Source organism: Moschus berezovskii, chromosome 27, assembly GCF_049115385.1.
Source record: "Moschus berezovskii isolate FMDL1 chromosome 27, NW_MosBer_1.0, whole genome shotgun sequence".
Classification (NCBI taxonomy): Eukaryota; Metazoa; Chordata; class Mammalia; order Artiodactyla; family Moschidae; genus Moschus; species Moschus berezovskii.
Window position 1 is genome coordinate 28,023,937 of NC_142486.1, and position 225,061 is coordinate 28,248,997.

The following is a 225,061-nucleotide window of genomic DNA, read 5'->3' on the forward strand; positions in this document are numbered from 1 at the left end:
CAGCCAGCGAATGGTACACCCAGTGCCTGAAGTCACAACAATTGGGTTTTGTTTTTTGCTTGTGGGTGGAAGTGGCGATGCCAAGTTGGAAAAAGTAAAAACTTCCCCTTTCCGCACAATTCCCAGCAGAGTTGGGGGCTCCTGCCTTGTACTTTGCAAAGTTCAGAAAAATCCCCTTTCCCTTTGCCCGTCTCGCAGCATAGCCAGCCCCTTTCCAGGCAGTAGGGGCGAAAAAACTGGGGAGCGGGGAGAGGAGGTGTCGACTCGGACCCCCGCAGCTCCTCCCCTACGGAAGAAGCGGTTAAAGCCTGCTGGAACTGACTCAAGGAAGAAATTCTCAAGCATCCCCTAGAGACGCCGAGTGCTCTCCACCCGTTTCTCTAGGGACCCGGAGTCTCTGCGACTGTCCGAGTTCCGTGGTTAGAAAGCCCCGAACGCCTCTGCCCGCTGCGCCCTTCCCGGGAGCCCCCACCCGGTGCGCCCCTTTTACGGGCGTCGCGGCAGCAGCGCGCGAGGCCTGGACCAGAGCGGCGTTTCTCGGGTCCTGCAGGGGGCGCTGCGGAGGGAGCAGCGCGGGACCCATCCCCACCCCGCCCTCCTCGGCTGCCTCCCCTTTCCCACCCGCGGGCAGCTCCGGGTCTATAAGAAGAGGCGTCCCGGGCGAGCGCGGAGATTTGGACGCCCCTGCCTGGGAGGTGTACCAGATCTGATCTCTCCGTCAAGTTTCTTCTCCGCTCTCCCCCCCAGTTGGAGATCTGTAAGTATGTGGTCCTGCGGGGGACGAAGTTGAGTTGGGGGCTACAGGATCCTGCAGGGCATCCTATAGGGACTGGGGAGCCGTGGGGCGCATCTGTTGCCATCCTCTTAAGGACCATTGGGGAGGGGCTGAGGGGTCACAATTTTCATTTCTCTCTGCCCCGTCATCCTAGATTTTCCCCAAACCAGCATCTCCCAAGGTAGCCAATGAGAAGTACCCCCTTGGGGGTACTTATTAAAGATAATGCCTGGGCCCATCTCCGGTTACTTTAGAATCTTCAGAAAAACTGTACTCTGTGTATGTGAGTCCCAGATGATTCTTGTTATGAGGAGACTCTGGGAGATACGCTGCCTTGGAAATATCAAAGATCCAGCTTCCACTGAAAAGTCATTTCCTATCTCATAGGCAGGCAATGTGTGGCTCCAAGTGGAGTTGGAAGCATCAGTTTAAAAAACCATGGGCAGAAGGGGGAGTGTCTTTCCCCAGTCTAGAGCAGCAGTCCCCAACCTGTTTGGCATCCCCATGGAAGACAGTTTTTGATGGACCAGGTTAGGGGGATGGTTTCAGGATGATTCTGTCACATTACGTTTATTGTGCACTTTATTTCTATTATTATTACATCAGCTCCACCTCAGATCATCAGTCATTAGATGCTGGAGGTTGGGGGACCCTTGCTCTAGAGGATGCGCTGCTGATAAGCCTTGAGTGATACTCTGATCATGATCCATTTATTACAGTTTGGTTTTCTTCCAGACACACACACCACCCCCCGTCCAAATTTTTAAAAATCTCATCCAGGTTGACCCCAGGGGCTTCAAATACTGAGATGCCAAAGCCCGCACTTGCTTACAGAGTCTGCAAGTGCGTTAGGTAAGATGGGGCTGGGCTTTCCTGCAGAACACCCATGTCGCTCTCATGTCCCACCAAGTGGGCAAAGTGAGAGAAAGTGGCTGCCACCTGTTGTCTCTTCTCTGTCTGCACTGAGAGCTGATGGGGATTTGGCTGCCTGAGGAAAGGCACTGTTCAAAACCGCACTCATGAAGAAGTGAAAGCAAATGTTGAGAAACCCCAAGAAAGGGAGCATTTAGTACAGTATTAAGAACGAATAGATTAAATTGCAAAGTGACCGTTATATACAGAGAAGGAGCTTACAGAAGCTGAGCTGAAAGTCATTAAATAGCAGTGGGTGAAACAGGACATTGAAGACCCATGGAAGTGCAGTTTCCTTGGTGCTTTCCCATTGAGATGAACTACCATTGATGGAGTGCTTATGTGCCAGGCACTGTGGCAGTGTTTGACTTCATTGACCTCAATTAGTCATTGCAACATTTTAAGGGAGGCGTTGTGATGCCTGTTTAGTATACAAGATAACTGAGGCTCAGAGAGTTTAAGTAATTTGCCCAATGTCACACAGCTTACAAGTGGTGAATCCCATTCTTGCCAATTCTATACCCCTGACCCCACCATCTTTATTCTTTGCCATGAACAAAAACTTTGTTGGAATCAGGTTTCTGATGGGACCAGATGCAACCAGTAGGGCAAGTGTTTATCATCTCTTTGAAGAAAATATAAACTGACCTTTTGCAAATTTAAAATAAAATGCGGTTTGTCCCCTGGTGGTGTGGTCATCTAGTTGACTAGATTAGATGGGCTGCCATCCCCAGAGTCCAAAAGGTGAACTAGCTGGGCCTTCCTCAAGAAGCTTCTAGGGCTGGTAAACACCGTGTGTTTTATTATCATGTCTGAAATAGACATGTTATTCCGTACAAGGTATTTGTTATGGATTTGTTATCGTTACTTTTCTGTGCGAGGGCTGAGATTGAGGCAAACATGCCCATTTATGGTAGCGTTTTCCACGAGGCCATCCCCAGCCCCCTCGCAAATTAGTCCTGTATTGCAGCTTTGCTGGTCCTGCCTCTGGGGATTTCTCTGCCCTTGTCCTTCCCGTTTGGGAACAAGTTGGGGAGTCTGGAGAGGAAGACATTTGGGAGAAGAGGGGGATTACCTTCTCCTGCTCTCTTTTGTTTTGAAGTTTTATTTTTGGGTTGGGAAAGTGGTCTACTCCTTTCCTCAGCATGTTGAATCCAAACAGGTGAATCTTATGCTGGAGGCACAACCATGTAACTCTAAACTCAGAAACACATTAGATTTTTCTGGCAAATCCAATTTTAAATTCACCAGAATCCAAGAATGTCACAAGCAAATGTAGAAATCATCCATGTTGTCTTTCCCAAACCTCAGTTTTCCCATCTATAAAATGGGGCTAATGAGACTAGCTAACTAACATCTGTTGAGTGCATTTGCTGGGACACCATGCCGAATCTGTTACAGGCATCTTGTCACTAAGTCTTCACAACAACTCTTTGGAGTGGATGCTATTATTATTGGTCCTATTTCACAAATGTGGAGACTGAATAATTTGCTCAAGATAGCTTGACTAGCCAGTGAGGAAGACAAGATTTCACAAAACTAGCTCTTTCAAGATTTCAGTGTCTATGGAATTGCCCTGCTGGGAGGATTCAAGGGGATCATGCATAAGAAGGATTTAGCATAGTGCTTGGCCCCTGGTGAACTTCCACGGATGGTTATTTATATATGCCCAGAGACCTTAAGGATTTTGCTCAGTGTTGCCCAGCAGGTACTTGGCAGAACCAGGAAACCTATGGTGTAGTCTTTCCATAAAAGGGAAACTTGCCCCTAAATTTCTTTTCTTGCCATCTCTTTTCATAAACTCAGTTCCTATTTGGGTAAAGGTGGTGATTAGAATCTTCTGCACTAATATAGATACATTTCCTCGCCTGTGTCAGGAACATGACCAGGTATATTGGCCCAGGTATTTTGTGATTTGTGTAAGATCTCTATTGTGTCCTTTAAGAACTCACCTGTGAGTGGGAGGAGACTGTCTGGCTTCCAAGATGACTCCTTTGATCCCTGGGGTCTCTTCCCTTCACTCTGACCATTAAATGCATTTAACTATGGCCACACTGTGGGAGAAAGGCTGAGTCTGCAAAAGGTTACGTAGGAATTTGAAGCAACTTTTTGTTTTGCTTTGTTGGAGAATAGTTGACTTTGAAGGAAATTTTGCAAGGGGTCAGATGATAAAGGAAGAAGCTAGCATTGCCTCTTGTTCCTGCAGAGGAAGTCAGGTGTCTCTGAACCACATCAGTGATTCCGAGGTGAAAGAGGAATGGTCCTCATCAAAGTCCCTAAGAAAGGGCCATGGGCTTGCCTCTTGTTCACCCGTACAGGCTTGAACTTCCCTTCCGTTGGTGAAGCAGGCAGCAAATGATACAGATTCTCCGAAGAGTTCTGTATCCCTCAGAGTCTGAGACCACTGGGGGTGGTTATAACCCTTCCCTGGTCTCCAGGTAGAATGCCTCTCCAGGTAGAATTCCCGACTGTCTTTCCCCGCCTCTCCACTCTTCCCCATCTTTAGATATAACTGTTGTTAATGTATTCCTGAGCATCTTTCCAAAACTTTTCTACGTCATATCTTCCTTTTTTACGCAAATATTGTTGGCTTTGTAAATTAGCTGTTTTTTCACTTAATTGCTTATTTTTAACTTTCTATATCAGCATATTGTGGTGTTTTTAAATCACCTAGGTAATATTCTATTATATGGAAGTATAGCATCTAATCAAGGAGTCAGGAAAAGACTCTGATGCGAGGAAAGATTGAAGGCAAAAGGAGAAGGAGGCAAAAGAGGATGAGATAGTTAGATAGCATCACTGACTCAAAGGACATGAATTTGAGCAAACTCCAGGAGATAGTGAAGGACGGGGAAACCTGGCATGCTGCAGTCTATGGGGTTGCAAAAAGTTTGGCATGACTTAGTGACTGAATAACAAAATAGCATCTTACTACAACAACCTCTTATTGAAATTTACCAGCTTCACTCCACATATAAACAGGGCTTCAGAGACCATCTTTGTGTATCTATTTATATCTAATTATATGAGTTTATCTGCAGGATAAATTCCCAGCAATGCAATTTGCTAAGTTAGAGAGCATGCACATTTTAAATGGATAGATATTGCTAAACAGTCCTCTAAAGACATGGTCGATTTAAATTTCTAATGGACACATAGGAGACTACATGTATTAAGCTGTGCTAAGCCAGAATTGCAAGAAACAAGACACAATGGGACTTTTAGGACCAGAAATGCAGTTCTCTCTATCCTCAAAGCATCCTCCGTGGGAGCCACCAGACCTCTTGCTGACCAAGTTCTCTTGGGAGGGAGGAAAAATTAATTTAGCTTTGATAATTGTAAGAACTTCTTTCTGGAGGTACTTTAAAAACAGTATGCAAATGGGTTAGGCAGACGTCAGAAAGGGGTGCAGCTATGGCAAAGCCTCACAAGGACAAGTCCATGAAAGGAAGCCAAGCAAGGAGGAGACTTTCTGCTTGGATCAGGTGTCAGATCTGGGTTCAGATCTTGGCTCCAACTTGTACAAGCAAAAGCCTTTACTTTGTGGGACCTCCACAGCCTTATAGGAATAATCAATAATGCCTACCTCATCGAATACTTAGAAAACATAGCAAGATGGTATATATAATAAATAGCCTAGCTCGATGTCCCTTGAATAGAAAGGGTAATAGAGGCTTCCCAGGTGGCGCTAGTGGTAAAAAAAACCCGCCTGCTAATTCAGGAGATATAAGAGACGCCAGTTTGATCCCTGGGTCGGGAAGATCCCCTGGAAGGGGGCATGGCAACCCACTCCAGTATTCTTGCCTGGAGAATCCCATGGACAGCGGAGCCTGGTGGCTACGGTCCATAGGTCTGCAAGGAGTCGGACACAGCTGAGCAACTTACACATAGCACAGTGATAATTGTGCCTGTTATTAATGACAGATTAAGAGTCCCGGTTGCTCATGGTGACAGTTTGGAACCTGGAGATCAGGTGCCTCTGGGGGCCCAGCCCCTCCCCCTGCTTCCCTCTCCACACTGACTCCTCCCTCACCTGGACCAGGTCTTGACCTAGTTTCTTCTTTGCAGAGGTCCTGTCAGCTGGTGGTCTGTGTTCTAGATCAGGCCCAAAAGGTTTTCATTTTGCCTGCATGGCATTTGAAACATGCACTGATTTGCTTTAGGGATGGATATGATGGCTCAGACAGTAAAAGATCCACCTGCAATGCAGGAGACCTGGGTTTGATCCCTGAGTCAGGAAGATGCCCTGGAGAAGGGAATGGCTACCTACTCCAGTATTCTTGCCTGGAGAATCCCACGGACAGAGGAGCCTGGCGGGCTACAGTCCATGGGGTCGCAAAAGAGTCAGACCCGACTAAGCGACTTCTCTTTCATTTTCATTTCATACCTAAATGCAGATTTCCAAGTCTGTTGGATATCTGGCAGTGCAGGGCCCACATCCTCACTCAGACACCCCAGCAGGAGCTAGGATGCTGCCCTGTCTCCTCTGGACAGACCAGAGGGCTCTGTCTAGCCACGTCCAGCCACCTCTAGCCTGGGTCACTCTGCATTGCTTACCTGACCCTGGCGACATTTGAGTTGGTGTCTCTGGTCCAAAATCTTGGCAGTAAAATACTGAGCATAGCTGTGACTAGGACTGATGACGTGCAAATCCTGTTACTGTTTACTCTGGAGAATTTTATTCATTTTTCAATAATACAGAAGCAGAAGGGGCAAGATCTTTTACCCCTGAGTTCCTCTGGGGAAGATAAAACCGATGCTAAAACAAGCTGAAATAGCTAAACATTCACAGTTGGTCCAACTCCAACCTTTTTGATCTGGAATTACAGATACCACAAAATGTTAGATCCCTTCCTATTTCTTTCCCCAAGTGAAAAACGAAAGGCCCAAAGAGAGTGACTTGCCCAGAGCCACTCAGTGAGTTCAGCACAGAACTGGGATGTGTAAACCTGTGGTCTTACAGAGGCTAATGAAGAGCTCAAAGAAGGAAGCTGGGTGTTGTTGAGGAAGCCAAGGATGTGCACAGAGCTGACACACTTGGCTGTGTCGGACGTTGCTGACGCCAACAGTGAAGAGTCCTTTGCTTTCATCAAAAGGCTGGATAGCAGCCTTTGATCATGAACTGGACATAGTAGCCATCAATCCTGGGTAATGAGCCTGAAGGTGTCCTTTCAGCTCTTAGAGCTGATGCAGGACATTGGACAGTACAGGGCGGGAGTGGAGGGGGATGGAGGGGGAGGAGAGCTGGAGAGGAAGAATCCAGGAGGGTGGGCGTCTCCTTGAGGTTTGGCTGTCTGGGCTTCTCTTGTCTGCTGTCATGCTCCCACCCTCCACATGTGTGACCTTCCAGAGCTGGCATTCCAGGTTGGTTGGGACAATCCTCCCGCTAAGGGACCTCTAGAGATACCTGCAGACATTTTTGATTGTCATGTCTTGGTGGGGAGGGTGTGCTACAGGTATCGTTTGGGTCGAGACCAGAGATGCTGCTAATGGCCTTACACGCAAAGGGCAGGCCCTGTCCCTGCACGCTCCACCTGCCCGCCCCTCCCCCCACTTCCGCCCACCCTCCGTCCCACCGGCATAGAGTTATCCATCCCCAAATGTCAATAGTGCCATTGTTTTGAGAGACCCTGCTCTACATTAAGGACCTCAGCAGGGAATTGCAGACCGCAGTGTCCCTGCATTTAGTGCATGGCGAATCCTAAAACTGCAGTGTTCTCTCTGACCACTGCTGCAGTCTGTCGAGCTGCTTTTCATTTCCCCCTGTACCTCACCCAATGCCTGACCCGCCTGATTGTCCACCACTTCAAATTTTGAAGGCTCAAGGTTCTGGCTGTACGCTGAGGCAAGTCCTTATAGCAGTGAAACCAAGTTACCTGCAGCCTTCCATCTGCCCAAGACTGATCCAGGGTGTGTCCCTTGTGTGCCTGTGTTCCTGTCAGTCCTCAAGTTCTTTCCCTATTTCAAAGAAGGTAGGAGAAGGCAATGGCACCCCACTCCAGTACTCTTGCCTGGAAAATCCCATGGACGGAGGAGCCTGGTGGGCTGTAGTCCATGGGGTCTTGAAGAGTCGGACACGACTGACCGACTTCACTTTCACTTTTCACTTTAATGCATTGGAGAAGGAAATGGCAACCCACTCCAGTGTTCTTGCCTGGAGAATCCCAGGGACAGAGGAGCCTGGTGGGCTGCCGTCTATGGGGTCGCACAGAGTCGGACACGACTGAAGCGACTTAGCAGCAGCAGCAGCAGGCAGAATGGGAAGGATTACTTGGAAAACATTTTTATTCAGATTCCACCACATCTAGCTGTGCTATGAAGGTCAGATTACTGAACCTCTCTGTGCCTCCGCGTGATGGTGCCTTGGGCAGCATTTTTGAGAGGTTTAAACGAGATAACAGCTGACAGTCAATTACAGCAGCAGTAGGGCTTCCCCAGTGGTCCAGTGGTTAAGACTGTGTTCCCAGGGCAGGGGGCATGGTTCAATCCTCGCTCAGGGAACTAAGGTTCCCCATGTCACATGATGTGGCAAAAAAAATATAAAAATGACGGAGCAGCAGCTATGATTACTAATATTAGTAATATTAATTTGCTAGACTCACCACATTTTCTCAAGGGCAAATCTATGGGATTTCATCGGTTTTTGGGGGTCTGTAGTGTTCGTGTGGTCAAAGACGTATAGTCAAAGGACTGAAATAGCTTTCAGATGTCAGGACTTTGGATGTCCTGTTGCGAGCTCTCCCTCTAAATGATGGAGGGAAATGGGTAGCACTTCTCAAATGGATAGTGTCTGGACTTCCCTGAATCCTGCACCACCCCCACCCCAAGTATTAATATTTCGAGGGATTCGAGTTCCAAGGAACACACTCTGGGAAATGCGGTTCTAGAATGAAGCCAAGCTCCTTTTTCCTTTTCTTTCTTTTGACCAAAGCGGATTTCACACATTGTGGCTGTCAGAGACCTCAACGACATGGGAAGCAGCCCAGCCTCTCTCTCCTTCTTTTGGACAAAGACTGAATCTTTGCACTTGATCTGTTTGTATTTTTGAGTCCTAGATTAGACAGGGTTCCTGGCAGTGGAAATTCCTGAGTCCTTTTGCTTTTCTGCTGTGTTTTTTGCTTTTCCTTTTTCCCCCGATTTTTAAGGCAAGTCACCAACATAGAAATTAGGATGAGCCCACTTAGTTTCATGCTGCTCAAAACAAATAAAACACGTCTCCCGGTCTTCTTGGATATAATTGGCTACCATTCAAAAACTTCTCTTGATTGTCCTTATACTACTCAACTGCACAACTAAATGGTAAAGATGGTAAATTTGGTTATGTGTATTTTACCATAATTAAAGGTAAAAAGGAAAAATTTTCATTGAAGTGTATTTTGTATCAGAACAGTACACATCTCTATTGGTAGGTAGCTTGATGAATTTCCACCCATGTAACTGGTACTCAGGTTAAGAAAGAAAGTTATCAGCTCCATCAACCTCCATCACGTCCTACCCTTCCAGTTACATCTGATATCTAGCACCATAGGTTAGATTTTCCTGGTTTTGAATCTCATATACAGGCACACCTCATTTTATTGGGCTTCACAGATAATGTGGGGGTTTTTTTCCCTACAGATTAAAGGCTTATGGCAAATCTATGTTCAGCAAGTCTTTTGGTGCCATTTTTCCAACACCATTTGCTTACTTCATGTCTCTGACACATTTTGGTAATTCTTGTGTATTTAAGGTGATTTCACTGTAATATTGTTACATTGTAATATTTGTAATATCTGTGATCAGTGATCTTTGTTGTTGCTACTGTGACTCACTGAAAGCTCAGATGGAAGTTAGAATTTTTTAACAAGCATGTATTTTTCATTAAGGTAGACATTAGACATCATTAGACATTAGACATAATGCTGTTGCACAGTTAACAGACAACAGCATAGTGTAAATGCAACCTTTGTATACTCTGGGAAACCAAAGTATCCATGTAACTTGCTTTATTGTGATAGTTGCTTTATTGCAATGGTCTGGAACTGAGCCCAAAGCGTCTGTGAGTTCTGCCTATAAACAGAATCACACAGTATGTCCTTCTTGTGTCTGCCTGTATTTTCACACAAGTGTTTGTGTGATTTGTTCTTATGGTGTGGAGTTGCAGTTTACTTAATCGGGTACTGTTTTGAGGAACAGGGTTTTTAAACAAATATTACACATCTTTGTTCAGTGGACAGCTACTGATTTATTTGGCTTCTCTGGGTATTAGCTTCAGCATATGGAATCCAGTTCCCTGACTGGGTATCGAACCCAGGCCCCCTGCGTTGGGAGAATGGACCACTGGGCCAGCAGGGAAGTCCCCCCAAAGCCTCTTCTAATATGTAGGTTCCCCCCCTTTAAAATGGTTTACCTGTTAAAGAAACGGAGTCATTCACCCGATGCTCTCCTACCCTGTGGACTTTGTCACACGCCCATGACCTTGGTTGGTACGTTCCCTGTGCCCTGCATTTCCCTTAAATAGGTGTTGGATCCAGAGGCTTCATCAGTGTCTGTCCCCACCCCACCCCCTTTTTTCTGTAAGAATATTTCACTGGTGGTGGTGCCACTTCCCCAGGCATCCCCTCTGGAGGCACATAACCTCTGATTGGCTTTGTTTTTGCAGTGTTAAGTTTGCTGAGTAGGTGTCGATGGTGTCGGCCCGATCCATCCATTTTAAAGTTCTCCATCTGCTATTCAGGCTTCCCAGGTGGAACCCACCTGTCAGGCGACATAAGAGACGTGGGTTTGATCCCTTTGTCAGGAAGATCCCCTTGGAGGAGGAAATGTCAGCCCACACCAGAAGTCTTGTCTGGAAAACCCCATGGACAGAGGAGCCTGACAGGCTACAGTCCATGCGGTTGCAAGGAGTCAGTCACAGCTGAGCACACAGCACATTTGCTTGTCATCTGATATAATGGGGTGGGTCTGAAACTGTGGACCGGTATCCTCAGCATCACCCGGGAGCCTGTTAGAAATGCAGACCCCTGGGTTCATCCCAGAACTACTGGCTCAGAAGCTCTGGGGTGGGCCCAGGCGTCTGTGATTCCACAACCTCCCAGGTGAAGCTGATGCCCAAGGAAGTTTGAGAACCACTGGTCTGATGTTTTAGCAACTTTGATAGTGATTGCCAAGACCCATTATTTTATTCAGAGTTCCAGAATTGCTGCATTCTAGTTTCATCATTTCTTCTACATTTATATAGCAGGAACTCTTCTAAGTAGATGGTAGTATTTTTTTTAAAAGCAGTGAAAGGGGGGTGAGGGGAGAATGCTGTTGGACTTACTGTGTCCCAGGAGAAATTCAATAGCAGTTTAAAAATTAAGAGCAACTTTCTTGGGGGTCCAGTGATGAAGACTCCATCTTTCCACTGCAGGGGGGCTTGGGTTCAATCCCTATTTGGGGAATCTGGATTCCACATGCCCGGAATCACCGCCTCCCAAAATAATTTAAAGTGCAGGAAATGTGATCTTTAAACCTGCAACAATGTACATTTTCTACAATTCTTTAGTTCACTTTTTGGGATAACTGGAGTGATTTTTCAGATTTAGGGAATGGTTCACTCATTTCTTATTTTATTTTTTAATGAGCTACTAGATCAGGTCGCCCAGGAGAAATAACTAACCTTTCTGAGCAAATTAGCTCCTTGTTTTTATTATTGTTATTTTCACGCCGGAAGAGGAAAGCGGGAGGAACTGCCCCTCTGATTTTTGCTTTGCAAAGTCTGCATTTTAGGAGTTGACGACCCAGCTCCAGGGGCCCATTGGTGGGATGTGGAAGTTAGTCCACCTCCATGGGCAGGTGGGTTCTTTCCCACCAGCACCACCTGGGAAGCCTGAATAGCAGATGGAGAACTTGAAAATGGATGGATCGGGCCGATACCACCGACACCACTCAGCAACCTTAACGCTGCAAAAACCAAGCCGATCAGAGGTTATGTGCCTCCAAGATAGATTCATAGCTAAAGGAGCTATGAATTGCTTTCTGCTGAAGGAGGGGCATCAACAGTACGTCCTTGCGACTGTACATTCTCACTCAGCCTACACCTTAGTGTTGTCCTACACCTGTGGGTGGGGGAGGAGGGGTGGGTTGGGTTGGAGTAGCTGAACACGAGCCAGTGTTCCAAGGGCAGGACAGCTCCTGCAGGTATGGTCAGAGGGCCTGGGATGGGCCGTTGGACAGGTCTGAAAAGAGCCTGTTGCCTCAGCAGCTCGTCTACTGGACATATCTAAACAATAGAATGGAGAATCTGACATTTAATGACTTAATATTTTAGATAAAGACAGATTTCTTGTCAATTATTTAGTGGCCTTGAGGAAGAACTTGTAGAGAGGCAGAATCAGTGTCTTAGTTTCCTACTGTTTCTTTACCAGTTTTCAAAACCATGGGTTGATTCCCCAGCAGCTTACAAGGATGATCTGTGAATTTTTTTTTTTTAACCGTGATGAGCTCATGGATTTAAACATACTCATCTTTCAACTCTTGTATTTACCTTACTGATGTTCAGACTGTCCCACATTTGACCAAATAGAACCCTGATTAATATTTTCGCATGTAGTTTTCTAGACTTTTAAAAATGTACACGTTTCCGTTCCGTTCCGTCGCTCAGTCGTGTCCGACTCTTTTGCGACCCCGTGGACTGTAGCCTACCAGGCTTCTCCGTCCATGGGATTCTCCAGGCAAGAATACTGGAGTGGGTTACCGTTTCCTTCTCCAGGGGATCTTCCCGACCCAGGGATCGAACCCAGGTCTCCCGCATTGGAGGCAGACGCTTTAACCTCTGAGCCACCAGGGAAGCCCAAAAATGTACACATGGATGTATAAAATGACAAGACAGGGATGATTTGAGAGAATAGCATTGAAACATGTATATTACCGTATGTGAAACAGATCAGCAGCCCAGGTTTGATGCATGAGACAGGGTGCTCAGGGCCGGTGCACTGGGATGACCCTGAGGGATGGGATGAGGAGGGAAGAGAGAGGAGGGTTCAGGATGGGGGACACATGTACACCCATGGCTGATTCATGTCAGTGTATGGCAAAACCAACACAATATTGTAAAGTAATTAGCCTCCAATTAAAATAAATAAGTTAATTTTTAAAAAATGAAAAAATAAGTAAATAAAATGACAAGACATTCTTTTATAACTATTTTATTCAGTTTTATTGAGGTATAATCTACATATAGTATTTCTTTTACTTTTTAAAAAAAATTCACTGATTTTTAAGTGTACAGCTCAATGAATTTTGACAAATGTATATAGTCGTGTAATCATCACCATAATCAGGATATAGAATGTTTTCATTGCCCCAGAAGTTTCTTTGTGCCTCTTGGTGGTCAGTTCCCTCCCCGGCCTGTGAACAACCACTGATCTGTTTTCTGTTGCCACAGTTTTGCCTTTTCTAGACCTCCTTATCAGTGGAATAATAGAATGTGTAGAATTTGGGTTCTACTTCTTTCATTAAGCTTGCTTTTACAATTCATCTATTTTATTGTGTAATTTGTTCCTTTTTATTGCTGAGTATTCCATTTATTCATATTGTTTTTTGTCATATTGACTTTGCATGGTCAAAAGTCACCTATGGTACAATTCTGTTTTCTGCAATGTCCAGAAAAGGCAAATCTACAGAGACAGATAGTAGGTTAGTAATTGCCAGGGAGTTGGGAGTAGGAACAGGAGGTGGCTGCAGACTAGCATAAGGAAACCCTTTTTGGGATGATGGGAATGTTCCAAAATTTAGCATCATGATAGATGCATAACTCTGTAAATTTACTAAAAATCACTGAATTGTGCATTTGCAAAGAGAGAATTTTATTTTTTTTTTAATTTTTATTGGAGGCTAATTATTTTACAATATTATATTGGTTGGTTTTGCCATACATTGACATGAATCTGCCGCGGAGGTACATGAGTTCCCCTTCCTGAACCCCCCTCCCAACTCCCTCCTCCCCTTATCCTCCCTCTGGGTCATCCCCGCACACCAGCCCCAAGCATCCTGTAACATGCTTCGACCCTGAACTGGCGATTCGTTTCACATACGATAATATACATGTTTCAATGCCATTCTCCCAAATCATCCCACCCTCACCCTCTCCCACAGAGTCCCAAAGACTGTTCTATACATCTGTGTCTCTTTTGCTGTCTCGTGTACAGGGTTATCATTTCCATCTTTCTAAATTCCATATATATGCATTAGTATACTGTATTGGTGTTTTTCTTTCTGGCTTACTTCACTCTGTATAATAGGCTCTAGTTTCATCCACCTCATTAGAACTGATTCAAATGCATTCTTTTTAATGGCTGAGTAATACTCCATTGTGTATATGTACCAAAGCTTTCTTATCGATTCGTCTAAAGATGGACATCTAGGTTGCTTCCATGTCCTGGCTATTATAAACAGTGCTGCAATGAACATTGGAGTACACGTATCTCTTTCAATTCTGGTTTCTTCGGTGTGTATGCCCAGGAGTGCGATTGCTGGGTCGTATGGCAGTTCTATTTCCAGTTTTCTAAGGAATCTCCACACTGTTCTCCATAGTGGCTGTACTACAAATGGGACCTAATTAAAATTAAAAGCTTCTGCACAGCAAAGGAAACCATAAGCAAGGTGAAAAGACAGTCTTCAGAATGGGAGAAAATAATAGCAAATGAAACAACTGACAAAGAATTAATCTCCAAAATATACAAGCAGCTCCTGCAGCTCAATTTCAGAAAAATAAACGACCCAATCAAAAAATGGGCCAAAGAACCAAACAGACATTTCTCCAAAGAAGACATACAGATGGCTAACAAACACATGAAAAAATGCTCAACATCCCTCATAATCAGAGAAATGCAAATCAAAACCACAATGAGATGCCATTTCACACCAGTCAGAATGGCTGCTATCCAAAAGTCTACATGCAATAAATGCTGGAGAGGGTGTGGAGAGAAGGGAACCCTCTTACACTGTTGGTGGGAATGCAAAGAGAGAATTTTAAAGCATGTAAATGACAAATAGGTTAAGATGAAAGGGAAAAGTCCTTATTTTTTATTTTACAAGTCTATAATTTGCATTTTAATTAATTTAGAGTCGTTTAATGTTCAAAACTTGTGGGCAAATCTGTAAAGAACGTGAAATCTATGAATTATCACTTTCATTATTTTCTTAACATTTTTTAATATTCTTTTCCATTATGTTTCATCACAGGATATTGAATATAGTTCCCTGTGCTATACATTAGGACCTTGCTGTTTATCCATTCTGAGTGTAATAGTTTGCGTCTACCAATCCCAAACTCGCAGTCCATCCCTCTTCCACCCCACTCCCCCTAGGCAACCACAAGTCTGTTCTCTTTGTCTATAAGTCTGTTTCTATTTTATAGATAGGTTCCTCTGTGCTATATTTTAGATTCCACATATAAGTGATATCATATGGTATTTGTCTTTCTGACTTATGTCGCTTAGTATGACAATCTCTAGTTGCATCCCTGTTGTTGCAAATGGCATCGTTTCATCCTTTTTTATGGCTGAGTAGTATTCCATTGTATAGATGCACTACATCTTCTTTATCCGTTCATCTGTTGATGAACATTTAGGTTGTTTCCATATTTGAGCTATTGTGAACTGTGCTGCTATGAACATAGGGATGCATATATCTGTATGAATTACAGTTTTGTCCAGGCATATTCCCAGGAATAGGATTGCTGGATCATTCTGGTAATGATTGCTGGTAATTCTATTTTTAGTTTTCTGAGGAACCTCCATACTATTTTCCATAGTGGCTGCACCAACTTATATTCCCACCAACAGCACGGGGGGTGGAGGGGAGTGGTTGAAAGGGCAAAGCTTTGTGTGGCATATATAAAAGTCTACCTCTTGAATTTTGGGTGGGCTTATAGCATTCTGTTGCTCCATATGATCTGTAATTTAATAAGGCACTTCCTGAAAAACTTTTTGGATTGCTTGCCAGGTTTGCTGTGCCAAATTGCACTGCAGTGCACATTTTTATACATCTCTTAGCACTTGTCTGTTTCCGTAAGCTAAGTTGCTAGAAATGGAATTGGAGGTCAAGGGATGTGTGTGATTTTTAGGACTTTTCCCCAGCCCCTGCTATCCTGACAACACAGGCATTATCAGTGGTTTTCATCTTAGCCAAGTAATGAGTGAAAAACAACATCTCATTGCTTCCCCTTGTAGTTCTCCATTTACTCCTGAGGCTGAACATCTTTTTCTTATGTGAATTGGTTATTTGAAGTCTTTTGTAAAGTATCTATTTTTGTTAATCATAAATTTAATAAAAGTTATAAAACTATATTGGGTTCCCATGTAGCTCAGCTGGTAAAGAATCCATGTGTAGTACAGAAGACGTGGGTTCAATCCCTGGGTTGGGAAGATCCCCTGGAGAAGGGAATAGCTACCCACTCCAGTATTCCAGCCTGGAGAATTCCATGTGGTTGCAAAGAGTTGGAAACAACTGAGCAACTTTCACTTTCACTTTCTTTCATGGCAAAAATGCGTAATAGAAAGTGTACCCATGTTCAAAGTAGCATTATTCACAAGAGAGAAAATGTGGAAGCAACTTAGGTGTCCATCACCAGATGAATGGATAAACAAAATATCACATGTCGGTACAATGAAATATTATTAAGCCTTAAAAAATGAGTGAATTCTGACTCATACTCCAACATAGATGAACTTTGAAGACATTATACTAAGTGAAATAAGCTGGTGATGAAAGGATAAGTACTGATTATTTCACTGACATGAGGTCCTGAGAGTAGTGAAACTCATAGAAACATAAAGTAGAATAGTGCTTGCCAGTGACTGGAGGGAGGAGGTAATGAGAAATTAGTGTTTAATGGTTGTGGAGTCTCAGTTTTACAAGATGAAAATAGTTCTGGTGTTGGATGGTGGTGATAATTGCATGACAATATGGATGTACTTAATGTCACTGAAATGAAAATGTATAAGATAGTAAATCTTATGTATATTTTACTACAAAAAATTAGGAAAAAAATTATGAAAAGTAAAAATCCCTTCAAAACTGTACTCAATAAGTACATATTTCTCCAGTTATTTTGCCTATATGAATTTTAAATATTTTAAAATAAAAATGGGTTATTATACTAGTGCTTTACAATATTCCCTATATTTCATTTTTAAGCAGTTCTATTCAGATCCAGTTTAAATACCATGCAATTCACCCATTTAAATTTGCAATTGAATGGCTGTCAGCATATTCACAGAATTGTGTATCCATCACTGCAGTACATTCTAGAACATTTTCATTACCCTAAAAAGAAACCCCACTCCCCTCTATTTCAGTTCAGTTCAGTTCAGTTGCTCAGTCACGTCCACCTCTTTGCAACCCCATGGACTGCAGCACGCCAGGCTTCCCTGTCCTTCACCAACTCCCAGAGCTTGCTCAAACTCATGTCCATCGAATCAGTGATGCCATCCAACCATCTCATCCTCTGTCGTCCCCTTCTCCTCCTACCTTCAATCTTTCCCAGCATCAGGGTCTTTTCCAATGTGTCACTTCTTCACATCAGGTGGCCAAAGTATTGGAGTTTCAGATTCAGCTTCAGTCCTTCCAATGAATATTCAGGATTGATTTCCTTTAGGCTGGATCTCTTTGCAGTCCAAGGGACTCTCAAGAGTCTTCTCCAAGACCACAGTTCAAAAGCATCAATTCTTCAGTGCTCAGCTTTCTTTATAGTCCAACTCTCTCATCCATACATGACTACTGGAAGAACCATAGCTTTGAGTAGACGGACATTTATTGGCAAAGTAATGTCTCTGCTTTTTAATATGCTATTTAGGTTGGTCATAGCTTTTCTTCCAAGGAGTAAGCGTCTTTTAATTTCATGACGGAAGTCACTATCTGCAGTGATTTTGGAGCCCAAGAAAATAAAGTCTCTCACTGTTTCCATTGTTTCCCCATCTATTTGCCATGAAGTCATGGGACAGGATGCCATGATCTTAGTTTTTTGAATGTTGAGCTTTAAGCCAACTTTTTCACTCTCCTTTTTCACTTTCATCAAGAGGTTCTTTAGTTCCTCTTCGCTTTCTGCCATAAGGGTGGTGTTATCTGCATATTTGAGGTTATTGATATTTCTCCCAGCAATCTTGTTTCCAGCTTATGCTTCATCCAGCCTGGCATTTTGCATGATGTACTCTGCATATATGTTAAATAAGCAGGGTAACAATATGCAGCTTTGATGTACTCCTTTCCCAATTTGGAACTAGTATGTTCTTCCATGTCTGGTTCTAACTGTTTGTTCTTGACCGGCATACAGATTTCTCAGGAGGCAGGTAAGGTGGTCTGTATTCTCATCTCTTGAAGAATTTTCCACAGTTTGTTGTGATCCACACAATCAAAGGCTTTGGCATAATCAATAAAGCAGAGGTAGATGTTTTTCTGGAATTCTCTTGCTTTTTCTATGATTCAATGGATGTTTGCAGTTTGATCCCTCTACTGTCACCCTTTTATTCTCTCCCAGCTGTTGGCAACCACTAATCTACTTTTTATCTCTATGGATTTGCCTATTCTGGACATTCTTATGTAAGTGGAATCATGTAATACATGGTCCTCTATGACTAGATTCCTTCACTTAGCATAATGTTTTCAAGATTCATTAACATTCAGTGTATTTCAGTACTCCACTCCTTTTCATGGCTGAGTAGTATTCCACTAAATGTATAGGCCACATTTTATTTATCCATTCATCTGTTGAAGGACATTTGGGTTTTTCTTCTATTTTTTAGCTATTAGGAGTAATGCTTCTATGAACAGTCACCTGAGTTTTTGTGTGGAAGTATGTTTTCATTTCTCTTGGGTATATACCTTAGAATGGGGTTGTTAGATAATGTGATAAATCTATGTTTAAACATTTGAGGACCACCCCCTTTTATTTTTACAGTAAACTATAAGATTTGAATTTGTTCCTATGTCAACACATAATGGATAGGATTCCATTGTATGAGAATATCGTGGTTTACATATTCATGCCATGTTGATGGACAGTATATAGTAGTGCAGATCCTTTTCTTAAGAGCCTTTGGGTCGTTTCCATTTTTTGACAACATAAACCATCCTGCTGTGAACACCTTTGTGCTTTCTGAGCTATTTCTGCAGATTGCATCCCCAGACATGGTGAGGTGAAGGCTTTACCTGTCTTTAGGGCTTGGTTCTTGGTCTGTCTTTAGCCAATCTGGTTCTGGCCTCATTCTGACCCGGTTGCCTTATTCCCCAGGGGACCAACCAGGCACCATGGCGCAGAAGGACCAGCTCAGTGACGATGAGAAGTTCCTCTTTGTGGACAAAAACTTCATCAACAACCCAGTGGCCCAGGCTGACTGGGCCGCCAAGAAGCTGGTCTGGGTCCCTTCGGAGAAGCAGGGTTTCGAGGCAGCCAGCATCAAGGAGGAGAAAGGGGATGAGGTGATCGTGGAGCTGGTGGAGAATGGCAAGAAGGTCACAGTCGGCAAAGATGACATCCAGAAAATGAACCCGCCCAAGTTCTCCAAGGTGGAGGACATGGCAGAGCTGACATGTCTCAACGAAGCCTCTGTGCTGCACAACCTGAGGGAGAGGTACTTCTCGGGTCTCATATACGTGAGTATCTTGGGGAAGCCGGTCACTTCCTACTGGATTCCTGCACCCCTGAGAGGGTGGAGAGGCTTGGAGATGTCTTTGGGGTGCAAGTTAGGAGGCTGAAATTTTCCTTGAGGGAGGTTGTATGTGGGGTGGAATCGTTCAGACCTGGATTCCCATTCACCCGCCCTATCTAGTTCTGTGACATTGAGTAGAAGCCTCAGTTTTCCCATCTGCAAAATAAGAATAGTCACCCTCCCCCCCACGTAAATGAGATCCACAGATCCCATGTGATCACATGGTTGCCTGGTCCATGCTCAACAGATTTCAGTGAAGTAGTTCTCTGCTCTTCCACCATCTTGGAAATAAAGGAGAACTCTTAACCTTCTTGAGAAGGCTGATCCATCCCACAGCCGAGTAGGTAGGAGACATGAGGATCCTGGTGAGGTTTGGTGGAGGCCTGCCCTGTCACAAATGGGAATGACTAGATTGGACCTGGATTCCTCTGGGTTGACTGTGCAGGTCAGAGTGAACTGGAGCTGCAGTGTCCGGTATGGCAGCCACTGGCCACCTGTGGCTAACTAAATTTAGATGTAAACTAAGTGAAAAGTCAAAGTGTTAGTCGCTCAGTCATGTCTGACTCTTTGCAACTCCACGGGCTGTAGCCCACCAGGCTCTTCTGTCCATGGAATTCTCCAGGCAAGAATATTGGAGGGGGTAGCCATTCCCTTCTCCAGGGGATCTTCCAGACCCAGGGATCGTACCCAGGTCTGTTGCATTGCAGGCAGATTCTTTACCATCTGAGCCACCCGGGAAGGCCTGATGTAAATTGATTAAGCATCAATATTTAAAAGTTCACTTCTGCCATTGTGCTGGCTACATGTTAAGTGCCCACCTGATGCCTGTGGCTAGTGACTGCCAAATTGGGCAGCACAGGTGGAGAATATTCCCATCATTGCAGAAAGTTCTGTTGGATAGTCTGGACTGGATGATGTGTAACTCAGGGGTACAGATTCTTTGTGGGCTGGACCAGCTCCCTAGGATACAGAAGGACATGGTAGCCCCATCAAGCCAGACTGGTGGACAGAGGGCATCCCACTCCAGCCTTTGTCTTGCCTCTCAGAAAGGGTACATCTACCCCTTGGTCAAGTTATTTAATTTCTCACATTTTGTTTCCTTCTCTGTAAAATGAATACGAGAATAGTACCTGCCTCATAGAGTGGGTTTGGAGTAAGAAATGGCAATCCACTCTAATATTCTTGCCTGGAAAATTCCACGGACAGAGGAGCCTGGCGGGCTGCAGTCCATGGGGTCGCAAGGAGTCGGACACTACTGAGTGACTGAGCACGCGTGCATGCATGGAGTGGGTTATTCTGAAGAGAAAGCACATGGCGTGCTTCCTGGCACGTTGTAGGCACTCAACATGTTAGGTATTGCTTTCATTGGTTATGCTCATTTTTGTTATTGCCAGAGAGATGTTCTTAGATTCTTTGCAAACTTACAGAAACAGTCACCTCTGTCTTGAGGCCCTGCTAGTCTTGCCCTTTACGTTTTGCCACATGAAAATTACAAACCCCCGTTGTCATCTCTAAAAATGTCCTGAAGATTGTTTTTCCTAATTAGGAAAATGAGGCACATTCATTCCAGAAGATCTGGAAAATTCAGAAAAGCACAGCAAACACAAGAGTCAATCCCAGAGATAACAGCTGATAAGATGTTTATGTTTCTTTGTGAGAATAGTGCATGTTTATGTCTTGAAAAGGAACTTCCCTGGTGGCTCAGTGGTAAAGAATCCACTTGCTTATTCAGGAGACGCGGGTTCAATCCCTAGGTCAGGAAGATCCCCTGGAGGAGGAAACAGTCAACCCACTCCAGTATTCTTGCCTGGGAAATCCCATGGATAGAGGAGCCTGGCAGGCTACAAAGTCCATGGGGTCGCAAAAGAGTCAGACACGACTTGGCAACTAAACAACAACAATGTATTGAAAATCTGTGCACACAGGCTGGGGACCTGCTCTCTTTCCATGTACAAGTTAGTGATGAACATCCCTATTACTCACTCATGATCCCATCTGCCCCTTGATGGGCTTTGTGATCTATCCCACAGATGTACCACAATTAATTATTCTTCACTCAGTCGGTAAAGAATCTGCCTGCAATGCAGAAGACCTGGGTTCAATTCCTGGGTCGGGAAGATCTCCTGGAGAAGGAAAGGGAAAACTACTCCAGTATTCTTGATGGAAAATCTCATGGACAAAGGGGCCTGGTGGGCTACAGTCCATAGAGTCGTAAAGAGTAGGACACGACTTAGCAACTAAACCACATAGGTAGTTCAGAGAGAGTTATAGTGGCTTGTTTTTAAGAGCCAAGGTGGAACTGGGAAGCAACTCATAATTCTATAATGTTGATCTCATTTAGTTAACACAACATCCACTGAAGTATGCTCGTCCCATCCTACAGAAAAGCAAGCTATGGCTCAGAGTACTAAAGACCCTCCAAGGACAGTCTAAGTAAGATGCTCCCTAACTAAGCAGGGGAATTCTCTTTTGTCCACACCACTCCTTGTTTGGAAGCATTCTCAGCCTGGGGCTGTTAGTACAGAATGGCTTTTCCTAAGGACACCAGCCTTCAGAGAGCTCTAGAGGAACTGGGCTCTTGTGGGCCTCCTGTCCAAGATAAGTCATCTTCATCCAGGGAGGTCAAGGACGGGCTTGGATAGGAATCTCGCCTGCTGTCCTCTGACACAGATGTTTGGGCCCAAAATAGAAACCAGGAAAAATGAGGGGCTTATGAAGGTCCCAAGACCCAGACTGTCTTCTGACAGCAGATTAAAAAAAATGAATCAAATCTTCAAATTCCTGCTGTGCTTCTCCGGACAGATTAGATGAAAAGCCTTTCGGTCTTATGACCACGCGTCTACTCCTGTCTCATTCTTTTCTGGTCAGCTTAATCACTTAACTAGAAACTGTTGTCCGTGACGGAGGAGATAAAAGAGGACAGGGTGGGCAAGCCCAAGTTATTCACCCAGCGCATGATGGCGGAAGGCGTGGCCCTTGTTACCGGTATATGGCAGGTGAAGCTCAGGCAGCTGACCGTGCCTGACTTTGCCCCTGGTAACGAAGAGAATGTTCCCTTCCATCCTGCAAGGCTCATCTCAAACAAGGCACTTTTTGCTTAGTCCTGGCAGATCTCTCATCCCCTTGGGTCTAGAAGAGATAGTAGCCTTAAAGATGCAGGTTCTTTTTTTTTTTTTAATTGGAGGATAATTGCTTTACAATGTTGTGTTAGTTTCTGCTATACAACAGCATGAATCAGCTCTATGTATACATGTATCCCCTCCCTCTTGAGCCTCCATCCCACCACCTCCATCCCACCCCCCTCGGTCATCACAGATCCCTGAGCTCCCTGAGGTCCCTGTGCCATATAGCAGCTTCCCACTGGCCACCTATTTTACACACGGTAGTGTGTGTGTGTCAGGGCTACTGTGTCCCTTCATCGGACCTCCCCTTCCCCACTGGGTCCACATGCCCATCCTGTATGTCTCGAGATGCAGGTTCCTGCCTGAGCTGCCCCAGATCATTGATGACACATGTGGGGTCCCCATGTGGCTCTGACTCCTGGTACAGCACTCCCTTGCTCTTCTGGATGTTGTCGTGGGCTGGGTTCTCTCCGCCTGGGATTTTTCATGGCTCCGTCCCTGGTGTTGGGCTGGGAGATGGGACAAGGGTTTCAGGCAAAGGGCACTCAGTGAAGATGTGGACCTTGCCTGTACTGGCTGCTGTCCCACGTCGTTCCCAGCTCTCTCTAGTGAGGTCGAAGCTCGCTTCCCACCCAGCACATGAGGTGACCAAGGCAGAGAGGTGATGTGACCTACCTGAGAAGGGACAGGATCAGGACTGTTAAGTGTTGCTGATCCCCCCTTCCTTCTCTGTGGGGTGCTGAGAGTCACAGGGCCCTGCCCTTGGCCTGAGGCTGCTTGATACTTGATAGGAGGAAGATAAGGTACATCTGAGCTGCAGATATGTAACATGGATTCTACAGGAATGAATGTGACAAATGGATGAAGTGGGTTAGTCGCTCAGTCGTGTCCAACTCTTTGCAACCTCATGGACTATAGCCCACCAGGCTCCTCTATCCATGGAATTCTGCAGGCAAGAATATTGCAGTGAGTAGCCATTCCCTTCCCCAGAGGATCTTTCTGACCCAGAAATTGAACCCCAGTCTTCTACATTGCAGGCAAATGCTTTACCATCTGAGCCATCAGGGAAGTCCAGAATGGATGAAGGAAAGGTGGTAAATACACCATACAATATAATAACTCTGCTTTAAAGCAGAAGGAAATCCTGCCATTTGCAACAGCATGGTTGAACCTGGAGGACATTATGCTGAGTGAAAACAGCCAGCCAGAGAGGGGCAAATCCTGTAGGATTCCATTTACAGGAGAATCTAAAACAGTCAGACTCAGAGAATCAGAATAGAGTGGTGTTGCCAGTGGCTGGGGGAGGTGAAAATGGGAAATTTCTTATTTATCTGTGGCTTTTTCTTGTGTCTGTTCATAACTATCTGTTCACTCAAACTTAAAACATTTTTTGAATAGATAACACGTGCAAATATTAAATAAAATATTGAGGGCAGATTCATGTCAATGTATGGCAAAACCAATACAGTAATGTAAAGTAATTAGCCTCCAATTAAAATAAATAAATTAAAAAGAAAAAAGAAATAAAAACTGAAAATTGAAAAAAATAATAAAATATTGAATAGTACATAAGGGTATTCCCTGGTAGCTCAGACGGTAAAGCATCTGCCTACAGTGCGGGGAGACCCAGGTTTGATCCCTGGATCAGGAAGATCCCCTGGAGAAGGAAATGGCAACCCACTCCAGTATTCATGCCTGGAAAATCCCATGGACTGAGGATCCTGGTGGGCTATGGTCCATGGGGTCGTAAAGAGTCAGACATGATTGAGCGACTTCACAAGGGTATTTTAGAACTTTTCCTTTTATCCCCATTTCCTCATCTTCTGGTTCCCCTCCTTATGGAAACCATGGTCACCAGTTCCTTATAAGTCTTCCAGCAATATTTCATCCCCATGTCTCCTGTGTCTCCTGCATTGGCAGACAGGTTCTTTACCGGTAGTGTCACCTGGGAAACCCTAATATTTTATACATATAGAGGCCAATACACGTGTATATATATATATATGTGTGTGTGTGTGTGTGCGTACGTTCTCAGTTGTGTATGACTCTTGTGACCCCATGGACAGTAGCCTGCCAGGCTTCTCTGTCCATGGGAATTTCCTAGCAAGAATACCGAAGTGGGTTGCCATTTCCTCCGCCTGGGAGTCTTCCTGAGCCAGGAAGATCGAACCCACATCTCTTATGTCTCCTGCACTGGCAGGCAGATTCTTTACCACTGAGCCACGTGGGAAGCCCAAAATGTGTGTGTATATATATATATGTGTGTGTGTGTGTGTGTGTGTGTGTGTGTGTGTGTGTGTGTATTGGCTTCACTGCCCAGCTTGCTGGATCTTAGTTCCCCAACCAGGGATCAAACCCAAGCTCCCTGCAGTACAAGCATGGAGTCCTAACCACTGGACCATCAGGGAATTCCCTATATGTATATTTGTATACATATACAGGTATTCTTTTTAAGGGCGGTGTGCCATAATTGTTGAATTGGTCTCCCACTGGTGGATATTTAGGTTGTTTCTTTTTTTTTTTTGCCTTTAACATCAAGGCTGTAGCAGGTCACTTTCTTGGTGGGCCAGGTCTGTCTCTAGGATGTTCAGAAAGCTGTGACACTGCACTGCAACCTGTCCACCATTTTATAGATGGGGAGGACGAGGCTCAGGTCACACAAGCAGTGAGGGCAAGTCTGAGGTTCCGCCTGGGCCTCTGTGACTTAAAGCCTGCTTCTCTTCCACCTTCCCCCACTGTTCTTCATTTCTGCCGTAGGCCTTGGGAGCTCAGGGCTCCACGGCTGACCATATAAAGCGTTAGGGAAAAAGTGAAGTCGCTTCCTAATACGGTCACAAGAGGGAAACCCTAGGCCTGCAGCCGGGACCTGCTGGTGGCACAGGGCCCTGAGAGGCCGCTGGGACATGGGAGGCAGGGAATGTTGAAAACTGCTGAACTTGACCAGCTCGGAAGGGGCTCGTGGGGATGGGGCGGCAGAAACACAGCCAAGCGCAGGAGGGCTGTGTCAGGTGAGATCAATCAACCAAGCTGAAACGGTGGAGGCTGAACCCTTAGATTCTGAAGCCCGGCCTCTCTGTGGGGTGTGCTGCCATCTACCCAGTCCTTCCTATTGGGACATGGTGCCCTGGAAAGATGTGCTGAACTGGACAGAGATTCAGATCTTCCTGGAAGCATGGATTAAGTGCTTGCTGTGTACATCGCACCAGGCGGTGCCCTAGGCAGACAGGAGGAAGGTGATATTTCTCCTTCGGAAGTTGATGATGGAGTTGGGAAAGCCACACCTGCCTCTCTTCCTTCCTTCCTCCGTCCCTCCCTCCCTCTCCCTCCCTCCTTCTCTTCCCCCCTCCTCTTTTCCTTCTTTTATTCAGCAAATATTTACTGGATGTCTGCCATGTGCCTGGCCCTGTGCTGAGGGCTGGAGATACGATAGTGTGCAGTTCACAGTCTAAGAGGTGACATTTAGACTGAGCCCTGAAAGAGCAGATGCAAATGGCTCTGAGAACCTCAGATGGAAGTGTTCCAAGGAGAGGGAACATTACATGTGAAGTGTCCAAGGTGGCAAAGTTTTCATCATCTTGAAACAAAGGGAGCATTGGATGGTCACTAATGGTTATTGAGTCCCTATTACACACCAGCCACTGTGCTAAATGCTCCCCAAGAGCTATCTCATAGTGAACCAATGAAGGTGTGGCTATTACACCTGCCCATTTTGCAGATGAGGATAATCAAGGCTCAGAGAGAAAACGAAACTTACACAGGGTCACACAGCCAAGAAGTAGCAGAGTGAAAGTTACAAATAAGTCCTCAGTAGTCAATTCTGTACTCTTAACCACTATGCTTTACTGCCCCTAGTTCCCTGGAGGGAGTGATTTGGGTTGTAAATGACACTTTCTAAAAAGGACATGGTGGTGGCAGTAGGCACAGCCTGGGAAGAGCTGGAGGTGGAGTTCAGGTCTAAAGAGAAGGTAGGGCGTGGTTGCCCTTCGTTCAAACGATCAACCCTTCTTGGGCTCTTGCTCCATGGAGGCTCTGAGCTGCGGACCAGGGCACCGAGTTACAGGAAACACACACAGGCCTTGTCCTGGAATGGCTTTGCCACGTGTTCAACGAATGTCTACTGAGCACCTGCTGTGTGCAGCCCAGTGCCAGGCCCTGGGTCACAGAGATGAAGGCAGTGCTGCCCCTGCTCCAGGGAAGACTTCTAATGAACTGACCCCTTGGGCATTCATTCAGCAGGCATTTAGTGAGCACCTCCTGTGTCCCTGAACTTGTCAGCACCTTATCTCTTTTTTTTTAATTTTTATTTAATAAATGGTACAAAGCACAATGCCAAAAACATTAACAGTTAAAATTCACCAAATAAAAAAATATTATAGCACCTTATCTCTTAAGTCTCAGTACAGGGAGTACCTCCTGCTGAAGTTTCTTGTGCACCGCCCCCTCCTCGTGAGTTAGGGCCCTCTCTTCCTTGCTCCCATAATCCACAGGGCTCCGTCCTTGTTCTTATGATGTTATTGTGAACGTACTCGTCTCCTTTTTGAAGGGGGTTTTTTGAGAGCAGGAATGATCCTTGATTTATTTGTTTCCAGCATCTAACACAGACCTGGTATACAGTCGGTGCTCAATAAGTGGCTGATGGATGTTTAGATAGGACTTGTGGGAACTTGGGAGATTCCTGCCTCCCTCTCACCTCCCCCACCCCCAGTCCTGTCCCTGTTCAGAAACAGCATTTTCCCCTCACCCCGGATCAACTCTCATCATCACGGCCCCTTAGCAGATGGAGCCCTGGAGGGAGTCCCTCACTCGCCAACCAGCTGCTGCCGTGACTGGAAGCCCTTTGTGGGCAGGTCCTTGTGTGTTTTGTCCTGCACTGTAACCCCAGAGCCTCACACGTGGGACGCATGAGTGAGTGAGCGACTGAAGGAACAGATGGTCAGTTGTTTCTGTAGGACGGGAACAGGTCCAGAGCTGATGGACCTGCCCCGGCCTCCCGGTGGGCCGAGTATGGCTCAGTGCTGGGTGACTCTGATCGAGGTGCTGAACCTCTCTGGTGTTTGCCGTGCTGGGAGTGTAACCCAGGGACGGACTTTCTGCTCCTCCTCCTTTAGTCACTTCTTGGGGGATTTGGAGGGAAGCCAGGCTTCGCCTTGCCCACCAGAGCCTTGGGCAGCACTGATGTTATCGTTTGGGAAAGCAGATCCTCTGGGACAGGTTGGCGCCTGTCTCCTGGGCTCTGAGCTCAGCGCGTGGGAAAGGCGAGGGTACAGTAAAGAACAATAGTAACCAGAACCACGCCTCCCCCGCCCACAGCACGCATGGTGTGCGAGCATCTTCATGCCCCTTCCTTGTTCTGATCACTTTCAGATGTTCCTCTGCACTTGGTAGGACAGGATGATTTTTTTTTAAACTAATTTTTTTGGCCTTGCTGTGCGGTTTGCTGGATCTTAATTCCTGGACCAGGGATTAAACCCAGGCCCCCAGCAGTGGAAGGTCTTAACCACTGGACCCCCAGGAACTCCCAATTTTTTAAAATTGTGATAAACTCCAATATAACCAGTTCACGATATTAATCAGTTTGAAGGAAACAAGTGACATTAATACATTCGCAATGTAGTCTTACTCCCACTGCTATCTAGTTCCAGAACGTTTTTATAGACCCCCAAAGAAACCCATTCCAACTGGCAGTCACTCCCATTCCCCCTTCTCTCCAGTGCCTGGAAACCAGAGACCTGTTTTCTCTCTCTATGGATTTGCCTGTTCTGGACATTTCATATAAGCGGAACCGTGTGATTCATGACTTTCTGGGTCTGACTTCTTTCATTCAATGTAATGTTTTCAAGGTTCATCCATGTTCTAATGTGTAAGAACCATTCCTATTTAAAGACAGCTGTGTTTATCCCCACTTTACAGATGAGGGACTCTGTCCTTTTTCATGGTCAAGGAGAGTATGAGCTGTGGGGTAAGAAGTCTTGATTTTAGTTCTGAATTTCCCAGCAGCTGCGTGACTTGGTGAGAACTTCACTGAGACTCAGTTTCCTCATCTGTCACGTGGGCCATGGGGAAATTATAGGATCCCTGTCAGAGGTTGAATGAGAGGATTAAAGAAGATGCCTGTGAAGCACTTAGCTTAATGACTGGTGCATAGTAGGTGCTCAAGAAGTTGTAAGTGTTATTTAAGCCTGTGAGGCTCGGGGAGATGAAGTGACAGTGGTTGGGCGTGGCCCAAGGGTCTGAACCCAGCACTATTTAAAACCACAGTTACAAACGGTGTCCTAGAAATCCAAGCTTACCCCTTGCTCCTCTCCCCTGTACGTGGAGTCAGTGATGCCAGAAATTCCTACTGGGACACGGAGCCTCAGTTTGTGCGTGTGTGCTCAGTTGCTCAGCCGTGTCTCTTTGTGGCCGCATGGACTGTAGCCCGTCAGGCTCCTCTGCCCATGGGATTCTCCAGGCAAGAATACTGGAGTGGGTTGCCATTTCCTCCTCCAGCGGATCTTTCTGACCCGGGAACGAACTGGCATCTTCTGTGTCTCCTGCATTGCAGGTGGATTCTTTACCGCTGTCGCCACCTGTGAAGCCCCGAGCCTCAGTTTCTCCATCTCTAAAATGGGACTCTGAGCGCATATATATTCAAGGCTGCCCCTATGAGAATGAAGTGAGAAAATGCACACAGTGGAGCTCAGACCATGCAGGCTGTGGTGGGTGGTCACAGACTGGACATCAGAGCTCTGTCCCTGCTGGGTTCCTGTAGTAAGCTCGCTTCTCTCTTTTGTAGACGTACTCGGGCCTCTTCTGTGTGGTGGTGAACCCCTACAAGCAGCTGCCCATCTACTCGGAGAAGATCATCGAGATGTACAAGGGCAAGAAGCGGCATGAGATGCCACCCCACATCTACGCCATCGCCGACACGGCCTACCGGAGCATGCTGCAAGGTAAGCCGCCTGCAGAAGCACGGAGCTCCTCCTCCTCCTCCAGGGAGCCCACCCGGGCTGCTTCCAGTTACTCGCCAGGCCCCTCCTGTTCTGCTCTCCTGCAGTTCTCGCCAAGAATGTGGGGTTTGGCAGGCAGAGCTGGGTAACAGGAGGGCTGTGACTGAAAAAGGGAAAAAACAAGTAGAACAGATGTGTGTGCAGCCCGGGAGAGGAGGGAAGGCAGATAGCTTGGGCAAATACAGGCATGGGCTTGCTGACCCCTGGTTGCCCGAGGCCTGGGTGGGCCAGCCCTCTGGAAGATGGTAGGATGCTGTCACCTTGGAAGGGAAGCGGGTGGGGAATGGCCCTGGTGCTGAGCCAACCAGATCTGAGTTTGCAGCCAGCTGTCACTCACACCCTGTGGGATCCTGTGCAAATGTCTTTTCCTCTCCAGCCTCAGTTTCCTCATCTGTGAAAAGGGAGTGAGAGGATCCATCTTGCAGCGTGTTGTACAGATGGTAAAGCAGGCTCTCCAACACTGAAGACCTTAGCGTATTACCTCCACATTTATGTAGTATTATTATTACTATCATTAATAACTTCTACTGCGGTAGAACATACATAAAGGAGAATGCAAAAAGTACACAAATTCAGTGTCCAGTCTAAAATTAATTTTTGCATGCCTACAGTCGTAATCACCACCCAGACCAAGATGGGAAATAGTTCTAGAAAGTTCTCTCATGCCTCCTCCCATAAATGGAATACCTCCTCCTATAAATGGATCTGGCCTTCAGATACAGGAGTTCTTCTGTCCTTACACTCGAGAAAGGGCAACAGGAAAGAGCTTTGGCAGTTTTAAAGCTGTGCACAGTTGTTATGTGATTTTTAGGTGTGAAGAGCCTAGAGGTGGTAAGCCGGCAGCTGGTAGGCTGGATCCAGCCCTCAGATAAGTTGGTTTTTGGTCCACATGGAGTTTTAAGGATACTTTAGTTAGCTGCCAACTTTTAAAAATGTGGAGATTGTATATAAAAAGCCCAATTTCTAGGTTCTTTTGAAAGTATTGGAACATCTGGCAACATGTGATCCCACCTGTCAGCCCCTCAAAAGGACATTTGAGTTCTCCAGTTCCCTGGTCTGGTGCACTTGTTTGTGTTTACTGCCTGGCTCCTGTGCTTGACCCTGGAATAGCTTCCTCCAAGAATGTTCTGTTGAGAATTGAAAGGAGCCCAGTTCTGGAAGCTCCTGAGGACAGGTGTACCTAGGACATATTACTCCCCACCTCAAGGTAAAAGGGCTCAGGTAGAAGTCCCCCAAATTACTGACAGGGTTAGCCATGCCACACAGGTATGATTCAAACTGGACCACTCCAGATATGTACTACCATCATTTCCAAAGACCAGAATATGGAGCCTTGCAAAGAAGATTGTGGGAGATATAATCTTAGATTATAAAGTGATGACTCTTGGAGTTAGGTGGTTTTGTGAAAAAAAATCCTTTGTAGTCTCTCTTGATGGAAGAGTATACGATGGTGGTTCACAAACCTCTTTGGAAAGCTGAACATCACAAAGTTACGGTGTTCATATAATTTGGGGTGCTTTTGGTTATAAGAAGCATAGCAATCAATTAAAATGGCTTAAACAACAGGAATTTATTACCTCATATAACAAGAAGTCTGGATGTTGATGATTTTAAATTAACTGATGAGGCTCAGTTAATTTAACAGCTCAAAAACAGACTTTTTTGGGATTTTCTTGGCTGCTTCCTCATCATTCCGTTCCGTTCAGTCACTCAGTCGTGTCCGACTCTTTGCGACCCCGTGGACTGTAGCCTACCAGGCTTCTCTGTCCATGGGATTCTCCAGGCAAGAATACTGGAGTGGGTTACCATCTCCTTCTCCAGGGGGTTACAGGATGGCAACCATAGCTCCAGACATCACATCCTCATGTGATAATATCCAAAAGCATGAAGGAAGTGAAGGGTTAGGTTTTTTTCCCACGTCTCTTTTTTATGAGAGAAGAAAACCTTTTCCAGAAACTCATCAGCAGGCATCCCTTATATCTGTTATGTCTTGATCACATGCAAACCTCTAAACCAATCATTGGCAAAGAGAACTGGAACATTTATGATTGGTTGGACTAGTCCTAGTTCTTTTCTGGAGCTGAGGGAGCTCTTTTGTTGTTGTTTAGCTGCTAAGTCGTGTCTGACCCTTTTGCAACCCCATGGACTATAGCCTGCCAGGATCCTCTGTCCATGGGGTTTCCCAGGCAAGAACACTGGAGAGGGTTGCCATTTCCTTCTTGGGGGGATCTTCCTGACCCAGAGATCGAACTGACATCTCCTGCATTGGCAGGCAGATTCTTTACCACTGAGGCAACAGAGAAACCTAAAGGAGCTCTTACTAAGCACATTTAGTCTGAATACCAGAATGAAAAGGGAAAGAGGGAATGACAGGTAAACATGGCCATAGCGCTCTTAAAATTTATATGTGTAACTTTAAGAAATGTATTGTTTCCCTGTTGGCTCCGCAGGAAAGAATCTGCCTGCAATGCAGGAGACACAGGAGATGTGGTTTCTATCCCTGGGTTGGAAAGATCCCCTGGAGAAGGAAATGGCAACCCACTCCAGTATTCTTGCCTGAAAAAAAATCTGATGGACAGAATTGCCTGGCGAACTGCAATCTAAAGGGTCGCAAAGAGTTGGATATGACTGAGTGACTAAGCACAACAAAAAATTTCTATCTTGTATATTCCATTCTAGAAAAAATGAAACATATATTTAAGCAAAAGAGAATGTACTAGCACCCATAAGCCTATCACCAGGGACCATCACCACTAGTGTTTGTTTATGTAACTTTTCATACACTAATGGAGCTGGATGGCATGAAATGAAGAAGGTTATGACTATCTGAAAATAACTGGTTCCAGAAAAGGTTTACTTAAAACGGGCATGTAGATTAAAGGGGGAAGAGGTTTTGATGGGTTTTAAAAATGACATTGCAAATTATGAACACAGGCTTATTTATTTCACATGCAATAGGAATTTGGTGGCTATTGCAACTAGATGCGCTAATTCTTAGAAAGAGTATAAAATTAATTCAGAGTTAGGTGTTCTTCCCTTAACTTTTTTTTTTAACAGAACCATGGGAGAGTATAAGACACCATTCTTCATGCCATGCTTGATTTCTGCAACATGGGATAAGAAGATAATTTCTACAGACTAGTTGGAGAAATCACCACTTTTGCCAAGGGCTTTGGCTTCTTCGGTGTTTAGCACAGTCTCTCAAAGTCCTTGCTGTGTTGTCTTTCCTGATAACTCCCTAGTGTTTGGTTGTGAAGTGACCTGACATTTTTGGTGGCCTTTCGAACGTCACCAGCGTGTGACACTACACCTTCCAGGAAGCAGGCAGTTTTGCAGAGTTGCCATTTAGCTTTATGTTTGTATCGAGACGATGGATGTTGCCACCCAGTAGCTGGCGAGGTGAAGAGTTGAATTAGAGGACAGCAGTGATGCAGACTAGAGAAAGATGCTTTAGTGGGATCTGATTTCCCAAATACTTGACTCTTTGAAGAATATTTTTGTGTTGTGATAACTTTTGCCTCTCTGGACAACTTCCCATTCATGGGGCAATGTTATACTCCATACAGGGACCCCCCAGGGCAAATACATTTCATTCCTCTTAGGCTCTGTATTTTAACACACAATTATATAGTGAAATACAAAGTTACCTAGAAATTTTAAACCTCAAGAGAAAAATGCCACCCATAAGCACACAGATCCATAAGAGATAAGCTCTTTTTAGAGTAAAGGTTAATCAACAGCTGCTATCAGGCTGTCCAGTCACTGGGCTGGGATCACGCTGAACTTTCTATCTTGTTGGAGGCATTAAGTCAGCAGTTATGTCTTTCTCTTCAAGTCCTTTATGAAACAGGATGGCGTGTGAAGAGATAGGATTGGGAAAAGGTGAAGAACACATTCACCGAACACAGAATGAAATGTTTAAAATTTGTCACGCAGACTCTTAAGTTCCCGAGGCCCCCTAAACTCCATGAAACCCACAAACACCATGCTTGTCTGCCTGATCATAATGGAATCTCTGGCATGTTTGCTGGTGCCTGGTATGGAGTAACTGCTCAGTTAATATTTGCAATGAATGAAGGAAGAACTCTCAGAGTTGTTGAAAGAAAAGAACCAGGGGCTTCCCTGGTGGTCCAGTGATGAAGACTCCATGCTTCTACTGCAGGAAGTACAAGTTTGATTCCCTAGCCAGGGAACTGAGATCTTGTATGCTGCTCAGCCCAGCCAAAAAAAAAAAAAAGATTTTTAAATTAAAAACTCTTTTTTAAAAAAGAAAAGCACTGACCAGGGTCAGGATGGGTGGGGTGGGTTGTCCAAGATGGGTAGGGAGTTACCAAAGCCTCGATCACTCACTAAGAGGGGAGAGGGGAGGGCGGAGCATTCTGGCTGAGAATAGTAACAGGGGAGTTGGGAATAAGGGAGGGGATTTCTAAGACATAATTCATTCACAAGTCCCTCCCCAAAGGAAGCCAGGTGCCAGTGGGGAGGAGCCAGTGAGAGAAGTCAGCATTTAAAATATATCTTATATTGGAAGGACTGATGCTGAAGCTGAAACTCCAATACTTTGGCCACCTCATGCGACGAGTTGACTCGCTGGAAAAGACTCTGATGCTGGGAGGGATTGGGGGCGGAAGGAGACGGGGACGACAGAGAATGAGATGGCTAGATGGCATCACCGACTCGAAGGACATGAGTTTTGGACAGGGAGGCCTGGCGTACTGTGATTCACGGGGTCTCAAAGAGTCGGACACGACTGAGCGACTGAACTGAACTGAACTATGTGTATGTGTAAATGATACCGTATTTACTTTTTACATTTCCCAATGTTTTTTTGTTTTTGGAGAGATGATAGATTCAAATTCAAAAGCTGACCATTCTCCCTTTCAACCCTGTGCTCAAGACTCCTAGTCTGCCTCCCCAGAGATAACCGTGGGGTTATTATTCTAGTTTATTAGATATTCTTAGATATTCTCCTAGAGATATTTTCTGCACATGTCTGAAGATACACATCCATTTCTCTCTTCCCAGGTTTCCCCACAAATAGTAACATTCCGTATGCACTCTTCTGCATGCTGCTAGAGTATTATACGCCGACAGGGATTCCATACTCCTTTTTCACACTTTTAGCTTTCATCTTTATTGGAGGTGTACATGAAGATGATTTAGTCAATTCCTCCAGGCTTGTTAAGAAAAAAATCACTCCTTGGTTGCTTCTCTAATTTCCCCTTCTCCAGGGATAACCATTATCAACTCTTAACTGAATTTTGGATGTTTAACACTGTAATCTCTAACGGACTTGAATATATTACTCATATTTTAAATTTCCGGCTCAGTTTTAGGCATTACTTATTGACTTTTCATCATGGAGTATGAGCATTTCACTCAGTCACCCCCTTGCTTTGTCCTCTGGCCTCCTCCCTACACACACACGCAACCATGTCCCATCACATAAGCTCCCAGTGTAGTTTTATATTAACTTTGATGAAAGCTATATTCAGAGTTTACATTATCATGACTGTGTAGATGCCATTCACAGCTGAGCTCTGTACTGTCTTATGATGACTTTTCCTGTACAATTTATTCTTTCCCCTGGAGTTAGTAATTGGCTCTTTTTTTTCCCAACTTGGGTACTTAACTATGTACTTAATCACTAATTCTACGACAAATTCTCCTTTTAAATGTGCTCATCTTCTTATAATACGTCTTATAAGATATGTGTTCAAGATCCTATTTATAGCTTCTTTTAGGAAGTGATTGCTACTGGAGTCTTTTGACCTGCCCTGGATACCCTCTTGTGACCAGTAGCTGACATTTGGGATCATCTTTATCATTTTTTAAATTCCTTTGAATGCTCTCATGGTGGACTGTTTCCTAGTTTCCATGTCTTCTTCTTCCTTAATTTACTCCCTGTTTAAATGGAGCACTTTCTCTAGCAGCTTCTCAAGAAAGGACATATGTGAGACAACTTAAGATCTTTCTTATCTGAAAGTCTTGATGCTTCTCTAATATTTAAGGGAAAGCCTGTGAAAGTGAAATGCGTTAGTTACTCAGTCATGTCCAACTCTTTGCAACCTCAGGCTCCTCTGTCCATGGTAAATTCTCCAGGCAAGAATACTGGAGGGGGTTGCCATTTCCTTCTCCAGGAGATCTTCCCAACCCAGGGTTCGAATCCAGGTACCCTGTATCACAGACTCATTCTTTACCATCTGAGCCAAAAGGGAAGCCCAAGGGATAGTTTAACTGGGTTTACATTTTTAAGCAAGAAATAATTTTCTTTCCAACATTTTAAGGCATTGCTTCATTAACTTTGAGATTCAGTTTCATTTTGGGGAATATAAAAGTCATTCCCATTCTTGATCCTTTGTATGTGACCTTTTTTTTTTTCCTCCTTCCTCCTTCTCTGGAAGTGCTTTTTTAATCTCCTTGTTCATGATTGCATTTGGTGTGGGCCTGTTTTTACTCACTGTGCTGGAGGCTTGAGTGGGTCTTCATAGTCTATAAATTCCTGTCCTTACATTCTGGGAAATTTCTTTGAATTATGTCCTTAATGATTTCTTTCTCTTTGTAGTTTCTGTTCTGTGGTTTTCCAGATGTTTTCTTATTTCTATACTGGAATTCTCAGATTTTTTAAAATATAATTTTCATCTCTTTCTCTTGTCTTTTTTATTTTCTAGGCAGTTACCTCAACTTTATCTTAGAAACCCTCCATTGAGTTTTCAATTACTACTATCATTCCAAAAAAAAAGTTTCCAAGAACTTTGTTTGTTTCCCGAATGTTTCTTTCTTATCACATTCTTTCTCCATGCACATTCTTTTCTTAGAAGGTACTTTTCCACATGTAGGCCCCTGTTACCTCCAAGAGGCATATTTTCTTACTTATTTGTTTTAATTTATGTTTGTTTTGTTAGTGACTTTCTTCCAGTGCCTGCTGATTCATTGACTGTCCGTTCGTCTGGGATGCTCTCAGGCATGGGCACCAAAAAATTGATGGCAGCTTTGTGTTTGCAGGAGGAGCTTGCTGGTGAGGCTGGGCTGCTCTATCGGGTGACTCCTAATGTATATTTCAGTCTTTTTTCTTGGGTTAGTGAAATTCTTCAGAGAAGTCTTGTACAGTCTTCTGCTTGAAGGGTAAAGATCTGTCTACTTACTTCTTGGAAGGAAAGTTATGTCCAACCTAGATAGCATATTAAAAAGCAGAGACATTACTTTGCCAACAAAGGTCCGTCTAGTCAAGGCTATGGTTTTTCCTGTGGTCATGTATGGATGTGAGAGTTGGACTGTGAAGAAAGCTGATCGCCGAAGAATTGATGCTTTTGAACTGTGGTGCTGGAGAAGACTCTTGAGAGTCCCTTGGACTGCAAGGAGATCCAACCGGTCCATTCTAAAGGAGATCAGTCCTGGGTGTTCATTGGAAGGACTGATGCTAAAGCTGAAACTCCAATACTTTGGCCACCTCATGCGACGAGTTGACTCACTGGCAAAGAGTCTGATGCTAGGAGGGATTGAGGGTGGGAGGAGACGGGAAAGACAGAGAATGAGATGGCTGGATGGCATCACTGACTCAATGGACATGAGTTTGAGTGAACTCCGGGAGTTGGTGATGGACAGGAAGGCCTGGTGTGCTGTGATTCATGGGGTCGCAAAGAGTCGGACACGACTGAGCGACTGAACTGAACTGAACTATCATTTCTGGGGCTTCCCTGGTGGCTCAGCGGTAAAAACCTGCCCGCCAATGCAGGAGACGCAGGAGACATGGGTTCAATCCCTGGGTCAGGAAGATCCCCTGGAAGAGGAAATGGCAAATCACTCCAGTATTCCTGCCTGGAAAATCCCATGGACAGAGGAGTCTGGCAGGCTACAGTCCATAGCATCACAAAGGGTCAGACATGACTTAGCGATTAAACAACAACCATCATTTTAAGGATCTAGTTGAGAAGAGGCTGAGGGTTTCAAACTGTGGGATGAAACTTGCATGTTTTCTTCTTGCTGTTCCTGGTGTCCCCAAGACAGACACCTTCTATTTCAGAGAATTGATCTGCCCCCTTTGGTGGGCTGTGGGGAGGGCAGTCACTTGGCTACAGGGAGCATAGATGGTATCTGGAGTGTCTTGCAGCTTCTCAGATGGACATTCAACCAGTCCTCATGTTTCATTGTCCTCCACTCTCTTCCCGAGGCCCCAGGTTGCCCGCTACTGAGGTCTGGGCTGGAGGCAGGGGACTCTGCTTCTCCGCTTCCCCACCACCAGCTTAGACGTCTCTCCTGGGAGTGTCATCACGCATCCTGTTTGCTGGTTTCCAAGGTTGTGTTGTTCTCTCCTCTCCTACTTATTTGGACAGTCTCATGTGTTTTTCTAAAACCTCTTTGTGTATGTGTGTTCAGTTGTATTCGACTCTTGGAGGCCCTGTAAACCATAACCTGCCAGGCTCCTCTGTCCATGGGATTCTCCAGGCAAGAATACCAAAGTGGGTTACCATGCCCTCCTCCAGGGGATCTTAGAGACCCAGAGATCAAACTCATGTCTCTTATATCTCCTGCATTGGCAGGTGGATTCTTTACCACTAGTGCCATGTGGGAAGCCTGAGAAAAACCCCTTTCAGTTCAGTTCAGTCGCTCAGCCATGTCTGACTCTTTGTGACCTCATGGACTGCAGCACGCCAGGCTTCCCTGTCCTTCACCAACTCCTGGAGCTTGCTCGACCTCATGTCCACTGAGTCGGTGATGCCAACCAACCATCTCATCCTCTGTTGTCTCCTTCTCCCACCTTCAATCTTTCCCAGCATCAGGGTCTTTTCCAATGAGTCAGTTCTTCGCATCAGGTGTCCAAAGGATTGGAGTTTCAGCTTCAGCATCAGTCCTTCCAATGAATATTCAGGACTGATTTCCTATAGGATGGACTGGATTGATCTCCTTGCAGTCCAAGGGACTCTCAAGAGTCTTCTCCAAGACCACAGTTCAAAAGCATCAATTCTTCAGCACTCAGCTTTCTTTATATCCCAACTCTCTCATCCATACATGACTACTGGAAAAATCATAGCTTTGACTAGACAGACCTTTGTCGGCAAAGCAATGTCTCTGCTTTTTAATATGCTGTCTAGGTTAGTCATAACTTTTCTTCCAAGGAGCAAGCATCTTTTAATTTCATGGCTGCAATCACCATCTGCAGTGATTTTGAAGCCCCAAAAATAAAGCTTCCCTCATAGCTCAGTTGTAAAGAATCCTCCTGCAATACAGGAGACCCTGGATCAGTTCCTGGGTCAGGAAGATCCCCTGGAGAAGGGATGGTCTACCCACTCCAGTATTCTTCAGCTTCCCTTGCAGCTCAGCTGGTAAAGAATCTGCCTGCAATGTGGGAGACCTGGGTTTGATCCCTGAGTTGGGAACTTCTCCTGGAGAAGAGAAAGGCTACCTACTCCAGTATTCTGGCCTGGAGAATTTCATGGACCGTATAGTCCATGGGGTCGTGAAGAGTCGGACATGACTCAGTGACTTTCACTCACTTTCAAAACCCCTTTACTGTCATTTTCATGAGGTTTGGGGAAAGAGGATTGTTAACTGCCTGTGTTTGACCCGCTACCTTTTGATGGAAATTCTCTCACACTCTTTTCCAAAGATGTGATAATGGTGATAGTGGATTTTTAAAAAATATTTACTTTATATATCTGGCTGTGCTGGATCTCAGTTGTGGCACTCGAGATCTTTAGTTGCAGCATGCAAACTTAATTGAGGCATGTGGGATCTAGTTCCCTGACCTGGGATTGAACCTGGCCCCCCTGCATTGGGAGCTCAGAGTCTCAGCCATTGGACCACCAGGGAAGCCCCAGTAGTGGATTTTTATTGCATGCTTCCTGTGTGCACAGGGCTTTCCAGGAATATTCTCCATTCATCCTCACTGCAGACTGACAAGGCAGATGGGATCAGATCCATGCGCGGGTGCTCAGTCACTAAGTCGAGTCTGACTCTTTGCAACCCTGTGGACTGTAGCCCAGCAGGCTCCACTGTCCATGGGATTATCCAGGCAAGAATACTGGAGTGGGTTGCCATTTCCTCCTGCAGGGGATCTTCCCGACCCAGAGATTGCAGCTGTGTCTCCTGCCTTGGTTCAGTTCAGTTAAGTTCAGTCAGTTAGTCGTGTCCAACTCTTTGTGACCCCATGAATCACATCACGCCAGGCCTCCCTGTCCATCACCAACTCCCGGAGTTCACTCAAACTCATGTCCATCGAGTCGGTGATGACATCCAGCCATCTCATTCTCTGTCGTCCCCTTTTCCTCCCGCCCCCAATCCTTACCAGCAGATTCTTTACCACTGAGCCACCTAGGATCAGATTAGAACCTTTAAAATGAAGCCTTGAAACTATTATGGTGCCTGTGTATGTAATCCAGAATAAAAACAACCCTAAACTATAAAATAAAGAAAGCCAACAATGTTTTAAATTTTCCCAGGACATTAACCATGATAGTTCTCAAGAAGTAGCAGATATTGACTCCTTTAAAAATGTATTTGTTTTTCCCTCCCTCCCTCCTTCACTCATGAACCTACGTTTACATGACTGGTTGCTGCTGTTCAGTTGCCTCACTCAGGTCCGCCTCTTTGAGACCCATGGACTACAACACGCCAGGCTTCTCTGTCCTTTGCCATCTCCCAGTTCAGTTCAGTTGGTCAGTCGTGTCCGACTCTGCGACCCCATGAATCACAGCACACCAGGCCTCCCTGTCCATCACCAACTCCCGGAGTTCACTCAAACTCATGTCCATGGAGTCGGTGATGCCATCCAACCATCTCTTCCTCTGTTGTCCCCTTCTCCTCCTGCCTTCAGTCTTTCCCAGCATCAGGGTCTTTTCCAATGAGTCAGATCTTTGCATCAGGTGGCCAAAGTATAGGAGCTTCAGCATCAGTCCTTCTAATGAATATTCAGGATTGATTTCCTTTAGGACCTGGTTTGACCTCCTTGCAATCCAAGGGATTCTCAAGAGTCTTCTCCAACATCACAGCACAAAAGCTATCAATTCTTCGGCGTTCAGCCTTCTTTATGGCCCAACTCTCACATCCATACATGACTACCGTGGGAAAACATGATTGGTTAGACAATCCAGTACTGGAAGCAGGTGCTATTATTAGCCCCATTTTATTGCTGGAGAGACTGAGGCTCAGGGAGGTGAAGAACTTGACGCAGGAGTGTCAGAGAAGATTTGAACTTGTTTTATCAGACTCTGAAGCCCCAGGCTTGCTGGACCAAGGTGATGCTGAGCTGTTTCACAGCCCCTCCTGCCCCACTAAAGGCTGTTTGCTCCTGTAGGGCTGTCTCCTGCCATCTCAGGGGGTTAGCGTTGAGGGCTCAGCACTTGAGAAGCTGGCATGAGTGACTTCAGCAAATTATAGCATGATGAGTGTGGGGAAAGCGTCAGTAAAGCTTTCCTGACAAAAGCCAGTTTGGATCTCCAGTCTCTTCTCTGTGGGCCCCTGGGATGGGGGAGGGTGTGAAAGGCAGGTGAGATTTCACTCTGAGGATGAGAGGAGCCATCGGGACCTGTCACTGGAAGTGTTGTGTCCACACCTAATTAGTACTAACCAGCCACTCTAAGGGGATTTAAAAAAAAAAATAGCCAGACCTTTATCAGCTCAGGCTCTTGGCTGAACCTTCTTTAAGCTGCGGAGAAGTCTGTCGGGTGGGGAAGTGAGCAGAATGATCCAAACTCGGTTCTCTGCTTTGCAAGTTCCCACACTCAGTCTGAACCTTCTGTCCGGGTCAGCAGGCCTTGGGGGGCTGGCCCGTGCTCAACCGGAGGTTCTGTATCTCAGCAGAGACAGGAAGGGCATCTGTGCACACTGAGCTCGCTGCCCCATAGATCCTGCGTCCCTCAGCCCTCGCCGGTCCCCTGCAGGACAGACTCTCCGTGTGACAGACTGAAGACACTGAGGCTCAGAACACCGAGGCGCTTGGCTCTAGAGCTGAGTGTCAAATCTGGCAGTATCTCCTTTAGCCACGCTGGAAGCACTTTTTATTTTAAAAGAGATTTTTTAAAGCCAATAGCTTGTTTTTTTTTAATTTTTTGACCATGCCCTGTGATATGTGGGATCTTAGTTTCCCAGCCAGGAATCGAACCTTGACCCTGCATTGGAAGGGTGGAATCTTAACCACTGGACCTCTAGGGAAGTCCCTCACTGGAAACGTTTTATCTTCCCTCTGAGGCAGTATGGTATGTTAGATAGTGTAATGCTGTCAGCCCCCTTTAACAGAGGAGGAAACTGAGGCTGCTCGTGATAACTCAGAGGGCCAACCAGACAGGGCCAGACAGATGGAGCCGCCAGCTAAGAGACTGGCTTTAGGCCTTATAATTAGAAAGGGTTGAACTTGGCCTGATAGCCTGTCCTCCTGAGTCAGACCCGCTGCCATCTATAACCACTTCACAAGCTCACTGCTATGGAGGATGGAGATGATGGAGCAGTGATGATAATAAAGCTGACAATAATTTCTTGTTATTGAGCTTTGGAATGGGTCTTCGGCCCTTTTTCAGCTCTTTTTCGGTCCAGTCTCCCTGCATCTTTTTCACACCCTTGGAAAGTGCAAGTTTTTATCCCTGACTTCTTGGTAAGGAAGATGATGCTCTGAGTTGCCCAAGAAGTGGAGCCCAGAAGTAATTTCCTAGACATTTTGCTGCAGAGACTGTGTTTCTGCAACACACCCCCCCAAGGAGGGGGCCGGTTGCCTCTCTGCCTCTTGGAGACTTTGCCTCTGCTCTCAGCTCAGCGTCTGGCTGGCAGGCCGAGGGGTGCTGGCGGCTCCATCTGTCTGGCCCCGTCTGGCCGGCCCTCTGAGTTATCACAAGAAGATCACGTTCTTTGGCAGGAAATGAAGAGGAAGGATCATCGGATTCTGATACATGTTTTATGGAAGGCCCATGGGGTCTCACACAGATGGCAGAGAGCTAAAGAGAATTATTATTATTAATAACCGGTAAATATTGAGTTGGAAAGCAGTTATGCTGAGGGGAGTGGCCTTGGGAAGCTCTGACTGACACTTGGGGGCGGCTTGTTCCTATTGGATTCGGGCCTTCCCACTGTGTCCTCCCAGCCTCAGAGAGAATCTGGCTCCCCCTTCCCTTTTTTGTCCAAAAGTGTTGATTGAGGCCCCACTGTGGGGGAACTGTTGTGGGGGGCACAGTCTACTGAGGGGTACAGATATTAATCAAATCAAACCACAAATACATGTGCTGTGGAGGGAGGGTGGGATGGGATCTCCTTAAACTGGGAGGACAGGGAGGCCTCCTTGAGAAGTAACATGTGATATTAAAGGAGTTGATGAGATGCACGAGGCTGTGGGGCTGGAGTGGAGAGAAGGATGCAGAGACTGGAGGCTGGAGCCGAGGTCCAGGACACCACCCGGAGAATACTGGTCTTCATGAACCCACGCCCCCTTCGCTGGCCAGATCTGCCTCATGTGGGTCTAGAAGAGTTCTGTTAGGGTCCAGCACAAGCTCTCAGAGTACCTCAGCTCACCCAGAATTTTCCTCCCTATGCTGCTGGGGCAGGAGGGTGGAGAAAGGAAGGCCTGGACCTATAGAGCAGAGGTTTAGGGCATCGTTTTTTTCTCTCTGGGGTGCTATTTATTTTTTAAACTTTTTATTTTGTATTAGGGTATAGCCCATTAAGAAACAATGTTGTGATAGCATGAGGTGAACAAATAAGGTTCCCAGCCATACATATACATGTATCCATTCTCCCCCAAACCCCTGGCTCCCATCCAGGCTGACACATAACACCGGTAGAGTTCCACGTGCTATACAGTAGGTCCTTGTTGGTTACCCATTTTAAATATAGCAGTGTTCTTGCCTGGAGAATCCCAGGGACAGGGGAGCCTGGTGGACTGCCGTCTATGGGGTCGCACAGAGTCAGACACGACTGAAGCGACTTAGCAGCAGCAGCAGCAGCGTGTACACAGGGCATCGCTTTTGAGCTGGGCTGGAATCTTGGCTCTGCAGATGCGCCCACTTCCCTGTGCCTTGGTTTCCTCACTTGTCCCAACAAGGATGGCACTTGCCCCGGTGCTTGTGTGGACTGATTCCGACGGTGCCTGGGGAGCGTGGTGCCCAGCGGGGCAGCGGCAGGGCGTGGGCCGTCAGCTCCAGGCGGGGGCGGGGGTTGTCTGGAACTTTCTGCATCTACCTTGGAGGGTGGCAAGGCATTCGTGGGGGAGTCACCTTTCTGCGCTCGGTGGAGGCCAGGCCTCAACCCCAGGGGCCTGGAGGTCAGGGGGAGCGGTGACCCCAAGGGAGCCAGGGCTTGGCCACGCCCCTCTCGCCTGATCCCACGCACCCTGGCACGGGAAGGCGGGAGGGAAGCAGCCAGGCCAGGCCTCGCTCAGACCCAGCTGGGTTTTCTCCTTTTATGGTCAGCCCGCTGGGCTCTGGCTTCCCCAGCCAGAAGCCAAGAGCTGGTGTTGGGATCAGGCCGAAATAGCTGGTCTGTGGGGAGCTGGGCGTCTCCTGGGAGTCGCAGGCCTGCTGCGGGGGAGGCGGCGGGGAGCCCTCTCGGTCCCTGGAGAACTCCCCCGCACACCTGCTCATCCAAGGCCAGACCCCGAGGCCCAGGGGACGGAGGGGACACCGCGGAGCCCGCAGCTGCAGCGTGAGGCCAGGGGGTCTCCAGGCTTGGGGCGCGGGGCGGGGCTTAGCCCGCGCGGGATGCTGGGATGCGGGCCCGCCAGGTGGGCTCCCGGCTGGGGCGGGGGGCGGGGCTTAGCCCGCGCGCGGGATGCTGGGACGCGGGCGCCGGCCGTCTCCCCTCCGCTGGTTTGCCCCTTCCCGGCCCTGAGATGCGTGGTCCAGGCCCTCCTGATGGGACGCTCCGCCTCCTTGGTGGCTTCTCCCCTGGGGATTCCTACACATCCTTCTCCATGCAGCTCAGTAGCCACCATAGCTGCTGGGATATCCTGCCTCTCAGGGACTGGGATGTCCCTGCTGGTCCAGTGGCTAAGACCAGGAGCTCCCAATGCAGGGGGCCCAGGTTCAATCTCCGGTCAGGGAAACTGGCTCCCTCAGGGAAACTAGATCTCACATTCCATAAGTAAGAGCCTGCATGCCGCAACTAAGACCTGGTGCAGCCAAATAAATATTAAAAAAAAATTTTTTTTAATAAAGTAAAACAAAGTGCTACCTTCAGTAGCACTTTGAGCACATATGAATTGTGGCATTTGCCCACATCTTGCAGTCAGCTCTTTGCCTGTTTGACCCTCACACCAGATCATAAGCCTTTCAAAAGCAAAGACTAGGTCGGTTAAGTAAACTCTGTGTTTCTAGTGCCTGGCACAGAGTAGGAGCTCTGGACTTGTTTGGTGAGTGATTAAGAAGCACTCACCGTGGCTTCAATCGGAATCTCCTTTCTGAGAGAGATTGAGAGAGAGAGAAGAAAAGATTGTTTGAGATTGATTCAAATCATTAAGCATTTCCTGAGTACCTACTGTGTGTCACACATTGTCCCTGCCACCTGGGATCAGGCAAAGCCTGATCTGAGCCTGAACCCCTCAGGAGCTCAGGGGTTAATAGGAGAAGCTTTAAAAGCTGTTTTGTTGAGTAAGCAAAGAAATAATTTCAGGTGGCAAAATTATAAAGTTACTTTCCCCTTAAGGAGAAGATAAAACAGGAAGATGGGATCAAGAGAAACTGAGGGGAATGGCTATGGGTGTGCAGTAGTCAGAAGTGGCTCCATCTGAGGATATGATATTTGGACTGGTATGTGAAAAGTGAAGGGCTTCCCCAGTGGCTCAGTAGTAGAGAATCTGCCTGCCAATGCAGGAGATCCAGGTTTGACTTCTGGGTTGGGAAGAGCCCCTGGAGAAGGAATTGGCAACATTCAGAAAACTAAGATCATGGCATCTGGTCCCATCACTTCATGGGAAATAGATGGGGAAACAGTGGAAACAGTGTCAGACTTTATTTTGGGGGGCTCCAAAATCACTGCGGATGCTGATTGCAGCCATGAAATTAAAAGACACTTACTCCTTGGAAGGAAAGTTATGACCAACCTAGATAACATATTAAAAAGCAGAGACATTACTTTGCCAACAAAGGTCTGTCTAGTCAAGGCTATGGTTTTTCCCGTGGTCATTTATGGATGTGAGAGTTGGACTGTGAAGAAAGCTGATCACTGAAGAATTGATGCTTTTGAACTGTGGTGCTGTAGAAGACTCTTGAGAGTCCCTTGGACTGCAAGGAGATCCAACCAGTCCGTTCTAAAAGAGATCAGTCCGTTCTAAAAGAGATCAGTCCTGGGTGTTCATTGGAAGGACTGATGCTGAAGCTGAAACTCCAATACTTTGGTCACCTCGTGTGAAGAGTTGACTCACTGGAAAAGACTGATGCTGGGAGGGATTGGGGGCAGGAGGAGAAGGGGACGACAGAGAATGAGATGGCTGGATGGCATCACCGACTCGATGGACATGAGTTTGAGTGAACTCCGGGAGTTGGTGATGGACAGGGAGGCCTGGTGTGCTGTGATTTATGGGGTTGCAAAGAGTCGGACACGACTGAGCGACTGAACTGAACTGAACTGAACAAAGACTGTACAACATGGTCAATGCATATAAAGCTAGTCACTCAGTCGTTTCTGATTCTTTGTGACCCTATGGACTGTAGCCCACAGGCTCCTCTGTCCATATGATTTCCCAGGCAAGAATACTGAATTTGAGTGGCCATTCCCTTCTCTAGCAGATCTTTCCAATTCAAGGGTCAAACCTGGGTCTCCTGCATTGCAGGCAGATTCTTTACCACCTGAACCACCAGAGAAGTCCAAGAAGGAAACACTGTTAAATGAAAAGAACTAAAAAACCATGCCATAGTATGGTGTCAAGTGTGTAAATCACTCTAACCTCCTATAAAAAATAATGACAAGAAGATATCTCCAAATGCTAACCGTCGCGGTTAGGGCGATTTTGTATTTGCCAAGCTTTCTTCAGCAGTTGTGTACTAAATTTGTAATCTAAGTAAAAAGAGTTCGTGGTTTATTTAAGGAAAAAAAAACAGTTTCATAACTGTTGAAAAATAGATTCCGTGTGATAACTGATCAATCAGATCTCTTGATTCAGAGATGGGATAAAAGTAATATTGTGTTTTTAAAAAAGTTTTATTCTGGTGCAATTTATATACCATAAATCAATCCATTTTAAGAACACATCTCACTGGTTATTGGTGAATTTACAAGGTTGCACAGCCATCACCACAGTCTAAGTGTATCTTTCTATCATCCGCAAAGGAAATCTTGTGCCCTCTAGTATCATTCCCTTCCCCACCCCTGGTTCAATACTATCACTAGTCTACTTTCTTTGCAGGTAGATTTGCCTCTTCTGCACATTTAGAATAAATGGAGTGAATGATAGAATATGTGGTCCTTTGTGACTGGCTTCTTTCCCATAGCCTAATATCTTCAAGATTCATCCATGTTTTGGCCTGTGTCAATACTCCATTCCTTTTCATGGCTGAGTAATATTCCATTGTACAAATAGACCACACTTTGTTTATCCATTTACCAACTGATGGACATTTGTATCGTTTGTACTCTTTGGCTATTATAAATAATATAAAGTAGCATAATTTTTACTAAGATGAGAAAGAAAAATTCTGCCTGTCATATCATAGGAAAATGGTCCATTACTATTCTGAATAATCCCTTTCTTCTAAAAGGTATTGAAGCAAAACAATGATCATGATGAGGTTAAGTGCTGCAAGGCAGGAAATCTTTGGACTAATGGAGCTAGGGTCACCACTAGACTGGGTGGTACCTTTGTAGAATTAGACAAAGGTACCCCCTGTTTTGGCTCAGATGGTAAAGGATCCACCTGCAATGCAGGAGATCCAGGCTTGATCCCGCGGTCCACAAGATCCCCTGGAGAAGGGAATGACAACCCACTCCAGTATTCTTGCCTGGAGAATTCCATGGACAGAGGAGCCTGGTGGGCTACAGTCCATGGGGTCGCAAAGAGTTGGACACGACTGAGTGACTAACATTTTTACTTTTACCCCTTTCTCAAGGCACTTTTCTTCCATCTGCTGAAAGATGGTTGTAATAAATATACAGATCTATAGTGACCAGTGTAAATGGTTCCCCCTTAGAGTTATGCAGTGTCTGACTTGTACCACTGCCCATGGAAGCTCTGGAGGAGACATACAGTACAAAGGCCCCCAGCTTGGCTCTAGGAAGGTATGGGGTCAGATAAAATATTATAGAGGAGGTGACTCTCAGGGTGACATTTCAAGAATCAATTAGAATATATACCCCAAAGAATTGAACACAGGTGCTCAAACAAAAACTTGTACTTGAATATTCATAGCAGCACTGTTCACAATAGCCAAAAGCTAGAAACAACCCAAATGCCCATCATCAGATTAGTGGAACTACAAAATGAGATCTGCCCACAATGGAGGACTGCTGCTGCTACTAAGTCACTTCAGTCGTGTCTGACTCTGTGTGACCCCATAGATGGAAGCCCACCAGGCTCCCCCGTCCCTGGGATTCTCCAGGCAAGAACACTGGAGTGGGTTGCCATTTCCTTCTCCAATGTGTGAAAGTGAAGTCGCTCAGTCGTGTCCGACCCTTTGCGACCCCACAGACTGCAGCCTACCAGGCTCCTCCATCCATGGGATTTTCTAGGCAAGAGTACTGGAGTGGCTTGCCATTGCCTTCTCCGCAATGGAGGACTATTCAACCATAAAAAGGAATGAAGTTCAGATCCATGTTACAACAGGGATGAGCCTCAGAAACATCATGCTAAGTGAAAGAAGCCAGACACAAAAGACCACTTGTGTTTGTGTTAAATGTCCAGAATAGGTAAATCCATAGAAATGGAGAGTAGAGGGGTTAATGGGAGCAGGGGATGTAGAGTGACTCTTTAATGGGTGTGAGGTTTCACTGGGGGTTGATGAGAAGGTTTGGGAACTAGACAGAGGTGTGAGTTGCACGACTTTGTGAAGGTACTACCTACCGCTGTGTTGTTCGCTTCTACATGGTTTAATTTATGTTTATGTGGTTTTCACCTCATTGGAGTTAAAAAAAAAAGAGAGAGAATGGATAAGGCAGGTACAAAAGCAATACGGATGGTGCTCTGGGAAGAAGAAACAGCATGTGCAAAGCTTGGGTTGGGGTTCTCCTTTGCACATTCTTAGAACTCTGCTCTCTCGTGTCAGACATGAGTGCTGGCTCAGGGAAGGAACCAGGGAAGTGGGTCTCCTGGGCTCTGCATAGGTCAGCAAGCAATACACACACTGAGCCCTCCTGCCCCTAACTAACCATGACACAGTTAGCTTCCCACGCTTGGAGCGGTGTGTTTTCCGATGGGAATGTCTCAGGCCGGAGGTCCCCTGGCAGTGCCCAGCATGGAGCTGCCCCGGCAGCTGCCAAGCCTTCCCCTTGGAACCACTTCCTCTCCTGGGGACTTGGGAGGAAAAGCCTCCAGACAGGCATGGACCCTGTCAATCTCTTGTCTTCTGGGCTTAGGTTTCCCAAGGCTGCTGGAAAGGCCACCTCTGTCCCGAAAGCAGATGGGTGGAGACAGTCCATCGTCTATCCACCTCAAAATCACTCTTTTCTGGTCTTTTGCTTTGACTGATGTTGCCGCAGTGACCAATTTAAGCATTTGTCCTTGGGCACACATGTGCGGGTTTCTGATACGGCTGTTTCTTGAAACTTGTGGATCAGCCCACGGTTAGAGGCAGAGGCAGGAGGCAGAGCATGTTGACCTGATGGGAATCAGTGCAACTGGACCAGAAATGGGACTTTGTGGTGATGGAAAGTTCTCATGCCAAAGGCTGAGCTCCCTCTTTCCTGTGGCCTTTCTTCCTGCAAGGACCTCCCGTTGGCCCTCGGCTCCGAGGTCAAACTTGCCTGAGTGGAGCCTCGCCGGGCCCCCTAAAGCTAGCCCCTACAGGCAACTGTGGCCCATGAGGGCTCTTTCATTGCAGCACTTGGCCTCTCTAGCCGCAGTGTGCAGGCTGAGTTTCCCTGTGACATGGGGGATCCTAGTTCCCCAACCAGGGATCAAACCCAAGTCACCTGCATTGGGAGGCAGGTTCTTAACCACTGGACCACCAGGGAAGTAACTGGTGTCAATTTCTTTCATGTATGTTGAACTCTCCCATCAATAAGCTCAAGTCTTCAGGTTTGGGGTTGGCTTTTTTCAGTGCTCGCCAGACTGTACCTTCTCTGTGTCAGCAGGGGCTTAGGGATTGAGGACGTGACCTCAGTTTCCTGGAAACTGAGGGGAGTGGGGTCCAGATCTGGATGTTTCTGCTTATGAGGAAATCATAATTCTGTGTGGGCAGAGACACAAGGAGCAAAAGTGCCAGCCTGGGACAGGGCACTCGGGCAGCACAGGGGCTGTGGAAGTGGAGGTGTGTCTTGGAAAGGAATTTCTGGAGGAGTGTTGCGGAGCTCACAGATGAGATGGGACGAGTGGGGAGCCAGCCTCAGAAAATGTCAGAAGCTAGGGACTGCTTGGGCTCTGTGGGGCAGGAAGTAAGTTCCCCTCAGGGCTCTGCCCACCTGCTGTGCTTCTCCCATCTTGATCCAGATTGGAGTTTTAGCTCAGAGAATCTGATTGACGCAGCCTGGGAAACGTTGTTGCCTCTTGGCTGGGAGAGCTTGTGGGTGAGTCCCACCAAGACAGCACATGATAATGGGAGTGGAGTGGTGCAGGGGATGTGTCTCCTTTTTTGTTGTTGTTGTTCTGTCGGCCTGTGGGATCATAGTTCCCTGATCAGGGATCAAAACTGCACCCCTTGCATTGAAAGCTCAGAGTCTTAACCACTGGACCACCAGGGAAGTCCCCTGGACATGTCTCCGTAAGGAACATAGGATGCTCTTGCCAGAAGGAGAGGGAAAGCATACTGGATATTCAAGCCAAAAATGTCCACTGCCAGATAAGGAAACTGAGGCTTGGAGAGGTTAAGAACATTCGCCCGAGGCCACAGAGCTGGGAAGTGGCCAAGAGGAAACCCAGTCTGTCTGGATCCAAAGTCGGTGTTCTGTCTGTGACTTCATCTGTACAAAGTGGGTCTCCTGGGAATCCCCCTCCACTCTGAGCGGGTGGGGCTGGGATGCTCACTGCCTCCTGAATGGGTCAGATTCCCAACATCTTTCTGGGGCTGCCTCCAGGGCTTTGTTGCCGTCTTGTCCCCTATGCTCTGGGCAATGAGCTCAGCTGGCCCCTCGTCACCCCCAGAGGGGCCAGGGTGTAGGAGCTTAAATTGGAGCCCTGGGTGGCAGCATATCCAGACCCTCAACTCAAAGCTGATTCTAACTCGTGGCTCTTTTTTCTTTTTTTTTTTCTCAGATCGGGAGGACCAGTCCATTCTCTGCACGTAAGTGGAGATGCTTTTTCTTCTGCTTTTCTGAGTTAAGATCCAACCTATTAAAGAAAAAGGTCCATGAGAACAGGGTTCTTTGATTTGTTTGATATTCCATGCACCACCCTATCCCCAGCACAGCGCAGATGTGAAACATTTGTTGTACAAATGCTCTGATGCTGAGGCCAGCACCCCTAAACTGCAGGTGATACCTGGTGCCATCTTGTTCTGCGCTGCCCCCCTCTTTAAAACTAGCTTTTATTGAGCATTCACTGTGCGCCAGACCCTGAACTAAATAATTTACAGACAGAATTGCATGTAATTCTATAATAGCTCCGTGAAAGTAGAAGGCATCTCCATTAGTGAGGAAGTCTTGGCTTGTGTTAAACTGTTACCCTAAAATTTCACAAGTAGCCACATTGTGCTGTATTTGGTGGTTGGTATCATTATTTCTTTGAAGACCTGGATACATAGTTAGAAGACACAAACTCAGTTTAAAATCACTCAGAGGGTTTTCAGTATTCAGGAAAGTCTCTCCTGGGGTGGGCAGAATACAGGTGTTCCTCAGAGATAGCATGGACTTAGTCCAGACTATTGCAATAAAGCAAATATCAGAGTAAAGCAAGTCATGCAAATTTTTTGGTTTCTCAGTACATACCAAAGTTATGTTGACACTATACTGTAGTCTACTAAGTGTGCGACAGTGATATCTAAGAACAACAATGTATACACCTTAATTTAAAAATACCCATCGCTGGGACTATTAGTCATCTATAAAAAGGAACGCATTTGAGTCAGTTCTAATGAGGTGGATGAACCTAGAGCCCATTATACAGAGTAGTGTAAGTCACAGAAAGACAGTAAGAAAGGGAAAGTCAAATATCATATATTAATGCGTATATATGGAATCTGGAAAGACAGTACTGACGATTCTACTTGCAGGTCAGCAAAGGACACAGTGAGGGAAGGAGAGGATGGGATGATATGAGAGAATAGCACTGAAACATATACATCACCGTATGTAAAACAGGTAGCCGGAGGGGCGGGGGGTTGCTGTCTGGTGCAGGGAGCCAAAGCCAGTGCTCTGTGACAACCTGGAGAGGCGGGATGGGCAGGGAGGCTAGAAAGGGCTCAAGATGGAAGGGACATATGTATCCCTAATGCTGATTCATGTTGCTGTATGGCAAAAACCATCACAATATTGTGAAGTAACTGTCCTCTAATTAAAAACAAATACCCATTGCTAAAAAATCTTAGCTGTCATCTGAGCCTTCAGGGAGTTGTAATCTTTTTGCAGTAGATGAGATGAAAGATCACTGATCACAGATCACCAATGACAAACAGAAAAATAAGGAAGCAGTTTGAAATATTATAAGAATTACCAAAAGGTGGCACAAAGATATGGAGTGGACAAATACCGTTGGAGAAATGCTTGATGCGAGGTTGCCACAAATCTTTAATTTGTGAAAAACATGGTATCTGTGAACTGCAATAAAACAATGCACACTAAAAGTATCCGTAGTGGTCCCTCAAAGATTGCAACCTCCTAATCACCAGAACTTGTGAATGTGTCAGGTGACGAGGCAGAGGAGAATGAGGTTGCCGTGGCATTATGGTTGCTAATCAGCTGACCTTACAACAGGGGGGAGTTTACACCATCCAGGCACGTCCAGTGTCATTGCAGGGTGCTTACAAGTGGAAGAGGGAGGAACCTGGGGAGTCAGAGGGAGATGCGATGGGGGAAGAACTTCACCACCATTGCTGGCACTGACGATGGAGGAAGCCAAAGATGAAAACAGCTTCTAGACGCTGGAAAAGGCAAGGAAGCAGACTCTCCCCTGGTATTCCTGGAAAGAAACACAACCCTGCTGACATCTTGGTATTAGCTCAGTACAGTCCATGTCAGACTTCTACCCTCCAGAACTGCAGGATAATCGGTCTGAGTTGTTTTAAGCCACTGTTTGTTAAAGCTGCAATGGGAAATGAATACACCCTCCTTCCTTTGTCCCCCTACACTCACTCCTGGCCTCACTCACTGTTCAACAGATGGAATGAGCTGGTCCCGCTGGTGATACTGGCGTATAGGAAAGAATCCAAAATAAATCTGACCCCTCTTCTCAAGAGGGAAGACAGCCACTAGAACAATAATTACACTCTTCCCTTTGGTACTGCTTGAATTTGCTGTTTGATTCTTGGAAGAAAAGCTATGACAAACCTAGACAGCGTATTAAAAAGCAGAGACATCACTTTGCCAACAAAGGTCCATATAGTCAAAGCTGTAATTTGAAGGAGCTACCTTTTCAGAAACTTAAAAAAAGATTATTGTTTAGTCACTAAGTTGTGTCCGACACTTTGCCACCCCATGTACTGCAGCACACCAGGCTTCCCTGTCCTTCTCTATCTCCCAGAGTTTGTTCAAGCTTGTGTTAATTGAGTTGGTGATGCTATCCAACCATCTCAACCTCTTTCACCCCCTTCTCCTTTTGTCTTCAATCTTTCCCAGCAAATCACTCAAGTAAATGTGTAATTACAAACTGAAAATGGCAAAGAATGAGACGTGTTTGGAACTGGGAGAATGTGTAAATCAGAGAGATTCTAACTGGGAGCTATTTCAGCAGAGACATTGAAGAAAAGAAGGGAAGAGTTTACAGCATATGCAAAGGCACTGGGGTCAGAGAGAGTGTGCTTTATTTGAAAAACTGAGACATCAATTTGGCCAGAGTGTGTCTCCCAGCAGAAGCCCTCTGTCTGAGAAGAACCACTGTGGGACGTCTAGGACTGTGGCTGCAAACCCAGGGGCCAATCAGAGTCAACCAAGTACTGTTAATGTGCAAGAAGGCCTGGGTGTGAGACAGTAGGGGATGGTGGGGAGTGTGGTGAACTGAAGAACATGACCCATCTGAGGGGGGGCGAGTTGCTCTCCCTCTTCTGTCCGTTGTTTCCAGGGGAGAACACGGGTCCAATGCTGTCAGACTCTTCTACATTGCAGCAGAAGCTGGAAATTTAGGTTTTTATGTGAAATATTCAATGTTTAAATATTTGCACCTAATTTACATGAATATACAACACAGAGCATCAGCCAAATAAAATCCATTGGTGGGCTGGCTTTGCCAGTGGGGCCACCTGTTTACAACCTCAATCCCAGAACTTTGGGCCTGGAAAGTTTCTCATAGATGACTGAGCCCTCAGTTCCTGCCATACACACACACAGGTCAGTTACAAGAATTGCAAGAAATTTTCACAGAGCATCAAAATCTGGAATGATTTATATTATTTAATATGAAAGTAGATTCAAGTTGACCTCAGTAATAATCGTTGTTGTTCAGTCACCCAATTATGTCTGACTCCTTTGCGACCCCATGGACTGCAGCACGCCAGGCTTCCCTGTCCATCACCAACTCCCGGAGCTCGTTCAAACTCACGTCCATTGAGTCAGTGTTGCCATCCAACCATCTCATTCTCTGTTGTCCCCTTCTCCTCCTGCTCTCAGTCTTTCCCTCATCAGGGTCTTTTCCAGTGAGTCGGCTCTTCCCATCAGGTGGTCAAAGTATTGGATCTTTAGCTTCAGCATCAATCTTTCCAATGAATATTCAGGGTTGATTTTCTTTAGGATTGACTGGTTGGGTCACCCTGCAGTCCAAGGGACTCTCAAGAGTTTTCTCCAAAACCATAGTACAAAACCATCAATTCTTTGGCACTCAGCCTTCTTTATGGTCCAGCTCTCATACCCATACATGACTACTGGAAAAACCACAGCTTTGACTATATGGACCTTTGTTGGCAAAGTGATGTCTCTGCTTTTTAATATGCTGTCTAGGTTTGTCATAGCTTTTCTTCCAAGGAGCACGCATCTTTTAATTTCATGTCTGCAGTCACCATCAGCAGTGATTGTGGAGCCCAAGAAAATAAAGTCTGTCACTGTTTGCATTCCCCCCCATCTATTTGCCATAAAGTAATGGAACTGGATGCCATGATCTTAGTTTTCTGAATTTTGAGTTTTAAGCCAACCTTTTTACTCTCCTTTTTCACCTTCCTCAAGAGGCTCTTTAGTTCCTCTTCACTTTCTGCCACTAGGGTGGTGTCATCTGCATATCTGAGGTTTTTGATATTTCTCCCAGCAATCTTGATTCCAGTTTGTGCTTCATCCAGCCCAGCATTTCGCATGATGTACTCTGCATATTAGTTAAATAAGCAGGGTGACAATATACAGCTTTGACTTACTCCTTTCCCAATTTTGAACCAGTCCGTTGTTAACTGTTGCTTCTTGACCTGCATACACGTTTCTCAGGAGGCACGTAAGGAGGTCTGGTATTCCCATCTCTTGAAGAATTTTCCACAGTTTATTGTGATCCACACAGTCAAAAGTTTTAACATAGTCAATGAAGCAGAAGTAGATATTTTTCTGGAATTTCCTTGCTTTTTTTATGATCCTGCGGATGTTGGCAATTTGATCTGTGGTTCCTCTGCCTTTTCTAAATCCAGCTTGAACTGGAAGTTCACAGTTCACGTATTGCTGAAGCCTAGCTTGAAGGATTTTGAGCATTACATTGCTAGCATGTGAAATGAGCGCAATTGTGTGGTAGTTTGAACATTCTTTGGTATTGCCCTTCTTTGGGATTGGAATGAAAACTGACCTTTTCCAGTCCTGTGGCCACTGCTGAGTTTTCCAAATTTGCTGGCATATTGAGTGCAGCACTTTCACAGCATCATCTTTTAAGATTTGAAATAGCTCAGTTGGAATTTCATCACCTCTACTAATTTTGTTCATAGTAATTGGGCTTTCTAAAGCCCACTTGACTTCACATTCCAGGATGTCTGGCTCTAGGTGAATGATCACACCATTGTGGTTATCCAAGTCATTAAGACCTTTCTTCGTATAGTTCTTCTGTGTATTCTTGCTACCTCTTCTTAATATCTTCTACTTTTGTTAGGTCCATACTGTTTCTGTCCTTTATTTTGTCTATATTTGCTTGAAATATTCCCTTGGTCTCTAATTTTTTTAAGAGATATTTAGTCTTTCCCATTCTATTGTTTTCCTCTATTTCTTTGCATTGTTCACTTAACAAAGGCTTTCTTATCTCTCTTTGCTGTTCTTTGGAACTCTGCATTCAGTTGTGTATATTTTTCCCTTTCTCTTTCACCTTTCAATACTCTTACTTTCTCAACTATTTGTGAGGCCTCCTCAAGATAACCATTTTGCCTTCTTGCATTGCTTTTTCTTGGGGATGGCTTTGGTCATCTCCTCCTATACAATGATATGAACCTCCATCCATAGTTCTTCAGCCACTCTATCAGATCTAACCCTTGAATCTATTTGTCACCTCCACTGTATAATCATAAAGTAAAAGTGTTACTTGCTCAGTCATGTCTGACTCTTTGCAACCCATTGGACTGTAGCCCACCAGGCTCCTCTGTCCATGGGATTGTCCAGGCAAGAATACTACAGCGGGTTGCCATTTCCTTCTCCAGGGAATCTTCTTGACCCACAGATTGAACCTGGGTCTCCCGCATTGCAGATAGATTCTTTACCTTCTGAGCCTCCAGAGAAGCTGGTATAGTCATAAGGGATTTGATTTAGGTCATACCTGAATGGTCTAGTGGTTTTTCCCTACTTTCTTCAATTTAAGCCTGAATTTTGCCACAGTCAGCTCCTGGTCTTGTTTTTGCTGACTGTATAGAGCTTCTCCATCTTTGGCTGCAAAGAATGTAACTGATCTAATTTCAGTATTGATCATTTGATGATGTCCTTGTGTAGAGTCATCTCTTGTGTTATCAGAAGAGGATGTTTGCTGTGACCAGTGTGTTCTCTTAGTAAAACCCTGTTGGCCTTTGCCCTGCTTCATTTTGTACTCCAAGGCCAAATTTGCCTATTACTCCAGGTATCTCTTGACTTCCTACTTTTGCATTCCAGTTCGCTTTAATGAAAAGGACATCTTTTATTGTGTGTTAGTTCTTGAAGATCTTGTAGGTCTTCATGGAATCATTCAACTTCAGCTTCTTTGGCATTACTGGTTGGGGCATAGACTTGGATTACTGTGATATTGAATGGTTTGCCTTGGAAACAAACCGAGATCATTCATTGTTCTTGATATTGACCTGAAGTATTACCGTTTCAGACTCTTTTGTTGACTATGAAGGCTACTCCCTTTCTTCTAAGGAATTCTTGCCCATAGGAGTAGATATAATGGTCATCTGAATCAAATTCGCCCATTCCCGTCCATTTTAGTTCACTGATTCCTAAAATGTCAATGTTCAGTCTTGTCATCTTCTGATTGACCACATCCAGTTTACTGAACCTTCCAGGCTCCTTTGCAATATTGTTCCTTATGGCATCAGACTTTACTTTCACGACCAGGCACATTTACAAATGAACAGTGTTTCCGCTTTGGCCCAGCCTCTTCATTCTTTCTGGAGCTATTTTTCTGTTCTTCCTCAGTGATGTATTGGCCGCCTACCAACCCGGGGGTCTCATCTTCCAGTGTCATATCTTTTTGCCTTTTCATACGGTCCATGGGAGTAGTTAAATGACTTGCCCATGATCACATAGGGCAGAGCAGGGATTTGAACTCAGGAAGTCTGGCCCTGGAGCCTGTTGTGTTGCTCTGCTGATTGATGCTGCAGGGGAAAGAGGCACTGCTTTTGCCTGGGGAGCTTGAGGCAGTACTCAAAATAAAGGCAGTGATTGAGTTTTGCAGGGTGTGTAGGAGTTGGACAGCGCAAACACCAGAGAACTTTGCGGGTTACAGGGGTAGGAGTCACATGAGGACTAGAGACTGACAGATTCAGAGACAATTTAGCTTTGCTACCAAGGGCAGACCACAGCTGAAATGACTCAGAAATTGTATTTCACCATGGGAGCTAGGACCAGCTACCTGATTTGTTACATTATGCAAAATAAGAAAGCTAAGGCCCTTGTTCAAAAATTATTAAGCAATTCAAGATCACAACATCAGAGCATTAAATCAAGCACAGGACCCTCCTTAGGGGAGTCCCTATGGAACTGGACAGGTCACACAGCCATGAATCCAGCCCAGCAGGGGGCTGAGGGATTAAGCAGCCATTTGGTAGCCTCCTTCCAACTGTTGAGCCTGGACTGATTAAAAGGACTTGGCAGTAGTGTAATTACAAGGCCAGGAGGCCATATGTGGCCATGAGGCCAAGTCTTCCTCAAGGATGAGGGAGCTAGACACAAAGTCCCCTCAGAAACAGGACTGAGAGACTTCCCTAGTGATCCAGTGGTTGAGAATCTGTCTGCCAAGGCAGGGGACATGGGTTCAATCCCTGGTCCGGGAAGATCCCACATGCCTCAGGGCAGTTAAGCCTATGCATCACAGCAACTGGAGCCTGCCTGCAGCAGTGAAGACCCAGTGCAGCCTAAAATTAAAAAAATAAAAAAGTAGGACTGAAGTTTAGGGTGCACTGACTGAGAAGGCATCTTTATTCTCAGAGTCTGGGGTCAGAAAAGCAAAGATATTGATGTTTCTGAAGAGCCCTGAGCACATCAATCTTCAGACGCCCATGAGCCTGGAGCTTGGGTCGTTTACTTTGGCAGAACCTCCCAGGACAACTTATTTTTATCAATAAAACTTGGAGACTGTTGAGCCAAGCAGCCACGTGGGGAGAGGCAAGTTCCCAGAGTCCGTGTCTCACTTCCCCGCCCTTGCAAGGTGAAAGATCAGGAAATCATGGCGGGAAAGGAGGGGCTGGAGTGATCCAGGGTCAGTGTGTGCACAGCTGTCCTGACTCTTGTCTTGGATCTGAATGGACTCAGTACCAGCTACATAGGTGGTTTCCCACACTCGGATTTTCTCTCCTTCTTCTTGCTCTGATCAGAACCCAGCCCCCTCAGTTTAGGGTGATATCTGTCAAGGGGTCTGACATTATCCTACTAGAAGTAATTCATACTAAGGTGTAAATGACTGAGTGCCTTGGCTCATTGGTACATGCTCAGATTTTCAGAAAGAGCCTATTAAGGCAAGTGAAGGCTCCCAGAATATATGGAATAACTCCTTGATGGCTCAGGGCTTCACTCTGTATTCCTGCATTCCATCCCCTTTTCTCACTTTTAAAAATAAAAGGGTAAGCGGCAGAACATGGGCTCTGGCATCAACCTGGCCCATGTACAAATCTTGCTCCTCTATTCCTGATCTGTGTGATAACAGACATTGTGACCTAGAACACTTCAACTTCTCTGAGCCTTGTTTTCCCCAGATGAGTGACAGGAATAATCAGTGACTCCTTCATTAGGTTGTTGGATTAAATAAAAAGATTTCTGAGCCCAGTAGCCTAGAGTAGGTCTTCAACAAATATCAATTCCTATTCCCTGTTCCTTTCGTCTGACTTTAGGAAGCATGTTCTTAGAGGGTTGGGTCTGTGTCACGGACACACTTGGTGAAACGTCATAGGAAGAATCCTGGTTACATTGGAGCCAGAGACCTGATTTCAGTGCTGAGTGTGCTCTCGCCTTGCTGTGTGACTTTGGGCAAGTTGCTTACTCACCCTGGTCCCAAGTTCCTATCCTGTAATAACATGAAAGTCAAACTGCAATACTTTGGCCACCTCATGTGACGAGTTGACTCACTGGAAAAGACTCTGATGCTGGGAAAGGTTGGGGGCGGGAGGAGAAGTGGACGACCGAGAATGAGATGGCTGGATGGCATCACCGACTCTGTGGACATGAGTTTGAGTGAACTCTGGGAGTTGGTGATGGACAGGGAGGCCTGGCGTGCCGTGATTCATGGGGTCGCGGAGAGTCGGACACAACTGAGCGACTGAACTGAACTGAACTGAACTGACATGTCCTCCCCTCAGGATTGGGGGAGCGGAGGTAAAGGAGATAATGCACAGGAAACAGTTAACACAGGGCCTCCACACACACCCCAAAAAAGTCAATTCTCTCCTTAAAATTAAAGAAAAAAAAATTTTGGACTCAGTTTTCCTCCTCAAGAAAATGAGGATAATGCCTCCATAGCTCCCATCTCAAAAAGTGGCTCTGAGGCCAAGTGAAATAATGTGACCATTGGGAATAAAGACCATTAGGAACTGGGTAGAGGACAGTGTTAATACTGTGATGAGACGTGGTGCGAAGTTTCAACCTTCCTGGAGACCTGACTCTTGATTCCTGGATGGTGGCCAGTGGGATTGGGTCTGACAATTCGGGGCATATGTATCTTTTCCTCCCTCCCTCCCTGCCTTCTCTCTCTCCCTTCCTGCCCCCACCTTCTTACAGCCCTCCCTTTGTCCCTCCCTTTCCCTTTCTCTTTCCTTCTTTTTTCCTTCCTTTCTCCTTCCCTCCCACCCTCCCTTCTTTCCTTCCTTCCGTTTTGCCATGAACAAAGTTATTGCTGGGCCCTCGGCAGAGCAAATTAATTTCTTTTACTTCCTAATTAGGTAAAATGGACAAGCACTATGCTAGCACTGGTGGCTCTGGTTCAGCATGGAGAACCTTGACCTAACCTCAGGGTAGACGAATTCAGACTTTAAAAAAATTAGCGCATTTCAGAATATTCAGTGAGCTCAGCAAATGTGAGTCTAGGCAAAGGAAGGAAAAATAAAAAAACAAACAAAAGAAGAAAATCAGAGGAGAGGACAAGAAAGGAGGAACGATTATTTGAGGTCATCTTTCCCTTTTACTAAGAAGAGTGGGAGTCAGAGGCAGTCTAGGATCCTTTGATGAAACAATTACATCACCGAGACCTCAGGTGGCCAAGAGAGATGTAGCTGGTTCAAGAAGCCGTTTTCATTAAAAAAATAAAAATAGAAAACCACTGTTCATATTCTAGGAGTATTCTTTCGATAAGACAAACAACACCCTGCGGATCTAAACTTATCAGTCATTTACACTTTAGCATGACTTACTTCAACTAGGTTTATCCTTTGATATTTAACTGAAATCATTAGCTAGCCACCTGACCCTTCAGGTGAGTTCGCTAGAGGATGAAGGGGCTTGTGTGGGTCCAGTGGCTGATGGAATAACCACTCTTCTTTCCCTCTTTGTCCTTCCCCTCCTGCTCCTTCTTTTTCTCCTTGTTCTTTTCCTCTTCCTCCTTCTTCTTTGTAAGGGGCATTTCTAAAACTTCTACCTTGTATCTTGGTACTCTGAGAGGTACTTATTACATCCATCCTGGAAGGCAGTCTCTTGCCCGATCTTCTCGTCTCTAACAAGGGTAATGATGTCTTTAAAGTAGATAATTTTTAATAAAGCTATTCTGTAGATACTATAATAATGGGTACATATCATTACACAGCTGTCAAAACCCATAGAATGTGCAACAGCAAGAGTGAATTCTGATGTAAACTGTGGGCTTTGGGTGATGATGCACCAATATGGGTCCATCAATTGTGACAAGCGTACCACTCTGCTGGGGGATGTTGACGGCGGGGGAGGTTGTCGAGGGGCAGGGAGAGCTAAGAAATCTCTGTACCTCTTGCGCAATTTTGCTGTGAACCTAAAACTTCTCTAAAAAACTAAGTGTTTTTTTTAATTAAGTAGACAGGCCCAAATAAACCTGTTTAGACCTTGGTAGGGAAACTCAGGTTTTCTTTTACTCTTTCATCTACATCCTTTCCTGCCTCCCCTCGGGAGGAGTAGATTGAGATAAGGAGCAGGGTTTAAAGCCCAGTCCAGCTCCCTGCCAGTGGTGGACAAGTCCTCCCCTCTGGGAGCCTCAGTTTCCCCATCTGTCAAATGACACGGAGCTGCGGAAAGATGCCCACAGAACACCTGATAAGATAAACAACACCCAGCAGGTTATTCCATCAGCCGCTAGCATGTTACTGTTCCAGGGGGGTCACTGCTCTCGTGTCTTTCAGAGGCGAATCTGGAGCTGGGAAAACAGAAAACACCAAGAAAGTCATCCAGTACCTGGCCATGGTGGCCTCCTCCCACAAGGGCAAGAAGGATACCAGCATCACGGTGAGTGGCAGCTCCTGTCCTCTGGCCACAACGTGGCAGATGGGCGTTGGGCTCGAGGGCTGACCAGGTAGAGAGAGCACCGTTGGGAAGGCCAGGACTCCGTGTTATAAGGACTCAGGACAGTGTTTCCCTGTCCTTCCCCGGACAGCTCACTGGAGGGATTTTTCTTCATCCTGGGTGGTCCTATTAGATCTAGGCAATTCCCCACTTTGGCCAGGATCGTCTCGTTTTGTGTACTGGGAGGAGGAGATTTGATTGACATCAAAACTTCTCGCTTGCGGCATCACTGTCATTTTGGACTGGATGATCCTCTGTGGTGGGGCCGTCTTATGCCCTGGAGGATTTTTAGCAGCACCCCTGGTCACTCCCCACTGGAGGCTGGTAGCAGCCCCTCCCCTCGGTTATGACAACCAAGAATGTCAGGTGCCCTCTGGGGGGTGCGTTCACCCCTGATTGAGAGCCACTGCCTGAACTGAATCGCTGTAAATTCCCTAGTGTTGTGGCATACCTGTCATTCCTCCACGTGTGCCTCCAATGGGAACCCCAGGGGATGGGAACATGGGTGTCACTCAGCATATGAGCTTTGGTCCAGTGCCCTTGACTGAGCATCTACTGTGTGCTCGGCACTGCTAGTGTGGGGCCCATTGATGAGTCTGAGTTATTCTAAACACTGAGCTTCTGGACTCATGAGAAAGAGAGCGCCAATCATCAAATAAGGACACAGTCGATTAAGGAAAAGAAGAGCAGTTTTCTAGAATCATCTCTTCCTGGGTCCATCCCTCTTTTCCTCCTTGGCCTTAGCCTTGCCTCACCTGACCCAGTGGAGGCGATAAGCAATGGGGCTGCTGAAAGGACCTGCCAGCGCCTCCCTCCGAAGGTTTGGGGCTGGAGGTGGGGGATGGCAAAGGAGGCCTGAAGCAGGCTTGGGGTGTCACCGGTTCCTGCCGCTCTGGATCTAGCTTCTGGGGCTCCGAGGTGACACTGGAGAAGCCACAGAGACCAGCCTGTCTGGAGGCCCTTGGGGATCTGGGGCGAGCCCCGGTTGTAGCTTGGGGAACTTTCTTCCCTCCAACAGGTGCAGGAAGCCTGAGATCCAGCATCCACACTGCCTCTGGCATGGTGTAAGGAACAAAGAGCCCCAGAGTTTATGTAGCAGCCAAACACTGTCTCCCACTGCCTTTCCTTTCCCTAGAATAGTAAAAGAAAGAAATACTAATGACAGATCTTTATCAAGCGCCTACTATGTGCCAAACAGTTTTTTTCCTCTGCGTGTGAGAAGGTATCTCAGACAGCATCTCGTCGGATACAGTTTTAAAGAGCGCGCTTTGGTCCCAGCAGTTTTAAAAAACCTTTGAAAATGTCTGAATCTCTTAAGAAATTAGAAAAGAAAGCAAGTAAAGCAGAAAGGAAATTGAATCCAAGAAAAGCTGCTGCTTTTCTCACTTGGAGGATCTTGGAAAATCCGGGCTGTCTTGGGCGGGGTGGGGATTGAAATCGTGTATTCTCCAGACCCTGATGTACATGTGATGGAAATAACACTGACATTTGTTTTATACTGTGTTGTTCAACCACAGCAAGGCCCATCTTTTGCCTACGTGAGTAATTGAGGGTGTTTTCCTGGTGTGGACGGGAGGCACGGCGTGTATTTAGATGTGCATGCCCCTGTTGCACCCACTGAGCCCGGTAGCTGACGGTAGGCTGGGCTAGATCCCTGAACCTACAAATGCACTGAAATACTGTCCTGCGGGTGTCCGATGCCACCCGGCGGGGTGGGGCGTGTGGGCGCATCGCCACCCGCAGGACTCCCACCGGAATCCCCAGGGTTGTCCTCTAGCCTGGAATGGATTTTCCCCAGTTCAGAACGAACATCACCTTACCCTTCCCACCAAGGTGTCCACCACTGGGGTACCCCTGATTGGAAGGCCCTGGAGATGTCTGTCCCGTCTGGTTGAGCTTTTGAGGACCTTCTGGCCCTAAAGCTTTCCTGGCTTGATAGTCAGTTAATGGCACTGCTGTGGCATGCCTTTGTCTCCCCTCCCTGCCATCATTCCTAAACTCCTCCCCCGAGGCCTGTTCCTGTGCACTGGTGTGTCTTCCTCTGCATGTGTGTGCAGTGCGTGTCTGTCTTTGCATGCCGGTTGCTTGACCCAAGGCTCCAGAAACGGAAGTCTTGGGGTTCACGATACACTAGCTTCGGTGGCACGGTAAGGCCCCAGCTATGCGACACCCAACCAGGCCCTGCTCAAACCTCTGCATATACAAACTCATCTCTTAACGCAGAGCTTGGGGGGGCTCGTGTATGGGTCCCAGCCTGGAAGGGACCCTCAGATCAAGAGATCCTGGCGTGTCCTAGGGTCACACTCAGTCCATCTTAGTTAGACGTGGGCGGCAGCATCGTGCCTGCATCAGGAGGAGAATCAGGCTGCTTCTTTGGGATTTGCTCTTGTGTGACTTTGGCCAAGTCGCTTAACTTCTCTGGGTCACTGTCTCATCACCCATGAAATGAGTGGATCAGATCGCCTGAGAAGGATCTTTTGGCCCCACCAGCTGGAACTCCCGTTCTAGAAAGGGGACTTTCTCGGGGGATACTGAGACCCCAAGTTTGTGTTGACAAAAGTGACCCCTTTAGTCTTCTCCCCACTAGTCAAGCAAAGCCCTCCTTGTAAATTTCCACCATTCCCAATCATGGGGATTCCAGTGTGGCTGCGATTTTCACAGAGATGACACTTCCTGTCCATCTTCTTTGGGATCTGCAAAGAAGGAGGGCTTGTGTGACTAATAATCACGTAAATAAATAGTAGCTTCTTGTTCTGTTCCTTTGGGACAGTCACCCACGGTGCCCTCCTGGTGCACAGCGGAGGGGAGAAAGCCATGCACTCACCTCTTTTTAGAATGTTTCCTAGGTTCTTTTTAGCCTAGTCCAACTGCCCTGAAAAAATAAAAAAAGACAGGGAACCAGCAGAGAAAACGGGAGAAAACCCCTAGGACCCACACTTCCCAGCCTGGCCTATAGGAGGAGCTGTCGGGAGAGCTGCTGGGCCGGTCTGCAGCTGCCGTGTTGCGGGGCTAGGCAAAGAGCAGCTCGTTGCTTCCTGGCATGATTTACCTCGTTGGCCCTTTCCTGCCACAGTTAATCACGTGACCGCGTTTGTTCAGAGGGGCAGTGGGCTGTGTACAGTCTCAGCTGCATTTAACCCGATGAATGGAGCTCAGGCAACCCGCTTTGAGGCTTTGTTCTGCAGTTGGTTCAAAGTATTCCTGGTGGGATTTGTGCATTCCTTATTTGTCTTCCCTAGGAGACTTCAGAAAACTGGTCCTGAGAAAGGAAAAGTTGCAACTTAAAAAAATGCACTAAAGCCTTCATAAGTGTTGTAGCGGTCTAGCTTAAAGAAGGCTGCTTGTCAAACATTAGCAGCAGCAGGACTGCCATGTACAGCGGGGCAGATTGTGCACTGCACAATTCCACGGCTTCACTATGATGTCAATGACATCCCAGTGTGTCAGTGCCAGAGTTCAGCGTGTCCCATAGATGAGCAGGCCCTATCTTCTAGGGAACAGATGTCGTGGCTGTAACAGAGCTCGTCCATTTGTTTCCCTTCTGACATCCTCGCGTAAACCAGGACGTTAGCACTGGGGTCTCAGAGTGGGTAGGGATAGGACAGGAGAGAACCGTGGGTTGGGGCAGAGCTTGTGACGGCCTCTGTCCAGGGCAGAACCCTCACTCTCTCTAATAACTGCATGTGAATGGATTTCAGGGTGAGCTGGAGAAGCAGCTTCTACAAGCAAACCCCATCCTGGAGGCGTTTGGCAATGCCAAAACGGTCAAGAACGACAACTCCTCCCGATTCGTAAGTGGTGAAGCTACATGCGTTTTCCAGAAAAGGCTCAGGTCCCCCGGTGTCCTCTCCTGCCCGAGAACGCAGGGTGCGTGAGTGTGCACGGGGCGTCTGAGGCTTAAGGGATGCAGGTGTGCGCTGCATTTTGCTCTGTGACTCCAGTCCTGTCTTCAACTTACCACCCTGTGAGTGTTCCAGCCACTCACTCCCTCATTCATTCATTCACTCTTCATGCAACAAATATTCATTGAGCACCTGCTGTATACTCGGCTCCCTGTTAGAATTTGACATTCATAATTCATTCAATGAACATTTACTGAGCATTGAACACCTAGTATACAAATTGTATACAATACTCGTTCATTCATTCAGCAAAACATGCATTGAGCACCTACTGTGTACCAAGAACATGCAAGTTTAAACACATTTATTAAGCACTTGCTGTATGCATCCATACAGGCATTTTTACACACATCATTCTCTCTCTTCATTTATTTGGATCATTTTATTAAGTACCTACTGTATACCAGACCTTGAACTGGACTCAGAATCACAGCAAACAATTCAGATGTGGTTCCAGCCTTCACAAAGGCCAATAGTCAGTGAGGCAGAACTTCCCACACCAGCTTTCCCAGGCTTCATGGGCCCCTCCCCTTTCTCACTTGAGCCTAACGGGGTCAGGGGAACCCTGAACTTGGGTTGTTGATAATACTTAGACAATAATCATTTTGTTATGCAGAAAAAGTGGGACCTCCATAGGAGGTTCAGAAAGATAATTTCATGAAGAAATTTATAGGAAAGATTGTATCTGAATTCCATTAATGAGGGGGACCATGCTGATTTGTGGGTGCCCCTCTGAATGCTCCCTGACTTTTCTCGCCCTACTTTCCTGCAGCATGGGATTGAGGGATGAGGTTGGGGACCCCACTGTGAACTGTGTTTTCCTGTTGGCAGGGCAAATTCATCCGCATCAACTTCGATGTCACGGGTTACATCGTGGGAGCCAACATTGAGACGTGTATCCTTTGCTGAGCCTGGGCCACCTGGGATCCTCACCCCTGGCACCACCCACCTCATGCCCAGAGCCCTAGGGGGCCTGAAAAGCACAAGAGCCACCTCTCTCTCCAGCACCTGGGTGCCATCCAGAACAACTCTTCCCTGGGGTTGTTTTCACTTAAAAGCAAGCCTTGTAGTGTGGTGGTCCCTTGGTTTGGGGACCTCAAGCAGCCTATATTTGATTCTGGGTGGACCTCTCGCTAGCTGAGTGATCTTGGGCTAATTACTCAATCTCTCTATGCCTCATCAGTGAAATGGGGAGGCTAAGAATACCTGCCTCAAGTGAACTGATTCATGTAATACTTTTAAAGGACTTCCCTGGTGGTTCAATGGTAAAGAATCCACCTGCAAGGCAGGAGACATAGGTTTGATCCCTGTGTCGGGAAGATCCCCTGGAGAAGGGAATGGCAACCCACTCCAGTCTTCTTGCCTGGAGAATCCCACGCACAGAGGAGCCTGGCAGGCTACAGTCCATGGGGCTGAAAAAGAGTTGGACAAGGCTGAGCAGCTAACACACTAAAGCTTTTAGAATCATGACAGAATAAGGGCCAGTTAAGTATTGGCTAGAGCTTCCTTGGTGGCTCAGATGATAAAGAATTTTGCCTGCAATGCAAGAGACCTGGGTTTGATTTCTGGGTCATAAAGATCCCCTGGAGAAGGAAATGACAACCCACTCATCCACAAGTACTTCACTTCATCCTTAATGAGCCAGGGTTCAAGGCCAAGCCCAGACCCCTTGTCCTTCTTAGGAACAGAGCAGCTCCAGCCCACAAATAGGATGTCAGTGGAAATAGAACTTTCCCAGAGGAACAGCCTGCTTCTGGCAAAGCAAACTGAAAGCTATTTCTGTAAATCAAAGGAATCAGAATCCCACCAGCCCACCAGTGCCCACTCATGCATCCCAGTGGGGGCTCAGGGTATGGCTGGGTTCACCTGACCAGGCACCATCCCCACCTCCCCAGAGTTGGGCCAGGACTAAATGAGATACAGCAGAACACATACTAGTCTCCAATGGGGGATAAAGAGACCAGGAAGAGCCTTGTGTAGGCTCAGAACAGTCATGGCCACCAGCTGAGTTCAGTTTTCCGAAGTTTCTGGATTCGGGAATTACAGATGAGTTTGTGGCCCTAGCCACTCCCTTCTCCCGGGGATCTTCCTGACCCAGGGATTGAACCCTGGTCTCCTGCATTGCAAGCAGATTCTTAACCATCTGAGCCACCAGGCAAGCCCACAATTATGAGGCCTTGAGAAGAGAAATTAGTGCCCATGACCTGACATAACAGAGCAGGGAAGACACAGTTTAAACCAGTGGATCTGGGAACACAGAGAAGAAATGATTATTCATTCTTCGGTGGTTAGCATCTTGGCAGATTTTTAGTCAGATAGAACCTGGTTCTTATGTGCGGGAAATCCACCTGGTATGACAGCCCAGCCGCCCGTGTGGCTCCCACCATCCCCACGCCCCCGTGGTCTCCACCTCTCCCCCCACAGCAGAACGGTTCTCCTTAATCAGTGGGCATGTTTACAACATCCTGAGGCTCAGTTGCTAGTCAGCTGAGTCAAGGCCACTCAGCCAGCCAGAACTGGCACCCAGCTCTCTGAAGCCCAGCCCCTCGGCTGAGATGATTTCGGCCACTGCAAACACTTGGCTTTGCTGCTTCCTAACTGTGTCCTCCTGGGAAATGAGCCTTCCCCGAGCTTCCCTGGGCCTCTGTTTCCCCTGTATTGAAAATGTCAACAATATTCGCTCTTAGTTCCAAACTATCTTAGGATAGTGTGTGAGGTTTAAATGAGACAATGGAAAAATGGTACAGATGAACCTACTTCCAAGTCAGGAATAGAGATGCAGACAGAGAATGGACATGTGGACACAGTGGGGGAAGGAGAGGGTGGGACAGATTGGGAGATTGAGATTGACATACACATACCACTACGCGTAAAATAGATAGCTGATGGGAACCTGCTGTAAAGCACAGGGAGCTCAGCTCGGTGCCCTGTGAAGGACCGAGGTGAGTGGGAGGGAGGTAGGTCCAAGAGAGAGGGATATATGTATTCTTATAGCTGATTCCCTTCGTTATATAGCAGAAACTAACTCAATATTGTAAAGCAATTGTATTCCAAGAAAGAAAAGCAAACGAGAAAATGCATGTCAACACTGAGCACAGGGATTAACAGACCATAGAGGGTATAATTATTTTTACCTCTGTAATGTCTACAGACAGTTCAGTGTACAGAAGAGAAATTGGGGATGGTTGTTGGGGAAACGTCTCATTTCATGTCCCTCCCAGAAGTCTTCCATCCTGGAGTCTCTTGACTCCTGTCTTTTTATACTTTTTTAACCTCCTTTGTTCCCCTCACTTCTCTCTGGCACTGGGGCCAGCCAGCAGCACCTAGTGGTCTCGTTTTGAATCTATGAGCCAGAACTGGAAGGTCAGCTCATGTGGACCAATGGCTGGATCTGTCTCAGCAATCAGAGTCCTCAAAACTCTCCAGGGAGCTTCTCCCGGGTTCTGGAGATTTCCCCTCCAGCAGTTGGTGTGCCAGAGCTTGGGGAGGAAGGTCATCTCCCTGCAGGAGAAGCACATGTGGTATCCCTGGAATTAATTCTATGTTGTTGCTGTTCAGTAGCTCAGTCATATCCAACTCTTTGTGACCCCATATACTGTAGCACTCCAGGCTCCCCTGTCGTTCACTATCTCTTGGAGCTTGCTCAAACTCATGTCCATTGAATGAGATGGTGGTACCATCTAACCATCTCATCCTCTGTTGCCCCCTTCTCCTCCTGCCCTCAATCTTTCGCAATATCAGGGTCTTTTGCAGTGAATCGACTCTTCACATCAGGTGGCCAGAGTATTGGAGCTCCAGCCTCAGTATCTGTCCTTCCAATGAATATTCAGGGTTGATTGCCTTTGGGATTGACTGGTTTGATCTCCTTGCTGTCCAAGGGACTCTCAAGAGTCTTCTCCAGCACAGCGGTTCTAGAATTCTTAACTCCTCCCAAACCAGATCTGCTGGAAAAGTCACGTGCGATTCGCCAAGCCAGAGACGAGAGGACCTTCCACATCTTTTACTATCTGATTGCTGGAGCCAAGGAGAAGATGAGAAGTAAGTGATGAGCACGGAAGTTGCTGGGAGACCTCAGCCCTCCCTGCCGTCATTTTCTAGGGTTAATCGATAGCTGTTAAAACAGAGCCTGAGATCCTGCCAGGGAAAGAGTTACACATCTCTGGGCAGCATCTCCTCGTCTCCTTTGAGTGAGTGAGTGTGGCTTCTGTCAGTCATCTTCATTTACTGAGCATCTACTATGTGACATAGCAGATGTCAGTTTCAGTTAGGCATTAAATAATTAATTAATAATTAGACTGGATGAGATCAAGTCCAAATAGACGCAATCTGTGTCTTCTAGGAGGGGAGAAAGACAATTGCCAGGTACTTGCCTGGTGGTTCAGTGGATAAGAATCTGCCTGCCAGTGCAGGGGGCACAGGTTCGTTCCCTGATCTGGGAAGACCTTATATGCCGTGGAGCAACTAAACCAGTGCTCCGCAACAAGAGAAGCCACCTCAATGAGAAGCTGGTGCATTACAACAAAGAGTAGCCCCCGCTCCTGCAACTAGAGAAAGCGCACATACAGCAGCAAAGACCCAGTACAGCCAAAAGTAAATTAAATAATTTTTAAAAGATAGTTGCCATATTTGCAAGTTTATAAAACTTGCAGGTATTTAAGATGCACTCTGATTTCATAAGGAATTTTGTAGTGGCACCAAGCACTTTTTGTTATACCTGTTTTGAAAGTAACTTTGAAGTGGCCTTTTCATACGGCGGGGTCAACTATATTTTTCTATAACAAACCAGATGGTAAATCTCTTAGACTCTGTAGGCCACATGGCTTTTGTCACAGCCACTCAACTCTGCCTTTGTAAATGCAGAAGCAGCCATAGGCAATGCTAAACCAGTGGGCATAGCTGTATTACAGTAGAATTTTACTTACAAAAATAGGAATATGCACTGTGCTGTAGTTTGCTGCTTTCTGTTGTAGGAAAAACATTTTTCACATAGAAACACTATACTGTATGCCAGACTCCAGTAGGAAATTATAGAATATGTTCTAGGCATGCAGAATAATTAATCTTTACTAACTTAAAAGAATATATAAAATTCTGAAAATAGAAATATACCTGTCAATATAGGTACATAGTATGCTCTACATTATAGTAATAAGTTTAAATCCTAAGTTTTAGGAGAACAGTACAAGTTTTGCGTCCCATCAGTTTTGTGACCTGGGGTCAGTTATTTTGCTTAGAAAATTTCCAAAAGTATGCATGGACTGCTACCTTTGCTGTGATGAGGTGTATTGCAATATTCCACCACTAGAGGGAGCAGCGTTCATGATTTGATCTTGATACTTGGCATCTGGAGCAATTTTAGATAAAAGTGGGGAGTGGAATGGATGTTACACAGTGGCAAATAGGTAAACTAGCCATTACAGCACAGATGCTGTGGGTTGGCCCAGAGAGAAATGTTTATATTTTTCTTCCATCTCTGTGCCACCAAAGTCAACAGCCTGGTTGTTTGGAAACGGGTTCAGGTTTTGTGCTCTGCCTCCAGTCTTCCAGAAATTGAGCAGGGATAAGGCTAACTAAAATTCTTAGGAACCACTTGTATACTTGATGATAGGTTTGGGAAGAGGTTAGGGTTTTAGAGAGAACTGAATATTTTAAAAAATATCCTCAGTCTGGATAATGAAATCTTGGCAAAGACTCAGATCCTTGTGACTTTAATCAGCATTTCAGTTAATCCAAAGGCTTGAGTTAACTGGCATCTTGGGTCAATTTAACCTCGACTTTATCAAGTAGCTTCCAAGTGACTTGACCCATGAAAGACCTTCACTTAAAAAGTAAAGCATCTGAATTCCCTCCAAAAGTATAATCAAATCCAGCCTAATTACCAATTGATCTGGAAGAGGGCACTTGATATATTGGAGTTTGTCATAAAAGCAAATGGTGTAAGAAAAAAAGAAAATAAATTATAAATTTGAGGGAGAAAGGGGTTAATAACAACAAAGGAATGTAACTACATAATGCAGCTTTATAGAGAAAAATATTTAATAAATGTCATAAACAGAGAGTTGGCAAGTGTTTTTACTAAAGGGCCAAATAGTCCATATAGGTTTTGAGAATTGCATGGTTTTTATTGCAGTTATTCAACTCTGGCTCCCATTGTAGCATGAAATGGGGGTGCCTGTGTTTCAATAAAACTTTGTTTGTAAAGACAACCAGCAGACTAGATATACCAACCCCTGATATAAGCTTTATCTATTATTACAGGGGCTTCCTAGGTGGCATTAGTGGTAAAGAACTCGCCTGCCCATGCAGGAAACATAAGAGACACGGGTTCAATCCCTGGGTCAGGAAGATCCCCTGGAGCAGGAAATAGCAACCCACTGCAGTACTCTTTCATGGAGAAGCCCATGGACAGAGAAGCTTGGAGAGCTACAGTCCATGGGGTCGCAAAGAGCTGGACATGACTGAAGAAACCTAGCACTCATTGATTGCTAGAAATAGTTTGAGAAGAGAGAGGATGTAAGAGAACTAAATCTTTTTCTATCATAGCAGGAAGTGTATGGTGGGCAGTATCTAACCCATATCCAGAAGTAGTCATTAATATAACATATAAGTATAGTATATAGTATGCCTATTATATAGAGAAATAGTGATAACTACCATGGAAAAAACAGTTAAAAGAGATAAAAAGCAGTAACTGTAGGTAACTACTATAGGTAGGAGTTGGATAAAGGATGGGACAAGCAATGGTGTTTTTATTATAAACCTTTTGATAGTAATTGATTTTTTTTCTCATAAAGTATTTGTTAAGTTTAACGTGTTTTATAAGGATAGGACAGAATCAACTACTACACAACACATGTAGAACAAAAATCACATCCAAAAAGATACAGTAAAATCATATATGGCTAGAGAATTATTTGATTATTAGAGAAGGAAAACTGGGGTGACTCAGGAACAAATGCTGATGAAGGTTGCAAAACAAGGGTGCCTTTCTCCTTCCTTGGGATGCTCGTGAAGTTCCTGTCAAATTCTATTTTACCAGTGATGACTAGAAGCTGCAAGTTGCATTTCTCAGGCTGTTAGTACCAACTTCATATCTGTAGCTCAGTCACTGATATTTAAAATCTGTGTGCAGGTTTAATTTTGATAAAAGTTTAATAAGTGGATGAATAAAGATTAACTTTTCAGACAGCTTTGTTCCTAAAGGCAGGATACCTTTGGGACACTGAGCTAAAGATGTCTCTTCCTCTGAGTAGATACCACCGTCCTGGCTAAGGAAGTGGGGCCAAGGCTGGATTTCAGTTGCCAGGCACCCTGGGGCAGTGCACAAGCTTCACCGCTGTATGAGGCGGGTGATGGCTAGTGATCGCTCCTATGCAATGAAACAGAGGGAAGCTTTGAACTGTCCAAATCTCGGGAAAGGGAAAGAAATTATGTTGGACCAGACCCTTTATCAGGTTCCTGTCTTCTGTTCAAGATGGAAGTGTCTTTCCTGACCACCGCCCCATCTTCCTCTCCTTCTAGATGACTTGCTTTTGGAAGGCTTCAACAACTACACATTCCTCTCCAATGGCTTCGTGCCCATCCCGGCCGCCCAGGATGATGAGATGTTCAACGAAACCGTGGAGGCCATGGCCATCATGGGGTTCACTGAGGAGGAGCAGCTGTGTAAGTCTTTTCACCCTGAGGAGGGCGCTGGCCAGGAGACCCCCTCTGGGTTCCTGCTCTGGGTACTGACCCCAGAAATGCTTTATCAGAAGTCCAGGCTCTTGTTCAACTTGTCCAAAAGAATTTGGGTGAAAAACATGAGGTACTAAGGGAAAAAAAAATGAACACACACGCACACACTGAGGCTCAGGAGCAAAGGGAGCAGCGAAGCAGTTCATTTAGCGCAGAATTGAAAGCTCCACACTCAACACAGAGTGTAGGTGTCCTCGCAAATGAGGGATGCCCTGCAGGGTTGTTTTTCTTTTTGATCCCCCTTTTATTTTTAGCCCTTTAAATAGGTGGGTCTTTCTGATTAAGGGTGGAATATTCATTGAGGGGAAGGTTGAAGTGTGTCCTGGATTGCATCCAGTAGCATCAGTCCCTGGTCTTGAGCATTTATCTCTTGAAGACACTGTACATGATTCTAAGAGCTGTATTCCCTTAAATTTTCCTTTACTAGTCAGGCTCCACACATAAAAGGTCATATAGGGTCATTGGCAACCCATGCACTTTTACTACATATGCTCCACTGTTTTCTTGGTCAGACTTTCTTTCTCATAGTTACAAAGTTTCTGTGCTAATGCCATTCCTCCATGAATCATGGCTTGATTAAGTGCGAAACAAAGGTGGCTTTGCCTTCCACCTGATGTCTGTGTATGAGGAGACCATTCTTGGGCCCAGCCCTGCCTTTCCTGCCTCAGTACCACTGGAATAAGTTAGGGACTTTTCTTTGGTTGGGACAGATTTCTGCTCTCTGAATTCCCCACTCAAAAAAAAAAAAAAGAAGGAAAAGAAGGAAAATTAATATTACTTTAGGTGGCTTTTTGCTGTCTTAGAAAAGTGGCTACATTAGGCCTCTCTTGACTACAACTGACCAAATTGGCTTAAGCAAAATGTAAAATGATTCATTCATGTAGCTGGAAAATTCAGGGATACTGGCTTTATGAACAGCAAATTCTTGGGACTCTAAGAATGTCTTTGGAACTTGGTATCTCAGTAACCTTGTCTTTAAGTAGGTGATAGTTTCTAGGCAACCAAATGGCTGTTGTGGCTCCAGCCCTTACATCCATTGGGTTTATGTCCAGCAGAAATGAGCGTAGTGGATTCCTTGCCTGAGTCCCTTAATGACGTCTCATTGCCTAGGTTGACGTGCATAATCCTGAACTACTCACAATGAGCCAGGGTTGTAGAAAGCTCTGTTATGTCCTTTATTATGGTCTCTATTCCATTCTTGAAGCTGGAGGTAGAGAGGTTATTGGCCTCATCAAGAACATGTCGGTGGAGGGGAGGGAAAGTAATTGTGGCAGCGGGTGTACTTGGATTCTTCCTGGAAAGGCAGTTCTGGCAATGGGTCAGTATTGATCAATATCATCATACCAATGACCAAGAAACACATTTGGTCCTCAGACTTGGAAAGCTCATAGAGACATTCTTGGTTTCCATACTGTGCGAGAAACACTTTTCCTTCTGAATTAGATGTACCTCAGTATTCAAGATTAATCTCTTTGGGAAACACCAGGACAAGATTGTGGAAATTTTCCCTTTCTTGACATGTTCGCACCCCCTTTGAAGCCCCAGAACAAGGGCTACAGTTGCCAAAATGCAGGGCAACTGCATTTTGCAGGACGGGCTGCTCCTCCAGAGATAACTTGAGGCTGAAAAATAGAAGATTCCATGAGTCAGGTAACAGATGGTGGGCCTTTGTGGCTTTTGGCTGGGATCCCACTTCAGAATCCAGTGCTAACAGCATCCCTTCCTGAATGACATCCCCTCCAAGAATGATTCATTTTATTTGAAACATGAGTTAATTTTACTTCTAATCTTTGCTTTTAGAAAAATACAACTGATGACTAAGTACTTGCTTTGGGCCAGGTATTTGGTAAATTTCCCTTTTTAAAAAACGTACCAAAAATATACCAGAATGTTCAGTTTTATGTACATAATAAAAACTTGGAACAAACTAAAATATTAACTGATAGAAGATTTATTCAATTATTGTTTGACCTTATGAAAGAAAACAGTGGGTCCTTTCAGACATTACCTTATGTGGAAATGCTTCTAATATATTTAAAGGGAAGACATCAGGGGACAAAACCATCTGCTAAGTGCTTTATGCACATTATTTAATATTGCAACAACCCTGAGAGATGACTGGTGTTACCACAGTTTGCAAATGAAGAAACTTAGGCACAGAGAAACAGACACACACAGCAAGTCTCTGATGGGGCCGGGACTCATTCTTGGGTGTCACGGAATCCCAAACCTCACTTTATGATTTGCTGTGCCCTGTTTTTGTATGTGGGAAGGTGGGTTTTGTTCTATAAATTAAAAAAAAGTCTATGTCAGAACCAAGGTATGGAAACCAAGGTTAGAAGGAACCCGGAATGTTCTACACTGTGGACTCCTTTCTTGGACGATAAGTGATGCAGAAACCCCTTCTCTAGTCCTCTTCAATCCGTCTGATTTTCAAAGAGAGGGGCAGTTTGGCATCTATGCAGTCTTCCGCCCCTCCCTGGCACCTGCTCATCACCTTTTTAACCTTGGAGAGCAGACCCCAGGTCAAGCACCCTGGGCAGGTGCCAGCCTCTTGCTAGCATTTGATAATATGATTTATTTTCTGTGTATTTATTTTAATTGTGGCCATCTGCTTATGGCAAGGAAAGCTGATTTTTCACTTAAGATTTACTAAAGTAAATCGTAGGAAAGAGAAGTGATTGTAAAGGAAAGTGCTGGGTATCAATAGAGTACTGGAGAAGGAAATGGCAACACACTCCAGTACTCTTATCTGGAGAACTCCATGGACAGAGGAGCCTGGCGGGCTACAGTCCATGGGGTCACAAAAGCCTGGGACACGACTGAGCAAATGAGCACACATGCAGACAACCTACCTAGTCATATTTGAAAATAAATAAATAAATAATAGAGTGGATGGTATGTCTACCGCGTGCTGTGTGTGTACTAAGCCACTTCAGTCCCGTTTGACTCTTTGAGACCCCATGCACTGTAGCCCTCCAGGCTCCTCTATCCATGGGATTCTCCAGGCAGGAATACTAGAGTGGGTTGCCATTTCCTCCTCCAGGGAATCTTCCCGACCCAGGGATCGAGCCCACGTCTCGTCCATCTCCTACAATGGGACTGTGGAAATCTACCCTCTGCATAAAAACATTCAGTCAGTGATGATATAGATGAAACCTGAAGTGGCATCAGTGGTAAATAACTGACACCTGGAAACAGGTCTCTGGGAGGATCTCGGGGCGGGCGCTGGAGTTAGCTGCTGCGAGTTCATGTCCTGGCTGGGTTATTAGCAGCTGTGTGAACTCCCAGCATCTAACTCCAGTGCCGCTGCCCCCAGATCCCCCCAGAGACTGTCTAGATCTGTTTCCAGGTGTCAGTCATTTACAACTGATGCCGCTTCAGGTTTCATCTATATCATCACTGATGGAATATTTTCCCACAAAGGGTAGATTTCCACAGTCCCAATGCAGGAAACATATGTCTCCACCTGCCTGCAGTGGCAGGTGGGTTCTTTACCACTAGTGCCACCTGGGAAGCCCTGGTATGCCTGTAGAGCAAGCATTAAGATGAGGGTGAGGACTTCCCTGGTGGTCCAGGGGCTAAGACTCCATGCTCCCAGTGCAGGGGGCCGGGGTTCGATCCCTGGTCCAGGAACTAAAGCCACATGCTGCAACTTAGAGTTTGCATACCACAACTCCAGATCCTGCATGCTGCAACAGAGATTGAAGATCCTGTGTGCCACAACTCAGGCCCGGACAGCCAAAATAAGTAATAAAAAATATATAAATATAATTTTAAAATTTAAAAGAAAAAGATGAGGGAGTTCAGGGACTTCTCTGGTGGTTCAGTGGCTAAGACTCCACACTCTCAATGCAGGGGGACGGAGTTTGATCCCCCGTCAAGGAACTAGTTCCCACATGCTGCAGCTAAAGAGTTTGCATGCTGCTTCTGCATGCCTCAGCTAAAGATCCTTCATGCCATAACAACAACAACAAAAAATCCAGCATGCCGAAATGAAGATTGAAGATCCCACATTCTGCAACTAAGACCCAGTACAGCCAAATAAGTAAATGAATTAAAATGAATAAGTATTTTTTAAAAAGATGAGAGTGGACAAATGACTGATGCCCATGGGGCATGGGCTTAGACCATTGTGTATACCAACCCTGATTATAAATCTAGGGCTGTTTCCAACTCTCCCCAAAAAGGTCAAAGGAAAATGGGGAGCTGAGGGTGCTGTCAGGCCTGAGCCCTGGAGCTGCGTGAGGGCCCAGGTGACCAGTCTCCTCTGGCTCCTGGACCTTAGCAAGAGAGAAGTACTTGCCCCCGGTTGCACAGAGAGCTAGCAGCAGTGTAAGACCATCATAATCATGATGACATCATAGCAACTACTGTTTATTGAGCACTGTCTGGGTTTAGGTGCTGTGTGTTGTGCTGTGTTAGTTGCTCAGTCATGTCCAACTCTTTGCAATCCCAAGGACTGCAGCTCACCGGGTTCCTCTGTCCATGGGGATTCTCCAGGCAAGAATACTGGAGTGGGTTGCCATGCCTTCCTCCAAGGGATCTTCCCAACCCAGGGATCGAACCCGGGTCTCCTGCATTGCAGGCAAATTCTTTACCAGCTGAACTACCAGGGAAGCCCCTGGGTTTAAGTACTATGCATTTAACCCTCATGACAGTCCTATGAAGTAAGTGTTCTTATGGCCTTCAGATGGTAAAGTGGGGGCCCAGAGAGGCTAATACCTGGCTCCAAGTCACACAGCTACTAATAACACAGCCAGGATGTGAACTCCCAGCAGCCAGCTCCAGCGTTTCAGCCCTCAGATCCTCCCTGAGGCTATCTAGGTCTCTTTTCATATGTCAGTCATTCACAATTGATGCCGCTTCTGGGTTCCACCTATATCATCATTGACTGATCGTTTTTATGCAGAGAGTAGATTTCCACAGTTCCATCCACTCTGGACTTTGTCCTAAACAACAATTTCTGTAAAATCACCAAGTGTGTGTCCTGGTTATACCATTTCAGATAAATTAGTAGAAGTCCCTAACTATTGAAATGTTTTAAAGGTTTCCTGCACGCTAAGTTGCTTCAGTCATGTCCAACTCTTTGCAACTCCATGGACTGTAGCCTGCCAGGCTCCTTGGTCCATGGGATTTCCCAGGCAAGGATACTGGAGGAGGTTTCCATTTCCTACTCCAAGGGATCTTCCCAACCCAGGGATCGAACGTCTCCTGCTTTGGCAGGTGGGTCACCCTCTGTACATACTGTGTGCAGGTGGCGCATCTGTTACATGTTGAGAAACCTGTTTCCTGCTTCTCAGTAGTACGGGTGGCATGTTAGTTTCCTGTCATTGTTGTAACAAATGATCCCCTGCTTGGTGGCTTAAAACAGCAGGAATGTATTCTCTCATGGTTCTAGAGGCCAGGAGTCTGAAACCAAGGTGTGGCCGGGGTGGGTTCCTTCCAGGGGTTCTGGGGGAGAATCCATCCCGGGTCAGTCTCCTGCCTTCTGTGGCTGCCAGCAGTCCTCGGCTTGTAGACGCATCACCCCAGTCTGCCTTCTTCATGTTTCTTCTGCTCTGTGTGACTCCTCTTCTTTCTGTTATCAGCTCACTTGTGATTGGATTTAGGGCCAGTTTAATTTAGTGTTAGTCTCCCAGTCATTTCCAACTCTTTGTGACCTTCCAGGCTCCTCTGTCCATGGGATTTCCCAGGCAAGAATACTGGAGTGGGTTGCCATCCCCTTCTCCAGGGATTGGGCTCAGGTCTCCTGCACTTAAGGCCCACCAGTTTAATCTAGGGACCTCTCAGGTGGTGCAGATGGTAAAGAATCCAGTTGCCAGTGCAGGAGACACAGGAGACTCGAGTTTGATCCCTAGGTCAGGACCATCCCCTGGAGGGAGAAATGACAACCCACTCCAGAATTCTTGCCTGGAGAATCCCATGGACAGAAGAGCTTGATGGGCTACAGTCCATGGGGTTGCAGAGAGTGGGGCATGACAGCATGCACACATGCGCACACACACACACACAGAGTTTAATCTAAGGTGATTTCATTAATTGCCTCTGCAGGGATCTTTTTTCAAATAAGGTTATATTTGCAGGTTCTGGATGGTCACTTTTTTGATGGCCACCAATCAACTGCTATTTAGCACCCACTGGGCCAGGTATGTGGCTTGCAGCATCTCTCCTGATATAAATTTTATGAAGCAGGTACTTCTGTTACTGTCTCCATTTTGCAGATGGGGAAACTGAGACTCTGCAAGATGAAGCTAGAATTTGAATTCAGGACATCCTAACACTAGAGTGCATGCTTTCAACCACTGCCCTAGACACCAGCCCTCGCCACCCTTACCATCTGGGCAACCCTGTCCACTTTGCTGCTTTGTTGTCCACCAGCTCTTATGACCTGGGAGTGGTGACTACTCTTTTGTCATTTTTGTGACCATGTTATCTACACAAGAAAGTGTAAACTGGCAGCACCTGAGTTCACAGAAGAGATTGACCTCCACATTAAAGTTGTTCATTTTATTATTTTTTTATTATTTATTTATTTTTAAATTTATTATTTATTTACTTGGCTGTGTTGGGTCTTAGTTGCAACAGGTAGGCTCTTAGTTACCGCATGCCAGCTCTCTAGTCGTGGCGCACAGGCTTAGTTGCCCCGTGTCATGTTGGATCTTAGCTCCCCAGCCAGGGATCGAACCCACGTCCTTTGCATTGCGAGGTAGATTCTTAACCTATGAACCACTAGGGAAGTCTCCAAGTTGTTAATTTTAAACTTGGGTAGATTTCACGTGAAAATCTGGGTTTCCCCGTCATCTTTGGAAAAAGCAGAAGTCTGGCAGCTCTGGGTTTGCCTCCCTTGTGGCCATGATTGGAGTCGCAGCTGTCACCTTTCATACAGGGTTGTGGCCCCCATGAGTCCCTGCAGTCCCCATCATTCTGCTTTTCTCATTTAGACCAGTGGTTCTCAACCAGGGGTGGGGGGGGGTTGGCCCCCAGGGGACAATTGGCAATGTCTGGAGACATTTTTGGTTGTCATAACTTGGGAAAGGGTAGACTACTGACAGAGGATGAGATGGCTAGAAAGCGTCACCAACTCAGTGGACATGAATTTGAGCAAACTCTGGGAGACAGTGAAGGACCGAGAAGCCTGACATGCTGCTGTCCGTGGGGTCGCAGAGTCAGACAGGACTTAGCGACTGAACACAGAAACAGCAGTACTGACATCTAGTGGTTAGACAGCAAGGATGCAGCTAAATACCCTGTAATGATGCATGGGACGCCCCCCACAATCAACTCTCTGGGCCCAAAATTCACTAGTGCCCGGGCTGAGAAACCCTGAGTTTCACTACTTATCATGCAGGCGTTTCAGCAGTCCCTCATTTAGACTTTCAGTTTAAGAACTGTGAGTATCGCACCTGATTGTTTATAGAGCTCCTTCATAGATGTTATTAAAGAAACTGCCTCAGCTGTTTCCTTTTGACAGAAACTTTGTTCACCTGAGAGGAAAGTTTCTCCAGTGGTGAGTGGGAGCATATTATGGGTGGGTGGTCTAGGCCTTTCTCCTCCTGAGCTGGGCCAGGGTCCCTAACGTGTGAGGACAGTTGTAGTAAAACTTTATCGCGACCCCATGGACTATACAGTCCATGGAATTCTCCAGGTCAGAATACTGGAGTAGGTAGCTGTTCCCTTCTCCAGGGGATCCTCCCAACCCAAGGATCAAACCCAGGTCTCCCGTATAGCAGATGGATTCTTTACCAGCTGAGCCACAAAGGAAGTCCAAGAACACTGGAGTGGGTGGCCTATCCCTTCTCCAGCGGGTCTTCCCAACCCAGTAATCAAACCAGGGTCTCCCGTTTTGCAGGCAGATTCTTTATCAACTGAGCTATCAGGGAAGCCCAAAAGGTCACAAAAGGTTCCAAAAAATCCCCCCAAGAAAGATTGTCATCCCTAATTTGGCCTGAGGAATCAGAGTAGGCTGGAATCTCTATGTTTTGTTCTTGGAAGAGTGATTTCTTCTTGGAAATCCTGGGTGATCTGCACCTCAGGTAATCTAAAGCCAAGTATTTGCATTGATCAGTCCTCCATCCATCCATCCATCCACCTATCCATCTCTTCATCGTCCATCCATCCATCTGTCCATCCATCCATCCCTCCATCCTCCATCTATCTATATTCATCAACCCATTAATTGATCTATCCATCTATTATCTATCCATTCATTGATCCATCCATCATCCATCTTCCTTCCATCCATCACTTCATTTTCCATCCATCCATCTACCCTCCCTCCCCCATATGTGTCCGGACCCTGGAGAAGGTTAGGGGAATATAAAGAAGATAGGACAGCCCCCTACTCTCCAGGAACTCATGGTCTTGGGAGGATTTCAGGCCCAGAAACCATTTGGACAGTGACATGGACTGAGTATGGGGTCGGAAGGCTTCCCGGGATCTGGCAACACACTGTTTTGTCTGGAGGTGCCTCGACGACCAGTGGAAAAGACTGCCCCTTCTTCATCCTAACATGAACGTTCACACACCCAGCCAGAGCATGCTAAGAAGCACAGGGTTTTGTTTTGTCTTTCAGTTCAGTTCAGTTCACTCGCTCAGTTGTGTCTGACTCTTTGCAACCCCATGAATCACAGCACGCCAGGCTTCCCTGTCCATCACCAACTCCCGGAGTTCACTCAAACTCATGTCCACAGAGTCGGTGATGCCATCCAGCCATCTCATTCTCTGCCGTCCCCTTCTCCTCCCGCCCCCAACCCCTGCCAGCATCAGACTCTTTTCTAGTGAGTCAACTCTTCTCATGAGGTGGCCAAAGCATTGGAGTTTCAGCTTCAGCATCAGTCCTTCCAATGAACACCCAGGATTGATCTCCTTTAGAATGGACTGGTTGGATCTCCTTGCTGTCCAAGGGACTCTCAAGAGTCTTCTCCAGCAACTTACATTTAGAAGATTGTGTATAAGTGTATATAGTTGATGAATTTTTACACACTGAACACACTTGCGTAACTGGTGCCTACTTTAACTAAGAGAGCACAACCACCAGCCCCCGTGGGGCTCCTCACGCTCCTTCTCCTAGCTTCCCCCGTCAAGGCTAACCACCGTCCTGACTTCTAACGGCATAGATGTGCCTGTTAAACGGATTTGTGTGACATGTTCTTGTTTGCATTTGAAGTCCTTCATTCAGCATTCATGTCTGTGAGATACAGCAGGGCTTTTTTATTTGTTTGTTTGTAGTTGCTAATCATTCAATCTCCTTGATGTATCGAAGGGCCAGATAGTAAATATTTTAGCCTTACTAGGCCATATGATTTCCATGGCAGCTGTTGAACTCTGCCATTTAGCGTGCAAACAGCTATAGACAGTGTGTAAGTGAATGAGTTTGGCTGGGTTCCAATAAAACTTTATTTTCAAGGGCGGGTAATGAGCTGGATTTGGTCCACAGGCTGTAGATGGCCATGCCCTCCTGCTCATAATTCCATTGTAGAGCAAGCTTTTTAGCAACAATCCAAAAATATTCTGTTCTGCCCTAGCTGGTCTTTTCTCCTCTTAGCGGGGAATTGGGATGGTTTGGCTTTTTCCAGTTAGACACAAGTTAGTGACTGAACAAAACTAGACAAAGGCTCAGAGCAGAGTCTCTCTGGGGGAAAGCTGTAGGCCGGCTCTGGGTCCTCAATGACTTATAGACTCCAGACCTTGATGTTGGCATCCTTGTCTTATCTGGCCTTCTCTCCTCACTGCAGCCATATTGAGGGTGGTGTCATCTGTCCTGCAACTCGGAAATATTGTCTTCAAGAAGGAAAGAAACACAGATCAGGCTTCCATGCCGGATAACACAGGTGCTTGCTGCTTTTTTCGTGATAATTGGTGACTTTGGTGATGAGAGGGAAGGTCACATTGTCTTGGTTATTTTTCTGGATGAGGATATCTGGGGTGTTAATAAGAACTATCCTGGGTTACTATCACTTAATTCTTTTTTCAAAATTTTCACTGCTGAAGATCCTGCGTGGAAAATTCTCCAGTCAGAGTGTGTGGGGAAAAACTAAGTTTTGGATGAGACAGCATCCTTAGGGAGTATCTCTTCTAAAACCCCACACTCGTTTGTTTTGTTAAACGAGTATTTTTGAACACCTGCTATATGCCGGGCAGTGGGATACAGTGAGAAATGAGAAGGAACTGCCCCATTTCTTATGCCACGTATGGTCTTGTTGGGGAGACAGACCTCACATTTCCCTGAAACGGGGTTGTCAGATAAAACACAGGATACCCAGTGGAATTTGAATTTCAGATAAACACTTCTGATTGTAAGTATGTCCTAGGCAATATTAGGGACTGAACTGAACTGAACTGAATTATACTAAAAACTGTTCATTGCTTATCTGAAGTTCAAGTTTCACTGGGTGTCCTGTATGTGTTTCCTAAATCTGACAGCCCTACCTGTAAATATACAGTGTTTCGTGTTTCAAAAAGATGGCCTGGATACCACCATGCTTGTTGGTGGCTGATCCGAAAGGGTGACTTGGGTTCCCAGCTTGCTCACCTGTGGCCTCAACACCCCTATCTCAAGCTGTATATTGGGTTGCTTTTCCAAGCTCCCTTTTGAACGGTCAGTTGTTTCTTATGTCTTACACTCCCCCAAAATGGCAAGTTAATGAAAATCTCATTCTGAGGACAGACCCTCAGGGGAACAGAAATGAAAAGAATGCCTTTGCAAAAAGAAGCGGGGGGGAGGAGAATCCTAAAACTACACCATTCATCGTGTGGTTCCATGTAGTAGCTCCAACTATGCAGTAGTTCCCACTGCTATTGTGTAGTTCTGTTCCAATCCAGACCATTGCGTATCACTAGTCTTCACATTAAGGAAGCAGCTAATGCTGGATTTTTTTTTTTTTTTGAGAAAACCGTTTTAAATGCAGAACTACATGAACACAACAGGAGCCCATGTGTCCACCATTCAGAATGGACATTTGTGACTATTTTTGAATACTTCTTTATCTTTAGAATGAAACAAGACACAAGAAAACTGACACCTCTTATTCTCCCATCTGGGTCCCGTTCTTCTCCCTGAACCCCCTGACAACCACAATTGTACTTTACCATATACCCTTCTGGTCTTATGTTTATCCTTTCACACACATATGTCTGAACAATATACAGTTGTGTTTTGTGAGTGCGTTTTTTTATTTACAGGGATGATATCACACTATAGGCATCACCTTGCAACTTTTTTTTTCTAGAGAAAAAGTACTTACAAAAATACCATAATATGTTTGTTTGTTCCCTTGTGAATAAACATTTGTTTCAAATATTTTTCTCTCTACATATATTGCCCTGTATATCTTGGAATGGCAGAACAAATGCTTATTGAATTTAACTATATGTCAGGTATATACCTACCTCATTTAATCCCATTGACAATCAAACAACATACCAAATAGCTGACCATTTCTGGAAGCTAGAGTTTGGGAAGTTGAGTAGCATTTCCAAAAAATCACATGGCTACGAAGTGGGAAGAGAGCAAGGACCTGAGACCGGCTCTGACCCTAAGCCCCCAGTTGGGGCACACCTCCATCCCAGCCCCATCATTGCCTCTTGGTAAAACGTTGGGGGTGAGGTCACTAATTACAGCAGTTTTTAGGACTCTTTCATGCTGTGGTCACTGTCATGTTCCATGTCATTGAGAAAAAAACAGTGTATCCACAGATCACAGATATCCCATGTGATATGCCTTCTTTTCCAAGCCTTCACTTTTGTGATGCACTTAATATGCTTCTTTTCTCCATCCAGCGGCTCAGAAAGTTTGCCACCTCATGGGAATTAATGTGACAGATTTCACCAGATCCATCTTGACCCCACGTATCAAAGTCGGGCGGGATGTGGTTCAGAAGGCTCAAACGAAAGAACAGGTAAATGATGCATTTGCCATTTATTTCTGCATTTGTCATTTATTCCTGAAGACTCTTCCATCCATCCACCCATCCACCCATCCATCCATCCACCCTTCCATCCATCCATCCACCCATCCACCCATTTACCCACCCAACCGTCCATCCATCCACCCATCCACCCATTTACCCACCCATCCGTCCACCCATCCACCCATCTATCCATCCATCCACCCACCCACTCATGCATCTGTTACCTAACCAAACTTGTGTCTGTGAATCAACCATGCAGCAAAGCCAATTTGTGGTGAAGGAAAGTACACCATTTACTGCACGTGCCCAACAAGGACAATGGGTGGCTCATGCTCAAAAGACCTAAACTTCCTGGTGGCTTTCAGGGAAGGACTTTTCCATCCATCCACCCATCCATCCATCTTTTTATCCCGTCTATCCAGTACTAGAATAATCAAAGTACCATGTCAGGTTTTGAAGGTACAACACTGGCTGAGCAAGAATACGAGTCTCACTCCTGACCTCATCTTGATGTCTTAGTTGAAGGTATGAGGGCTGACTTAACCTCTGGAAACGTCTCTGGACCCTTTCTAGAGGCAGTACTGACTGCCTCTAAGTGACCCTGGGATGGAGCAGGCTCCACTCTGTTCCAGGTTCCTCTGACAGAAAGTGACTACTTAGCCATATCGCCATTCCTTAGGTCTAACCACTCTGTCCCTTATTGCCAGTTGCAGAGATGGTATACTTTCCTTTTCTTTGTTTATCTTTTAAGGCATAATTGTAGGTAGAGGGAGTATAAAAATCCAGGACCACCAGTCAGGCTCTTGTGAAAACGCAGCCCATTGGGAGTAACCCTGTCCCCTTACTCCCTGCAGGCAGACTTTGCTGTAGAAGCTTTGGCCAAGGCCACTTATGAGCGCCTTTTCCGCTGGATACTTACCCGCGTGAACAAAGCCCTGGACAAGACCCACCGGCAAGGAGCTTCATTCCTGGGGATCCTGGACATTGCTGGATTTGAGATCTTTGAGGTACAACTTGGCAGGGTTGCAATAGACATGGTCCCGGTTCTCTGGAAATTAGCTTCCACTTAGAGAAATTCATTATTTTTGGAGAAAGGCAGGCAGCTACTACAGGGTGGGAAGCTGTCTCATGAAGGTTAAATCTTTGAGGGTTTAAGAGACAGAAGTCCAGTGGGGAATGTACTGGTTTGTAAACTGAGGCCAGAAGTACAGCTGGATCCAACAGGCAGGACCTGAACTCCTGCCATCTCCCTCTCTCTGCTATCCTCCACTTTGGCTTCATTCTCAAGCAGGATCTCCCCTCATGGTGGAAGTATGGCTGCCATCAATCCAGACTGCCTCTTATTTCCAACCAGTTCCAATTCTTTCCAGTAGTTCTGTCCCACATCTTGGAGTTGAGTGTCATTAAATCTTACCTGAGTTGAGTCATATGGTCATCTCAGAGCCAGGCACTGTTTTTAGGGTCTTTCAGTACTTCATAGAGTATAAAATGGCTACTAAGTCCCACTCCCATGAGTTGGAGGGAAGTTCTCAGTGAAAGAGAATATGTTAAGATTTACAGATACTCCAAAACATGTCTACTATGGAATTACTCCCTCTTTGAGCCTCAGTTTCCACATCTGTAATATGGGGATAATGAGGGACTTCCCTGGCAGTCCAGGGGTTAAGACTCTGCACTTCTACTGCAGGGACACAGTTTCAATCCCTGGTCAGGGAACTAAGATCCCATGGCATGGGGTATGGCCAAAAAAATTGGGGTGTTGAAATACCTTACACGGTTATTCTATCTATAAATCATTGTGCAGATGGAGATCAGCATTCTTAAAACCACGTGACATGGGAATAAGTAACTCTTACCAGCCCTCATGAACCCTGGGCAGCCTTCAGTGGGGCCTGAGCCTTATCTGGGTGCTGAAATGGCAGAGCAGACTCGTGGAAAGGGTATCCAGTGTAGGGTCTCTCCAGCACGGAGCTCCTCAGGGCCCCGAGTCCCCTAACTTGGACCGTGATGCTCACGGGTCTCCCCGGTGTTGTGTGCTCAGGTGAACTCCTTCGAGCAGCTGTGTATCAACTACACCAACGAGAAGCTGCAGCAGCTCTTCAACCACACAATGTTCATCCTGGAGCAGGAGGAGTACCAGCGCGAGGGCATCGAGTGGAACTTCATCGACTTTGGGCTGGACCTGCAGCCCTGCATTGAGCTCATCGAGCGGCCGGTGAGGCCCCACATCACACAGTGCAGCCGGCACGCAGAGCCTGTTGCTCTCTCCACTCGGGCATGGCCTCCCCAAGTCCTGAAAGGCTGTAAACTGAATCTTCGTGAACTAAATTCCCTGTCCTTTAGCCCACATTTTCCTATCGAAGGTGTTTCTTCTTTTTATCCCTCCCCTTTCTTCCCCTTCCCAGCATACCTGCCCCTCCCCTTCCCCTGTCTCCAGTCTCATTCCCAAAGGCAAGGGTCTGGATTTTGTTCACTGCCCCATCCCGAACTCCTTGAACCACGCACATAGTAGGTGCACAAGAGATCATTATTGAATGACCATTGATTGACCTACATTATTGAACGACCTACTATATGCTCAGCTGTAAAGAATCCACCTGCCAATGCAGGAGATGCAGGTTCGATCCTTGAGTCAGGAAGATCCCCTGAAGAAGGAAATGGCAACCGGCTCCAGCATCCTTGCCTGGGAAATCCCATGGACAGAGGAGCCTGGCAGGCTGTGGTCCACGGGATTGCAAAAGACTTGGACACAACTTAGCGACTAAACAACAACTATGTGCTGGGCCCTCTCTTTAGGGGCTGAGATATAACACTGAACGAGATGGACACAGTCCCTGCCCTCCTGGAGGAGCAGACAATGAATCTAGACAAACGCAAGAAGCAACTGAAACCCCTGATAAGGACAAAGCAGAGAGTGGCTTAGGGATGGCTGCTTCGCACAGAATAGCCAGGAAAGGCTTCTCTGATCTGAGTCCAAAAAGTAAAGAACATTCCAGCAGAGCAAATGGCATGTGCAGATTTGATGGTACTCCTGACACCTTAGTTTACACGGTCTCAGCCATAGGGGAGCACTTTACTCAAAGGAACCCTCAGGTGAATTTATTTGTAAAGGAGCACAGGTTATTACTAGAAGTGTGAAACCTTTGTGATGTTGTGTATGCTTCCCGGCCCTTGCATCCCTAGTGCTGGTCCATTGGGTACACAATACTTCGAGGATAGATTGAGGGGGTGGAGATGGAGCATGGAAATTCACCTTTCTGTGTAAGTAGATGCAGTCATGGAGCCTATGCGTGTGTTTGGGTGGCCAGCCTGAGGCTCGGGTGCCCTTGCTGTGATCTGCTTGTCTTCCACAGAACAACCCTCCTGGTGTGTTGGCCCTGCTGGACGAGGAGTGTTGGTTCCCCAAAGCCACAGACAAGTCCTTTGTGGAGAAGCTGTGCTCGGAGCAGGGCAGCCACCCCAAGTTTCAGAAGCCCAAGCAGCTCAAGGACAAAACTGAATTCTCTATCATCCACTACGCTGGAAAGGTACCAGGCGAATGTCCCATAGGTCTGTTATCCCAGGGGACCCAGACAGGATGCTCCAAGTAGGAGCAACTTGGGAGTGGCAGGACCCAGAGGCATCTGGTGTAAGTCAGACCCCAACCGAACTTTATATGTGATTTGTCTAAGCATCAGTAAGGGACAAGATTTAGAGATATAACAAATAATGGGCTAATGTATATATAATACCTATATATTAAAGATAGAGAATATATATGCTATAATAGGCTAATATGTATGTTGTATATTATAGATATATATGAGATATATATTAGAGAGGCCACTAATACGCTCCAACTATGGTAGCCAAGCTACCCTTGTAGCTCAGCTGGTAAAGAATCTGCCTTCAATGTGGGAGACCTGGGTTCGATCCCTGGGTTGGGAAGATTCCCTAGAGAAGGGAAAGGCTACCCATTCCAGTATTCTGGCCCAGAGAATTCCATGGATAGTCCATGGGGTTGCAAAGAGTCGGACAGGACTGAGTAACTTTCACTTCCATGGTAGCCAGGCAGTTCTTTCCTGTATAGACTCAAATCCTTCCTGCTACCAGTTAAACCCAACAGGAAGGGCCAGCTGGAATGGGGGGACACTAAACTCACTTCTGAGTCCAACAGGAATCTCCTTTATTATGGCCTTGGGTTTCCCATTGCCAGGTTGTGCCACTCAGGGAAATCTGCGATGTCTTCTTTTTCTTCCTTCTCCTCCTTCCTCCCCTTTTCTCCCCTCCCCCCTCCTCCGTCATCACTGTCATCACCACCATCATCATGTCGTAGTTCTTAATATACAGGCCCTTTCCCTATGGCTCCGGAGGGTCCTGGATCACGTAGGAAAGACATAGTCTGGCTTGCAAACGTTTATTGACTCCCTGGTATGTCTGCTATATCATAGAAACAGGCAACACTCTAAACCAGGGGTTGGTGAACTACAGTCCAGGTACCAAACCTGGCCCACAGCTTGTTTTTGTAAATAAAGTTTTATTGGCACACAGCCAAGATCAGACCTGCCCATCACCATAACAACCCATGTCCTGTAAAACCCCACCGGAACTATTTGATCAGTTCCTTCCATGTCATAGTCAAAATAATAAAATTAAAAAGAGGTCCCAGATTCAATTTAAAAGCAGATTGTTGTCAAGCCTTTGCTGAATGAGAGGTGAACGCTGAGTGTGAGGGGAGGGTATTTGCCACCATCAAATCTCTGTGCTGGGCTCTTAACGAGGAGGCTGCCAGAGGAAGCTTGCTAGGAGAAGGCAGGGATAGAGACGAGCCTTTCCCAGTAGGTCATGGCTGAGGCCTACTGTGGTCAGGGCCCTTTAAAGTTCTGAGTTGTCGGTCCCTTCACTGGTGTTCGTGGATTCCCATTATGGCAGCTGCTCATGTTTCCTCTCTGACTTCAGAAGATCTGGGGCAGTGGGGGGAAAGTCTGGGGCCCTGTCCTTAGTTCAAAACTGAAGCAAAAGCACCTGACCGGTGGGGTGGTCCTTGACAGGTGGACTACAATGCCAGCGCCTGGCTGACCAAGAACATGGACCCTCTGAATGACAATGTGACTTCCCTCCTCAACGCCTCTTCAGACAAGTTTGTGGCCGACCTGTGGAAGGACGGTAAGGCCCTGCCCGCTGGAGCAGGAGGACTGAACTCCCTCCGGCCCCTTCCCAGCTGCCCCTGGTTCCCACACCTGCTCCCAGGAGGGACGGGCACCAATTCCTGAGCCCCTCAACCTGGACCCCACGGAGAAGGTCCTGAGTCAGAGCTCAGGCGCTGATGGAGGAAATGTCTTAGGAGGTATGTTGGGTCAGAGCGCCCCCTTGTGGAGTCAGAGAGACTTAACTGCACTCTCATCTCTGCCATGTACCAGCTGTGTGATCTCAGACAAGTCACTTGACTTCTTCAAGTTCCACTATCCTCTTTGGTGAAAATGAAAGTCGCCCAGTCGTTTCAGACTCTTTGCGAACCCATGGACTGTAGCTTGCCAGGCTCCTCTGTCCATGGAGTTCTCCAGGCCATAATATTGGAATGGGTAAGCTGTTCCCTTCTCCAGGGGATCTTCCCAACTCAGAGATTGAACCCAGGTCTCCCACATTGTGGGCGGATTCTTTACTCTCTGAGCCACCAGGGAAGCCCAAGAATACTGGAGTGGGTAGCCTATCCCTTCTCCAGCGGATCTTCCCAACCCAGGAATTGAACTGACATTGAAGGCAGATTCTTCACCAGTTGAGTTAATCTCCCATCTTCCCTAAGATTACTGTGAGGGTGAAATTAGATCAGTGAGGCCAAGTCTGAGCATGGATCAAGATCTCTGGAAGTCTTGTTAAAGCTCATGGTCACTGGACCCCATCACCGGAGGTTCTGATTCAGCAGGTCTGGATGGAGCCTGAAAATTCATATTTCTAACAAGTTCCCAGGTGGCACTGATGCTGCTGGTCTGGGACCACACCTTTTCCCCCTTAAGAACCAGAGAACAGATAATCCAAGTGAAGTCTAGCACCTGCTGGGCCCACAGTAGGGACTTAGTACACATCGGCCCTGTGATGACTGGCCCTGGCTTTGCTGCTTTTGCTCCCGGGCCTCAGTGCTTACAGCAGATTTCGCTTTTGACATGGAGCCTGTGGGTCTAGGGCTTACAGGACTAGCTGCCCTTGCTTTAGGGACAGGGGTCAGTTCTGCCGACATTTACTGAGTGCCAAGGCCCTGGGATGGGGTAACAGCATCTCAACCCAGGTCATACCTCACACCGGGGACTCAGGATGAACTCTGAAACTTCTTCCTTCAAGGAGCCACAGTCTTATAGGCGAGGCAGACAAGCAAAGACATTATTACATGGAGCCTAACTGAGCACTTGGAGCAGAAGCGCTGGGGTCTAACGTCAGTGGGGTTGAACTCCACAACACCACCAGCCAACTGGACACAGTCAGCTATGCGTGTGCGTGTTAGTCACTCAGCCGTATCCGACTCGTTGTGACCCTATAGACTGTAGCCCACCAGGCTCTTCTGTCCAGGGGATTCTCCAGGCAAGAATACTGGAGTGGGTTGCCATTTCCTCCCCCAAGGGATCCCTGTTTTATCTTTCTAAGCTCACCTCACCACTCAAAATTTTGTATACTTGCACACGTGATCATTGTCTGCCTCCTTCTGTTGGATAACCATAGACTATGATCTGGAGTGGAGGGGGACACAGCGTCTGGGTTTTGTTCACATCTGTATGCTCAGGGCCTGGCACACAGAAGGCTCTCGATAAATATTTGTTGGTGGATGAAGGAGTGAAGGCAGGCAGGGAGGTAAGCCCTTTGCAGACCTTATTCAATTATTTCTGCCCTAGGAGGTAGATGCTGTTATTACCTCCATTTCCCTGGTGTCTCAGCTGATAAAGAATCTGCCTGCAATGCGGGAGACCTGGGTTCAATCCCTGGGTCCGGAAGAGCCCCTGGGGAAGGGAAAGGCTACCCACTCCAGTATTCTGGCCTGGAGAATTCCATGGACTGTATAGTCCATGGGGTCGCAAAGAGTCAGACATGACTGAGAGACTCGCTTTCACAGAAGGAGAAACTGAGGCACAAAATGGCACCAGGCCGAGGCGGTGGCAAGAACAGGATTTGCTCCCAAGTCTCTGTGACAGTGTCAGAGAGAATGTGTTCTTTCTGTCGTTCGGGAGTTCTCAGGGTCTCAGAAATACGTCATACTTGGAAAGCAACCCCCAACACCTCCCTTTACCTAACGCTAGAGGGAAGGTCGGAGAAGGCAATGGCAAGCCACTCCAGTACTCTTGCCTGGAAAATCCCATGGATGGAGGGGCCTGGTAGGCTGCAGTCCATGGGGTCGCTACGAGTCAGACATGACTGAGAGACTTCACTTTCACTTTTCACTTTCACACATTGGAGAAGGAAATGGCAACCCACTCCAGTGTTCTTGCCTGGAGAATCCCAGGGACGGGGGAGCCTGGTGGGCTGCCGTCTATGGGGTCACACAGAGTCGGACACGACTGAAGTGATTTAGCAGCAGCAGCAGCAGAGGGAAGGTGGTGGGGGTGGAGGAAAGAACCCCATGTGAATGAGCAGGGGACCTGGGGTCTCCATCCTCCATGCTGGTCCCCTGGCCTGCTGTGGTGGTGCAGAGCCCCTGGGTGGGCTGACACCACCCTTCATGTGCCCGCAGTGGACCGCATCGTGGGGCTGGACCAGATGGCCAAGATGACAGAGAGCTCGCTGCCCAGTGCCTCCAAGACCAAGAAGGGCATGTTCCGCACGGTGGGGCAGCTGTACAAGGAGCAGCTGGGGAAGCTGATGACCACGCTGCGCAACACCACGCCCAACTTCGTGCGCTGCATCATTCCCAACCACGAGAAGAGGGTGAGGCCACCGCCCGGCTCCTCGGGACGTCCTCAGTGTCTGCAGAGAAAGGGGAGGCAGGCCCGGCTACAGGGGCAGGAGGAAAGCCAGACCCCCCACCACCAGCCAGAGGGCTCCATCTGACATGGGTGGGAGGCACTCCTTTCTCATCCGAGAGGCAGAAGAAGGCAAGAGAGGAAGGGAGAATGCACCTGGGGACTTTGAGCCCCAGAGTGTCTGCATATGGTATCAGATCACTTGTTCACTAATATTTACTGTAATATTTACAGTAAACACTATTCAGCTAATATTTACTGAGTTTCCCCCGTGCCAGGTCCTGGGGATTCACTGCTGGATAGACTGTAGTCCTTGCTGGCAGGTGTCATAATCTAGAGCAGGGGGGCTTCGCTGGAGGGCAATTGTGTGCCCTCCCTTCCCCCACAGGGGAGATTTGGCCGTGTCTGGAGACATTTTTAACTGAGAAGGGGGTTATTACTGGCATCCAGCGCACAGAAGCCAGGGATGCTGCAAAACATCCTGTAGCACACAGAGCCGCTCCCCCCACAACCACAGAGAATTATCCAGCCCAAGGTGTCAGTCGTGCTGAGTTGTGGGAGAGGTGGACATACCAGCTGAGGGTGTCATGTGGTAAATTATGAGAATACCAAAGAGCCAGGGGTCCCACTCAAAACCCAGGGCTCAGAGGAAGTTTTTAAAGGACGTGAACTCAGTGACTCGGAGGGCAGGGAGGAGAGGGCATCCTAGGCAGAAGGAACAGGATAAGCAAAGACGTGGAGGTGAGAAACGAAGGGTCTGGGCCAAGAAACTCCAGGTGGGTCGTTCCGTACTGACGTGTGATGGTGTGAGGCAGGGATGGGGGGATGAGGCTAGACTGCTGGGCGGGCCTTCGGCTGTGGCGTTCCTGGGGGTTAACAGGGCTTGGCACTCCTTCTGTAAGATGTCATCGGGGGCTTTTAAAAGCAGGGGTATGTCATGATCAGATTTGCATTTGAGAAACCACATGAGGCGATGGGAGAGGCAGGGCGGGGTGGGACGACAGTCCAAGGCTTCTGTGGTCTTCGGGGCAGGAGAAGAGGGTGGCGCGTAGATGAGAGAAGTGGGTGGGTGGGGAGATGTTTGGGAGGTAGAAGCTGTAGAACCGGCGATGGGCAGGAGGCGAAGGACGGGGAGCTGACAAGGAGGAAGCCTCAGGTGATGCTGGCGCCAACAAGAATGAGAGATGGCACTAGACCCCCAGTTGAGCTCTCATCTGGTGCCCCTGGTGAGACCTCCATGGCCTGACGAGGTGGTCACCGGGCCTGCTGCTCCCCGAGGCCCCGGCAGCCCACCGCCCTTTGCATCTTTGCAGTCGGGCAAGCTGGACGCCTTCCTGGTGCTGGAGCAGCTGCGGTGCAATGGGGTCTTGGAAGGCATCCGAATCTGCCGCCAGGGCTTCCCCAACAGGATCGTCTTCCAGGAGTTCCGCCAACGGTGAGCCTGCCGGGCTGGTGCAGGTGGGGCCGGGAGGGCGGGTGCGGGGAGCAGGCTGGGCGGAGGGACAGACTGAGATGCGCTCGGTCGTGACTCCTGCCCTGTGTCTCAAGATACGAGATCCTGGCCGCCAACGCCATTCCCAAAGGCTTCATGGACGGGAAGCAGGCCTGCATCCTGATGGTGAGCCTGGTCCCCAGCCCCTCCCCAGATATCCACCTCCAGACCTCCGGGCCTCAGGTGGCACTGCCCGCAGCTGCTCCGGGCAGGACCCTCCTTAAACACACTTCACCCCCCGCCAGAACTCTTCCCTCCTTCCTTCCACAGATCAAAGCCCTGGAACTCGACCCCAACTTGTACAGGATTGGGCAGAGCAAAATCTTCTTCCGAACCGGAGTCCTGGCCCACCTGGAAGAGGAGCGAGACTTAAAGATCACCGACGTCATCATGGCCTTCCAGGCGATGTGTCGCGGCTACCTGGCCAGAAAGTAAAGACCTGTGTGCTATCGCCTCCCTGCAAACACAGACCAGAAACACAAAATTTCAGGGGTTTTTCTGTCCTCGTGTCCTGATTCCCTGATTCTAAGAGGCCATCTGCTCTAAGATGTGTCACTGATTGAATGGCAGCCTTTTCTTGAGGGGGAAGAAATGCTACTACCACTTTAAAGATATGTGCTAGTTACAAGGGCAGGGCAGGAAGGGGTTAAGACCATGGGCTGTGGAGAGTCAGACGTGGGTTCTATCTTGGCGTCCCTACTTATTTGGTGAAGAACCTTGGGAAAGTTACTCTACCTCTCTGAGCCTCAGGAAAATGAGTATAATCATTCCTGCCTCGTAAACTTGTTTTAATGAGGGAGGACAATTAAATACTGCATGTAAACAGCTGAGAACAAAGCTGGTTATCTTTTAAGAAGTGTGAGAATATGATAAAATACCCGAGGAAGTTGTATTAGTATCTATACCCCCATGTCCGAATGGGATTCATAAGGCATGGTCTTGCCCTGATGCTCCCTCTGTTTTGGGAAACTGGGGCCTGGGTGAGGGCTAGGGTTCCTCCATGAAACTCACACCCCAAACAGGACTGCAGGGGCTGGTGGAGTAGCTCAAGGCATGTGTCATCAGGAGGTACTAACCACACACTCGTCGTGTCAAGCTGATTCATTGCCAGGTAGACCCAGGATGGTCAAGGTCAGATCTGGGGAGCTCTTGGTCCTGGACAGACCTAACCTTTAAGTGTCATAACTAAATTCTCCATTGCCACTACTCCCACTTCCAGACTGACTGGGGAGATTTTATTTTTCTAGTTCACCCACATCTAAAATGGCAGCCGCAATGGCAGCCACTCAGAGACAAGAGGATGGTGTTCACTCTTCTGTGGTTTTTCAAACCTAATATCCCTTAAATAGGAGGGGTGCTGGTTCTGTGTCAGGTCTGGGAGTTTAAAATACACCCGAGGAAAGGATAGGTTTTTCAGACACTCAGCTTTGGGGAAGATGTGGTACAGATGAGCGTGTTGGACACTCCTCGGGAGTAGCATGGGTTGATTTCCTAGGTGTTACCAGGACCACATTTCTGAATTCAGGGAATTTTGTGAGCCTTAGGTCTTCTTTGTCCACTGAGAAAGGCTCTGGCCTCCAGATGATATACTTGTACTGATGCTCAGAGCTTGCTGGAGAATCTGGGCTAGAGAGAAGGGGGGGATGACCTTGTGCAAGTCACAAAATCACAAGCCAAACAGATGCATCCTGCTCTCAGGATGCTGCGGGGCTGGATGCTGTGACAATGCAGTGAGGTGTGTGTTGGGCCGAGCAGGCTCACACCTCCTCTTCCCTCTCCCCAGGGCCTTTGCCAAGAGGCAGCAGCAGCTGACGGCCATGAAGGTGATCCAGAGGAACTGCGCTGCCTACCTCAAGCTGCGTAACTGGCAGTGGTGGCGGCTCTTCACCAAAGTGAGCGCACCCTCAGCCCAAGCCCCGCCCACCCCCACCAAGTCCTGGGTCTTCCCTGGGACACTGCCCACGTGGGACTGGAGGTGGTGGATAGCAGGCTTGCAACCGAGAGCTCCAAACCAAACCTTTCCCACTGGCGATTCTCCGGGCTTGAGAAGGGCCCCCTCTTTGGCACGTGGGTTACAGCTGTGACCTTAACCGAGACCCAGAGAACTTCCATCACCACAGGGATCCCTCCTATTGCCCATTTATAGCTCTACCCTCTTCTCTCCACAGCCCCAGCAAGCACAAATCTGTTTTCCATTTCTATACTTTTGTCATGTCGAGAATATTATGTTAACGGGGTCCCATAGTTATGTCACTGGGGCTTCCCAGACAGCTCAGTTGGTAAAGAATCCGCCTGCAAGGCAGGAGACCCTGGTTCGATTCCTGGGTTGGGAAGAGCCGCTGGAGACGGGACAGGCCACCCACTCCAGTGGCTGGGCTTTCTTTCTCGCTCAGTTGGTAAAGAATCTGCTTGCAGTGCGGGAGAGCTGGGTTCAGTCCCTGAGTTGGGAAGATCCCCTGGAGAAGGGAATGGCTATCCACTCCAGTATTCTGGCCTGGAGAATCCCATGGACTGTATAGTCCGTGGGGTCTCAAAGAGTCGGATACAACTGAGCAACTTCCACTTTGTCACAGCCTCATTCTCTGGAGAGCCCTCCCTCCAGCGTGTGGTGTGTATCCACTGTTTGTTTCTCTGGGTACAACCTGGTCTTGCAGCGTCGCTGGCTGTCACGAGTCCGTTGGGCAAAGACTTGCTCTGTAGAGACAGACACAGCTTCCTCTTGGGCGCCCTTGAGTTTGTTGATGGGCACAAAGCTTTTTTGCTGGGCGACTATGTATTGAATGGCCACTGTGCACCAGGCGTGTGTGAAGGGGCCTGCCCTGGGGATACCCTGGCCTCATGAATATTCTGGATGAGTGGAGGAGTGGACGATAGGTAATCGCAGGAAGTGATGCCCATGGCAGACGGGGGTCAGTGCAGGAAGGAAGCTGCAGTGTGTCAAACACGGTTCCTCTAGTGCCAGGTGGGGGTTGAACACAAGGAGTTAGGAGTCAGCCTGGTGAAGAGCAGTGAGGGGAAGCTGCTTTTTGGAAATGTTCATTCCCACCGACCCAACTTCTGGAAAACTCTCCTAAAAAAAACATCTGAAATAAAGAAAATAAAAAATGAAGGGCATTCATTTACAAGAGCAAAGTTTCAATGCCCAGCCCTGGAAGACTGACTCATAACAGCTCATCCGTCGATGGGATACGTTTCAATCGCTAAAAATGATGGTATTTAAAATCAAGTTGCAACACTGACGTGACGGCAGGAGTGACAATTATCCTGTAGTTTTTAGTAATAAAAGCAGCATGTAGGGAATTCCCTGATGGTCCAGTGGTTAGGACTCTGTGCTTTCACTGCAGAGGGCCCAGGTTCAATGTCTGGTCCACAAACTAAGATCCCTCAAGCCTCATGGCATGGCAAAAAAACTTTCTTAATTAAAAAAAAAATTTTTTTTTAAAGCAGGCTGTAACTCTGGGCATTGTGGTCTCGGGTGTATTTTTTTAGTGTGTAGGACAAAGGGCTAGAAGAAGATGCTGATAGTGCTAGTGATGGGAGGTGGGATGTGGGGGACTTTTCTCTCCTTTTCTCTCTGGAAGGAAAAGCAGCAGTTGTCAGCAGCAGTTCTCACTCAGGATGGGACTAAATGGGGGGGAGGCGAGACTTTCTCCTTTCACTTTGCACCTTTTCCTGTTGCTCTAGGATTTTTCAGTCTCAGCACTGTTGATATTTGGGGATGAGTAATTCTGTGTCACTTAGGCTGTCCTGAGAATTCTAGAATGTTGATCAGCATCTCTGGCCTCTGCCCACTGGATGCCAGTAGCATCCCCCTGCCCACCTAGTTGTGACAGCTAACACCATCCCCAGAAACTGTCAAATATCCCCTGAGGGGCTGCAGGTGGAGTAAAATTGCCCCTGGCTGAGAACCATTGATTTACTTACTATGAGAGTGTATCCTTTGTGCCATGGAAACAACTGATGGGCTGACCCTCTGTGTGCAGGTGAAGCCCCTGCTGCAGGTGACTCGGCAGGAGGAGGAGATGCAGGCCAAGGAGGATGAGCTGCAGAAGACCAAGGAGCGGCAGCAGAAGGCCGAGAGCGAACTCAAGGAGCTGGAGCAGAAACACTCACAGGTACCAGCCCAGGAGCCTGGCTGGGGCTGCAGAGAACAGGCCGCCTCCCCCTCCATGGGGCTTACCGCCTGTCTCCCCACCCACTGCCTGCAGCTGACCGAGGAGAAGAACCTGCTGCAGGAGCAGCTGCAGGCGGAGACGGAGCTGTACGCTGAGGCCGAGGAGATGCGGGTCCGGCTGGCAGCCAAGAAGCAGGAGCTGGAGGAGATCCTGCACGAGATGGAGGCCCGCCTGGAGGAGGAGGAAGACCGGGGCCAGCAGCTGCAGGCAGAACGGAAGAAGATGGCCCAGCAGATGCTGGTGAGGCACTGCGGGGGCTGCCCTCGGTGGTGCCGAACCCGTTGACTCTCCCTGCAGACCTGTGAGGTGCATCTGATGATGTGTGTCCCCCCTGGACTGAGACAGAGACTCAGGCTTGGAGAGGAACCGCCCTCTGCCTAAACAGGTCTCCTCGGGAGCCTGCTCTGTCCTATTGTCCTGCCTTCCATGCACAAACACGTTTTCTCCTAATAGCCACCCTGTGTGAGGGGTAATTGTATCAGTAAGCTACTGCTGCAGAACAAAAAGCACCGAAACTCAGCAGCCAAGAAATGATAAGCATTTAGGACTTCTCTGCTGGACCAGTAGTTAGGAATCTTCCTGCCAATGCAGGGGGACACGGGTCTGCTCCCTGGTCCAGGAAGATCCCATGTGCTGAGGGGCCTGTGTGCCACAACTACTGAGCCGCACTCTGGAACCCACGAGCTGTAATTGCTGAGCCCACATGCCCAAACTGCTGAAGCCCACATGCCTAGAGCCTGTGCTCTGCAACGAGAGAACCCACCGTAATGAGAAGCCCACACACCACAACTAGAGAAAGCTGGACCCACCCCACCCGAAAACAAATTTAAAAAATTATTTTTGTAAATGAAATACTAAACATTTATCTCACACAGTCATGACTCTGAGAGTGGCTGAGCTGGGTGATTCTGGCTTAGAGCTGCTCACGAGATTGCAGTCGTGCTGTCGGCATGGGCTGCAGTCATCTGAAGGCGTGACTGGGGCTTGAGGACCCACTTTGGTGGGTGAGTGAGCCATCACTCACATGGCTGTAGGCCGGAGACCCCAGTTCCTCATTCCATGGGCTTCGCCACGGGGCTGCTTGAGTGTCCTCACAATATGGCAGCTTGCTTTCCCTGGAAGAGTGACTGGAGGGAGAACAGGGGAGGAAGCTGCAATGCCTAGTCTCTGACTTACACACGCCATCACTTCCTCTTGAGTTCGTTAGAAGCAAGTCACTAAGCCCAGCTGACACTCAAGGGGAGAAGAATTAGGCTCCACCTCTTGAAGGGAAGAGAATCAAAGAATTTGTGGACGTATTTTTTAAACCAGCATGGTATCTATTCGCCCCACTTTACAGATGAGGAGACTGAGGCTCCACAAAGCAAAGTGGTTTACCCAAACCTTTTCTTTCTGATGAAAAGAGACTGCAGAGCACTGCAGGGAGCCATGAGGCCCAGCCTCTGTATCCATGAATCCCCAGAGCTCCGGGAGAGTAGATTTTGGGTTAAGCAAGGCTGTAATTCTTTTCCCTCCCCCACAAAGGACCTGGAGGAACAGCTGGAGGAAGAGGAAGCTGCCAGGCAGAAGCTACAACTTGAAAAGGTCACAGCTGAGGCCAAGATCAAGAAACTGGAGGATGATATTCTGGTCATGGATGATCAGAACAATAAACTGTCAAAAGTGAGTGGGGTTGGATGGACCTGGTGGTCCAGTAGTTAGACTCCACTGCATGAAGTGGGTTCAGTCGCTAGTCAGGGAACTAAGATCCCACATGCCCTGTAGTGTGGCCAAAATTAAAAAGAGTGGGGTTGAGTATCTGCACTAAAATGACAGGCTCATCAGGACTATGGATACCTTCAGATACCTTCCCTTTTTTAGCCAGGTGCAAGGCATTAATGGCCAAACATGACATTGACATGGCGGCCTTGTGACCACTGTCAGGATGCAGGCATGCCATGGAAGGGGTCCCTGGTGGTCCCAACAGTGCCAGGGCCACCATGGAGCAAGTGTCAGGAATACCACAACAATGCAACCTCCAAGTTGTGCAAGGGAGGGTGGGCGATGTGCCTGAGACCAGGGGGCCCCCTCACATTATCACCACCCACTTCCGGTTCTTAACAGAGGACCAGCTGTCCTGGGATTGAGGGGCTTCTGGGATGTGAGACTTTCAGTCCAAAACCAGGAAAGTCCCAAGATGAGTAGGTCAGCCTAGTATCCACTTAGCAGCCCCACTGTGGGTGGACTACCTTTCATCCTGGATGCCAGCTGGGCACCGGCTGTGAGACAGGCTTGGTGTCAGGGGCAGGACGTGCACGGTGGAGGAGGACCCAATCCTCGAGGGGTGGATGTTCTAGAGAGACAACAAGTAGATGATTTTACAAGCAACCACTAACTGCTATCATGATCAGGGTTCTGAAGGAGGTGTTCACCCTCTTATAAGAACAGAGCACTAGGGGATGGAGGTGGGGCATTCAGGGAAGGCTTCCTGGAGGAGGTGACATTTCAGTGGAAACCTGAAGAATGAGGCACAGTTAGAGGGAGGAGGGTGGAGGCACATCCCAGGCAGATGGTCCCGCCTGTTTGCAAGAGCCCTGGGGCCTGTGGTAAGAAAGGAAAGCGGGCCCCTTGGCTGGGACATGAAGTTGGGGGGTGGAGGGGCCTGAGGTGGGGCGTGGCTAGTCTTTGGAAAGCATTATTGTTGAGGAACTTATTTTTCCCCCTTCAAAACTCTAGGTTGCATTTGGTTATAGTGTGGATTATCCTTTCAACTGTTTATCTAGAAATTGCTAACAGTGAAACAAAGTCCCCAGAGAAAAGGGAGAAAACGAATGATATTTTTTTTCCTTCCCCAAAAGGAGCGAAAACTCCTTGAAGAGAGGATTAGTGACTTAACAACAAATCTTGCAGAAGAGGAAGAAAAAGCCAAGAATCTTACCAAACTGAAAAACAAGCACGAATCTATGATTTCAGAACTGGAAGGTAAAGCGGCTTCCGGCGAGGTTCTGAGGGAGACATTTTACTTTATTTATATTTTTTAACACCAAAACCATTTTGCATTGGGGTATAGCCAATTAACAATGTTGTGATGGTTTCAGGTGAACGGTGAAGGGGGATATTTTAAAATAAGACAGGGCATTTGAGAATGGTGGATTATGACAGTCCTACCCAGCTGCCTGTTCACCCTTAGGGAACATACACATTCATTCTAGAAGGTGCTTGCTACCAGGGCGGACTTTCCTTCCACAAGACCGTGGTGCGGGTGGGATGGTTCCTGCGTGTGTGTGTGTGTGCACGTGTGAAGTGCCTGAGCAGGAAGGCTCGTCCTCCAGGGGTTTCTTGGGTAGTGTCCACCCCTTGAAGCGCTCTGGCTTCCTCGCAGTGCGGCTGAAGAAGGAGGAGAAGAGCCGGCAGGAGCTGGAGAAGCTCAAGAGGAAGCTGGATGGGGAGGCCAGCGACTTGCATGAGCAGATCGCAGAACTGCAGGCGCAGATCGCCGAGCTCAAGATGCAGCTGGCCAAGAAGGAGGAGGAGCTGCAGGCGGCCCTGGGCAGGTACGGGGCCGCCGGGGCAGGTCCAGTGTGTGCTCATGCCCCAAGGGCCCCTGCTGATCTGCGGGGGTTGGGGGGGGGCCTGGTCCTCCTCCTCCAGGCAGGCCGCCATCACACGTGAAGTGGCCCCGACCTGGCCTTGGCCCTGCTGGCACCTTCAGAACCTCGCCTTTGGCCTTCTTCTCTCCCTGCCAAGCTCATCCCCTCTACTGCTACTGTGCCCGCCTCTTGGGTGCCCGTCCTTCATCATCTGCACCCCAGTCCTGGATTTCTGGTTGCACAAAGAAGCCATTCCATCGGCACCACAAACACGTGTCTGAGGCTGGGAGGACCCTCCTCCTGTCCCCGGCTCTCTCCTCTGAGGCCCCTCTTTATGTGAACACCAGTCTCCTCCCGAGCTTTTGCCCCCTTCTCTTCCCGCCCAGGGTATGGCAGACTCAGCCTGTTCCATGCGGTGTGTCCCCCACCCATTTATCTGCACCCCCTTCTCCCAGCTCGGAGCTGGGTTCACTCTAGCAGCCTCCCCTGGGGGTATTACAGCAGCAACTCACAGTTATTTACCTGCTCTCCGTGTGCTGAGCTCTGTTCAAGCAGTGTCTTTACCGACACCTGGCCAGGTGTGCTGCTGTACCTCCGCTCACTGAGGAGGAAGCTGGAAGGAAGAATCAACCAGTAGTTACTGGGGAGGAATACTTGGCTAACACTCAGAAAGCATCTGTTGAGTTCCTGCTGTGGACAAGGCACCAAGCTGTCTGGGACAGTGCAAAGCACTCTGTTTGTGCCTCCCTTTCACACACACACACACACACACACGCAAGCATTCTGTTTCTGCCTCCCTTTCACACACACACACACACAGACACACGCAGCACAACCTGTTTTCTTACATCAGCCCTCGGAAACTACATCCTGCATGAACCTCCAAGCAGTCCAACATGGCAAGAAGGGGCCTTGTGTGTCTCGGAACCTGAGCGGAACATGTTCTGATATCTGTGGAATCCAAACGACTATTTCCGGAAAACCATTTTTGGCCACCTTGTGGGATGGACAGTAGGGGGTCCGGAACCCCAGGGTCTTAGTTCTGGTGATCTGTCCCCGGCAGGCTGGATGACGAAATGGCTCAGAAGAACAATGCCCTGAAGAAGATCCGGGAGCTGGAAGGTCACATCTCAGACCTCCAGGAGGACCTGGACTCAGAACGGGCCGCGAGGAACAAGGCGGAGAAGCAGAAGCGGGACCTGGGGGAGGAGCTGGAGGCGCTGAAGACGGAGCTGGAGGACACGCTGGACAGCACGGCCACCCAGCAGGAGCTCAGGTGAGGAGCCCCCACCTGGACAGAGCCGCTCGGATGGGTTGGGACAGCTGGCGGAAGGGGGCAAACCCACACAGATGCTGATTCACCGGGCTCCTCAGGCCCTACGTTTATCGTGCTGATTGCATTTTGCTTTAACTGATAAAAGCATGCTTAATTTTTTTGGAAAATTTTTTGAAATATAGTTGGTTTATAATGTCATGCTAGTTTCAGGTGTACAGCCAACTGATTCAATTCTGTTCTTAACCAAAAGGATATCTCAGAAAACTGAGTAATAAATATTTCTGTCTAATTAAGCCACATGGATACCTAAAAGGTCTCTCATATCTTCCTACCCTGGAGATGATTAGCTACTTGGCATCTGGGAGTTTCCTGATACCTAAAGAGGGTAATTGGAAAAACTGGATTTTTTAATTATTTGAAAATACTAATAATTTATTATATTTGATGTTATAAATACTAACATCAAATCTAAATATAATAAAATATTTTAATATGTCTGAACCATGAAAATCAACTGGTAAGTTAAGCATGCTTATTTTTTAAATTTGTTGAAAGATGATTGCTTTACAATATTGTGTTGGCTTCTGCCATACATCAACATGAATCGGCCACAGGTATGCATATATCCCCTCCCTCTTGAACCTCCCTCCCACCTCCCACCCCATCCCACCCCTGTAGGTTGTTACAGAGCACCAGTTTGAGTTCCTTGACTCATACAGCAAATTCCCACTGGCTCTCTATTAGACTTATGGTAGTGGACGTGTTTCCATATTACTCTCTCCATTCGTCCTACCCTCTCCTTCCCGCACCCCTTCCCGTGTCTATAAGTCTGTTCTCTATATCTCAGTTCAGTTCACTTCGGTTCAGTTGCTCAGTTGTGTCCGACTCTTTGCGACCCCATGAATCATGCTTATTTGTTAATCTTGTCTTACATCACAGTAGGAGGATCTACTCAATTAGAGAATGACTTGAAAACTGTAGGAGAGTTAGATACCAAAATTATCGACCCCAGTCCCACCATGGTTAACATTTTGGGGAATTTCATTCCTGTCTTTTCCTAAGTGTGTATAAGTTTTGCATTAAACTTTCAAAATAATATTTATCAGATTGATCTTCACTTGAAGTGTCACTGCTGGCTAACTGACAATACCCAACCAAAAGGCAGAAACAGAAATGGGTCACCTGCCAGATAATGACTGCTGACTGCAATCAATCTAGGTCATTTCTTTATTCAGCAAACACATAAGTGTGTTTTGAGTGCACCCTGTGTCAAGTGCCATGAGTAAAATGGATATTTACTTCCCACGTTTGGGCTTTGTGCTACATCACTCAGCCGGGCCTAGAAGCCAGCCCAACTTTCTGCCCCCTTTGCACTGGCCCAGAGCAGTGGCTCATAGCAGTGAGTATTTGGGTTCAAATTCTTGGTCAGTCACACAGTGGTTTTAATACCTTGGGCAAGCTGCTCACTCTCTCTTAACTTTTGTTTCCTCATCTGTAAAACAGAAATAATGATACACTTGCCACTAAAGGTCACTCTGAATATTCTATCAGATGACATATACCCAGAACTTAGGTCAGAGCTTGGCATATAGTGTATCCTCAGTAAATAAAGCTAATGTTATTATTTACAGAACAGTCTGCAACTCACTTTGCATTCTTCCAACAACATCACGTGTTTTATTTTGTGTATTTGTTTGTCAGCCCTGGGAGGGAGCATGCTCCTCTTATTTTATAGCTAACTCCTCCTTTTGAGGAAATTCCAGGTCCAGAGAGGTTAGGTGACTCACCTGAGGTCCTACAGCTTGGGAGGGATACCAACGAAGACTTCAGTTCCAGGTCCCTGGAGACCCCTCGTGCCTCTGCATTGAGGCAAGGCTCTGTCTCCTCCGCAGCCAGCCTCTGTGTTCTTCCTACCCAGGGCCAAGAGGGAGCAGGAGGTGACGATGCTGAAGAAAGCCCTGGACGAGGAGACTCGGTCCCACGAGTCCCAGGTGCAGGAGATGAGGCAGAAGCACACACAGGTGGTGGAGGAGCTCACTGAGCAACTGGAGCAGTTCAAGAGGGTGAGTCGCGGTGCTGTCTTGGTGACGACGAAATACAAAGAATGATATGTCACCAGCTTCAAGTAACTACATGTGAGTGTCTGTACTGAGACCAGTAACAAGCGACGCTGATTCTGAGAGTGATGGCACCCAGCACTTATGCTTACTGTCCATTATGTTGATTAATCTTTTCCACCACCCACTGGGATGGGTACAGTGAAGCGCATTTGACACAAGAAGGAACTGAGGTCCAGAGTACCTAAAGGTCACACAGCTATTGACAGAATCCCAGCAGTCTGACTCTGGCGTGCGCGCATGCCCAATCGCTTCAGTCGTGTCTGACTCTTTGCAACCCCATGGACTGTAGTCCGCCAGGCTCCTCTGTCCATGGGATTCTCCAGGCAAGAATACTGGAGTGGGCTGCCTACTCTAAAGGATCTTCCCAACCAAGGGTTCGAACCCATGTCTCCTGCATTGGCAGGCGGGTTCTTTACCATCAGAGCCACCTGGGAAGCCCTCACTCTGGACTCATCTCTTAGTCTTTCCAGGGTACGGTCTCCAGATAGGCCCTTGTGGATAAGCAGAGTTTAGTAAAATCCGGGGAAGGTAGCTGAACACTGAGGACAGTCTACCCATCTTCATTTCTCTGCAGATTGGAGCAAGACTGTCATCATTTGAGTGGCAGGACAGCCCTCCCTGGTGTAGTTTGAGAATGGCTAGATCTAATCTTCCTCTGATGCTTGGCTATTTGGGGGTGCACAGGATCTGAGGCGGTTAACTAGCACTAAAATGCTGTGTGTCTGGAACTTCTCACTTTGAAGACTGTCCTTGTATTTCATTCCCAGGGAAGAGTTTTTTTAGCCTATGACATCCGGCAAAAAGTCTGAATTATACCACCATCAGTGCTGCAGCATTCCTCCAGAACTTTCTAGACTGAATGGCTGTTGTGTTACCTAAGAATTGTTGGTGTTGGCATTAGTTTCTATCGCCAGTCCAGATAAATGTTCTTCAGGACTCCCCTGGTGATCCAGTGGCTAAGGCTCTGTGCTCCCGATGCTTGGGGCCTGGGTTTGATCTGTAATCAAGGAACTTGATCCCTTTTGCCTCAACTAAAAAGATCCCGCATACCACAAGAAAGATCCCTAAGACCCTGACTCAGCCAAATTCACCAGGGAATCCCAACTAAGACCCAGCTCAGCCAAATCAATAAATATTAAAAACAAAAACATAAATATTCTTCCATGAGCTGGTTCACCACCAGTTCGATCATAATCTCAGAATTTTCCCATACATTTAAATAACTCTGGCAACCCCTTGTATGGCATCGAGTATATGCCACTGTTCCAAGTTTTACGGACACCAACTCATTTAATCTTGCCCGTGACCTTTGCTAAAATGCACATCTCCAGGCCCCACACTGAAACGCACTGTCCCTGACTGAACACCCTCACGCTCCAAGTGGAGACAAGGCTACCTATTCATGTCCCCTTGTCACTCGTCACGTGGGGTCTGAATAGAACCTTCAGCATTTTGTCAGTTCTTTTGTGTTGTACAAATAAGATCTTGCTAGTTTTATCTATAACATGTATTTCCCCTTTCAATTTTCTTCTCTTTATTATTTTCAGATAATAATAAATATTAATAAATAATAAATATTTCAGATAATAAAATATAAATAATAATAATAAAATTAAAAAAAAAAACTTTTTGGCCATGCCCTGTGACATGCAGGAGCTTAGTTCCCTGACCAGGGATCAAATCTGAGCTCTTTGCATTGGAAGCATGGAGTCCTAACCACTGGATCGCCAGGAAAGTTCCCAGAAATTATTTTTTAATTAATTAATTATTTATTTTTGGCTGCGCTGGGTCTTTGCAGTCGTGCTCAGGCTTTCTCTAGTTGTGGCAAGTGGAGGCTCCTCTCTAATTGCAGTGCATGGGCTTCGCATTGTGATGGCTTCTCTCGTTGTGGAGTAGAGGCTCTAGGGCGTGCGAGCTTCGGTGGTTGTGGCTCATGGGCTTAGTTGCCCTGGGCCATATATGGAGTCTTCCCGGACCAGGGATGGAACCAGTGACCCCTGCATTGGCAGGTGGACTCTTAACCACTGGACCACCAGGAAGTTCCCACAGAAAATTTTATTGTGATCGAAGTTGAATCCAAATGGGCTTCTTCCCACCTGATGGAATAAGTCCTCCAGACAGTAGTAAGGTACATGTGGCACTTTTACTGTACGTTTGGAAAGCTAACTGACCAGCACTGAGCCAGGTGGTCATCCGAGATGAGCAGGCACTGGAGGCCTCTTTGCAGAGACTCAGCTGTTCTGGCCATCTATGCCTGACCTGTGTGAGCAGGAGGAGGCTCGGAATGCCTGCCCACTGTCTCAGGAGCACTGGAAAGGGGGACAATTTTACCTCTAGCAACTTTTCAGATTGTTGGTGAAAACTCGTAGCATTGTTCCTACCTTGACTCCCCTTACACATGTATAATGTCACCACCATTCTGGGTATAAGGTTTTAGGGGAGCCCAGGCCCCATGGGGTCCCCCATGGTCCTTGATATCAACCTGCACTGTTGCCTTAAGAGGCACTTTGTCCCTGTCTGGGGTCCTGGCGGTACTAAATGGACTTTGTCACCCGAGGACTGGCTTCTGAGGGTCCCTGGACACGGCACAGACCTGCCCCGGAGCCCACTGGTGCTTTCTCCACTCTTGGGACCCAAATACCTCTCTCTCTTGCTCCTTTCCTCCTCCTGTAGACCCAGGAGAAGGCCCCTCCTTTCTTCTGCTTTTCCTCCAAACACTGTTTTTCTTAAAGAAACTCATATGCCTACAAGAGCTGTTTAGATAAAATAGCTTTCTCTAAACTTTCACAGAAATGGCAGTGTACATCCAATGATAAATCAATGGATGATAGGGAGTGGTGGGGACTGCGGCTGAGTGAAGTGTTGGTGCCCTGTTTACAGGGCCAGCTGCTACTCACATCCAGCTGATTGCTGTCTTAGAGGAAGGCAAGACTTCTGTTTCCAGATCTTTACTTTTTTTTCGAAGTCAGACTTTAAATAGAGGTGTATGCAGCAAAATTCACCAACTTTAAGTGTATATAGTTCAGTGAATTTTGGAAAATGATTTAACCACCACCAAGTCATGAAATAGAACATTTGATTTTTCAAATGAGAAGCTGGGAACCCAGATTTTTATGCGATATTTCTTTTTATTTACCTGACTGTGCCAGGTCTTAGTTGTGGCATGTGGGATCTAGTTCCCCAACCAGGGATCAAACCCGGGCCCCCCGCATTAGGAGCACTGAGTCCTAGCCACTGGGCTGCCAGGGAAATCCCTATGTAATATTTCTTTATTAAAATAGTAGAAGGTATAACATGGATCAAACAGAATGTGATGGTAGGGTTGATGCAGGCAGGGGATGATAGCAACCTCTGAGCTTTAGGAAAACAGAATCCAAAAAGTCTTACTGGTGATTGTGTGCTCCTCACTGCCCCGAGTCCCTCCCCTGAGCTGGGGAGCACAGGTCCCCGGACCTACCAAGGGAGGGGGAAGCAAAGAGGATGAAGATCCCCTGCTAGCACAGGTCCTTGTCTTAAAACACTCTCCCAGCCGTGGCCCTAATGCCTCCCTTCCCCTCTGCTTCTCCGGTTAGGCCAAGGCCAACCTGGACAAGAACAAGCAGGCACTGGAGAAAGAGAACGCGGACCTGGCCGGAGAGCTGCGAGTCCTGAGCCAGGCCAAGCAGGAGGTGGAACACAAGAAGAAGAAGCTGGAGGTGCAGCTGCAGGAGCTGCAGTCCAAGTACAGCGACGGGGAGAAGGTCCGGGCCGAACTCAACGACAAGGTCCACAAGCTGCAGGTGAGACAACTTCGTTGGGACCGTCTCTGAAGGATGAGGTTCTTCCAGCTAACGAAGCCTCTGTTCATTTCCTTGAGTTACATTCCTCAGGGAGATGAGATGGTTGCCTTATTCAATTTAACCTCTAAAAACTCCTACCTGCTCATTCAAAATGAGTATTTATTGAGTGCCAGCTGTATGCCAGGTGCTGTGTTTAATCCTGAGATACAGCAGCAAGGAAGAAGACAAACACTGTCCCTGCCCCCGGAGAACTCCAGCCCAGTGCAGGGAAAGACATTAGTAACCATGCAGATGAATATGAAATGATGCTGGGAAGCAGAGACACATACTGCAATCAATATAAATAATACAAGGGCCTGGGCCTGTGGGAGGAGGAGTCAAGGAAGGCTTCCCTAAGAAGGATGTATATTCTGACAGATAAGAAGTCTGTCTACTTATAGACAGGGAATAGCATGTGCAAAGGCCCAGGACTAAGTGAGAAGTCAGAAGAGATCACATAAGGCCAGTAGAGCTAGAATGATAAATCTGATGGGCGATAGGGAATGGTGGGGACTGCGGCCAAGTGCAGTTTACATGAAGGGGAAGATACGTGGCACAAAATGGGATTGGAGTAGGTTGTGGCCAGAAGACACAGGGCCTTCAAGGCCCTATTATATATACATATCGGTCTTCTCTCTGAGTGATGGGAAACCACTGATGGGTTTTAAGCTGAAGAATGACACGGTCTGTTGGTCTTTGGTCTTGATTAGCTTTGAATAGGCATTTGGACTGACTTTGCATTCATGGAATGTGGCCTACCTTTTGATAAATATTTAATGTGCTTAGAGCCTGGGACAAGAATACAGGACAGCATGAAATATGAGTTTTTCCACACACAGCTGAGCACAGGGGTTTTGCTATCCTAACACAAACAACATCCTGGAGGAGTGAAGATCATTTATATCCTCACTGTAAATGTGAGGAGGACGGATGGTGGGCTGGTGTCTCCAAAAGGACTTGTTCAGAGATACCAGGGCCTGGAGTAAAAGGCAGAGGAAAGGTAGAGAGAGCTTTCTACCTTTAGAGCCTGCATCTATGGTTTTGCCGTAAGGGTCAGTGAAAGGGCAAAGAGAAGGGGTGAGGAAGAGGGGTGGTAGGGACAGGACCCTTGGATGTGGAGGTGCCCCCTGTAGCCTCTTCCTCCACTTTAGGGATGGGGTGAGTCCAGACCACTGCTCAGTGTCTGGACCCACAGACCTGCTCTTCATGTTTGCCAACCTTAGCAAGGCTCCAGGATCCATGTGGAGGGCTCAGGGCCCAGTTAGTACAGTCTAACCCCAGTATAACAGGGCTCTCACAGGGTCTCGGAACCAGAGTCTACCAGAGATGGCAACTTGTAGGGATGTCCTTCCCTCCCCGGGGGGGCCATGGAGTGACCATAACCAGGCCCCTTAGCTCATGGGAACCTCTCAGTCGACACCCCAAGGCCGATCACTGAGTACAGAGAGCCCCTCTTACTTAAGGACAATCCTGTCCTGGATGATCCAACTAACCAGCCTCTGGGCGCCCACAGAACGAAGTGGAGAGTGTCACGGGGCTGCTCAACGAGGCGGAGGGCAAGGCCATCAAGCTGGCCAAGGACGTGGCGTCCCTTGGGTCCCAGCTCCAGGACACCCAGGTGGGTATCGGGCCACGTCATCTGGAGGCACCTGGGGTACGGCCTTCCTGGGGGTGGGCTCCTGGACTTCGGCATGTCCTTTATGTAGGAGCTGCTTCAAGAAGAAACCCGGCAGAAGCTCAATGTGTCCACCAAGCTGCGCCAGCTGGAAGACGAGAGGAACAGCCTGCAGGAACAGCTGGACGAAGAAATGGAGGCCAAGCAGAACCTGGAGCGCCACATCTCGACCCTGAACATCCAGGTGCCCACTGCGTGTCTTTGCCCTGGTTCGGATGTGACTGTGGTAGAATGGTGGCACCATTTTGCTTGACTCAGTGGCTTCCCCTGCTGTTGATTTTATGCAGTGATGGTGGTGGCTTCTCAGAGGCGCGGGGCTGGGACTCCCTTATCCCCGCCTCTTCTCACCCGACCCTGGACACTGCCGTTTCAGCTCTCCGACTCAAAGAAGAAGCTGCAGGACTTTGCCAGCACTGTGGAATCGCTGGAAGAGGGCAAAAAGAAGTTCCAGAAGGAAATCGAAGGCCTGACCCAGCAGTACGAGGAGAAGGCAGCTGCTTATGACAAACTGGAAAAGACCAAGAACAGGCTTCAGCAGGAGCTGGACGACCTGGTCGTCGATTTGGACAACCAGCGACAACTGGTGTCCAACCTGGAAAAGAAGCAGAAGAAGTTTGATCAGGTAGGGGCTGGAGGGCCCTCCCCTCTGCTCACGGACCCTGGCTGGGGGGGCGGGGGTCCAGGTCTGCGGAACATCCAGCGTGGCTGCTGTGTGTATGGCAGCATCCCATCCTGGCTTTGCTGGGCACGATGGAAGGCTGGCCGGCTTGGGTGAGGCTCCTCGAGGGGTCAGTGAGGATAGCGGCGGAGGCTCAGTGGCCGTGACTTCCCAGGTTCCGCCACCACCACAAGGGCCATCTAGAAACCCAGTCGTACCTTGGGTTCTAGCTCTGATAAGGAATGAGGTTTACTGATTTTACTCACTCAGCGAGTATTTGTTGGGTGCCTACTGAGGATTCCAATTAATTTAAAGTATCTACCCTTGAAATACCACTGTTCCTTAACATCTCATCACAAAGAATCTTGAGCACACAGCAAAGCAGAAAGCATTGTACTGTGAACACCTGGACACTTACCACCTTGATTCAATCATTAAGGCTTTACTATACTGACTTGGGGCTTCCCTGGGGGCTCAGATGGTAGAGGATCTGCCTGGAACGCAGGGACCCGGGTTTGATCCCTGCCTGGGTCAGGAAGATTCTCTGGAGAAGGGAATGGCAACCCACTCCAGTATTCTTGCCTGGAGAATTCCATGGACAGAGGAGCCTGGCAGGCTACAGTCCATGGGGTCGCAGAGGGTTGGACATGACTGAGTGACTAACACGTCACTGACTCTATCACATGCTTATTTATAAGAGTGTATTACATATCTTATTTGCATCTTATCTTTTGGATACGTTTCAGAGCAAATTACAGACAACTGAACATCACCCTCTTGATACCTCCACACTGCATATAAACTAGGGTTCACTTTTTCAAAATATTTTTTCTTCCCTTGAAGTAAAATGACATGCAACGAAATACATAAATCTTAAGTATACACTCACTGAGTTCTGATAAATGCATACACCTGTATGACCCAAAATACCAGCTTTTAATATGTGTTACTCAGAGTCAGTAAATATGATTCGGTTTACATGTGACTTGGGATTTATTCAAAAAATCAATTTGGGGGTGGAAATTTGGGATTCTTCTCTTTTCTACCAGCCATCCCTTCTCTGTGCTGACAGCTTGTTCTTTGTGCTTCTTATCTGCCGGTTCATTATCTGCTGGTCCAGGGTCTGAGACTGCTCTATTATTTTCCCGTCACAAACAGTGGAGAGTTTTTGTGTTGACTGCTGTTGGGAATCCCCGTAACTTGCCCGTCTTTGCTGGGCTCTGGCAGTCTGGGTTTGGATGCTACAGTGAATACTGCTCTTTTTGTTGTTGTTTGGTCGCTGAGTCATGTCCAACTCTTTGCGACCCCTTGCACTGTAGCCCACCAGGCTTTTCTGCCCATGGGATTTCCCAGGCAAGGATACTGGAGTGGGTTGCCATTTCCTTCTCCAGGGGATCTCCCTGACCCAGGGATCCAACCCAAGTCTCCTGCACTGGCAGAAGGATTCTTTTCCACTGAGCCACCAGGGAAGCCCCTCTATTTCTAAAGATGAGATTAATGTCAGAATGGGGTATTCTTGGAGCTGCTTCCCCAGGCAGAGGGTGTGTGCAAATCCATCCACACACTCACCATTTCCCTGCTGTGGCTCATAGGGTACTTTTGTAAGGGAGTGACTGTGGCCATGAAACAAAAGAAGAACTGGCCTCTGGCAGGATTAAGTGTGACCCTGACCTTGGTCACAGTATGTTCTAACCAACATGGGCAGCATTAGTGATTTCTAAGCACAAAGATACGGTGAATACTGGCTCTGCAGAGCTGACCTAGAAGTCGGCAAGCAGGACTGTTGTAAACTATTTGCATAGATATGTGACCTGCTCCCAGCTGTACCAGGATGAGTTCAGCTGCACACAATGCTTCTTCCCCATATTTGCAGTTAAATGTAGCCGACCCTCGGGCATGCCTAGAGCTCACCTCTGGGTCTTTTCCTGTGTTGCAGTTGTTGGCCGAGGAGAAAAACATCTCTTCCAAATATGCGGATGAAAGGGACAGAGCCGAGGCAGAAGCCAGGGAAAAGGAAACCAAAGCCTTGTCGCTGGCGCGGGCCCTCGAGGAAGCCTTGGAAGCCAAAGAAGAGCTCGAGAGGACCAACAAGATGCTCAAAGCCGAGATGGAGGATCTGGTTAGCTCCAAGGATGACGTGGGCAAGAACGTAAGTGGCTCTTCATCGCCTTTGCTTGTCCATGTCCCCCCGCCCCCAACCCGCTCTGCTAGTTACCAGTCCGCGGGTAAAGAAGGGGCCCACGCCTCATTCATGGTAAGCAATAATCAGGAACTGAAGGGAGCCCCTCAGGCTGATGCAGAGAGGGGGCCTGGTTGGGAACAGCCTTTGGGGGTAGGGTCTGAGTCAAGGGTTCTGAGAGGAAAGCTGTGGTCTGGACTTCTGGTCATGCATCCCGGGGGTATCAAAAGCCACCTCCTGGACCATGATGAGCTGCCCGTCACTGGGGGCTGCCTGACCATCTTCATGACCTCATCCCTCACGTCAAAGGTCCATGAGCTGGAGAAGTCCAAGCGGGCCCTGGAGACCCAGATGGAGGAGATGAAGACCCAGCTGGAAGAACTTGAGGACGAGCTGCAGGCGACAGAAGATGCCAAGCTAAGGCTGGAGGTCAACATGCAGGCCCTTAAAGTACAGTTTGAGCGAGACCTCCAGGCACGGGACGAGCAGAATGAAGAAAAGCGGAGGCAACTCCAGAGGCAGGTAATCCATGGGGGAAGAGAGGGGAGGGGAAGGGGTGGGGAAGGAGCAGTGGGGGCCAGCCGGCATTCCTTCCTTCCGCCACCGCTTCCTGGCTTCATGGAGACTCTGATTTCTCACCCGTGACCCGGGGATGGGAAGCCCACCTTCAGTGTGGTGCAAACCTGGGCGCTGTGGGAAGGGATCCAAGGGGCAGCCCTGCCCTGCAGCACACGTTTCTGGCCTCACCCAGCTCCATGAATATGAGACGGAACTGGAAGACGAGAGGAAGCAGCGTGCCCTGGCGGTAGCGGCCAAGAAGAAGCTGGAGGGGGATCTGAAGGACCTGGAACTGCAGGCCGACTCGGCTGTCAAGGGGAGGGAGGAAGCCATCAAGCAGTTGCGAAAACTGCAGGTGGGTGACGCCCCAAGTACCAGGGAGGTCGGGTCTACAGCTGTGGGAGGATGCAGCCTCCTTCTGTCACTGGTGTCTGGTCACCTGGTGCTTTTCCATCACGCTTTTGCTTTGGGGGCTCTTTCCTGCCCTGGGAGCGGAGGTGGTGAGGTCACCCTCCACCTGGTGACCACCCTCCTCCCCAGGCAGCGCAGCTCAGCAACAGTCAAACACTACCCTCAGGTGTTTGGCTCTGGGCTTCCCTGGTGGCCCAGATGGTAAAGATGCCTGTAATGCAGGTTCTATCCCTGAGTTGGGAGGATTCCCTGGAGAAGGGAATAGCAACCCACATCAGTATTCTTGCCTGGAGAATTCCATGGACAGAGGAGCCTGGCAGGTTATACAGTCCATGGGGTTGCTGTGAAGAGTTGGACACGACTGAGAGGCTAACACTCAGACCTCAGCACCGTTTCTTAGGTCTGTGGAGCCCGTCCAGAGCGGTGCCCCCAGGCAGCCACCTGCAGCCAAGGGCTCTGTGGTTAACGGTGGGAAAGCCTAGGCTTCCCTGGTGGCTCAGACAGTCAAGAATCTGCCCGTGATGTGGGAGACCCGGGTCCAATCCCTAGGTCGGGAAGCTCCTCTGGAGGAGGAAATGGCAACCCACTCCACCATTCTTGCCTGGAGAATCCCCTGGATAGAGGAGCTGACAGGCTACAGTCCATGGGGTCACAAGGAGTCAGACACGACTGAGTGACTAACACACACACTTGGGCTGGCACAGAAAGGTAATCTGGGCCACAGGACCCGGTGAGTAAGAACTTCTTAGCTGGTCCTGCCTGTCCTTGTACAGGCTCAGATGAAGGACTTCCAGAGAGAGCTGGAAGACGCCCGCGCCTCCCGGGACGAGATCTTTGCCACGGCCAAAGAGAATGAGAAGAAGGCCAAGAGCTTGGAGGCAGACCTCATGCAGCTACAGGAGGTAAAGCCTTCTCCACACCGTGGGGGCCCTGACGGGGGTCCCTGGACACCCCGGGCTCGGGCACCTGCATTCAGCATCCCACAAGCGTGGGCCCCGTAGCACGGGCGTGGAAAGACACGGGGTTTTCTCGCTGATGGATCTGCAGGCCTCCCCTCAAGCTCAGAGGAGGCCACACCATTTTCAAGGGTGGCTGTGGAGGCAGCCAGGGTCCTGCTGCTGGAAGCAGGGTGGGTGCTTGGGTGGGGCTCGGCCTTCCTGGCAGACAACCAGTTTCCTTCCTCCCCGCCTCCCACTGTCCAGGATCTAGCAGCGGCCGAGAGGGCTCGCAAGCAGGCAGACCTGGAAAAGGACGAGCTGGCCGAGGAGCTGGCCAGCAGCGTGTCGGGAAGGTAGGAGCCGCCTGGGGAGAAAGGGGTCCCTAGACTTACATGATGAGAGAGGCAGTCAGTCAGAGGAGGCCTCCTGGACCTCATGTTAAGGCTAAACGTGATAGCACGTTCAGCTGAGCTTGTGACAGGGGACATGGGTGCCCTTTTTAGGGGTGTTGTCTGGTGGGGACAGGGCATCTGGGGATGTCGGGGAGGAGGGAGCTGGTCCTCATCTCAGGCCTGGCTTTGCTGACACCAGCTGGCTCCCTGCTTCCCAGCTGTGTGAGTTTGCACAAGCCTCTAAGCCTCTCTGAGTCTCGACTGTAAAAGAGGACGACCTCGAGGCATTGCTCCTCCAAGGGAGCAAGCTGTCTAAGCCAGGGGAGGCTGGAAGTCCCAGAGCGGCTGCCTTTCCCTTAGGAACGCGCTGCAGGATGAGAAGCGCCGCCTGGAGGCCCGGATCGCACAGCTCGAGGAGGAGCTGGAGGAAGAGCAAGGCAACATGGAGGCCATGAGTGACCGCGTCCGGAAGGCCACGCAGCAGGTGGGGGCCGGGGCAGCTCAGACCCGCCCTGGGACAGGCCCCCGTCGCTGCACCAGCCGCCACGCTGGTGCCGGACAGGCTCCTGTGTGCCAGGCCCGGGTTGGGGGTGGAACGAGGCAGGAGAGTAGGGACCCAGCACATCCGCTCCGGAGCACCCACTCCCTCCTCTCTGGTCACCCCAGCACCCAGCCTGCAGGGCCTTCCTCTAGCAGACGAGGCTCGCTCATAAGGGCTTGGCCGTCTCCTTCCTGCCTTTTCCTTAGCCCCCACCTCCCAACAGTGAGCACCCCTCCATGATGGGCACTGGGGACCCGTCGTGGAGCCGGTGTGGCACTGAGATATGGCCTGGAAGGGCTGCCCCTTGGCTGAGCCTTGAAGGATGGCCAGGGAGGGGTTGGGTGCCAGAGGGGAGTGGGGGGGCTTTCAGGCACCCTCCACCTGGTGACCTTCACCCTCCTCCCCAGGCGGAGCAGCTCAGCAACGAGCTGGCCACAGAGCGCAGTGCAGCCCAGAAGAATGAGAACGCGCGGCAGCAGCTTGAGCGGCAGAACAAGGAGCTGCGGAGCAAGCTGCAGGAGATGGAGGGGGCAGTCAAGTCCAAGTTCAAGTCCACCATTGCGGCCCTGGAGGCCAAGATCGCACAGCTGGAGGAGCAGGTGGAGCAGGAGGCCAGGTACAGGGCGGGCATCGAGCAGCACCCCAATGACCGCCTGCTTTCCAGCGAGCGGTGGGGGCGTGGAGGGGTCAGCCAGCCTCCCTGGGCATCGGCTCCAGCTGAGAATTGGCTCAGAGGTGCCCGCGTGGCAGCTGGGTGAACTGAGAGAACATGGGCAGGCACTGTGCCTGGAGTGAGCCTCTTGAGAAGCTAGCTGCTCTAAGCGGCCCGACTCTTCAGTGACGTCAGCCGGGCTTCCCGGGAGCTCCCGGGACTTTGCCTAACCTGTGTTGCAGGCTGTCATGTTAACGGGTACACCAAACATCCAGGTCCTCAGCCCCTTCGGCACCCACAGTCACGGGCAGGCTGCTCACGTACACACAGCTCCTGAGCTGACCATCAGACAGGGTCTAGATCCTTACACTGTTTTTGCCCTTTTTTGTGTGGCGACTTTATAGATAAGTCACGTGCCACACCAGTTCACCACTTTAAAGCATACGGCTCAGTGTGTGTGTGTGCTTAGTTGCTCAGTCATGGCCAACTCTTTGTGATCCCATGGACTGTAGCCCGCCAGGTTCCTCTGCCCATGGAATTCTCTAGACAAGAATACTGGAGTGGGTAGCCATGCCCTTCTCCAGGGGATCTTCCCAACCCAGGGATAGAGTCTGGGTCTCCTGCATTGCAGGCAAATTCTTTACCATCTGAACCACCAGTGCTGTTCAGTGGCTCTCAGGGTACAATTCTTGGGCACATATTCACTACAGCCAACTGTGGCACATTAAGAAGAGCCAGTAAGAAGCCCTGTATCCTTAGCCATCACCCTCTATTTTGCATCCCTGGCTCCAGGCAACCACTCATCTACTTTCTGTCTCTATTGTCTATTCTGGACATTTCACAAAGTGGAAGCATACAACACAGGGCCTCTTGTTAAGACTGGCTTTCTTTCACTGAGCATGTTTCCAAGGTTCTCCTGCACTGTAGCCAGAGTCAGCACGTCATTCCTTTTCATGGACGACTTCTCAGAATGAGCTCTGATTCGGGCTCAGGAAAAGTGCCCATGTGGGGACTTCCCTGGTGGCCCTGGTTAAGACTCTGGGCTCCCAATGCAGGGGGTACAAGGGTTTGATCCCAGGTCAGAGAACGAGATCCCACATGCCACAGCTAAGACCCGGTGCAGGCAAATAAATAATTTAACAAAAAAGAAAAGTGCCCACGTGGCTGATGCTGGTCGGGTTCACGCACTGGCTGCAGGGAGGCCCTCCTCATCTGAACCTTCTCTGCTTGCCCCATGTGCGCAGAGAGAAACAGGCGACCGCCAAGTCACTGAAGCAGAAGGACAAGAAGCTAAAGGAGGCCCTGCTGCAGGTGGAGGATGAGCGCAAGATGGCAGAGCAGTACAAGGAGCAGGTAACTGCGCCCCGGCCCTCTGACCAGCCCCGCAGGCCCCGCCACACACCCGCCTGACCCTCGGGCTGCTCCTTGCCAGGCCGAGAAAGGAAATGTAAGGGTCAAGCAACTCAAGAGGCAGCTGGAGGAGGCGGAGGAGGAGTCCCAGCGCATCAACGCCAACCGCAGGAAGTTGCAGCGTGAGCTGGATGAGGCCACGGAGAGCAACGAGGCCATGGGCCGCGAGGTGACAGCGCTCAAGAGCAAGCTCAGGTGAGGCGCTGGCCCCGGGGGCCTCGGGTCATGGGCTGGGCGCGCAGGGTGGCCTGGAATGCCGACAGTGGCTCAGGGGTCCTCACCCCGGAGCCGCTCAGCTCATCCTGTATGCAGCACCAGCTGTATGCAGCACCAGCCTGTGCTGGATGTGGGCGGGGCTCAGGTTACAGGGGCTATGCCTCTGAGCGGCTCCCCTTCCGTTCCAACAACCAGTGCCTTCCCATCCTCCTGGCGAGGAGCAGGAGAACCAGGCGGTGTCTCCCTGTCTCCTGAGACCCTTCTTCTCTGTCAGGACATCGCAGACTCCCTTATCTTCCCCTCTCTTTTGCACTTACTTTTCCCCGCTCTTCCTAACTCTGGGTTTCTCCACCCAATCGCCATCCAGGGCTGAACAACTCTTTGTTTATCATGGGCTTCCCTGGTGGCTCAGATGTTAGAGAATCTGCTTGCAAAACAGGAGACCCGGGTTTGATCCCTGGGTTGGGAAGATCCCCTGGAGAAGGGCGGGGCAACCCACTCCAGTATTCTTGCCTGGAGAATCCCATGGACAGAGGAGCCTGGCGGGCTACAGTCAGTCCAGGGGGTCACAAAGAGTCCGACATATCTGAGCGACTGTCATGGGCTGGCCTGTGCCCTGCAGGACGCTGAGCAGCACCCCTAGCCTCCACGAGCTAGATGCAGTGGCACGTCCCCTGATGTCCCTGGGTGGTGCTGTTGCCCACAGTCGAGCCCCTCTGCCCTAAGTGGGCGGGGTTGTTTTCTCTCCCACCCCTGAACCTCTGGGCCTGAAGGCGGTAGGTGCCCCCTGCTCCCCAGGGCTCCATCGGCTGAACAAACCCAAACCCAATTCCCTGCAGCCCATCACCGTAAAACTCCCAATTCGGCAGCATGCATCACGCCTCCTCGCGGGGCCTCCTGGCCCCACCCTCACCCGTGTCCTTCCTACTTTTCTGGCCGTCTTTAACCTCTTCTGCTGGCACCTCATCTTGACGGCCAGTTGCCACCCTGGTCCTCTCTCCTCTCTGCCGCCTCTCACTCCTCAGGTGAACCTCAAACAGCCTGGTGGCTTTGGAATTCCACCCACAGCTAGTGACTTCCTAGTTTATCTCCTGCCCAGACTTCCTGGGATTCCAGACTTCCTTGACCTTCCTATTCAATGCCTAACAGGCAGCCCACACCTAAACACACTCACCTGAGCCCCGACTGAACCCTCTCCTCCCCAAACCAGCTCCTTGCAGAGTCCTCCCCGGTTCAAAGCTGCCAGAAGCCTTCCTTATTTTTCTCTCCATTACACCATGCATCCAAGCTGTTGAGAAATCCGGTCAACTTTCCCTTAAAAAATACTCCGCATCCAGAATCCAACCACTTCTTGCCACCTGGTCCAACGTACCCTCTTCTCCCACCTGGATGACTTTCTCAGCCTCCTCATGGGCCTCTCGCGTCCATACTGGCCTCTTGTAGTCTGTTCTCAACACAGAAATGGTGTGGGATCATGCCCCTCCTCTGTTTGCAGCCCTCCATGGGCTCCCATCTCGCTCAAAGTAACATCTTGACGACGGTTAGTTTCACTTGGCCCTGCACGATCTCTGTCCTCGGCCTCCTAAACTACCCCTCCACCTCTTCATCTTCTGCCTCGAGGCCCTTGCACTGACTGCTGTCTCTGCCTGGAATGCTCTTCCCCCAGCTCAGTGCAATAGCTGCCGCCTCCTTCCCTTCCTTCAGGCGGTTACTCATCCACGTGATCAGAACTTCCTGCCTCACTCCCTGCCATTCTCCTCTCTCTTACCCACCTGCCATCGTGGAACATGTTATTCTTTTACTTATCTCATATACCGTCTGTCCTCACTCCTGGCCTGCAAGGCCATGAACACCGAGGCTGTGTCCTCTTATTCATCCCCAGCGTCTGGGCACAAAATAAACCTTCAGTGGTTGAGTCAGAGATGATGTTTCTTCAACCTCAGCCGTTCTCACACCACCTTCTCCCATTTTGCCTTAAGTCTCTTACCACCTGTACTTTTGTTGACTTGATACTTTCTTTGAAATTTACTGTGTAAATCATACATGTGTCTTTTGACAAATGAAACCTACCTCCCCTGTATTATTAAACCAGGGTCCCTTGCATCAACAGGTCACAATAAAGTTAAACACAGTGAAAACAAAACAACAGTGAGTTCTAGCTATTGTGGCCACAAATTGACAACTGTGACCCGAAGGCCGACTTCTCATTAAAAAGGCAATGACAAAAAACGACATTAGCACCAAGCAGACTCTCTGACATCATCAGATGTATTTAAAGAGTGGAAAGGGGAATCCCTTCCTCATGGGGCAATTCAGCAATCCAAGGGCATGCCTGGGAACCCTCTGAAATCACCTGGCATCTCATCTCCAGACTCTGAGAACCACTCTAGGAGACAAGGGGAAGCCTGAACCCCTTTCACAAGTGGGTAGTGAGCAGTTGGCTCCGAGTGCAGGCATTCAGGAAGGAGCCCCCTGCCCGTGCAAGGTGATGGATGGGTGGTATGTCCCCACTGCTGGAACCCCCAGAACCCTCTCTGCTGCTGACTGGATGCTGCGCTTCCATGGACATGGGCTGAGCAGTGGGGGCGCAGTCAGCCACCCCAGCTCTCTTGCCATTTTGTCATCACTGTCCCTTTCTTGGGACCGATGTCTTTCTTTTTTTAATTTTTAAAATCTTTAGGCTGCACTTCGAGGCTTATGGGACCTTAGTTCCCAGACAAGGGACTGAACCCAGTCCTCGGCAGTGAGAGCTCAGAGTACCAACCGCTAGACCGCTAGGGAATTCCTGGGACCAGTTATTCGTGCAGCACAAGCCGACCATCCCTTTTGGATTCTGCCCCAGATAACTGACCCTTCTCAGGGCTGTACAGGCCAGTATTAGACCACCCATTTTTTACAGTTAACATAAGCATATGGGTGGAAGACACGTACATATGAGTGGAAGACAGCTCCCACCTTTGCTGCCTTCGCTGAGTCCTCCAAACATGCAAAAACCCAAGATCAAGCACGAGAGCTGTGAGTGAGGTTCGCAAGCCTAGCCAGCTCCTCCATGAGCAAGGAATTACAACGCACGTTTCACACGACTTTACCAGCAGATACATCGCAATCCAAGCCCTCATTAGAACCTGACCAATGCATCCATCCCTCCCCAGACTGCCAGGCATCTCCACGTGAGCCGCCCAGGTGCCCGCCTCTACCTCCTGGCTACGGGCGTGAGAGGGAGTGGAGACAGTCACAGTAATGAAGCGACAGGCTGCTGCAGGCTCCTTGCCTGGAGCTGTTCAGGTTCTGGTCTCACAGGGATCTTCTGGCCTAGCTTACTCAGATTCCTTTACCTTCCTGAAGAGAAATGCAGAAGGGGAGGAAGCCATTAAACTTGCGTTCTTTAAGCTCTGAAGGACAGAAAGTGCTTTTTAATTGGAAAAAAACCAAACCACTTGTCGTTTTGTGTGCCAGCTTCCCTGAGTGCTTGGTGGCTGCAGGTGCTCCACTGTAAGGGTCCTTAAAAGTGGCTTTAACTACTGATTAATGATTAAACTCGCACCTGAACAGGAGGATGGTAACCACTGGGGACTCTCTCTCTCTGTTTCAGAGGCCCCCTCCCCCAGGAAACTCCGCAGTGATTCACCAGGTACCCTGCCTGCAGCTTCGTGGCTGGTGTGTGCGTGTGTGACTCCTGGTTTCCATTTCCTTTCTGCCAACGCGCCCCCCACCCCGTCTCCCTGTCCCCCTTTGTGGGCCCTCCCAAACTTCTGAGATGGCTGCAAAGTCCGAAGGCTTAGGGATCTTAGGTTCCAAACAGTCTTTCATCAAAACCAACATGCACCCAGGTCGACCTCTTCACAGTCCCCTTCCTTCCTCCCGCTTGGGCGTTGGACGTGGCACTGACGCGGCCTGTCACACGGCGTGCTGACAAGTTTAGAGGCTGTTTTGCGTGGCTTGGAGGGTTCTTACCGGGTGGCAGGCCCCTCGTACACCATGAGGCCACAGCTGGGCCGTGCCTTCTTGTCCGGCTCAGGCACCTCGCTGAGCAGGGGCACCAGCTGCACCGTCCGGGTACCTTCCTGGAGAATGGCTGCCATCGGCTGGTCTGGTTCACAAGTCGGAGTGAACCAAGCACTGGGTCGTGGTGGCCCCGCGAGTGAACTAGCTCTCATCCCGTCTCACCCTCACTAGGGCTGCGTGGGGCTTCAGCGAGGCCAGCCGCTAACCACATCTTGAGCGCACGAGTCAGGCCGAGTCTTTCCCAGAGGTCTCATGGGCACCAGGGATGGACACCCACGACTTGGGGGGTGCACAGGGCCGTCAGACAGGGATCAGAGGCCTCGACCTCTCTGGGATTCTAACAACGTCTTCACACGTGCAGTTGGGCCCCAGGGCCCGGTGTCCCCCTCATCCTCTTTGAGGCCCAGCCAGCCCTGCCTTCTGTCTGTCTTCTCTCCTGGAGAAATCTTGGCTTTGCTGTCACTTTACCCAAAATACTTAAAGCTAGACAAGGTCTCGGCAGGAGCTTTAGGCGGGAGCGTCATACCTCTGGCACTGCTGTTGAGCGGCTCTCCTGCCAGCCCATCCGGATCACGGGGGATAAGCTGGGTCCAAGGCTTGGCTGGAGTGTAGGCCCCACAGGCTGATGGAACCTGAGTCCTTGTAGGGTAGCAGGGCCTACACGCTCATGCTCGTTCCTGGGACGCCAGCAGTGCCCAAGTTATGTTCCTGAGAACCCAAATTCTCCAGGATCAGATACTTCAAGCAAATTTTTAAAGGAGTCCCTTACTTCCTTTGGCAGAGATAGCCAGTTATCAACCTTTGCCTAGGATATGAGGCCTGTTCCTTCAAGCGAGACTCCTGAACCAAAACAAACCAGCTTCAGGCCTGGTGCCCATGCAGGGGGGGTTCCAGGGACCCAGGCATGATTTACTTGTTAAGTCAAAGGAACATACTGATCAGTTAAATTCCTCTAGTTAGCAAATGTGGGCTTCCCAGGTGGCACTAGTGGTAAAGAACCCGCGTGCCAACGCAAGAGATGTAAGAGACTCATGTTCAATCCCTGGGTCAGAAAGATCTCCTGGAGGAGGGCACGGCAACCAACTCCAGTATTCTTGCCTGGAGAATCCCCATGGTCTGAGGAGCTTGGAGAGCTACAGTTCACAGGGTCACAAAAGAGTTGGACATGACTAAAGCAACTTAGCACACACGCAGTTAGCAAATACAGGCTCTTCTGAGTGGCGAAGGGAAACTGAGGCACTGTTTCCCAGCCCAGCCCATCCAGTGTTGAACCCGGAAAGTTAAGACGCAGAGGAGAAAGCTGTGTGGATGACTGCTGAGCCCTGCATGCCAAGAGAACACACTGCTAAGGAAGGAAGAGATTTTTTAAAGGTCACCTCTAGGGAGGGAGTGATATAAAGTTACTTTCAAAGGAGTTGGGGACCTAGAAGCTTCCTTTGATGGGAGGAATGCTGCCCTGAGTCTTTAGTTGGCAGTATCTACCACTTTAAGTATTTATTCCTGATCGCTGCCCCCTTGGAAAGTACCATCTGCCATACCCAGTGGGCTTTACCGGCCCAGTTCCTCCCACCCTTGGACCTCAGATGGCTCGTGCCGGGAAGCCTGTCAGCGATCAGGAATCTCTGGGCCTTGCTTCTGCCGCCTGTCTTGCCTGTCTGAGTCACCCCCTGTGACTAAAGAATCGATGGGCTGGGCTCACCTTCGTGGCTTTCTTTGTCCCGCCTTTGTGTGGTGAATGGATCGTTTTTTGTTGCAAAAGTCTGCTTTCTTCTTAGATATCCTAAAATGAGTTAAGACCCGTCAAACAGGGTCAGATGGCCAGAGCTCAACATATAACATTATTTGTTGTGGTCGCTGAAAAGAAGGCAAATGTTCCTTCCAAATGGTGGAGGTTAAGAGCGGGTGGGTCTGAATTTTCCTCCTGCCTGCCTGCTCCACCTTCTTACACAAAGCCTCCCTGCCAGTGACCTGTGCGGGCCCTGGTGGGAACAGGGCATCCGGCAGGACAGAGAAGAGGCTATGGGAGTGGGAAAGACAGAAAGAAAGGGGCATCCCACCAGTCAGAGCTAAAAGCCACCTTGGATTAACGGGTCTAACGTTTTTCTGACAAATATCCACTGAGCACCTGTTCTCTGCCTTGCACGGTGCTTGTCATGGTGAGCACAAAACAGACGAGATCCCTGCCCTGGGGGAACTCAGTCCAAGAATTCTGCTCCACGGAAGCAGGGTGTGTCGGTGCCTTTAACCAGACAGCATTCTTCTGGCGACCACACAGGGACCTCCTTCCCTCTCAAGGCTGCCCTTGGTGGTCACGCTCGTCTTCCTCCAATTCAAAACCTAATCCCCTCCCTGCTTTCCCTTCTGCAAAAGAGGAGGTGCGGACGCAACAGTTCCCCTTCATCCAGGCCCCAGAGGGTAGGGATAATCCCACGCGGGGCCATCACCCCACTTGCCTCTCCCCCTTCTTTTCTAAATGCAAGTCTACAGCCAACCAGAAGCCGGTGGGTCAGCAACTGACCAAGCCAGACATGTTTTAAAGCAGATGGTCCTGCTTTGAAAAACCTATTCTGCCCCCATTGCAGCTGATTAAATGCACCCATACCTCCAGACGGGTCAGGATTCGTTCACGTCCACCTGAATATATTTGCGTCTCATTTGTTCCAAGTCTCTGTTTGTTCTTTGCTCAGTCTGAAGACCTCCTCCAACCTTGCCGGAGGTTTCCGTACTAAACAAACGTGTGTCTTCTTAAAAACCCACAGGCGAGGGAACGAGACCTCTTTTGTTCCCACAAGGAGGTCTGGAGGACGCAGAGTTATTGAGAACGCGGACGGTTCTGAAGAGGAGATGGATGCTCGCGATGCCGATTTCAATGGAACCAAAGCCAGTGAATGAATGACTTGCTCAAAAACGGGAAGAACCAAACCCAGTGGACTCCGCTTAGCACTGTCTAAATCCATTTTCAAACTCCAAACATCACAGACACCCCTCACGATGAATATAAACACTGCCCTGCATTCAGGGCATCATCTTAAGTTTGGAACGAGGTACCAAAGGCGAAAAATCCAACAGGAGACACAGACACACCCAACCTCTCTGCCAAGACCTGTGCAGAGATTTTTTTGAATTTTTAGAAAAATATATCCACGGTAACTAATCACTGGCAACTTTACATGAAACGGGGAGAAAGTCACCACCAAGATGGATGCCCCTGCTCCTACTCCCCAGCTTTCCTGCCCTGTGGACCCTTCCATCATCCCGGGGTGGGGGTGGGGGCCGGTTTGAGAATTCCTCTTCCCTCCGGTTCCCACACGTCAGATGCACACAGTTCACCGAGACCAAGTGCCTTCTGTAGTCACGTGAGTTACAAAGGAGACGCCGCTCCAAGGCTAAGAGCAGGAAATTCACTGTTTTATATGCACTGACTGTACGTAAGGACACCCGCACTAATAAAAGGTTATAAATCACTACAACCGAGTTGGCTTTTCTGTTGCTTTCTAGAGAAAAAGGACAGGACGGGATGGGGAGGGAAGAGAGAGGGGGCAGAGTGGCCTCATTTATGATGATCCTATGGTGGCTCAGAGTTTAAAGCGTCTGCCTCCAATGCGGGAGACCCGGGTTCAATCCCTGGGTCGGGAAGATCCCCTGGAGAAGGAAAACGGTAACCCACTCCAGTATTCTTGCCTGGAGAATCCCATAGACAGAGAAGCCTGGTAGGCTACAGTCCACAGGGTCGCATAGAGTCGGACACGACTGAGCGACGGAACAGAACGGATGACGTCAGTGGAGCAGGAACTGGCAACCCACTGGCAACAGTATTCTTGCCTGGAGAATCCCATAGACAGAGGAGCCTGGTAGGTTCCAGTCCGTAGGGTTGCAATGAGGCAGATACGACTAAGTGACTAACGTTTATGAAGTCAGGGTTGTTATTTCATGAAATGGGGAAACTGAGGTCTAGGGAGGCGAGATGAATTGTCCGACACCCCACAGCTGGCCAGGAGGTGAGTGGAACTTCAGAGTGAGGCTGAGGGAGGGGCTCTTCCACGCAGCGGGTGAGCGGCTCGAGGCCCAGGGAGCAGGACGGAGCTCAGGAAGAACATGCGCATCAATCTAAACAGCACATGAGTGGCGGGGACTTCCCTGATGGCCTGGTGGCTGAGACTTTGCCTTCCAGTGCAGGGGGTGTGGGTTTGAACCCTGGTCGAGCAAGATCCCATGTGCCTTACAGCCAAAAAAACAAACAACAAGTTCAATAAAGACTTTAAAAACTATCCACATAAAAAATTCTTAAAAAACAAAACACACAAACCAGGTACGTAGTTAATGTAAAGAAGAATAAGTGTTCCTTGAATGTTTGAGTTAAAACACAAACATTTGTTTGTTGCCCAGCAGGGTTTGACAAACTTTTTCTATAAAGGCCCAGAAATGGTCTCTGTCACATTTTTGTCTTTTTTTAAAAAAATTATTATTAAACTACCTTTAAAAACGTATAAACCGTTCTTGGCATGAGGGCCATAAAAACCAGGTCTGGGGCCGTCCTTTCCTTCAACTGCATGCTCCAGACAGAGCTGCCTGGCAAAGGTTCCACTCAACACAAACGACTCCATTCTCAGACTCTGTGGGCTCAAGCGGACTGAAAAGATAGGAGTCTCAGAGACCTAGGACATGCTGAAAGACCAAACGTCAATACAACTTGAATAGGACATACACGTGTTCCAAACACAATTCTAAGCTGACCCGAAAGGAAATTTTTAAAAAGTAGGTTTTTTTCATTGTCACTTGGTTTAAAAAAAAAAGTTTTTCACCATTGGATACACAAACACAGAAGCTCTAACCGGCATTTACTGACCACCACAAACTAGCTGAAAATCAGTTTCTCTTGATTTTATTGTTCTTTTAAAAAAATAAAAGTACATCTTTTACCGATACAGGTTAGAATGTTGCCATGGTAATGAGGTGAGCACTGGAGTTTAATTCTCTGCTGAATTTCAGTAGCACTTGAAAAGTTCTGTTTTCAACTGGATATTTTTGCTGTTCTTTTGGAAACATAACTTAGTAACAGAAGGCTGTTAGGCTGCATGCATATGCCTGAATTCACATGTTCTTTTCACTTGTGTCCAAAGTGTGAGGCGGCTGTTCCGAACCAGCAGGGAGGAGCCACATGCCGTCTGCATGGAAATCCTGGGTTCGTTTCTTCTTTAATAAGGACACTCCCAATGCAACCCTGGTGGTTTCATCTTATCTGAAGGTCACCTTGATTATTTCATCAAGGCTTTGAATGAAGTTCTGTTCTCAGGGGCTGCATCGCTAAGGCCATCACACCTCAGAAACCCTCAGAAGCAGAGGTCACTCCCGGACCAGGGTGGGAGGCCAAGGACAAGGAAAGGTCTAAAGAGGACACAGATTTTCCACTGACCTGGTCCCCACAAAATGTACACTGAAACTCAAGCATGCCTCTAAAAGCCTCAGTGACAGGCAGATTAAAAAGTCTTGGAGGTACATGTGTATAAAACAGAGAGCTAGTGGGAAGCCACTGTATAGCCCAGGGAACTCAGCTCAGTGCTCTGCGATGACCCAGAGGGGTGGGATATATGTATGCACGTAGCTGATTCACTTTGCTGTACAGCAGAAACTAAACAACATTGTAAAGCAATTATACTCCACTTTGGGGGAAAAAAATGTCTCGGAGGTACACCACACCACAGTTTAAAGAAAAGGTGCATGCCTGTTCTATTCTTTACCCCAGGCGTGACTTCAGGACACTGACCCCTGCTGTGCCATAGCACGCTGGTGATTTTGTTCTGGAAGAAGTGCCAGCTGTGGGGGGCAGGGTGTGCCTAGGATGGGCTCACACTCTACTTTATAGGTGTCTCTGATCATTAAAAACGCCTCTCAAGACCAATCGGGACTCAGCTCAGCTGACAAGGATGGGGTGGCCTTGGCACCCATGTCACCCTTTCCAGAGGGTCAGGTTGGTCCCATCCTCCAGCTATACACGCCAACACGGAGGCCGGGGGTTAAGGGACTGCATTTCCTGCGGCCAACGACCCAGGGCCACCGGCGATGGCCTTGGTCACTTGGCTTTGTGAGACTGCTTGCTCGTATTTCTCAAACTAACTTAAAAAAACCCCAAAACACCCAAAACCTAGTTTAAAGAGGGAAGGAGGGGAAGGGCTCGCCTCGGCTTCCGTGGGTTTCCTAAAGCAACATCTTGACTACACCCTGGGCTGACGGCAGAGACGGCGAGGAAACATTCGATGACGGCTTCCCAAACTCCAGGCGTTTTCCCAACCTTCAGACAGAGCAAACCAAGTTAAGCGGACATTACAGCTGCCCTAGGCTGGCTAGCATGGGGCCCACCAAGTTACAAGGGTGAATATCAGGGTCGGGAGCAGTGTCTCACTGGGTCTCAATTTTCTCTCCTGTGAAATGAAGAAAAGGACACTGGCCATCGAGCACTCATGGCCCTCCCCCAAAGCCACACAGAAAGCCCAGTCACAGAAGACCCTCCAGAGAACACCCTCGGCTCAAGGTCCAGAAGTTACGTGCATGCTGGGGAAAACAAATTCTTCCTCTCCCGTCCCCTATCTGTGCCAATGACCACCCCAAATCTATGTGGCCTGGGGGCCAGTGAGATGGTGGCACATCTTAGAAAATTCTAGAATCTGGAGGCCGCCCTGATTTTCTTCAGGCCAGAAAATAAATGAAGCTGTTAGAGGTCAGGTTTGTGTTTTCCAATCAGGTGATTGGCTTCAGGTATCCAATCTGGTTGATTTAGTTTCCTGAAAGTTCTAAAGGGTTTAAAAAAAAAAAAAATCAAAATCCTTTTCTGGGGGAAGCAGAGCAGTGTTTGAAGTCTGAGAAAGGGCTTTCTCACAGCATGACTGGGAGCTGTGGCTGTAGAGTCAATAAAAATGACCCTCTCCCTGGCCATCTGCCCAAACCAGAAGATATTAACTAACTTGGCTGTAAGGGATAGAGAGATATGCTGACATAATTCCTGCAACTTTCAAAAACACAGCTCTTGGTCAGGGGTCAGAGGCTTCTGGCTGGAGTGGACGGGTTCTCCCGACACCAAGGAGGAACAGCATAAAGCACTGACCCTTTGTCACCTAGAGGCACGCTGCTGCCGCCGGGCCGCCTGTCCACGCTGTCTCTGTTTTTGCTCCCCCGCCCTGAGGCTGGGCCACTGGCTCGGCTTGGGGACTGATCGTACACGAAGTTCCGGCAAGAAGCAAGTTTGGACTCCAGGGCCTGGAGAGAGAGATGCTTTCATTGCTCAAGTTGAAGACAAGAACCTTCACACCTCTCATCAGAGCCCATATTGTTGTTCAGTTGCCCAGTTGTGTCTGACTCTTTGCAACCCCCTGGACCGTAGCACACCAGGCCTCCCTGTCCCTCACCATCCCCTGGAGTTTGCCCAAGTTCATGTCCATTGCATCGGTGATGCCACCACTGTTATTATGTGTATGGGCCATCAGAGCCCATTCACATCATAATAACTTAAGAGAGTGGTTCTCAAACTAGAACCACTAGTGTTAGAACCATTGCATTAGAACCCCAAAGCGTGCCCTCCCTGTCCCCCACCAAATTCAGTGTACATCCAACTCATTCAACTGGTGGTCTAAGATATCTAGGAGCCTCCTAAAAAAGTCACTAACCTTACCTATGATCCAAGTCTGCCTACAAGAAAGAATGAAATTGACTTTTGGAATCATTCACTGTCACTGTTACCTAGGTAAACACACGCCAAATGGCAGGAGGTTTGAACAAGAACTTGCCTTGCTGTAAACAGACCCTCTGGGAACCAAACGGGCACTGAGATCACCCTGGGCTTCTCTATAATCTAACTGTTAAAATCTGTTTGTAAAACAGCAAACCAGAAAACGAAAAGCCAAAAAGAAAAACACAGGAAATGAGTCGCAAGCTTCTATTAACTCTGAACATACACATTCTGGTCAATGACAGACTGGCAGGATTTCAACTATGTGGCTTTCCATTTTTAAAAAATTTAGAAAGGCATCATTTTTAAAAATAAGAGAAACAACTACAGAGAATATCTGTGTGATTTCTTAAGCACCAAAGACTCCTTCCCTGTAATTAACATAAAATCTGTAAGGTCATGTTCTCAGCCCAGCCTTTCAAGATTTTCTCCTTAACTCCCTGAGAAAATAAAAGCCAAGTCTGACAAAATATGATCCCCTGGGGAAGGTAATAGTAAAACACCAGTATTCTTGCCTCAAGAACTCCATGAACAGTGTGAAAAGGGAAGGCAGTTTTCAATTTTTCTCAATTTCTTCAAACTGAGAAAAATATCATTAATACCATTCAAATTTCCCCAATTGCTAGGGAAAATGGCACAGGGAAAGAATGGTATTGTTGGGGATCTAAGGGTGCCTCGGGGTCAGAGCCTGGGTTTGTCAGAAACAGTGCTCCCCGAGGGCCTTCCCTGGCGGTCCAGTGGTTAGGACTCTGGGCTTTCACTGCCCAGGGCCTGGGTTCAATCCCTGGTCGTGGAACTAAGACACAAGCCATGCAGCCAAAACCAAACAAACAAAATTTTAAAAACCAGAAACACGACCCACTGACGCACAGCAGTTCTAAGGGACACGAGACGAGCCAGGCCTACACCTGCTCTCATGAAGCCTCTGCCAGGGGGGAAGCGACCAGTAAGTCTCCCAAAGACAGAGGATGCCACATGACCCCCGGGCACCGTGCCACGTGATGCCGTCTTACCCCCACTTTCCGCAGCAGGTCTCCCACGATGTTGAGGGCTGATATCCGGGCTGCGGGCGTGAGGGGAGTCCCCCCAGTGGAGTCGTCCGGGCCTGTGTGTGTAAAACGATGCACACGTGACTCCAACACACACGGAAAAGTCTGTGCACTCATGTCTCTGAGTGTGGAATCCAGAGAGGGGTCCCTGTGCCCTCTGACCCCCAACGCTGCCCTGCTTCAATCACTAGGGTGCTGCCTGACATAACGAGAGTACCTGATGACCAGCTTCTCGTAGCCTTATGATGACTATACTCAGTATTTATCTTTAGATGCTATTCTTTGGAAAAAAAAAAAATCAAAGCAAGTCCTCTGAAACGCTGAGAAACTCCATACAGTTAATTAACATTCCCAGCATCTGAACAAGGCCCACTGGTCAGGGTTCCACCCCTCAGAGTCCCCTCTCTCTTCTGAGGAGGGCTCACAGAGCTCAGGGATCAGCGTTACCTGGGTGCTCGTCAGAAACGCAGGATCTCAGGTCCCGCCCACACCTGCTGCATCTGAGGGCCAGCTGAGGGCCAGCTGAGGCACGTGCTTAAAGTGGGACTAGACGGGGACTCTGGCAACGGCACACTCTGTGCCTGCTGGGCACAAGCCGAGGGATAGGCAGTATGTGGTGGGGTCAGCCCGGAGCCTGCCCGCCATCCGCCAGCTGTGCGATGTCAGGCCAGCTCCTTTACCCGGAGTCTCAGTCTCCTCATCCATCAGATGGGGGCAGGGCTTGCATTTGCTTCTTGGGCCTCAATGCAAATCCAAGGAGGTCGTACGTACCCACAGAGCACAGCGAGCAGAAGGGCTGGCACCTCCTGAGTGCTCAGTAATTATCTGTTATTATTATTTGCTATTAAGTGGCCCAATCAGAGCCCCACAGCTAATCAGCCAGCACAGGGCTGGGCGAGCACTCCATTTCTTGGTATTTCCCCCACTCGACACAGGTTATGCTGGGACCAGTTCCACAGGATATATTGCTGGACCCACAAAATGTTTTATCTCATTACTGAAGTATTTAACTTGGGAGATTTCATGTACAACACGAGGACTTCTGGCCTCTGGTCTTCACCAAAGGACCCACACCTCTCGCAGCTGAAGCAGAGAGGCAGCGGCCCCTCTGGACGAGACTTCTGTTCTCCAGTTTGCCGCAGACTCCACTGCTCCCTGTTGCCTCACTCAAGAGGCTCCTCCCACCTATCACATTAGTCTGCCCCTGTGAACCCCGCCTCTGCTCCCTGCTGTACAGCCTGGCCCTATTGCTCTCTCACCCAGGAAAGCCTTGTGAAGCCAAGAGAATCCTCCCAACTCCCATCCCCCTTACCACGTCTGAAGGTCCCAGGAGTGTTTAAACTAGAGCTGGGTCCTCGGTGAGTTATGGGGGTGGATGGCACGGAGCCAGTGGCCTGCACCGCTGTGTCTGTCCTTTCAGCGTCCACCGAGCTGGGCATGGGCGTCCTGGGTTTCTCCTGCTTCTGCTGCACAGCCAATTCCTGCCGCAAATCTAGGCGAGGAAAAGGACTCAGGTTAAGTCCTTGTTGCGGGTGACGGGACAGGAGACAAGGGTGAGCAAGAACCACCACCAGAGTGAGAAACTCCCAGTAGAAACCCTGAATGAAGCAGACCCCATGGGACCTTGCCCTGCAGGCTTGCAAGACCACACAGTTTTTCTTTCGAGTGAAAACAAAAAGATTAAAAGAAAAAAAAAAACTTTTAAAATTATGACTGTACTGTTCCAGGAAAATTCCAACGTATCAGGATATACAGAGTACCAAGTGAAGACATGCCTTCCCAATCTACCCTCGAATGCTCAGCCTCCCTCCTGTAACACGGGGGTGAGCGTTTCAATCCTTTTTCTCTGCATTTCCACACATACAGTTTATATATGTGTGTGTGTACATATCTTTTAAGCATATAATTTTTATTAAGCACAACTAGAAACATACATCTACTATCTACGTACTTTCCCCTTCAATGTTATGTCCTAACAAGCTTTCTGTGACATTTATATCTGTATCATGTTTGTTTCAACTATTTAACATTCTGCAAAATAAATCTATGTAATTTACATAAGCAAATCATCACTGACGAACATTTAGGAACAACTACGTTTTAAACACGAGAATTTTTCTTTTTAATCCCTCTTCTACTGGCTACACATTAGAAACCAAATGAATGTCATAAACAATTAACCGGGACTTTAACAAAATCTCTTCTGAACCCAACTTGGATGACTTGCGAATGTGTTAGAAGGCTGGGGGAATTCCCTGGTGATCCAGTGGTTAGGACTCCACGCTTTCACTGCCGAAGGTGTGTGTTCGATTCCTGACTGGGGAATTAAAATCCCACAAGCTGCATGGCATGGCCAAATTAAAAGAAAAAAAAAAGCCCTACCTCTAGAAGTGCTCCAAAGAGCAAATGCTGATGAGATTCCTGAGTTCCAAGCTACTTGCATTAGCAGCCATCACATTTCAAAAGTAAAGCGCTGGTTAGCAAGTCCATCAACAGGCATTTCCCCACCAACAAAACTCCTGTGCTCCTGCTAAGCATAAAGCTGGTGATGGACTTAAATACCCACAAGGGGTCTTTACAGAGTTGGACATTTGACAGTTCCTAGAGTCACTTTCACTTTTCACTTTCATGCATTAGAGAAGGAAATGGCAACCCACTCCAGTGTTCTTGCCTGGAGAATCCCAGGGACGGCGGAGCCTGGTGGGCTGCCGTCTATGGGATCACACAGAGTTGGACGTGACTGAAGCGACTTAGCAGCAGCAGCACAGGATAGGAATCAAGACTCAACCTGCCCAGTGTGATCCCCACCCTTGGACCAGAATGCCGAGAAGGGTGCAGATTTTCAGCAAAGGGCGTGCTGGGCGATGCTGTGGGACAGGACACCCTCGGGCCGGGAGAGGGCACGACGCTGGTCAAACCCACAGACCAAAGCCCTGGCCGCCTGACCTCTGGCTTCATCCTTTAGTCGCTGAACAGATTCCAGGAGATTCTCCTTCTCGTCCAGTTCGCTCTCCAGGAAGGCATTTCTTTCGATGGCTTGATTCAAACGCTGTTCAAAGTCCTCCAGTGACATGATCGTGGCCCTGGGTGAGAGACCAGCAAGGTTGCCCGAGGGAACAAACGCATCTATTATGCACCCAAGAGACGAGACACCTGGGGAGCAGGCCCCGGCTCCCGCATGTCCTAATCCCAGAGATGCACAGCCCCTCGACTTCGGGACCAGGCTCTTCAACTGCACAACCTGTCAGCACACAAGGCTGTCCCGCGGGTTAACTGAGAGCATGTGCATACAGCACTTAAAACACGAGCCAGGACCTAATTAGGACCACAGACAGGCCCCGATCAAATGCCAGGAGCAGCATGTTCCATCTTGTCTCAGAGACTCACCATGTAGTCAGCATTCAGAACATCCCACTAAGATGCACGTGCAACCTAGTAATCATGCATTTACATGGCTAAGAGAGGCCTTCTTTATCCCTCAGTTACCTTAACAAGTTAAAAAGTTTCAAACACCCAGCCCAGCTGCCCTAACAACCACATATTTTGGATAGTGTCGACGGATCACTGGAATGTCATGTTAAAGGGACTGACAAGTGCAGCAATAAGGAAGTCTGTTTAACTCTGTCTGGGATGTTCCTGGTGGATAAGAATCCGCCTGCCAGTGCAGGGCACACAGGTTCAATCACTGGCCCTGGAAGATCCCACATGCTGCAAAGCAACTAAGCCCAAGCACCACAACTACTGAGCCCACACCCTAGAGGCCTCGCGTCGCAACTGCTGAATCTGCACGCTACAACTACTGAAGCCCGTGTGCCCCGGAGCCTGTGCTCCACGCGACACGAGAAGCCGCCACAACGAGCATCTTGACCATGATGAAGAGTAGCCTCTTCTTGCTGCAACTAGAGAAAGCCTGCACGCAGCAACGAAGATCTAGCACAACCAAAAAAAAAGAACCAAAATATCTTTAACTCTGTTTGGACAAGCGGCATTGTCTGGGACTCAGTTTCCTCACATGCAAAGCAGAGGTGCAGGGGTAGTAAGAGGACCTCCGCGTGGGGTGGGGGAAGTGCAGTAACACATAAAACACACAACAGATGTTTCACAGATAAGTGCATGATAAACGTCAGCACTTCCCCTCACTGATCCCGTGCTTATCTCCGAAGACCTTTAACAGCCCATGAATCGTATCTCACAGTGATTAAAAACATCTGGAATGAAACCCGCCTGGCTCTAATACGTAAGACTATCTAAGTGTTCTTAAGGAACTTGACCTCTCTGGGCCTCCAGCCCTTCAACGACCAAGTGAGGGTCAATCATTTACCTCGTCCATCAACAGATGAATGGATAAAGAAGCCATGGTACACGTATGCAATGGAATATTACTCAGCCATAAAAAGGAATGCATTTGTGTCAGTTCTAATGAGGTGGATGAACCTACAGCCTATTATACAGAGTGAAGTAAATCAGAAAGAGAAAAATAAACATCCTACATTAACACATATATATGGCATCTATAAAGACGGTACTGATGAACCTACTGGCAGGCAGTGATGGAGATGGACATGGGGTGTGGGGTGGGATGAATGTAGAGAATAGCATGGAAATATATACACTAACACATGTAAAACAGACAGCCAATGGGAATTTGCTGTATGACTCAGGGAACTCAAACCAGGGCCCTGTGACAACCCAGAGGGGTGGGATGGGGAGGGAAGCTCCAGAGGGAGGGGATATATGTACACCTTTGGCTGATCCATGTTGATGTATGGCAGAAACAAACACAATATTGTAATTATGCTTCAATTAAAAACAAATTTAAAAAATAATTCATTTCTTCAGCACTGCCTTCTAAGTCCAGATTGAGTCCTAATGTAGGAACTAAATGCCTGATTAAAAAACATAAAGGGATGATATTTAAGAACACAAGACTGGAATCAGTTAAAATGATCTTAAGGCTGGCATGTCAAACAGCAACAAAGATGCTGTAGCTAGGAATTCACGTAACAACAGACATCTGAGATTTGAGGCCACAGAGGCTTACTGAAATGCAAACATATGCTGTTTATGAGGAGACAGACCCCAAATCATAGAGAAATCAATTCTCTGTAAGTTATCTAACAAGTTTAACACCACCCTAATAAAAATACAGGCTTCCCAGGTGGCGCTAGTGATAAAGAACCTGCCTGCCAATGCTGGAGACATCAGAGATGCAAGTTAGATCCCTTGGTTGGGAAGATCCCCTGGAGGAGGGCAGAGAAGCCCACTCCAGTATTCTTGCCTGGAGAATCCCATTGACAAAGGAGCCTGCAGGGCTACAGTCCACAGGGTCGCACAGAGTTGGACATGACAGAACAACTATCACTCACATTCAGCATTTAATAAAAATACAAACGGGTTTTTATTTGAGGTGTAGGCACAGGGGGACTGACTTGAAAGATGATGAGATAACGAAACAAGAATGGCCTGGAGAAGAACATTAACAGTTAAAAAAGAATGAGACCTTGCCATCTGTGATAACATGGATGGACCCAGACAGTATTAAATCAGAGACAAACAAGTATCATATACTTTAGTTACATTTAGAACCTAAAAAATATTAATAAATGAACAAACACAACAAAATAGGGTTACAGATACAGAGAAGAGGGGGTTGGAGGAGGAGAAAAATAGGTGAGGTAGATTGAAAGTGAGAGTGTTCATCGCTCAGTCAAGTCTGACTCTTTGCAACTCCGAGGACTGTAGCCCGCCAGGCTCCTCTGTCCATAGAATTCTCCAGGCAAGAATACTGGAGCGGGTTGCCATTCCGTTCTCCAGGGAATCTTCCCGACCAAGGGATCAAACACGGGTCTCCTGCATTGCAGGCAAATTCTTTACCAACTGAGCCATCAGTGAAGCTAGATTAAGAGGGACAAAGTTCCAGCAGCAAAATAAATGTCACAGGTATGAAACATACAGTGCAGGGAATACAGTCAATAACTATGTAACATCTTTGGTAATAGATCTTAAAGTAGACTTCTGTGGCCATCATTTTGAAATGTATAGAAATACTGAATCACTACGATACATAATAGGAACTAACACAGTAGGTCAATTATATTTCAAAACAAACAGATTTAAAAAAGGGATCAGATTTGTGGTTTCAGGGGCCTAGGGAACTGGATGAAGATGTCAAAGGTACAAACTTCTAGCCATAAGATAAATAAGTACTAAGGACGCAACATGCAACATAATTATAATTAATACCACTGTGCGTTAAAAGGTTAAATTCTAAGAGTTCTTACCAGAAAAAGACCACCTTTTTCCCATTTTTTAAATTCTGTATCTGTAAGCGATGATGGGTATCCACTAAATATACTGTGATAGTCATTTCATGATGTATGTAAGTCAACTCCTTGTGCCATACACACTTAAACTCATACAGTGTTGTATGTCAGTTATATGTCAATAATACTGAAAAGAAAAACCTGGCCAGGAGAGTTGTGAAAGAGAAGAAGTCAGGGGAGCCAGTTCCACCAAAACAAAGAACACGCTATTATGAAGTCTAAATAATGAAGAGGGCCGAAGTGTGCAAGTTTAAGACCAGACAGGTCAAAGGGAACCAAAGGTCCGAAAACAGATCCAAATGCATATGAGACTTTATCATAAAGGTGGCATCACAAATCATCAATGAAAAAGATGGCTGGTTCAATTTTAGGTCTGGGGACTACAAGGTAGCCACCTGGAAAAATTAATGTTGGATCTAATGTTGCACCCCAAGATGGACTTCAACTGGGTCAAAAACTTAAAATCACTAATTGGTCAAAATTGACTGTTGGCTTCTGGAATGCCAGAGAAATGAAGAACAAGTTCAGTGGCATTTCTGGCGTTCCTGAACTTATGTGGATCAATAACCACCTGACTGCACACAATCAATTTGACTGGGTGATGCCAGCAGGGCACAGCACGTAGGTCAATTGTTACTTTGTGAATATTTACTTTCAACTAAAGGAGATCAGCCCTGGGTGTTCACTGGAAGGACTGATGCTGAAGCTGAAGCTTCAATACTTTGGCCACCTCATGCGAAGAGTTGACTCACTGGAAAAGACTCTGATGCTGGGAGGGATTGGGGGCGGGAGGAGAAGGGGACGACAGAGAATGAGATGGCTGGATGGCATCACCGACTTGATGGACATGAGTTTGAGTGAACTCCGGGAGTTGGTGATGGACAGGGAGGCCTGGCGTGCTGTGATTCATGGGGTCGCAAAGAGTCACAAAGGTTGAAAGGTAAGTATCCTAGTTGTCACCTGAGTGACAAAGAGCATGATGTGATTTATATGCTGAAATTCTGTCAACTGATATATAAAAGCATATCTATATACAAGAGTAAAATGCAAAAACGCATATTTATTTAGTAAAATGATGCAATACATAATGACTATGAAAGCTGTCAATCTCACAGACAGTTATGAGAGACTGAAACCAGGCAAGCGCAAAAATAGGTTTTCAGTAAATATTCATATTAATAGATATATCTTCTCTTCAATAGAGGAGATTAAGAAGAGGAGGCAAGAATACACAGAAGAACTGTACAAAAAAAGGTTTTAATGACCTGGATAACCACGAAGGTGTGATCACTCACCTAGAGCCAGACATCCTGAAATGTGAAGACAAGTGGGTCTCAGGAAGCATTACTACAAAGCTAGTGGAGGTGACAGAATTTCAGCTAAGCTATTCCAAATCCTAAGAGATGAGGCTGTTAAAGTGCTGAACTCAATAGGTCAGCAAATTTGGAAAACTCAGCAGTGGTCCCAGTACTGGAAAAGGTCAGTTTTCATTCCAATCTCAAAGAAGGGCAATGCCAAAGAACGTTCAAACTACCATACAACTCATTTCACATGCTAGCAAGGTAATGCTCAAAATTCTCCAGGGTAGGCTTCAACAGCGGAGAAGGCAATGGCAACCCACTCCAGTGTTCTTGCCTGGAGAATCCCAGGGATGGGGGAGCCTGGTGGGCTTCCATCTATGGGGTCACACAGAGTCGGACATGACTGAAGTGACTTAGCAGCAGCAGCAGGCTTCAACAGTACGTGAACTGAGAACTTCCAGACATACAAGCTGGATTCAGAAAAGGCAGAGAAACCAGAGACCTAATTGCCAACACCTGTTCGATCACTGAGAAAGCAAGGGAATTTCAGAAAAACATCTACTTCTGTTTCATTGACTACGCTAATGCCTTTGACTGTGTAGATCACAACCATGGAAAACTCTTAAAGAGATGGGAATACCAGACCACCTTACCTAGCTCGAGATAAACCTGTTTGTGGGTCAAGAAGCAGCAGTTAGAACCTTACATGGAACAAAGGACTGGTTCAAACTTGGGAAAGGAGTAACATAAGGCTGTATATTGTCACCCTGTTTATTTAACTTATATGCAGAGTACATCATGCAAAATGCTGGGCTGGATGAATCACAGGTTGAAATCAAGACTGCTGGGAGAGATATCAACAACCTCAGATAGGCAGATGATACCACTCTAACGGCAGGAGTGAAGAGGAACTAAAGAGCCTCTTGATGAGAGTGAAAAAGCTGGCTTAAAACTCAACAGTCAAAAAACTTAAGATCCTGGCATCTGGTCCGGTCACTTCATGACAAATAGAAGGGGAAAAAGTGGAAGCAGTGACAGACTTTGTTTTCTTGGGTTCCAAAATCACTGTGGATGTTGACTGCAGTCATGAAATTAAAAGAGGCTTGCTCCCTGAAAGGAAAGCTATGATGAACCTAGACAGTGTATTAAAAAGCAGAGACATCACTTTGCCGACAAAGGTCCATATAATCAAAGCTATGGCTTTTCCAGTAGTCATGTATGGGTGTTGAGAGTTGGACCATAAAGAAATCTAAGCGCCGAAGAATTGATGCTTTTGAACTGTGGTGTTGGAGAAGACTCTTGAGAGTCCCTTGGACTGAAAGGAGATCAAACCAGTCAATCCTAAACAAAATCAATCCTGAATATTCACTGGATGGACTCTGGCCATTTGATATGAAGAGCTGACTCATTTGAAAAGACCCTGATGCTGGGAAAGACGGAGGGCAAAAGGAGAACAGGGCAGTAGAGGATGAGATGGTTGGATGGCATCACCGACTCAGTGGACATGAATCTGAGCAGACTCCAGGAGACAGTACAGGGAAGCCTTGCGTGCTACAGTCCACAGGGTGGCAAAGTGTCAGACACGAATGAGCGACTGAACAACAACAAAATTTCCTGAATCATTCAAGGTCACCCTTTCACAAGGTCACCCTCTACTCAGTTAAAAGTGTTATTTAATTTTACAGACATACAGCTGGAGGGACCAAAACAAACAAATAGTTGATAGTGCTGAGAAATTACTGTTCTTGCAGTACATGGTCAAATTTTTCACACATAACTACTAAAAGTGTATAATGAAATTGTAAAGTTTTAAAGTTTTTTTAAAAAATAAAACTTCAGCATTCCAGAACTTTATTCATTCTAAAATGATGATTTGGGTCTCTACCTGTTAGGGAATTTAAATAAATAGTTTTGTTTAGGCTTCAAAGACAAAGCAGAACAGACCTCTGACCTTGCTTCTAAGCTGCCTGGACACTGTCCTGACTGGCCGCCCTGAGTTCAAGAAGACAGGGGACAAATCTTGAAATTGTTGAGCCCCTGGAGGGGCCATGGCCAGTCAAGCCCCAGGCTTAGCAACACAACATCCCAAGCTTTACAAGAGAAAACAAATACCATTAACATGAAACCAGGGCTGCAATTTGCTCACAGATGGATGACGACATCAGTTTGTGTCCTAGGATTAAAAGCGGGAACCCCAAACTGCAATATTTGAAGTCTCACCCAGAGCAGATGCACTGCCTGGGCCCTTTACCCAACTGGGACTCCAGATGCGCTGTGTCACAAGACTTCCCAGCTCTGTATGAGTCTGGATGTTGGTCAAAACCCAGCACAGTACCCTCTGCTGTGTCTGTTTCTCTTTTCTTTTAATGTTAGTATATTGAAAGTAAGGTACCTAACCTCTAATAAATATTGGTATTATTTACTTGTATATAACAAGTGGCTTATTTTGTTAACAAATCTTCACGCTTGAGACAAAAGTGAAAACTTTTGGCAAAACACTACCACATCTGATGGTAACACTCAACTATTCACCATTTATAACTTTATTGCTACTCTGTCTCAGGTATTCCTTTGGAAAAGGTGTTAGGGTTCTTTACATACTCTAATGTACTGTCTATAGATTATAAGATAAAGTCAAGCATGTATCTGCTGCTACTTTTTAAGTGGACCTGTCTTTATACTTAGAAATGTCTCTTAATAGTAGGATTCCCTCGTGACTCAGATGGTAAAGAAACTGCCTGCCATGCAGGAGACCTGTGTTCGACCCCTGGGTCAGGAAGATCCTCTGGAGAAGGAAATGACAGCCCACTCCAGGATTCTTGCCTGGAGAATTCCACTGACAGAGGAGCCTGAAGGGCTACAGTCCATGGGGTCACAAAGATCTGCACACGACTGAGTGACTATCACTCACATTCAGCTAAACTATGAATCCAATGCATCTTCAGGAGAGAAAAAGAGAGAGAGAAAGGAAGGGAGAAGAATACTAGAAGAAAATAGAACTAATTGCTATATATAACTTGGATTGCAGATAAATTTGCCTACATAGAAATCCAAGCAACTTTCAACAGTAACGTATGCAACAGACAAAGATGGAAGACAAATGACAAACTCCCCAACGCTTTAAATTCTCATCATAGACAAATATATAAATGCCTCCTGAAATTGATGAGAAAAAACAACCAGCAACCCAATCTGAAAATAGGCAAAGAACATAGTTCACAGAAAAAGAAACAAAACAGTTATTAAACATATGAAAAGGAACTCAAGGTCATTCATAATCCAGAAACGTACCTATCTGCCACCTATTACACTGGCAGAAATCCAAAGCTTAAAAAATGCTGTTAGTGAAGCTATTTGGAAAACAGAGACTTACACAGGTGTTGGGGATGTGAGCTAGTACCACGACAGAGAACAACCCGGTAAAAACAATCAAAATCACGTGCATATATCCTCTGATCTGGGAATTCCACTTCTGGAAATTGACTCTACAGATACTCATCTGTGCAAGCAACGAGTATCATTCACTATAGCAACACTTATCCGTGCAAAAGAATGGAAGCGCAGCAAATATCCATCCACAGGGGGATAGATAAATAAATTATTATGTATCCTACAATACCAACCATACAATAAAATAGTATGCGCTTGGGAAGAAACCAACAACAACAAGGGATGCTCTGTGTCCTATCAGAAAGACCTCCAAGATCTGCGATGTGACAAGGCCAGAATACAATAGTGGGTACAGAATGCTCTTTTGTGGAAAAAAAAAAAGGGGGCAGTGGGGGGAATAATACACATTTCTGTTTTCATTTGCTTGAATTTGAATTTAAGAACGCTAGCCCTCTGTATGGTATTTCTGAATCCCGTGAATGCACTCTCTCTTTGTGACAGGCTGCGTGATGGCTCCCAATTCTTCACCCTCCCTCTATCCACACCCTTGCTTCAGCCTCACTGTGGGTGGAATGTACTTCCCCAGCCCTTAATGTGGCTTGGCCGTGTGACTTGTTTTCATCAATGAGTGGAAATGGTCGGATGCCAGGGGCTGCCAGAAATCAGAGCATACTATAAAGGCTATAGTAATCAAGTCATTATGGAAAGTGGAAGCGTTAGTCACTCAGTTGCATCTGACTTTTTGCAACCCCACGGACTGTAGCCTGCCAGGCTCCTCTGTCCATGGAATTCTCCACGCAAGATTATTGGAGAGGGTTGCTATTCCCTTCTCCAGGGGATCTTCCCGACCCAGGGATCGAACCCAGGTTTCCCACATTGCAGGCAGAATGTCTGAGCCACCAGGGAATCTCTAGTCATTATGGTGTTGGCAGTAATTCACAAATTGCACACTGGATCAAAAGAGAAAAGAATCTTGCACTAGATTCCAGAATATAGTCAGCTCTCCACACCTGTGGTTGGCATATCCTTGGATTCAACCAACTGCAAATCAAAAAAATTCAAAAAAATTCAAAAAAATAAAAAAAAACCCAGAAAGTTCCAAAATGCAAAACTTGAATTTGCCACTCACTGGCAACTGTTTATGGAGCTTTCGATTGATTGTATTGTGTGTGTGCTTAATCGCTCAGTCATGTCCAACTCTTTGCAACCCCATGGACTGTAGCCTGCCAGGCTCCTCTGTCCATGGGAATTTCCAGGGAGGAACACTGGAGTGGGTTGCCATTTCCTTGTTCAAGGCATCTTCCTGATCCAGGGATGAAACCTGTGTCTCCCATGTTTCCTGCACTGCAGGTAGATTCTTTACTTCTGAATCACCAGTCTAGGGTTATATTAGGTATTATAATTAACCTCGACATAATTTAAAGTATATGGGAGGCTATACATAATTTATATGCAAATAGTATACCATTTCATTTAAGGGATTTGAGTATCCACAAAGTTTGGTGTCCTCAAGGGTCCTGGAACCAATTCCCCCATGGACACCAAGGGACAACTGAATAAAAGGTTAACCTGTGACAGAGCTGCGCTCAATTCAGAGGGAAAAAGACGAAGTGTTTAACACAAAGTACTGGCACAAGTGGCTGTCTACCTAACAAAAATAAAACAGGACACAAATTTATACTAGATACAAAAATAAATGCCAGGTGGATTAAAAACATTAAAAAAAAGTTAAAACAATAGAAAAAACTTTCCAAAAAATTAAAGAGAATACATACATAATCAAATGACCAATGGACTTCCCTGGTGGTGCAATGGATAAGAATCCACCTGCCAATGAAGGGGACACAGGTTCGATTCCTGGCCTGGGAATATTTTGCATGTTGGGGAGCAACTAAGCCCTTGCGCTGCAACTACTGATCCTGCGTGCCTAGGGCCCGCACTCCACAACAAGAGAAGCCACTGCAGCAAGAAGCCTGTCCACTGCGATAGAGGGTAGTTCCCCGTCCCCCAGGCACTTGCTGCAAACAGAGAAAGCCTGTGCACAGTGGGGACCCAGCGCAACCAAAAATAAATAAAAACAATCAAGGGGATCTCCATAGAGAAGTCTGGAAATCTAGAAGCAATAAAAGGAGACACAATTGATGACCTAAGAAAGAGAAATATTTGTGTAGAAAATCATACCACAAAGTCAACAGACAAAAGTTTATTCTGCAAAATATGTTTTCAAGACAGGACAAAAGATCAGTAGCAAAAATACATAAAGAACTTTTACAAACTAATTTTTTTTAAAAAAAGTTTCCACTTCTGCTAATAATAAGGTAGCTTGTATCAAACCAAATATCCTAGAAATTACAACCACAAACTCTGGGTAAAAGAAGAAAAACAATGATCTGACAGCCCTGGCAAAAGCTGGAAGGAAGCCAACATGTGGAAGGAACAGCAGTGGCTGAATCCTGTATCTTTATAAGCTTTGTGTCTATGGCTTGGATGATAAAAATCCACCACCTTGGGGGAGTCCCCGGTTCTGCATATAAATTCTTCCCCCATCTCTGACTGACCCAAACCATGCAGACATGAAGCAGCCTAATTAAAAGAATCAGATTTCAGCTACTTCCCAACAAGGGGAGACAGAGTTTGGAGTGTGAGTTCAGCATACTTAATAAACAAACAAACAAAAACAGACCAGAATCCATAGCTTCTGTAACACATCATTCAGAATGTCCAGAATGTAAGCCAAAATGACTAGACAAACGAAGAGCAAGAAAATGTGACCCAAAACTCAAGTGAAAAGGTGATTACAGGAAATCAACCCTGAGGTAACCCAGATGCTATAATTAGCAGAAAAGGATCTTAAGGAAGCTACTATAACTATGCTCAATAATAGAGGAATAGGAAATTTTAGACCTGAAGATAAAATACCTAAAATAGTATTGGAACTGACTTCCCACCAGAACTGGAGGAGGCAAGAAGTAGTCAGTGGACCTGAAACTGGATCAATAGAAATGATCGAATTTGAGGAACCTAGGAAAAGAAATGAACAGAGGGTCAGAGACCTGCATGACCACATCAAAAGGATCAACATGTGTGTAGCTGGTGTTCCAGAAGGACAGCGGAGAAAGAAAGGGGCAGCAAAAACACTTGAGGAAACAACGACCAAAGTTAAACTTGGCAAAAGATAAACTGACAGACCAAAGAAGACCAGCAACCCTCATCAGGATAAACAGATACAAAATCTAGGAACATCACAATCAAACTGCTAAAAACCGAAAATAAAGTGAAACTCTTGAGAGCAGCCAGAGAAAAACACTAGATTATGTACAGGGGAGTGACTATTTGGGTTACCACTAGCTTCTAACCCCCCAGTAAGGAGTTCAGAAGACACCAGAACATCTTTAATGTGCTGAAAGAAAAGAAGAACAAAACCCTGTCAACCTGAATTCCATATCCAGTGGAAATTTCCTTTAAGAATGAAGGCAAAAGAAAGACATTTTCAGAAAAACTAGAGAGCAGAATTCACCATCAGCAGACCTGCACCACAAGAAACACTAAAGGAAGGTCTTCAAGCTGAAGGCAAATGATAACCAGAGGGAAACTTCAGGAAGGAATGAACCAGAAACCATAAACATACGGGCAAATATAAAAGGCTATCTTTCTAGTCTCTTACTTTCATGCATTAAAGCTACAGCATGAAGTTTGAGGATGGTAAGCGAAACTCTAAAGTTTGAGACTGTTACATCTGGTACACAGGTAACTAAGTAGACAGAAAAGTTGCACGTTCAGTTCAGTTTGGACTGAAAAACTGTCCAAACTGATGGAATCGCACACTCCTTATGATCGGTGCATGTTGCTGTAATTTACATCTAAATTTTTTATTGATTTATTTTTACATCTAAATTTTTTAAAGTGCTTTCTTAAAAAAAACAAAAAAGCACCTGGCTTACGGTAGTTATTCAATTACTGCTCTTTACTATTAGTAGTAGTCTGCTAAACTATAGAACATCGGTTTAAGAAATATCGTCTTCTTAGCACTGAAAGCAACGCAGATGTCCATCAACAGATGAATAGATAAAGATGTGGCACATATGTATAATGGACTATTACTCAGCCATAAAAAAGAATGAATTTGAGTCAGTTCTAATGAGGTGGATGAACCTAGAGCCTCTTAAACAGAGTGAAGTAAGTCAGAAAGAGAAAAACAAATATTGCATATTAATGCATACATATGGAATCTAGAAAAATGGTACTGATGAACCTATCTACAGGGAAGGAATGGAGACGCAGATGTCGAGAATGGGCTTGTGGACACAGTGGGGGAGGGAGAGAGTGAAGTGAACTGAGAAAGTGGCATCAACACATATACGCTATCGGGTGTAAGACGGACAGCCGGTGAGAAGTTGCTGTGTAACACAGGGAGCCCAGCCTGGCGCTCTGTGATGACCTGGAGGGGTGGGATGGGGCGAGGGGACGGGGGGATATATATATATATAATTATGGCTGATTAGAGTGATCGTGTGGCAGAAACCAGCACAATACTGTAAAGGTTAAAAAACAAAGAAAGAAATACCGTCTTATCTCAGGGCCAACTGAGCACATGCTTGTTCTTCCGCCCAGAATGTTCTCACCCCGTACTCTTCCCCTGGATAATGCTGAGGCATCCCTCGGTCTAAGCCTAAATGGCATTTCCTTTGAGAAGCCTTGCCTGACATCCTCCCAGCAATGGACAAATGAATACCTCGGATCATATGCCCCCACAGCACCCTGGACCTGCAGCACTTTCTGATTGTTGTCCATTTCCCATGAGGCTGTAGAGCCCAAGGGCCCTGACTCTGCTCTCTGCTGAATCCCCGACCTGCGACACAGTGCCTGGTACCCAGAGACAAAAGGATCCCAGACCTCCTTTCTCCTTCCCCACATACCGTTTGGCTCTTTCCAGGTCATCGTTGGCTTGCTCCAGCTCTCTGATGTACTTCTGCAGTTTATCTTTAATGGCTTTCGTCTGGGCAAGGTCATCCTCTAAGGCTGAGATCTGCCGGTAGCCTTCAGAATGCTGTGCTTTAAACTTCTCCTGAAGGACAGAATTGACACTGAGTGAATGACTTAAGACTACCAATAAGGATGTTTATTTCCGTTCCCTGTCACCTCCTTAGGACGCTGAAGGTCAGTCCTGGGACATACTCTCTCCCATTGCGATGCAAGTGTGTGGTTCCTAGCCACTAAGCATCCGCTCCTCCCCTCTGCACAGCCCGCCGGCACCCCAATTTCTTGAGGACCTCTTGCAGCCTCCATCAGGGCCAGGGAACAAGCCTAAGCTCAGTCACGAGAACCTTCTGTCCACAGACATGGGCTCTTAAGCAAATGAGGGATGATGGGGGGAGCTGGGGGCCATCAAGCTGTCCAGTTCTGAGTGCTTCCTAAGCATCTGTCTGTACCTGGCCCCCCAACAATGGTCCTCGCCACCTCTGGTGACCATCTTAAGCAGTCATTCTGTGCAAGGTGTCCACAGCCATAGACAGCGTCATCAACCTCTCCGAGCCTGACCCGCAAGGGCAATACTGATGCATTTCACGTGACATCCCCGGGTTACAGGGACAAGAGCTGGAATCACAGCGATGTTGGTGCTCATGCCCCACAGTCAGGGCAGGACATCGCCGACTCGGTGCGACGACAGTTCTGACTTTGTGACCCAGGATGCGCGCCTTGTGGCAGGGGGTATTTAGAAGGAACTTGGGCACCTCTGGGGTAGGGAGGGAGAGACGGGGAGGCAGGGGAAGGAAGGAGGAACGTAAGAGAAGAAGGCAAAAACCATAACTGTTGTTTTCACCAGAAGAAGCTTAATGTGACCTGGCCGGTGCTTTCAGAGGCAATGAACAGTCCAGATGAGGTCTCAAGAATCTGTTGCCCTCCAGTGACAGCAGCTAATGTATACTGTGGGCTTTCCCGGTGGCTCAGTGGTAAAGAATTCACACCAAGCAGGAGATGCGGGTTCGATCCCTGAGTCAGGAAGATCCCCTGGAGCAGGAAATGCAACCCACTATTGTTGCCTGGAGAATTTCATGGACAGAGGAGCCTGGTGGGCTACAGCCCATGGAGTCTCAGTAATTAAACGACAACAGCATTTACCGCAGGCTACTCTGAGCGAGCCTCTGGGCTCAGGACACTCCTCCCGCTGCCTGACTGAACGCCATTTCCGAGGTGTGAGAACAGAGGCCCAGGCCCATCGTCAGCCCAGAGTCAACCGGGAGCAAACGACTGAGCCAAGACCCATCCTGGGCGACCCTGGCGGAACAACGACACTCAACGGCCCTGGACCACTTCCGCCTAGGTTCACAGAGATGATCACACGCGTGTGCATACACACTCGCACACTCCCATTCTCTCCCTGTCTGGCTCCGCTTTCAAATTATTTTCTGTCATCCAGCAATCTCACCACCTTTCCCTCAGCCACAAGCGGGAACGAAGACACTGCCTTCCCACAGGAAGTCTAATTTGAAAGTGAAAAAAAAAACAAGCCAACTCCTCTTCTTTCCTAAGTCAGTCCAGTACAGAAAGCTGTCGCTAGGAACAGTGTGGAGCTCTGGGGAGGGTGAGGCAATGGTGCCCGGGGCCAGGAAGGCATGGCCGGAGCCATCGTGAGAGCAGAAGGGCCTCAGGACGGACAGACAGTTAAGGGCGAGGACAGGGCAGGGGCGCCGCGTCCTCACGCCACTCAGGCTCCTCAGATACTCCGTTTCCTGGCCGTGGGCACAGGAAGCATCTCAGCTCAGACAAGCAAGGGCCGAGCAGGCCCAGGCTCGGGCGAATTCCCAGGCGTAGCTCTGATCGCTTCCCCCCTTGGCCTGGGTGCACCCCCAAAGAAAAGAACAGGAGGGTACAGGACCCCAGGTCATTAACCTAAATTCCTACACGGGTTCCCAGAGGACGCGGTTAAGGGGCTTGTCCTCCAGCACAGAGATTCAAACAATGTCCTTTGAACTTGGGGACAGGAAAAAGCTGTTGGGCTTTCATCTGGGGCTAATTATAATAAACTGTCAGCTGATGGAGGCATCAATAGACGCTCTGTTGGATCCCTTACAAGCTTTTTTATTCATCTGGCGATGAATAAGCCAGTTGTCAAGGAGTCCGCCTCAGTTGAAGACTTTTCTCTTAGGTGACAGAAATATGTGCTGGGGGCTGTTCTTCACTCCGAGGTCATCCCCTTCGTCTCCTGCTCCACACCCTGTGGCTCATAAACCTCACAGAGAGGTCTTCTGCCAGTTCAAGGGCTTGGTCTGGAAGTGCTTAATTACTTAGCAAATGCATATTTATCAGCATCTGTGCAGTTCCTCCTACCCTCTCCAAACCATGGTTCAAACCACCAGTCTCCTGGCCCTGAGCCCCCTTCAGTGTAAAAGCTGTAATGGTTCCCCAGTGCCTAGGGCAGCAGTCAGGCTGTTAACAAAATGAGTGACGTGGGCCAGGTGTAACCCACAAAAGACACTCAGCCCCTGATGTCAGAGCTGGGGAGATAGGGGGACAGTAGCTGGGACTGGGGTGGCCTTGCTCCAAGCAACCATGACTCTGCCTCTTGCAGATATGGACGAAGCCCGGGCTGGGGTGGCAGGAGCCACCAGAGGACAATCAAAGGAAACTGGAAATCCAAGTTCTTACAAGAAGCCTCACGATTCTGAATGTGGATATTAATATTTTTTTTAAAAAACCACTAAAGAGATAAATGCTACTATCAAAAGAATGAACCATAAGCAAACCCTCACCTCTAGTTAACAGCCTACTGCAATATTTACAGAGAAGCATACAGAAGTTGGCGATTCACTTTAAAATGCACTGGGAAGACTGATGGACGGACAGATAACACAGAGCAAGTGTGGCAGAGGTCGCTGGCAGAGCCTAGGTGGTGGATGTACAGGTGTTCGCTGGGAAATTCTTTCAACCCGACCGTGTGCTTGAAAGCTTTCATGATAAAATGTTAAGTGAAAACCACCAAAGGTTTAAGCAAACAACATCTATAGGCCAGACTGACCTGTGGATGGCCAGTCTGGGCTCTGCGGTCTACACCATTAAAGCTCAGAGTCCACTGTTCAGCTTCCAAAGTCTGTGGGGTCTTTCCTGTGCTTTCCTCATCCTCATCCCTCAATCCCCGATCCATCTGCTCACCCCACTTTCTCCTGTGTGCTGGGAAACACAGACTCCCAAGGTCCACTTGATGTTCATTCTTGCCTGTGTCTGAGCATCTTTTCACTAAATGCTTCTGGCTGTTAGGCTTGGCTTCCCCACAAGGCTTCCAGGGGCAAAGGGCACACCTTTTTCCTGTGCATCACACCTTGCCCTGGGCTCACACTGCAGGACTTTGGCTCTTTCCCCCACCATGGCTCATCAAAATAAGTATGAGCAGCTCTGTTTTAAAAAAGAAAAAAGAAATTAAGAAAGGAAAAAAAAAAAAGACACGTAGGCCTGCTGGGGCCCCACCCAGACTTCCTGAGAACAAGAATCTCAGGGCGGGGTGGGGCCAGGCCTGTCTGATGTTTACAAAGCTGGTCAGGTGATGCTGCCTGGCAGTGAGAGCCGAGAGCCATCTCTAAGGCCAACGTAACACTTCGTGATCGTCTGCTAACCTGTACAGAGGGTCCAGTCTTTACCCCATCAGAGCAGTGGTTCTCCAGATACTCAGCAATGTCCGCAGATACCTCTGTGGTCACCACTTGAGGCAGCAGGTGCTACCGGCGTCTAGCGGGTGCAGACCGGGGATGCTGCTGAACACCCCACAATGTAAAACTCGGTCCTGACAACAGAGTCATGTGGCTTCAAATGTCAACAGAGGCTGAGGAGCCTGAGTTCTGTCCAACAGAGCTTTCCATAATGATGGAAACGTTCTACAGCCTCTGTGTTCACACTGATGCCCGCTAGAGATGTGTGGCTACTGAACACTTGAAAGGTAGCTAATAAGACTGAGGAATTAGATTGTTTGTTATTTATTTTACTTTCATTAAACTTAAATGTCAATTGACACACATGGCTAGGGGCTACCATTCCGGACAGCATAACCGTGGGCCTTGTAACAATCAGCAATTCCAGCCATGATCCATACTCTAGAAAACTCTACCTTCCACATGTGCTGTGGGATTGCTAAGCATGGCCACGGGACACGTGTGAGACCTGTCTCTTCAGTTCAGTTCAGTCGCTCAGTCGTGTCCGACTCTTTGCGACCCCATGGACTGCAGCACGCCAGGCCTCCCTGTCCATCACCAACTCCCAGAGCTCACTCAAACTCACATCCATGGGAGTCAGTGATGCCATCCAACCATCTCATCCTCTGTCTCGTACAGGGGCACTGGGAGCTCAAGTGGCCCACGTGCCCGCAGTTCTTGGGGTGGGAGGGGCCACAGCCACAGGCTCCCTTCTCTGGTCACGGGCGCTGGACGCCCAGCCGCACACCTGGGTGTGTCTCCCCCCACCCCCTCACCTTGACGGCCTCCAGCTCCGTGCGAAGGTGCTGGTTTTCCATCAGCAGGTCCCTGTTTTTGCTCTCAGTTTGTTGCAGCTGCGTCTCCAGTTCCGCCTCGTATTCCCGGCTTTCCTCTTGGAATTCCCGGAGCTCCTCTTGCGTGTTCTCTGCCCTGCGGGATTCCCAGATGTCAGCTCATCACTGAGCGCTTACGCGTTGCTGAGTGTTAGACATGGATCTGCTCTTTATTCAATTGCCTTTTGAGGCAGGAACTGTCATTACCCTCATTATACAGATGATGAGGTCATCTGTCTCAAGGTCCTCCCAGGAGGTGCTAGTGGTAAAGAAACCACCTGCCAATGCAGGAGACCTAAGAGTTGCAGTTTCGATCCCTGAGTCAGGAAGATCCCCTGGAGGAGGGCATGACAAGCCACTCCAGTATTCTTACCTGGAGAATCTCATGGACAGAGGAGCCTGGCGGGCCACAGTCCATAGGGTCACAAAGAGTCAGACATGACTGAAGCAACTGAAGCACACACACGTACATCTCAAGGTCAAACAAGTCTTAAACAGGGCGTGGAGCTGCCCCTAGGTGTGCCCGACTCCACAGCCCTTTCTTAACCAATGCACCGTCCACTCATTCATTCAATGTGTATTTTCTGGAACCCAACATATAGTAAATATACTTCAGACTGTATACTCTCTGCAGAGTTATTTACAAGCAGAAACTGGACATAATACAAAGGTTCACTTACCATACCACTATCTAGGGTCCCTGCTCCATATCCCAAACACCCAATTCTGGTTTCTCAATCCTTAAAATTCAAGGTTTTTTTTTTTAACAAGCCCTTCCCTGGTGGCTCAGACGGTAAACCGTCTGCCTGCAAAGCAGGAGACCTTGGTTTGATCTCTGGGTCAGGAAGATTCCCCTGGAGAAGGAAATGGTAACCCAGTCCAGTATCCTTGCCTGGAAAATCCCACTGACGAAGGAGCCTGGTAGGCTACAGTCCAGGGGGTCGCGAAAGGACAAGACTGAGCGACTTCACTTTCACTTTAAATCGAACTAAGAATAAAGACATCAGAGGAGCCTCAGAGGAGCTGGAATAAGACCTGCCTGAGCAGATTACAAGAATCCACGAGAAACAGTGAAAGAAACAATGTCAGGCACAAACCCATAGCTCCCAGATAGGGGCACTGAAACACTGGTTTCAAATTTAAAAACTTGTAACAATCTAGATCGCTAGATGCAGGGAGAAGTTCTCTCCCACACACCAAGGGCTACTGACCAGATAAGGCATCTGGGAGTTGAAAAAACACTGCCACAATTTGATACTCTCTAAAAATGTGTTAAATTCAAATCATATTCATTCCTAAACTGTCACACCCTATTAATAGAGTGGTACAGATCATTGGGATATGCCAATACCTAAGATAAAAAAGTCTGAATGTTAAGTTTTTCATAGCTTACTTAATCTTGAGTAGTATAACTTTGGAGGAACTAAGGTGATTGGCAGTGGAAAGAATCAGAACATGAGAAATTCTTTAAAAATGTATAGACTTAAATAATTTTGCCTATGTTACAAAATAGCAACAATAAAAAGATAATAAAAAGAAACTGTTTACACTTAAAAAAAACAAAGAAACAGACAAAAAACTCTGCCAGAAAATAAGCTGGGAAGTAGCACAGGCCTTTGCTTAGGACCCCCTAGGCTTTGGGGTTCAAATCCCAGCTCTGCTGCCCCCGCCCCCCCACCCCAGTTGTGGGCCCTTAGACAAGTTACTTGCTGTCACTGAGGCTCAGTCCCCCATTTGTAAAATGGGGTGAGAATGGTTTCTCCACGGGCCACCATGGAGATTTAATTGAGATAATGTATGTTCAGTTCTTCACAGGGCTTGGCACACAGCAGGTCCACAGTAAATGTTCGCTGCCATCACTGTGGGAAGAAAACGCAAGGTGAACTTGGGAGAACTGACCTCTGCTTGTAGGTCATAGCAAGGTCTTTCCAATAGTTGGCTTCTTCCTCCTCAGAGCTGAAGGTCTTGCCCGAGTCCGCCATTGTGGAAATGGGGGAGAAGAGTTCACTCCTCTTGGTGCATAATGTCTAGGAGAGAAAGTTTTAAAGCTATTACCCACATCTGGTTAAACAGCTGATCTTTAATGGTGGGTGGGTGGGGAATTCCTGAACTTTATGTTGGATTAAATGTGGCAAAAAAATAAAATTGCCAAAAAAATTAAAAACTAAACCCAGACAAACTACAGTCCATTATTTACATTACATTCATTACATTATGTTACAGTATGTTACATTCCAAGGATGGATACACCTACCAGGATTTGCTGATTTTATTACATTGGAGGGAAGGGGAAAGCAGGTCAGCTTAGGGGTTCTAACTTAGACAACCAGGTGCCTCCATCATCTCCATCACCACCGATGGAGAAAGTCAGAAGGGAAGTCTGCAGGGCGAGTGGATACTTGACATCAGCTTCGGACACTTTTAGTTGGATTTGCCCATGATCCATCAAGATGTAACACCAGATCTGAAACTCGGGGTGAAGTGCGGGCTAACAACACAAATTTAAGAGTCATGAGTTTGGAGCTGGTTCTTCCCTTTTTCGTGTGACTGAACCATCGAAGAATCAACTGAGGATTATTTATGGAACTCTGAGGAGTGCCAGTATCTGGAAGCTGAGCCAAGAAAGAAACAGTGATGCAAGGAGATGGGAGAACAAGTGAGAGAGGTCAGAACCAGAAAAGTGACCAGACTGGAGGGGGCAGTTTCAAGGGGAAAATGGGGAACGAATGTTCCATGGTATCCGAGATGCAGGAGAGAAGCTGGTAAGATGAGCTCTGGGAAATATCCACCCACGAGACTCGGTGAAATGCTGGTCACTGGTGATGTAAGCAAGAAGGTTTCAACACCAGGAGGAGGGATAGAGAGGATAGAGGATTGACTGGGAGGTGAGGAAGAGGAAGCAGACAGGATTTTGGAGAACTGGGTGTGAGAAGAAAGGAGACAAATTAGACAGAGTCCCACGGACAGCAAGGAGATCAAACCAGTCCATCCTAAAGGAAATCGACCCTGCATATTCACTGGAAGGACTGATGCTGAAGCTCCGATACTTTGGCCAGCTGATGCGAAGAGCCGACTCATTGGAAAAGACCCTGATGCTCAGAAAGACTGAAGGCAGGAGGAGATGGAGGCAGGCAGCAGAGGATGAGATGGTTGGATGGCATCACTGACTCAACGGACATGAGTTTGAGCAAACTCTGGGAGATAGTGAAGGACAGCCTGGCGTGCTGCAGGCCATGGGGTCGCAAACAGGTGAACTCGACTTTAGCGACTGAACGACAGAGGGGAGTGGTGATAGGCTCTGAGGATGCTGAGCTATCCAGGGCAGAGGTCAGGAACAGATTTCTATTAACAGTTATCAGTTCTTGGGCTCCTTGCTGATAGCGCTTCTCAGTGTAATAGCTTATTTTCTCAATTTGTTTAAGACTCTGAGTTTGTCAAAAGGTTATTAGGAATTCAAGTGAGATTCCTCCAAAGTCCCTTCTTCCCTTGAAGATAGCTCACGGTTCTGTCTTTGGGGATAAAAGAAAAAACACAACTCCCAACTCTGCAAGACATAACTAACAAGCCAGATATCTAGGTAAAAAATACAAATCATTCTGCTAAATATGTCAGTTTTGACACAGACACGATCACCATCCAAGTGGGTCCCTGGCAGAAACTGAACAATACCTACATCTGAGTAAAGCATTTACTGACACAACTCAACATCTGTTAGGACCTGTATTCACATCTCTCCTTTCAAATTTCTCGCCCTTCCCTGATTCAGAAAAAACATGCCATGTCCCCACCCACTCCCTTCTGGGGAACAGAGTTTCTCTGAAAGTTTGATCAAAGCAGAGAAGCTAGAGGGAGTAGAAAGTTGTTAACTTGATTTTTTTCCCCAGTCCAGCATCCCTTCTTCTATCTTTCTGTAATAACACCACAACGGTCTCTTGGGGGAACCAACTCTACACTCCTTCCATGGGGCTCAGGTGGACTTGACATCAGCCACTGTACCTAGGAGATGGCATATGACTACTCATGCCTCCAGCATCAGTAACAGGCTCAGGGGTGCACCTATCCCAAAGCTGAGCCCAATGACAAGGGTGGGCCTAACCCAAGTTGAACCAATGGCAAGGACCAGCCTAACTCAAGTTAAGCCAATGACTGGATCAGAGGTGGGCCTAACCCAAGGTGAACCAGTGACAAGGATGGACCTAACCCGAGCTGAGCCCATGACTGGTTCAGGGGTAGACCTAACCCAAGCTGAGACAGTGAGTGTCCAGGCCCAGGCCTTTCAAAGAGCTATCAAGAAAGAAACTCTCTGAAGGTGTAACTAACCTTACCATAATGATAATTTCACAATATATACATGTCTCAAACCACCATGGGCTACACCTTAAACTTACACCATGTGATACGTCTATTATCTCTCCGTAAAGCCAGGTTCCGTGGCGGGGTGGAGTGGAGAAGAAACTCTCTCCATTATGGTTCATGGTGGTCATCTCTCTATCACAAGGGAGGAGCCTGCCTGAGAATGAAGCCAAAACAAGAAAGCAGGGCCAAGAGGTGGACACCTGGATCCAGTCATCCCTGACTGAAGATGAGATGGGGTAATCAATTTCCTTTCTTGGTAGTACCAGTGAGGCCTGGATTTCTGCTACCAGAGCGGCCTAATGAATGTTTGGAGTGAACGATCTTGTTTGGTGAAAGCAGAAAGGATAAGAGCACCTAGAGTGTAGATAATAGTAATTACCACGGTGACAGGCAAGGGCAAACCTAATTCTGGTAATCCCTGCTCAAGCCACAAGCTCTAATAGCCCAGAGCTCATCTAGGATGAGGTCACCAGACAAATGTCTACAGTGTTAAGAGCCCAGAGCCCATGCAATCGTGACTGAGTGCCGTGTGGCCATTGATGACTGTGTGGACAGTCTCAACCGCACGGCATCGGAGGACTGTGTAGAGGAGGGTGAGAGAGCCAGAAACCAGGAACAATGAATGTACACTGACTTTCCCTGCTGCTTGGAAAAAGCTCATGTTCAAGTTCATCATCATGAGTCCCGGCCTGCTTCTCTAAACATTTCCTACAGCCCTGCCCCTCACCTGCTTACTCTGCAGTCACACCACCTTCTTTCTCTTCCTTGAACGTACCAAGCGTGCTCCCACCTCAGGGCCTTTGCACTGGCTGTTCTCTCTGCCTGGAATGATCCTTCTTCAGTTCTCTGCCCACAGATTCCCTTCTTGCCATTCAGACCTCAGCTGAACTGTCTTCCCAAGAAAGACCTTCTCTGATGATCCCACCAAATACCTCCTCCAGCCCTTCACTGCCATATTAATCCCTGTTTCATTTTATTTCATCACTTTATGAGTTGTGCTTCTGTTTTATCTGAAAAAGTTGGCTTAAAACTCAACATTCAAAAAATGCAGATCATGGCATCCGGTCCCATCACTTCATGGAAAATAGAAGGGGAAACAAGGGAAACAATGACAGACTTTATTTTCTTGGGCTCCAAAATCACTGCAGATGGTGACTGCAGACGTGAAATTAAAAGATGCTCTTTGGAAGAAAAGTTATGACAAACTTAGACAGCATATTAAAAAGCAGAAACATTACTTTGCCGACAAAGATCCGTCTAGTCAAAGCTATGGTTTTTCCAATAGTCATGTACAGATGTGAGAGTTGGACTATAAAGAAGGCTGAGTGCCAAAGAATTGATGCTTTTCAACTGTGGTGTTGGAGAAGAGTCCCTTGGACTTCAAGGAGTCAATCCTGAAGGAAATCAGTCCTGAATATTCATTGGAAAGACTGATGCTGAAGCTCTAATACTTTGGCCACCTGATGCAAAGAGCTGACTCATTAAGAAAGACCCTGATGCTGGGAAAGATTGAAGGCGGGAGGAGAAGGGAACGAAAGAGGATGAGATGGTTGGATGGCATCACCGACTCAATGGACATGAGTTTGAAAAAGCTCCAGGAGACGGTGAAGGACATGGAAGCCTGGCATGCTGCAGTCCATGGGGTTCGCAAAGAGTCGGACACAAGTGAACGACTGAACAGCAACAACTGGAATATCAGTTTTGAGCACAGGGACCTTCACCATGGGTTTTTTTTTTTTAATTCCCAGTGCCATGAACAGTGTCTGGCATATAACAGGCATTCAATAAATGCTTGCGGAAGGAAAGAACACAGGGGAACATAGAGATTGACCACTCACTGGAAGGATGTGAGATTAAGGAAAAGAAGCAAGAGACCCTCTGAAGACTAGTTTTTATAAATCCCTAGGATACTTAATCGGAGAAGGCAATGGCAAGCCACTCGAGTACTATTGCCTAGAAAATCCCATGGATGGAGGAGCCTGGTTGGCTGTAGTCTGTGGGGTTGCTAAGAGTCGGACACGACTGAGCGACTTCACTTTCACTTTTCACTTTCACACATTGGAGAAGGAAATGGCAACCCACTCCAGTGTTCTTGCCTGGAAAATCCCAGGGACGGGGGAGCCTGGTGGGCTTCCGTCTATGGGGTCACACAGAGTCAGACACGACTGAAGTGACTTAGCAGCAGCAGCAGGATACTTAATGTGTATCTGCGTGCTCAGTCACTCAGTCATCTGACTCTTTGCAACCATGGACTAGCCCCGCCAGGCTCCTCTGTCCATGGGATTCTCCAGTCAAGAATACTGAGTGGTTTCCCATTTCCTTCTCCAAGAGATCTTCCTGACCCAGGGATCGATTCTGTCTCTTGCGTCTTCTGTATCAGCAGGCAGATTCTTTACCACTATGCCACCTGGGAAGCCACCATACACACCTGATCTTAGCCAAACGGCCAAGAAAGGTACTTAATAGGATGGGGAAAAACCTCTCGCTCAGCACCCGAGTGGCATCTCATTGATGGGAAGGGGCTGAAGGACAGGGTGTCATGTTGGAAACTACCCACTTCCCAGGTTTACATGATAAGGAATATTCAGTACAGTTACTGGAGTTTTAATAACCTTCATCCTGCAGTCTTACTAAAGATGAGTTTTAGAAAAGGGCACTGTTATCATTGCCAGCGAGGCTTAGAATTTAAGCCTCAGTAAAGATATGAAATTGAGATGTTTTAGGAGGCGCTTCCACTGTGGCTCTAATTACAACCCCTGCATTTTAAAAACACCCCTTAGGGAAGAAGAAGACGATGCTCAAGGCTAAGAGGAAAGAAATAACAGCTCAACTTCACTTTCTTATGAAACACCACACTTAAAAATCTAAACCTTTCTTTTTTTCCACTTGAAAATATCTCAGAAAAGTTCTAATGTGCATTCTTGTCTGCCACAGACAGCAGGCAAGATGACTGGCAAAGGTTCCCCTTTCCCAGCTTTATTTACTCAAGTTTATTATCACCTTCTGTTTGTGGGGTGCTAGGCATTTAATACGTCATTTCCAAACAACTTGACCCTTTGTGTTTACCTCTAAGATACTGGAGAGAGACTGTGTGTGTGTGTGTGCGCGCACACACACGTGCTGCTGCTGCTGCTGTGTCACTTCAGTCGTGTCCAACTCTGTGTGACCCCATAGACGGAAGCCCACCAGGCTCCCCCGTCCCTGGGATTCTCCAGGCAAGAACACTGGAGTGGGTTGCCATTTCCTTTTCCAATGCATGAAAGTGAAAAGTGAAAGTGAAGTCGCTCAGTCGTATCCGACTCTTAGCGACCCCATGGACTGCAGCCTACCAGGCTCCTCCGTCCATGGGATTTTCTAGGCAAGAGTACTGGAGTGGCTTGCCATTGCCTTCTCCGACACACACGTGCTAAGTCATTTCAATTGTGTCTAACTCTTTCTGATCCTATGGACTGCAGCCCACCAGGCTCCTCTGTCCATGGGATTCTCCAGGCAAGAATACTGGAGTGGGTTGCCATGCCCTCCTCCAGGGCCTCTTCCTGACCCAGGGATTGGTAAGGCAATCACTGGACTTCTTGGGAAGCTGAAGCAGAAACATTACACGTCTTGGCCATCTCCATAGATGCAAAGGAGTGAGAGAGGTCAACCAGACCCAAATGCAAGGGAGACTGAATTCAAATTTAAGGACTCTTTGGGGTTGCCGATAGACTGCATAGAAGTCAGATTCTGTTTTTGGGCCAAGAAGTCTTTTAAAAGGCACTGTGACAGATAGGTGTCAGTGCGTAGTCACAGCATACACAACTTAATAACCACTATCTTCAAGCTGGCTGCTGCATGCATTTATTGCATCTGTGTCAAGGGTTTTAGCTTGCTAACTTGCATTCTCAATACACCATCCAGCCGCATCCTGTCCCAGCAGCTCTGTGGGCAAACCTGCTGGGTACCTCAAGTGTTTGTGCTACAGCGTGCAAGCACAGACTGGGATCTAGTGGTCCCAGAGGTATTTATTTTCTGTTTTGGATAACTTAGAGCTATTACTCTTACAAAAGCATTTCAGCAAGCTTTTTGGGAGGCATGTTTTCCATGATCAAACTTCTTAGGAAAGTCTGAAAACACACTTGAGACACACACCTTTGATTTCAAAACTCTAGAAAAGACAAAGCAGTCTTTCTCAGCTCTCCTCTGAGTGAAGAAAGCCAGCACAGCTGGTCAGGAGCAATCCACACCTACAAACCATCAGGGATTAACTTCTCCACCCCAACCACACTCCTTTCCAATCAAAACACATGGGAGAGGGGGAGAAAGAAGCTGCCAAAGGCCAGCACAGGCTCCCACAGCTTCCACTTTATGATGCAGGCTTTACATTTTGCATAAGTGACATCACTGAGGCAAAACCAGTCAAGAGTCAGCAAGTCTGACTTCTGTCTCGGTGCTTTCAAAGTCTGAAATGATCTACCCACAAAAAAAAAAAAACCTCAGCAGGCATGCAAGGACACATGCTCAAGGGTGTACACCATTGCTGAGGGTAACGGTGAGGGGAGCTAGAGAAACTTAACTGAAGACTGATTGGAAAACTGTGCAGTTAAGAAGAATTAAGAGTAATGATATGGAAGAAAGTTTATGTTAAGAAAGTGCCAATTTTCTAGTGTGTAGCACAGGGAACTCTGCTCAGTGTCATGTGGCAGCCTGGATAGGAGGGGGTTTGGGAAGAATGGACGCGTGTACATGTATGGCTGAGTCCCTTCGCTGTTCACCGGAGACTACCACAATGCTGTTAACTGGCTGTACCCCAATACAAAATAAAAAAGTTAAAAGTGTGAAAAAAGAAAAAAAAAAGGTGCCATTTTTGTTTGCAAATGTACCTTCCGCTGTGTACAAAAACAGAAAAGGGTTTGGAAGGAGGTACCAGAATGGTAAGGCTGAGAACTTGTTCCTGACGCCTACTACAATAAATGTTTTTTACAATAAGCATATATTGCTTTTGAAATTTTAAGGAGCTTATACGTGAACAACAACAAAAAACCCAGAAAGCTACTGTCCAAAGATAATTTTATGCTACTGAACCAAGATTGCCAGGGAGGGAGCTTTTCCTACAGTGGTGTATTCTCCTCCGTTCCTTTCCAAACATTTCCCAACACCTACTAAGTACTAGGCACTGCTGACTGTGGCAGACCCAAAGCACCTACATCAGAACTAGGTGCAAACACTGTACCAGCTGCAGACACAAACTTTCTGTCTACCAGCACGGTCCTGTTAGGGAATTATCTTGTGAGCAAAGGGAGTGCAATCTCTCTGGCCTCACACGTTCTAAAAGAACACACTCCGGAAACAAAAATAACATCCTAACAGAACAAGCAAAGTTAAGAAACTATTATCCAAAACGGGATAGAACACACCAACCAGAGGCCTCTGAAATTTTAGGAGCATGGATCATCTGCATCTACTCAGACACAAAAGACACACCAAGAGGAAACATTTAAGTTTCAAAAGTGGTGAAATACCCATAGTGGATGCGGGGGCGCCGGGACGGGTCAGAGATTAAATAAGGAGTGGCTCTGAGAGTCCCAGGACTCCAATTACCCTTCAAAGGACCCTACCCACATTCTATGTTTCCCCGGTGGCTCAGATGGAAAAGAATCTGCCTGCAATGTGGGAGACCCGGCTGGGGTGGATCCTGGGTTGGGAAGATACCCTGGAGAAGGAAATGGCAACCCACTCCAGTATTCTTGCCTGGAGAATCCCATGGACAGAGGAGCCTGGTGGGGTACAGTCCATCAGGTCACAAAGATGTGGACACAACTGAAGCAACTTACACAAGCAACTCGCTCACACACACACATCCTACAATGCCATCCTTTCCTAGAATACATCAACAAAAACTCACAATCAGAAATTTCTGTACAGCACAGGCTCCATAGGCCATTTCTTTAGAAAGGAATTTAAAGGGACCTACAAGTAAAGAGAGTCACTGCTGCTGCTGCTGCCAAGTCACTTCAGTCGTGTCCGACTCTGTGCGACCCCATGGACGGCAGCCCACCAGGCTCCGCCATCCCTGGGATTCTCCAGGCAAGAACACTGGAGTGGGTTGCCATTTCCTTCTCCAACGTGTGAAAGTGAAGTTGCTCAGTCTTGTCCGACTAGTAGTGACCCCATGGACTGTAGCCCACCAGGCTCCTCTGTCCATGGGATTTTCTAGGCAAGAGTACTGGAGTGGCTTGCCATTGCCTTCTCCGAAAGAGAGTCACAACCAGGTACAAACCCTTGACCAAGAAATCAGGGAAGGTCAAGCCCTCAGGAGACAGTGAACTTGAGAGGACTGGAGAAGATAACCTTAGGTTCCCCCCAAAAAGCAGTGTCCAGCGGGGATTCCTATGATCTCAGAGAGGCCGGTAAGCCCAGCCAGGCATTCAAGCTCTAGAAGAAGCGTTTTCATCCTTTATTCAATCGTCCCCCAAAGTGCTGTCAGGGGAAATCTGAACCGTCCTGCAGCAGAGATCTGAGAAAGGCGGAGGGAACAAGACCGTTCCAAACACGTTCCCAAAGGAGGGGAGGTTTTTGGAAAGAGGCCTCCGCCGAGGGTGGCAGCGGGGTGGGGATGTGGGCGAGCATGGGGGCGGCGGGGGGCTACAAGGACGGAGAGGGAGGCGTAGGCAGCAGGAGGAAAGGGCGAGGGCTGCGGGGCAGAAAACTGACTGAGAAGGGAGACCAGGGGACTCTAGGAAGGATGTCGGGGTGGCGGGGGATGGAAGGGAACAGGGCAGAGCAACCGGGCTCCGGGGAGCCGGGACGAGCAGGGCAGAAGAACCAAGGAAGTCAAGCAGGGAGGGGAGGGCAGCGGGGTCGGAGAGAGGCGAGCGCAGAAAGAGAAAGAAAGTTGGCGAAAGGGTGAGGAGCCGGGCGCGCAGGACAGAAGGGTGGGAAGGCACAAAGTTAGGAAGGGAGGCTCCGGAGAAGGGCGATCTTTCGAGCCCAGCGCCCGGGAAGCGACGCCCAAGTGAGGGGCGCGCCAAGTTCCCTGCAACGCGGCGGCCGGGGATCCCGAGCGCGCGGCGGGCGCCGGGCGGGCAGAAGAGTTTCCCCGCGGCCGCGGCGATGATGAGGACGGCGGCGGTCGCAGCCTCCGAGCAACCCCTACCCCGGGGGCCGAAGCTCCGCACTTACCGGCTCCCGCCCTGCGGACCAGCGGCAGCGGCTGCGGCTGCAGCTGGGGACGGCGCAGCCCCGGGCCTCCGGCCGCCGCCCCCGCCCCCGCGCCCGCGGCCGGCGTCGTCCATTGGCTGCCGCGCCCCGGGACCGCGTCCCCCGCGGCCAATCAGCGCCGAGCAGCGCCTTTTGGAAACTTTTTTCCCCAGGTCCCGGGCGCGGCGTGGCCACGCGGCGGCCCTAGGCGGGCTGGCGGGAGGGGTTCTGGGAGGCTCCTGCTGCTGGGCAGGGTTCTGGCCGGGCTTGGAGGCTGCGGGCTGCTCCCTAGACACCGTGGGGAACGGGCTTGGACTTGCGGGCCACTTCAAGAAATATGTCTCCCTGCCCTTGACCTCGATTGCCTTTTCCTGTTCTTGGATTTCCTCCGAAGCAGATAGAAGAACAAAGATCTACGTCTGCTTAGAGTAAACAATGTCCCAGGTCCTTCCCAGAACTTTACAACCAATATAAAAATTTCGACATCATTATCTGCTTCAAAGGCAGCAAAGCTCCTTTGTAGGAGTTTGTTTTGGGGCCCGGCCTTGAATCCTAGCTCTGCCCCTTAGTAACTGTATGATCTTGAGCAAGTTCAGGCAGTTCAGTCGCTCCGTCATGATGGATTCTTTGCGACCCCATGGACTTCAGCACGCCAGGCCTCCTGTCCATCACCAACTCCCGGAGTTTACTCAAACTCGTCCATTTAGTCGGTGATGCCATCCAACCATCTCATCCTCTGTTGTCCCCTTCTCCTCCTGCCTTCAGTCTTTTCCAGTGAGTCAGTTCTTCACATCAGGTGGCCAAAGAATTGAAGCTTCAGCTTCAGCATCAGTCCTTCCAGTGAATATTCAGGACCGATTTCCTTTAGGATTGACTGATTTGGTTAGGGCAAGTTAACTCTCTGTGATTTACTTTCCTCACCTAGAAAATGGGATTCCTGATAGGATTCTACCCCTAGGATTAAGCAGAGATGAAATGAGTTCACTTAGCATTTGTAAAATGTTTAGGACAGTGCCTCAGCACATAGTTAAGTACAATCTATGCAGGAGTAGAAGGGGGCAACAGAGGATGAGATGGTTGGATAGCACTATCGACTCAATGGACATGAGGCTGAGCAAACTCTGGAAGATAGTGAAGGACAGGGAAGTCTGGCATTCTGCAGTCCACGCGGTGGCAAAGAGTTGAACACAACTGAGCAAGTGAACAACAAAAAATGTAGGTAGTGATCATGATTTTTTTTTTACTGGTCCCTGGTAGCTCAGTAAAGACTCTGTCTGCAGGAAATAGAGCTGCCATACGACCCAGCAATCGCACTCCTGGGCATACACACCGAGGAAACCAGAATTGAAAGAGACACATGTACTCCAATGTTTATCGCAGCACTGTTTATAATAGCCAAGACATGGAAGCAACCTAGATGTCCATCTGCAGATGAATGGATAAGAAAGCTGTGGTACATTTACACAATGGAGTATTACTCAGCAATTTAAAATAATACATTTGAATCAGTTCTAATGAGGTGGATGAAACTGGAGCCTATTATACAGAGTGAAGTAAGCCAGAAAGAAAAACACCAATACAGTAATATTAATGCATATATGTGGAATTTAGAAAGATGATAACGATAACCCTGTATCAGTTCAGTTCAGTTCAGTCGCTCAGTCGTGTCCGACTCTTTGCGACCCCGTGAATCACAGCACGCCTACGAGACAGCAAAAGAGACACAGATGTATAGAACAGTTTTTTTTGACTCTGTGGGATAGAGCGAGGGTGGGATGATTTGGGAGAATGGCATTGAAACATGTATATTATCATATGTGAAACAAATTGCCAGTCCAGGTTCGATGCATGAGACAGGATGCTCGGGGCTGGTGTACTGGGATGAACCAGAGGGATGGGATGGGGAGGGAGGTGGGAAGGGGGTTCAAGATGGGGAACACAGGTACACCCGGGGCAGATTCATGTCAATGTATGGCAAAACCAACACAATAATGTAAAGTTAAAAAAAAAAAAAAGAATCTGTCTGCAATGCAGAAGACCCAGGTTCTATTCCTGGTGGGGAAGATCCCTTGGAGAAGGAAATGGCAACCTGCTCCAGTACTCTTGCCTGGGAAATCCAATGTGCAGAGAAGCCTGATGGGCTACAGTCCATGGGGTGGCAAGCGACAGACACCATTTTGTGACTAAACCACCACCATCTGTATCAGGCATAATACTAATTTCTTGATGTGGGTTTCACAGCAGTACTACTTGTTCACCAAGTAGGTTTATAAATTTTTACTGAGCACTCACTTATAGCACAATAAATGTCAGAGAAGACACCTGTCTTCAAAGGGCTTGTAGTATTAAGAAAGGACACTAAATCAGCAAACAGAAAATGTGAAATAATTTCAGATGCTAATTAGTGCTATGACTAACGCAAGGTCATGTAATAGAAAGGGACTGGGAGAGGTCCCTTCAGATAGAATGTCAGGGAAGGCCACTATACCAGGTTACAGTGGAGCTGAGACCCAGATGATGAGAACCACAGGAATGCACTTTTATTGTCTTCATTTTAAAGATGAGAAAGCGAAAGTGTAGGAAGTTTAAATGCATTGCCCAAGGTCTCACAATTAGTAAACAAATCGGGCTGTAAAGCTGGGTATGCTTGACTCCTAACCAGTGTTCTTTGTCACGATACTGGAGGCGGAGAGATCTTAGCTACTTTGAGGTCTCCAACCAGAGGAGGAATCCCTCCTGTATCCCCGCCATGGTTAAGAAAGGCCTGATTTCCTCTTTATTGTTGTCTCCACCTCTTTAGCGACCCCATGGACTGTAGCCCACCAAGCTCCTCTGTCCATGGGATTCTCCAGGCAAGAATACTGGAGTACGTTGCCTTTTCCTTCTGCAAGGGGTCTTCCAGACCCAGGGATGGAACCTGTGTCTTGGGATCTGCTGCATTGCAGGCAGATTCTTTTACCTCTGAGGCACCGGGAAAGCCCTAATTCTTCGACTCCTTGCTAGTTCCTGAAAGCTCAGAGACACAAAAGGGATCTACCACCTACATCAACAGGGTTAAGGCAGGTATCAAAATGTCTTTTAGGAAACATCCATCCTGGCCCCAGATGCTAATAAATGACTGGCATCCTCTTGTCACTTTTGCACTGTCCTTTCCAGAACCTCACCATTCTGTGAGGTTTCTGGGAGAGAATAATCACCACCACCACCACCTGCCATCCCCAACCAGTTAACATAAACTAAAACACACGCTGATGAGCTTATCAGTACTGACTAAATGATATGATCATTTAAACTACTTGGTTTTCAATTTTCTTCATTTTTCCATTAAAAATAAAAGGAAGAAGACTTTGAAATGAGTATCATTAAACTTCTCTCAGGATTATGTTTAGGTAAACGGGTTTGTTATTGGGTAAAATCTTGAAAAAAATGAAAGGCAAATTTTGCTATTCTTAAAAATTTTGTTCTCTTTGTTCAATTTGTTTTCCTTGGAGCGTTCAGATATTAATGAGCAGAAAGCTGGGTTTCTCTTGCTTAAATCCTTCCATCATAATTGATCATTTCAAAACACTAACCATAACATAGAAGTAGCTGGAGGAGAAACGCCTTTTGTGGCAGCTAGATTAATTTAGGATCTGGATTGAATGTAACAGCCATTTAAGTTGCACAAAAATAAATCTTAGTCTTGGTTTCATAAACATGAAGATTATAATATGGACAGGGCAGGTAACTGAGAGGTACTCTTACTTTCTGTTCAAAGAATTTGCCCAGCAAATAAACAGATTCACAGAGACTATGCTTGAGAAAACATATCTTAAGAAAAATGTTAAAGAACACACCCTTTCACAAGCATCAGATTACATGTTGATGCATAATTGTGTTTTCAAGGGCGAGTGTAGTTTAGGCTAGCTTTCTACAGGAAATAATAAAGAATCATATCTTTAAAAACTATTTGTAATTCAACCTTTGCATTAGCCTTCCATTTAGTATGATTGGTTTGTTTGTTTTTATTTACTGTATTTTATTTACCTGTTAACACCAGGCACAGCTCTGGCAATGTCAGACATGTGTCTGCTCTTTATTTTACGGCTAAACCTTTTTTTTAAGCAATTAAAAATTTCACAATTATTTTGCTTCCTTTTATATTTTTAGTTAATACTATCTGTATTCGGAGATACTCACTAGAAAGAATGAAAAGGAGGGAAAAAAATACCTCTTTGAGAAGCGAATTTTTTGGTACTCTGAAAAAAACGCTAGAAACAGGGTTGCTTTTCATCTGTCCTAATTCCCACTTGGAGAATGCTCCCCACACACAGACACAATGAAGATTTACTCAGCAGTAATAAATACCTGAGCAGGCAGATGATGTGTGAACTTGTCATCCACCTTCTGGAAAATGGACTACCAGTACAAAGGGTTCTTCAGCTACGTGTTTGATCTTGCCCTCCACAATGCCTGTCTACAAAAAAAGTCTACAAGGATGTATTAGCTTCCCCTGAAATCTCCCCCACTTAACGTGGATTGCCTAATGAGGCTGCCTCACATTACATGCTTCAGAGAGAAAAAAGTTCTCTTTGGGCCATTTTTACCTACTGATCCTTTTGCAAGGTTAACCTGTTTCTTAGCAAACTTCAAAACTTTTACGCTGCATTCGACTACTGCATCCTAAACTATGTCTAGATTTAAATATGTGCTTTGTTTTTCTAATTTGCAACAGGAAATAGTGAACAGCTGACAGTTTCAGAAATGTCTGTTTTGCCTACGTAAAAAAAATTTTGTTTTATAATTTCAAATAAAAGTAAAGAATGTGCAGCCAAAAAACCCAAAACACCGCTCCCCCCGTCAGAAAAAAACCCCAAACATGGCAAATCTAGCCACTAAAACATAAGCTGTTCCTGGCTTCACAAGGCTTTTGCAATTATAAATCTTTTGTTCGCGCAACCGGTCCCTGGAAAAAGTATTCACTTGTAACGAACTTTGGACCAGGACTTTTAAAAAAATCATTTTTTTTTTTTTTTTTTACATAAGTCACGAGGACCTCTTAATTGTTGGTGACACAATCCAGCCTAGTCTTCGTACAGGCTTTATTTTTGCCAGCCGGATCACAGTTTCCCGAGGAGCCCTGCCGGCCCGAAGGACCTCGCGGGAAGCCCAGTTGGCAGTTATTTTTATTTTTTTCCGCTCGCCACTAGGTTGCACTAGATGAAGGATGCTGTAACAGGCGTCATTTAGTTTAGTTTTTCTTTTTTTTAATAGGACCATCACGTGACAAAAACGAATAAGAGAAAAAAGGCCAAACGATCGGGTTTTTCTTCGAAATCCCTCTTAAATCGCCTTCCCTCAAAAGACTGAAAGGGCTGAATGGTATCAAATCCCGGTTGGCAGGTTTTTTCCCCGGGTTCCGCCTCACAAGCACCCTAATTCTCCTCTTTGAGGTTCCGTTCCACGCCACAACGATAAGCCAGGATCAGGGCTTCCATAAACTGGGGGTTTTCGCCAAAAAAGCCGAGGTAGCCCCCCGGGAAGGTCCCTATTTAGAGGTTTATCGGGAGGGGACTGAGCCTGACGAGGCTGCAGGGCCGCGAGGCCCCGCCCCCCCCGAGGTTCCCAGCACGCCCCGCGCGGGGAGGACGCGGCGGCGGGGGAGGGGCGGAGGAAGGGGCGGAGCCATGGGGAGAGAAGGGCGGCGGTTTTGCGACAGGGGCGGCGCGGTGCGGAAGCGGAAGTGGAGGGTGCGCTTGGCGGCGGCGGCGGGAGCTGCGGAGTCGGGAATCAAAACAAAGGGCCTGGGGGGGCGGGGGGAAGGCGGCGGGGCCGGAATGTGAGCGGAGGTGGGGCCGGCGGCTGAGGTGAGTTTGCTGGCCACGCTGGGAACTTGTCCCCGACGCGCTTCATGCTCTGGGCACCAGGCTGGAACGGGGGAGTGTGTCCCTTCTGCCTATTGCCAGCGGGGGTGGGGGAGGTTGGCTAGACTGAGAAGCCACGGGACCCACCCGTCAGGCCCCCGCCAGAGGTTCGAGTTGCCTCCCTTTGTGGTCAGTTCACGACTGTCATTGCAGCGCTGCTGCTGCCCTTTGGGGGTGTTTGCCTCCCTGACTACACTTGTCTCATTTCTCCCTTGAGGGCCCTTCAGGTGTGGAGAGCAGCCTTTCTAGAGGAGTGTGTACTGTTGGAAGTGTAACAGAGGAAGGGAAGGGCTAGCGTTTTTGCAGCCACCTCTGACGTTTTGCACCCTCCTCGGTCTATCAACACTCCCTAGAGTGCAGCCTTTGGCTTGACCTAGAGCACTGAGTTGTCTTAGGGTTGAGTCACTCCCACAGATTGTACTGTGGCACTGTGACACACTTTTTCGTTTCCGTGGCACCTTTCTGATACTGCCTAGAGCTTTCCAGTTACATCTTTTGCACTTTCCAACATCTCTGAGTGTAAATATTCTGTTTTGCATACAGGGAAGTTGAAACCTAAATTGTCGTCCTAGACGTTTATTGAACTCTTCATTCAAGAATTACTGATGTGTACCAGACTGTCCTAGGTGAAGGAGATACAATAATGAATAATAAAAAAAAAGAATAATAAAACAACCCATGATCCACAAGTAAATACTATCCTGGAGTTTATATTTAAGTGAGGGAGACATAATAAAAGCAAGCAAATAAGATAATTGTAGAAAGAAGAGCTGTGAAAAGCAACAGAAAAACTCAGGGATGGGATGGGTGATACTGGGTGTTGAGGACTAGATTAGGTGTGGAGAGAAGGCCATTGCTAAGTTTTCTACTTCGTTGGTGTTTCATTTAATCCTATGAAGGTGCTGCTGTTATCAGGCCTATTTTACACCTGGGATCTGAGGTTCAGAGATCTTGTTGTGCATTGTCCAGATCTGCACAGATGGGAAGCAACAGAACTGGGGATTAATACGAGGACAGCCTGACGTCACAGTCTGCTCTCAAGCACTATCTGAATTCCTTGAAGACTGAGAGATAATGGCAGGAGTGAGACGCTCACTCAAATGACAAAACAGAAGTTGCCTTGACCATCAAGTTGCTATGACCAAATTACTTACCATTCCCAGGGGCATTTAGGAAAATTTCTGGGTGCACATTTGTATTAATATGTTTTACTTTCTTTTGCTTGCGTTGGATGATACCAAAGGTACTTTGGTTGTGTGGAAAGAAGTGGATGAGCCTGGTTCTGTCTGTTTTGTATTAATAATTGTGTGATTTGGGGCAAATTCCAAAACTTCATTAAACCTCTGTTTGTTGTTGTTCAGACGGTAAGTTGTGTCTGACTCTTTTGTGACCCCATGGACTGTAGCCAGGCTTCTCTCTCCATGGTATTTCCCAGGCAAGAACATGGCAGTGGGTTGCCGTTTCCTTCTTCAGGGGATCTTCCTGACCCAGGTATTGAACCAGTGTCTCCTCCATTGGCATGCAGATTCTTTACCGCTGAGCCACCAGGAAATCCAGCCTCTTTTTCCTCCTCATTAAAAAGGTGGCCAATTTCTCCCTTGGCTTTCACACACATTTACTGTGGGAAAAAAGATGACATAAATGGATTGCGTTTTCTGGTTGTTTCCATCATTATATGCCTTGTGCCAAGCACAAGCTTACTACATAGCAGATACTAAGTAAATGTTTGCTGAATGAGGAAATAAATAATCTTAAAGAAAAATGCTTTAGTTATCTTCCTCTCAGAATTCGCCTTGAAGAAACTTGAGAGAGCATGTCAAAGTTGTGTGTATCACAAATATCCCAAATTCTTAGGCTCTAGAGAGGAGATTGTTAGGGGATATGAGGTCTGTATTTGATAGAAAGGACATTGTTGCAGTAACTTCATCTCTGTGTCCAGATTAGCTCTGGGTTTTGTAGATGAATATCTGCTTTATTCATTGCCTCATTCAATAAATATTTACTTAGTATGTACTATGTAGAAGGCTGTGCTTGGCACAGGCCATATGGTAATGAAGACAAACAGATGGTGGGGTCCTTTATCTGGTTTTCTTTTCTCCACAGTAATGCTGTCAGGTGGACAGGGGAGAAATTATGGCAAATTTGACAGAGGAAGAAAATAAAACTGAAGAAGTTTTGTGGTTTCCACGTAAGGGCCAAATTGTAAATATTTTTGGCTCTGTGGGCTGTGTAGTCTCTATTGCAGAGAATGAGCTCTGCAGTTGTAGTGCAAACACAGCCATAGAACTTAAATAAACATGGCTGTGTCTCAAAACTATTCATAGACACCGAAATCTGAATTTCATATAACTTTGTCACAAAATATAATTATTCTCTTGATTTTTCCCCAAGGATTAAAAAATGTGAACTATATTCTTAGTTCGCAGGCTGTTTAAATACAAGCAGTGGGCTGGTTTGGGCTATAATTTTAGGCCACAGTTTGCCTCCCCCCGTTTTATGTGATTGGTTTTCCTATAGCTTAGACATAGCGCTTATACGGACATGGTGCTTATAGTGACTATAGAAGTGACTTCTCTCCCCTCACCCTACTGTGTAGATGTTTAAATCTCTTGATAAGAAAATCTTATCAGAGAAAGAGCTAAAGGATATTCTTTTCTATATGCCCAGAAATTTCTGAAAGATAAATTAATGACCTCAAAATGACCATTGTCAGTAAGAGGAGGTGGTGATTGGGGTTTGGTGACGAGGGCTTGGAAATGAGGTTCAGTCGTCCTTATCACTGGCAGGCTGCCTCCACGCCCAATGGCTGCTATTGATTGCATCTGCTTTTATTGTACTGTTTCAAGACTTGGAGATTGTTGCTCTGGAGTAGATACAGCACATCTGGGACTTGAGATGTGTCTGTTAGATTTTTGGTGGCATAGCAGATTCTACTTTCATAATAAGCAAACTGAGAGGTTGGTTCGATTTGTTCTGTAGCCAAATCAAATTCAGAGTCCACAGAGGTCACTTAATTTGAACCTTCCATACTCAGTATCAAAGACACAGTGAGATAAGTCGCTCTGAAATCAGTTTCACAATCTTATATAATTGAGAATGAGGACATGTAGTGTTTCTTTTACTCAAATTACGTGATCTCTCCTCCTGTTAACTTTTTTACTCTCCCAAGTAGTGTCTTTAGGGAGGGATAGTTAAGAATTATTAAGTATTTCTTAATTCTTAAGAAATACTATATAGAAAAAGTCTACTCAGTGCTGGAGGACCTTGGCTTCAGCTCAGTGAAGAGGAGGGAGTATGCCGGTGTCCAAGATGTGGCTACCTCTCTCAAGCATGGCCGGAAAGAGGGCTCATCCCGAGTTCATTTTTATTTGAAGAGCTGTGAAGCATAAGGAATGGAAGATGATAATTAAAAAAAAAAAAGTCAAATTGATATAGTTAGAATTCAAGTATAAATTGTCAACCAAGTTTACCAGTTTTAGTAAGCTGTAATATGCTTTGATGCCAGGTTTCCTGGTGGCTCAGACGGTAAAACATCTGCCTGCCAATGTAGGAGACCCGGATTTGATCCCTGTGTCGGGAAAATCCCCTGGGCAACCCACTCCAGTATTCTTGCCTGGGAAATGGACTGAGGAGTCTGGCAGGTTACAGTCCATGGGGTTGCAGAGAGCTAGCGGGACTGACACTCACTTTTACAACATGCTTTGATAGCCGTTCCTTAAGATCTGACTTGTTGGGAGCCATTGCACCATCATTTTTTTTTAAAACTTGGAAGAGAATTACATTAATTTTTACTTTCCCACATTACTGATCATGGATTCTGTTCTGTTCTGTCGCTCAGTCGTATCCGACTCTTTGTGACCCCGTGGACTGTAGCCTACCAAGCCTCTCCGTCCATGGGATTCTCTAGGCAAGAATACTGGAGTGGGTTACCGTTTCCTTCTCCAGGGGATCTTCCCAACCCAGGGAATTGAACCCGGGTCTCCTGCATTGGAGGCAGATTCTTTAACCTCTGAGCCACCAGGGAAGCCCATGGTGGAAGCTAAATCTTGTATCTCCATCAGGGAAGTGTAGCACTACGGAGTGGCTGTTAAATCCTGTGGAAGACTCGGTCTTTGGTCCTAGTGTTAAAAGCACCCAGACTTGGTTGCATCAGCCGTTTGAAATGACCTATGCACCATAAATGTGCTTCCCTTGTGGCTCAGTAGTAAAGGATCCACCTGCAGTGCAGGAGACACAGGTTCAATTCCTGGGTCAGAAAGATACCCTGGAGAAGGAAAAGGCAACCCACCCCAGTATTCTTACCTAGGAAATCCCAGGAACAGAGGAGCCTGGTGGGCTACAGTCTGTGGGTTCGCAAAAGTCGGATACAACTTAGTAACTAAACAAAAACAATGCAACATAAATAGAGTTGTAGTCTTATATTTCAGTAATAGAATCTGTACTTACACAAATGAGTAATGTTGAAACCTCATTCTTAACAGGGTGGAAGAATGAAAGAAAAGAAAGATGAAAGAATGTTGAACCACTCCGCTTGGCTGTATGATGGAAGGAAACGGAACTGAGAACCCCTGCAGTAGAACAATTGGATGGCTTCAACAAGATAATGATGCTAAGCCATGGCTTTGGAAATTCTCTAACTGCTTTTCTCGTCCTGAGCAAACGTTGCCACTTAGTCCCCAAACGGTAAGTATGTGCGTGACTAAGGACATAGCAAATTCCTAATGCAAATAGATGAGCGATCCGTTTGGTCTGGGGCAGTCTCTCGCCCTGGAGTCTGTGCTGAGTTTTCCCTTGTGTCCTGCTTGTATTACTTCTTATAGCACATTATTGTAATTCCTGACTCAATGAGGGTACAGTTTTTAAATCCTGTACTAATGAGTGACATTAGATGCTTTAAAGGTGTGATGTTGAAATTTGGGGAAGATTTGTTTCTTGTTAAAGTCACAGATTCCAAAGACAAAAATCCACGTTTTAGAATAAGATGGGAGGAAAGTACAAAATAGATTTTATTTTCTATAGCCTTCTGAATTTTGTGTCTTAAAAATCACAGAAAGGTTGTATGACCTTGTTGATGATCTTTTTCTGTACAGGATTTCTCTTGAATATTTAAATTTATCTGGGACTTCCTTTTTTGTCTTTTCATAATGATGTTGACTTTATCTGACTACATTTGCTGTATCATGTTATCACCTTTTTTTTTTCCTCTTGTACTGGGGAATTAAATGAGACTTTACTATGAATTTATATAAGAGTATTGATAACAAACTTTAAAAAAAAAATCAATGCCCTGTCACCTCCACATTTTCATTACATAGCTGCCTTTGTTGCATGGCATCAGTAACTCGAGTTATTTCAGAAATATTTTAGTTCAGGGACAGTCTGCACTGAGGGCTGGAAGCTTCAAGCAGGGGTCCAGGGTGGCAGATCTGGGGCTAAAGGAGTCACTTGACACAGAAGTGCACTGTCACCTTTCTAGATGCGGAGTCTCGATTTTTTCAGTGGCACCCAGAATTGAATACATTCAGGAAGACCGTCTCACAGTAACCCTGCCTACGAGAGCCAGATCTAAATCCATCAGAATGCCAATGAGTTCATTTCCAGACTGAATTGTAATTACCACAAGGGTAGAACACACTACTTTTTTGACTGGTCAGACCATCGCTGTTACCTCCCTTTTAGGAAAAACCTTAACTGAAAGTCCATATTTCTCTCATATGAATATACCCTCCCAGGTGAGTGTGAAATCAGCAGAAGGAGTGAAATCATAGCAGCCAAATGGACCCTTCTGTGCTCTAAGGGATGAGTATGTCTCAGTCACTGTATCAGGGCGTCCTGTTCATCTTAATTGTGTCTGCACTCAGCCAATAAAGGCTGTTGATTGGTTTTCGCCCCCCCACCCCACCCCACTGCGCCATCTTTCAGTGGCCAGGTACTCTGCTGAGCGCTTTAGGTGCACTGTTTGATTTTATCCGTCTCACACATGTAGTTGGTACATTCTCTTCCCAGCTGAAGGATGACAGGATTGAGGCATGGAGAGATTAGGTTAAGTCACTTACCCAAGGTCGTAAAGCTATTTAGTATCACATTCAAACCCAGGTCTCTGACACCAGGGCTATACTATAATCTTAATAAATGGGCCAGCCTCAAGTGTCTATGTTGGAGACATATGATAAACTATTTCTTTTACGTCTGTTTCCCAGGTGGTTTCCTTATTACTCGAATTCTTTCCGCTGGCAACAGAATAGTTGTTGGCATTATGGCTTTAGGTCAGGATGTCCCATGGTTTGCTAAATGTCATTAGTAACATGTTTAAGATCTCTTCATGGATGGGCCACTTGGGCAGATGGCCGATCTCATCCATAGTGTTTGATATCTTCTCCCCGGAGGACTTTAATGAAACCCCCTGTGATCTGACTGCAAGACCTCTTTAGTATTTTCCTTAAAGCACTTTGCTCATAAGCTGTCTTTAGTGAATACTGTTGTAACTGTGTTGTTTTTCATACCACCCGTTTTGTCTGCAGAAGGCACTGAGAGGCAGGGGGAAGTTATCAAAGGGAAACCAGTGAGACATGGATGGTTAGCCAGGCTTGTTAAACATGTGAACAGACCTCCTCCCCCTGTCTCTTAAAATTCAGGAAGGACACAGTCTTAATGTTAGTTTTCTGTTTCAGTGTTCACCTCCCACTGAAGAACACTCCTGGTTTTAGCTGCCATTCCATTTGTGTGGTTATGATCGAGTGATATAAATAAGGTTTGAACAGTGTTCGTTTTTAATGCAGTCGGTTGTGAGTAATCCCAAGTCACCGGCCTCATAAAATTAATTTGTGTTCTGGTTTTCTTTCCTCAGAAAGATTACATGGAGAACAAGAAAGTTGCTGTGGAACTAAAGGATGTACCATCTCCCCTTCATGCTGGCTCTAAACTTTTCCCAGCAGTCCCTCTTCCAGATATCCACTCTCTTCAGCAACCTAAAGTACAGCTTTCAACTGTCCCCAAAGTAAGCTGCTGTGCCCATTGCACTAATGACCCTTCCACTTCGCCAGTGCGTTTTGGTGGTGGCAGTGGCGGAGGGACTGGTAGCTTGGTTCCCCCGGGCGCCCTGTTAGACTCGCAGAGCACCAGGACAATCACGTGTCAGGTAGGGTCAGGGCTTGCTTTCCAGTCTGCACCTCCACTCCAGAATGCCTCAGCTAGGAACACCTTGGCCGGCGTTGCAAGCGACTTTCCCAGCATGTGTCTAGAAAGTAACCTCTCTTCCTGCAAGCACCTGCCCTGTTGTGGGAAGCTCCATTTCCAGTCGTGTCATGGTAATGTGCACAAGCTGCATCAGTTTCCGGCTCTCCAGGGCTGTTCTTCCTCTGCGGGCTATTTCCCCTGTTCTGATTTCACAAGTGGGGCTCCCGGGCACTTGGAAGAACACATTTCACAGTCGGAGCTCACGCCTCACTTATGCACCAACTCTTTGCACCTAAATGTGGTACCTCCAGTTTGTTTAAAGGGCTCACTTTACTGCGAAGACTGTCTCAACAAGGTTTGTATCTTTTTATTTGTTATGTTGGGTGCAGCTAAGGTTTGAGGAATGACTCTTTAAAAATAAAATGACTGTATCTTTAAAAGAAAAACAATCTTGGTTTTGTGTGTGGGGTTGAAGACACTTCCGTGATGTGGTTTTCTCCCCATCAGCATAACTTCTTGTGGTTCGGAAGGAAAGCAAAGGGTACAGTGGGAGGGACTGTTCAGAAGAGTGTAGCGTAATTATTCAGTTCATGCTTTTAGAGTCTCCTGTAATAAATCTGTTTCTTACATGGAAGCCTAGCTTGGCAAAGACGTGTGCTCTCTTGTTTTTAAAGGCTGGAGCACAGCTGGAATTTCTTAAAACTAATGCTCACCTGATACATGGACGCATTCATGTAATATAGATGGCTGCATGTTGCCCTTTTGTAGTCGTTGGGAGAACTTGAAATCTGGCCTCCATCACACCTGGGGCCCAAGTAAAGACTTTAACTTCCTTTTTTTGTGAAGTGTGTCTGAGGGTTTCTACGTGTAACAGACACATGCCCCAGCATGTGAAGGTCTAATTGTGTGAATATCTTCCCTGATCATTTCAGGTTACTTTGAAGTGAGTTTATGCTTTGGTAGTTCTGGGAAAGGTGATTTGAAAATACATTTTATCAGAGGTTAGCAGGTGTAAAGGAGAAACACTCAGAATGTATTTTCAGTTGTTAGTGTAACTCTTAAGTTCTGAAATAATGTATCTGAAACCTCCTCCTCTTTTTAAAAAAATTTTAAAACAGCCGGCAAGAAATAGTATAATTGATGCTGCTAAAGTCTGGCCAAATATACCACCTCCAAATACTCAGACTGCACCTGTTACTGTTCCTCTGTGTAATGGCTGTGGAACCAAAGGAACAGGAAAGGAGACCACGCTGTTATTGGCGACCAGTCTAGGCAAAGCTGCTTCGAAATTTGGTAAATGACAGTATCGTATAAAATGCATATTTAAAGTTTTCAATACCTGATACTAACAGTGCATTTAACCGCCTTTAAAAGATTCCTTGTGGTTCTAAAACTCCTGTGTATGTGAGTCTCCATTTCCATCTGTTGGTAAAAATCTTCTTAACCTTGTAGACCAGTGGGTCAGTTGCCATTTATGTTGAGCTGGGGCTGTTTGAGATCAGAAGCTGTGTATAGAAGAACGGGAAGTATATGAGGAGAAATGAGTGCTGGAAGGGACTTGGTGCCAACTTAGGTTCATAATCACACTTGTTTGTTGTATGTTGCCCAGACATAATTAGTATTTAGAAATGGCTGACAAAAAAAGCAGTATTTGAAAACCTAAGATCATTTCCCCCAAAAGCAGCTGTTATGATATTTTATCTTTTAAAAACATTTTTTCAAAAGTTGGATCAGATGTTACTGCAGTGTTAAAAGTCAAGGGCTATAACACCTTCACCATTCATTTTCGTTGTTCTCCCACACAGAGTGAGGTGTGGGCCCAGCGTGACAACAGGCCCCAGAAGGCAGTGTCCAGTCACCTGTGTATTAGTGTTGAGGAGCATGCCCGGTCAGCGTGAGGATGGCTCACACTTTATGATGATTGATTGTGGGCTTAAAGTAAATTGACCTTTGGATTTGTTCTCTCCTGAAAAAAGAATTAAATCTTAGAGATACTTCAGCAACTTGGGGTTGTCTAATGGGCCAGCCAGTGAGGTTGGCATCCTTAAATTTAACATCAATCTATAATTTCATTTTCCTGTCCCTGGGAAGGATAGGTAGCTACCTGTTATCTTTAATACCTTAACCTGTTTTTTGCTGCGTTTAATCAAATCTGTTCACATTTCTCAAGGGTCACCAGAAGTTGCACTGGCCGGACAGATGCTAGAGAACTTACCTCCCATTGGGGTTTTTTGGGATATTGAAAACTGCTCAGTCCCTTCTGGCCGCTCAGCTACTGCAGTTGTACAGAGAATCCGGGAGAAGTTTTTTAAAGGCCACAGAGAAGCAGAATTCATTTGTGTATGTGACATCAGTAAAGAAAATAAAGAAGTTATTCAAGAGCTGAATAATTGCCAGGTAGATAAAAATTCTTTTTTCTTTTTTATCTTAGTAGAAGAATAAGCACATAATTTTTTTTTAAGAACTCAAGTTGAAAATTTGTTAATAATATGTGTTTGTGCTAAGTTTGTAAATAAAAGAAATTAGGAAAAGATTATTTCTTTAAGTACCTGAAATCATCTAATCATGTCTGATTTTTTTAGCAAGTCTGCTTACATGTGACTAGTGCTTTCCTAGTATAGTGATTCCATGTGTATCATTTCCTTTGATTTTCATAACTGCTCTGTGAATGCTCATAGGATTTATTATTTGGAATTTACAAATGAAAGGGCCCAAGAGCTTAAGCAACTTTTTTAAGATCACATGGCCAGTAAGTGGATGAACTTGGATTTAAATCCAGATTGACCCCAAGTCTGTTCTCTTAAGCTGGAAGCTAATAACATCAAACACAGCCCCGAGTCTTACCTTAATCATATATCAAATCTCTGCCACCCACACGTTGTTGGCAAAAGATGCTAGAGAGAGCTAATTTACTTCAAATTTCACTTTCTATTCTGAAAGGGGGATGGATGAAGAGCCAAAGCAGAAGATTAGAGATGAAAGTAGGGATAATAATGAATCCAGTTAATTTGTCTGGAGAACTGAATGTGAAATTATTGAGATTTGATTGTAATTTTTTTTCCCATCCCTGAGTGGCAATAGAAATCAAAGGTTCCTGAAGAACTGTCTATTAAGATGTGGGCAGAATGTGTAGTGATTTTCTAACTTCAACTCTTTCTCATTTGTCCTTGTTATAAATTAATGCAGGTAACTGTTGCCCACATCAATGCTACTGCAAAGAATGCTGCTGACGACAAGCTCCGCCAGAGCCTCCGAAGGTTTGCAAATACTCACACCGCTCCCGCCACTGTGGTTCTTGTGTCAAGTAAGTGTAGAAACACCTGCTAATTGCAGCTAAACTCTCTATGTGTGAATTATCATAGAAGCCAGAATATGTTTAAAATAAAATGTGCCCCCAAAGATGCTGAAATACATGGGACATGCTTATGCTTACTTTTGAAAACTGTTAAAAAAAATAATAAAAAAAAGGATCTACATGGATTTCTGTATTTTTCTCTGGGGAATTTGAATAAGGATTCTTGCAGGGCCAAGTTTATTAAAGAAAATGTAAATTTTTTAGTCCTGGGCTGCATTTTGCTTATTTAAAAGAAAAATCCAAGATGAAGTTGGGGCTCCCCAGAACATTAATATTTGTTCCTTTTTACTACTAAAAGTAATGTGTCTTGGGAGTTCAGCATGAGTCTACGGTAAAATTGTCTTACCATGTTAATTCTGATATGAAATGTGTTCCTATTCTAAAAAGGGGTTGGGGGGCCACTTTGAACACAATCCTGCTGTTCCTCTCTTCTCAGTGGGTGTTATTAGAGGTGCCTGTCTGTCAAGTGTTTCTAATCTGTGGAGATGGGGGTGGGCTGTACCCTGTCTTTCAGCTGATGTCAATTTCGCATTGGAACTTAGTGACCTGAGACACAGGCATGGTTTCCATATAATTTTGGTCCATAAAAACCAGGCCTCAGAAGCACTGCTGCATCACGCCAACGAGCTGATCAGATTTGAAGAATTCATTTCTGACCTGCCCCCCAGGTTACCACTAAAAATGCCAGTAAGTGGGTTTATGTTCTTTGTGCTGTAGTCTAGTTAAGATTGTGGAGACTCAAGAGAGTCCTCCATAATGGATGTCCAAGCCCAGGTCTTTGTAGTAGGCCGGCTAGATTTTGAAATAGGCCTAGAAACTTTGCATTCCCTTATAAATACACAGAGAACTGACATGTGTGAATTCTTTTGCTTTAATTTTTGTGTGTGTGCTTGACTCTTTGCTGCTGCTCACGGGCTTACTGTAGTTGCAGCACGCGGGCTCCTTATTGTGGCGGCTTCTCCTGTGGAGCACAGGCTCCAGGTGCTCAGTTTTCAGTCGTTGCAGCCCTCGGGCTCAGTCATTGCGGCGCACAGGCTTAGTTGCTCCGTGGCATGTGAAATCTTCCTGGACCAGGCATTAAACTCATATCCCCTGCATTGGCAGGCAGATACCTATCTGGAGTACCACCAGGGAAACCCAGTGTGTGAATTTTGCTTTTATATTTTTCACAATATCACAGGAAGCTGACTTTTAGAATCACCTTACTGACATCCACTTGCCAGGTATCAGTGTTTTGTGTGAGGTGTATGGCAGTAATGGAATGAGAGATACTACTGTATTTGCCCAAGTTTTAAGGGTAAAGAATATGACGATGGTTTGCATATCTTGGTGTGGTTGGAGTCAGATAAGCAGGATGATTGTACAGTTGGGGCACTTAATCCTGAAGCTCCAGCTGGTCTCTGAGCTGGTTGCAGACCCTGCCATGCATGAGCACAGTCAGGAGTAGTGGGCACTACACCTGTCACCCTGATAAGCCACTTAATAGGAGAATGTGCACATGTTTCCACCTGGACGAGCATTTCTCACAGTCTTGATTTAGGATAAGATGTTTACTGGGACACTGAACTTGTGTTTAAGCTATTTGGAGAATATATATGGCTTCCCTGGTGGATCAGATGGTAAAGAATCCGCCTGCATTGCGGGAGACTCGAGTTCCATCCCCAGGTCAGGGAGATCCCCTGGAGAAGGGAATGGCAACCCACTCCAGTATTCTCACCTGGAGAATCCCATGGACAGAGGAGCCTGGTGGGCTGCAGTCCCTGGGGTCACAGTTCATCACAACTGAGTGACTAACACACGTTAATAATAATAGAAAGGAGCTATAGCATGGATGGTCCAGAAGGGTAGGCAGTCCCATTCGTGAAATGCAGTTTTAACATACTTTAATAACTTGAGAGTTACGGAAGCACTTTAGGAATGATCTCACCCAACCTCCTCATTTTAGTGAGGAGGAAGTCAGCACCTTGGAAAAAAATTCAGGTCTCTGGAGGTCCCCCCGTGATTGCCTCCAGATTCAGGCGCTTGCAGTGCTGGTCCCTCTGCAGCCCCTGATAGTCAGTGAGATCAGAGCCTGGCCCAAGATTAAACGCATGCTTAGGATGGTCTGCAGTTGGCAATACCTGTTTCAAGCTTTGGAGCTGCAGCCCTAATTCACCTTTGCTGTTATTCCTTAAGTCTTCTAGCTGTAGGTACGTTTCCTCCCTCTCCTTCTGTGTGGCACTCCCTGTTTTAATCTGGAAGGCCTTTAAGTCAAATGTAGTCTCTTAGGTGAGAGGTTACCCATTGTAGAGATCTTTATTCCTTATGAGTAAAAAAAACAAACCTGATTGTTCAGAACATTAAATCTTGCCACATATTTTTTCTAATTCACCAGAGTGATAATTTTAGATACACTTCTTTTTTTCCTGTGTTTTTCAGTCTAAGTACGTGTACCCTTTCCCGTGGAAATCTGCTCTCCCTCCCCCGAGGTCACTGTAGTTTGGAGACCGTTGTTCTGTGTCATTGAGTGTGGGCCCCTGAGTCCACCTGTTTTGACATTTGTCTGTGCCCACAGTGCCACACCCTGCTCTACGTTTACAACCTGCCAGCCAACAAAGATGGGAAGAGCATCAGCAACAGGCTCAGACGCCTGTCCGACAACTGTGGCGGGAAGGTGCTGAACATCACGGGCTGCAGCGCCATCCTCCGCTTCATAAACCGAGACAGTGCGGAACGGGCTCTGAAGCGAATGGAAAATGAAGATGTCTTTGGTAACAGGATCATCGTGTCATTTACTCCAAAAAGCGGCGAACTCTGTGAAACCAAGAGTTCAAACGCAACTGCTGACAAAGTGAAGTCTCCCAAGAAACTTAAGAATCCAAAACTGTGCCTCATCAAAGATATAAGTGAGTCACCTTCCAGTGCCAAAGCTGCACCTGGAAAAGGGTTGCAGGCAAATTCTGGATCTGCTACCAGAAACACCAATGTGAAAAGTTTACAGGTAACTGTGACACCTCTTGCTTTCTGAAGTTTATGCTAGGTTTGCTTTCATGGGCTCTCCGTTTTACGTGCTCACCCGCTTTTGGTGTGTCTGTGCTTTTTTTGTTATCCTATATTTTCAAGGCTATTTGAAGTCAGGTGTTTACTGTACAAGGTCTGACACATCTTGGAGACTTTAACTATTAAACTCCCTTGCTCTTGTTTCTTTTAAGGAGCTGTGCCGCCTGGAGTCAAAGACCAGCACTCGAAGCAGTGAGCCCCAGCAAGGCCACCTGAGGCCGGGGGTGCCTCCTCACAGAAACTCAAGTGCTGCAGCGCCCGCGCCTAAAACCCCAGGGTTGGCAGAATCTGTTTACAAAACCAATCCCAAGTAGGTCCCGTTACTCTCCCTCGTAGCTGCTTGTCTTGATGTGAAGGGAAACACGTGACCTCCTGCCTGCAATGTTTCCCTCCACCAGGAAAGAGAACCTCAGCGCCCGCAGTGTTACCAGTTCTCCTGTGGAGAAAAAAGAGAAAGAGGGGACTCTATTCCAAGTGAGTTACCCATCTGCTTTTAGCAAGTTGATCGCATCCAGGCAAGTGAGTCCCCTGCTCACGGCTCAGCCTTGGTCTTCTCGGTGAGTGGGACTTGATCCGTGGAATGGTTATATGCAGTAGAAGGGCTTATGAAGTAATCTGTTTATTCAACAGAATTCATGCAATTCAGAAGTGCATAATTAAAAGAGAAAGCTTAGTACTACATATAAAATAGGTAACTAATGAGAACCTTCTGTTCCTTGAACAGCACAAGGAACTCTGCTCAATGCTCTTGGTGACCTAAATGGGAAGGAAGTCCAAAATAAGGGACAGCTGACCTTGCTGTACAGTAGAAACTTAACACGACATTGTAAAGCAAACTTCCTTCTCCAGTAAAAATTTATAGTAAAAATTAAAAATGTTTGAACCATAGAAAGTAATAAAAATAAAAGAGCTTCCACTGCTCTTCTACCAGTTCCCTGTTCCTCAGGTAACATTTGGGGGCATTGCTTCTTGCCTTTCTCCATCCTCCATGTGGGAGTTTTGGTAAGCCGAGGTCAGAGAAGCCTGTCCTGGAGTCCTTGGCCAGTGATGGGGGCATGTTAAGATGTCTTTACTATGTCCTTATCACTTCATCACTCATCGAGCTGAGAAAGAGGCCCAAACTGACATGCATTTGTTCTCTTTATTCATAGGGTAATTATTGGAAGCTGTTTGGGAAACGAAGGTCTCTATAAACCACTGTAACCATCTGTGTAACTCCTTATTTAAGCTTTCTGAATTTACTCTGAGTAATCCTTCTGTAAGGCCATATTAGGTCTCATGAGCTCCTACTAGCATTGTATTTATTCTGCTGGGTTGGTGAAAACTCACTGTTGAAAGTGATTTTGAACCTGTAAAATGGCATCTGCAAATCGATGTAAAAATTTTCCTCCCAGGGAGAAAAGCCACAACATATGAACAAGAATATCTGGCTTTTTCAGAGCTGGGGAGAGAGTAAATGCTGACGTTGGTATCACAGGCTGATTTCCTAAGAATAAGTACCCAAAGTGGAAAATGAATTCATCAGCCCTGCCTGTAATTGCTGCCTTTAGCTTTAAATAATCCAACAAAGGAATGTTTGACGTTAAGTAAAATTTTTGTCGTTGTTAATCAGGGTGTCAACAGATAGTACTTTTGACAATGAGTCCAATCAGTGTGATGTTTTAAGAAAAAGCATATTTGAGAACCAAACTCTATTCTAAAAAACAGTTTTTAATGTAGTTTTAAGCAAAATCTAAATGACATAAACTGAATAAATAGAGTAAATTTTAAAACATTTTTAAGCAGTTTGTAAGCCTCACTCCATACGTTTTTAAGCAGGAGTCTCTCTCCAAACCTCTTAAACAGAGCATCCCCGCTTGCTTTCAACGCTGCACATTCGAGCGTTGGTGCTGACTGCGCAGACCCATTCGCGCATGGTGTGGACGTCCAGATCAGCAACCTGGACTACAGGTTGTCCCGGAAGGAGCTGCAGCAGCTCGTGCAGGAAGCATTTTCTAGGCACGGCAAGGTAACCGTTTCACTCTCTCTCGCCTCTCTTCTGCCCCTTGCTGTGTTTGAAGATGAGCGCACTGACGCAGCACACGTAACCGCAGGCAGGCTATAAATGTCGCTTCACGAGTTTGAACGCCTTGTGTTTTACTCGGGTCTCCTCGTGCTGGCGCTGTCTGTTCAGTTTGCAGGACACAGCCCCAGGGAGCAAGAAGCCTGGCAGAGATGTGCTTGTGGTCCCGGGCAGGGATTTAGTGGCTCTTTGGGAAATAAAACACTGATGGATTTTAGTTAGCTCCAGCTGCTAAAATACAGAAACAGGGTTCTAAAATGATGTTGGCTGTTTTTGTTTGTTCATCTTACAGTGTCTGATTCAGTTTTTAGTTGCAGGCTGCTAAAAAATGCACCTTTTGCTGGTTCTTAAACTGGCTCTGCCCCAGTTTTGGCAGGATCTGGAGAAGACCCGGTGTGTCTTGGCCCCTTAGCCTGCCTTGGAGAGCTCTGTGCCAGAGCACAGGCCTGCCAGGCGGGTGTCACATCCCTGAAGGTCACCCATCTTAGCTTGCTTCCGTTGTGGTCGGCGGAAGTGCGGCGTTCAGACAGGTTCCCTCACGGCAGCACTGAAGTCCACAAGCAAGTTCCTTAGTGATTGACCTTCAGTTTCAAGAGGACACGGTTCTGGTAGATCGGCATCTGTTTTCTTTTTACCACTGCAGGTGAAGAGTGTTGAGCTCAGCCCCCACACAGATTATCAGCTCAAAGCTGTGGTTCAGATGGAGAACTTACAAGAAGCTATTGGTGCGGTGAATAGCCTCCACAGATACAAAATTGGCAGCAAGAAAATCCTGGTCTCACTTGCCACAGGAGCTGCTAATAAATCACTCTCTTTACTGAGGTAAAGAACAAGCCGTTTGTTTCAAAAATGTTATTTTTGGCCCAGAAACAATTTTAGAAATAATAAAAATAGATTTTATCCCATCCCCAACCCTCTTGTGATGCTCACATATGCAGTAATGCTTTTTCCCCCCTCTCTTGATAGAGTTAGAAATAAGGTAGAAGTTAGTAATAAGCTAACTAGAATAATTTACTCTTGTTCGAGTCATTAATCAAAGGTGAATCTCAGCTTAATCTTGGCCGGCATTTAAGAGTAAAATAATATGCCACATATCCAGAACAGGTTCTAAAAATAGTGGACCTCTACAGCAAAAGTTTATAAGCCTAGAAAGTCTGGAATACTACCTTCCAATTTTACTAGGAGGTAGATTTATCTATAAGGGGGTAAATCTACAAAGTTCTATGCTCTCAACTTGCAGGTACATCTTCAATGTCAAACAGACACCTAGCCCCATACATCTACATTATAATTAGATTAATCTTAGGAGTCTGGTGATGGTTTTATTCATAATATGCTTTTGACATAGAGCACTATTTAACTTCTGGGTGTACAGCATAGTGATTTGTGCACCAGTAACTAGTATACTGTTGTCAGTCAATTATACTTCAAAAAAACAAGCAAACTCACAGGAAAAAGTGATTAGCTCTGTAGTTACTAGAGGTGGGGGTCAGGGAGTAATTGAATGAAGGTGGTCAAAAGGTACAAACTTCAGTTATAACCCAAGTACTAGGCATGTAATGGACAACATGATTAATACCGTTAACACTGCTGTCATGCATGAAAGTTGTTAGGAGAGTACATCAAGAGTTCTCATCACAAGGGAGAACATCCTTTTTCTTTTATTTTGTATCTGGATTATATGATGGATGTTCACTTAAACGATTGTGGTAATCATTTCACAACGTATACAAGTTAAAACTTCACCATTATTTTAAGTTATCTTTTTATTTTGTCGAATAAAAATAATACTCACTGAAGAAAATTTGGAAATTTCAGGAACATAAAAGAAGCTGGGGACAGAAGAATCATCCATAATCCTATGGCTCAGAGCCAGTCACTCTTAAGTGTATTCAGTTGTATATCTTCAGCTGTGGGGAGTCCTCTCCCATCTCTCTGATAGAACTACACTGTGGCAGGAGACAGGCTCATCTGCCCTTTTCTTTCTGATACACACGTGTGGAAAGCTCTGCTTGAGTCTGATAAAAGTCACAGTCCCAAATTAAATATTCTTTAATTGCTGTGTTCCTAAAGTCCATTCTTTTAAGTTTTTCCTGGAAGCTCAAACTCTGAGAATAAATGAGTGTATTTATTTTGTGTACGCATTGTGTTAATTAAGTGAACTCTTGTTTTTAAAGACAATTTGGAACAGAGGAAGCCATCTGTTGTCTAATGGGCTAACCATTTTTCTTGCAGCGCAGAAACAATGTCCATTCTTCAGGATGCTCCAGCCTGTTGTCTGCCTCTTTTTAAATTTACGGATATCTATGAAAAAAAGTAAGCAAGGGTTGTTGTTTTCATTGATCCAGCCAGTGCTGATGGGTGACTTACTGGTAGCAACTCTGAGGGAGCCAGGGGAGGAAGCAAGACCAACACGGTGGTGTTCAGGTTGAAAGTCCAGTTTTAAAAACGTGCATTTTAAAAATGTCAGTTATTTTTAGTAAATTTAGACCTCAGTCCCTAAAGCTGTACTTGTATCTTTTCCACTTGGCTCATGTGTTCTATTATTCATCGAGTGAACATTTTCAGGCACCTTCTAGACTGTAAGCTCTGGGACAGCAGGCACTGGATCAGATGTAATACTGAGTCTCCAGTGCTCAGCGCTCAGCAGACACTCAGCAAATCCCAGTGGAACGAATGGCTCTGGAGGGTCAGAGCTGGGAAGACAGCGCATTTCTTTGGGTGGGGGGAGGGGCGTGTGTCTGGAAGGGCAAAAGACAGTCACTACTTATTGTATAAAACAAAGACAACTGTCCTTACAAAGGAGAAAATGCCTTGAGGTTACAGAGGGTGCAAGGAACAAGGAGCTTGGCCATGATCGATTGCATGGGTAGTGGGAGCCACTGAAATGTCAGAGAAAGGAGGGGAGGGGAGGTGTGGTGGTGGGAAGGCTTCAGGAGGGATGGGGTCTGAGCTGGAGTGAATGGAACTGGGGGAGAGGGGGACACAGAACGTGGGCACCAGTCCCAGCTCTAAGCAGACACTGTCGGAACAGAGGAACTAGACACCACAGAAGTTTCAGATGCTGGTGAAATAGGGCTTAGTAACTAGTTTTATGTAGCAGGCAAGGTAAAAAGTAGAGGTCAGTTTGATTCTGAGTTTTTTGCCCCAGATGACTGAGGGAAAGGTTATATAGTTAAGCTGGAATAGAAAAGAAATAAAGCTTGTTTAGGAGGTATAGTAAGTTTTTAATCTTGGCTTTGGGCTTCTGAGTTTTAGCGAGCAACTGGAATCTCTGGGAAGAGAGTTCAGGGGGTCTTCTACGCATGTAGAGTTTGCTTCAAGAAAGAAGTCAGCTCTGAAGATATGGCAGTTGTTTGCCTAAAGGTGATCTTGGAAGACCTGGGAACAGATCAGCTCAGAGGAATGGGAGGAGAGCCAGAGAGAGGGCAGAACTGGTGGAATGCCACTAGGGCCTGGAAGCCAGTGGGAACCCAGAGGCCAGAGTGCTCTCAGGGGAGTGGGGAGAGCCTGAGAAAGTGGTGTGAGGTTTGGAGCGGAGGAGGAGGCAGCCTGTGGTGACTTGGAAGCTGACACCGAAGAGTCCTGTGGAGAAAATCCTGGAGGGAACAGGGTGGCAGACTGGATAGTGAAACAGCAGAGGCGGCTCTCGAGAGACCAGCTGTTTCCATTTCAGAGAAGATGCAAGAGCTCCAGACTGGGAGGGCGCAGAGGAGACTGGGCTTCTAGGGAGCAGGGCAGTGTTGGGGGTGGGGACCGGGGCTTGAGACACGTTTGCAGGGGATCTGAGCATGTAGACAGGGCACTGGGAGGAGACAGAGCAGATAACATTGAACAAGCACTTACTGTGTGCTAAGCTCCCTCCATATACCATGTGTCTTCCCCATGTCAACTCCATGATGTAGGGATTGTCACCCCGTTTTACAGACGGGCAGACTGAGGTGTAGGTTGGTTGTATAACTTGACTAAGGTCTTACAGGTAGAATCAGGATTTGAACTCACATCTGTCTGCCTTCAGATCCCGCGCCTTTGTGTTCCAGGTATGAAAGACACAAGTCAGAGTGGTGATTAGGGAGCCCAGTCTAGTGTAGATCAGGAGACTGAAGCATAGTGGACGTGAGGAGTAGCTGGAAAGGGGAATACCTCTGAGGGAGGGGAGCAGAGATAATGAGAGGTAATAGGGATTTGGAACTGAAGGGGAGGCCAAGTTGACAGGGGTTATAGCAGATAGTTTTCCATCTCAGAAATTTAGGTGAGGCATTTACAGAGACTGTGGGGTAGGAGGATATGTACCAAATAATGCATATAATCACTGTAATGGGCAGTGGGCCCGGGATGATTGCACAGAGTGCTGAGTGTTACTGGTTTGATGGTGAGTGAATTTGTAGTAGAATTATCCCAGTTTTACTTTTCAAAGAGACAGGGATCCATTCTTGTTTACAGAGCTTTATCTAAACAGGTCAGGTATTTCTCTACAATTGAAGAAAAATATTCTCTTTAAGTCAGCATCTCTCTCTCTTTTTCCTTGTTTCTAGGTTTGGACACAGGTTGAATGTGTCAGATCTGTATAAACTAACAGACACGGTTGCAATCCGTGAGCAAGGAAATGGTAGGCTAGTGTGTCTCTTACCCAGCAGTCAGGCCCGCCAGAGCCCCTTGGGGTCTTCCCAGTCTCACGACGGCTCCTCAACAAACTGCAGCCCAATTATATTTGAAGAGTTAGAATATCACGAGCCTGTCTGCAGGCAGCACTGTCCCAACAAGGATTTCAGGTATGTTACCCATTTCCTTTGAGAAACAATCATTCTGTAAAAGGTTGTGGAGCATCTGTTAGAATTACCTTGGGAACATCTTACACCACTGAGAAATGTCTGCTGTTTCTGTTCTCTTTTCTGCAGTGAACATGAATTCGATCCAGACTCTTACAAGATTCCTTTTGTCATTCTTTCTCTGAAGACATTTGCGCCCCAGGTCCATAGTCTTCTGCAGACACATGAGGGCACCGTGCCTTTATTAAGGTGACTGTCAAAGCCATTGTGATGCCTTCGTTCTCCTCTTTCTAGAAAGTCTACCCTCTGCCTGTGCCTCTCCCAGAGCACGCACTGTACCAGGCTTCAGCCTAGTGTTTTTAGCTACCGCTTGTAGTCAAAGTGTATCTAACATGGGATTCATTCACTTGATATTTCAAGAAGAACATTTCGTATTTGTGCTGAATTTTAGAAACATCATCATGTGTGGGGCAGATTCTTCTCCACAGAGAAGAGATGGTTGGAAGTGCTTTGCTCAAGTACTGTGAGAGTGCACAGTCTCAGATAGTTGTAGATTTCAGCATTTAAGGGAGAAAAGTATTCTTCACTAGTCTGTTTAACCACATCATGGGCCACATGGTAGGCTTAATAGAGGGGCCAACAGGGTAGCAAGTTGCTGTAAAGCTGCTGAACCAATATGTTTAGAGGAGCTTGAACTTGGAACCTGGTTACCTTACTTTTAACCCCCTCTGCTAGAAAATTGCCCGGAATTTTTGGTACCATCAGAATGCATCAAAGGGAGACAGTGATCACTTTTCTAGGACTCATTTGAACTCTCAAAGCCAGACCATGGGCATCTTAGCAGAAATTATTTATTAATGGATGTGTTAAAAGCAGCAGTCTGTCTGCCAGGTGCTCTGTTTTTCCTTATTTTAATTAGCCTTTTCCCCTGCCCCCCTTCAGTTTTCCAGATTGTTATGCCGCAGAGTTTGGTGAACTGGAAATAGTGCAGGAAAACCGAGGTGGGGGCGTCCCCTTGGAACACCTCATCACCTGCGTGCCAGGTGTGAACATCGCCACCGCACAGAATGGCGTCAAAGTAGTTAAGTGGATTCACAACAAGCCCCCGCCTCCAAACACAGGTAGGTTTCAGGTGTTTGGTCCATTCAAGCCATGGTCTACTGCAGTACAGGCTGCTGGTCTTTCTCTCGAATAGCAGCACTGTTTGCCCATCAAAAAGCAGCGTGATTGTCTCCTTTGATCTTTTAAAAACTCCAAAGTGCTGACAGTTTGGCAGAACTAGACTTGTTTTTTAAAAAACTTTTTATTAAACCCAGATTCCACAGTTACAAATCTTCTCTAGTTATCTAATTTTGTAAAGCTTGTTTGGCTCGCCTTTTAAAAATCGTTTCAGATCTTTGAAGGAAGTATCTCTGAATATTTACTCCAGCAATTTATTCTGATTGATGTTTTTGACTTTGATCAATGCAAAAATAGATTTAAGTGTCAGGGACCAGGACCTTTGATCTGGGAGATGCATGAGATTCTCGGCTTCAGTGACCCCTGAGCTGCAGGTGTCTGATCCTGTTTCCTGAGCACAGCACTATTACCTCGGCCCCCAAAACTTCCTGCTCGTCAACGCCCACCTTCCCCTGCCCCTTCCCTGTAGGAAGAAAGGTCAGGATAACGAGGGAGCTGTTTGTCCCAGGGCCTCTCCCAGCCTTCGCCCCCGCTGCACACCCTCTGGCCCCGTGTTGTGCTGTCTCCTCCCTCCGCTCTCCTGTGTCATTAGCCCACTAGTCCCTTATAAGGGCTTTCATCTGATGACTTATACTTTTGTAAAATAATCAGTGTCTTTATTATATGAACATTCAAGATAAATTCAAAAACCTGTTTCTTAGTTTTATCTCATGCTAGTTTGGCATCATTGCTTTCCATGGTTATCTGGGCAACATTTGCAGCCCCTCTCTGAGTTAATTAGGCCCTTCTGGGCTACCTGCTTAATGACCATTTATAACTTTGTTTCTGTGGGAAAGTATGTTAGTGACGACGTTACAAATGGTTCTTTGACATACAACCATTTAAGCTAAAAACTTCCTCTATATCTACTCTTCCTTTTTTTTTTTTTAACTGAAACTAATTTATTTGGAATCCCAATTTTTTTTCCAAAGCTAAATTTATTTTAATTGAAGGAAAATTGCTTCACAGTGTTGTGTTGGCCTTTGCCATACTTCTCTCTCTTACAATGCAGTTCTCACTGCATTGGAGTATGCTTCACCTTGGCAACTTGACTTGCAGAAGCAGTGGGAAGGCATTTGCCAGTCTGTAAAGAAGTTGGGTTATCCTGTTGGTTGTGTAGGGCCTGAGTTCAGCAGCGGGGAAGTGACATGGCTGTTTGGTCTTGTGCACTGTCATTATTGAGTTCACACCGGGAACACGAGGTCAGTTATTTCTCTTTTTGCTGCTGCAGTCATGCTTTATGTCTTTTGCATGTTTCTGTTTTCTCCCCAAATACGTATTAGACCCTTGGCTTCTGCGTTCTAAAAGTCCTGTGGGTAACCCCCAGCTGATCCAGTTCAGTAGAGAAGTGATCGATCTGTTGAAGAACCAACCGTCCTGTGTCATACCGATTAGTAACTTCATCCCATCTTACCATCATCATTTTGCAAAGCAGTGCCGGGTATCAGACTATGGCTATTCCAAGTTGATCGAATTGTTAGAAGCGGTGCCTCATGTATTGCAGGTAAGGAGTGCTGAGAGTTTGTTTGTTTAGCAGTGGAAATGTCCCTCCGTGGCTTTGACTGTCTCTGCCAAAGAAACAGGGTAGCTGGTAACTTAATTCTTAAGAAGTCAGCTCAGAGCAGAGCATCCCGTAAAAACCTTATACACGTGTGTGTCTTCTCAATTGTTCAGAAAGCTGTGAGTTTCCAACTAAAAGGAACTCTTAAGTGCACTGAGTAGTACTTTCCTTCTCACCTCTATAGACTGCCCTCCCTCCTCCTAGCACAGCCCTCTCTAACTCTTCCATAGGAGCTGCTGTAACACAGGCTTACTTTTCTCATGAAGGAGTTCAAGACCAGTTATTGGCCTGGAGCCTGACAGTGCTTCCTAAGGAGTCTTTGCCTATTAACCTACAGTGTGATAATAGCTTCCCACTTGTAAACGTGGCCTGCAAAATTTGAGCTGTCTTTTAGAGACAAAAATCAGTTGCCCAGGCTGATAACATGTGACTGTTTAGGAAAGAGTGTGCAAGGAAAAAAAAGGGATCCCAGGCACATGAGCAGTTGTTCATTCTGACACCTACACTTCGTTTATCTGCCTGTGTTTCAAAGTGCAGATATCATACACAGAAGGGTTTGTACCCTGAGGGCGGTAACGGGAGAGAGAGCGCGAGCCATCAAAAAGAGAGTCAGGCTTTGCCAAGGTCTTAGGAGTGTAAATAACCCAAGCGTCTGGTTTGCAGATTCTTGGAATGGGCTCCAAACGTCTGCTGACCCTCACCCACAGGGCCCAGGTGAAGCGCTTTACTCAGGATCTACTCAAACTTCTCAAATCCCAAGCCAGCAAACAAGTCATTGTGAACGAATTCGCACAGGCTTATCATTGGTGAGTTGAGAAGAGAAAAAAATAAAAGCAAATATTTTAAGACACTTGTTCTTCCGAATTTAAGAATAATGATCTAAGGTTTTCGTTCAGCATTCTTTGGGAAAAACTTAAACGGTGATTTTGGCAAGTACTGTGTCTCATTCTTCATCCATCTCCATGATTAAAACCTAGGTGTTTCTCAAAGGACTGGGATGTCACTGAATATGGTGTTTGTGAGTTGATTGATATCATATCAGAGATCCCAGACACCACCATCTGCTTGTCCCAACAAGATAGCGAAGCAGTGATTTGTATCCCGAGAAGAGGTACGTGCCTTACATTTGCTGGAAGGAGGTTGTCTGTCTCTGTGGTCACTGTGACAGGGAATCACACAGCGATGCTCTCACCCCCTCCTCGTGGTTCCTGGGGATGCCACGCAAAGTGCAGCGTGAGCTCTGCACTGCCAGGCAGTGGATCCTAGCTTCTTCAGAGTAGGGGAAGGCACTTGTTGAGAAGAAAAGCAGGCTGTTTTTTCAGAATTCACTCTAAGGGAAAAGGGGAGCATAACCAGCACTTTTAAAAAATGTCTCCTTTAGCCTGTCTGTGGCTGCTTCTGCTGTAATTACCCACCTGAGTCAGCTACCTGGCTGTTGCTTGTCTGGTTTTTCACTCTTAAGATGTTTTCCTCTGCACACCTGAGAAGGAAAAAAGACACAAATGAATGTTTCATCTTTCACATTTTGCTAGTTCCAGCTGAGGTCTGAGATGAGAACTAAGAAAAATTAAATCTGTGTGCAGTCACGTTCTCCACTCACGTAGATCTGTGGAACATTCTTAAACTGCTCTTGCAGGACACTGATGTCCATGAAGGCATAGTGTTCCAAAGCTAAAATGACTATGGTCAGTGTTTCTATAACCCTAATTTAAAATTTAATAGAAACATACATCTAAATGTTTCTCCCCTATATTTTTGTTAAACTTTTGGTACCTGTTGCTGCTAGCAGTTTTAACTGAAGAGCAGGTGAATAAACAAAGCATGTGAATATTCAGAAGTGTGATTTAATAAAATAATTTCTAGATTTCAAAAGTACAGAGATACGTATGTGTGTCATGTTCATATGTACGGAGTGGGTGTGGGGAGGCGGAGAGGCTAGAGAAATTCTTTCTAGCTTGTGAGATGAAGTCACATAGGTGTGTATGTGTGTGTGTGTGTGTATCATGGCTTCCTGGTGTTCTGCCCTTGATCAAATCTGGGAAGAGAGAAGAGAGTGTTTCAGGTTGTGTTTGGAAGGCAAAGATGCTATCTCTTATAGCCTAGTGCATAGGACTAACTACACTAATGATGAAAATACAAATGGGTTGAAGGTAATTGTGGTTTATGGGTTTTTTGTTTTGTTTTTTAAGAACGTACTCAGGATGAAATAGAAAGGACAAAACAGTTCTCCAAAGATGTTGTGGATTTGCTGCGGCATCAACCCCATTTCCGGATGCCCTTTAATAAGTTTATCCCCTCTTACCATCACCACTTTGGCCGGCAGTGCAAACTTGCATATTATGGTTTTACCAAACTACTTGAACTTTTTGAAGCCATACCTGATATTTTACAAGTAAGTGAAGAAATTCTATCTTTCAGAACAATATGGGGAGAATAAAGGAAAATCCAGGCCTTTTTGCCTTGGAAGCAGGAGTTATAAAATCGGATGAAAATCTGCACAGCTGAGCACATACACTTGTTTTGGTTGTGACGTGCAGTGTGTGGGATCTTAGTTCCCCAGCCAGGGATCACACTCGCGTTCCCTGCTTGGAAAGTGCGGTGTCTTAACCTCTGGATCACTGAGGAAGTCCCTGCTATCAACCATTTTTGACAGCACAGTTCTTAAAAGATTTCTGTGTGTGATAAAATACACATTACCTGTCTGCCTATTTTTAAGTGTACAGTTCAGCAGTGTTAGATATCCTCATGTTGTGCAACCAGTTTCCAGAACTTTCTAACCTTGCAAAACTGAAACTGGACAGAAGTGGTTCTTCGTGCTTGATTGTGTATGTTTTCATGCCAGCGTATCCCACGAACACTCTTCCTTTCCTCCTCCTGTGTTCCCCAAGGTACTCGAATGTGGAGAAGAGAAGATCCTCACTCTGACAGAGGTTGAACGGTTCAAAGCTCTCGCTGCCCAGTTCGTTAAACTGCTTCGGTCCCAAAAGGATAACTGCCTTATGATGACAGATCTGCTCCAGGAGTACGCTAAGACTTTCGGTTACACGTTTCGCCTCCAAGACTACGATGTCAGTTCAGTTTCGGCTTTAACACAGAAACTCTGCCACGTTGTAAAGGTAACGGGGTTATTCTTCACAGAGTGAGATTGGTGGTGGTACGATCCTCACTGAGGCATTTGCGTGTGATTCAGTGTTTCGGTATTTACACCTTGTGCTGCTTACTGCTGTTTTGCAACATGTTCTGTGTTGTTAATACCTTATTGGGTCCTAAGACATGACTTGGGTTTGGCGGGTTAGGTTTTTGGGATTGCCTTTGTGGGTCTGTAGCAGCCTCCCCAAAGTAACATCTGTGAACCGACTCAGCCGCCCATTTATCCCAGGGTGTTTATTCTCAGGTGTCGGTCCTGCGGACCTGAAGTTGGATCCTTCTACACAGATCTTTGTCTACAAAGTTTTGGGGAGACTGAAATCACAGCTCTCTTCTCCTTGCCAGGTTCTTTTTTTTTAAGATCCATCTCCCTGATAGGCTTTTTTTTTTTTTTCTTTTTAATTTTTATTGGGAGTATAGTTTTGCTTCCAATGTGTGTTACTTCCTTCTGAACTTATGGAGTAGATTTAGGAGCAGTCTGGGGCTCAGAGTTGCCTTGGGTGCTGGTGAGGCTGAATTGGAGAGGGTGGCTGCCTCTTCCTCCCCAGCCTGTGCTGCGTCAACCCTCCAGCTCTGGGCAGAGCGGCCGGACGGTTTGCAGGCTGCCCCTGTCACAGAACCAAGAAAACTCACTGCAAGGAGGAAGAAATGGAAGGAAAACGTGTGGAGTGGCAGCTGCCCCAGTCACAGCTGTGGGAGGAGTCTGTGTCTGTGCCGGGCAGTTAGAGGAGGAAGACCCTTCACGGGAGGCAGGGAGGCAGCAGCCGAGAACAGAAAGGACTCTGGAGGGGACGATGGCCAAGGCCAAGGAGGAGGGACGGGTGGCAGCACCTCCATGTGCTCCTGAGAGAGGATGGGTGCGGCAGGACTCCCATGAGCCTGGGGCCAGCCTGAGTGCAGGCAGCTTGACGTGCCAGCGGCCGGAGCAGGGGCAGCGTCAGGGTGACATGACACAGAAGCCACGCGGAGCGGGCTGAGAAATGAGGCACGAAGCTGGCAGCAGGTAACTGACAGCTTTTTGGCGTGTTTGCCTGTGATGGAGAAGAGTGAGAGACCGCGGTCCTGAACGAGCCCGTGAGAACTCAGGGGCCGGTCTTCTTTCCAGTCTGGGAGGCTTGGCGTGTCTGAGAGCTGCCATGGAGGAGCTGCCTGAGAGAGACTGACTTGGGAGAGAAGGGGTGACGGGGTGAGGGTCCCGAGGAGGCCGGAATTGTGGGCGTTGGCATTCCGTGGAGGGAGGCTTAGCTCTGAGGTTAGTGTTTTGACAGAAGGGAAGAGGGGTGGGGCAGCTGCAGATGTGGGTGAGTTTGGTGTGTGTCACCAGGCCAAGGAGGGAGTTCCCTTCTGAGAGCTGTTCTCTGTTACTTGCGAAGTGAGCGCAGCCGCTTAGAGAGGGAGAGAAGGTTCAAGGTGGGATCTTGTGAAAAGTCCTAGGGACAGAGGAGTGTAGAGTATTGACGAGAATGTTAATGAGGTAATGGCTCATCAGTGCCAAGATGGATAAAAGAGCAAACTGAAGAAAGGTGAGGGCTCCTGAACCAGGACGAAATCGGAGTCTGTGCTGGCAGAGTGAAGAAGCGTACGAGTTCACCATTCACGTCGCTTTCTTGTCTCCCGCCCCGGTGTCGGCTCCAGCCTCCCTGCCCTCAGATGCAGGATGCGTGTGTATGTGGTGGGCGGGGGTGGCTGAATGAGTGATTGTGGAAGTGGGCAGTGATAAGGTCTCCAGCGTGGCCTGTGCAGTGGGACAGAGTGGAAGAGTATGTCTTTGGAGATGAGAACGTGGAGGAACTGAAAGCCCTGGTTCGAGACAGGCCCCCGAGTGTTCGTTTGCTCAGGGTGACGGCAGTGGGGGTCTTCAGTGGATCGAAGACCCCAAGCCATGACCACCAACCGTGATGAAGGAGGGCCAGCAGCTGGGGCATTGGAGTGTGAGCAGTGAAGCCGGGAAAGGCAGCAGCGACTCCAGTGCCGCCCCGGCTGCGCTCTGCGGTCTCCTGGGGGCTTCTGAGAAGTGCTGAGGTCTCTGTGATTCTTAGAGAGTGAGGCCAGGTATGTTTTGAGCCTTGGCATTTTTGATAAGCTCACTAGGTGATTCCAGGGTATAGCCTAGGTCAGGAATCCTTAATAATGATCTGGGCAGATAATCTAAGAAAATGACTCAGAGTCCCCTGGACTTGGATCTGTTGATTGATTAAACCCCAGGTCTGTGGAGGCAATCTGCAGTTCTGAATCTGAATCCATAACCACAATGAGTGGAGTCAGCGTCCACCCACCAGCCTCCTCTCCCATCTCTGGGTGGGCATCAGCACCAGCGACGCACTGGTATTGGACTGGCTCATCAAGTGCTGCCCCCTTGCTCTGCCTCTGAGGGACCAATGCCCCAGATCTTGTCCTTGGTGCTGGCTGGAAATCAGCTAAAGGGGAAAACAGCCAGAATGGTGGGCAGTGGTTCGCCTGCTGGTGCCTGAGCAGTGTGTGTCCTGGAGCTCTGCCTGTTTTCACTCCAGGCATGACTCATTTCACAGCCTCGCCCCCTGACCAAGGCCTGCAGGTCTCAGTCACCAGATGCCCATTTCTTCACGTGCTGTTTGGTCCCCAAATGATAACCTGTGTTTCTTTCACAAGGTTTCCCTTCCTGTGCAGTGAATCAGTTAAACCCTTCATCTCCTTGAGAATCTGAAAAAATAAATGTGAAGTAGACATACAGTCACACGTGAGAGCACCAGCTGTTTTTTCATTACTGATGGACTAGAGGAATGCTGCTTGCCTTTGTGCAGAGAAGGCCTTCTGTCACCTTCTGTGTCCAGTCCCTGGGGCACACCCTTGGGGGCGAGTCAAGTGCAGAGCAGCTCTGTGAAGGGTCACTGCAGTCTCACCAACCCCTGCTCCCTGAGAACACCAACCCTTAATCCATAAGCTTGTGCCAGTGGATGCCAGCGGGCCGGTCTTCTTGAAGGAGTGGTGGTGTGCATGGGTGTTTCTGATTATGGACTAGCAGGGCAGGAGAGAACAAGTTCTACAGTTGGTCCATAGTGTTGGTCTGGGGTCCCCAAGAACTAGCAGCAAACCCATCGACTGTCCTTCAGTTTTGCAGAAAAACTGAACTCCCTCTGATGGTCTCACTTGCCAGTCTGAAACTAGATGAACAGGGTGTAACTCAGGCCGTCTCTCGAGTCTTGAGGAGTGTGCATTCTTGTCTCCCCCAGGTTGCTGATATGGAGTCTGGCAAACAGATTCAGCTGATCAACCGCAAGTCTCTGCGTGCTCTCACTGCCCAGCTGCTGGTGTTGTTGATGTCTTGGGAGGGAACCACCCACCTTTCTGTCGATGAGCTCAGGAGACACTATGAAAGCACCCACAGCACTCCTCTCAACCCCTGTGAATATGGGTTCATGACCTTGACCGAACTTCTGAAGAGTCTGCCTTACTTAGTTGAGGTATGAATGGCAATGAATCTGGAACTGCCGTAATGAAAATCACTCTGTCGGGTATCTCTCTATCACGGAATGGTCCAGATTAGACTGATTGTTCATTTTACAGATGAGCAGAGGCCTTGGCAGGGGCAGGCACCCTGCCCAAGCAAGTGACAAGCCGGGACGAGAGCCCCGGCCTCTGGATCGATCCTTTTTCCTGTGCTGGGCTGGATGCTATTGCTGTCACCTCTTTCTGAATTAGATGACTTATATGATGTCTTCAAGTTACTTACCAGTCAGATGCAGGTCAGAAAGGAAGGTTGATTGGATGGTCACCAGGTGGTCCCTTATTTCCTAGGAGAGCTAAGCTAAGCTAAGTCACTTCAGTTGTGTCAGACTCTGTGCAACCCCATAGACAGCAGCCCACCAGGCTCCCCCGTCCCTGGGATTCTCCAGGCAAGAACACTGGAGTGGGTTTCCATTTCCTTCTCCAGTGCATGGAAGTGAAAAGTGAAAGTGAAGTCGCTCAGTCACGACCCCATGAACTGCAGCCCACCAGGCTCCTCCATCCATGGGATTTTCCAGGCAAGAGTACTGGAGTGGGATGCCATTGCCTTCTCCGATTTCCTGGGAGAAGATCCCAGTAAAAAGATCAAACTGACTCCAGATTTTTAAGAAGTTAAAACTTAGACCAATTAACACGAAGTTTCGAGACTGAAGATCACTGAAATTTTACTACTGACAAAAGGCACCAGGGGGACTTCCCTGGCAGTCCAGTGGTTAGGGCTCTGAGCTTCCACTGAAGGGGGTGTGGTCAGGAAAAGTATGATCCTTGCATGTCCCACCGTATGGCCAAAAATAATGCCCAAAACCCCAAAGGCACCAGAAGTAGATGGGTTAAGAACTTGAGTTTCAGCTCACCTGAAGAACAAATAACTCCAACTCTAAAAACCTCTTCTAGGTCACCTGGAAAAAAAAATGATAGGAAGCACACCACTTCTTTTATGAACCTAAAGTAACTTTAATACCAGAAACCTAATATAGTCCCCCAAAGAAACTGATTCTAACTAGGATATTAACTAAATCAGCAATGTAAGAAAGTAATTATTACCATATAGCCACACAGTTGATAAAATAAATAATTTAAAAGCTCTCTCTTTGGGCAAACAGTAATCAAGCTCCCTTGACCACCTTCTAGACCATACCTTGTCCTTGGTATTCTTCCTTGATGGGTCCGCTAGCCCAGTTTGGAGAGAACTTCCTCCCAGTGTTATTTGATCATCCTAGCCTGCCTTCTGCAAGATTTCTGTTAGGTCAGTTTAACAGGAATTCCCCCTGCTCTGGGTCTCCCTCTTCTTAGCCCCCATGGCTATAAATCCACACTCCTGTGAATTTCCTATCTGGAAAGGACACCTAGGGCTTCCCAGGTGGCGCTCGTGGTAAAGAATCAGCCTGCTAGTTCAGGAAAGGCATGAGAGGGGGGTTCAATTCCTGGGTCAGGAAGATCCCTCAGAGTAGGAAATGGCAACCCGCTCTTGCCCGCAGAATTCCGTGGACAGAGGAGCCTGGTAGGCTACAGTCCAAGGGGTCACAAAAGAGTTGGACGCTGAACACACACATCAGAACAAGTATGAACGAATATGTGAACACTAGTTGTATGACATTTCAGGACAAAAGGCGTTCCATGGCCAGCCAAGGCTGGGAAAGATCCCTTCTCTCAGAGATCTCCAGGGAGGGCGTGTTAAAGACTGAAAGTCTTACATAAAGAGATTTATTTACTTTCTTGAGGACAGAAGGGTTTTGTGCTTTTGTTGCTTAAAGGACGTGAAGTCGGCGCCCCGCATTGCAGTGTCCCTGGGGAGATGAGGGTCGGCAGCCTCAGTCCTCACTGTCTGCTGCCGCTCTGCTCACCTGCGGGCCAGTTCTCCCTCTTCAGTGCTCCTTTCATTGAGTTTACAGTTTCCTCGCTTTCTGACACACCATTTCTTCAGACATCTGCTGCCCGAGACCTGCGGACAGAATTAGAGTCTGCTCAAGGCTGTAGTCCTCTCTTGGAGGAGATCCTTGAATCAGGCTCCCCTCCTCCCTGGCTTATGACCCATTTTCAAGTTTGAGTTGGCATCTCTCTTCACTCTTCAGAGACCCTCTCTCCCAGGAGGCAGGACCTGTCACTCTGGAAGTTTCTAATGCTGCTGTTTTCTCCTGGACCAGGTTTTTACTAATGACAAGACAGAGGAGTGTGTGAAGCTCACAAGTCTGTATTTGTTTGCCAAGAACGTTCGGTCTTTGCTTCATACTTACCACTACCAGCAGCTTTTCCTTCATGAATTTTCCATGGCCTATACCAAGTATGTGGGAGAAACACTGCAGCCCAAGACATATGGCTTCAGTAGTGTGGAGGAGCTGTTGGGAGCCATCCCGCAGGTGGGCGTTTTCTGAATTTCTTGAAGGGTGTCCTCTCTTGGACGGAATGAAAAGGCAGGCATTTTGAACCAGTCCTTTCAAAACATACATACTGTTGGCCAAAAAAAAAAATGATTTTAGTGTTTCTTCTTCATTCTGCAAACCTTTGTTAAATTCATCGGAGGAGGACCAACCATGGGCCACCCCAAGCTTGGGGGTCCCAGAGCAGAGTCCTCACGATGTGCAGAAGCTGCTTAGCCACGTGATGCAGACGGGAGGGGGCGGCATCGTGAGCAGACGCAGAGCAGGGAGCAGTGGGGGGAGCAGTGGGTGCCTCGCCCCGGAGGAAGAGCTCAGGTGTGGAGGCGGGGGCTCCATGGGGAGAGCAGAGGAGCCTGGGGGCTGCTGTCTGTGGAGGAGTGGAGAGAACCAGTTGGGGGAGGAGCCTGACATTTGAAGTGGGAAAGGACATGAGGCTGGGACAGCTGGAGAGCCGAGGTGAGGGACTTGGTGATTGAAGCATGTGGGGGGAGTGCTGGGAACCATGGGCCACTGCTGCCCCTTTCTTGGCAGAGGCGGGGGCAGCATGATTAGGTAGGGGTCTTTGTTTTAGGTTTAGTGAGCGTTAGCTTGAGAGGCATGAGGGAGCTCTTCATTCTTTTTAAGGTGAACATAGTATCTGGAAAAGCTGGTAAGAGCTCCCATGTGAGAACCAACTTCATTTGTATACCAGAGCTGGTATTTGGGAGGTGATGTCTTTAAGAGCCATAAGGAGTGAAACTGAAGTCTCATGATTTCTAAGACTACACAGCTTTTTATAAGGGCCATGTGTCTCCATCCTCTGTGACTTTAAAACAAAGTGTTGAAAAAATTTTTGTGGCATTAATTTACTTTTTAAATCCTAGCGTGTTTAAGTATGTTACCAGACATATAATTTTAGGGTTTATCTCCCCTCCTTTTCAGCTTCATAACTAGTAGTATGTCTCTTATGCAGGTGGTCTGGATAAAAGGACATGGTCATAAGAGAATCGTAGTGTTAAAAAATGACATGAAAAGTAAGTACGCCCCGTCCCTGCCGCCTTCACAAGCCCTGGGTGTCTCACCTGCTCCCCCTCTGACGGTGTTTTCTGTTTTCCAGGTCGCGTGAGTTCACTCGGTCTTCCCCCTGCCAGTCACGAGACCCAGCCCTCAGCTCCTGAGCGCATCCTGGAGGTGCCCAAGTCTCCCCCGGCCTCGGAACTCAGACTCGGAGTGGGTGGCGACGGTGAGAGAGGGAAAACCAAGGCTGGTGATGTGTCCAGGACACGGCTTTGGGTGGAGTCAGAATGGGTCAGGGGCAAGGACGACAGCAGGGTCATCTTCATTCTTTAAAGCGGAGCGTTGGTCCATTTTCCACAGGAATGTGGTGTCTGGTTAATAACAGAGAAAAAACTGGCCTGCATTTGATGGTTGACCAGTTAAGGTTCTTGAAGGCTGTTGGTAGCCCCTGTTATGACCCTGTGGCAGCCCTGTTCAGATGTTAAAGAAAAGCGATTCTGACGCTTGTTAAAATACTTGAAGACACTTGCAGCAGGATCAACTCTGCTGCCCTCAGAATGGGAGATGGAGCTTAGCTCTGCAGGCAAGGACGAGTGAGGCTTACAGTCAAGGAGCAGAGCCAGGGCATCAGTGACTGGGAAATTCTCAAGAGATGTCCGGCTCGGGGGATTCCGGCCAACCTGAGGGGGTTCTGAGACCTCAGAGGCTGGGGGTGGGGTGGGGTGAGGAGCTTGATGAGATACCAAGGGTGAGGGGATTCCTCTAAATGGACTTGCCAAGGTTCTTGCCAAGTGGACAGGGCAAGGACAGGAAGCTAAGGTCAAGGGCTGGCGGGGCAGGGGGCTGCAGGGTCTGACCCCTGACTGAAGTGTCGGGAAGTCTTGGTCGCAGGACTCCCCTGGGAAAGGCTGACAGGAATGCACTAGCGTTACTGAAGAGCGTCATCGAGGCACGCCGACTTTATGTGGCGCGCTCTGTGTACAAGGTCCGGGTCAGCTCACTTGACTTTTACGCCCATTGCCATTTTATCTAGGGCTCTGCAAGGTGTTTTAAACAGTTGCAAGCGCAGCTGTGCTCTGTGCCGATCGGGTGATCGGCTCTGCAGCATTTTACAGTTCTGCAAAGCACCTGGATATAGCTCGTCCTCTCAGGCTGTCAGCACAGCCTTCAGCAGTCACCTCCATCCTAACCAGGAACTGAAATTCCAGAAGTAGCAGCTTACTTGAGAGCACGCAGCGAGGCAGCGACAGAACTGGGACCTGAGTCCTCTAATCCTGAACATTTGCTCCTTTCAAGGACTTGCTATGGGTTTTTTAATTGTCCTTTGCTGTTCATAAGAACATAAATCGGGTGATCCTGGCTACAGCATTTCACTTACCAAAGAGAGGACTCAGACCTTTCTGTTAATGGGTTTTTGTTTTTAAAAAAAAAAACCCTTGAGTTCTTGAGTACTTCCTGACCTCAGGGAGTCAGGGAGAAGGCGAGCCTCGGGCATGGACCAAAGCCGCCTGGTCCTAAGCAGACCTCCTCCTGCCCCCGCTCGCCTTTGCGCAGGGCCCCATCCTGCAGAGCAGGAGCTCCTGCGCCTGACCAACGACTCCCCGGTGGACCTCCTGTGCGCACCCGTACCCTCCTGCCTGCCGTCCCCGCAACTGAGGCCGGACCCTGTCGTCCTCCAGGCTGCCGATCTCATCTGGTTTGAGGAGCACCCTCAGGAGCCTTCAGGTAGGAGACACTGTGTCCCTGGGGGAGCAGGTTTTCTGTGGCTTTAGTCAAACAGCAGACACTTCACGCCAAGATGTTAACTGTTTGATGGAAGTAGGGAGCGACTGTACCTTTTCAGGCACAAAAATACCTGTGAGGATTACTCCAGACCCTTCTCGTGTCAGCTTTCCCGCAGGGCTGGGCTCACAGCCTGAGGTGCTGGCAAAGTAGCAGGCCAGGGCACGACAGTGGTCTTGAGGGCACTGCAGCTGGGCTGGGGCGGGGAGCCCACGGAGCAGCACGTGGGGGCCTCCTCGGCTGTGCTCCCCACTTTGTAAAGCGCAGCAGCTCCAGGGACAACCCCTACCCATCACCAGACACGAGCTGAAGGTCTCAGAGGGTCCTGGGGCTCCAGGGAGCTGTGAGCAGAGGAGGGAGGGGGCATCTACGTCTTGAACCCCAGCTTGTGCCGCAGGCAGGGGTGGCCCGGGCCCCAGGGTGCCCGGCCAGGAAGGGGCAGAGCCAGGACTGGAGCCCTGGCCTCTCTTCTTCATGCCATACTGCCGGCCCCCAAGAGGCCGACCCGCCTGCCGTGTCGAGCAGGGCCTTTTCCCGTTGCCTCCTCTGTCATGACGGGTCCTTCCTGCTCTGTTGATGATGCTGTCCAGGAGACGACCCTGCTGCTGACCACAGGCCTCAAGTCTTCTTACCAGCCTCTGGCCCCATCACTCAGAGAAAGAACCTGAAAGAGGCTGTTTGTCTGCAAGATGGGTAGGGAGACGTGACCCTCCCTGGCTGCTGGGTGGACCTGGGCTCTGGGACGGCAGAGGTGGTGTCCCTGCGAGCCTAGACTCGATAGGAGATTGATGGCAGCTCTTCCATGGGTGCAGCCTTGGTGTGTTTAGTGTACTGAGTTCAGCCATCCCTGTGTGATGGGGAGAGAAATAATCTCGAGTGGTGTTGACAGGTCTGTCCATTATTTTTTCCTCTGAGAGCATCAGCCTGAGAGCTGAGCTGAGGCTCTGCATCCCTGCTGTCACTCTGGGCCTCTGTGAGCCTTCGGTGTGGGAGCCCCTTGCATACACAGTGGGAGCCCGAGGTACAGGACACATCTCTTCTGAGTGGTGTGGCTCTGTCCACACAGCGGGCGAATCATTGGTACTTGTGGCTCAGCCAGAGAAAGATAGTCTTTGGGCACTGCAGGAAAAGTGGGCTGCTTCTCTCCCTGGAGTTTAAAAAGTACATGTTTGTGTATTTATTTGGCTGCATCGGGTCTTAGCCACAGCACGCAGGGTCTTCGCTGCATCATGCGGGATCCTTCACTGCGACGCCTGGACTCTAGTTGTGGTGCATGGGCTCAGGAGCTCCATGGCACGTGAGATCCCAGTTCCCCATCCAGGGATCAAACCTGTGTCCCTTGCAGTGCCAGGTGGATTCTCAACCACCGGACCCCCAGGGAAGTCCCTCTTCCTGGATTTCTGAGGGTACTTCTGACTCCGTGTGGTTCTCCCCTTACCTCTGCCTGCCCGTGCATCTCCCTCGCCCACCTTAGATCCCTTTGGAGCAGGGGAATGAGCCTTGGCTCCCTGTCACCAGGGCCCTTCTGGTCTGAAAGTCTTTAGGTCATATGTGGCTTTCTGGGTCCCTCACTGTTTGACAGAGAATGAATGGGCAGAGAAAGCAGACAAAAGTGTTTTTAAACCATGGACAGCCCATTGATTTGTAGCCCAGCATGACGGTCTCTGAAGTTTTGTGATTCAAGGAAGAGCAGAGACACAGTTTTTAAATACTTGACTCATGTGATACCTGGTATCAGCCACAGAGGTAACGTGTAAATTAGACCATGTGTGTGACGATCGGGGATTAATTTTTTGAGAAATGAGAGGAACTGAAAAACAACACTGCTGGCAGGTCCTAGAACTGAATGTGTTTTGCTCTCCTGTGTTTACAGAAATCATGATTTTAAACCAAGAAGAGAAAACTGAAATTCCAGTACCAATTAAGAACGAAAACCTGCCCCCAGATCCCAGCTCACCTGGTGTCTCGGCAGCTGTCCCAGCGCCTCCCAGCCCCTCCTCAGAAACCCCAGAGTCGCTGCTCAGCAAGGACCCCATGGAAAGCCCAGCCAAAAAGCAACCCAAAAATAGAGTAAAATTGGCAGCCAACTTTTCCTTTGCACCTATAACCAAGCTTTGAGTCTCGTTTTGAACATAGAATTAGGATGGGAAAACACTGTCTGATTCTGCACACAAAAGCAGGTTCAAAAAACACAGCCTTTTCTGTTTTCCCCCTAGAAGCCACTTATTTCATCTTTAGACATCTTCCGTACGTTTTGTTTTTTTTTACATTGAACGCAGCTTTAAGCTGAAGTTTTTCTTTGTTTTCTTTTTCTCCCCCACTTGTTTGGGAAAAAAAAAATCCTGGCATTTGTTAAAGAATCCTTAATATATTTTAACAAATTTTTCTTAATTATTATGAAGTATAATGAATGGTGTTCCGTAAGAAGACAGCAAGGAGAACTCAGCTCGAAGGACGTGGTCTTACTTCCATCAAGTCACGCCAGTGGTAGAATCTCACATGTAGCATAACGTAGTCTCTAAGCCTGTGTTTACTGATGTGTTCAGACAGTATTAATCAAATGCATGAGATGGTGATGAAGCAAAAGTCTGTTTGGTGATCCTGCGCGATCACTCACTGAAGAAGGGTGGGCAAGGCAGGAGGAGTGTATGTCCTGGTTGGATATGAAGGCTCCTGGCTTCCATGTGACTTGTAAGCGTGCCTTGTTTTTTTATTTAACTATGTCTGTAGTTGACAAATGTGGCTTCATCTCAAATATTTTAAAATGTTTCCACTTTGGGGTTCCATTGAGCTTTCTAGAAAGTCAAGGATGTTTTAAGCTTCCCTTTTATGTTATGTTCCAGTTTGACATGGATTAGGTTAAGGAAAAGAAGATGGTCTTGGTGTCATGAATTTAAAGTCAGCATTTGAATTCCAACACACATTATTGTGTGTCGAGAGGCAGCGTTGGGAAGAGAGTCTGATTTTCTAGAATATGCATCAGATGCATAAATTACAAATCAGAGGCGAGGAGGGAGGTGCTTTTGACAGGAATGGTATCGGTGCTCTTTCCACTCGGGAGAGGCAGAAATTCTATCTCTACATAGGAAGGCCAAGGTTGATCAACTTAACCTTGTATTCGTAATTTTAAAGCTGGTTTTGATAGCTGGGAAGCTTTGTGTGTGCCTGTGTGTTTGTGTCTGTTAACTCAGTGTCTTTTAATAGCGTCTGCTTTTACTGTTACTTCTCGCTGTTGGAAGCATGTTTGGGTTTGTTTCTTGTTTTTCTTTTTTTGTGGTATCTGTTGTTGGCATTTATGGAAAGCCAGCCTTTGAGGGAGCACTGCCCTGTGGAGTGACCTTCGCCTTGAGGTGGCTGAGGCATCCGGTGATTGGCGGCCTCTTACGCCTCCTGGAGAAACCTAACATTTACAATGGGTTGTATTTGTTGGGCAAAAAGGCGGATTCATTCATAGAGCAGAAAAAAACCTGTTGGCATAAGGTCTTCCACTAGTTAGATGGTTTCTTTTGGGGAAATGATTCTATTTTGTAACTTCTAGAAAGCCAGAAAATGGGCTCTGATTTCATAGCCAGCATTTTGATAAAATGCCACAAAATAAGGGCTATTGAGAGATTTTTTACAAGTAAAGATTTTTGTTCCCCAAATCTTTTCAATGAAGCCAGCGATTCCCAGTTCTCGGCACACAGCCCCGACCAAGATGGAGTGGCCCTGGGAAAGCCTTGTAGGCATCATGGCACTCAGTCTTCCCGAAGGCATGTCCTCTACAGACATAGTGTGACCGTCAGTAAAATGCAGAGGTGCACTTTTTTTTAGAAAGCTTTTAAACATTATGATCAAGATGGTGTTGAGAACATCAGTGGCCTTATTCTAAGATTTCGTAAGGCTGAATTTGCACATGTGGACTTTAGTTTTGCTTGAAGGTAGAGAATGTGGACTTTAAAAAATGCCCGAGGCACCATTACAAGTCACTTGGAACAGCCTCAAAGAGCAGCTTCTTTGGGCACCAGACGAAGAAGAGCCTGGAGTTGTGCACTGTTGCATGGGTATGGTCTAACCGTTCACTGGAGTCGCCAGGAGCCTGGGATGCGTGCGTGTGACTCTTAATGGTCACCATTTGAAGATGTGCAAAGCTCATGGTGTCTGTAACGTACTCCACAGCGGCCAGTCCAGTTGCTATCTATTTTTTTATCTAGAGGCTTAATTGATGTGACAAAATGACGTATGAGAATGAAGACAATGAAATACTTTATTTCTGGGTAGAAAGAATATATCAGATTTATCAGTTTAAAAAAAAAAAAGTTATCACCAAAACTTCCTTTCCCATCTTGCACTGTTTGTTTTGAATTGATTTTGGGGGAAGAGATGTTTTTCTCAATTGTCTACTTTGTTTGAACACTTCTTTTGTGGTTCAAGTGCTGTTTTGTGTGTTGGGACCAAACAGTTGTCATTAAACTTTAAAAGCAAGCATCACACTTGAGTTCCCCAAGTGAGTGTTCTGTTCATTTGGGGGAGGGGAGGGATTGTCCCCCAGTTCTGTCAGCTTCTAATCCCTTCCGGGAATCTGTAAGGTGGGAAGTAGATGGGTCTGGCATCATGGAGCCCCTTTGAATTTGGCATCTGGCCCCAGCAGGTGACTGGCACTTTGTGATCAGGACCCTCTGGGTCCTCGCTCCAGCTTATAATCATGTGAGGAAAATACAATAATCCAAAATATCCTCTGGTTATAAAACTTGAGAACTCTCCCTGGGAAAGAAATCCATTTTGCTGACTACCTTGGTTTTGGTCACTGCCAGGCTTTCTTTTTGAATAAGCCTATTTAGAAAAGATTTCTTTCACCATTGTGAAGCCCTTTTCCTGAGACCACTGTTACTCCCCACCCACTCTCCACCACCCCCGCACCTCAGGATTTTGAAAAGGACACAGAAGAGACTTGAACTTCCAGGTAAATTGATTCTTGATGAAGGGCAATTTTTTAAAGTTCAACACTAACAGTCTCTTAAAAACCTTTGGCAGTCCTTTCAAAACACCTTTCACTGTAGCCAGTTTTTGCCGGAAAACTTGAGAAGCCACTGTGCCCCTTTAGTCGGGGCAAGGGAATTTGGAATGTCTCGATTAGTGGTTGAAACGGCATCACATTCATCTTGGTTGTATTTCCCACCTGGAGACGGCAGCCTAGCAGACACGGTCAGTGAAAGCAGACTTGTCCACATGGGAGACGGATGTGGCCTTCTAGGGCTGACTGTGACCTGCATCTGACCTGTGTGTTGCCTTTTCCGTGAGGAGCCTCATGCTTTGAGACTTCGCTTCTCTGGTTTCTAGCTGCTCAGGTGGGGTCTGAGTCATCAGATCATCAGAAGCATCCCAGCCCCCACCCCTGCCCTCCCACAGCAGTGACCTGCCATAGCACTGGGGACAGGTCACACAGGGGCTTTAGGACTCGGGAGAAGCGGAAACCCAACTCTGCCCTGTAAACCAGCAGTCAGCGGGGTCTCCATCACTGTGTTACTTGACCTCACATCCTCCTCTGTGGCTGACCTTCAGGCTCATCCAGTCGCCGGCCAGTCTCCCAGCTGCGTGTGTGGTTACAGCATCAGCCTGGTCTCACTCTTGGGGGAGAGATGCAGTGGAGATAGATCCAATGTACTTGTTTGGATTAGTACTGCAAGGCCCGAGTGTGGAAGCTCTTTCCCAGAAGAGTTCTAGTCCCTCCCTGGAAGTAGGCAGCCCTGGGGCAAAGCTTCGGTGGAAATATAAGGAGACCTGGTTGCCTTTGGGCTTCCCTGGTGGCTCAGACAGTAAAGAATCTGCCTGCAATACAGGAGAACTTGGTTCGATCCCTGGATTGGGAAGTTCACCCTGAGAAGGGAATGGTTACCCCCTCCAGTAATCTTGCCTGGAGAATCCCATGGACAGAGGCGCCTGGTGGGCTACAGTCCGTGGGATCGCAAGACTCAGACATAACTGAGCAATCAGCACCTCACACTTTGGCTGCCTTTGGGATGCAGTCGGCAAATTACAGAACTGGTGGGAAAGCAAGCCCCTCAGTTTTCAGGTGTGTGGGACAGGATCAGAGATCTGGGGCCAGACCTTCCCTCAGCAAGATGAAGAGAAGGATCCACAGGTCCTGGAAGGAAGGATTTGGAAATGGGGAGTTCAGGGTCCAGAGGAGAAAAGGAGAAGAAACATCCGTAGTTGAGGCTAAGGACCCAGCCACTGGGCCCCTCATCCCATACTGGTGAACCAGCTAGGGGCGCTGCAGAGGTCGTGGTGGCCCTTCCACCTCTGCTGAAAGTCTTCCTGGTGTGAGAGAACTGCCCCCCGCCCCTCCTTTCTCCCTGCAGACCTTCTTGGTCACAGTGAGTGCAGACAGAGCCATCCACAGGCTGCAGAGGCCCCGCCCTCGGTGTTGGCTGAGTCTGGTGTGTCTGGGCCAGACATGGAATCAAGAAAGACGTTTCAGAAACTACATCTGTGTTCTAAAATAGAACCTGTTTCACGTCTGTACGTGGGGAGACCAATGCTGTTTTGCACACAGATTCTGGGGCCTGGCCCCTACTGACTTTCCCCCTTGCCCTACCTCCCCAGCTGAAGGCCCCAGATTCTGTGGGCTGTCAGCTGGAAGCCATCTGCAGACCCCAGGGGCTGGCCACATGGGCCTCCCCAGAATGGCAGCTCAGTTCAAGCCAGCAAGGAGAATTTCCAGTCCTCTAAGAGGGAGCGCTGTATGATGTAAACTCATCAAGGAAATGACTTCCATCATCTTTGCCAAATTCCATCAGTCAGAAGCAAGTCGTAGTTCCCATCAATGAATTTACATAAGCATTTTGTTTCTGTTTGATGAATTTGAGTGAGTGACTGACATTGGAGGTCCAGCTCCCGGTGCAGGAGGAAAGGGGTGCCCTGGCTCAACCTTCCGAGGGTCAACAAACAAGCTTCAAAGCTGCAAGCCTCCACCCCCATGCTGAGGTTACAAATGGGGAGAGTGAGGCTGGAAAGGGTGAGCCATTGCCCCAGCCACTCCATGGCATAGCTGGGCCGGAGTCCCTGGTCTGCACACCTCCCAGGTCTCATCTTTACTGAGCCCCACTGGGTCTCAGGCACTGAGCCAGGTGTGGGGACCCTGGTGACTAAGAGGCGGGCCAAGTCATATTTTCTGCCTCCTTGACAGCAGCAGGACTCTAGACTGAAGTGGTTCTCAGATCAGAGAGGGCATTAGAATCACCAGGGAAACGTGTTTAAAATGTGGGCTGTTGGCTAAAACTGAGACAAGTTGGGACCTGAGACCACTCCGACCCCCACCAGAGTGGCTTGCAAGTGCCCCTGGAAAACTGTCTCCTTAAGCAACAGGATACAAAGAAACTGTAAGGGACTAATCCTTTGGCCACCTGATGGGAAGAGTCGACTCGCTGGAAAAGACCCTGATGCTGGAAAAGATTGAGAGCAGGAGGAGAAGGGGGCGACAGAGGATGAGATGGCTGGATGGCATCACTGACTTGATGGACATGAGTTTGAGCAAGCTCCAGGAGATGGTGAAGGACAGGGAAGCCTGACATGCTGCAGTCCGTGCAGTCGCAAAGAGTCAGACGTGACTTAGTGACTAACCAACAAGCAACAGTCGGGGACTAAAAGCAGTCAGGGTAATTATGAACAATAAGGTATAGAAAGGCCACATGGGCTTCTCTGGTGGCTCAGATGGTAAGAGACCTGGGTTCGATCCCTGGGTTGGGAAGGTCCCCTGGAGAAGGGAACAGCTTCCCATTCCAGTGTTCTTGCCTAGAGAATTCCATGGAGAAAGGAGACTGGCAGGCTACAGTCCACGGGGTCGAGAAGAGTCGGATGTGACTAAGCGACTCTCACTCACTCACTCACTATTGGCACTTTCCAGGTGGCACTAGTGGTGAAGAACCTGCCTGTCAATGAAGGAGACGCAAGAGATGTGGGTTCGATCCCTGGGTCGGGAAGATCCCCTGGAGGAGGAAATGACAACCCACTCCAGGATTCTTGCCTGGGAAATCCCATGGACAGAGGAGCCTGGTGGGCTACAGCCCACGGGGGTCACAAGAGTCAGATACAACTTAGTGACTAAGTCACCACTTGGTGGCTCGGTGGTTAGGATTCCAGGTTTTCACTGCTGTACCCTGTGTTCAGTCCCTGGTTGGGGAACTGAGATCCCACAAGCTGCAAGTTCAGTTCAGTTGCTCAGTTGTGTCCGACTCTTTGCAACCCCATGGACTGCAGCACACCAGGCCTCCCTGTCCATCACCAACTCCTGGAATTCACTCAAACTCATGTCCATTGAGTCAGTGATGCCATCCAACCATCTCATCCTTCTGCCTTCTCCTCCCACCTTCAATCTTTCCCAGCATCAGGGTCTTTTCCAATGAGTCAGTTCTTTGCATCAAGTGGCCAAAGTATTGGAGCTTCAGCTTCAGCATCAGTCCTTCCAATGAATATTCAAGACTGATTTCCTTTAGGATGGACTGGTTGGCTCTCCTTGCAGTCCAAGGGACTCTCAAGAGTCTTCTCCAACACCACAGTTGAAAAGCATCAATTCTTTGGCATTCAGCTTTCTTTATAGTCCAACTCTCACATCCATACATGACTACTGGAAAAACCATAGCTTTGACTAGACGGACCTTTATTGGCTGCAAGATACAGCCACAAAAGAAGAAAAGATTTCAAAATAAAAAATTCATCTTAACATGGCTAAACAGGCTCTGGAGCCTTTCTGGGGGTTGAGGTCTCCAAGTGGGGCAGTTAACTCAGAGCTGACTGGCCCGGGGCCATGCTGTGCCTGAAGCCTGAAGCCACAGAAATGCTTTCTTAGGGGTTTCTTCCCTCCAAATCCATAGACTGTGGTTTCCATGGGTAGACAGTTGCTGTTCGAACCTGAACAAACAGCTTGTGGGTAAAGCAAGTCAAGAGCCAGGTAGGGGCACTGAGTCAGAACAAGGGCTCTGAGTTCTGTCCAGGCTTCAGTGAGCTCGCTAATGACCTTAGCAAATCCCTTCCCTGCTCTGAAAGCCTGTTTATTCTTTTTTATTTTTTTGGTGGGGGTGGGGGCAGGTGGGGGGTGGTGTTTGTTGTGTGGTGTGTAGGATACAGGATCTTAGTTCCCCAACCAGGGATCGAACCTGATCCCCATGCAGCGGAAGCTCAGAGTCTTAACCACTGGACTGCCAGGGAAGTCTTGTTTCTTATTCTCTAAATTGCTGCAGCAGACATGTGTTTTTAACTTCCCAGCATCTCTTCTCTCCTCTTCTGGCACAACTGGGTTGACATCACCACCCCCTCTCCAGATCAGCCTTTGGACCCCAGCTCGGCTGACACTGATCGGCACCCTCTGCTCCAGCAAGTGATTCGGGACTGGGCATGTGACCCAGACTCCAGTCTGGCATTCTTGTTGAAATCGCTGGATTTTTCCTCCAGGAGGCTCGGGAAATGGAAGCTGGGAGCTTTATAGCTGGACAAAGCCAGCATGGAGAGGTAGCAAAACATGGAAAACAGGTCCAGGTGACATCCTTTAAATCCCTGGACCTGCTGGTACCTTGGATTTGGGGACATCTCAGGATGTCCCAGGAGCCAGGAACCACCCTTATGTTTGGCCAGCTTGGCTTCAATTTTGGTCTTCTACAACCAAAAAGAACTGTTAAAAACAAGACAACAGGGACTTCCCTGGTGGTGCAGTGGACAGGAATCCGCCTGCCAATGCAGGGGACTCCGGTTCAAGCCCTGACCCAGGAAGATCCCACATGCCTCGGAGCAACTAAGCCTGCGGGCCCCAACAACTGAGCCCACACTCTAAAGACCCTGAGCCGCGACTACTGAAGCTCACGCGCCTAGAACTGGTGCTCTGCAACAAGAGAAGCCTGAGCACCGCAACTCAAGAGTAGACCCCCCCTCGCTGCAACTAGAGGAAGCCTGCAGACAGCAGCGAAGACCCAGGGAAGCCAAAACATAAACTAAAAACAAAAGACAAAACAGGCCCTAAATGGAATACTTATGCCAAGCCCAGTGTCACCAAAACAAGTCTTGAAATCAAAAACTGGTTGATCAGGAATTGTCCCCTTGATGCTGAGCAGGGCCCTTGGGGTTCCTGGGCACAAAGCCTGTGTCCCCCATTTCTTCGATGATAGGAAACAGCTTTCACTCAGCCTCCATAACCTTCCCTGAGTTCTAAAGGGCAGATTCAAACAGTTGTTAATCAAGAGAGAAGCGGCCAAGAAACCATCTGTGGCAAGTTTAAAGCGACCAGAGAAGATTAGAAGACCTGACCACCTGAGACTCTGAGCTGTGCTTAGTCACTCAGTCGTGTCCGACTCTTTGCGGCCCCATGACTGTAGCCCGCCAGGCTCCTCCGTCCATGGGATTCTCCAGGCAAGAATACTGGACGGGGTTGCCTTGCCCTCCTTCAGGGGATCCTCCCAGCCCAGGGATTGAACCCAGGTCTCCCACACTGCAGGCAGATTCTTTATGTCTGAGCGAGCAGGGAAGCCCAAACTTGTCAGCAACCCCACCCTTTTGAAATTTTGCAGAAGAAAGACGAGTGCAAGACTGTTACTGCCTTGATCCTTATCACATACCTCTGCCTGACTCTATAACCTCTCCCTGTTCCCAGGATTGTTCAGTCTCTCAGTTGTGTGACCCCATGGACAGCAGCACAGCAGGCCTGCCTGTCCCTCACTATCTCCTGGAGCTTGCTCAAACTCATGTCCATCGAGTCAGTGATGCCACCCAACCATCTCATCCTCTGCTGCCCTCTTCTCCTTCTGCCCTCAATCATTCCCATCAGGGTCTTTTCCAATGAGTTGGCTCTTCACATTAGGTGGCCAAAGTATTGGAGCTTCACCATCAGTCCTTCCAATAAATATTCAGGATTGATTTCCTTTGGGATTGACTGAATAGATCTCCTTGCTGTCCAAAGGACTCCCAAGAGTCTTCTCCTGCACCAAAATTTGAAAGGAGGAGACCTGCACACACGTAAATCTTGTCAGCAACTCCACCCTTGAACTATTGCTATAAGATTGATCCCAGGTTGGGACACACGCTTTTGAAAGGCACGAGCCCACTGTTTCCCCCTTTGCCTGGCAAAGCAATAAGGCTATTCTTTTCTACTTAACCCAAACCTCTGGGATTCGATTCAGCATCACTCTCCGGGGCTGATTCCACGTGGACTTGGCAGAGGTAGAGGGAAGGGACAGGTGAGGGGACGATGTGAGGTATGTAGAGCAAGGGGGTCCAGTCAGGGCCAGGTGTGACTGCACGCCTGGGACAGTGTGGACACTGGGGACGCACGTGGAACCGAGCTCGGTGGACATTTAGGTCACAGCAGCTTTTGTCACTTGGCAGTGTGTCCCTGGCTCTGCTCACCGTCAGCTTCATGAGGGCAGGACGCAGGCTGGGCTGGCTTCCTACGTGCAGATGTGGGCGGTACTCATGCACTTCACTGCATGGTTTGCTCCAGCCCCTTCCCAGGCACCATCTCGTTTAACCCTCCATGGTTCTCTCCATTTCACAGATCTGGACACTGAGGCCCAGAGAGGTGAAGGAACCACCCCAGCTCACATAGGGAGTGTTGAGTGGGGATCTTAGCCCGGCAGGCTGGAGCCCTCCGTCAGTGTCTAGCTTCTCTTCCCTGCGGTTAATCCTGCTGGGCAGTGGGTTTTGTTCAGATTTAACATCGGATAGGGGGCCTCCTCCACCCTCCTGTTAGACACCAGTCTCCCTCGCTAAAACGTCAGGTATCTGAAGACAGGACTCGCCCTGTTCATCGCTGTGTTCCCTGGTACCCGCCGAGGGCTGCGTTCACAGGTGGAATTCACAAACGCATGAGCAGGAAGGTGACAGGACATTTGCTCCTCAAACCAGCTTTCCTGAGTGTCTCACCCCAGCCCCTGGTGCCCACTCAGCTGTCCTGAGTCTTGGCAAGTGGCCCTGGACACATTCTAACTGCTTCTCCTCGAGCTGCAGATGAGCTCAGTCATTGAGACCCTGCAGCTCAGGGCTGTTCAGCCAGCATGGAATGGAAAGGTTCGTAAGGGGCTCAGCGACTTGCTAGCGTGGCCATGAGTCACCTCTGAGTACAGCTCAACAGGGAGCAGCGTGATGATGACGCTGGGATTAGAAATAAGAAATAAACATCCCGTGCTTGAGTCTCATCCAACTCTCAGACTCAAGCCCTGGCCCTACACTTACATGCTGTGTGATCTTGGGCTAGTTACTTCCCCTCTCTGAGCCTCAGTTCCCCATCTGCCAAAGAACAGTTGATGAACCCTCCCTCTGATGGGAAAGAGTGTAAGGGAGCACTTCCTTGCCTGATACATTGGGCTTCCACATCAGCACCTTGCTAAAATGCTCGCAGCAATCCCATCCTGTGGGCCCTTTTCACAAAATTCTTAAAGTCTCACAACCTCTGGGTCAAGCTGGATGCTGTGTCCGATGCCCTCCTTGACACTGCCTAGTGTTTCCAGCTGCTCCTACTCAGTTTGTTCTTTTAAATGCTGGTGTGAGCAAGGAACGGTGTGAGCTCCTCTGAAGCTAGAGGAGCTGTGAGAAGGGAGGTGGGGGAGACACGCAGGGGCTGGATAGAGTGAGCCTTTGAAATCCAGGGCCAAGCCCTGAGACTGTGAGGATGGAGGGGAAGATGGAGAGTTTTACACTTGGAAGCAGCACAGCTGGTTAGAGTTGCTCTTTAAGGAGGTCATTTTGACTTCCGAGAGTGGCGCACAGGTAGACCAGAGAAAGGCTGGTAGATCTGAGAAGTTCTTGGCACAAGAAGAATGCGTGAAGGTCCAGGAGAGATGCCAACAGAGAGCATGGCAAGAACCAAAAAACACCAAAGGATCTTTCTGCAGCCCCAGTTCAAAGAGGGACCCCAGCAAGCAGGTGGGACAAGGCCAGGGATGTGGGAAGGGGCCAGATCTGATTGGGCCTTTGAAACCATGTTAAAGAACATGGATGTTGTCCTCAAGGCCTTGGAAATGGTTTTAAAGAGGGAAATGACAATTAGGTTTTCATTATTCAGAAAATCACCTGGCCACTGTGCGGAGAACGGGCACTGCTAAGGAGGCTAGTTACGAAGCCACTGCAGCTGACCAAGAAGAGCTGAAGGGGCAACACTGGGTGGTGGGAAGGTGGGGGTGTAGACAGATTCCAGAGAAGTTTAGGAGGTTGAAGTTAAAGACTTGGGGCTTCCCTGGTGGCTCAGACAATAAAGAATCCGCCTGCAGTGCAGGAGACCCGGGTTCCATCCCTGGGTTGGGATGATCCCCTGGAGAAGGAAATGGCAACCCGCTCCAGTATTCTTTCCTGAAGAATCCCATGGACAGAGGAGCCTGGTGGGTTATAGTCCCTGGGGTTGCCAATGACTTAGTGACTAAACAACAAGCTAAAGAGAATTGCATGGTGTGAGGAGGAAGAGAAGAGTCAAGGACAAGTTCTAGGATAATCTTGGCTATTTGATGGTGCCCTTTTCTGAGATGGAAAAACAGGAAGCTGAAGCACTTTAGGATAGGGGTTGGCTGACATTTTCTTAAACGACCAGAGAGCAAATGTTTTAGGATTTGTGGGCCATTTGGTCTGTTACCACAGTTCAGTTCAGTTGCTCAGTCATGTCCGATTCTTTGCATCCCCATGGACTGCAGCATGTGGCCCCCGTCCATCACCAACTCCCAGAGTTTACTCAAACTCATGTCCATTGAGTCAGTGATGCCATCCAACCATCTCATCCTCTGTCGTCCCCTTCGCCTCCTGCCTTCAATCTTTCCCAGCATCAGGGTCTTTTCCAATGAGTCAGTTCTTCACATCAGGTGGCCAAACTGGAGCTTCAGCTTCAGCATCAGTCCTTCCAATGAATATTCAGGACTGATCTCCTTTAGGGTGGACTGGCAGGATCTCCTTGCAGTCCAAGGGACTCTCAAGAGTCTTCTCCAGCACCGCAGTTCAAAAGCGTCAATTCTTCGGTGATCAGCTTTCTTTATGGCTTTCTCTTTTTTTTTCTTTCTTTCTATTTCTTTCTCTTTCTTTTTTTCCTCTTTTTTAATTTCTTTTTTTTTTTCTTATTTTTAAAATTTCTTTCTCTTGCCACAACCACTTAAGACTTTACTGCTGCAGCACAAAAGCAGCCATAGACGATACACAAAAGCACTTGGTTATGTTCTAACACAACTTAATTTACAAAAACAGTTGGTAGGCTGGTTTGCCACCCCCGTTTAGGACATGGCTTTTTCGGTGTGCCTGCTCCAGATCTGAATGAAGACCCTCAGGAAGAAGGGGTCTGAGTGTCAGAGAAAGGTCTAGGTGCATAAGAGAACTTAGGAGTGGTCAGAGTGCCATCTAAGAGCAGGTGGCTGGGGCTGTGGGGGGGAGAGAATGCTGAGGGTCAGGCCCTGAGGACAGGAAGTGATCAAGGAGACTGGAGAGAAGTGGGAGGTACACCTAGACACTGGGCTGTGTTGGCAGTCAAATCAGGCAGACAGCTGGCAGGAGGGCTGATGTGCCAACTGGATTCAGATGAGGGGCATCAGAATATGCCACTCAAAACATGCCCCTTCAGCATAAGGATTATTTCAAGCTAAAGGCTATTGAGAAACAGCAGATGCACGAAAAGCTGTAAACACAAGGTACACATTTTCCTTTTATAAAACAAATCTCCATTTATAAAGTGAAAGTGAAAGCCACTCAGTTGTGTCCGACTCTGTGACCCCATGGACTATACAGTCCAGGCCAGAATACTGGAGTGGGTAGCCATTCCCTTCTCCAGGGGATCTCCCCAACCCAGTGTCGAACCCAGGTCTCCCACATAGCAAGTGGATTCTTTACCAGCTGAGCCACCAGGGAAGCCCTCCCTTTATAAGGAGATTCCCATTTGTGAAAGGTGTCTTCCTCTTCCAGCCCAAGAAGAGGATTTCCACGGAGAAGGCAGGACTTCAGTCTGCATATAAACAACCCTTGTTTACCACACTTTTCCTGGTCATCTTCTCATAACTTGTCTCCTCTGCCCAGAAGCCCCAAACCCCTTTCCTTTGGTTTTAACCTTGTTGTTGTTCAGTTTCTAAGTTGTGTCCAACTCCTGGTGACCCCATGAACTGCAGTCCATCAGGCTTCCTTATTTTAGCTTATGTTTAAGGTTTTAGCCTAAGATGGTACATAAACCCATGTTCTAACCACTTCTTGGCACTACTCATTGCTGGGTTATGCACAATGCACGTGTTAATAAACTTATCTTGTTCTTCTCTTGTTAACCTGTCTTTGGCCAGTCTCGTTGACAGGGTCCCCATTGCAGAACCTAAAATGGTTAAAGGAATGGGACTTCCCTGATGGTTCAGTGGTTTAGACTCCACAGTCCAATGCAGGGGCCATGGGTTCGATCCCTGGTTGGAAAATGAGAAACTGCATGCCTTGTGGCACAGTCAGAAGATTAGCTAGATAGATGGTAGATAGACAGATGAAAGATAGAGAAATAAAAGATTAAAGGTTGGTATTTCTCTCCCCTATGTAACCAAATGGTTGCATTTCAGCGAGAGGGGTCAGTGACAAGAGTGACAGAGGCCAGATGAGAATAGTTTGAGGAGGAAGCTGGAGATGAGTGTTAGGTAGTTAGAATAGGAAACAGGAGTCCAAGATGGCAGTGGCTAAAAGACAAGGAAGGGAAAAGCCCGTGAAAATAGAACAAAAGAAGGTCAAAGGAAGGTCCGAGGACTGGAGTGAGGACTTCAAGTAGAACAAACAGCACTCCTGGCTAGCCCAATTTGCATAGGGCAGGCCCGGGGGAGGGAAAAACATAAAAAGAGGAGCCAAAGGGCTCTCTCTCTCTCCCCCGCGTGCTGGCCCGCTCCTCCACTCTCTTCGCATCTTGGGGTTGGCATGCCCTCCCACTTCGAGGATGGATTCTCCTGCTATTATCTAAATAAAAATCGAGCTGTAACACTGATTTGTCTAAGAGCTATAACACGGTTTGTCCAAGACCCGAAAGCTGTGACGTGCCGAGGGCTTTAATGTCCATTGCTCCAAATCTTTGTTGTGACGAGACAGAACCGAGGAGCATACACTCACCTGACACGAGGAAAGCGGAGACAGCAAGATGATGGACAGGTCTCAACAAGTCAGGGCTGTAAAGGTGTAGAGAAATGTGTGAACTGCCAGGAGAGATGGAATAGAAGTTTTTTTTGTTTGTCAACAGGAGAGATTTGCTTACATGCTGATGGGGAGAGAAAGGATGATTGAGGCTACAAGAGGGGATGAGGGGATGAATGGCCATCTTGCCATTAACTGCTCGTGGCACCTAGGACCACTTCCTCATCTACAGAGCAGAAGTAATAATGAAAGCAGATAGGGTAGGGGCTCCTTGGAGAAAGAGAACCAGGCATGGCTGCCTTGACATAGGAGAGCTCATTCTGGCTTAAGCCATTTTGTGATCTAAGCCTGGCCACAACGCTTACCTGTGAACAGGTCCCAGGAATCAGTGCTCTTAAGGGGACAAAAGAAGACAGGAACAGAGGAAAGGCAGTCAAACAATGGTGCAGTGATGAAGCAGAATCTTAGTTCCTCCTCAAGGGATGTGCATAATCTGATGTAGTTCCTGACTTCTGCAGGAACTAAGGCCCCCACCGAGCTGGAGGATGGAATTATGAGGTTCATTATAATTCCAGATTTCAGTCAGCTAAGGCTTGGACTCTGTTGACCTTGGCCACAACTCTATGGTGAATTCTTCTCTCCTAAAACCCCTTCATAAATATGCATGTACCCTTAGCTTAAAACCTCCCCTGTTTTGTTGCTGGGAAGGCACTGCTTTGGGAAATATCCCCAGTGTTCTGTGTTGTTCAGTCAATAAGTTGTGTCTGATTCTTTGCGACCCCATGGACTTCAGCACACCAGCCTTCCCCATCCTTCACCATCTCCAGGAGTTTGCTCAAATTCATGTCAATTGAGTTGGTGATGCCATCCAACCACCTCATCCTCTGTCACCCCTTCTCCTCCTGCCAGCATCAGGGTCTTTTCCAATGAGTCGGCTTTTCACATCAGGTGGTCAAACTATTGGAGCTTCAGCTTCAGCATCAGTCCTTCCAATGAATATTCAGGGTGAATTTCATTTAGAATTGGCTGGTTTGATCTTGCCTTCCAAGGGACTCTCAACAGTCTTCTCCAGCATCACAATTTGAAAGCATCAATTTTTCAGCACTCAACCTTCTTGAAGATTCAATTCTCTCGTTTGTACATAACTGCTGGAAAAAACAAAACCATATCTTTGACTGTATAGACTTTTGTTGGCAAAGGGATGTCTCTCCTTTTTAATCCACTGTCTAGGTTTGTCATAGCTTTTGTTCCAAGGAGCAAACATTTTTTAATTTCATGGCTATAGTCACCATCAGCAGTGGTTTTGGAGCCCAAGAAAATAAAATCTGTCACTGTTTCCACTGTTTCCCCTTCTATTTGCAATGAAGTGATGGGACTGGATGTTATGATCTTAATTTTTTGAATGCTGAGTTATAAGCCAGCTCTCTTCTTTCACCCTCATCAAGAGGCTCTTAAGTTTCTCTTCACTTTCTGCCATTAAAGTGGTGTCATCTGCATATCTGAGGTTGTTGATATTTCTCCTGGGGTTCCAGCTTGTGATTCATCCAGCCCAGGATTTCACATGATGTACTCCGCACAGGAGTTAAATAAGCAGGGTGACAGTATATAGCCTTGACATATTCCTTTCCCAATTCTGAACCAGTCTGTTGCTCCATGTCCAGTTCTAGCTGTTGCTAAGTCTTGACCAGGATACAGGTTTCTCAGGAGACACGTAAGGTGGTCTGGTATTCCCATCTCTTTAAGAATTTTCCACAGTTTGTTGTGATTCACAGAATGGTTTTAGCATAGTCAATGAAGCAGATGTTTTTCTGGAATTCTCTTCCTTTTTCTATGATCCAATGGATGGTGGCAATTTGATCTCTTTCACCTGCCTTTTCTAAATCCAGCTTGTACATCTGGAAGTTCTTGGTTCAGGTACTGCTGAAGCCTAGCTTGAAGGAGTTTGAGCATTACCTTGTTAGCAGGTGAAACGAGCACAATTGTACGGTAGTTTGACCATTCTTTGGCATCACCTTTCTTTGGGATTGGAATGAAAAATGACATTTTCTAGTCTTGTGGCCACTGTTTTCCAAATTCACTGACATATTGAGTGCAGCACTTTAACAGCATCTCCTCATTTGTTGCAAGTAATAAATCTTTCCTTCTCCTGATCTCTGGCTTGGTTGTGTCTATTAACTCAACACCCACCAAGAAGAGAACGCAGTTTTCAGATACAGTTAAGTCACCTGCACGCAAAAGATCAAGTTGCAAACTTTCAGAGATGTGAATGTGGAGCCTACTAATGAAGACCTGATGGAACTGGAGGCCCAGAGAAAGAAAAAGAGAGACAAGAGGAAAAGGAAGTAACTGAAGAACCAAAGAGATTCATGATGCAGGAAATGGCACGATTTTCTTTACTTATGGTACAGGACCCAAACACAGAATGACAGCCAATTTTGTTAGTTGGGTACCTAGGTTTACTTTGTTGGACTTGCAAAAAATTGGACTTACGAGCATGCTTTCAGAACTGAACTTATTCATATGTACCAATGAGATACATATGAAGACTTACTGTACCAATAATAGGATCTGCCTCATGGTGTCGATGAGAAAGGAAAGTGAGAAAATGTGCACACGTGCTCAGGGCACAGCGACAGACTTTCAATAAAAGTGTCTCCAGCTATCATTGTCCCCTTTCCCCAACTGACCCCCAAAAGGAGTGAGTCTGGGGTATGGGACCCTGAGACCTGCAAGTTTTCCCAGTTTTGCAGGCAGCCCTGGGGATCTGGGAGCATATCGAACAATTACTTTCTTCTGCTCTTCTGTGAAAACCTCAATAAATGATGTGGGTTTTTTTTTTTTTTTTTTTTTTTGCTTAAAAAAATCAATAGCAATGACAGGAACATAAGTTAGATGTACCCCAGAGCTCAGCGGATGTACTAGAGGTAGGATTTTTATGAGGGTTTCGATCTTTTTTGGCTTGTTAGAGCGGTGAGTGACTGCTGTCTAATTGGTCTGAGGTCAGGCCTTCCAGACACACATTTTCTACCAGGGAGTGAGCGAGGCAGACCCTTTCCAGCCTGAGTGTTTATTGCAAGAGTGGGGAGCACTTGTGTAGTGAGTTAAATAATGTCCCCCTGAAGCCGAGCAGGACCCTGGCTCACCTCCTGGGCATGGAAGACTTTCGGTCCCATTTCTTGTTTGTAGGGAACAGATCCCAGCTTCCGTGACCTTCCCCGAGTTCCAAAGGGCAGATTGGAACTGTTGCTAACCAGGGAAGGGAGGGGACGCAGAGACAAGAGGAGAGTAGCCCTGAAACAATAACACAGCCTTGGGGGCAGGGTCCTGGTTCTGGGGTACACAAGGGGTACACCTAACCATATCTTTGAGCTCTTTACAGAACTGAAACTCCTCCAAAATGGAAGATGTCAGCATTCTTCATTCCAGAGAAGACCACCTGAGGCCAGAGAAGCTCATCAAGAGGTTACCTGAGATTAAGAGTGTAGGCCCTGCACACACCCTAATCAGCAGCCCTGCCCTTGAACCAGTGCTATAAAACACAATTTTTGAGGGCAGGAGCCCACTGTGTTCCCTTTTGCCTGGCAAAGCAATAAAGCTATTCTTTTCTATTGCACCCAAAACTCTGCTCTGAGATTTGATTCAACACTACTGCCCAGAGGCCGAGTTTTCAGCATCACCCCTGCCCCAAATTCATGGCCACTTGCCATCTCAGAATCTGAACTTATTTGGAAACAGGGTCTTACGAGAAGTTGTTAAGGATTGTGATGCAATCATCCCAGATTTAGTGTCATACAGGCCTACGGTTGAGCTGTCCACTCCCTGTGCATCTCTAATGTAACTGTGCATGCTCAGTCGCTCAGTCGTGTCCGACTCTATGCAACCCCATGGACTGCAGCCCGCCAGGCTCCTCTGTCCATGGGATTCTCCAGGCAAGAACACTGGAGTGGATTGCCACACCCT

General features: G+C 47.3%; 3 protein-coding genes and 1 long non-coding RNA gene across 10 annotated transcripts; 2 read left to right on the plus strand and 2 right to left on the minus strand.

The window, feature by feature from the left end:
* Positions 1-403: 403 nt before the first annotated feature.
* MYH11 (myosin heavy chain 11) lies at positions 404-126,799 on the plus strand. Of its 4 annotated transcripts, XM_055409549.2 has the most exons (43): positions 404-757; positions 18,942-19,303; positions 29,257-29,413; positions 50,787-50,814; positions 61,612-61,714; positions 63,289-63,309; positions 65,470-65,562; positions 66,505-66,568; positions 69,613-69,711; positions 73,195-73,338; positions 83,148-83,243; positions 85,192-85,310; positions 86,177-86,329; positions 87,364-87,537; positions 88,676-88,849; positions 90,353-90,467; positions 93,016-93,209; positions 94,558-94,679; positions 94,793-94,862; positions 95,007-95,167; positions 96,520-96,628; positions 98,720-98,851; positions 98,945-99,151; positions 100,436-100,573; positions 101,749-101,872; positions 102,273-102,444; positions 103,544-103,756; positions 105,675-105,819; positions 109,449-109,655; positions 111,208-111,312; positions 111,401-111,553; positions 111,743-111,991; positions 113,964-114,176; positions 114,516-114,728; positions 114,958-115,119; positions 115,949-116,077; positions 116,378-116,466; positions 116,866-116,989; positions 117,454-117,662; positions 118,943-119,051; positions 119,131-119,303; positions 122,917-122,955; positions 126,089-126,224. In XM_055409549.2, exons 2-42 carry the CDS (start codon positions 18,959-18,961, stop codon positions 122,945-122,947), a joined length of 5,838 nt encoding a protein of 1,945 aa, XP_055265524.1. In that variant the 5' UTR covers positions 404-757; positions 18,942-18,958; the 3' UTR covers positions 122,948-122,955; positions 126,089-126,224. The 4 variants fall into 4 exon arrangements, with proteins under 4 accessions (XP_055265524.1, XP_055265525.1, XP_055265522.1 ...); XM_055409550.2 differs by lacking the exon at positions 63,289-63,309 and having other exon boundaries at positions 406-757; XM_055409547.2 differs by lacking the exon at positions 122,917-122,955 and having other exon boundaries at positions 411-757; positions 126,089-126,799.
* LOC148773682 (uncharacterized) lies at positions 99,928-105,678 on the minus strand. Its single transcript, XR_016036578.1, has 4 exons — positions 105,544-105,678; positions 103,003-103,093; positions 101,140-101,243; positions 99,928-100,038 (listed from the first exon to the last, which is right to left on the minus strand). It is a non-coding gene; the product is annotated as an uncharacterized LOC148773682 (long non-coding RNA).
* A 1,432-nt stretch (positions 126,800-128,231) lies between the features above and the next one.
* NDE1 (nudE neurodevelopment protein 1) lies at positions 128,232-164,234 on the minus strand. 2 transcript variants are annotated; one of them, XM_055409551.2, is made up of 9 exons: positions 164,141-164,234; positions 154,526-154,653; positions 152,570-152,723; positions 148,029-148,177; positions 135,045-135,181; positions 133,411-133,590; positions 132,063-132,154; positions 130,429-130,580; positions 128,232-129,618 (listed from the first exon to the last, which is right to left on the minus strand). In XM_055409551.2, exons 2-9 carry the CDS (start codon positions 154,606-154,608, stop codon positions 129,525-129,527), a joined length of 1,041 nt encoding a protein of 346 aa, XP_055265526.2. In that variant the 5' UTR covers positions 154,609-154,653; positions 164,141-164,234; the 3' UTR covers positions 128,232-129,524. The 2 variants fall into 2 exon arrangements, with proteins under 2 accessions (XP_055265526.2, XP_055265527.2); XM_055409552.2 differs by having other exon boundaries at positions 128,232-129,748.
* Positions 164,235-169,886: 5,652 nt separating this feature from the next.
* MARF1 (meiosis regulator and mRNA stability factor 1) lies at positions 169,887-209,499 on the plus strand. Of its 3 annotated transcripts, none has more exons than XM_055409544.2 (27): positions 169,887-170,004; positions 174,543-174,744; positions 176,909-177,592; positions 178,356-178,530; positions 179,408-179,634; positions 180,424-180,541; positions 181,107-181,279; positions 183,147-183,572; positions 183,784-183,941; positions 184,030-184,188; positions 185,477-185,639; positions 186,337-186,515; positions 187,929-188,009; positions 190,229-190,465; positions 190,592-190,711; positions 191,405-191,583; positions 192,964-193,184; positions 193,905-194,047; positions 194,219-194,352; positions 195,431-195,633; positions 196,130-196,357; positions 199,598-199,828; positions 202,016-202,228; positions 203,202-203,262; positions 203,346-203,471; positions 204,800-204,970; positions 206,901-209,499. In XM_055409544.2, the coding sequence occupies exons 2-27, from the start codon at positions 174,601-174,603 to the stop codon at positions 207,143-207,145; spliced, it is 5,199 nt and encodes a 1,732-aa protein (XP_055265519.2). In that variant the 5' UTR covers positions 169,887-170,004; positions 174,543-174,600; the 3' UTR covers positions 207,146-209,499. The 3 variants fall into 3 exon arrangements, with proteins under 3 accessions (XP_055265519.2, XP_055265521.2, XP_088689460.1); XM_055409546.2 differs by having other exon boundaries at positions 176,909-177,058; XM_088833334.1 differs by lacking the exon at positions 206,901-209,499 and adding an exon at positions 205,618-206,883.
* The last annotated feature ends 15,562 nt before the right edge of the window (positions 209,500-225,061 follow it).

Excerpts from the sequence above, each read along its gene's own strand:
- MYH11 (XM_055409547.2), top strand. The coding sequence starts at position 18,959 with ATGGCGCAGAAGGACCAGCTCAGTGACGATGAGAAGTTCCTCTTTGTG. Across the intron at positions 116,990-117,453 it reads TCCGGAAGGCCACGCAGCAG|GCGGAGCAGCTCAGCAACGA; the intron begins GTGGGGGCCGGG and ends CCTCCTCCCCAG. Across the intron at positions 117,663-118,942 it reads CAGGTGGAGCAGGAGGCCAG|AGAGAAACAGGCGACCGCCA; the intron begins GTACAGGGCGGG and ends CCATGTGCGCAG.
- NDE1 (XM_055409551.2), bottom strand. The coding sequence starts at position 154,608 with ATGGCGGACTCGGGCAAGACCTTCAGCTCTGAGGAGGAAGAAGCCAAC. Across the intron at positions 148,178-152,569 it reads CGGAGCTGGAGGCCGTCAAG|GAGAAGTTTAAAGCACAGCA; the intron begins GTGAGGGGGTGG and ends TCTGTCCTTCAG. Across the intron at positions 130,581-132,062 it reads ACCTGCTGCGGAAAGTGGGG|GCCCTGGAGTCCAAACTTGC; the intron begins GTAAGACGGCAT and ends CTCTCTCTCCAG.
- MARF1 (XM_055409544.2), top strand. The coding sequence starts at position 174,601 with ATGATGGAAGGAAACGGAACTGAGAACCCCTGCAGTAGAACAATTGGA. Across the intron at positions 194,048-194,218 it reads TTCGCACAGGCTTATCATTG|GTGTTTCTCAAAGGACTGGG; the intron begins GTGAGTTGAGAA and ends ATTAAAACCTAG. Across the intron at positions 195,634-196,129 it reads CCATACCTGATATTTTACAA|GTACTCGAATGTGGAGAAGA; the intron begins GTAAGTGAAGAA and ends GTGTTCCCCAAG.